Consider the following 272,764-nt stretch of genomic DNA (forward strand, 5'->3'; position numbering starts at 1 on the left):
TCGCTCGCAGCGAAAATGCCTATTAAATTATTGCGAAATCCAAACAAAAGTCAAACAACAACACATCAGAAAGACAACATCATCCCGGCACGGGATAGCTGTGAGCACCGCACAGGCTGGAACATTGAGGTCCGATCTGTGAGGTGTTCATTGCTGCCACTAGAAGCTTATCTGCGAGCTATCGGGCGCGTCCACAGGTTGCAGATAGTGGAATGCTACATACGGAGTAGCTGCAACGGCAGTCGCGGACAATCATCGGTATCGAGCCGAGAGTTTCAGTGAGAGGCGGAGCGGCGCAGGCGGTTGTACTGTATTTTACAGGGTAGTTCCCAAAAAAATCCAACTTTTTGCATACCCCCTTATTTTGACCTTAGGAACCCGAATATGAAGTCTGTTTTTGGGGCTCGGGTCCGTGGACCCACCTAGGGGCCAATAAACCCCCCTTAGGGGGAAGTATTCCAACCTAGGCAATATGGGTATCAAATGATATCCATATCGTCGTTACTATATTACAGAAAAAATGGTACTTTTTGCCAAAAAAAAAAATGTATCTTTCTCACTCTCATTTTGTACCATCTTCAAATCTCATTTATCATCCGTGATGAACAACTGTGTCGACCGTCAATGGCCGCCCTCTAAAGGTCAAAATCATGGTTGAATTAAGAAGGTTGGCTCAATTGTCCAGCTGATGGAATTATCCATTTCCAGAGTTATATCCAAATCCCACTAGAACGTCAAATGCTTTGTTTGACTTTTAAATTTTTTTCACATTTTGTACCTTTTGTTACATTTTAATTGTTTTAATATATAATTTAGACGTTTATAATCATAAATCGTTTGATATTGTGGGAGATTGGTTTATAGGGAAGCTGTATCAGGCTATAGACCGGTTCAGACCATATTTGACACGTATGTTGGAGGTCATGGGAGAAGCCCTTGTACAAAATTTAAACCAAATCGGATAATAATTACGCCCCCTAGAGGCTCAAAAAATCAAGACCCCAAATGGGTTTATATGACAGATATATCAGGTTATGTACCGATTTAAAGCATACTTAGCGCAGTTGTTGGAAGTCATATCGAAAAACGTTGTGCTAAATTTCAGCCAGATCGGATAGGAATTGCGCCCTCTATACACTCAAGAAGTCAAGACCCCAGATAGGTTTATATGACAGCTATGTCTGGTTATGGATCGATTTCCACCATACTCAGCACAGTTGTTGGAAGTCATAATAAAACACCTCATGTAAAATTGCAGCCAAATCGGATAAGAATTGTGCCCTCTAGAGGCTCAAGAAGTCAAGACCCCAGATTGGTTTATATGACAGCTATATCAAAACATGGACCGATATAGCCCATTTACAATCCCAACCGGCCTACACTAATAAGGAGTATTTGTGTAAAATTTCAAGCGGCTAGCTTTTCTCCTTCGAAAGTTATCGTGCTTTCGACAGACAGACGGATGGGCATGGCTAGATCGACTTAAAATGCAATGATGATCAAGAATATATATACTTTATGGGGTCTTAGACGAATATTTCGAGGAGTTACAAACAGAATGACCAAATTAGTATACCCCCATCCTATGGTGGCGGGTATAACTAGAATGTCAATTAGGAAGTGTTCAGAAATTTGACAGACTAGTGGAAATTTGCGCCACCCTCGACACAGGGTTCTATCGTTAATTTTGTTGTTGTTGGGCAAGCCAATCTTCATTCAACCAAGGGCACAAGGCGGATTTAAAAAGGTGGTTTCACGCGAACTGCCGTTAACAGCTGGCCATGTTTGACGGTATTAAGATGACAGATTTTTGTTTGCATTCTCTTTGTTGTTATCTTCTTTCTTGCATATTCTCTGGTCATGTATACACACACGCACACAAATTTCTTTGTGTGTGTTGGCAAAATGTCGATCAGCTTGATGGCAAGATGGCGGATTGCACCATATGATTTGTGGTTGTTGTACAAATGAGACCACCTTTATAGTTGCCATGCCCAAAGCCAAACCAGAGAATATCCGAGAAAGAAGATAACAACAAATAGAATGCAAACAAAAATCTGACATCTTAATACCGTCCAACCTGACCGGCTGTTAACAGCTATTCGTGCACCTTTTTAAATCCGCCTTGGGCTTTGGCCAACGATTGAGCTCGATGGAGCGAGCTTGTTGATGCCCTATGTTCACACTGAACAGTTAACTATGTTTTTTCAACGCGACGCTCAAAAGATAGCTCAACGTGCACATTCTGGCCTTTTAGCCCGAAACAGAATGATTGCGTTGAACTTTGTTAAACAATTGTTAACAGCTGAATCAACAGCAATGCATGTCCGAGGGGGATACTCGTTGACCGAACTGGAGACACGAAGAGAATAAGAATCTTGAAAATCACAGGATACCAGCAGCATTGGAAAAGATACCTTCAAAATTTTCATCAGAAACCCCTTAGGGATATTCTGAGAAACAACGGAATCTTGACTGTGTCCAGCTCTGAAAATGCTACAATAAACGATGTATGGGCGAGACTGTTTAGAAGATGCAAACAGCTTCTTCGAACCTATTCTTTAACTTTTAATTGTTGCTTTTATGGGACTTGCTTGCAGAGTTGCATTTGTCAACGCAACGCTCAAAAACAAAGCTCAAGACGCTCATTCTGTTTTGGCCTTTAAACAAAGCTGGAAAGTGATTTTTAAGTACAATGGCAACCCTAATGTGTCTACTTTTTTTATCTCATGCGAGATATTTTGTATTGAATTAGTGCCCTGTGTAGATGTATTAATTAAAAATCGATACAACATTTATTTAAAAACTATAGATCAGTGATGACACATACACTCTATTGAACATAATATACCCATGCCTCACGATTATGTTCCTGTTACGCACCAACAAAAGCCCGCAAACTTGGAAAACCGTAATTGCTGCTATAGAACCATACACATGTGCGTTTTCATCCAAGTTATTTATTAATAACTTATACCAACCAATACCAACTCAGCCATGTTCATAAACAACTTAATCTTAAAAAGCCGGCACTATAGCAGCAAGTTTGTCATCCAATAAGTTTGAGGCGGTTGCTTCAAACCTCTTGACAGCATGTCGTGTATGTGTTGTTGTGTAGTATATTTGAATTAAAAAAAAAAGGAAAACAACTAAAAAAATTAAACGAATGCGGCGGTGTTAATATTTCTGATTTTTTTTTTTAACATTTTGTTGGTTTCTTTGTCTGCAGACAGTTAGTGAAAGGTTTGCTCTTATTTTTAGGTTTGGTGAATTCCATTGTTTAAGATGTTTAAATAAAAATTAAATTAAAATTATCGAATATCAAACAAAGGCATCAAATGGTTGGTAAATAAATTTGCTTGAGAATTATCTGTAGCAGACAAATAAGTAAAACTTAAGATGCGTTTTCACTTCCGACACATGAAGCAAACAATTTAAGAAAACAAAATAAAAATAGCACACATACTTTCACAAAAATTGCATTTTTATTACAATATAAAATAGGTATATTTATACCTGTAAATTTAACAAACCCAGCAAATATTTGATAAATATTATTTTTATATGCATTGGGCATAAAAGTGATAATTTTCTCACAACCATTCTATTGTGAAATCGAAATTTCGTTCTATAGGAAATTTTTATTTCCATAGAAAATTTGATCAAAAGTTTATTTGTATAAAAGATTTGGTCAAAACTTTATTTGCATAGATATATTTTTTTTAAATTTTATTTCCATGAAAATGTTTTTTTTATTCATACATTTTTTTTTCAAAATATATTTTCCTTTAAAAATTTTACTTCTAAAAAAAATTTTGTTAAAATTTTATTTTTGTAGAAAATTTTTTCAATTTTATTTCTGTAGAAAATTTAATAAAAATTTATTTCTATAGACAATTTTGTCAACATTTTATTTCCGTAGAAAATTTTATAAAAATTTTTTTTCTGCGGAAAAATTTGTCAAAGTTTTATTTCTACAAAAAATTTTGTCCAAATTTTATTTTATTAGAAAATTTTGTCAAAATTTTATTTCTATAGAAAATGTTGTCAAAATTTTGTCAAAATATTATTCCGTAGAAAATTTTGTCAAAAAAAAATTTTTTTATACCCTCCACCATAGGATGGGGGGTATACTAATTTCGTCATTCTGTTTGTAACTACTCGAAATATTCGTCTGAGTCCCCGCGAAATTTTATGTCGATTTAGCCATGTCCGTCCGTCTGTCCGTCCGTTCGTCTGTCTGTCGAAAGCACGCTAACTTCCGAAGGAGTAAAGATAGCCGCTTGAAATTTTGCACAAATACTTTTTATTAGTGTAGGTCGGTTGGTCTTGTAAATGGGCCATATCGGTCCATGTTTTGATATAGCTGCCATATAAACCGATCTTGGGTCTTCACTTCTTGAGCCTCTAGAGTGCGCAATTCTTATCCGATTGGAATGAAATTTTGCACGTAGTATTTTGTTATGATATCCAACAACTGTGCCAAGTATGGTTCAAATCGGTTCATAACCTGATATAGCTGTCATATAAACAGATCTGGGGACTTGACTTCTTGAGCTTCTAGAGGGCGCAATTCCTATCTGATTTGCCTGAAATTTTGTACGACGGATTCTCTCATGACCATCAACATACGTGTTGATTATGGTCGGAATCGGTCTATAGCCCGATACAGCTCCCATATAAATCGATCTCTCTATTTTACTTACTGAGTCCCCAAAGGGCGCAATTCTTATTCGAATTGGCTGACATTTTACACAGGTCTCCAACATATAATTTAATTGTGGTTCAAACCGGACCATATCATGATATCGCTCTAATAGCAGAGCAAATCTTTTCTTATATCCTTTTTTTGTCTAAGAAGAGATGCCGGCAAAAGAACTCGACAAATGCGATCCATGGTGGAGGGTATATAAGATTCGGCCCGGCCGAACTTATCACGCTTTTACTTGTTTTTTGGCTCAAAGTGCCAAATTTCAGCGAAATTAGGTAATAATCGCTGGTTTTATGGGCCCAACAACTTAAATCGGGATATCGGTATATATGGGGGCTACATCGAGATATTGTTCGATCTTGACCATGCTCGAAACGAATTTCATGGGTCCTAACATAAGGCGAAGTGCTAAATAGTCAAGGTAAAAGGCAACAGTCATAGCAAATCAGAACAATAATCAAGGAAATCAATAAAAATTTATTTCTCACAATTTCAGTTCAGTTCAAAATTCTCCTGTTCTGGGTGCCGGCCCACAGAGATATCCCAGGGAATTCTAAAGCAGTCGAGCTTGCGATACTAGGATGGCAGACTGCCACTTAAACCTAACCTATTTCACACAAAAAAAATTTTGGCCGCTTGAATCGATAACACCTCGCTTCATCTACCCTGTGCAGAAGCATAAGTTCTCTAGCCATAACATACAAACTATTATCTGTGAGATCTAAATTCAATGACACAATTCCGCCCATTTAGATATTCTGCTTTGGTATTTTCTTTAAATTTCCATAACAATCAACAGTTATACTTGACTTGTTTAATTCCATTTAATTATTTCAAATGTTTCCCTTTACTGAATATCGAAGTAATTTTTAACATATTTTACAAGAATATTCTTAAAAGGGGACTTTCCATTCTGTGGTTTTGGGAACTTAAACTAATTTTTTCCATTTTAAAACAAATATAAACGCAAGTGTCAATTTCCCTTCCGAGAAAAGGCGTGTAGGAAACAAAAATACTGCAGCTCTCTACGAACAGGTTTGAACGTAAACGTACGTTTTGAACCGACATACTGCCTTTGTTGGGGGATGCATGCTGCGATTGTTAATTTTGCCCCCTTTATACGAAAGAAAAAATGTATCGTGCCGGATACTCATTGGCACAGTGGAATTGTGGCATTGAAGAAGGTGGAAACAATATTCAACTAAAATTCAATGTATTTGCCAGAAGAGTCTAGGGAAGTTAAGACTCAAAACACATGAAGGTCGATTTGGACTAAAAACAAGTAAAAGCGTGCTAAGTTCGGTCTGGCCGAATCTTTTATACCCCCCACCATGTATAGCATTTGTCAAGTTCTTTGAATGACTTTTTCAATACATATATGAGAATATCAAGTTATGGACCGCACTTGTCATGGCTGTTACAAGTCATAGAAAAATACCACCTCCAAAATTTCAGACAAATCGAGAAAAAAAATTTCGCTCTCCGTGGCTCAGAGTGTCAAATTGGGAGTTCGGTTTATATGGCAGTTATATCAGGTTATCAACCGATTTAGACCATAGGCACTTGGCACAGTTGTTGCAAGTCATACCAAAATAACGTATGCAAAATTTCAACCAAATTGGATAAGAATTGCGCCCTCTAGAAGCTGAAGAAGTCTAATCGGGAGATCGGTTCATATAACGGCTATATCAGGTTACGAACTGAATAAGAAGTAAATCCTCAACTATATGTGCAAAATTTCAGCCAAATCGGATAAGAATTGGGCTCTCTAGAAGCTCAAAAAGTCCTATCAAATACAAACAGCATGCCTATGACAAGGGAAGGTGGAGACTTTCCTGCACGAGGTTATGCATAAAATATAAGAATCCTTCGATGCCAAAACGTACACACTGGCGGTATGCTTTGACATCGAGGGGACTTTTAACAAGGTGCGGACCGACACAAGACCAGTACCAGTACCAATGCTAAGACCAGTACCGGGTGGACCCGGTCCTTAGAGACTGGATAAACCATATGCTAAGGAACAGGTGGATAAATTGTGTGTCCCAGGCATAAATATAAGGGAGAAAGTGACACAAGGCACGCCACAGGGGGGCATTTAATCGCCACACCTATGGGTGACTACTATAAATGACCTATTACGGATGCTGACTGAGGAGGGATGTGAACCCGTCGTGCTATGCAGACGATGTTATAATACTTCTAAGGGGTAAGGATTCGAATGAGCTATGCAGAAGGGGCGAAAATGTCTTGCATATGGCATATGACTAGGCTAGACCCAGGGGTCTCAATGTTAAACCAGAAAAGACTGAAATATGCGTGTTCACGAGGAAAACAAAATTGGGCTAATTTAACGCACCACGTTTCCTCAATAAGACGATTTCGATGTCGGACTAAGTCAAATACTTGGGAGTGATCTTGGATAGGAAACTGAATTGGAAGTGTCATATTCAGGAGCGTACTAAGAAGGCTCACAGATGTTGGGCACTATGCAGACGGCCCATACACTCGAAATGGGGCCTGAATCCGAGGATAGTCGACTGGCTCTACAGGAGCGTGATTAGACCAATACTTACTTACGCCTTAGTAGTTTGGTGGACTGCTATGGAGAAAAAATGCAACATAGGGATCAAACAACAAGTTCAGAGAACATGTTGTCATGGCATAGGCAGATCGATGAGGACTAGGATCACTAGAGCTCTGGAGATTATTCTAGATATCGGACCCATTGACATACAGATTATGTGTGAGGCAGCTACTGCGACTCTGAAACTTAAGGCGATGGAAGAATGGGTGCAGCTCATACCATCGCGGTATTATCGAGGCGACGATTGGAAACCTGGAAGAAAGGGAAGAGGTTTCCGATTGGATACCTGAGATGAACCTTGAAGTCGAGTGCGAGACACTGCTGCCATCGGCACAGTCTTGGATTGACGGAACCCTAGTATTGCCATCTGGTAGATCATGTTACACGGATGGATCAAAGCTAGAGGACAGAGTAGGCCTGGGGGTCTACATGGAGAACACAGGGACTGAGATCTATTTTAGACTGCCTGACAATAATACGGTCCTGCAGGCGGGGATCCGGGCTATCAAGGAGTGCATGAGTGGAGTGTGAACATATTTACCGACAGTAAAATTGCCATAAGGCCAATAACAACCAGGACGGTCACGAACAGTTTTGCAGTGTAAGAAGGAGATTAACGCCTCTGAGGATGGCAAAATCTGCATCGTTTAGGTGCCGGGCCATAACGGAATAAGGGGGATAAAAGGGCAGACGATTTGGTGGTGAAGGCCAGAGGACTGCCGTCAATTAGCTTGGTTAACCCGAAACCTTTCGGTTCAACGCAGTCCCAGTAAAGAGAGCGGGCGACGAATGCGCATGCAACATTGTGGAACAGCGAAAGGGTCGGTAGAACGGCGAAAATCCTATGGGGAGATCCAGATCGTGAGAAGACGAGGCTATTACTGAAAGAAAGTAAGAGGGAGGTCAATATAGCTATTGGTATCATAACGGGACATATAGGACTACGAGCTCACTTATGTAAAATCGGTGCGGCAAGTGATAGCATGTGTAGGGAATGCGGGGAAGATGATGAGACTTTGGAGCATTTCCTTTGCCATTGCCCGGCTTTCGCGTCTAACAGATACTGGCACTGGGGACAAAATACCAGACATGAACCAACTTTGGGGAGTGATATTTAAAACAATTAAGGATTTTGTTAGTAGCACGGAGTTCTTAACTTAAAAATTTTGTTTTTAGAGGTTACAACAAGCCGATTACTGGCCATTGTGGCATGGGGCGGATTAATATCTGCACCCTTTTTTTTCAACCTAACTTAACCTATATCAAAACATCAACCGATTTCGCCCATCCCAACCGACCTACTCTAATAAAAAGTATTTGTGCAAAATGTCAAGCGCCTAGCTTTTGCTTTTGACAGACGGACGGACATGGCCAGATCGACTTCAAATGTCATGACGATCAAGAATATATATACTTTGTGGGGTCTTAGATGCATATTTCGAGGTGTTACAAACGAAATGACGAAATAAGTATATCCCCATTCTATGGTGGAGGGTATAAAAAGGAGCATGGGACTCAAATAGAAGGAATATGGTACTCAAACGAAGAAGGGACTTATGTAAGTTGGGAGATCAGTTCAAATTTGATATCCCAATTTTACGTAAATCCGGCCCAAGAAGTCCCCGCTGTTAATTAACATTTTGTTGTTGTATGTAACATGTATTTGAAAATAGATAATAAGTATACTGAAAACATTTAATAATTTTGTATTCCGAGCAGGATTCATTGAATAAGGTGAAGCAAAGCGATCAGCCGAAATATAATTTTTATACCCACCGCCATAGGATGGGGGCATACTAATCTAGTCATTCCGTTTGTAACAACTCGAAATACCCACCAAGTATATATATTCTGGATCGTCCCAACATTCTGATTCGATCTAGCCATGTCCGTCCGTCCGTCTGTCGAAATCACGATAGCGGTCGAACGCGTAGAGCTAGCCGCTTAAAATTTTGCACAGATACTTAATATTGATGTAGGGCATTGGGAATTACAAATGGACCATATCGGTTCAGATTTAGATGTAGCTCTCATATAAACCGATCTTCCGACTTTTTAAGGCCCTGGAAGACGCATTTTTTGATCAGATTTGGCTGAAATTTTGCATGTATGGCGCAAATCGGTACATAACCTAATATAGCTGGCATATAAACCGATCTGGGATCTTGACTTCTTGAGCCTCTAGAGGGCGCAATTCTCATCCGATTTGGCAGAAATGTTGTACAATGGCTTCTCTCATGACTTTCAACATACGTGAATCGACCAATAGCTTGATACATCTCCCATATAAGCCTATCTTCCGATGTTGCTTCTTGAGCCCCTACAAGGCGCAATTCTTATCCGAGTGAACTGAAAAACTACACAATGACTTCTACAATGTTCAGCATTCATTTATGTTCCGAATCGGACTATAACTTGATATACATAGCTCCAATAGCATAACAGTTCTTATTCAATATTCTTTGCTTGCCTAAAAAGAGATACCGCGCATAGAACTCGACAAATGCGATCCATGGTGGAGGGTATATAAGATTCGGCCCGGCCGAACTTCGCACTCTCTTACTTGTTTATGTTCATGGGGTCTATCCACTTTATGTTCTCGCAAGTGAATGCTGTGATTCGAACAAGTCATCGCTTCTAAATTCTTGATCCCCTGGGCAGACCCTAAATCCCCTACCCCAGACCCTAAAAAAAAAAATCAGACAAAGATAAAGTTTAACTAACTTTCCTCTAAAGACCAAATTCCCTTACCCACTGTGCTATATTTGTGTTGGTGGTAGTTGTCTTTGAAATCTCAATATTATTCAATTGCTACCAATAAATTAATAATTTACATATGACGTTGCCAAATGTCCAATGGCATTTCCAATAGTCGAGAGAGTTAAAAAGTCAGTGAGCGGTTGACTTTTTTATTGTACTTGTTTTGCTCATTGAAAACATTGAAAAAAAAACATGCATGGTTTCATTCCAGAACGCTCATTGGTCACGATAGTTACAACAGCCAGGTGTTACACCTAAAAGTCTCAGAAAATAAAATAAAAACAATATCAGAAAAACGTGTCAAAATCAAGTGCAAATTTATGTAATTAATAGTTGCTATCTCTGATCTCAGAAAGAATGAGAGAGAGGAAAACATGTCATACTTTTACTTTAGTCGTGATTAAATTTTTAAAAACTAAATTAAGCGCTGTATTAGGAAATATGAATGTGACATTGTTTTGATAAAGGATGTTAACTTTTAATCTTTTGATTTTGAGCGATGTCAAAAAAAATTTATGTCAATACTTTCGAAACAGAATGAAACGAAAACTCATGGTTGCAGGAAAGTTTCAAAAATGTTGACATTAAAGGCCAGTGAAGCGCTAAATGCCATTCTATATCTAATGGCCTTCGATCGGTATCGGTTGTTAGGAGCTGATATCCCTCCAATTGTAAAATCGCTATGAAGTTGAGGGTATCAAACATATGGAGTTCCTTGAATTTTTGCACTCTGCTGTTTCGCCGAAGATACGGCTTGGTTCCAGGGTTTAGTTCGCGCGACGGGCTATATACCAGGGAACCCTCTTCAATGACGAATTAAACTTTATTTTTACTGGACCTTCGGAATATACGGCGGGTCCTGGTTAAATGGGGTCGGGAATTTTTAATAAGTTCTTAGGAATCAGGCGCGACTGCAGGGTATCAAAGCGATGTACCGGAAAACCCCTATCACAAGAAAATCCTTTTTAAAAGGCGAATTGAAAGTCTTGATTTTTATTTTTTTTTTCTTGGTTTGATTTTAGAGGAAAAATTGGGCTGTACTGCCCTTATACTAATATCTTCCCGAATATGGTGCTGATTGGATCATATTGCCTAGGTTGGACCATCTTTTCCGCAGGGGGGTTTTGGCACCAAGGGAGGTCCTGGGGCCTCGCCACAAAAACAGACTTTAGATTCTTGTACCTGTAGTCAAAATTTGGGGAAGAGGGGTTGCAAAAAATTAAAAAAAAACGGGGGTGCTCCCCAAAAAGTGCATTTTTATCTTAACCAGTGTTGCCGTTTTAGGTAGGTTCCTACCAAAATTTTTAGGTTTTTCCAACAAATAAATACCCCGTCAATTACTGACAAAATCGCAGGAGGTAACTCAAAATGTATTCACTTATTTTCGTTTCATTGGAATTGGAACAAAAATACGACTTTATGAACTCAAGATTTCTTATCGGGAGATAGAAATAAAGGGTGCTATATCGAGATATAGGCCATCTTTGAACTTAAGGCTGTAGAGTGCAGAAATGTGTCGATCCCATATGGATAACGATAATATAGTATTTTGTAGCGTTGAAAAATAGAATGGCAAAATGGCCCTCCTTCGGTATAGTAACATACACCGCATTTTTGGCTTGCAGAACATTTGGTAGGTTTTGGTTGGGTTTGGTAGAATTTTTCTAAAATTTTGGTAGTAAATAATTTTCTTGAGTGGCAATACTGATCCTTACCTATCTGCCTCCAGCATGGATTCCTAAAGTTATGAAAAAATTTTAATTTTTGTCAGTAAAAAGTACCATACTCGTATTTATATCATTTTCAAAGCCACATTTATCATCCCTGGTTTGATATCGATGTTGATAAACAAGTGTTCTTCATCCTAACCTATTCGACACATTATTATTACCCTCCCTCTAAACTTGTGCGAATTTCTCGCCATTTAGACGAAATCGGTATATTCCAACCAACTTGTTGGTATAATTTTACAATACCTGGCATTAAAGTCTTTATATCACCCAAACTTTTGTAAGGGCCTTTTATACATAACCTTAACCGAGAGCTGGCAAACTATCGATAATCGCAACATTCAATATTTTCTATAGTTTTAATAATAAATATCGATATTATCGACCAACTAAAACCAAGTTTAATAAAGTCAGTTGGAAGTCAAGAGAGAAATCATTCTACAAAATGTTAGCCTAATCGGATGAAAGTTGCGCCCTCTATAGGCGCAATGTATCTTAAATGAAATATTTAGTGTCGGATTGCTTACTCTTGTCTAGTTTTGCAAAAAATTAACTTTTGCGATAGTATTCAGTCAAAAACTTAAATATCAATAGTGCCATCGATATTTTGCCAGCTCTAGACGAAGAGTGCCAATATTTTGCGATGTATCCTATAGCCATACATATATCAGAGATGGGTGGAAGGATTTAAGAGAATTTTTGTAATCCAAAACACCAAAACATATATTCGGACGTCGAGTAGTAAGGAACTCCCCAACCCAAAAACCCTCCAAACGGGCATATAAACCGATCGGTACAATATGGGACCCCAATGAAAGTTATTTAATAGTGAAGTACGAATCTGATATGAAAACTAGTAATCAAAAGTTGAAATTATTTTGTGATTTTTTTTAATGTCATGGAACTTTGTTTGGTCAATAATGCGATACCCTTTTACTGATATTCAAGTAAAAATTTTCCCCTACATGTTATTACAAATAATATTATTTTTAATAAATATACTCATCGTATATAAATATGTGGTATGTATAAATCATTTTAGTGTAATTTTTTTATTTATTTTTAGGAATGCTTTGAATTTTATTTCTCAATGAAATATCGAAGGTGCATCCAGAAGATGTAAATGAACGTTAAGGGGGACACACGCTCGAATCCGTTATAATTTGGTAATTGTATCTTATTATTCATATATTATCTGTTAACCAAACGATAATACGAACGACAATAAGAATTTAATTAGAATTGCTTACTCTCACGTGAGTAAGGTGAGTCACAAAATGTTTTAAGATAATTATCTTCATTTTTATGTCGAACATATGTTATGTACTTATATAACATATATAAATATAAGTAACATACATGTATATAAAAATGTACACACTTTAACGTCACTTACAATTTTTTTTTTAATTTTTGAATGAAAAAATTGGAATCCCCCAACATTGGCGAGAAATTACAGTGTTTTGAGCGACATCCATGTGGATTTAAATATGCTTCATATGCCTAAAGTCTTTTTTGTTTGATACATGAATAACATGACATGACAGAATCTGTATTAAAATTTCAGATTAGCAATAATTTAAGAAGAAATCCCCCAAACGTGCTTCAACTTATATTGAAATGATTTATTTATAATGTGATGTTGTTACTATCCATGTAAAGATTGAATGATCCAAACAACTCATAAAGAATGTCAAAAATTTGATTATGTTTGTAGAATTCATTTTTACTTTTATTATTTTATGGGCCATTTTTGGTTGCTTGTGGCAACATTATAATAAACAAGCAAAAGTGGTTGGGCCGAATTGGCCCATGGGCTGGAATTTGGTATCTGAAGTACGCTTACGATCTCTCAACCTCACACCAAAAATTTTATAAATAATTCCCATTGAATGTTTAGCGAAATTGATTTCCATAGAAACATTAAAATTAACTCCAAAATAATATTTAAAAAAGAGATAAATGGATTTTCACGAAAAATTTTAGAAAAACTAGATTCATAAATTCATATGAAACAAAATTTTATCTTCTAAACTAGATTTCTTAAAAATTAATATTTTTTAAATATTTTTCGCCAACTTCTGTACATGAAAAAAGCCTATTTCTGTTCCGCATAGCTACAAAACCGTCATTGTTTCATTGTTGATTCTCGCGGGATTAATGTAGACGTCATACCAAAATACCAATAAGCCTTGTTTTTATTTTCGCACTTTATTATTTCACATATCTCTCAAAGTGTTAAACTTTCTTTTAAACCTGAAAAATTCCCCTAATGACCATTGAATATGTTGCTTGCATTGACCCTTCTTTCAAACCATTGTGCTTTAAAAATCCCCCAAAATTTAATCGAACATGTTGAGTGTCAATTCAAAACCATCTTTTGCTGTAGAACCAGTATTGCCACTTTATACGATTAACTATGTATTAAGGGGAAAAGGTTATCATTTTGAGATAAGTATTAAATATTTAAAAAATTTTAGTGCCGGCAAAATTTGTTTGTTAAAATAAAAACCAGTAAGGAAGGAGAAAAGTCGGGCGGTGTCGACTGTATAATACCCTACACCTGCCCTATAAGTACAATGTGGGAGCTATATCCAATTTTGATGGATCTCTGTGGATGTTTTTAGATGGGTTATTAAACAATCCCTATCAAATTTTGAGCAAATATGTTCAAACGTGGCTCTAGAGGGGAAAATCGGACGATATACATACATGGCAGCTATATCTAAATCTGAACCGATTTCAAACAAACTATATATTGGAAAATAGAAATGTTGAGTAGAACTCATTACTCATTCGCCAGTAATGTCGAGATAAGTGGGAAAGTATAAGGACTTGAGATTAAAAAAAATTAATTTCACTTATCCGAACTACGTTAAATTGAAAATTACGTATAATGAGTTCTACTCAACATTTCTATTTTTCAACTCAAGTTATTTCATACATAATTAGCACGTGTTTTGATATCACTTCCAACTGTGCTAAGTATGATTCAAATCGGTTCATAATCTGGTATAGCTGTCATATAAACCGATCTTAGATCTTGACTTCTTGTGTCAATAGAGCTCGCAATTCTTTTCCGTGCTAAGTATGATTCAAATCGGTTCATAATCTGGTATAGCTGTCATATAAACCCATCTTGGATCTTGACTTCTTGTGCCAATAGAGCGCGCAATTCTCATCCGATTTGGTTGAAATTTAGCATGAGGTGTTTTGTTATGACTTCCAATAATTGTGCTAAGTATGGCGCAAATCGGTACATAACCTGATATAGCTGCCATATAAACCCATCTTGGATCTTGACTTCTTGAGCCTCTAGAGGGCGCAATTCTCATCCAATTTGCCAGAAATGTTCTCATGACTTTCAACATACGTGTCTAATATGGTCGGAATCGATCAATAGCTTGATACAGCTCCCATATAAACCTATCTCCCGATTTTGCTTCCTAAGCCCCTAGAAGGCGCAATTCTTATGCGAAATAACTGAAATATTACACAATGACTTCTACAATGTTTAGCATTCATTTATGGTCCGAATCGGACTATAACTTGTTAATTCTTGAATACTGTGGTTTGATTTTAACTGGAAGGCGGATGGACACGGCAAGATCGTATTAAAATTTTAGAATGATAAGGAATATATATGTTATACTTTAAAGGGTCGAAAATGGATATTTCGATGTGTTACAAATGAAATGATTTTTTTGTACTTAAAGCCCACACTTTCAGCCTTTCACCTGTTTTAAAACTTCCCCCTAAAAAGGTGTTTCACTGCGGCACGCTGTTCGGACTTCGGAGGTCTTCTATCATCGAGCTTTAACTTAAACCGGACAACACTGAATGTTATGTGATACATTTGCCGCTGTTCTATAATGGGATAATTTACAATCCCACTAAATACAGGTCGGATCTGGCTACCCTTATCACTACGAACTTGTATGAAACCCAACATTGCATGGTTTGATGTTTGGCTTGTTGTCACAACGTATCGGTATTGAGTACAACAACTCTCAGACAACATCCCCTTCTGCTTTAAGAGTTTTTGTAGTTGTTGTTATTGTTCTTACAAATTGTATTTTAGCCGTTGAGCTTACCGTTCTGTTTGCTATATTCTTTAAAAACGATTGCCGATTTCAGTAAAACGATCAGTTTGTACCTTAGGAGCCAACGAGAAGCTTGGCTTCCTTATCAAGCTTTTAACTTTAAGAACAAACAAAAAACGTTACAAAACGAAAACTTATTGAAAATAATATACCGTGTAATTTATGGAATAAATAGTGAATTAATTAAGAAATATTTAATAAAAAAGTGTTTTTTACTAGTGCTTCGTTTTTTCATTAACATTAACAGATAAAGAAACGAAAATCGTGCAAATTGTAAAAAAATACAGAAAAACAGAAAATTTTGTATATTGTTGTAAAAAAACATATATAACGAGCATATAAATTTAAATTGCAAAAAGAATTAGTGTTATTCTTGAAAATAATTTAAGTGTAACTTTTTGCAAGTAATTTTACTATTGGAGTTTAATTTATCAAGTTATTTAAGAAGGTAAGTGAGAAAAAAAAAATAAAATAAAACACTAAAAACAAATAATTGTTAAAAATTATTTTCTTAGAAAGATAATTATTGTTTGATAAGTGTGTTCAAAAATTATTTGAACAAAATATGAAATTATTTGTTATTTCTTAGAAGTTCGTTAGACTTTTTATGCAAACAGGAAAAGTGTTTCTTTACTTGCCTCTCCCTTTCTAAAACAAACCATTTGACTGCATACATTTTCAAATTACAACTCGGTTCCTACACTCTCAAAATAAATTTAAATTTCCTTGAATTTGTTCTAATAGAAAATTTTACTTTCGTCTTTACAAAAAATTTCTTAAAATTTTTTTCTTTAGATTAAATTTCTTTAAAACTTTGGCTTGAGAGAAATTTTTCATTAAAATTTTTTCCTTTGGGAAAATTACCATTAAATTTTGTCGTAAGGAAAAAAAAAAAAACAAAAAAACCTTGATATTTTTTTGTTCTGATGAAAATGTCACTAAAATCTTTTCTTTAGAGAAAATTTTGTCTCTGAGGATATTTTCCTTTAAATTTGGTTTAAAATAAAAATTAAGAGAAATTTTTTTTTGGAAATTTTTTGTTAAATTCTTGAAAATTTTGTCTACATTTTTTTTTTGAAAAATTTCGTTTTAATTTTTTTTTTAAGAAAATTTTTATTGAAATTTTATTTTTAATAAGGATTTCCTTGAAATTTTATCTTTAGAGAATATTTTCTTGAATTTTTTTTGTGGAGAAAATTTCTTAAAAATTTTGACATAAAAAAGAAAATTTTCATAAAATAATTTTTTTTTTACCGAAATTTTTTGTTTGCTTGCAATTTTTTCAGCAGAGAATATTCTATAAAATGTCTTCAGCATAAATTCCATTGCTTTTAGAGAAATTTTACATAAAATTTCGGCTTTTGAGAAAATGTTATCAAAAATTTTTCTTTAAAAATTAAAATTAAAAAAGTTAATTGAAACTTTGTTTTGTCCCATATTATTCCGTAGTATTCCCCCTAACACATTTCATGTCTATTTTGTGTCAATGCACATACCCCCAAGAAACCCTTGGACCAAATTTATTTTATGAGTGTTGTACTTTAAATACCTTTCATTTCATACCCATATTGTCTAATCGGTAAATTAAAATTGGTATATCAAGTTCGTACTCTACTCCTAAATACCTTTCATTTGGTACCCATATTGTCCCAATCGGTAAGCATGTCCGTTTGGGTGGGATTTAGGGGAGGGTGGCCCTCCAAGTTATTTGACCGAACGTTTTATACCAATTTTGTGGCAGTACAAATTTTCGCCTAAAATGATCCACCAATCTCCGGAATCTGAAAATTTTCAATTTTGAGGTAAGGGAGAAGTTCCCCCCTTGAGTATCACAAAATTAAGTACCAATCTTCACTATACCAACTGTTAAAATTTCACAAAAATCTGTTCAGCCACTTTTTAGTCTGTAGGGAACAAACAAATAAAGCCAACACTTTCAAGCTTACACTCATAGAAAAATGTTTGCTAAAAATAGTAATAGGCTTACTGCTGAAAACTCTGTTGTTTGCTGAAAATGACTTCTGCTTAATTATGAAGGGGATGTTAGAAGAAAAAATAGAACACATATGTAAATGTGTATCTCTGCGGATGTTTATAATCACCACTGAATGTATAACCTTTTTTTTAAATTTAAATACAAAAGGCCATGTCTGTCATGTGCACATTAGTCGAGCAATAACAAAAAATGCGAGCTAGCTCATCCACATTTCGAAATGTATACCAATGGATGCATCAAGTAGCTTCTTTACAACAAAATTCCACAAATTAAAATAATGTCTTCCAACAAAATTTCTAAAAAAAATCTAAAAATGGACGCAATTCTCGTCCAATTTGAATTAAATTTTGCACGTGGTGTTTTGATATCACTTTCAACAACTGTGCTAAGTATGATTATGATTGGGTCTTGACTTATTGAGCCTCTAGAGGGCGCAATTCTTGTCCAATTTGATTTAAATTTTGCACGTGGTGTTTTAGTATCACTTCCTACAACTGTGTTAAGTATGATTCAAATCGGTTTATAATCTGGTTTAGCTGTCATATAAACCGATCTTGTATCTTGACTTCTTGAGCCAATCAGTTTCATTGATTTGGCTCAAATTTTGAGGTGTTTTGTTATGACTTCCAATAACTGTGCTAAGTATGGCGCCAATCGGTACATAACCTGATAAAACTGCTATAAAAACCGATCTGGGATCTTGACTTCTTAAGCCTCTAGAGGGCGCAATTCTCATACAATTTCGAAGAAATTTTGTACAACGGCTTCTCTCATGACCTTCAACATACGAGTCTAATAGGGTCTGAATCGGTCAATAGCTTGATACAGATCCCATAAAAACCGATCTCCCGATTTTGCTTCTTAAGCCCCTACAAGGCGAAATTCTTATCCGAATGCAATATTGAATGAAATATTACACAATAGCATATTCTTATTCAATATTCTTTGTTTGCCTAAAAAGAGTTACTGCGCATAGAACTCGACAAATGCGATCCATAAAATTCGGCCTGGCCGAACTCAGCACGCTCTTACTTATTTCTATTACTACAAATAATTCGTGCTTATTCTTGAGCTTCATCGAATGTTGTATGTAATGACATTTGTACTACCGATTACACAGATGGTGCTCCTGTTGATAACTCGTCATATTTTAGCAGCTAGTAAATCTAAGGATAATGAGTTATCCATTATTTTACATGCCAAAAATAATGACATGTACATACCAAGTTTTTGCTGGGAAGTAATCAAAGCAAGTAACAGGCAACCATAAAAAGTAGCATACAAATTTTTTTCAGCAGACTTGTGTTTCAAAGCTGCAGATTTTTTTAGTTGAATAGCAGTAAGAAATGTTTTGTAATACAGCAGAAATGTCTGCTTTCCCATTTTCAGCAGACAAAGACTGCTGTTATCAAACATTTTTGCTGTTTTGAATTACAAATTTGGTTGAGTGTAGCCTCTTTATTTATTCATTTAACATTTGTAACTTCCATGGATACTGCCCGACATAGCTAAAAATAGACTTGAACTAGGTGTCCATATAAATGACCATGACTTAATCAACTTTGCTTGTGGATTGATCCAAAGAAATGTTCAGATTGTCATTGTTATCACAACACTTGTCGTTCAGTATGCCCTTTTGTAACTTTTGGCAACAGAAAGAGCACAATAAATTGCACATTTTAAGTATTTTTTTTTTTTCAAAGATTCAAAGATTATTTACAATATCTTTTCACGACTTTTTTCATTTTTTTTTAATTTTTCTTTGGTTTAGTTTTGTATTTAAAATACTAATGAATATGTATAAATCTTATACAATAGTGGAACATATGTCATGTAATTATTTGAAGATACCCACCTATTACATCAAGTCAAATAAACCCCAATAGAAGATATACGTTTTAAATATTTGCAAAAACTATTTCCCCTTTCTAATATATTCTCCCCACGCTGCTGCATACTTATTATATAGAATTGTACTTCTACATATGTATGTACATATGTATATATGTACTTCTTAATAAGACATAACGTGGGTTAATTTCATCGTTTAGTTCCTATGCAATGCAGTTCCTCTGGGTGACACAAACTTGAGTTGTTTTTGTTAAAATAGCAGCAACAAGTTTTACAATCAGTAGTTAACAAAAGTATTAAAAACATTTCATCATATTGGTATATGTATGAGCACATGTAGCTGCCACATAGTCCGATTTTCCTAAAGAACTTATTTAACTCCTAAAACGCTAATTTTAAATCCTGGTGGTACTGGGTTCGATTCCCATCAACCGGTTCGGTATGTCGCTACTGTAATATCATTGTCATCATTGATCATTGATTTGTCTAAGTTAGTCCGTATTACTACCATTATAACTAAACCTAACGATACTACCCCTTTTGACTTTTGTACCATATCATCATGATCATATTTGCTCAAACCAGACATAAAGATCGCTCTTACGATTGACCTTCTTAGGCAAATGGTGGAGTCTTTATTAGCAGAATCCACTAAAATATTAAAATAAATGCCCGAATTCTCAACAGAACTTCTTGAGGTCATAGGTGGAATTTGTATGTTGGTATATTGTACATCTCTATGTAGGACTATTATAGTATCCATGGTGGTAGGCTTCCTAAGAAACTTAAGATATTTTTGCTTGTTATACCCTACACCACTACTGAGGAAGAGGGTATAATAACTTAGTGCATTTGTTTGTAACACCCAGAAGGAAGAGAGATAGACTCATTTCTAAGTACACCGATCGATTCAGAATCACTTTGTGATTCGATTTAGCCATGTCCGTCCGTCTGCCCATGTTAATTTGTGTACTTTGCTCGCAGTTTTCATCCGATTTAGTACAGGCATGTTTTTCAGCTTTGAGACGAAGCATATTGAAATTGGAAAAAATCGGTTCAGATTTGGATATAGCTCCCATATATATGTTCGTCCGATTTGAATTAACTGATTTTGTTGAAATTTGGAAATCTGACTCTCGACATTACTGGTGAATTTCATGGAAATCGGTTCAGATTTTCATACAGCTCTCATGTATATATACCGCCAGATTTTAACTTCTAGATTCACACCAAGCGCATTTATTTTGGCAATCTTGCCAAAATTTACTCGACGACTACCACAATATCTAAGAAGTTTGCTCGAAATCGGTTGAGATTTAGGTATAACTCCCATATATATGTTCTTCCGATTTTGAGGAATATTGCTATAAAGCGCTCATTTGTTAACCGATTCTCTCGAAATTTGACAGGAAGGATTTTCTTACGATTTTCGATATTACTGGTAACTTCATATAAATCGGTCCAGATTTAGATACAGCTCTCATTTAAATATATCGCCCGATTTTAACTTCTAGAGTCGCAGCAAGTGCATTTATTGACTAATCTTGCCAAAATTTTGCACAACGCTTTCCTCGACGACTACCACAATATCTGAGAAGTTTGCTCGAAATCGGTTCAGATTAAGATATAGCTCCCATATATATGTTCGTCCGTTAGCCGATTCTCTCGAAATTTGGCAGAAAGGATTTTCTCTTGACTCTCGACATTACTGGTGAATTTCATAGAATTCAGTTTAGATTAACATATAGCTCTCATGTTTATATATAGCCCGATTTTAACTTTAACTCTAGAGCCATAGGAAGCGCATTTAATGACCAAACTTCCCAAAACTTTATACAACGCTTTCATCGACGACTGCCACAGTATTGAAAAAGTTTGCTCGAAATCGATTGAGACTTAGGTATGGCTCCCGTATATATGTTCGTCCGATTTTGAGATATATTGCAATAAAGCGCTCATTTGTTAATCGATTCCAAATATGGCAGAAAGGATTTCCTTATGACTCTCGACATTACTGGTGAATTTCATAGAAATCGGTCCAGATTTAGATATAATAGCTGCCGTATATGTACATAGCCCGATTTTCACTTCTACGGTCACTTCAAGCGCATTATTCACCAACATTGCTAAAATTGTGCACACACATTGAGGAAAGCTCAATGCCTACCATCAGATCTAAGAAGTTTGGTCGAAATCGGTGCAGAATTAGATATAGCTCCCATATATTTGTTTGTCAAATTTTGGATAATTTGCTATAACAATGTTGTCATTTGTCAACCGTATTTATTACAGTTTAAACATATTTGCTCGAAATTTGATACGGATTGTTTAATAACCGATCTGAAAACATCTTTGTACCTATAGGGAGGTGTAAGGTATTACAAAGTCGCCCTACTTTTGAAATTCCTTACTGGTTTTAAATTAAATTGTTTATATTAATTTTTTTAATATGACATCTTTGAAATTCCCAATTCATATTATCAAAAGGCAAAACCAGTTTCTCCTCCTTCAAAAATATTTAACCACATTGAAGAAGAAAATTCAAACTCGCTCAGTGTATTTGTATAACAAATTGACACCAGAAAACACTTAACCAACATTTTTCATTACCAAATATGGTACAAAATTATCTCCATTATTTATCTTGGTAAATTGGAGACCCAGAAAAAAACTAACATTTGTCTGAGCTAAATGTCTTCATCAGCATTACGTTTGTATATAAGCCATACAGAAAATTCTCCTAGAGATAATAATGCAAAGTAATAGCATTTATAATCATCAAAGTTCCATTAGAGATGTTGTTTTTTTTAGATTTTAAAATGTTAACAATAATTTCCATTGTTATTGTTACGTGGTAACATTACCTATGATTTAATTATAGGGGAAAATAATATTGCCATTGATGAGCGACCATATTGGCCGTTTTTTTTTTTCAAAACCCATCAAGCCGAAATTAGAAAGAACACTTTGTTATATTCAACTTAAATGCACATAGTTATTCAATAGATTTTTTTTAGTTAAAGGCAAACAACAATTAAGCATTATATTTGTTATGCATTCTGTCTCCATTGATCACGAAGTAAAATTTATAAAATATTGTATTAAATGGTATGCATACTTGAGAGGAATTCAAGTGGGCGAATATACATATGAGAAGTTTACAAACTTTGCCAATCAGTTTGTCGCAAACGAAATATTGATGTAATACCGTATAAAGTATATACATACAAAAAAATCCATGAATCGACAATATCCGTCAGTATTGGAAGTATCTTCTAGACAAAAGAAAGCTATTCACTCTCCTATAATGGTTATATGCAAAATGCAAAATTTGCCCATGAACATTCCATCAAGGAACAGGGGCAAACTTCTCACATATCAATGAGTGCAGTTCGATTCAAGTTTAAGCTCAATGATAGGGGACTTCTTTTTATAGCTGAGTCCGAACGGCGTGCCGCAGTGCGACATCTCTTTGAAGAGAAGTTTTACATGGCATTGCATATACCTTTATGAGTTAGGTTAGGTTTAAGTGGCAGTCTGCCATCAGACTCACTTCGACGTTTTCGTCCATTGTGATTCCACAGGAACAGAAAAAGGAAGATGCCTTCTAGTTCCTACCGTTGAGCCAACCAGATCTAGTTCCTACCGTTGAGCCAAAAGCCCAGTAACTTGCGAATGTTCACATCCGCTAAATCCGACAGGTTCTCAAAGAAATGAGAACCTAAAGTGGAACTCCTTCTAACTGCTAGTGCGGGACACACACACACAGAAGGTGTTCTATAGTCTCTTCTTCCTCGATGTCCTTACAGCTTCTGCAAAAGTCGTTGCTGGCAACTTTTAGTCTGTCAGCATGTTTTCCGATTAGACAGTGACCTGTCATGACGGACACAATGACTGAGACGTCTGTTCTAGCCAATGACAGCAAAGCAGTAGACCTCTTGAAGTCTAGATGAGGCCACAGCCCCCTCTTTGTGAGCATCTATCATTCGTTGCCCTTCGGGCCTGGTCCTGAAAACTTAGCTTACATATCGCTAGAGGCATACCCACAGATTCCAGTATCTCTGGAATGTATAGGGTAGTTCCTGACTGTTTACACAGAGCGGTGTGTCCTTAGATCCATGCTTATCTACATATTTGAGTTAGCATGTGGCTTATCGAGTCTTTAAGAGCCTGTTCCACTTGAAACGGGTCTAAGGATCGGGAAAATGTGTCGGTAGTCATATTATTAAAATATGCAATTACCATTAAATGACTTCTCCATCCTCTGCACCGCCTCGTTTAGAGCAATCTCCTCTCTCTATCTGACCTCCCAGAACCATTGGGCAGTTAGGCTTTTGGTTTTCTCTGCCAAGGCTATTTAATTTTCTTCAAAAGTATTTTGTTTCGCACAAAACAGTTGCAAAATTTTCATTGAATAGCATTTCCCTAAATAGAAACTTTCTAATTCATGTTCTTAAAGTCTACAACGCATTTCATATTGATCCAAAGTTATCTTAATGTGGATTTTTAATGGGAATGACATTAACTGCGCACATACCAGACTTAAGACTCATAAATGATTACATCGCGTGATTAAAACAAAACCCTCTATGATTTGCCGTTACATGTTTGTACCAATAATTCCATAAAAATCTCCCCATTTTCCAAATGCATTTGATCATGACACCAAAACTGCAAAGAAACATGAAAAAATAAATGCAACAAACAATTAAGTAAATATGACACTAATTATTACATAGTAGAGTACAAAGCTTGCAAATTATTACAAGTTATGCGAATGAAAACAGAACCACCTGTACAACATTCTAGGGAATTATACGAGTAAAAATTCGTATGTATGTGTTATGCAGCTAATAAAAATCATTATTTGAAATTGAAATTAAGACCTAGCTAGAGCCATGCTTTAAATTGAAGATCATATTAAGTCTAAACTTGATTTATAGCCTAAATATAAGTTTCGCTTATAATTTTATAGCATTAGTTAAAATCCTTTTTGGCACTTTTAATCTACTAGAAAAATGTTATTAGTTTTTTATTTGTGTTTTTTTTTGCTTTGTTATTCATTGTCTTGCCATGCAACTTTAGATACCATAACGAAACCGCAAATGCTGGTGGTCCGCCTATCAGCTTCAAACGAATTATAGTTTTAAACCACAGCAGATTGGGGAACGAAGAGAACATAGAATGTGTGAAGAGTAAGTATATTCCGCCAGGCTGAATAGGCGTTTCTATAGGAAAACTTTAATTCAGCCTGGCTGAATAGGGTTTTCTATAGGAAAACTTTAATTCAGCCTGGCTGAATAGGGTTTTCTATAGGAAAACTTTAATTCAGCCTGGCTGAATAGGGTTTTCTATAGGAAAACTTTAATTCAGCCTGGCTGAATAGGGTTTTCTATAGGAAAACTTTAATTCAGCCTGGCTGAATAGGGTTTTCTATAGGAAAACTTTAATTCAGCCTGGCTGAATAGGGTTTTCTATAGGAAAACTTTAATTCAGCCTGGCTGAATAGGGTTTTCTATAGGAAAACTTTAATTCAGCCTGGCTGAATAGGGTTTTCTATAGGAAAACTTTAATTCAGCCTGGCTGAATAGGGTTTTCTATAGGAAAACTTTAATTCAGCCTGGCTGAATAGGGTTTTCTATAGGAAAACTTTAATTCAGCCTGGCTGAATAGGGTTTTCTATAGGAAAACTTTAATTCAGCCTGGCTGAATAGGGTTTTCTATAGGAAAACTTTAATTCAGCCTGGATGAATAGGGTTTTCTAGGGAAAACTTTAATTCAGCCTGACTGAATAGGGTTTTCTAGGGAAAACTTTAATTCAGCCTGACTGAATAGGGTTTTCTATAGGAAAACTTTAATTCAGCCAGGCTGAATAGGGTTTTCTATAGGAAAACTTTAATTCAGCCTGGCTGAATAGGGTTTTCTATAGGAAAACTTTAATTCAGCCTGGCTGAATAGGGTTTTCTATAGGAAAACTTTAATTCAGCCTGGCTGAATAGGGTTTTCTATAGGAAAACTTCAATTCAGCCTGGCTGAATAGGGTTTTCTATAGGAAAACTTTAATTCAGCCTGGCTGAATAGGGTTTTCTATAGGAAAACTTCAATTCTGCCTGGCTGAATAGGGTTTTCTATAGGAAAACTTCAATTCAGCCTGGCTGAATAGGGTTTTCTATAGGAAAACTTCAATTCAGCCTGGCTGAATAGGGTTTTCTATAGGAAAACTTCAATTCAGCCTGGCTGAATAGGGTTTTCTATAGGAAAACTTCAATTCAGCCTGGCTGAATAGGGTTTTCTATAGGAAAACTTCAATTCAGCCTGGCTGAATAGGGTTTTCTATAGGAAAACTTCAAGTCAGCCTGGCTGAATAGGGTTTTCTATAGAAAAACTTCAATTCAGCCTGGCTGAATAGGGTTTTCTTTAGGAAAACTTCAATTCAGCCTGGGTGAATAAGGTTTTCTATAGCAGTATTAAACATGAGCTCATCATCGAACTCTAATGGGTCAGTATGTACAAAGTTTAACTCTCAGAGCTTGCGAGTTAAACCAGAACAAACATGCTTTTACATACAAATGAACATGGCCAAAGTCCTCTACTGGTGGCGGAAAGCGATAACTAGTTACATTAAATCAGTATAATGTAAAAAAAAATCTATGTACAATAACTACAATAAGCGTTATATCATTGCACCGGCAACAAGAATTAGCAACAAGAATTGCTGAATAAAGTTGTTGCTTGCCGCCCCAAGTCCGTGGGTATGGTTGTACAAGCGTGTTTCGGTTTCAACGTGATAACCGCAACGAAGGTTAACTACACGCTGGCCATAACACTTTAGCATTCTTTTGATTAATGCGAGAATTGATTTTATTATTTAAAAATTTTTTTTTTGTTATTTTTGTACACAAAACTTCAGTTTCTGACTGGAATAATGCTGAAAACAACTTTACATAAATTTAAACGAAAAATCACTTAATTTCTTATCATTCAAATTGAAATGGTGGTTCAGCAGCAGCAGCAGCACATCACAAGTAGCTTGAGCTTGGCCATTTACCACAGGAATAATTTCATTTAAATTATGACTTACTAATAGCTACAAATGGTGGTCATATGCATTCGTATATCGTCAGTAATTTGCGTACATAGAGTGTTATTGTTTAATGATATTGGAATTTGAATAAAAATGCTGTAATGGTGTAGTTGACTATGAAGTCTAAAGAACTAAAATCCGGTTTTAGTTTCTTTCTCCTCCGCCATAGTTTCAATAGCCCATAAAGAGTTGATTAAGACAACAGATGTTCCAAAAGGTTCTTAGATGTATTAATCTTTTCTTTTTAATTTTAATAATAATTAATTTAAATTTATTCGTAAGTGTGTAGTAAGGCAAGTGGTAGAAACAGAATTTGTCAACTTGGCAACAGGTGGCGAAAAAAAATTGTTGCTAATTACAACATTTCAAGGGAAGAATTTCAAAATTGTTACTAATTACAACATATCAAGGGAAGAATTCCAAAAATGTGCTATATTGCAATATTTAATTTTGTAATGATAGTTTGGACATTGTGTAGTGTAAATAACAGTTAAAATTTCGCTAAGTTCAAGTAAAAGGGTAGACAGGGAGAAATCGTTTCTTAGAGATTTTCAATTATCATAACCTTTACTAAAGAATAATAACGAGGCAGCAGCTTTTCGACTTTTTTCGATATTGAAAAAATCGATTTTTTTAATTTCAAAAATCCATTTTTTTATATTCCATTTTTTCGACGTCGAACGCAAGCGTTCTCTCGGCCTGCAGAAGAAAAAAAAAATGATTTGGATTTGTGTATCTCATTTTAAACGAAGAATTTAACGAATGAAAAGCTGCACAAAAACGTAAGCTTTCCCATACAAAAATGGTTTCATGTATATCGTAACAGTTGTCAGCAATGCAAAGCAAATGTCAAAATCAGTCACATGATAATTTTCTTTGGAGCGACAATTTTTTAGCAAAAGTGGAAAGCAAATAACAATTGGAATCATAAAATTATACATATATTAACATTTAAGATCCTTAGATGCCCACCGTAGCGCAGAGGTTAGCATGTCCGCCTATGGCGCTGAACGCCTGGGTTCGAATCCTGGCGAGATCGTCAGAAAAAAATTTTCAGCGGTGGGTTCCCCCTCCTAATGCTGGCAACATTTGTGAGGTACTATGCCATGTAAAGCTCCTCTCCAAAGAAGTGTAGCACTGCAGCACGCTTTCCTACTCCGCTATAAAAAGGAGGCCCCTTATCATTGAACATAAAAAACTTGAATCGGACTGCACTCATTGATATGTGAGAAGTTTGCCCCTGTTCCTTAGTGGAATGTTCATGGGCAAAAATTTGCAGATGCCCATCACGGATAACTCTCTTTTGCGTACTTCTACAAGTTTTGACACAAATTAGAACTTCGAGGAGCTCCAACAGTAAAAGTTGTTCCTTTGTGCCTCAAGGTTGTTGTTGTTGTTGTAGCCTCATGTGTGTATGTGGAGGTGGCCGTCCCCGTCAAGCTCAATAGATGAGCCAGCTTGTTCCGTGATCGCCGCGACGCCAAATACTCGTCTTGTCATATCGAGTATCATTGGCACTCAGTATAAATGCAAGAACAATAAAGTAACCTCTAAAAAGAAAATTTTAAGTTAGAAATTCTGTGCTACTTACAAAATCCTTTATTGTTTTCAATACCACTTCCCTAGGCTGGTTCATGTCTGGTATTGTGTCTCCACCTAAGTGCCGGTATCTGTTAGACGCGAAAGCCGGGCGATGACAAAAGAAATGTTCCAACGTCTCATCATCTTCCCCGCATGCCCTACACATGCTATGCATTGCCGCACCGATTTTACATAAGAGAGCTCGTAGTCCTATGTGTCCCGTTATGATACCAATAGTTATACTGATCTCCTTCTTGGTTTTTTCAGTAATAGCCTCGTCTTCTTATGATCTGTATCCCCCCATAGGATTTTCGCCGTCCTACCGACCGTTTCGCTGTTCCACAATGTTGCATGGGCATTCGTCGCCCACTCCCTTAACTCGAACTGCGTCGACCCGAAAGGCTTCGGGTTAGCCAAGTTTATTGCCAGCAGTCCTCTGGCCTTCCTCGCCAAATAGTCTGCGATTTCGTTTCCCTTTACTCCGTTATGGCCCGACACTTAAACGATGCGGATTTTGCCATCCTCAGAGAAGGCGTTAATCTTCTTCTTACACTGCAAGACTGTTCGTGGCCTTACCGTCCTGGTTGTTATTGCCCTTATGGCAATTTTACTGTCGGTAAACGTCGCATTAGCACCACACCATTTCACGCATCCCGGATCTCCGCCTGCAGGACCGCATTATGGTCAGGCAGTCTAAAACAGATTTCAGTCCCTGGGTTCTCAATGTAAGCACCCAGACCCAATCTGTCCTCCAGCTTTGATCCATCCGTGTAACATGGTCTTCCAGATGGCAATACTAGGGTTCCGTCAATCCAAGACTGTGGCGATAGTAGCACTGCCTCGCACTCAACTTCAAGGTTCATCTCACATATATGATTGGAAACCTCTTCCCTTCCTTCCAGGTTTCCTATCGTCGCCTCGATTATACCGCGATGGTAAGAGCTGCTCCCATCTTCAATCCATTCTCCCATCGCCTTAAGTCTCATAGCCGCAGTGGCTGCCTCACACTTAATCTGTATGTCAATGGGTCGGATATATAGAATTGAGTGCAGTAAGCTATAGCTATTTATCAATGTATGGGGTCAACCTATAGTATTTCCAAATGTTTTTGTAAATATGTTGTTTCGACTGCCAGGTGGCATAAAGATTAAATATCCCAACAGAAAGTGATTTAATCGATATTGCTTAGCATTAGATCATGTTGTCAAATCAATTTCGATTTTAAAAATCAATACTTAATTTACCTATTATAGTATGATACATTTCAATTATGCAAATTTATGTGTTTTGTTTGTTTTTTAATCGAATCGTTTTATAACAACTTGTTGTCAAATTATAGCAAATTAAAAACATCAGTTTGACAACAACATCGTTACTATGTTGTTGGCAATTGCCACCATTCAACTGTCCAACATCATGTCAGGGTAAAATAAAAATAGCATAATACTTGTATTTGAAAAAATTTAAAAAAAAAAATGTTTAAAAACGCACACGACAGCGGGGGAGTGAGTTATGGTGATAGGTTTTTGCCTATGATGAGCTTCATCAATGTGCATTGCATGTTCGTTCTTTGATTCAAACTAAGTTGTCTAATGCTATGCGCTAACGCTGGAAAAGATGCGAACAAGATATTCTTTTAACATTGAAATGCAATGTGGATGAATGTACGTAGACGTTTCAATTGTTCTATGCGATTGAAGATAAAAAGTTTTTATTTCATTGTATAATTTAATCGAAATTAACACTTATTTAGATATGCTGTTTTCATTAATTGTTGGACACGAAACGAAAAGAATAACATCATTGTGAGAATGTTAATTAAACGATTTCTCTTTTTTTAAATGGGTCTAGAATAATAAATAATTCCTTTCGAATATATAAATATCCTTTGAGAAATAATTATAAAGTTTTATTTCAACAAAGGAATAATCGACTGTATAAAAATGAAGGCACTGATGCACAGTGGTGCCAATTGTATGGGACGAGGTGACAAAAATAGTCATTGATATTTCGGCCCGAAATTTTTAGCATGAGTTCGTGTCACGCACAGAATTAAAAATATACAAAATGGTGTTGATCCCCTCGCTATAACCCGTGAAAATCGGAGCTGTATATATAATTTTTTGTCTGATTTTCGACTATGTGATAACAAAACCCACAGTTTTGATTTGATTTAAAAAAAAACTGTCATTATCTTCTTCAATTGTCATTATCTTCTTCTGCACTGTCATTATCTTCTTCAATTGTTCTTGACTTCGAACAAATGGGTTCAGAATTAAATATAGCTTCCATATATAGTTTTGTCCGATATGAGAACAGAATTCACAATTTTATTTCTATTTTAAAGAAATTTTGTTCAGACTATACCGTCGCCATTCTTTATTCTTTAAGTATGCTTATTTTGGACTGAATTGATTTATACAATATTTAGATTTAGCTCCCGTATATATTGGGTTGCCCAAAAAGTAATTGCGGATTTTTCATATAGTCGGCGTTGACAAATTTTTCCACAGCTTGTGACTCTGTAATTGCATTCTTTCTTCTGTCAGTTATCAGCTGTTACTTTTAGCTTGCTTTAGAAAAAAAGTGTAAAAAAGTATATTTGATTAAAGTTCATTCTAAGTTTTATTAAAAGTGCATTTACTTTCTTTTAAAAAATCCGCAATTACTTTTTGGGCAACCAAATAGTTTTGAGCCTAGAAGGAGAAAAAAGTCTAAAGAAACAAATTCTTTAGCATATATGTAGATAAAAGCAAAAATTTGGCCAACGCACGTGATTAAAAAATATAATTTTCTGCAAAGTGTAAATGTTCACAGTTCTACATTTTTTTTCCATCTTAAAGAATATTGTCACTCGATTTGACTGAAATTTTGCATGTAGTGTTATGTTATAACTTCCAACAACTGTGCCAAGTACGGTCCGAATTGGTCTATAACCTGATATATCTCCCATATAAACCGATCTCTCGATTTGATTTCTTAAGCCCCTGTAAGCCTTATTTTTCAATGACTTCCAACAACTGTGCCAAGTACGGTTCAAATCGGTCTTGAACCTGATATAGCTCCTATTTGGCTGAAAATTTGTACCGAAAAATTTTCACCCGATTTGGCTGAAAATTTGTAAGAAATGTTCTATTATGACTTCTTATAACTGTGCCAAGTACGGTTCAAAACGGTCTTGAATCTGATATAGCTCCTATATAAACCGATCTCCCGATTTGATTTCTTAAGATCCTGGAAACCTCAATTTTCACCCGATTTGGCTGAGAGTTTTTACGAAATGTTCTGTTATGACTTCCAACAACTGCGTCAAATACGGTGCAAATCGGTCTATAACCTGATATAGTTCCCATATAAACCGATCTCCTGATTTGATTGAGCCCCGGGAAACCGCATTTTTTGTCCGATTCGGCACATGCTGTTCTGATATGGCTTCCAACAACTGTGCCAAGTACGGTCCAAATCGGTTTAGATCCTGACGTAGCTCCCATATAACCCGATCTCCCCATTTGACTTCTTGAACTTGAAATTTTGCACATAATGACTTCAAACGACTGTGTGATTGAAATCGGTCAAGAACCTGATATAGCTCCGATATAAACCGATCACCCGATTTGACTTTGTGAGCCCCTGGAAGCCGCAATTTGTCCGATTTGGCTGAAATTTTGCACATAGTGTTCTGTTACGATTTCCAACAACTTTTCCAAGTACGGACCAAATCGATCAAGAACTTGATATAGCTCCCATGTAAACCGGCACGCCTTTACTTGTTCCAACTTCTTCTGGAGTTTTTTTTGAAAATCAATTAGTTTTTCATATTCGTCTTACTTATATAAAAAAAATTGACATCATGACACATTTTTCATTTCAATTTAAATTGAAAATTTATTCATAATGCCACATTAGTAACATGACTATTTGTCTAGTAAGTCTAGTTGCCAAAATGTTTTGAGTCATCTAAATTAACGTGTGAATAAATCTGAAACTCGTTTAGTTGCTCAGTAAACATTGAATTGTGTTGAATTCCTAATCGTGCGTTAATTAAGCTCTAGTGGCGCTTAAATACCAAAATTCCTTAAATACTTCACAATTGTGAATTAACGAGGGTTGTTACTAAAATCAACTTGGGAACTTTTTTCATGCCTTGTAGAAGAAAAAGATTTTGTGAGTTGTAGATTATACAGCAATCGGGAAATCCACTACTCTTCTAGGTGGTTAGAGCTGATATTTTTAGTATTTTTAAACTCACCTCGTATAAAAAGCCTATGAAATCATAAGTATGCAGCAGGTGTGATATATGAGCCTGCTCCGCATATTTGCTGCATAATATGTAATTCATTTGTGAATGGTAGAGTTAAGTGAACACTTCATTAATTACTCCAAACAAAAATAGGAAAAAATCAACAAATCAACAATTTACTCAATATTGAAAGTGTTATAAATTACACATAACAAATATTCAATGTCATGACTGTGATGCCAATTTCAAACAGGTATTAAAAGTGCGTAAGAACGTAAGACATGCTTCAAGCTAAAAAAAACTGCAACATAAACTTAAAATGGTCAAGAAAAGTTCACACGTGATTGTTGATTCGATTTCATTACAACAAAAAATAATGATTTCCTCTCATGGGGAATACCCAAACGCATAGCTTCAAGTCTTGGGTTTTCAAACTGGTCTTTCATTAAGCCATTAAGTGCTTTACTGCTCCACGCATGATTCATATACCTAGATACACATCATGCTTCTACAAACTTAAGAGGAAATAGTCTGGGGATTTTTAATGTTTTTTTTTGTAAACAAAAAAATTCTTGTCAATGTTCTTTTCTTGTTAAACATTTAAGTGGCTAACCTTGGAAATTCCTTTTTCCCTAGGAACTCGTTCAGTTTTTTTTTGACATAAAGACTACCTTTGAGCTATTAAAGCATTCATTCATTACTACCATGGATAATAAAGAAACCATTAAACTAATAAAATCACTAATTCATTGGAATTTTATAAATTCAATCTAATAGATCATTCTTTTGTGTAAAGCACACTTCATATAATCATGACTTTGAAAGGAAAAAAAAAACGGTCGTGTGCAATAAATGTCGGTCACAATAATTGTAAATTTAATCACTTGACAAAAACCTGACTAGAATATGCCATCAGATTATTTAAACAGTTTAAGTGTTTATACGTGAGTAATAATGACATCCTTGATGGGACTAGGCTAGAGTTTTCTTATTCTTTACAGTTTTTGATCAACCAGAACGTTAAAAAAAATTACTAGACCAAAAAACATGTAAGAGCGTGCTAAGTTCGGATAAGAATTGCGCCTTAAAGGGACTCAAGAAGCATAATCGGGACATCGGTTTCTATGGGAGCTGCATCAGGCTATCGATCGATGTAGACCATATTGGATACGTATGTTGAAGGTCATAGGAGAAGCCGTTGTAGAAAATTTCAGCCAAATCAGATAGCAATTGCGCCCTCTAGTGGCTCAAGAAGTCAAGATCCAAGATTGGTTTATATCGCAGCTATATCAAATTATGTACCGATTTGGGCCGTATTTGGAACAGTTGTTGATGGTCAAACCAAAACACGTCATGCAAAATTTCAGCCAAATCGGATAGGAATTGCGCTCTCTAGTGCCTCAAGAAGTCAAGATCCAAGATAGATTTATATGACAGCTATTAGGTTATGAACCGATTTGAACCATGGCGTAGTTGTTGACGGTCAAACTCAAACATCTCATGAAAAATTTCAGCCAAATCGAATGCGAATTGCGACCTCTAGCGGCTCAAGAAATCAAGTTTATGTGGAAGCTATATCAAAACATGGACCAATATGGTCCATTTACAATCCCAACCGACCTGTACTGATAAAAAGTATTTGTGCAAAATTTCAAGCGCCTAGCTTTACTGCTTCGAAAGTTAGCGTGCTTTCGACAAACCGAAGGACATGGCTAGATCGACTTTCTTGTTTCTCAAAGTATCCTACGGCATGATTTATACACTTTTGCAGGGCCTCAAATCAATTGTCATAGCAGTTTTTCCACTCGGATTCAGTCACCTCCAAATTATGGTACGGCGGATGACTCATCAATTCGACGGTTTGGTCGATCTAATAGGCGCGCAAACTAGGACAGGTGATTTTTTTTCAATCAACCAACACGCATTGGATGTCCCCTATATATGCAGTACATTGCCTTGAAGAGGATAGTTAAAGATAGCAGGGGGGAAAGAGGGAGTAGTGTTTATTGACACTTGCTTTGAATTTCTGGATGAAAGACAGAACCTTGTGGAACTACTGCGGTCAATATATATTCGTCAGATGAGAATCCATCTACAACAACTATTATAGTGCGATCTCTGAGAAAACTCGGGCAGGAGCTGACTCTTAATGGAGACATGCAATAGCATTCTCCTCTATGGAAGTGAAATATGGGGCTAGACACTGCAGAGCAAAATTCCTGCTCTCGGTACAGAGGACGGCGGCTTTTAGGGACAATGACGGAACCCGCAGCCCTTGTAATAGCCGGAATTGTTCCGATAGACCTACAGGCCATGGAGCGAGCCAGGGACGAACCTCTACACCGCGAAATGCGACACCCAGAGAGGACAGTGTGAAATTCAAAGGGATTATGTACGGGTCATACGAGAGGAGACTATCGAGAGATGGCAATAAAGGTGGACGAATGAGAATCGACTAATACCCGATGTACGGATGTGGAGAAATAGGAAGCACGGCAACGTCATCTATTATATGATACAACTGTTGACAGGCCATTGTTACTTCCGGAAATACCTGAATAGAATGGACAAATACTCTTCAAGTAGGTGCATTTATGAGGAGCTAGAAGTTGCACACGATGTGGAACACACATTTTTTCACTGCGATCGCTGGGTAGAAAGTCTCAGGGAATTGGAAACAGCGATTGGTGACGTTTCGCCTGAGACAATGGTACAAAAGATGCTGGTAGACGAGAGGAAGTACTGCGCAGGAAGGAGGTCTGGACGCAGACAATCAAATTGTGATGTACCACTCAGAATTGATCGTTCTATGCTGCTCAAACGGAAAGGTCACCACATGACCAGTTGCGCCGAAAAAACAAGCGACCATTTACTTTGAAGTGCTTCTTCCACGAACAACTTACGTTGGATTTGGCTCGGCTTCGAAGGTCGATTGTTGAATTGTTTCGGGCTCATACGTATAGATCCATGATTAACCACTTGTGACGATCTTATAAACGTAATTTGAAGCACCGCGATCTTATTTTTTCATAATTTCTTCGACCTAAGCAACACGAAATTGTTGCGGAATCCAGCGAGAACCAAACTGTTTTTACGACGAGATGTTCATGGAATATCGAATGTATGCTGTTGGAAGAAACGCCCAAGGATGTCTCTATCTGATGAAAAGAGAAAAAGGAATTTGGTAAAATTATTAAAGATGGGTCTAGCTAGGATAGTAAATCGTTCTTTCTAGCTACTTATGTCTGAAATCGCAGATTCAAACTTGTTAGAGCATAAAGTGAAAGGACGTGACGGTCAATTTCAAGCAAATTCTAAATGCACGAGTTTTACGAAACTAAATTTCAATATCCCTCAAAATCTCATAAAAATGGACTACTGTATATCGTTCGAACACTACATTACATTGATTAAAACACCTCCCCTAATGAAATTTACACATGCAAATCAAGCTACAGGTGCATACTAATTCCACATGGTTTTGTAGCATATAATTGTAGATTTGCTTTAGGAATATTAATAGTTTTGGTTCTATTATAAAATTATAACTCTATCGACACAATTGCAGAGATTGAAAAGTCAATTTGTTTCAAATGTAATATGGGCGTTTCCTTCCATTAAAATAGTCGCACATGTGAGTATTGTTTAAAATTTACTTTGTAGCAACAATAAGTATATCATTGACTTTCTAAACGGAAATGATTATATGTTGGCTGACTTGTTTTAAAGATTTATGAATCCATTCCTAAGTGACTGGATTTAAAGTTCACTCCAGACGAGTATTATTTATACTATACACTACAAATTGAGCATTAACTTGCCATGCTATTCACCTGGCAACTTAAGTCTTAAATTAAAATAAATAAATTTATGTTTGTACTAAAATTGTCCAACGCTCAAAGGTGAAAAGGTTCACTTTAGACTTAATGAGCATTCTTTGGGCTTCATGACCATTCTTTGAGCTAATTGACCTTTCTTTGGGCTTAGTCACCTTTCTTTGGGCTTATTCACCTTTCTTTGTGTTTATTCACCTTTCTTTGGGCTTATTCACCTTTCTTTGGGCTTATTCACCTTTCTTTGGGCTTATTCACCTTTCTTTGGGTTTATTCACCTTTCTTTGGGCTTACTGACCATTATTCGTTCAAAGCAGTGTTGTCAGATCAGGCCAAATTTCCCCAAACAGGAGATTTTTTTCGTGATCGGGGAAAATTTGTTCTCATTTTGGGATACGGGGGTTTTGATGGAGTGTGTTTTAATAGGAATGTTTCCAACAATTAAAGGTCAGGAAAGGTCGCGGCATCCAAAATATTAAAGTAGTGGGTACACTAATCTAGTCATTCCGTTCGAAACGCATGGAAATATTAATCTGCGTTCCCATAATTATACCCTACTGTGGTACAGGGTATTATAACTTAGTGCATTTGTTTGTAACACCCAAAAGGAAGAGAGATAGATCCATTGATAAGTATACCGATCGACTCAGAATCACTTTCTCATGCGATTTAGCTATGTCCGTCCATGTTAATTTGTGTACAAACTTAAGGATTTTTTTAGACATTACTGGTGAATTCCATAGAAATCGGTTTAGATTTGTATATACATAGCTTCCATATATAAGTTCGTCTGATTTGCAATAATGCAAATTTTTCAAACTTTTCCCATGAACATACCACTAAGGAACAGGGGCAAACTTCTCACATATCAATAAGTGCAGTCCGATTCAAGTTTAAGCTCAATGATAAGGGTCCTCCTTCTTATAGCCGAGTTCGAACGGCGGGCCGCAGTGCGACACCTCTTTGGATTATGATGGTTTCGCCAGGATTCGAACTCAGGCGTTCAGTGCCTTAGCCTCCGATTTGCAATAATAATGCAATAAAATGGTCATTTGTTAACCGATTCTCAAAATTTTGTACAACGCTACGAATTGCACAATGTCCATAAAGTTTGGTCAAAAGCGGTTCAGATTTAAATATAGCTCTCCTGTATATATTCGTCCGATTTTGAGAAATATTGCAATAAAGTGCTCATTTGTTAAACGATTCTCTCGAAATTTGGCACAAAGAAATTTCTTTTGACTCCTAATATTACTGGTGAATATCATAGAAGTCGGTTCCGATTGAGATATAGCTGCCATATGACAGACTGCCACTTAAACCTAACCTATTCTACCTCAATATCTATAAAGTTTGGCCGAAACGGGTCAGATTTAGATGTAACTTCCATATATATTGGGATTTTAATAATATCGTCATTCTGTTTGTAACACCTCGAAATATGCGTTTGAGACCCCATAAAGTATATATATTCTTGATCGTCAAGTCATTTTAAGTCGATATAGCTATGTCCGTCCGTCTGTTCGTTCGTCTGTCTGTCGAAAGCACGCTAACTTTCGATGGAGTAAAGCTAGCGGCTTGAAATTTTGCACAAAGACTTTTTATTAGTGTAGGAGATTGTAAATGGGCCAAATCGGTCCATGTTTTGATATAGGTCTTGGGTCTTGACTTCTTGAGCCTCTAGAGGGCGCATTTCTCGTCCGGTTTGACTGAAATCTTACACGAGGTGTTTTGGTATCACTTCCAACAACTGCGCTAAGTATGGTTCAAATCGGTCTATGTTTTGATATAGCTGCCATATAAACCGATCTTGGGTCTTGACTTCTTGAGCCTTTAAAAGGCGCAATTCTTGTCCGATTTGGCTGAAATTTTGCATGAGGTGTTTTGTTATGACTTCCAATAACTGTGCTGAATATGGCGCAAATCGGCATTTAACCTGATATAGCTGCCATATAAACCGATCTGGGATCTTGACTTCTTGAGCCTCTAGAGGGCGCAATTCTCATCCGATTTGACTGAAATTTTGTACGTAGTGTTTTGGTATCACTTCTAACAACTGTGTTAAGTATGATTCAATTCGGTTCATAATCTGGTATAGCTGTCATATAAATCGATCTTGGATCTTAACTTCTTGAGCAACTAGAGGGCGCAATTCTCATCCGATTTGGCTGGAATTTTGTACAACAGCTTTTCTCATGACATGTTGAAACATACGTGTCTAATATGGTCTGAATCGATCAATAGCTAAATACAGTTCCCATATAAACCTATCGCCCGACTTTGCATCTTGAGCCCCTACAAGGCGAAATTCTTATCCGAATGAACTGAAATATTACACAATGACTTCTTCAATGTTCAGCATTCATTTATGGTACGAATCGGACTATAACTTGACATAGCTCCAGTAGCATAACAGTTTTTAGTCAATATTCTTTGTTTACGGCGCATAGAACTCGACAAATGCCATGGTGGAGGGTATATAAGATTCGGCCCGCCCGAACTTGGCACGCTCTTACTTGTTTATTCCTTTTTTTGAGCCTTTTATCTCAATTCATTCTTAAAAAATTAAGGTGTGGCTCTTAAAAGCTCTGTAAAGAAGTCAAATTTGAAACGAACTGGCAAAACACAATAGGAAATTTCAAGTACAACATTAATCAAAACAAAATATGTATATTCCCTATATATTGATAGCTAATTATCGAAACTTGAAGAGCAATAGATAGCGAAGATGAATTAAAAAAGACATTAGGAGTTTTTTTTTCTTCGAAAATTCCCAAAGTCATTGGCATATGTTCAATGCCAATCACTATTTGTTGTTGTTGTTTGTCGATCGCTGTTGTTGTATCTTTGTACTTTTGTTTTTATTGCTATTTATTTATTTTTATTTTAATGGTCTTCAAGGCTACAAATTGAACTGGGATTAAAGTAAATAAAAGAAGAAAAAAACTAGACAACAAGATAAAACGGGGGTAACAACATAAAACCGGTAAAAGTTGAAAATGCCAAAAAAAAACAAAAAACTTCAAAATGCAAAACAAAGTAATATTAGAAAGAAAAAAATCTATAAAAGTAAAGTACTCGATTGTATCAACAAATGTATGGCAGACAAGAACAAAAGCATTCACATACATTGATGTATGCATGTATGTATATCAAATCATGAACTAGAACCCATGCGGATATGAAGTATATTACAAAACATTCTTTGTCTGTATGTTATAAAATTAGACAATTTGTATTCTGGTTTTATACAATGACAATGGTCATTTTTAAGTGCTTTTTTTGTTACCCAACTTTTGACATTTGAATCTCCAAAATGGTGTTTAGCAAAAAAAAAAATCCCATACGTTTTTGAGAAGCAATGGCAACCTTGTGTGGTATAACTAGTTTCCGGTTCTAAATTGCTTGTTGTAACTTTTACACAAACTCCTTTCACTTTCTTTGTTATGAGCAATAAGTTGTTTTTTGTTCGTGTTAGAGCAAATTTTTTAACACCTTAATTGTTATCGTTTTATTAAATTTGCTAGAAATTGCTTAAGTTAATTTAACAAAAGTTTAATACTGAACAAATCGAACGGAAAGATGTTGCAGTGTCATCGCAACACCTGTGTAATATTTACTGCCAGTGTTAAACGTGTATGCCAGGGACGTAGCCAAGATTTTATTTTGGAGGGGGGGCTCACCCCACATTTTTTCAAAATCGATAGTTGCCAAAATTCTTATTATGTGAAATTGGTAAAGATACCTCAATTTTGTTTTTTATACCCTCCACCATAGGATAGGGGTATACTAATTTCGTCATTCTGTTTGTAACTACTCGACATATTCGTTTGAGACCCCATAAAGTACATATATTCTTGACCGTCGTGACATTTTATGTCGATCTTGCCATGTCCGTCCGTCTGTCTGTCGAAAGCACGCTAACATTCGAAGGAGTAAAGCTAGCCGCTTGAAATTTTGCATAAATACTTCTTATTAGTGTAGGTCAGTTGGGATTGTAAATGGGCCATATCGGTCCATGTTTTGATATAGCTGCCATATAAACCGATCTTCAATCTTGACTTCTTGACCCTCTAGACGGCGCAATTCTTATCCGATTTAAATGAAATTTTGTACGACGGATCCTCTCATGACCATTAAGACATCTAGATGCCGTGTAATAGCGCCTTTAGTATGCATCCGCTGAAACATATGTTGAGTTTGGCAGCTTACAGCTGTTCTACTGCATCAAATCAATCAATGTAGAATCGATTTCTAAGATTAGTGGAGTGTTTATGATCGATTGAGAGCACTACTTTGCCGGATTTCAAACAAGTTGAAATTTAAGCGACGCTAGGTCGTTCATTTCGCCCATACTGCGATGGGGGCATAAATTTTTTTTTCAGACAGGCAGACCATTAAATCTCCAGAGAAAGTATTTTCGAAATAAAAACCTGCGATTGGTCAAGAGTTACGATGACCGTCTCATTACAAGGCTTCAACCGGTTGAGACCTCGTCTAATATATATACAGTGATGGTGTGTAAAAAATTTAACGTTCAATGCGATTTACTAAATCTTTCTGCACCTGAAAATTCTTCAACAATTTTCTCAGTTTATAGAAGGGCAATGTAAGAGGAATGATTTCTATTCCTAGTGCTAATAGGGACTACATACACAACACAAACAAAGCGGATGTCAAATAGCAGTTAATAGATTGTTTTATTTTTTTAAGACACGCGCTTAGCCCCATATTATTGACAACTGCAGCAGAACTGATAAGTTGTGTTCATCTGTCATCGTTACAAAACTTGTTCACAACTGTCATTTTAGGTTCTCATATTTTCTTTATCCTTTGTAATGCACTTACATGGCAGCAGCTATCACTATCACTTGCAATTAATTTATTGGCAGTTGGCATCAATTACAATGAACAAATTAATGAGCGATATTTAACAACGGCAACAACAACAAAAAAGCCAAACTAATAAGAACAAAATGTTTAAAACATTTAAAATCATTTACAATTTGCACAATGATTATCTGATTAAAGGCATGCCCGCGTGTTTAGGTGGAAACAAAATCGTAAGGAATTTATTTTATGAACTTTCAAAATGGTTTGTTTTAATCAACTTTGTGCATAATTAATCATCAATTGTTTTTAGGAATATTAATAAATATAAATATGAGTCAAAAACTTTCAAACTGCTAATTAACTGCTTGGAGTTGTTCCAATTTTTTACTCGTAATTAGGGTAACATTGAGATAAAAATATATTAAGAACATGTATTCATATATGTATGTATGTGTATAAATTAATTAATTTATCACTTGGTAAAAGTTTAATTAACAGATTTTTTTTTGTTTTATTCTCTTTTTAGTTCATCAAAATGCTACCGGTGCTCTCCAAACTAAGCGGCTATTACAGCGCCTACGTCTTGGGTGTTTTGACCATTGGCTATATTCTCGGTGAATTGGGTCATTATCTGATTGGTGTCACCTCCAAGCAAACAGCCATTGAATTGGAATATGGTGATATATCATGCCAGCAGAATAGTACCATGTTTTCGAGAGCAGAAGTACCTGAACAATGCTCAGCAATTAAAGAAGAAGCTAGGTAAGATGGAATTTTTAGTCACAGGTGCGAAATATATGAAGATTTTGGTAAACTCTTTTTAAATTCTGTTTGGAACATACAGAGAAAAAAGGTCCTACGACGATCCCACGACATTTTCTCAAATGTAATTCACAAATCTGGCAACACATGACCTTTAATAATGAATTATGGGGTGTATACAATTAGAGATTTGTTGAAACAGATGCTGTGGATTTGAATACTTTGCATTGCATTTTGCACGAATATTTAAGCTGAGTATTCTGTTCAGCTTTTGAAGCAGATTTCTGTCAAAATCCATATAGAAAAAACCTCATCGAAACCTTGGTTATTAGGCGGAAAGGTCGGAATTCTGCTTATAGTGAGGAAAATGCAGACATCTAATCTATTCTTTTCGAGTCTCTCAGAGCCACGTTCGCAGGACCGGAGAAAAAACACATGCTCAAAATGAAGACTAGGTGTCTGCAGCCCCAGACATGAATAAAGCAAGTGCTCGGTCCTGCTCATCTTGAGAATTACCCAGTGTGCCGCTCTGGGGCCTATCATACAGTGTTCGGTTGTAACTCCCGTCATAGTGCTCTCTTGTAGAAAAGAAGCAATTCACCCGTCCTTCTTCATGGTAGGTCAGACTACCAGTTCAGGCAATTCATCATCTATGTATGGATTCTTACCTCCACACCACATTTGCATGGGCCATCCCTTCTGATAACTTGCTCGCCGTGGATGAGACTTTCCTGGCTCATTTATTTACAATTTTCGGAAATTGTAAATAAACCCATCTAACCACGCCGAGGATGAGACTTTCCTGCCGCATTTATTTATAATTTTCGGGCATTTTGTTATATCCAGAATTCTAAGTCAGAGCGATGTCATGAGCCTGGATTCTATTAAGTACTTCTGAAAGTTTCGCCATACACCTTGACCCAGTTATCCCTAAAATCAAGGCTTAAAGAGCCGCCATACTGTCCAAATGTCCACGAAGATCTGTAGTTTCGAGAAAGGCATATCCTCTCCTAGCATATCTATTGCACTAATCGTAATGGCACTGTTCTCTCGACCGGCTGTATAAGTGATATACCGAAATCAAGTGCATAGACATCTCGTCCGTCCCTTACTCCATCATGGAGCCATTTTTGAAGACCGAGGACCAATTGTCTTCAAACATAACATTCGAATGCCCATTTCACTCAGTAAGAAAATGTGAAGATTGCATCTCGAATTGGTATCGGTGGCAGGTAGTCTGAGACATTTTCCTCAGGAAGGATGATCCAGAATAGAACTGCGGCTGTAGCCGTCTTGCATTGTCATACCGTGCTCCCTTAACCTTGGTCGCAAATATAGACCTTCATAGGGTTCACATTTAGTGTCTCTGTCAAACCTGTATGCGGTTTGCAGTCAATGCTGCTCTTATTTCGACTCCCTAAAACGAGTAATCCCATCTAACAACCATTCATCATGTCAATGCACCATATGTCAGCCCTAGTCTCAAAATGGCAGTATACTTTATATTAATCATCTTTGGGTTAACTCCCCGCTTAATACTGAACATCTTCCTGCAGGAGTAGTTTCAGGACTATTTGGAATCGAAGATTTGCGAGAACTATTTTCCTCATTTGAAAATAGCATTGGAGTCTAAACTCCAATATCTTATATCTGCGAGTAAAAAGCACCATCACTGTCATTCGTAGTTTCGGCTCCAACCCATTCTTCGTCTTCTTAGTGGCTTTACCACGATCTCACATACACTACGTAGGTCATCCAGTATCCGCATTCATTTCCAGCCAAAAAAAAATGGCAGCTTCGGTTATAGTGGCAATCTATAATCACTTATACCATTAAGCGACCCGGTAGCTGAGTTGGTAACGATCTCAGATTAAACATGTAGGGGTTCGACTTCCACCACAGAATAGGTATCAAAATAGACACTTTTTGAAAGTATCCATTTTGTTTTTCAAGAAATTTGTATCCAAATGTTCCCTGAATAGGTATTCAACTTACATTACCTAATTTCTGACCTATTGAGCCAGGTGTGGGGTCTAGAACCTTTCGCAGTCTAAAGACTTCTGATGTATTTTCAACAAAAGGATGTGTTTTGAGTCTGCTTCAATCCCAATATCTCGAAATCAATGGCAATGCTATCACCACGCCTATTTACGATGCCTAGATGTAGAATTGACTGCCTTGCACATTGTTGTCCTCTGTGGGTTCATACTGCTCGGGCGAGCTATCCATTAGCCTTTTTTAGTACGAGTAGGTATTTAGGACAGGATTTGGTTGTTTTATCCTTTACAGGATATTGGATTTTTATTTTATTCTCTATCAAGGGAAACACCCAGTATCATCGGTGGACACCTTATAGGTCCAATAAATCACAACAAGGTGTGTCAAAATTGCTCTAATTATTTTTTTATATTTATTTTTACAGCTGTCATGCGTTGGATCATAATGGAACAACTTATTGTGAGTGGAATCGCAATGGCCTGGGAATTGAATATCAGATATTGGCTGGACCAACATTTATTTTGGTCTTTACCATTGCTGGTGTTTTTATGGGTCTTGCAGCTGATCGATATAATCGTGTAAAAATGTTGACCATCTGCACTTTGATATTTGCTGTGGCTATCATTTTACAAGGAACTGTAAAGGAGTATTGGCAATTGGTGCTACTGAGAATGATAATGGCTGCTGGGTAAGTAAATTTTAGGACTTATATATATATAGGAAATATCAATATATGCAATATAGGCACATCGAATATTTTCCTCAAAAAAATAAGTTAAATGACCCAATGGATATAAGATTAAACTTTGAATGTAAATGGCCCATTAGCTTATCATAATTTGATAACTGTGGCAACTTTGTTCAGTGGACTTCATACGGAACAGAATTCTCATTTTTTGAACGGGAACTGTCATGCTAACAACTGTTTGCAGCGAACTGAATTCGAATAAGTGATAAGATATATTAAATGCTTGTATTTAATGCAATACGGCTTATTAAACGTAGCTTCGAGTTGTAACTAACTTTTATATGTATTGGAATTAAGGTTTCTTCGAGGTGTTACGTTTATATTTTCTTGATCTCGACGTTCTGAGTCGATCTAGCCATGTTCGTCCGTCTGTGGAAATCACGATAGCAGTCGAACGCGCACAGATACTTAATATTGATGTAGGTCGTTGGGAATTGCAAATGGGCCATATCGTTTCAGATTCAGACATAGGTCTCATATAAACCCATCTCCCGATTTGACATCTTGAGTGTACTGTTATGACTTCCAGCAACTGTGCCAAGCACGGTTCAAATCGGTCTATAACCTGATGTAGCTCCCATATAAACCGATCTCCCGATTTGACTTTTTGAGCCCTTACAAACCACAGATTTTGTTCGATTGTTCGACAACCTGATATAGCCGCAATTTTTGTTCGATTTGGCTGAAATTTTGCATGTAGAGTTTTGTTATGACTTTCAACAACTATGTCAATAATAAAGCTCCCATGCAAACCGGTCTCTCGACCATCCTTCGGTTACAAGAAGCTTTAATTTTTGCTGGTTTGACAGAAGTTTGGTATGTAGAATAAAATTATGCCCTTCAACTAAATTTATTTTGTATAAATTTTTAGCAGAATCCATGGTGGTGGGTTCCCAAGACTCTTAGCACGCTTTTATTTGTTTTTTACTAACATTACAGCATTTCCATTTTTATTTCTTCATTTTAGTGAATCCGGCTGCAATCCCTTGGCCACTGGCATTATGTCCGACATCTTCCCCGAGGACAAGAGAGCTTTGGTCATGGCCATCTTCAACTGGGGCATTTATGGAGGCTATGGTATTGCTTTCCCTGTCGGCCGTTACATAACTCAAGCCAACTTCTTCAATTTGGGCTGGCGTGTATGCTATTTGGGTGCTGGTGCCTTAGCTGTTGTAATCGCTGCCTTGACCGGTGTCACTCTGAAGGAACCCGAAAGAAAATCAATCTCTGATGATTCCATGACAACCAAAGATGGAAAGAAGGCCAATTTGTGGTCAGTTTTGAAAAATCCTGCCATGATCATGTTGATGATTGCTGCCTCGATCAGACATTGTGGCGGCATGACATTTGCCTATAATGCCGATTTGTACTATAATCAGTATTTCCCTGAAACCGATTTGGGTTGGTGGCTCTTTGCCGTCACCATTGGTATTGGCAGTGTTGGTGTGGTGGTTGGAGGTGTGGTGTCTGATAAGATTGTTGCCAAAATGGGTATTCGTTCGAGGGCATTTGTATTGGCCATCAGTCAGTTGATTGCCACCTTGCCAGCATTTGGCTCGGTCTTCTTCGAACCATTGTGGGCCATGATCACTTTAGGAGGTTCTTATTTCTTTGCTGAAATGTGGTTTGGAATTGTCTTTGCCATTGTTGTGGAAATTGTGCCATTGCATGTGCGTTCATCAACCATTGGTGTCTTTTTGTTTGTCATGAACAACATTGGTGGCAACTTGCCCATCTTGGTTGATCCCGTGGCAAAGGCCATTGGCTATCGTGAATCCATTATGATATTCTATGCTGGCATGTATGGCATAAGTAAGTATTTATTTCAAAGGATTTTATGTATATAACTCTATGTTAATTTTGTTCTTTTTGTATTATCCTCAGGTTCCATTCTCTTCCTTATCACCTGTTTCATGTTGGAGGGCAAAGCCAAAACCAATGATGCCGAAAAGGCCGAGAACGGTGGCATAGAAGCTCACACCCGCCACATCCAAGGCCATGACAATTCTGTTTTCTCTGCCGATGAGCCTCCAGCGTATAATGGCATCAACAAAAAGCCCTCAGCGCTTACGAATAATTTGCAAAATACTCCAGGATACAAAGCTCAAATTCATGAGAGTAGTAGACTGTAGTTTTTTAACAAAATTATTACCATTGTTTGCCTTTATTCCAAATTGTTGTAGTTCTTAAGCTCATTCGCCATTGTTCAGTACTCATACCTAGCCTTAGTTCAAAATTAATCGAATTTTCTCGCATATCCCTCTCTTCAGAATCCTTTCCATTTCCATTCTCATCCATCTAACAAGTATTACTTGTCACTTAATGTAACCTTAGTCACTAGAAATGTTTAATGTATATGTACTTAGGATTGATTCTCTGCTGGTTTATACAGAGAAGAGAAAAACTCAGTTTGTTTAAAATGTGTTATTAAACAATTATCAATAAGTTTTGTAAATAAATAACGAATCACTAAAAGGCTAAAGAGTTATTATTTTAAATAATTTTTCTCAAGGAAAATCCAAAAAAATTCCATTATCAACAAACCCCATAAATATACCAAAACCCTATATTGGAAACGGATGTATACAATAACTTTAGTTATAGGGGGCAGTATCCATGAGACTTACTCAGACAAAGTAGTCTATTGGGCAACCACAGGATCAGCAGAAAGAAGTATGTTTTCTAATAGCTTGCGAATGTCCTCAACATCTTATTCATAGGCGTCATCGTTGTTTGTGTCATTTCAAAATCTTAGAAAAATCACCTCTGGGTGGTTCTTTGGGAAGTATTCATGAGACTTACTCAGACAATGAAGACTACTGTGAAACCACAGGAACAGGAGAAGGAAGCATGCTTTCTAATAACTTGCAAATGTTCTCAATATCTTATTCAGACAAGTCTTCAAAGTGGGGAGAAACTACAGTGGAACGCATTCTGCTTGGCAGTGCGGCACAAGCCCACAGCAAATGTTCTGCAGTTTCCTCTTACTCAACATTCTCACAACTTCTGCAGCACAAGCGGCGGCACAAGCCCACAGCAAATGAATGTTCTACAGTTTCCTATTACTCAACATTCTCACAACTTCTGCAGATCAAAGAGCATAAGATCTAATACAAGAGAGGGTTTCTGCTTTGTCTTCCCCGTACCGTAAAATAACTCGCGTTAAAGACACAACATTTTTATTGTATTCCAATTGGATTCACATTAAGGGTTGCAACATTTTCGGGTTATTCTGTTTTGATTCGGGCATTCGTTCGAACATTTTTTCGTATTTTGCTTTGTTTCTTTGCAACCGAAAGTTGCAATAAAGGAAAAACGAAATATCGTAAGTAATTCAAATATGATGTGTCTTTAAATTTTGTCACTCGTCATCCCGTATTACGCTCTAACGCCAGTTCTTGTTCTTTCTTACGCTCTTTGCTGCAGATATCGTTGCAACTTTTTGTCTTTAAGCTGGTTTTCCAATTAGACAGTGGCCTGTCGTGACTAGCAAGAAGATTTTTTCAAGATTCCTATTGGAGTGAAATCTATGTATGAGCGATCGATACGTCCCTCCAATAGAAGGAACATCGTGAAGATAAGGCCGATTGTCGCACCCCTGTACCTCATGGGGATCCACCTGAAGATCTCTCGGTAGAAAATATGCATGGCGGTAGGAATATAAATACGGACTTGGGAGACAGTGTGGTCAGAAGGCGGATTACATGGGAAACGCCTCAAACGAGGGGTGTCCTTGACGACTCTCGGGGACCTAGTGATAAACTAAGTCTTATTGGATTTCAACGGAGATGACGTTAGTCTGATCGCATATGCGAAAGACGTCATCCTATTGATTCGAGGCAGATATCTGTCGACGATCAGCGAGATTATGGAATTGACGCTGTGGAGGCTATCGCGATGGGCTACAAGAAATGGGTTGAGGACTAAATCAAGGAAGACGGAGCTAATGCTCAGAGGTACATGGTATCAGATTTTATTTTCCTGCCTTTGGACGAGACCTCTTCGCCTCTGTTGTCGATTCGAAACTGTCCTGGAAAAAGAATACGGTGAAAGGTACCGAAAGGCGATATACGCCTTCTACTCCTGCTGAACGATGTTCGGTAGGAAGTGAGAAGTTTGCCTTTGTGAAACCAGTGCCATCAAATGGAGTATTGGCGCGGTGGAAGGTTGTGGAGCATAGTTTCATAAGGTACAGATACTGGCCTACTTCGGGATCACGGGGCATTAAGTTCCACACCGAAGACGGGATTCGAGGCAATGCTGAACCCCTACAACCCCTATGACGCTGAACCCCTGGGCTCGAATTCTGGCTAGAACAACATATGCAGAAGACGTTGTCCTATTGATTCGAAGCAGTATTCTGTCGACGATCAGCGAGATTATGGAAATGATACTGTGGAGGCTATAAGGATGAGCTACGAGAAATGGGTTAAGGACTAAATCAAGGAAGACGAGGCTGGTGCCCTTGATTCGGAGGTATATGATACTAGATTTTATATTCTCGTATTTGGACGAGACCACTCTGCCTCTGTTGTCAAAGGAGGCGATATACCTAGGCCTAGTGCACCATTGGAATCTGTCCTCGAAAAAGAATATGGGGGAAAGGTGCCGAAAGCCGATATGTGCCTTTTACTCCTAATGAAGGATGTTCGGTAGAAAGTGGGGAGTTTGCCCGATGTACGCGGCCATTGTGAGGCCAGTGCCGCCAAATGGAGTATTGGTGTGGTGGAAGGTTGTTCCTTAGTGGAATTCATGGGCAAAATTTGTATTTGTTTGGAAGGTTATGGAAAAGAGATTCAAAAGATATAGATACTGGCCTACTTCGGGATCACGAAACATTAAGTTCCACACCCAAGACCGGTTTCGAAGCAATGCTGAATATAAACCCTCTTGAGGGCTGTGCCGCTAAGGTCGTCGTAGCGCAGAGGTCCGCCTATGACGTTCAACGCGTGGGCTCGAATCTTGGTTAGAACATCATATGCAGAAGACGTGTTCCTATTGATTTGAAGCATTGAAATGTCACTGTGGAGGCTATCGAGATGGTCTACGAGAAATGGGTTTAGGACTAACTCAAGGAAGACGGAGCTGGTGCTCTTATACCGGACTTTAGATTCCCGTCTTTAAAAGAGACCACTCTGCCTCTGATATCAAAGGAGGCGATATATCTAGGTCCAGTTTTCCAATCTAAACTGTCCTGAAAAAAGAAAATGGGGGAAAGATGCCGAAAGGCGATATGCCCCTTCTACTCCTGCAGAAGGATGTTCGGTACAAAGTGGGGAGTTTGCCTGATGTACACGTTGAATTTTAGACCAGTGATGTTATAAATAGCACAGGTATGGTGCAAGGCTCTGGAGAAGAGTTTCAAAAGTTGGCCTGCGTCGGTATCACGGGGGGCGTAAAAACCCAAACCGAAGGCGGGATTCGAGGCAATGCTCAATATACAACCAGTCCACGTCTATATTCGGAGCTGTGCCGCTAAGGTCACCGTAGAGCAGAGGTCCGCCTATGAAGCTGCACGTCTGGGTTTGGATTCTGGCTAGAACATCAGAAAAAATTTCGGCAGTAGTTGTTCCCTCCTAATGCTGGCGACATTTGCGAAATACTTTGCCTTGAAAAAATTTCCTGCCAAAGAGGCACACCGTTCGGACTCGGCTATAAAAAGGAGGTCGCTTATCATTGAGCTTATACTTGCATCGGGCAACACTAATTGATGTGTGGGAAGTTTTTCCCTGCTCTTAAATGCTCTTTTATTTTCAATTTTTACTGCTGATGTCGCTCAGACCCTGCTCCATTCTGGATGCCATGGCTGCAGGGGATAGACTGACTACCTGCTCCCGAGACCAATTCGAGAGAAGTTGCTTATTATTCGCTTTCCCGGAAGGGAGGAGTTGTAGGCGGATGCTGCGTTTGAGGTGGATGAGACCTCATTCTTCATTGACAGCTTCAGGATGGAGTCAGTTAGTTGCAGTACGAGTGTACGATCTTTCAAGCAGAGGTCTGTGTTACTACGTTGCCGGCAAAGGAGATTTGGAGGATGGACTTACCCACCTTCGAAGCTCAGGAAATATGAGGAAAGTATGGCGGCTCTAAAAGCCTTGAATTCGAGGAAGGCTGGGTTGAAGAGCTAGGCTGGGTCGGTGTTCTGGGAAATGAACGGGTATGCCAGGAAAGTGTGCCTTTTGTCAAACTACTGAACATGGTAGAGGAGATGACCAGTGTGGAGGCGCCGACGAGGTGGATGGATGTCGGATTGCAGAACACTCTGGCCTGCTGTCAACCGAAAGAGGACAAGGGAGTTTCTGGCCCTTGATATGGAGTCACTGAATGTGATTAAATGAGTCATAACCAGACACTGTGTGATAGGCCATATGGCTGAGCGCATTGTATTTTCGCACAACGACTACTGTGGACGATATCTTGATGAGCATGATACGAACGAACATCTGTTCGGCTTATACCCGAGTCTACAGGAACACAGGCTTTCTCTCCTAGGTATGAGGGTTTTCTCCGATTTCGGTGATCTTGCAGATGTGTCTCTGAGAACTCTCCTCAGATACGTGGATAAGATGGATTTGTTTCTACGAGGGACGCGGTAAAATCGTAAACAAGCGTTCCTTCATGCGTGGACGCGGAGTATTAATGCTGGGCGCTCGGAGTGGGAATGCTTGAATAAGTGTGGACCGGGAAACCACTCGCGTGGTTGCGTGATGTATAGGGCCTTGCTTCCTATTCTATTTTTATATCTCTTGTATTTCTCATATGTTGTCGTCTTTATATCTCCCCTTCGGGTCGGAGCAGCGGGCTCGTACTTCATGATCATATTTTTTACCTTGTCTTTCATTTTATTTATTTTACTTACCAGGGTGTCACAATGGGCCGGATTGGCCTCCGAGGCTACCCATTCAACCTAGACCGACATAGTGGATCGATGCCGGATAATTCTTGACTGTTCCTACAACAGCAACCTCTCCAAGTTTAGCTTGCAGCACATTATCTTAGAGCGTTCATAGCCCCGAATTTGTGACCATATTTCATCCGTTGCCGTTAGGGTCTTACCTCGAGGAATCAGCTTTAATGCCTCTGGCGACATACAGATTTTAGCTCATTCTTGAAGCCTCATCTGGATTAAATTCATCATCCGGATTAAATCCCAAATACATTTTCCAGAGATTTTAAGGCGTCTGGCAGTCTGAGAAGATATTGACTGCTCAACCAACTGTTTAACATATCACTAGAGCTGTCATGTTTGCGACCTTCTTCTTAAAATTCAAATGGATTATTGTTCTAAAGTTGCAACCGTTTTGCTTTAACAGAAAAAATCTGGGTAAAATAGCAACAAAATTATCTACGAATTGTCAACCCACATTTCTTGTTATAATTAACGGATATTTTTCGATGAGTTTAAGCTTTTGGAGAAATATTTGTAGGTGTTATAAAGGGAATGACGAATAAGGTAACCCCCCATCATTGCAAAAGTTAACTCAAGTGACCAAAACCATGTGTGCGTATACTTATCGTAATTTTTTTTTTAATTTATTTTTTAGAAGATAAAATTAGAAATTACATTTAGCTCGACTCTAGCGGGGTAAGATAGGCTGCTTTAAGTAGATAAATCCGTTTCGTAGATAAGGGCGTACCATCGACATATACAAGTTTGTAGATAATACCGTTAAAATACAGCTTTGCCATCTAACGTTTTCAATTACAGCCTAAAAGTGTGTTACATTTTTATTTGCCGTGATTTCAGCTGTTATTGAAATTTAAATAATCATGTTGCCATCTAATTGATGTTATGTACATCAAGTACAATATATATTAAACGAAAAATTATATTCATTTCAACTATTTTAAAGGTTATACAGTTTATAAAAATATTGACATTGACAACGCATATAAAACGTGCAATTCAATGACAACTTGTGAAATATTGGAAAAAAAATTTTAAAACTTGAATTCAAAGAAACAAAACTTTGAAATCTGATGAAAATTTAAATGAGAATTTATAAAATATTGAAAAAAAAAATGTTTTTTAATTTGAATTAATAATAAAAAAAAATTAAAAAAAATCTGATGAGTTGCAACCCTGTCAGTAGATTCAAATTCGAAAAATGTGTTAAATGTTCTAACAACACGTAGATGTCGCTTTTGTCGGGAATTACCATAAGGAATGTTCAAATCTCGTTGCCTTAGTAAATGGCTATTTGCAAATATAATATTAATCTACTTCTCATTCTTAGAAAATTAGGCATTTTTTGAATGAAAAAAAAAACCCATAACTTTCAAAGAGAATGATAATAACAGAGTTATTTTTGAGCTCTCAAAATTTTTCAGCAAATGTCAAACTTATAGTTGTCGGTAATTATTTGATTTTTCTTCAAAGCAAGCAGCTTAGCCGGTAAAATAAAAGAAAATTAAATGTACAGCAAAAAGAAAAGAAATATCGGAAGCTAAGACTGCTGAAACCCTATATACGTGCCTTACTCCATAGCTGTACTTTTTCCCAATGCATGTGTTTTTGTATAATGACAGACTTTTTTCTGTGGCAATTACACTTCTTCCGTAGTACTCATGATTTTGTGCATCTGTTGGAAGTTGTATTGATGGCTTCCGCTGTCTAGCGTTCGAATCCATCAATACAATTTCCAACAGATGCACAAAGTCATGTGTACTATGGAAAAAGTGTAATTGCCACAAAAAAAATTCTGTCATTACACAAAAACACATGCATTGAGAAAAAGTACAGCTAATAGACACGGTTGTCGAGCGTGATTACTGTGGTAATTGTAGCATAAATTCGTTTTCGTAATTAAAACGATTCAAATACAACATGCCAACGCACGGCCCTTGAAGCCATCAACCTAATATGGTTGAAAAGTCTTCTAACCAAAGACGAAACTCGTCCCATAGTGGTTGGTGTGTGTTGCTATCTTTGGCTTCCTTTTCCATTTGCAATCTCCGATCATGAAGCTCGTCACGAAAGAGAAATAAACAAAAAAAATTTGTTTAGCCAATTTCTTGCAACAGTGCAGCGTTTATCATCAACTTTCAAATGGCAATGTGAATATATACTATATTGTATTTAACAAAATCATCAATAAATCATAAACAAATAAATATGTGAGTGTAAGCGGCTAGTAATTACCGCTCGTATATTGAATTAGACTTGCGTATCTATTCACTGCTGGCAACATGGAACTCTGCTTTATAAACGTCAAAATTTGCTTTGCATCTGTCTCCTCAAAATTATTCACCACACTAAACGTCATATTTTTACAAACCCTACAACTTTGCTATCAATCAGCACACAGCCTAAATATCGAATATTTCCTTTCCGTGAAGGAAACTATGGCGTAATGCTTTTATATAGGGTTTCGGCAGTCTTAGCTTCCGATATTCTTTCATTTCTTTTAGCTATAAATTGTATTATTTAGATTTCATCGGCTGAGCCGCTTGCTTTCAAGAAAAATAATATAATAAATTGAATAGAAAGCATTGGACGAAATAGTCTAAAAAATAAAATAATCAACATCTTAAAAAATTTGCTGTCAAATTTTGAGATAAATTAAATTCCTGTTATTTATATACTCTTTGTCCACTTTCAAGAGTATTTTATTTGCATATAAATAGTAAGCTTTAATACACTTAAATGTACATATTTTTTAATATAAGCTTATTTCTAATGATTTCATGTACTTACCTACGAACAACAAAATTATGATGCTATTTAAAGTCACCGCAATGTTATGCTTGCCTTTACAACTAGTCATTGTCATCCTTTTATATATACGTACACAAGCCTCCTTTCCGCCTAACCAACCAAGCAATAAACTAGACGACCACACCACTCTACCCAAGTGCTATCCAACAACTGAAAAAAAATTTTCCTGCTGCTTCTGCTATTTATGCATTTTTTTGTATAAGAACTTAGGCGAGCTGCTGAATCGCACACACACACATGCCCATGCAAGTATTAACTGATATTCACGGCGAATTGAAATAAGAAAAATGACTTGGGGAATGAGTTGTTGGGTGCAATCAATTCGCCCCCAGTGTGTGTGTGAGTGTGTGTACCAGCATTCATGCTGGCTGAGTAGAAGCACGAAGCCATCGTCACGAACGAATGGCCGACCGATACACGAGAACTTAAAAACGACGATGCCCTGACACAATATCTACGTTTAGGCATTACTATGATTCAGTTGAGATTTGGATTTCGACATTGACGAACGAAAAATGTACGTATAGATAGTGTCTTTTCTTTTTTTTTGGTTTTGTTGTTGGAATACCACCAGGTTATAATAAACTTAACAAGAGGATGATGAAAATTAAAATTTAATAAACAGAAAGCAAAAAATTAATATTACCACCATACATGTATGCAGGTATATGCCTGTTATAAAATTAAGAAATGTGACAAGATAAAAGAACTATAAATTTGTAAAACAATCAACGGCAATCAATAATGAGAAACTGCAAATGTTAAAATTCAGAAACACTTTTGCTCCACAAGCATATGTACATATACATACTGAAATACATTTTGATATTTGCGTAGCCATCCATACTATTGATTGCATTTCTAAAGTGAAAACTTTTCCAATTCGCCTGCTTGCAAAGAAAAGTGTAATCAATTAAAGACCAAAATAGAACGCAGCCAAAACATAAGAGGTAAGTTAGGCTGCGGTTAAACCATGGAAAGAACATAAAATACGAAGACATGCTTTTTTCAAAGTATTACGTCAATTCTGTACCTCGAGGTGAGCGTGTGTGTGTGTGTTTCATTGTGCTTGCCTGCTTGGTGATGGGTTCTGTGAGAAGTGGTGTGCAAGTCTGCCCGGCCGCATGAACGAGTCTTTGTAAATTTTGTTGTTGATAAAATTGGGTTGCCCATGCCTGTCAACGATGATTGAAACGAAGAGTTTTGCTTCTTAGGTATTATTTAGTTAATAACATGGACACATCCATACACATGCACTTCTATCTACATTACGTTGCTGCTCTACCATTCCAATGGAGGCGAAGATATTTTGAATTCCTTTTAAAAGTCAGACCAATGTCAAACGAACTTAACAAAGCCAGTTTAAAATAACCCAACAAATAAATGCTTAGCATTTCTTATCGACAGAAATTGTAGCAGAGGAATATATCGACAACTACATCAAATGTATATCAATGAATTAAAAAAAAAAACTGATAAATAAAAAATGTATTTGCAATATAAGACAGCAATTAGTGGTGGTTAATGGCAGATGGTTAAAAAATATTGATTTTGACACCGGACAATGTGAAAAGAAGAATGGCATATTCACATTACAAATTAAGGGTTGCCAAACTTTGAACAATAATAATTGCTTACTTCAAAAAAATATAAGGCAAAGCAAATAAACTGTCTTCAAGGAACAATAAATTAAATGCTTGCTATTACAGAAGTGGCAAAAACACTCCAAGAATATCAAAAATTAAAATGGATTAATACAAAAACTATAATCCGCAAAATATTACCAGAAAGGTGATAATGTCGAAAATTTTTGCTGCAATTAAATAAAACTAAATTACTCAAGTTTCCATCATTTCCTCGGGAAAAGTTCTTGTAAATGCAAAAAAATCTATAAATTGTTGAAATGATCATGCCTAAGATTGTCAAACAGAATACCATTTTCTACATCCGAATAAAATAAGGGATGATTCAGTTAAACACTCTGTGTGTGAAGAAAGAAGCAGCAAAGCAACAGCGGATTGGAAAACAAGAAAAAGGATGACAAAAAACTATCGAAGTGAAAATAACAAATTTTGTAAAGTAAGAAGAAAATGTCCATACGAATCAAGTTTGGCTCTATGGAAAATGAACAATATAAAATAGATCAGCAAATTCTCTCAGAATACTATTTGTAAAAACATTTCCAAAAAATACTCTCAATCGATTAACTTTATTTTTACCTGCCATAAGAATGGAAGAATGTTAAATGCATACTAAGATTGTGGATTAATCTGGATTCGTATTAACCCTCGCTCTTAGAATAAGAAGTATGTTAAATGCATACCAAGATTGTGAATTAATCTGGATTGGTGTTAACCCTCGCTCGTAAAACTGAAGCATTGGCAACATTGTAAAATTGAAACCATGTACCCAATCAAGGCACAATTAATAAGGTGGTCTCACGCGAACAGCTGTTAACAGTCGGCCACGTTTGACAGTATTAAGATGTCAGATTTTTGTTTGCATTCTCTTTGTTGTTATCTTCTTTCTCGCATATTCTCTGCTCATTTACGCACACACGCACACAATTTTCTTTGTGTGTGTTGGCAAAACATCGATCAGCTTGATGACAAGATGGCGGATTGCACAATATGATTTGTGGTTGTTGAACAAATGAGACCACCTTTAATTGTTTCGCCATGGTACCCAATACACCAATTGCAGAAAAAAGAACGCAATTGATTTGTGATGCAATAATAATTCTGAGTTCAATATAATATATTGGGATAAACAAAGATGTCTATTACCCTCTACTGGTTCGGATGAGAGATGATAACTATGACTCAGGCAAAGTGTTGCAGTTTTAATAAAAATATAAAAAAACATAAAATGGCGTCATAAAAATTACAGAGTTACCTTCATTCATTTAATCAAAATGAATACATATGCAACAACACAAAATACAAATGCAAATTTACCCATAAACATTCCATTAAAGAGCAGAGGTAAACTCCACACATATCATACATTATTGAAATGTGTTGATAATTATCTACCAACACATACTCCATTTAATGTAGACATCTTAAACACACTCTGACAAAATCTTCTTTCTGTGTATGGTATAAACAAAGTGGCAACACCATTAAAGGAAATACAACCATACCATATGCGAGGATCAAGATTATGTTTGGTAGCGTAACGAAGTGATGGCCAAATAACAAATAATCGATAAGTTCGGTCGGGGCGAGTCTTGGGGCCACCGAAATATATTCTGCTTAATATTCACACAAATTACACCCAAAGAAAAACTCAACAACGGCATTGTCAAAATCAAAATAATAAAAAAAAAATATGTATGGGTTTTCCAACAAGAGGTGTTATTTTGTATCACCCAGTATAGTTCTGTAAGCGTGGTCATGGTGGCAATGTGGATGATTCTATTTTTTTTGTAAACGTCATACCTTCCTTTTTGTTATGGTATTAACAGTCGATCATTTATCTCAAAATATCCACCCAGAAAAAATTTGTCAGTAAAAGGACAACAACATTTTATGAATACCTAAAAACTTATAACACTTTAATATATATATATATATATATATATATATATATATAAATATATATATATATATATATATATATATATATATATATATATATATATATATATATATATATATATATATATATATATATATATATATATATATATATATATATATATATATATATATATATATATATATATATATATATATATATATATATATATATATATATATATAACACTATATTTTTTAATACATATATAAATAACAATTATTTTATACCAAAAAAATTATTGTTTAAAATTGTCAAAAATTTATACGAATGTATAACTCACTTAGGTTTAAGTAAAACCAGGAATACCACTCGACAGACTAAACCCACACTATACCAGACACTGGTTCTAGTACTTGCGAATGCATATGAAGCATTACTTGGATTGTTTGATCTGCGTTGACTAAGTATATCAGCGACGTATTAGCCACGAGCTGTATAAAGACATTGACATAGTCAAGCGTATGAAAATTCAACATATACGCTGGCCAGGTCATGTTTTCAGAACGAACGAAGATAATCCGACGACAATTTGAATATCAACCTTTTGGTCCAGGCGAAATGGGAAGACCAAAACTCAGATGGAAAGATCAAGTGGGGAAAGTCATCTCAAAATTTAGTGTCAAAAATTGGAGAAGATGCGCAAAAGATCGAGGCACTTGAAAGTCTATTTAAAGTTGTCTATTGGACAAAACAGTCTGTAGTGGCCAATTAAGTAAGTACATTTGTGTTCCTTCAGTTAAACTTTAGGACTTCTAAGCGTCTAGATCTTCTGCGTTCCTTTTTCAATATCTACCACCTACCTTCTTCTTAGCTGTAACTGGACTTCTTAGCTGAAGCTTCTTCATTTATTCTGACAGCATGAACTTGCCAATGTAATCTTAGAATTTTGACACGTTTAACTATGCCAACGTCTTCATACAGTTCATGGTTCGCACTACGCCGAAATTCTCTCCCTCTATAATAATTATTGGGATATAGCTCTAGGGGCTCGCAAATTGAAATCGGTTTATATGGCAGCTATATCTATTTATGGTTTAATCTAGACCGTATTTAAGCCTTACTTGTTCCGCGTATAATAAATTTCAATTCAATAGGTTACAAATTCTAAAGTGCTCAATAGTTTAAACTGGATGAACAGGCTTACGAACAGGTAGAGTACGAATCTAACGATCAGTCAGGGCTCCTATTAGCAGTCCTAAATAATGCTTTTTCAGCCCCAGCATAAAACTGCTCTGTGAAGTAATCGGACGCAGGGCCTTTGGCACTCTATAACCTACAGCGCAGGCCCATGCCTTTTTCGCGCAGTCATAGTAGAAGGCGTCTACTCTACCAAGAAGCTCGTACAGTGGAGGTCTTACTGATTCCATATCAAGATTCGCGGCAATCCACGATCCATTCCTGGCCAGGTCTTGGGCAGCTTCGTTCGCCGTCACATCTTGATGGTCTGGAACCCAGCAAATCGTGATAGCCTTTCCCATGGTTCGGATAAGTTATTTGCATCTTCTAACTAGTTTCGACATCACGCTGCCATACATCAGAACCTTCAGCGCCGCCTGACTGTCCACTTATATCGAGACGGTCTGATTGGGCCGCCGTTCCCGCAGCAACATTGTCTCCAGTGCCTTCAAGATCTCGAAGACCCCCGCCTGAAAAAGGCTGCACCCATCCTGAAGTCCATAAGAATCCTCGATTCCAAGAAATTCAATGAAGACTCCTGCTTCAGAGCCCCCATCCAATTTAGGCCCATCCATGTATACAGAGGGTCCCGGGAAGGGTGGGGTGCCCACAACCCAAAAAACCCTTTTCGGGAAAACGACTTCCAAGCCATCAACAACAAGGAAGGACTTCCTTGGTATATAATCAGTCGTGCCGAATATAGCATCGTGCCACGCGCAACACCATGTCCCCACAGAACAGAAGAATGGCCTGAATAAGAGGGGCGCCATCTACCTTCCCTCCTCAGTCAAATGGCGGTCTTTGTTGCCAAACACCAAGCATATAGACGCAAAGGCATAATATCGAGAATGGCGCCTCTCTCAGGGCACTTTGCCTTGTCTCAGAGATTAGCACTTCCGCGGTACCCTGTACCTTCTCGATTATTCTACGAAGGGCACAATTGTCCAAGGCTTTGTGCTACTACAGATAAGTGAGAATTGGGCGAAAGACCGCCGTAAACATCCCGGCCTTAGGCCCCAACCCCTTCCTTTCGGATTGCGACAGTCCATTTTGACCCTTCCTTCGGCGTTTCTTCTCCAATTTAGTGTCAAAAATCACGCCGAAGTACTTGGCATCCGAAGAGAGCGGTAGGTCCCCCTCATTCAGAACAGGTCCCTTCTGGAGAAAAGGACCAGCTCAGTCTTTCTTGAATTTATGTGAAGCCCGTTGGGCCTCGCCCATCAAAGCTCTCGGAACGAGGTCCGTAATAGTAGAGAGGAAAAGGCTACCCACCATTATGACGACGTCATCCACGTAGGTAGTGACCTTCACTCTCACACTCTTAAAAAATCTCAGAGTCCCATTGATTGCGAAAATCCACAATTGAGGAGATAAAAATCTTATTTGCAAAGTTCCTCTAGTTACAATCTTCCATATCGAGCACTCTGCCGGTGATGCGTTGATAATCTAACCTCCCGCCACCCAGTCGATACATGCTATTAACTAAATTTCCCATGAACATTCCATTAAGGAAAAGGGGATACTTCTCTCATATCAATGAGTGCAGTACTATTAAAGTTGAAGGTCAATAATAAGGCCTCTTTTTTATGCCGAGTCCGAACGGTGTGCCGCATAGTGACACCACTTGTAGCCAGCGTTAGTAAGGGAATAACCACCTCAGAAAATTTTGTTGATATTCACGCCGGGATTTGAACCCAGGCGTTCGGCATCATAGGCGGATATGGTAACCAGTCGGTACATAGCCCAGCTAAACGCAGCTCCAATGAGCGTCTCAGTGAGTCCTATGACAATCGGTCCTGCTCTTTGCAGCATAGCATGCAGTTCGCCATCTTGTCCCTTTGACTTATAGTATTTAAACGAATACACCGCCAAGTCTATCCTCACCTCCGTTATCATGTCCTTGACCACGGACATGGACTCAGCACTTTGTCGTGTCAGAGCGACATCGCTATCATCCGGGTTAGTTAACTCAGCGGCTACTTCTGAGGTCCCAGGGAAGTGCGTCGCAGAGCTAGATTCAGTCCAGTTTTTGCCACCCCTTAGAATGCTTCCAAGAGTTTTTGGATCCTAGGAAAGCAATTTGCGGAACCTGGAGTACGCATTCACCCACCTTCTTGGACGATTTCACCTAGCTCTTGTATTTGTTTAAGGATGTCCGACACAGGCCCCAGTCCAGAAGCAGCCAGAGCCTCCTCGTAGTCTGCCTAAGGAGACTTTCCTAAAGTCCCCGTTCCACCAAACAGGTTTCGATTTCTTTCCCGAATATATCAGAGGGCAGTTGTGAGTCATTGCTCGGAAACAACATCTGATAGAAGAAGATATATGTATGGTTGAGTCCTCCTCGGACACACTTCAATCCCTTAAAATAGTGTCATCAAGATTCGTCAAAGTTATGTATATCATCTCTATTACCAATATTACAAACACGCAGGCCTGAATTAAAGAAAAACTCAAAATTTAGCTTACCTCTCCTATTGATGTCCAAAGTTCCTTATTGTGAGTGGTGCGTGATGCGCAAAATCAGCCTCAGCCGGTCGTTCTCGCACGCACTGCCTCCTTAGGTGTAAACCGATGAGATCAACAAGGGACAAGAGTTTTTGGTCTCCAAATGCACCACAGATGGTGCATTATGGACCCGTGGGGAATATAGGGTACTTAATTTTTTAATATCTGAAGGGCGGCCGACCCTCGACCACGGCCGACCACGACATCTTTACCCTAATTTTCAGAAATGTCAGATCTCAGAGATGGGTGTTGCGATTTAAGCGAAATTTTGTGTGTTCTTCTTCACGAACAGTCTTGCAGTGTAAGAATGAGATTAACGCCTTCTCTGAGAATGGCACAATCCGCATCGTTTAGGTGCCGGGCCATAATGGAGTAAGGGGGAATGAAAGGGCAGACCATTTGGCAGTAAAGGTCAGAGGACTGTCGTCAATAAACTAACCCGAATCCTTTCGGGTAGACGCAGTCCGAGTTGAGGACGTGAAACTGCGAAACAGTCTTCAAGACTGCGAAATCCTATGGGGTGATCCGGATCTTGATAGGCAGAGGCTATTACTGAAATGAAGTAAGAAGGAGGTCAGTATAGCTTTTGGTATCATAACAGGACACATAGGACTACGAGCTTACTTATGCAATATCGGTGCGGCTAGTGGTAGCCGATTACTGATTTAGGTGTATGTTAACATAGCCTATTCAAATTTCGGATGGGGAACCTAGGAGGGACGCCCCACCCCCAAAACCTAACAAATATATATATATAGAGCAATCACGACAATATGACACTTAAATGAAAAGTATTTAAGATTAGAAAACGTATTTGATATCTAATTGTCGGACCAAGTGTTTGGGAGACCATCCAACCCCCAAAACTCACAAAAACCGGACATATTTACCCACCATGGCAATATGGGACTCAAATGAAAGGTATTTGTATTATCAAATGTGGGACCAAGTTTCTGCGGGTCCACCCCTTCCTCAAAACCCCTCCCAAACAGGACTTATTTACTGACCATGGCAATATGTGACTCAAATAAAAGCTATTCGAGTATAGAATACGAATCTGATATCCAAATGTGGGACCAAACGTTTGGGAACTGCCCTTCCCCTAATAGGACAAGTTTACGACAATAGCAATATGAGGCTCAAATGAAAGGTCTTTGGGAGTAAAGCACGAATCTGATATCAATATTCGGGAAAAAGTGTCTATGGGACCACCCCACTCCCATAACGCCACTCAAATAGGACGTATTTGCTGATCATTACAATATGGGGCTCAAATAAGAGGTATTTAAGAGTAGAACATTAATCAGATATATATATTCAGGGTCGAGTCACTGAGTGGCCGCCCATGCACACCCACCGGACATGTTTGCCGACTATGGAAATATGGGGCTCAAATGAAAAGTATTTTTGACAAAATTTTTGTCAAAAATCTCCATAGAAAATATTTGAACATTTTATAGAAAATTTTGTTAAATTTTTTTTTATTAAAATTTTTTTTAAAATAAAAAATTTTTTCAAATTTTATGTCTATAGAAAATTTTGCCATAGTTTCAATATCTAAAAAAAATTTATATAATTTCATTCCAAAATATTTTTTCAAAATTAAAATTTTAAAAAAAGTTTTGTCAAAATTTAACTTCAAAAGATAGAACTTCCAAAATTTTCATTTAATTAAACATTTTGTCAGCATTTTTTTCTAAAGCCATTTTTGGAAATTATTTGTTTTTTTATTTTGAAAATTCTGGCAAACTTTATTTCTAAAGAAATTTTTATTAAAATTTCTTTCAAAAAAATTTTAAAAATTTATCGAATATTTTCATTCTTAAGGAATTTTGTCAAAATTTTTTTTCTATAGAAAATTTTGTTAAAATTTTATTTCTATAAAACACTTTGTCAAAATTTTAATTCTGCAGAAAATTTTATTTCTTTAGAAAATTTGGTCAACATTTTATTTCTGTAGAAAATTTTGTCACAATTTTATTTCTATAGAAAATTTTGTCAAATTTGTTTATTTTTTTGAAAATTCGTAAAATTTTTTTTAAATAGAAATTTTGTTTTAAAAATTTATTTCTTAGAAAATTTTTTTAAAATTTTATTTCTATAGAAAATAATTTTTTTTTGAAAATTTTGTCAAAACAAAACAAAAACAAGAAACAAAATTCTATAGAAAATTTTGTCAAAATTTTATTTCTATAGAAAATTTTGTCAACAATTTATTTCTTAGAAAATTTTTTCAACATTTTATTGCTATAGAAAATTTTGTCAACATTTTATTTCTATCGAAAATTTTGTCAAATTTTTATTTATTTTTTTTTTCAAAATTTTATTTATAGAAAATTTAAAAATTTTTTTTTTTTAGAATTTTCTTTTTAGAGAAAATTCTTTTTTAGTTTTATTTTTTTAGAAAATTTTTTTCAAATTTTATTTCTTAAAAAATTTTGTAAATTCTTATTTCTATAAAAAATTTGTCAAATTTTATTTCTATAGAAGATTTTGTCTAAATTTTATTTCTATAGAAAATTTTGTCAAAATTTTATTTCTATAGAAAATTTTGTCAAAATTTTATTTCTATCGAAAATTTTGTCAACATTTTATTTCTATAGAAAATTTTGTCCATTTTTTTTTTAAATATTGTTTTTATTGAAAATTCTTTTTTAATTTTATTTTTTTAGAAAATTTTTTAAAAATTTTATTTCTTAAAAAATTTTGTAAATTCTTATTTCTATAGAAAATTTTGTCAAAATTTTATTTCTATAGAAAATTTTGTCAAAATTTTATTTCTATAGAAAATTTTGTCAAAATTTTATTTCTATAGAAAATTTTGTCAAAATTTTATTTCTATAGAAAATTTTGTCAAAATTTTATTTTTATAGAAAATTTTGTCAAAATTTTATTTCTATAGAAAATTTTGTCAAAATTTTATTTCTATAGAAAATTTTGTCAAAATTTTATTTCTATAGAAAATTTTGTCAAAATTTTATTTCTATAGAAAATTTTGTCAAAATTTTATTTCTATAGAAAATTTTGTCAAAATTTTATTTCTATAGAAAATTTTGTCAAAATTTTATTTCTATAGAAAATTTTGTCAAAATTTTATTTCTATAGAAAATTTTGTCAAAATTTTATTTCTATAGAAAATTTTGTCAAAATTTTATTTCTATAGAAAATTTTGTCAAAATTTTATTTCTATAGAAAATTTTGTCAAAATTTTATTTCTATAGAAAATTTTGTCAAAATTTTATTTCTATAGAAAATTTTGTCAAAATTTTATTTCTATAGAAAATTTTGTCAAAATTTTATTTCTATAGAAAATTTTGTCAAAATTTTATTTCTATAGAAAATTTTGTCAAAATTTTATTTCTATAGAAAATTTTGTCAAAATTTTATTTCTATAGAAAATTTTGTCAAAATTTTATTTCTATAGAAAATTTTGTCAAAATTTTATTTCTATAGAAAATTTTGTCAAAATTTTATTTCTATAGAAAATTTTGTCAAAATTTTATTTCTATAGAAAATTTTGTCAAAACTTAATTTCTATAGAAAATTTTGTCAAAACTTAATTTCTATAGAAAATTTTGTCAAAATTTTATTTCTATAGAAAATTTTGTCAAAATTTTATTTCTATAGAAAATTTTGTCAAAATTTTATTTCTATAGAAAATTTTGTCAAAATTTTATTTCTATATAAAATTTTGTGAACATTTTATTTCTATATAAAATTTTGTGAACATTTTATTTCTATAGAAAATTTTGTGAACATTTTATTTCTATAGAAAATTTTGTCAAAATTTTATTTCTATAAAAAAAAATTTTATAAATATAAAAAAAAAAAAAAAAAAAAAAATAGAAAATTTTGTTAAAATTTTATTTCTATAGAAAATTTGTCAAAATTTTATTTCTATAGAAAATTTTGTCAAAATTTTATTTCTATAGAAAATTTTGTCAAAATTTTATTTCTATAGAAAATTTTGTCAAAATTTTATTTCTATAGAAAATTTTGTCAAAATTTTATTTCTATAGAAAATTTTGTCAAAATTTTATTTCTATAGAAAATTTTGTTAAAATTTTATTTCTATAGAAAATTTTGTCAAAATTTTATTTCTATAGAAAATTTTGTCAAAATTTTATTTCTATAGAAAATTTTGTCAAAATTTTATTTCTATAGAAAATTTTGTCAAAATTTTATTTCTATAGAAAATTTTGTCAAAATTTTATTTCTATAGAAAATTTTGTCAAAATTTTATTTCTATAGAAAATTTTGTCAAAATTTTATTTCTATAGAAAATTTTGTCAAAATTTTATTTCTATGGAAAATTTTGACAATATAGTATTTTTAAGAAAGGTTTTTTCAAAAAATTCATTTTTCAATGTATAAATCATTTTATGGTAAAAGAAAATTTCAAATGAATAAAAAAAGTTTTCACAATTTTATTACACTAAAGACTTGTACTTGTAAGAGAAGAAATCGATGATCGATAAACCGCTTGTGTCGATTATTATTTCATGCCGCCCATAGTTGTTGCGCCATATGAAATTACGCGCTAAAAAGCAACACTGTAAAATTGTTTGTCATCAATGCTGTCAGTTGTCGGTTGGCGTTTCGGAAAGAAAAATAAAGAAGAAGAATAGTGAAAAATTATAATTATTAAAAGTTGCAAGTTACAATCAGTTTTCACACTTTGCATTTAGAATTCGTCTGAAGCGGACGCTTCGGGATTCGATGCTTAGTCATCGTTATACACAGTACAGTTATAACTGTACATTGGTTTTAATTCTGTATTTTTAATACACGTGTTTTAATTTACAGTTGGTGGGGACACCAACTTCGGAAGTACAACCTGGCATATAGAGTCGTACTCTGCCATTTCGATTAAAGTCCAAAAAAAAAAAAACAATCAGTTTTAGTTTTTTAGTGAATTTAAGAGCACATATTGAACATATTTACATATTGCTGGTTGTGTTGTACAACCAGGTGTTCAAATGTACAAAAAGCAAAGACCTTTCGAGGGACTAGTCGATAGCTTCAATTAGGGTTTTTTTTTGTTGCGTGCTAAGAATATATCGGGTAGATATAAAGGAGTCCCTAGTACTGTGTCTGGTGAGTTAGTTTTGCACGTAGCTTGTGCGCGAAAGTAGTGTGTATATATCCACCGGGGATCATCTGCTTCATAGCTCAGTATGCATTGTGGCGTAGTAAGTAGCTAGTTTAGTCAATAGACTTGGGCAGTTAATTTGCACGTGTTATTTTTTATAACATTTGTGATTTGTTAATTCGGGATATATGAAGAATTGAATGGCCGTGTGATCGTCGATTGCTTGGTATTTTAGATTAATACATTCTTAGCCACACTAATTCTAAATGTACACAAGTATAACTAAAGAATACCTATTATTTATATATCCATTATTTGTCTCATAAAATGTGTGAAAATTTGTGGTGATGGAATGCATAAAAACGAACATGAAACGAAAGGAGTTTAAAACCCGAGCAATATTCGCCTAAAAAAACACCAAAATAAAACATTATATAACTCCTTTCGGAAATATTTGCTCAACAGGGTTGCCATTTTCGTAATGAAAGATATTGTAGATGGAAAGATGTATATATAAGAAAAATTAAGTTCCTGAAAATCTTTAAACTTGGTTTGGTTGCTGTTGTTGTAGCCATATTTACATGTAGAGGTGGGATTCCTCGTCAATGTCCTGTAGCTCTTTCCATGAGGACAGGGTGGCCATTGGTTATTTATATGCGTCAATTACTCCCCTTGTGATATCGAGTATCACAGGAAATCAGTATTTATGCAAGAGCTCTCACTGAGACTCCGCTCGATACTGCTGATTGTCCATGGCTAACTTTGCAGCTATTCCGAATGGAGCATTCCACCATCCGCAACCTGTGGACACGCCCGGTTGCTCTCAGCTATGCTTCTCTTGACAGTTATATATAAGCTCGGGCTTCAAAGTTCCAGTCTGTGTGGTGCTCAAGCTATCCCGTGCCGGGAACCTTGTTTGGTACTATGTATTAGTAGATATTGAGTTGGTAGTAGCTCGGATTATCAGTGGGTTCGATTCCCAGGTGGTTAGAGGCCTGTTTCTGATGTGGTATCAAATGGGAATTTAAAAACCGAAACAGCCTGTACATCTTTAATACAAGGTGAAATACAGGGTGTCAAAGTTGACCGCTTTCCACTTCTCCAACCTATAACTCTTGGTCTACAGAACCGATTTGCATGATTAAAGACTCTGAAGAAAAAGCTTGAATAGTCTACAGAAACCATCCATATACCAATAACCATCAGGAAGTGGTAGGGAATACAGGTGTGCACGTGAGTGGTCGTACCACGCGTCAGTCATGTGATTCGTAGCATAAATCCAGTTTTTTTTTGTGGTGAAACAGCAGGACTATATTTATCCTGGATCTGAGAAAGCTTGTTCTTAAGCTGATTATGGAGATACTGTTGTAGCAATATTTGTATGTGGAGGTGTTAAACCCGTTAAGTTCAATAGGTCCGACCACTCCAGGAACGTTATGATACTTGGTGATTTAAGGGCACGAATAACTCGCCTTGTCATATCGATTATCATAGGCACTCAGTACTTAAGCAAGAACCGGTACCCCACGGCCTCTCACTGAGACTCCCCACTCATTGACTAGCCATGGAACACTCGCTAACAATGCACTGGACGCTGAGAGGTAAAGAGAGCAGAAGAATAAAGAATTGTTCAATATATATTCGATATGAGTGAACTGCTTTTTTACCTGTCTGTCGAGGCCTCAGGCGTGGTGGGAATGAGTTGGCCCACAAGTTGGTGACTAACGGATATGGTCCATGCTGCCTGCATTCCTAAGACCACACCACGTGCTTGATATTTATGTGTAGGTTTCTATCATATTGAATGAGAGGTGGGCTAATGTTATGAGTTACAGGGTGGAAGAGTTCCCTATTGCAAGCGTCAAAATGCCAAATTTTGGATAAAAAACGTCAAAATTAAGTAAAATCGTCACGTTTGGCAGCTCTGCTGACAAATGCCGCATCAATCGCAACATAATAGTCATTCTCAATTATTTAATATTACTACTTGCAATATACAACAAGTTAAGTTTCAATCAGCCTATGTTCAGTACCCCACCTCCCGAGTATGTCAGGTCAAAATGATGAAATTTATGTACCTTTAGTAGAATAATTTAAAATTTTTAATATTATACGCGCCTTATATGTATATTTATGAATCGAAATTTATATCCTTTTCTTACAGACCTAGCAACTAAAAGACTTATAAAAGATATGCAACCATAAAATTAAGAAGAATCGTCTGAACAAAAAAGCCTATATACATAGAACAATATAACAAAAAAAAAACTACCAAAATGACTGATGCACAATATGAGGCCAAATTTAAGGAAATGCAAAAATATATCCCCTTCATACAGAAGGTCATTGAAAAGCTTAAAGTCAACAACGACCAACAAGGGGATAATCCGCGCAAAGCGCAATTGCAGAAGATGGAAATGTTATATGGACTCCTTACCAATCAAGCTAAAAAGTAAGTTTTATACACTTGATTCATTTTTCCATCATTATTATTTTTTTTTATTAAGGGATGTGCAATCATCAAGCGCTATGATTAATTGTACTAAATATTTTTTTTATGTATAAAGGATCTATTGGAATTATGAGCAAACATTTTTTAGCAACTTTTCGACACAGCTTGACCGTCAAAGGCGAACATGCTACCTCTGCGCTACGCTACATATATTTTTTAAAATCTTTAAGACATAATTTAAATCAAATGTAGAAAATTGCCAAACTATTTCACATTTTAAACTTTGAAGTGTTGTTTGGCTAAAAGGTGTACATTTTTCACTGCCAAATCCCAATGAAAGAAATTTTTCGGGGTCAAATGACATGATTGCGACAGCGACGAAATAGCACATTAAATTTATCATTAAAAAGAGGGACCATCGATTTGTGTGATGTTCTTCGTCGTGACGAGAAGCTTAGCCACAGGTTGCGGATATGGAGTAGCTGCAATTGCAGTCGCGGACAATCATATTTATACTGCATATTTAAGTTTCATCTTCTACAATTTCGATGTGTTGAATTCTGCTAAAATCATAAATTATGAGTAGCTATGTTTCCGGTTCCAGAGACGAGAATTTCACAATGATACGAATCTTGGCAAAGCTTACACCCTTACACCAACAGAATTGATGAATTGCGACAGCTTTTTGAAGGTTCTGAGATAGATGCCATCTGTGTCTCCGAAACTTGGTTTCACCCAGATAGCAATGATGCCATATTTGCCTTTAGAGGATATAATCTTTTCAGAGGTGATCGTTTAACAAATAGAGGAGGCGTTACTCTATACCTTCGCAATGTCAAATTTCTAAAATTTGATTAATTTGTGATTGTTGATGTTAAAAATTGTTAATATGTGATATATGGGATTTTATTTTCTAGATGTAATATGGTAACGGAATGTAAAATGCTAAAATTTTTTTTATCATTTGCTCATTCTGTCAATTAAAGGTGGTTCATTGTTTCTCGCCTACAATTTTTTTTTAAATGTTGGTTGCGAGTGAAACCCGAACACAAAGAGTATGAGTAAACTCAAATTCATAACCACTTTCCAAGAGTAGGCAAAAAAAAAAAAAAAGTAAGGAGTATTTACGAGAGCAAAAGACGATGCTGTTTGTTCTAAAAATATACCAACTGTTTTGTTTACCCTAAGCTATGCACATTATAAACAAGTGGTTGGCTGAGTTGGTAGCGCATCTGCCTAGCAAACGAGAGGACCCATGTTTAGAGATGGTATTCTACTGCTATATAGACCGATCTCCCGACTTAAAGTCATGAAGCAATAAATTGGTCATTTTACATCAGATTTCCATGAACAGTGAGTTCTGGTAGACCCCTATCCATTTCTGGGAAGTGCGGTTGAGATCGGACTGTATTTGGATATAGCTGCCCTATAGACCGACCAACCGATCTCCCGATATAGGGTATTGAGGCCATAAAAGATCCATTTATCACCCGAATTCGATGCAATTTAACACAGTGCGTTCTTTCAAATGTGGTACAGATCGGACCACTGTTTTAAATTTCATCAAAATCGAATGAAAAATTCTCCTTTTATGGGCTCAATACTCTATGTCGGGAGATCGGTCTATATGGCAGGTATATCCAAATATGGTCCGATCTGAACGATGTTCAACAAAAAGGTTTGGAGGGGTACCGGAACTCGCTGTGCCAAATTTCATCGAAATATGATGAAAATACTCCTCTTATAGTCTCATTACACTATATCGGGAGATCGGTATATATGGGACCTATATCCAAATAAGTAAGGGTCTACCAGACCACAGTTCTGGTAATAAATGGATCTTTTATGGACTCAATACCCTTTATCGGGAGATCGGGTGGTCGGTCTATAGGGCAGCATAAATGGGTAAATACCCGGGTATTTACCTCGTAAGCAGGCAGATCTCAATCTTCTCTGGGTTTACATTCAGCCCCTAGTCGTATGCCATCATCAAGACTGGGCTTTTCTGCATATATGTTTCGGGTACCTTCCCCTTGTTATTATAGCATTATCTGCATCGCAGGTGGATTCAAAATCCTCCCCATTCTGAATCCGCAATAGGTTATTTATGATGGTCACCCATAGAAGTGGCAATAAAATGCCGCGTCCTGTACCACTTTCTCCCTTATCTTTATGTCATGGTACTCACAATTTATACCCCTGTTCCTTATGATATGGTTTATCCAGTCTCTAAGGTACTGGTCTAAGGATTGGATCAATCGATGTCGATGCTTACCGCCCACGAATACATCTTGGCATCGAAATATTCTTCTATTTTGTGCACAACCTTGAGCCGCCCCCATCGATCTACGCTTCGCATAGGCTAAGTGCTTTGGGAAAAAGTGGCCCCCTCCTTAACATCCGTTTATATTTTTTTTACAATAAACCTGAAATCTTCTCTATGTTAAAATTTTCTCTTTTTTGTTTTTTTTTTTTTTATTTTTTAGATTAAAAATGGAAACATTATTAAAATGCGAAGGTGTCTTGATAAAATTGCATGCAAAAATTGAAAAGGTAAATAAAAAAAAAACGTTCTTATTTTGATTTATTTTTTATTTTATTTTTTGTTTTTAATTATAATTTATGTTTTTGTTTTTTCTTTTATTTTGCTTTTGCATTTCCATTATAAAGCATTCATCATTCTTGCAGAATGAAGAATCTGAAACAAACTCAGCACAAGCAAAAACAACGTCAAAACATTTGCACTCACCATCAACTTCGGCGTCGTCGTCGTCATCTAAGACTGATAAGTCTAAGAATAATGAGAAAAATTTAGCCTATGCTCCAGCTAGCCCTTCACCTGAACTTATTGCAGATGACAACGATGAGAAAGTGCAACCAGTTGTTATTCCCACTGAAAGGCGTCTCTCGGAGGATAAACCTCCCAAAGATAGACTTTCCAATGCCGATTCAAAATTCCATGATCATAAATCGCGCTTAAGTGATTCTCGCCCCAGTCAGCATTATTCTCATAAACAACAACAACAACGTTCCACCGATTCTCCCAAACATGAGGGACAACGTAAGTCACACGGCAATCGAGCAGAGGATCGCAAGACACAAGTCACAAATCGACAAGATTCCCGAAATGATGTAACAAAAGCAAAATCTGATAGTCTTCAAACTCCTTTTCAAAGGCGTTCAAACGTAGATACTCATCATCAGTTGCCCACTGATCGTAGTTCCAGCTCCCCACTTTCACATCATCATATTGCTAAGGATTTACACAACCATTCGGCAATGAAGCATCTACAACATCAACAACAACTGCAACAACATCAACATCAACAACAACTGCAACAAAATGTACACTCTAATTCCAAGCCACCATCTTCATCATCATCTTCGGTTTTGCAAAAAGTTAAAGTGGTTATTACCGAACCGCTACCAGAAAACTTGGCAAAGCGCCATTTCCCTCCCCATCACCAACATCTCTATCAGCAGCCATCACAAAACTCACCACCTTTAAGAGATCCACAACGATGTTTACATAAAATCGATATAAATCCCTCGCAACCTAACGATGAAGCCTACAATCCGGATGAGTCTTGGGAAAAATATAATGAAGTTCACAATAGTGGTCACAAAAACAAGTCCACTACTACGGGAGTTTTTAATCGCTTGGGTGAAAAGTTGCCGGATGATAAACAGCCAGGAAAACCTTTTCAGTCATTGCCCATTGCCATTCCACCAGGTCGTAATGCTTCCATACCAGATGTTTTGAAGAGCCCTCCCCTATCCGCCAGCGATATAAATAATTTACTGAGGGAATCTGGGGCGGATTATGTGCCGCCAGATATTTCAGAGATAGGCACACGTAGGCCAAAAAAGCCGACCAGTGAAGACCCAACAAATTCTCTTGACTATGTACGCAAAAAATTTGCGCAAATAGCAAAACTTGGCTCACCACACACAAGAGACTCCACATCACCTAGCTTAGAAACACAAAAGGGCACCGAACACAGTGCTAGTCCTGGTAGTAGTAGTGCAACTTTAACCTGTGAAAGATTGGCTCTTAAATACAATCCTCATCCGAGACAAGAACGTTTGCAATCTTTATCCTCTAACGAGGGCAGTGAATGCAGCCATCAGTCTGCCAGCCGTATTCCAAATGATCCGCGTTTAAAGGCGAAAATCAATCTTCCACCAGCTGGAGTGAATGTCCTGCCATCTATTAATGCGCATGATCCGCGATTAAAGCGGCAAGCGCAGTTGAATGCCTCTGTAAATAGTAAACCTTTGCCCCCCACATCAACAACAGCACCAGTGACTGGCAGAAATGATCCAAGAGTTGCCAGACAATTCTGCCAGACATCATCGGAACCCATTAGAAGACCAAATGTAACGCAACCAAATATAACTCCAGAAGAGAACTGGGATACTGATCCAGAGGATAATGGCAATACAAATGATGCTAGATTTTCCACACAGTTAAAGAATAATAACCCCATGCCTGTCACATCAACAGTAATACCAGCCCCCTTCAGAAATGATCCAAGAATTGCTAGACAATTACCCAAGACATCGCCAGAACCCATTAGAACATTGAGTATAACACAACCAAATATTACTCCAGAGGAAAACTGGGATACTGATCCAGAGGACAATGGCAATAAAAATGATGCCCGATTACCCACACATGTAGAGGGACCCCAATTAAAGAATCAAGAAGCAAAACCATTGCCAGTCGCTCCACCTGCCCGTAGGAAGAGTATGTGCCAAACCGCAGAACTTTCTTCAAGCGGAAGTATGGTCAGTAATCCTTTTGTTCCAAAGCCATCAAGGAATGTACCCGCAGAAAACTGGAACTCCAACACAGAGCCTATTAACAATAACAACAATAATAATAAAAATAAATGTGATAATCGTGATAACCGTCTACCCTGGGATAAGCAAAATCAACCGCAAGTCATTGGTCCCATGCGCAGAAAAAGTGTATGTCAACCTTATGAGGACCATGTGAACCATGCTTTCATTCCGAATGCCCCCAAACATGATTTTGTAGGAAATTGGAACACTAACACTAACCTTGACCAAGGCTTGGTGAGAAATTCGCCTTCGGCATTTGTAGCGTTTAATCTTCAATCGAAACAACCAACATACCTAACAAATCCCTTTGTTGGAAATATGCAACAAATGTCCAATAACACACCATCACCACCTTTGGCTTCATTTCCAGCGCAGTCTTCTTCTTTTATGCATTCCACAACTTCTGCCAGCAACCGATTTAATTCGGCCTTAAACGATAGCCTAGAACGAATTCGCTATTTTCAATCAAAGAAACCCAAGCAACAGCAACCTCGTACTTACAAAGAGTTTAAGGAGGCCAAGGAGAGGGCTCTGGCCTTGGATGCTGCAAACAAAAGAGATTTTCAAGATAGGAGCAATCGAAAAATTGAAGAAACCGAAGCAGCCAAAAAGAAAGCTTCCGAAGAAAATTCAAAGAAGATTTCCGAATCGCAAGATAAAAATAAATCGGATAATAATAAGCAGCAGGAGAAGTGCGCAGTTACAACAACTAACACCAGCGATTCCACAAGCAAAACACCTGCAGGGGAGTCAACTTTGGATAAAATGTATAGAACTCAAAACTTTACAACAGAATTTCCAAAAGCGAGCCTAAGTTTCAAAATACCCAAGAAGAAGACGGAAGAAAATGTGGTGACTAAACCCCCTGACCAAACTAAACCTGCATCTAAGAAATTGGATGAGAAAAATGTCTCCTCCGGAGTAGAGATTAAAAGTAATGATAAGACAAAGGAAAAACCAAAAGCAACGAATAATAATGAGGGTAAATCCAACGAAGCTGCTGGCCAGAAAACGAAAAAAGTTGCTGCTGCCCCACCTATTGAGGTGATAAATGCACCGAATCCTCCAAAAGGAAATGATTCTGAAGAAAATTGGGATTCTGAAACCGAATCTGATGCAAATACTCAAAAGGATAACTGCACTAAAGTCAATGAAAAGGCCAATATGGAAAAAACCAATGAAAAGCCCACAAACTTGCGAGATCCCCGTTGTAGGGCCAAAGAGCTATCAAAACAAGAAGAAAATGACACAACTAATGCAGTGGATTCCTCTGCAGAACATGAAACAACTACCGAGAATCTTTTGTCCAAGACTAAAGCATCTTTAGGAGACAACGACAATAGTGCTATGTTTCCCTCCAGTGCTGAGTTCAAACCACAGCGTATTATGCGCCGACGCTGTACCATGGTTCCTACTGCTAGTGCTCCTCTAGTGGATAAGGGTAAACTGCTGAAGGCAAATGCCCTTATGCTAGAAGATGTCGAGGAAAGAGAAAAACTAATGAAAAAGAAAGAGGAGAAAGAAAGGGAGGTTATTCGGCGTAATAAAAATTTGGAGGAGATGTTTCAAAAAACCGATGACAACTGCACCGTGTCGACACAAAATATTATCACCGGAAAGCGAAGGACACGAGCTACGATTAATTTTAACGAAACTCAAAATGCCATCAATGTCTTTAAGCATCTAAGCAAAAAAGAAGCTGGGAAAACTGCACGATGTACAAAAACAAAAACAAAAAGCAATGAAGAAAACAGTGATGATGAAACCAAAAAGGAAGCAGCTGACGACAGTGTTGAAAATGCCTCAGCAACAAAGGATAAGGAAGAAAATAAGGCTGCAACAGAAAGTTTTGATAAGAATAAAGCAGTTGAGGACGAAAAACCAAAGCAGGCAGCTACCACTGAGGAAAAATCTAAAGATGGTGAAACCAAACCGTTGGTTACTGTTGGTGATGAGTCAAATGCAAAAACTGACTGCGATAAACAGTCAACTGAGGATAAAGGCAAATCTGAAGTCTGTTCTTCGGATGACAAAGCAGAAAAGGAGAATTTTGACCAAAAGGACATTAAAAATGCACAAGAAGTTGCTAAACCAAAATTCTTAGGGAAAAAAATGAAAAAGCTGGCCATCAAGCTACCAATAGTGAGAAACAAGAAACCTTTGCTTCCAGCAGCCAGAAGAGAAAGTAGTGGTGACGTCAAAGGGCCGGACATAGAAAACGAAAATCTGGTTGAGCCTGAGCAAGGTGGCGCAACAGAAAAGCCAACAGAAGACAAACAAGAAGAAACAACATCTTTACAACAAACGAGCTCTGTGGCTGAAGAGCAAGAACACCAAATCTGTGCAGTGTCTAGTACATCTGCTGACGCAACGCCTGCTGAGGAGGAATGTTCAACAACGGTCGATGCTGCCAGCCTTAAAGAGGAAGTCGATGACAATGAGCCTAGCAGCAGCGGTAGCAAATCTATAACTCACACACCCACCCCGCCAGAGGACGAAAGCAGCCGTCATGTTTTCCTAAATGAATTTGTACAGGAAATGATAAAGCCCAGCGCTGACAAACAGCACATATTAAATCTGCTGGGTAAAATTTTAAGCAACGATGAGTTACAAGTTATAAAATCGGCCATAGATACCGCTGCAAAGAATCATAATGACGAGGAAAAAGAGCCAAATGGTGGTGCTTCAAAAGCTGATAACAAAAAACCAAAAGCGGACAAAAAGATCAAAGCTAAACGCATTGGAAGGCCGACTAAACCCGTTAAAAAAGAAGTTGAGAGTCCAGATGAAGAGGAGGAGAATCACGTTGATGATGAGGAGGATAGAAAAGCCCCCAAATCTGGCAGAAATACTCCCAATGTTAAAAAGAAACGTAACGAGCTTGATAGGCTGAACGAAGACATACGTGATATGTTTATTTGTGAAGGCGTTCTCACGGCAACCGGCAAGCGCATGTGCACTTTAATGAATGAGAAAAATAAAAATAAAAAGACAGAAATGGAAAAGCCAACTAATAAACGGTTTGTACAGCCTACAACATCGTCGAAGCTTAAAGCTGAATCTGATTCCAATTTAAAAAGAAGATCTGGTCGTTTAAAGCAGACAGATAATGTAACACCAACAACTCAACAGCCGCCACTCAGAAGATCGCTGAGGGGCAGCAAGGCTGCAATAGATGCAAACGATGAGGCAACAACATCAGATCAAAATTCTAATGACACCACCCCAACCAGAAGGAAAATGCCAGTGTTAAAACCACATACCCCCATTAAACTTCCAGAAGAGCAGAATGTAGAAAGGGAAAAAGAAGAAGAAGATGAGGAAATCTTCACTCCCGAGAATAAGAGAAAAACTCTAAATAAACCTTGTCCAAAAAGTAAGAAAGCTAAGCTTTCCGTTGACCCTATGAACGATTCTGCATCCGAGAATGAAAGCAACAGCGAGGATGAACAGGAAGCAGAAGAAGAGGAAACAACCACCAACAATGAAGTAGAGGCGATAAAGAACACCAATGTCCATTGGCATAATCAATCCAAGCATACTTCATGGTGTGTGCTCTGCAGTAAGAAACTACCTGCAACATCTTGCTCTTCTCATTACAAATTAAACCATGGAGAGAGCTACATTTCACGCTTGGCCCCCATTCTCGTGCAGAAATTCAAACAAGGCAAATTGAGCAAGCCGATGTTTGGAGTTGGTAAAAACAACAAAACCGCCACTTGGTTCTATAGATGTCCGTTTTGTCTGAAATACTTTAACACTACTATGCCTAGGTGGCTGGATCATTTCCAAAGTCATACGGCCGAATTTCAACACGAATGCTCCAAATGTCGTTGGGGTAGCAACCGTTTAAGAGCGGCTACTCGCCACATTAAAAATAACTGTGCGAGTGCTACTATAGTCAATTCACCGGTACAAACAAGAGGATTGGTGATAAAGGCACATGTTTGTCATTTATGTAATTTCCTGCAAATAAAACGGGAAAACTTGGAACGACATTACATTGAGCAACATCAGTTGGGCCACAAAAATGTTGATCTTTTGGGCTATACCATAACACTGTTCGATTATGCTGATGTGGAACTAGTGCCCGAGGATAAGGCCTTGGCTAGAGAAAAGCAGGCAAGAGAAATTATAGCAAAAGAAGAGGAAGTAATCGATATAGATGATGATAATGATAATCATAGTGCAGACGCTCACAGGGAAATCAATGAAAAAGAAAATGGGGAGAAAGAAAAACAAATAGAGGAGAAGGAGCAGGAGCAGGAAGTGGTCAACGAAACTGATAAGGACAATGAGGGTGTAGCAACAGAATCTACAAAGGAAGTCGAAGCAACAACCGTTTGCACCGATGATAAAATAAAGCAGGCAAAGGAAAATAAAAAAGAAACACTCGAGGCAAAGCAGTCACAGAAAGATGTGTCAACGCCCCAATTGGAAAATGAACACGAAAGCAAACGATTGTCTAAGAAGGAAGTGACATCTGAGACCAACTCCAAAGTGGCAACACCATTGCGACAAGAAAACCCTCAAGCCACCACAGCTGCAACTGAGTCTCCCACTATAGCTCTAAAGTCTGTGGCTACATTAATGACACCACCAAGAGCGCAAATAGCTAGCACCAAAACTATATCCAAAAAGCAAACAAATACCAAGGAGCCACCGCAATCGCCGAAGAAAATGGAAGGCGATCCCCTAATCATTGTAAATGAAGGGGATGTAACAGCAACTAAAATGTTAACACCAAAGAAAGCAAATCAATCTTCAGCGGTCAGTGAAAACAGCGATAGTCCCAAATCGACTTCATCCTCATCATCATCATCATCAGTGCAAATTGCAGCTAAAAAGTATACTATAGTGCTCAGTGGCCACGAACAGGGCTCTTTAAAAGAAGTTTCCGATGCTAAGGCAAACCTCAGACCAACATTCAATTGTCAAATAATCAATGAAGACTATGAGGCAAAAGAAGTTCAAGATGAGCTTTTATCCTTGGCAGCTTTGGCCGCCGAAGAACAAGTACCCGAGAAGCAGCTAACCTCATCGAACTCAAGAGATGTGCAAGATGAACTTTTGAACTTAGCAGCCGAGGCTGCAAAAACCCAAGAAATGGAACTGCTACAACTGCAAGAAAGCGAAGCCGTTGCTAATCAACCTTGTGAAACAAGAATGTCCGATCTTATTTCTGATTCCATTGATATGCTGTTCAAGTGTAATAAAAGGAAATCGAATGAAGCCCATGAACAAATGGATAACAATCTCGCAAAGAAACATTGTCCTCCCACAAAGGCTTCTAATGTTTTTGTTTCCTCCTCTGAAGTTGGAACCAATTCACCTCCCATACAAATACTAGCCTCATCTATTGTAAACATTGATCTACCAGATAAAGCAGTCGAAACGTCGAACAAGCCAATGGTCACCTCCATGGCCGAACGTTTGAGTCAAAGACTTAAGGGTTTACAAGAGACTGCCAAAAGCACAAAAAAAGACCAGTCAACTGAAAATGACAGCCATACAACAGCTGGCGGAGAGCTAGAACAAAAGCAAAAAAAAGATACAAACAAATCGTCAGATAAAAATGAGGATAGCAATGAAGAAGTGACTGTCATAAGTGATGACGAAGAATGGGAAGACATTGAAATTACCGAGTCGGCGCCCAACAGTGGCAGCACTCACAACTCAAGTCATTTGCAGAAAAATAAAAATAGAGGCATATTCCAGAAATTTGGCATTTTTAAGGGAAATGCTGCCAAATCAAAAAAGTCCATGCCTCCTTTGCTATTCTATCCCAAGAAGAAATCCTCCAAGGAAAAGCCTTGCCAGCCACAATCGAATTCGTCATCTCCCATTACCATTAAATCGGCAATTACCGATAAATCCCAAGCCTCCTCCTCGCCCTTACACAATGTGGGCTTTAAGCCGGTCATTAACATTATGGATGACCTTTTGCCAGATTCACCTTGCAATGATCCTATCGATTTGGTACCTGAATTAACCCCCCTAGAACCGTTGACGGATCTGAATGATATATCCTCCATATTGGATTCCAACCTTAGTGCCACAGTGCCAACAGTGGGTTTGCAAATGGATGAAAGTCATACTTGCATACAAGATGCCTTAGACTTTATATCGGAACAAACAGCCCAAGAGAAGCAATCGGACATATCTTTAAAGGCCACAATTCCAACTCAAAGCAAAAATGTCAGCACAAGCCAAATACAAAATGTTGGTTATTCCCAAAAGGATAACAATGTGAAATTCTACTGCTTGCTGGACAACTGTTCGTTTTTGTTTTCCAGCGATGCCGTGGGTTTGGAAAATCACTTTTTGTGTGAACATGCCCAAATCAAGTGGAAGGGTTATTGTACTCTCTGCCAAGAACAGTGTTTTGCCAATGACCAGGAATACTCCATAACCAAAGAGATCAAACATATGGTGGATAGGCACATCAACCGTCCGGTGATTGAACCCAATTCCGATTCTAGCCAACACTCAACTACAAATACTGGTGGCCAAGGTGGCGGAGGTGAGGAACGCCCACGCATAAAGCTAAGAAGAATGACTGGTGACTGCTTGTCCACTTCGAACTCAGAAAGTCCCACCCCGTCTTCGGCATCTGCACCGGCTTCTGCAGCCACAGGCGTTCCCCAGTCTAACACACTCTTGGGAGCCCTTTTAAATGCTAAACCCAAACCTCCCACCATAGATATGCCGCCACAGCCAGAAATGCCTTTGACAGAGCCTTTGTTAATAGATGATAAAGCCTTTAGAAATGTTGGCAATGAATTTGTCATTACATCCGTAGCCTCAGCTGCCCAAGTGATGGAGGATAGTTCCTTACAAATTGCCAGTGTTGTTAGTTTGAATCAAGAAGAAGAGCCACATCAGCTATCAATGCCTAAGATAGCCAAAGTCTGCACCTTGTCGTCGAAAAAGTCAGGTAACATATGGGCGCAACAAATAGAAGAGGAACGCCAAGAGCTATTGGAATCAAGAGCGGCCTCTTTGGAGGTTTCAAATATTTTGGCAAATGCGCACAAGTCTGCGACACATAATAAAGAGTCGACGCGCCGTTCGCAGGATGATTCGCCAGGACCCATAGTAGTGGCCGAAACTGTGCCCGTGGGTCAGGCTACAGCAGGAGATTTTGTCATTACTCAAACAGTTTCCACACAATATGGAGGCAATTCTTCTTCGGCTTCTGTGGGTTTCAATATTTGCATACAACCCTCCATGTTGGCCAACATCTCGGTAGCCAGCGATAAAGAACCCCAAGAGACGCTGGCAGTTACTGAACCCGAACCTCCACCACAACTTTTGAATGTGCCGCCTGCAGGCATAGAGCCAGGCACACCTACCGTAACCTCGCGCCAGTATAAATGTATGGCAAATGGCTGCAAATTTACCTCTCGTGTTCCAGTTGCTATGAGCGATCATTTGCGCTTTCACGAGCGACGCAATCTTTCAACTAAATGCGACTATTTTTCATGCGCCTTTTGCCTATACCAGGCTAGTGATGTGGAGGATTACATGAAGCATTCGGACCAGTTTCATATCATAAGTAAAACCAACAAACTCACTACATCTATGCCTAATGATAATGAAGCCGGTTCAAGCCCAGCATCCAGGAATATTTGTGATATTCTTAGCAAGAAAATGGAGACATCAAATGCAAATAGAAATGCCCTGAGTGCTGCCGAAATGCAGCGAAGTTTAGTAGCTAGGCAAAAGGAAACAGAAGAGGAATATCATAAGAAATTAAGGGCCACCATAGAGGAAATAGTGGGACCTACAGGCTTTCCCGGTAAGAAAATATAAAAAGCGTTTTTTTTTAAATATTGTTAATTTTTTGAAATTTTTACTCTCTTCTACTAGATGACAAGCTGTATCGCTGTGTGATTAAAAATTGTCGCACTCAATTAACCGAAAACACATTCCACAATCACATTATGTATCATATCAGCACTTTGGGTGTTGCCAATCCCAATAATTACGTATTCAAGTGTCCCCACTGCTCAGCCCAGTATCATCGTCCTGCCGGCATAAAGGCCCATATCAAAAATCATGCCAGAAATCGCTACTTCTGCTATTTGTGCGAGGAGACCTCTGCCAATCCAGGGCAAATGTTAAAACATTTCTCCGACAAGCATTGGCATACACTGACCATGTTCACCAAAGAGCTGCTAAAGGCTAAGGTTGTTACCAATGCCGATGGCACGGAGCAGATACAAGATGCATGTTACTATCTGGTCTATACCAGCGAACTGAGTGATGCGGATGTACGCAAATATGGAGAAAAGTTAATTTTGGAATGGCAACGCAAGAAATCGGGTTCTAAAACCCATTTTAAATCAAGCGAAATTGAATTGCTACCCATTCCCCCGATATACCAACGAGAGGTCAATTGTGGTGAATGTGAATACAAAACAAAAGTACGCACCAATATGTACCGACATCTTTTGATGCACAAACAAAATGCTCATCTACCCAACAGCACAGGTCAGGCGGTGGTAGCCAGCATTGATCCCGTCAACCCAGTACCATGTTTAAATAGCAATGAGAGGTTCTTCGATAAAATGACCAACCTTGCTTCATCTTCTCTGATACCCTCATCACAGTCTACGTCGAATGCGGGTGTGAAAAATGCTAAAATACCTTACGTTTTTGTGGAGGAGGCCAAACGTTTTAAGTGTGGCATAAGCGATTGCAATTATGTCAACATATCTGAAGATATTTTTCGTTCTCATTTATCCACACTTCACGGCACTGTTATGAGTTATCGTTGTCCTTTCTGTCAAGAAGATATATGCAAGAGAGGCATGGCGGTTGATCGTGTGCTGGGCCATTTGCGTTTTCATGGCCCTACATTGCATGTGTGCGAGGAATGCAATTATTCGCATTATCAACGATACGTCGTGGAGCGTCATATTAACGATAAACATGCATCTTCAAAAGTGAACATTTTGAAGTATGAGAGAAACGAAGATAATACCGAAGGTGTAGTGACGACAACAAATTATGTGGGTAAGTTTAAAATTTTATAAAAATTGGATTTATACTCTAGGCGTTAGTTATGTTCCATTTTTCCATAAGTTAAAATAACATAGAAATAAATAAGTGGACCATACATATCAAGGAGGTTTTTTAAATATTGAAAAAAAAGAGAACATTTCATAAAAATTTGTATTAGAGAAATTTCTTGAAAATTTTGGCTTCAGCGAAAATTTCTTAAATAAGTGGACCATTTGTCTTTAGAGAAAATTTCATCGAAATTTTGTCTTTAAAGAAAATTTTATGGAAATTTTGCCTTTAAAGAAAATTTCATGGAAATTTTGTCTTTAGAGAAAATTTCATGGAAATTTCGTCTTTAGAGAAAATTTCATGGAAATTTTGTCTTTAGAGAAAATTTCATAGAAATTTTGTTTTTAGAGAAAATTTCATGGAAATTTTGTCTTTAGAGAAAATTTCATAGAAATTTTGTCTTTAGAGAAAATTTCATGGAAATTTTGTCTTTAGAGAAAATTTCATGGAAATTTTGTCTTTAGAGAAAATTTCATGGAAATTTTGATTCAAGTTCTTTTTTGAGTAACATTATCTATATGATGACTCTAGTTTGTCGTAACTTGCTTCCAGTTTACATTTCTCTCTTTTGTTCTGATATTTTTAGGTAAAAAGTATAAAGACATCACAGAATCTAACAACTCTGTTGCATCAGCAGCACCAATGACAACACCAGCTACTCGTTCTTCCACCGGCTCTGAACCAAGTTGTTCTTCTGCATCGTCTTCGAGCAATGCAAAGACCAAATCTAGATGGATATGCGATGTTTGCAAACATACAGCAAATAGTTTGGCCCAGATACAAACGCATTGTCAAAATGCACACGGCTGTAAATTGCCTTATCAATGCAAGCATTGTCCATTTGGTTCACATCAACTCTCTCAAATACTATGTCATATTGATGGGAAACATCCAACCCAAAGCAGGAGTGCTCGTTATATCTACCACAAATTGGAATGTGAAGGAGAAAATGATATAGCCGATACCAGACCTCTGTGGCAGCGTAATGATCCTAAACGCATTAGGCACATTCGTGGCATTCTAATGGAAGACGAAGAAGAGTCGGAAAAGTATCGCAAAAAAATGGGTCTGGACAAGGTGGTCGATGATGAAGACGAGAACGAAGATGAAGATGTGGCGGATACATCTGGCCAGAATTTCTTAAAAGGATTTGAATTCGGCTGCTATCATTGTGATTATAAAAGTCAGAAATTCGATGAATTGTACTGTACCCATTACAAGAATGCACACAGTGTATCTGTGGAATCGACTAAGCCATTTATGTTTCGTTTATTGCGACGTGTATGCTGTCCCGAATGTCGGAAATTTACCGGTAATTTCTATGAATTGCAATTGCATTTGCCTAGTGCCCATAATGTTCGTTTGTACTATGCTGCGGATATATCCATAGCGGAGAATGAAGACAATTCCCAAAGGCTACTTTGTGGCTATTGTTCCTTCCATTGCTCAAAGCCGGAACATTTAAAGAGACACTTTCGAACGGCAAAGTCACAACATTTGCCACAGGATATACGCATTGAGAGTAATTATCAAATGTTGGACATATTAAAAGTGGGTAAACCCGAAACTTACTACCAATGCACGCTGTGCAGTCAGTTATTTGGTAATCGGGTTTCTATTGTCCAACATGCCGTTAATTTCCATACCAACGACGAAAGCTCCTCGTTCAAAGAGCTATCGAATAGTGTAATCTATTGTTGTCCTTTGTGTCCATTTTATGCAGCCACAGAGTCAACACTTTTACGCCATATGATTGATCATTGTGGCAATTTTAAACGTTGCTATTTTTGCAACGCTCCACAAGTGTCATTTGAACACTGCATGCAGCATTGTTATGCTGAGCATCGTGAGGAGATGCGCAGATTCAGAGAAATATTTACCAGTGAACAAATTAAGCAATTCTTCATGCAGATGTTCATCTTGTTCCCCAATGGTTTAATCATTAACAAGCAAAACCTTAAGAAAACTGAATATGGCAGTGATATTGCCATAGAGGAGTACTATGAGGAAATGTACAAGATATCACAGCAACCGCCAATACCTAGGCTTTCAATAGCCAGATTAGTGGCTAGAAAGTCCATAGAAGCCAAGCAAACATCGGCGAATTCCTCGCCTCAATATATTCTTGATATAAGCGAAGAAGTGCTTCCAACCCCAATACCCATATCATCCAAGTCACAGCCCAAGAAAATAACAAAGAGACGATGCACTGTTATGTCGGCGGGACGTGAGGAAACAACGTTGGTGGCTGCAAGAAAAAATGGAACGGGTGCCAAAAGAAAATCATCATTTGTCAATGAGCAAGAGAGCTCCTTGAATCAGTCATCTGAATTCAATGTTCCCATGGTCCAAGCCATGCGAATCAAAAAAAGAAGATGTACAATTGCCTCCGATCCGAACGACAAAGCGTCAACATCGCCCTCTTTGTGTGGCAACTCTCCCCAGCCCTATATGGCTGACAATAGTGATACAACATTAGACACCTCAAAGCTGGTTGGCTCCTCATCCCCATCTGCTTTAGAATATGTTTCGCATTATGGTATTAAGCCGGAAGCAATAGATTTATCGAAAATCTATACCAAAGTGGCTATAGGAGGTATTAATACCCCACTAACCATAGATAAATTCCGGCAGCTCTTCAACATTGATTGTCAACTGAAATTAACGAAATGTGATGTTTCCAATGTGCCGCAATATGCACAGTACAAGCATATCAAAAAAGCTTGTCCCGCCAGCCATAAATTCAAATTTTCATGAACTGAGAATCAAAGCACTCACTAACAACAACAACAAGTTATAAACTTCCCTTAGGATAGTAAGGATACGTTTTTTAGTTTTAGCGTTAAGTAACCGATTCCAGTATCATGGAATTTTTTTTTAATATTTAAGATATTTAAGGACATACATAGAACGAACTGTATATACCACAACTTAAATTAATTACTACCCATCTGTAATTTCAATTATACTGAACTATATTCCACACGTAGAGCTTGTTTCGAAATTACCATTCTATTATTATTATTATTTTTTTTTTTTTTTGACATGAAAGTCAAACTTCCTGTTGTTGTTTTAAGTTTATGCTAATCAAGCACTATGGAATTTATTACTTAATTATTATTTTTATTATTAATATGTATTACTACATTTAATTTTACCAAATATTTTATTGAAATAAAATGTAAATAAGTTATTACCCTCCAAAAAAATGTCAACAAAAGTTTGGAATTGTAGTGAAAGTGAATCTACACATACATTTTACGGCACATAAGTTATAGCTTGGGTGAAATTGTTTGAAGGACATTGTTGTGTACTGTAGACATTTAACCTTGGCTCGGCATACACAATATCCAAAAATCAATTACCCCTCAGACCGTGCGTAGTGCAAAAATGAGAATATTATAAGTGAATGTGACAAATGTGATGGTATTGGTGGTATAATTGCTATATGTCTTAATATATCGCAGCCCTGATTGCATTTTCTTATACGACAACCACAACTCATAAAATGAGAGGAGCTTATTGGAGGAGAACAATGATTGTGGTTCTAGCAAAGCTTTCAACACATTATCTGAAGAGTAATCAGAGATAAAAACATTGTGTCAACAAAACAGAGAACTAAGACTCCTTCCCAATTCGGGCAAAATGAAATGAAGCATGCTGAAGGAGTTATTGGAAGCTGAAACCAAAAAAAAAAATTTGACATTTCTCGACAGTTTCAAACGTTCAAACGTGTTTGTAAACCTGGCAAATCCAACATCAACTGGATCTCCACATTGCGCCAGACTCTGGCAAATCCCAAGACAAACATATGGACCCATTCTTTTGACGATGAAAGGACAACTTATCTGAATATGCTTAACTAATATTCGTTCTTTACTTAAAATATTTATATGGTTTGATGCAAGAAGACTGCAAGAAGAGGATTAACAAATGCTCCTTGGCAAGGCTTATGCCAATCGATAAAAGCAAACAATTACTGCTGCTTTTTGACAAACTAAAGTGTTCCTGGCAGTCAACGGAATATAAAAACTTTTAACAGTCACCTAATTCCAGCGAACACTGAAGGTTTCAATATCTGTTTTGAGATCAAATAAAGGATCGTTAATAAGTTCATGAGCAAACTAAAAAACCTTGCTTTCAAAGACCCTATATGGACTCTTATTTGGAGCAGAAACATGATCTCAAATGAAGGAAGACATCTAGAAATTTGCTGTTTGAATTTTTGTAGAAGTGCACTGGATCAAAACGCTTGGAAAAACTTCTCTTGTTAAAGGTGGAGTTACATGCTATGCGCATGCATTCAAAATGCAACTCTGCAAACAAATCTCACAAAAGCGACGAGCAAAAGCTAAAGAATTTTCAACTTTGACGATTGAATTCAAGCGCCATGTCCATAAACTAAGTACAATACATATGAGATTACATGCCAATTAGAGCGTGCTCTATTCGTATATGACGTACATAAGACAAGTCTAATGAATACAAAAAGTGACAGATCATATGACATGTCTGATCATGTTATAGAAGCCTTAATGGTTTGGCAATCTCTGAAACTGAAAAAAGTTATTTTTAGGGGAATATGAGGTCCACTAACCTAACCTATTCTTGCTCAACATATGGTGCCATGTTTAAATACAGCTGCCGTATAAGATGTACGATATACGATATATATCAGACCCATACCCCTGTGGACATACCATATCTTAGTCGCAGAGTTCCTGGGTCTTGACACTCAACAGCATCAAGCAGACGAAAGATAGAACACAACAAACTGCTACAACAACAACAACGATCTACAGATTCAAATATAAATTACTATGTTCCACATGAAAATGTGGCTACCACAACAACAACTATGCTCCACCTCACTTTCAAGGTTCTATTACACGATATGGGGGTGTCTTATGACATGTCAAATTTAGCACATGTAGAGTTGTACACATCGTGTGGTACGTATGAAAACTTCATAAAGTAATCAGCTGTTTTTGTTTTCAGTCGAATGAAAGCAACCCAAAATTAAATTGTTTTTGCATCAAAAAAAAAAGATTTGCTCACATCACATCAAAATTAAGATTTCCTCACATCATTACGTCATGTCATACGAAAATAACAAACAGGTGTGATAGCAAAAATTATGAATCGTATGCAAAGGACTGATCGCCGCTGGAACAGGGTGGCCACTGATTATTTAAAGGCGCCAATAACTCGCCTTATCATATCGAGCATTAAAGGCACCCAGTATTTATGCAAGAGTTGGTGCCGCTCGACCTCTCACTGAGAGTCTCCGCTCGATACCGCTGATTGTCCGCGACTGCCATAGCAGCTACTCCGTATGGAGTATTACACTAGCTAAGCTTTTCGTGACAGCAATGACCACCACACAAATCGGACTTCAATGTTCCAGCCTGTGTGGTACTCACAGCTATCCCGCGCCGGGCGAATTAAACCGACAATCGGCATTACTGCCTTCTTAACATCAATAGGTACTGGTCTGTAAGAAGTACTGGATTTAGATCCCCCAAATCGCAAAAAATGTGCATGCCTATATCCACGGTGGTAACTGCCTGCTTTGAAGGAGAAATGTTCCATTATCAGTAATCACAAAATAATTTCTGGACAGGAAATGTTAACTTCAATTCTTCTATACAGTTACATGAGGGCTATTGGTAATGTTCAGGGTTTAAACCGCATACAAACTCTGGCTATATACTCCAGTAATACCAATAATGCCATATGGTGTTGTGGTAATCCAGAGCAGACGAGCAAGCAGGACCAGAAACGACCTTACATATTGCAAGAGATCTAGAAACTGGGCATGCCTCTAGCGACAAGTAAGCTAATTGTTTGAAATAAAGACCAAAGAGCAAGGAATGACTTGAATCTTATATACTCTCCACCATAGATCGCATTTGTCAATTTCTTTGTCCCATAACTTTTTATGGGCAAGCACAGGATAATTGAATATAATTGCCATGCTATTGGAGCTATATGTTGTTATAGAACGATGTTGAAATCATTGTGCAAAATTTCAGCCAAATCGGATAAGAATTGCGCACTAAAGGGGCTCTAGAAATAAAATCGGTATATATGGGAGTTATGTTGTTTAGAACGTATGTATGTTAAAGGCCATAGGAGAAATCATTGTGCAAAATTTCAGCCAAATGGAATAAGAATTGAGCTCTCTTGAGGCTCAAAAAGTATAATCGGTTTATATGGGAGCACGAAATAAAGGAGCTCATAAAGTAAAATATGGAAATCTGTTTCTATGAAACTCCAGGTTATGAAGGTCACATAAGAAATCATCGTGTACAATTTCAGGGGCTCAAGAATTATTATCGGGAGATCGATTATATAGGAGCTATATACAAACATGGTCCGAAATGACCCATTTACAATCCCAACCGACCTACACCAATCGGAAGTATTTGTGCAAAATTTCAAACGCGCCATCCTATTGTAAAGGGAAAAAAATTTAGACTTGCTAGAAATCAAATACTGAAATCGGTGCTCGGGTTTATAAGGTGGATATTAGTGGACTTGACATACAAGATTTAGGTCAAATGGCGCAATTCAAGTTTGACGGCCATGGACACTTGATAGCAAATTTTAATATGAGATACCTACTCTACTGTCATAGACAGACGTTGTTGTTGTAGCAGTTTGTTGTATTCTATCTTTCGTCTGCTAGATTCTGCTGAATATCCAGATCCAGGAACTCTGCGACTTAGATCAAGTGTGTCCAGAGGGATATGGGTCTGAGTCGGGTGGGTCTGGCTGGCCAGTTAAACAGGTGACTTGAGTCGCATGGTCCCTGGTTACAATCGGGACATACATCCTGCACGTCGGACAATCCTTGCTCTGTAGGAGCTGAGGCGGCTGCATTTGCCGGATCGTAATTTAGCCAGAACTACTCTGGCTTACGGGGGGTGGTCAATTTCTTTCGTTGCAATGGGAGGCGGCCGCCCTCCGGTAGCTATTCACCGCGTCTGCACTCTCTAGATCATGTAGATCTGTCTTAAGGCTTCTGGGTGGTGGGTACCTATTTGGATGGTCTTTGCGATAACAGCCCAAAAGATATTGCTTAGTTAGCATGTAGTTATGTCTTCGCACGGGTGGGACCTTTGCATCCTGATGGAGGTCGCCCACATGAGAACTAAGGAGACAGCCCGTCACAGAGGAGGTGTGAAATCTCCGCAAATTTATCAAAATTGTTTCAGCCGTTTTTTAGTCTATACGGAACAAGCAAACAAAGCGCAACATTTATATACATATGTATGTGTATACCATATGCGTGCAGCAGTATAACTGCAAATATCAACGAAACAGATACACCATATACACATACATCTAATACTACTGATATAAATGAGAGAATGAATTTAACCGTTATGGTATGGCTTCGCTTATGCGTACTCATTGATCAGTAATAGAGAAACAGGTATTCGAGCGAGGAACATATTTATTTGTTTTCTTCTCAAATATCTGGGGTACCACAAATATATATGTAAATGTACATTATAGAAGGGCACCAACACACATCCGCACATAATTTCTTTGGTGTTGTTGTTAGTTAACTTTATCTTCTAAATTACAGCTAGAGGAACATTTGAGGCTTGTAGGGTCTTAAAGTGCATTGAGCGGTTGTTTTGTGTCCTGCTTGTAACCATGAGCCTTAAGCCATCTGTATATCTAACCAGGCAAACCAACTTACTATAGACACAAACCACCCAAGAAGTCTATATCAAATTTCACCCTCCGATAACCAACTAATCGATAATAAAGATTATCGGAAGACCCCATTGTCCATTCGGAACTGTTATCAGATACCGAGATACCATTCCACATGAATGAGTTTAGTGACGCCGTCGATTTGAATTTTTTGAATCAGCTCAGCCCACGAGCCGCCACGCCGTTCAGTCGTTCAGTTCTATTCCAGCCGATTAATTTTTGTTTCTAATTTTGCACACTATGCAATGGGAAGGAATTTAGCCTTGTGTTTAAATAACTAACAACCAGAACAGAAAGATTTTTTTATTTGGTTCGTGTTCCCGTTTTTTTTTTGTTTTACATACCAAACAACTGGATATTTATTTACAATCATAATTCATCTATACCTTACAATTATTCTTATTTTGAATAAATTGAGGCAAGTTGTGTATTTGTGTGTGTCTTATATATATTAGTATAGAAGTGTTTAATCAAGATTGAAACTCGGCAACTGTTAAGAGGTTCAGATAAGCCGCATTTATGGAACTGGAGGAGATGAGAACCATATATTTTGTTTTTGTGTCATTGCTTTTCTTTTTTTGGGCCAATTGAACTGTTAGCCAAAAATAACTTTTGGATCCTACGCAATCACATATGTGCTCAGTAGATATGAGATATGTATGTACAAAAAAAAAACACAGACAGACATTGAAACGTTCAAAACAACCAACAAATCAACAAAAACATCTGCGTTGTGGCGGTGTGACAAAACATTCACTTGCACATACATAACAATATTTTGCCGATTTGTCTTGCAAAAGTATTTTTGGTGTTGTTGTAGTGAATGAATTTTTATTCGTTTCTCACTATGAGAATCTGAAAGCTATGTTAATTGAAACAACAACTTATTCTAACACCACCCTCTGGTCAATGTTACCGGTGGGTAGTGCATGTTGACAACAAAATAGAAAAGGGCCCCCATTGTGTGAATTGCAGTAACTCACTAGGCCAATAAATAGGTCACCTTCAACATGTCGGAAGGTCATGTACCTTGATCTGCTTTATTTAATCCATAATTATGCTGCCATGTTAATATTGTTTTTTTTTTTTTTATTTTAGAACAACATATAATCTTTGAAGATGTTGAAACTACGAAACATCATTAGCACGGGGAATGTTAATGCTTTGCGGTAAGTACGTTTAGTTTAAATGTTAAATATTTTATTTTCTGGTATTCCAGCATAGGAATATTTGTTGTTGTTGTACCAACATGTCCGTATGCGGAGGTGACGATCCTCGTCTAGCTCTTACAAGTGAGCAAGCTCGTTGCGATCCCAAGGACCGATCGTTGCGGGAACACAATGGCCATTGATTATTTAAAGGCGCCAATAACTCGCCTTGTCATTTCGAGCATCATAGGCTCTCAGTATTTATGCAACAGCCGGTGCCACACGGCCTCTCACTGAGACTCTCCGCTCGATACCGCTGATTGTCCACGATTGTAATTGCAGCTACTCCGTATGGAGCATTCCAATATCCGCAACCTGTGGACGCGATAACAATGAACACCGCACAGATCGGAGCTTGAAGGTCCAGCCTGTGTGGTGCTCATAGTTATCCCGCGCTGGTAATAGGAGTATATGGATATTTTTTTGCCCCATAACAATTATTTGTCTTAGAAAAGATGTCCTGTCGGATTATACACGCTTCAAACAGCAAATACTTCCCTCCGCCTAAAAGACGCTACACACACTCGGCAGTTTTTTATACTATACTCGTTAGAACCCAATAAAGACCCTTGCGCCGGTGGCTTCTCAAATATCGATGCGTCCTTATATACTGAAGTTCCCGAGAAGGCCGGGGCTCTTCCAGCTCCGCGTTTCCTTTAGGGGTTGAACAAGACCAATTCAGCTATCCCGGCACGGGATAGATGTGAGCACCACGCAGGCTGGAACATTGTGATCCGATATGTGTGGTGTTCATTGCTGTCAAGAGAAACTTAGCTGCGAGCTAACGGGCGCTTCCACAGATTGCGGATAGTGGAATGCTTCATACGGAGTAGCTGCAACGGCAGTCGCAAACAATCAGCGGATCGAGCGGAGAGTCTCAGTGAGAGGCCGAGCGGCACCGGCTCTTACACAAATACTAAGTACCAATGGTGCTCGATATGACAAGGCGAGTTATTGGCGCTTTAAAATAATCAATGGCCACAATGTTCCCGGAACGAGCTTGCTCACATATAGGAGCTTGACGAGGATCATTACTTTCACATTAAAATGTGGCTACACAACAATCAATCAATGAGGGTCTCCCTGACAGTAATCTATCGAAAAAATAGTAGCCCAAAAGAGAACAATAATCAAAACTCAAGGAACGCCAAATTTTTTATTTTCTCAATTTTAATCTGATTTCTGCGCGGCTAACGCATAAATACAAGGGTCTCCTACTATGTGATATGCAGCGCCTCCCTTAGGGCATTATATCTCACTCTCAAGATCAGCAAAATCGCTATTTCCTGCATAGATTCTATCTCAAGAATCCTCGATACCAAACCAGCCTCAAGGCCAGGTAAAAATCGGCCGAATCAAAGCATTCAGCGTTCCGTCCCCGACTTAGGATCCAACTCTTAACTCCTACAATCATACTGCTTTTACTATTTCCACAAAAAAGAGTGGATAAGACCCTTCCTTGTGCATTTGTTTGCAACGCTTAGAAGAATTGATGAGTATACCTATCGACTGATTCGATTTAGCTATGTCCGTCTGTCTGTCCATGTATTCTTGTGATCAAGTTACAGGTCGCATTTATTTTCCGATTGTCATGAAATTTTGCACAAGTCTCTTTTTTGGACGAACGCTATTGATTTTGAACGAAATCGGTTCAGATTTAGATATAGCTCTCATATATATATTTCATCCGATATGGCTGTAGATGCCACAATTTTGGTCCGATCATTGTGTGTGTGAAAAATTTCATAAAGATCCGTTCAGATTTAAATATTGCTTTATTTGACGTCTTCATATTTGTGCAAAATTTCATTAAAATCGATACTGATTTCGATATAGCTCCAATGTATATATATTATCCGATATGAGCTTTTAAGGCAGTAAAAGCCACAATTTTGGTCAAATCTCTACAATATAGGGCGTGAGAACCCTCAAGTTGACATTTCTAACCTTTAGCAGCGTATCAACAAAAATTTTATAATACGGATTCCCATGTCTACCAGATGGGATGGGGTACCCAAGTGACAGAGTTCCCAGATCTGGAAAACACTAGCGAGATTTTGATATTCAACAGTTACTAAATCCATTTCCTATTACTAAACCCATAGGGACTTCAAATAATAATTTTTTCAATTTCGTTTTTTTAGTTCCATTTCGACCACAGCACCACTTGGTGAATCAGATTCATGGTTTTCCAAATTGCTGGTGCGAAAAATTGAACCAACAAAAGAATCGCACAGTCGTATGCTTAGTGACAAAGAGATCATCTATGCCTTGCACACGCACAATGTCCGTCCAGATTCCATGGCAGAATACCTAACCAACTAGTAAGTTCATCGAAAATACTATACAAATTCGTGCTATAAAATAGGGATTTCCTTTAGCAAAACAACCGTAGAATTAATACGCGACAAAAAGGCCAATTTATCACAAAAATTGGTGGCCTCATGGACAGTTCAAGTGGGCGATATGGATCAATGTGTCCATTTGTGGAAGTATACAGGAGGATTTGAGAAAATTGATCAAGCCAAAGAAGATTTATGGCATGATCCGGTAAGAGACCATTCTCAAATTTTATCAAACTAATACTAAAATGTAAATTGCGGTCTTTTTTCGCAGGAATACTTGGGTTTAATGAAAGATCGTTCTAAATTTTTAAGATCACGCCATTTGCAATATTTATTGCCTTTCAGTTATTGGCCACAAATTGAAAGTCGTACCGGAGGAAACATTTACGAAATGCGGTAAGCAAGATAAATAAAGCATATGTTGGGAGATAATAAATGATTTTAATTTTTAATTTTTCTCAAAAGTTCATATCGTTTGAAACCTGGTACCATGATTGAATGGGGAAACAACTGGGCTCGTGCCATAAATTTCCGAAAAAATAATAATGAAGCATTTGCTGGATTTTTCTCGCAAATTGGTCGCCTTTACAATGTCCATCATATTTGGTGTAGGTTTTCTAGTTCTAAAATTTTATTTTATTAAAAAAAACAAAAAATATTTTTTATTACAAAAAATATTTTGTTCTACAAAAAATATTTTTACTTCAAAAAACATTTTTTCTACAAAAATGTATTTTTTACATTTTTTTACATTACATGTACCACAAAAAATATTTTTTTAAACAAACAAAAAAAATTTACTTAAAAAAAAATATTTTTAATTCCAAAAAAAAAATTTAAGACAAAAACATTTTTTATTAAAAAAAAAATTTTAAAAATATTTTTTCTTTTATTTTATTTATTTTTTTTTTTACTTTAAAAATATTTTTTATTACAATCAGTTTTTTTTATCTCAAAAAGTAATTTTTATTTATATTTTTACATTTTTTTTGATTATACACAGGTTATAAATCTTTGCAAGAACGTAAGGAAACTCGTGAGCAAGCTTGGCGTTCACCCGGCTGGGATGAATGTGTCGCCTATACCGTCCCTTTGATTAGAGAAATGCATTGTCGTATTCTGGCACCAACCGTGTTTTCTCCAACTCAGTAACCCAGTCGGTTTGATCTTTGGCTCTTCTACATATATAGCCTTACGCACATAGTTACAAACATAATGTTTTACATTGTGATTGGAGCTTCAACGAAAACTGCACATATTTTTTTACTATTTTTCAGTTTCTTACAATAATTTATAGCTTTGAGAAATAATTGTTATCATATATACCTAAAAAAACGACAAAAAGAAACGATAAAATCTTGTTGAATACTTTAAGAACTTTTAAAAAGAATGTTAAATATGAAACTGTTATATATTTAAGATAAAAAATTATTTGATAATAAAACTGTAAAACAGCATTTATATAAAATAAAGTAAGCAAATATTTTTTAAAATTATAAAAATGCCAATAATTTTATTTCTATGTAAAATGCTGGCAAAATTTTAATTCTGCAGAAAAATAGTTAAACATTTATTTCTATAGAGAAATTCAAAATGTTATTTCTATAGGGAATTTTAATCAAAATTTTAACTTTATTTCCAAGAAAAGTTTGTACTCCCATTAAAAATTTTGTCAAAATTTTTATTTATAAAAATGTTTTCAACATTTTATACTGATAGACAATGTTTAAAAAATTTATTTTTATACAAAATTTAGTTAAAATTTTACTTTTAAAAAATTTTGTCAAAATTTTATTTCAACCAAAAATTTGTCAAAATTTTGTTTTTATTAAAAATTGTATATAAATTTTGTTTCAATTAAATATTGACACTAACAATTTATTTTTGGAAACTTTTGTCAAAATTTTATTTCTATAAAATATTTTTTCAAAATTTTACTTCTACAGCAAATTTTGTCAAAATTTTATTTCTATAGAAAATTTTGTCAAAAATTTTTTTTCTATAGAAAATTTTGTTAAAATGTTATTTCTATAGAAAAATTTGTGTTTAATTTTAGTCCTATCCGGTGCAAGCCAAATGAATTGAATAGGATTTTAGTGCAAAGTGTGCTGGATAGTTATCGATATCATGCAATAACAGATAATAAGACCATTTGCACTATAAAGTACTCAAAATAACAGACAGTAATTGAATACTAGATAAACCATCGACTCTTTCAAGAGACATCGAGTACAAAGATTAGAAATAAAAGAAGAAATTTAAGAGAAGAGAGAATTTCAATTATTTCAATTTAAACTATTTGTACAATACATTTTTTAACTTTCTTGATAGTTTTTTTTTCTTAATTAACTTGTGTTTTTCTATCGTTTTCATGTTCTCCCAGTTCGTCTTTCTCCTCTCTTAGGTGACTCTTTAGAATGAAACAAAGGGAAACGTCAGATTTCTAATGTTGTTGTTGTTGTAACAACATTTTTATGTGAAGATGGCGATCCTCATCAAAGGCACTCAGTATTTATGCTAGAGCCCTTGCCGCCCGACCTCTCACTGAAACTCTCCGCTTAATACCGCTAATTGTCCGCGACTGCAATTGCAGCTACTCCGTATGGAGCATTCTACTATCCACAACTTGTGGTAGCTCGCAGCTAAGCTTCTCTCGACAGCATAGAACAGCACACAGATCGGACCTCAATGTTCCGGCCTGTATGGTGCTCACAGCTCTCCCGTGTCGGGTCAGAATTCTAATCGCTGTTCGTGGTTGCCATTTTTTTTTAAAAAAATTCATCTAAATATAAGAATCTACTGTGATTAAAATAAAACACAGCTTATATTAGCGCTGGCAAAATATCGATGACACTATCGATATTTTATTTTTTTTTGTCTGAACATCGATTGATATTTTACCTATCGATACTATCGGCAAAGTTCAACAAAAATAAGCGATACGACAGCGAATTTAACTTTTGAGATACATTGCCCCTGTAGAGGTCGACATTTTCATCCGATTCAACTTAAATTTTGTACAATGATTTGTCTCATGACTTCCAACTGACTTTATTAAAATTGATTTTATTCGGTCTGTGCATTGATATTGCTCTATATAAATTGATCTACCGATGAATATAGGATTTGGGAAATTAATGATAATATCGATACTATCGACATTTATTATTAGAAATATCGATAGTTTGCTATTAGATTGCAAAATTTGTAAATGAAAATGAAATACAAATGCAACAGGCGTAGCCATAAAGAATTGTGTACACTTTATTAATTTTTGCTAATTGCTCTGCAAAAGCAATATTTGGTTTCGTGCCAAAATTTGTACAAGCATTAATCGATTTGTAAAAATCGATTTTCGAGTAATCGACTTTTTCACCATTCGTTTCGACTTTTTTATTCACACGATTAATCGACTTTTTTACACATAAAGTCGATTAACCGATTGGTCGAAAGTCGACACACTTGATTTCTAGTGTAAAAATTAATAAAAATATTAAACGAATTAATATTTTATCCGAAAGTTGCGAAAAATTGAAAACTGCGCGGCGCGTGTGTTGTGTGTTTGAGCGAGTAGTAATGTTAGCAATAACATAACACCGTATGACCCGACGTGGATTATCATCTACACATTACAAAGAATATACGAAGAAAAAAAGTGCAAGAAACTTTTCTTTCGACGGAAAAATCCACATAAAAAATAAAAAAAAATGGATCAAATAACATGCAAGATACAGATGCTGGAACAACGTCTGAATGATGAAAATGAATCCTCCAGACGAGGCTTTGAAACACCAGGAACACGGAGACGACCACAATTAGGACGTAAGTATTTTTTGTTGTTGCTGTTTTTGGTGGCTGCCTGCTCATACATGAAACATGGACAATAGTTGGATAAAATTGCTGCTGCTCCTGCATCGTTCATGAAGGCAATGTCAAATTGTCCATTGATAGTAAATTTGGAATACCTATATAGATAGTGGATAAAGGGATTTCATGACTAGTTGGTGTACACGGCCATTGGGTTGTCACCGCACCATCGCACGCACACACATACGCACATTCTTTTGCGTTTTCTTGGTTATGATTTTGATTTTTTTTTCTCTGTTCATTATTTCCACCACTTTCTGCCTTCTTATTCGCTCGTTAGTACCAGTGGCGGAATAAAAGATTTTAAGGCCTGGCTTTTCTTAAGCATTTTGTAGTACAAAATGTTAAAATATATTGAATGTTTGAAAATGATTTTCTAAATTTATGGGGTAAAATCGATGTATACGAAAGACACGTATATGGAGTCTGTTTTTGACCTCTGGCCTAAGAGATATATCTTAACACCACAAAAATCTCAATAGGTAGAGATGGGCATTTCGGAATTTATTGGGAAAATAAATTTTCCGATTGAGTTCGAGAAAACAATTTACAAATTATTAGGGGTGTTTAATTTACCCATTAAGCGGATTTTCTCGCTTAGCTTGTATGTAGAAAATGCTATCTCCGTTTAGCTATGCGGCTAATCTAATCGCTACTTACTGTCGTCGTTTAAAATAAGTTTAGATTACATGGAGAAAAATGCTTTTCCGATTAGCTTGGTGGCGGAATGCTGACAAACTCCATATAAAAAAAAACGTCGGCGAAACTTTGGCTGAAAATAGGCGGAAAAGTAGTAATCTGCTTAAAGCGAGGAAAATGGCAAAAAACTGCTATAGTGGCAACACTTAAAACTATTACCAGCATCATTTTCGTATGTTTTATTGGTTTCAGTGGGTCGTTTTCCTTTATTTATTTGAGAAAAATTTTATAAAATAGAGAAACAATAAGTGCAGGAATGAACCATGTTTTGGTATGGAAACAAAAACATTTCATTGCTGTAAAATGTCGCTCACGAAACCATTGAAAATTTCTGTGGCTGTTTCGAAAGCAGAATACAATACCAACTTAAAGCTAGCGAATCCGCTAGACTGGTAAATAAAACAACCCAATTGTTTCCCCATTCTTCTAAGGCCCCTTGGGCACTTGCCTATGTGCAATGCGACTCTGTTGCCGTCTTTGCCTTTTCAATTATTGTGTGTGTATGATACCACCACCGCCACCCTCTAATGCCATGAAGAAGAAGACATGTTTTGCGAAAATATAGTCTCCCAAAAACTTTTTGTTCCTTTGTTGTTGTTATTGTTGCTGTCGTTTATTTGCTCTGCTTTTGGTTGAAGCCGACGTATGCTTCTTTATGCGTATTTTGTGTTTTGTTTTTATTTTTTCATTCGAATGCGACTGATGTTTTCAACCGAGCAGAATGGAGCAGGGAGGGTAAAAAATATTGGAATTTTGTTGTTGTTGCTTTAGCGATTTTGGCATTTCCGGAGCAAGTTGATCGGGGAATGCCTTCTTGTATGCTTATGAACGTACATAAATACAATGTACATAGGCAGTGTATCGTATTTTTTTGTTATGAATGGAAAAGTGCGTTCCTCTTTGATATGTGGTAAGAGTTGGCAAAGATCGATGCTAATTGGCGTGTATTTTTTTTTTTTTTCATACTTAGCTATAGTAAAGAATTTTAACAATTCTACGTAGTTAAATATTGAAATGTTTAAACATAGAGTTGTAGGGATATTAATAAATTACAGGAATATGTGAGAGACGACATTTTGAATTTTCCCATCGGTGGTGGCTCAATATTTGGAAGCCACTACAGAAGTCCAGAATGACTGAACCAAATTCAGACAAGGATATAATGTTTAACCATTACATTGTTTCTCCTTTCCGTCAGGGTGGGCCATTGGGTCATTTTCCTCATTCGAACAAACCCTGTGGCTTGTTCTAGCCACAAATTCCGCCTATGTTCATTGACTACACTGCTAATTTCCAGATTCAGCTCGCTGATTCTGGGATAAGTGGGGTCCGTGCAACATCCCATCACGCTCGTCTGCGAATACCACTGCCTGCGCTGGGAAATTGGGCCGCACTTGGGATATTCAACCGGATAGTATAAAGCGATCGGCTGCTTCATTAGTGATGCCTCAGTTCACTGAAGCGACGATTGGTGTATTCTCTGAACGGCCTTCTTCTGATTGATAAATGTCCGGCGCTCAGAGATTATGAAGTCGGGTGGTCGGTCGATGGTGAGAATTATGGGAAGGTATGATCCCAAAGAAATGACAGGTTACATCACTTAAGAGATCAGGGGATGCAATGGAAATGCTACACCTCCTCGTGATCCTAGTGGGGCAGCCTCATTCACCGCAACCTCATTCACGGTGGAGCTTTCAATCTGCTCTGCCAAAGCTATGCTTCAATGGTCGTCACCCAGAAGAGAATGCCATAAAATGTGATGCGCATTGAAGTCTCCAAGAGCCAGTCGATTATGGCCTGGCAGTAGCCCACTTATGTCGGGCTTATAAGCTTGACCATTAAATGGCTCACAACTACTAAACGGCGGTATATACACGGTGTATAGCTCTATCTCGGCAGCACCGGACCTGACTGCTATCCCCATGCACTCCATGTAGGGGTCACTAGCGACAGGCGCAGGCGAGATGGGTCTATACTGTACGGAATGGTCCCCGGAATCCCCCACCTCCATTCCTTTAGCAATCCTTACGTGGTCAGCTTTGTCTCCTGGATCACTGCGACCAATATGTCCTTCCGACTCATAAAATCCAATTCAATTGCAAAAAAGACACTTCCCGGCACTTGCTTGGCAATATTGGGACTGGGATGCTGCTGTTGCGTATATTGCCGCACGGGTGAGTTCGGGGTGGTTACGACGAGGATGCAGAAGGCGTACACCGGCTGTTATGGGACTGATTTTGTTGTTATTGTAGCAGTGTGTTGTGCACTGAAGCGTCTGCCCTTGCTGTTGAACGACTTCATCGGGTCAATCAGGTAGTACAACCGGCTGCTATGGGATAGCTTTTTAATTTTCTCATTGGTGGTGGCTCAATATTCAGGCAAGGATATAATGTTTAACCATTACATTGTGTCTCCTTTCCATCAGGATTGGCCAGTGGGTCATTTTCCTCATTCTCGCAAACCCTGTCGAAGTCCTATCCTGTTTCCAAATAGTAATCTAACATTCAATGGTCAGCAAACTTTGAGGTTACCGTTCCTCAAAGTTTGCTGACCATTCCTGAGTCACATGGCTTTTGACGACCTGCACTTCATAGCATAACTTCTTTAATGTAATTCTTACTGCTGCAAAAAACTTAATGAACATGAACAATGCTATGAGAGCGATTATGGTGATAATTATATCTATCGGGAAACTGCGAATGGATTCGTTGCTCCGTTCCTGCGGACCTTAGGATCTTACTGCTGCAAAAAACTTAATGAACATGAACAATGCTATGAGAGCGATTATGGTGATAATTATATCTATCGGGAAACTGCGAATGGATTCGTTGCTCCGTTCCTGCGGACCTTAGGATCAGGGAATTGTCTCTAAGTGCCGTTTGTGGTCTTTTGTCAAGTCCCTCGGCAAAGAAGATGATAGGCCCTCAATCACTTTTGGCGACTCATACGAAGAGATTCGGCATGTTGTTAAAACGTCAATTTATTGAGCATTCCGTGGGCGAATCCGGATTTGATCGAGGGAGAATCGAACAGACCGGTTTATCTTCTGGTACGTGTTTTTAAGACGTTCGTCTCCTTATTTCTAATGTGATGATAGATGCTTTCCGTGCGAAGACATAATTAGACGCTTTGCAAGTAGTTACCCCAACCATCACCAGAGACGTCACGTTGGTTCTTCAAATGTTAGATGTGTGTCCCGCCATTTTCTCCGTTTCTTCCAATTGGATGATTAATTAAAACCTTATTTCTTTTTTACAGTGGACAGTATACCAAGTCGCAGTAAAATGACATTGGATTTTCCACACTCGACTGTCCCAGCTACTGAATCCGAAACTGATCGAAAATTAAAGAAAATACACAAACAGACTGGAATTTTAACAATAAATAATCACAAATACAAATCCGATATAAAAGATCTCGAACATCTAGGCGATTTGGGCAATGGCACCAGTGGGAATGTGGTGAAAATGCGACACAAACCTAGCGGCACAATTATTGCTGTTAAACAAATGCGCCGTACAGGCAATACCGAAGAAAATAAACGCATCCTTATGGATTTGGATGTGGTACTGAAATCACATGACTGCCAATATATAGTACAGTGTTTTGGTTGTTTTGTTACCGATGCCGATGTATGGATATGCATGGAATTGATGTCGATGTGTTTCGACAAACTACTAAAGTTATCAAAGAAACCAGTACCAGAAAAAATATTAGGCAAAGTAACAGTGGCGGTAAATTGGTTATATAAAAAATTGATTATAATGTTATCACAAAGTTCCTTTATTTTTCTTTCTTTTCTTTGACAGACTGTTAAAGCTTTGAACTATTTGAAAGAGAAGCATGGTGTCATACATCGAGATGTCAAACCTTCTAATATTCTGATAGACGAACGTGGGAATATAAAACTCTGTGATTTTGGTATAAGTGGACGTTTGGTAGATTCTAAAGCGGCCACAAGATCTGCGGGATGTGCGGCCTATATGGCGGTAAATGAAGTTTTTTTTTACATTGGTTTTTTTGAAATTACTTATAGTTCTTTATTTTTTTCGTATAGCCTGAGCGCATCGATCCTAAGAAAATAAAATATGATATTCGTGCCGATGTTTGGTCTTTGGGCATAACATTGGTGGAATTGGCAACAGCACGATCTCCCTACGAAGGCTGCAATACCGACTTTGAAGTTTTAACAAAAGTGTTAGCTTGCGATCCGCCTACTTTACCGGAAGATGAACAATTTCACTTCAGTGCAGAATTTCATAACTTTGTTAATAAATGGTAAGTTTGTCCACATTGGTGCATAAAATTGGGAATTTCACATCCAAAGCAATAAAAATAGCTAAAAAAACTCATAATTTATGCATCGAGTTATTGCCAGTTGTTTGCCTCTATACTGCAATTATCTGACCCATAATGTTGTATGGTATTGTGTTCTGAAGTTCGAGTTTTAAAATTCATCTGTTGCGTAATACTGAGTCAAATCCAGTGGTACTGTACAAGATAGCAAGGTAATATGCTGGAACTGTCATGAGATTAAGCGAACTGACACAGTATCGTTATGCACAGAGTCTGAGTCAATATTTTATAGGGTATACCACAGCCATAACAAGCAGATCCTAATTACCAAAGCTATTCAATCCCATGGCAACCGGTTGTACGTACCGGATTGACCCGATGGAATGCTTCATAGGCAAGGGATGCCGCCTCGGTGCACAACACACTGCTACAACAACAACAACCAAAGCTATCTGTTTTATATACAGGTATGACCATGCTCAAGCTCAACATGTTCATATGTGGCTACAACAGCAAAAACATATTTAAATAGATCTATAGCTTAAACCCAAATTGTAGAGGCGGTGCATATTCTTATATAGTAGATATAGACACTTTTCTGTTTGTGCGTTTCTCCATTTGGTACACCAAGTTTCAAAATGTTTTTCTCGGCTTAATTTCTCATGGAAGTTCCGATGATGATATTTGTGCTACTATTGCTAGGACTACTGAATGTAAAGATCAATCCAGTCAAATCCTTCAAATACCAAAATTTTACCCATGATCATTATATTAAGGGAATGTCATAGCACCACCGAAGTGAATCGAATCCCACAGCTTCGCAATTGTTCTTAACCCCCACGGATGCATCCTTGCATGCCGTCAATCCAGCTTTGTGTTCATCTTTATAGTCATCGTGAATGAGGACATCGACTTGCTTCAAAGAAGCTTCATACAAGAATGTACCCTATTTCTTCTGTGGTGAAAAGGAATGAAACAAAAGAACATTCAAATCATCTCAACTTTCCTGAGTTGTCTTCTTACCGTTTGCATCATTTTCAAAATGCAGTAAACATGACATTTGGCATTCTTATCATTAGACAGGGAACCAGCTCTAATTCATCAGCAATTTCGTTAGTAATTTTGAGGATTTTTGATAGGCCCACATTTCGCATAATTCCATCGGCAACCCACATTTGTTCTTCTGTTGCCTACAGCGGTCAAAAAAAGTATTCATCATTAGCAAAATTGATAATAAATTCACTTATTTTGGGTAATTGAAGAAAATTTAAAGTAAACAAATAATGCAGTTTTATGCAATAGTTTATTTTTCGTAATATGTTTTAAAATAAATTCAAAAAATAAATTTAATTAGCGCAAAAAATGCAATTTTATATAATAACACCAAAAAGAGAACAAAAAAAGTATTCATCATTGATGTGCTATCATCAAAGTCAAATTCAAATATTATTTGGGAATCCCCCTTTTCTGTTTTATTTAGTAAAGGAGGCTTTGCCCTTGACAGCAAATATTTAATTTCATTGAAAATATAGTTTTTGTCAAAATGGGTCGTAAGCAAAACGAGGTTTCTGATGAGGTAAAAGTTTTGATAATAAAACACCACAGGAATGGTTTAACTCAAAAAACTATCAGTGAAATATTAAATAGACCACGATCTACTATACAATCCATCATCAGAAAGTGGACAGAAACGAAAACTGTTGACAATAAACCAAGATCTGGTCGACCAAAAGCACTTTCAGTTGGAGATGTGCGTTGGCTAGTGCGGCAAGTTCAGAAAACTCCGAAGACAAATGCGACCATTCTTCGTAAAAACACTATGGAATATTTAGGGAAGGAAGTTACTACACAAACAATTCGAAATACACTCAAAAGGCATAGTTACAGAGGAAGAACTGCACGTAAGAAGCCCTTTATAAATAAAATAAACCGAGTGAAAAGGCTAAACTTCGCAAAAATGTATGTAAAACAGCCCGAATCATTTTGGAAAACAGTCATTTTTGCAGACGAGAGCAAGTTTAATCTTTTTGGGTGCGATGGAAAGGTCATAGTGTACAGAAAACCAAATACAGAGCTTGAAGAACGAAACACAGTTGCTACTGTAAAACATGGTGGAGGTGGTTTAATGGTTTGGGGGTGTATGGCGGCTTCAGGAGCGGGAAATCTTGAAATTATTAATGGAGTAATGGATCATAAGTATTACATTTACATTTTAAAGAGGAATTTAAAAGATAGTGCTGTAAAACTTGGGCTTGGTAATAACTTTCAATATTATCAAGATAATGACCCCAAACATTCTGCTTTAAATACCAAGATGTGGATGCTGTATAACTGCCTCAAAGTCATTAAAACTCCTCCTCAAAGTCCCGACTTGAACCCAATTGAACATCTTTGGGAACATCTCGAACGCAAATTGAGAACGCGCAATTTTTCGAGCAAGAGTCAAATGCAACGGGTGATAATGGAGGAATGGACTAATATAGACCAAAATATAACCGCTAAATTAGTCCAATCGATGTCAAACCGTTTAAAAGAAGTTATAAGACGCGGTGGTCGAATAACAAAGTATTAATTTTTTTAAATTATGTTATTTATTTTTTTGTTTTTTTGCAATGATGAATACTTTTTTTGTTTAATTTTTTGTGTTCAGCTGTAAAATGGCCCTTTTTGTTCCAATAAATACTATTTTTTTCTTTAAAAACAATGAAATTGTGTACATATATATCACACAAGCACTACTGCATCATTAGTTTAATATGTTTTTATTCCAATTGTCTTTTGTAGACTTATTAAAAAAAAAACATTGAATGATGAATACTTTTTTTGACCGCTGTATAAGAAAGTTCAAATACTACAATAACAATAAAACTGGTCAAAATAATGAAAAAACTTGCGTTTTTCTCTGAGTTTTTAACCCCTCAACGCCTGGCCCTCGATTTCCTTGTTCTTTTTTATTGAAATTTTGTATATTCCATTATTTTAAGCATTTATATTGACGCAGAAATTTTTTAGGTATTGAAAAAAAACAAAATTGGAGAAAATTAAAAAACATGTCATTTTATTTCCCAAGCCACTATGTTCTTACGAAAAAAAGAAACATTTTCTGTATATTTAATTTCCAAAGCCACTACGTTTTTACAAAAAAAAAAAAAATCTTATATTTTATTAGCATACCCCTGGTCCGCTTTGCTACCCCTTTGGCACAAGTTGAAAGTTTAGACCGCACGTCATGAATTGGATATATACTGTAGTTGTTGGATCTATAATGCTATATGGTGTTGTGGTCTGGTGAGCGGCGCTTCAAAAGTCCACCTACTGTTCAATACTCAACCGGATCCAAACGATGGCTTGTTTGGTCATCACAGCCGCACTGAGGACGACGCCATCTGATGCACTGAATTTAATGCTACTTCTAATGCCTCTGAACATTGCGGTTAGACAAATTGCAGCAACCACTGTCGTGAGACTAAGGGAGCCTTCTCTTTGGTCATGTGGCGGCTACGGATACTGTGTTATCCAGGGGGGGGGGGGGGGCTTTGGTATTGGAGACAGTATTTAAAGATAGAGTGTATAAATTGCGCTGTTTGGATGCCAGATGTAGTTAGTAAACGTGGGCCCCATCTTTCAGTTATACTTTAGTTACATTTAATGGTCAGCAGGTGTAGTTGGTCAAAAAGAACCCAATTTTTCTTTCAACTAAAAAAATTATTGAATCAATTTTTTAATTGAAATCGAATCCCGCCGCTTCGCAATTGTTCTTAACCCCAACGGATGCATCCTTGCATGCTGTCAATCCAGCTTTGTGTTCATCTTTATAGTCATCGTGAATGAGGACATCGACTTGCTTCAAAGAAGCTTCATACAAGAATGTACCCTACTTCTTCTGTGGTGAAAAGGAATGAAACAAAAGAACATTAAAATCATCTCAACTTTCCTGAGTTGTCTTCCTACCGTTTGCATCATTTCCAAAATGCAGTAAACATGACATTTGGCATTCTTATCATTAGGCAGGGAACCAGCTCTAATTCATCAGCAATTTCGTTAGTAATTTTGGGGATTTTTGATAGGCCCACATTTCGCATAATTCCATCGGCAGCCCACATTTGTTCTTCTGTTGCCTATAAGAAAGTTCAAATACTACAATAACAATAAAACTGGTCAAAATAATGAAAAAACTTGCGTTTTTCTCTGAGATTTTTAACCCATTAACGCCTGGTCCTCGATTTCCTTGTTCTTTTTTAATGAAATTTCGTATATTCCATTATTTTAAGCATTTATATTAACGCAGAAATTTTTTAGGTATTGGAAAAAAAACAAAATTGGAGAAAATTAAAAAACATGTCATTTTATTTCCCAAGCCACTATGTTCTTACGAAAAAAAGAAACATTTTCTGTATATTTAATTTCCAAAGCCACTACGTTTTTACAAAAAAAAAAATCTTATACTTTATAAGCATACCCCTGGTCCGCTTTGCTACCCCTTTGGCACAAGTTGAAAGTTTAGACCGCACGTCATGAATTGGGTATATACTGTAGTTGTTGGATCTATAATGCTATATGGTGTTGTGGTCTGGTGAGCGGCGCTTCAAAAGTCCACCTACTGTTCAATACTCAACCGGATCCAAAGGATGGCTTGTTTGGTCATGACAGCCGCACTGAGGACGACGCCATCTGATGCACTGAATTTAATGCTACTTCTAATGCCTCTGAACATTGCGGTTAGACAAATTGCAGCAACCACTGTCGTGAGACTAAGGGAGCCTTCTCTTTGGTCATACACAGATAGAATGTCTGTAATTACACAAAAATAAATGCATTGGAAAAAGTACAGCTAATGGACAGGGTTGTCGAGTATGGTTAATGTGGTAGTTGTATCATAGATGCGTTTTCGCTATTAATACGATTCAAAAACAACATACCAACACACGGCCCTTGAAGCCATCATACCTAATATGGTTGAAAAGGACGAAAATGTAATAGGGCTTTCATGCGTATATGGCAAGGATTTCAAAATCATCTTTGGAGCTACTAGACCGTGTCCAAAGGGGGCTTTGGTATTGGAGGCAGTATTTAAAGATAGAGTGTATAAATTGCGCTGTTTGGATGCCAGATGTAGTTAGTAAACGTGGGCCCCATCTTTCAGTTATACTTTAGTTACATGTAATGGTCAGCAGGTGTAGTTGGTCAAAAAGAACCCAATTTTTCTTTCAACTAAAAAAATTATTGAATCAATTTTTTAATTGAAAATTACCAAAATTTCAATCGCGATATTTTTTTGGTTATTTTTATTTTCTGTATAGGCTATGCAACTCCTTTGCCAATTCTGACCATCGTCGTATTTTGGGTTATCAGGCGGTATTCTATGAAAACATTCATGGTTTGTCTTCATCTGATATTTGAGAAATACTAAGTTTTTGGCCAGCTGACCGTACTATGCGTAGGTTTGCTGAAGAAAGTATGTCGAGGGAACTGTATGCACTCTACTCTTGTCACAACTCGATAGGAAGGAATTGGGGGCTTTGGCCACGGAAGGTACAATGGATGTTTACGGCAGTTGTTTGGCCGATGTTCAACTACGGATGGCACGAGCTCTGAACAACTGTGTCCACCCCGGTATGATTGAGTAGGTACAGAGTACCGCCGCGGTGCTGGTCTCTTGAGCAGGCAATGGTGCCAGGAGAGAGGCGCTGAATGCCATTCTAAGTTTTAAGCCTTTGTACCTGAATGCTGGTCGTTTTCTATTCTATGCTCCTAAGCTGGTTAAAGTTTTTCCAAGCAACCTTTTTTGCTTTTTTGTAGAAAACCGTAATGTTTTATTATCCGATTTCGCTGGCATCATTAGTTGTGTTGGGCTCCTCGACGTCCGTGTCTGATATTGTTCGGATCGGTCTATAGTTGGGTATGCTGCCATATATACCGATCTCCAGATCGGTCATAAAATTTGTACTAAACCCCTTCACATTTCGAAAGTTGTGTAGATCGGAATTGATTTTTTTGGGTATATCAGCCATATAGATTAATCACCCGTTTAATGGTCTAGGACACTGAATTTTGTTGAGTTGCATCCCAACTCAAGTTCGGACTATATTTGGATATAGCTGCTATATAGACTTATCACTCGTGAATATGATTTAGAATAGTGTAATGTGTAAGAAGTCTCGACGTCCCTGGCGAGTTTAGTTCAGATCGAACCATATTTCGATATAGCTGCTAAGGTTTCATAAATGGTGTATCTTTTACCGGGCTTGACGTAATGAAGTTAATATGTATATCCAAGATGGTTGGTATAAAGTTGGGCCTGTCGAACTTAATGCGTTCTTACTTGTTTCTACATTCTTTTCACTCGAAAACTCACGATTCACGTGCACACCTCTACTCGAGTGTATTTGCAGCTTTGGACGTTGCCTATTAATCTCTGATATAAAAAGCTCGAAAATATCATTTGTGCTTTGGGAAGAACACTTTTTCTCTTCAGATGACACTACCAGTTTGTATAATTTCTTATGTATGTATGTTTTCTGTCCAAACGTCTGTTGGGCTTACTGTACTAAGCTTCTTGTCTCTCCAAGAAAAGTTTGCAAACCTGTCGATGTATTATTCCCTATATTGCTTACTGCAATTTCAATGAGGATATGCCTGTACTAAAACTATCAGTTCGATGTTTCATTCTTTGAGAACATTTTTGGAATTTATTTCCGCTATCACGGTTTTCTCACATTACCGTCTATCCGTCTTCATACGAGTAGACATTTCTCTTATCTTTCTTGTTTGCTACTGACTGCATAGTGTCCTTTGTAAATAATCGATTATTTGACCAAAAATATTAATCAGCTTGTTTGACACTTTTTCGTTACAGCTTAACAAAGGATCATGTTTTGCGCCCCAAATATCCTTTACTGCTGGAACAGCCTTTTATCAAATACTATGAAGTAGCAGAAGTTGATATACCGCAATGGTTTAAATCCGTTGTTGATTCGACTGGTATAAAAACTCATCGTAGGCAAGTATTTTTTATTTATTCTTAAATAAAAGTCACTTTTGAACAAGTTTTTTTTGTTTAAATTTTAACAAAAACAACTACTATTGCTTGCTTTCCTTTGATTTCATTATATTAAAAAAATGGTTTTTTTTTACCAACACTTTTTGTCTCTCTCTATATTTTGATGAAAACTAATTATGTAAAAAATAAAAACTTTGAAATTATCTTGTCGCTGCTATTTTGCCTCTCTAATAACAAATTAATATCACATTTCCTTTGACTTTTTGATCGGTTATGTTGTTTTTTTATACTTATTATTTTGTTTGTTTTTTTTTATTTTTTTATTAATCTTTTTATTTGTAGGTAACTTAAATTTTAATCCTTAAAAAACAAAATTCCCCCAATACAAAAGTGTAAAGAAAAAAAAAACAAAATTATCAAAAATTCGAAACAAACAAAAAACACAATCGAAACATTAAAAAAAGATATATTCAAACTAAATCAGAAAATACAATACACGTATTTGTTGAAATTAATACAAACAAAATGTAAAACATTTTTACATTATACTACTTTGTCCTACCAACCACCCTCGTAAGTATTATCTTTGAATATTTTATTTGTTTTTGTTTTATTGAAGTAAACTCCTCAGAGAAAGATGGTAATGGAAAAACTAGTAAAATGCAGATTGAAATCAAGAAAACTAAAGTTTAAAAATGAAAATGAGAATAATATTTTAAAATTTATTTCTAATTTTTTTTATCTAAAGAAAATTTACAAAATATACAAATTACAAATTTTTTTTTCCGAAGTAAATTTTGTCAAAATTTTATTTCAATTTTTGTTGGTTTTCTCTTTCGAGACAAGCCCAATGATCGGAGATGCAAATGGAAAAGGAAAGCCAAAGATAGCAACACACACCAACCACTATGGGACGCGTTTCGTCTTTGGTTAGAAGACTTTTCAACCATATGAGGTGTGATGGCTTCAAGGGTCGTGCGTTGGTATGTTGTACTTGAATCATATTAATTGCGAAAACGCATCTATGATACAATTACCACATTAACCAAGCTCGACAACCCTGCTTATTAGCTGTACTTTTTCCAATGGATTTATTTTTGTGTAATGGCAGACATTCTGTCTGTGGTAAATTACACTTCTTTCGTACCACACATGAATTTGTTCATCTGTTGGAAGTTGTATTGATGGCTTCGAACGCTTAAGATAACGCAATGGCTCTCGCTGTTGCTCCGTGTGCCTAGGTTCGAATTCTGGCCGGGCTCTGCCGAATTTTTAATTTTTCAAGTTTTTTGCCTGTTAGGGCGAGATCATCAAACTTTTCAGTTTTCGTTTTATTCTCTTTCGAGACGAGCTTAATGATCGGAGATGCAAATGGAAAAGGAAAGCCAAAGGTAGCAACACACACCAACCACTATGGGGCGCGTTTCGTCTTTGGTTTTTATTTCCATAGAAAATTTTGTCAAAATTTTATTTTATAGAAAATTTTTTCAAAAATGTATTTCTATGGAAAATTTTATTTCCATAGAAAATTTTATCAAAATTTTATTTCTATAGAAAATTTTGTCAAAATTTTATTTCTATAAAAAATTTTGTCAAAATTTTATTTCCATAGAAAATTTTGTCAAAATTTTATTTCTATAGAAAATTTTGCCAAAATTTTATTTCTATAGAAAATTTTGCCAAAATTTTATTTCTATAGAAAATTTTGTCAAAATTTTATTTCTATAGAAAATTTTGTCAAAATTTTATTTCTATAGAAAATTTTGTCAAAATTTTATTTCTATAGAAAATTTTGTCAAAATTTTATTTCTATAGAAAATTTTGTCAAAATTTTATTTCTATAGAAAATTTTGTCAAAATTTTATTTCTATAGAAAATTTTGTCAAAATTTTATTTCTATAGAAAATTTTGTCAAAATTTTATTTCTATAGAAAATTTTGTCAAAATTTTATTTCTATAGAAAATTTTGTCAAAATTTTATTTCTATAGAAAATTTTGTCAAAATTTTATTTCTATAGAAAATTTTGTCAAAATTTTATTTCTATAGAAAATTTTGTCAAAATTTTATTTCTATAGAAAATTTTGTCAAAATTTTATTTCTATAGAAAATTTTGTCAAAATTTTATTTCTATAGAAAATTTTGTCAAAATTTTATTTCTATAGAAAATTTTGTCAAAATTTTATTTCTATAGAAAATTTTGTCAAAATTTTATTTCTATAGAAAATTTTGTCAAAATTTTATTTCTATAGAAAATTTTGTCAAAATTTTATTTCTATAGAAAATTTTGTCAAAATTTTATTTCTATAGAAAATTTTGTCAAAATTTTATTTCTATAGAAAATTTTGTCAAAATTTTATTTCTATAGAAAATTTTGTCAAAATTTTATTTCTATAGAAAATTTTGTCAAAATTTTATTTCTATAGAAAATTTTGTCAAAATTTTATTTCTATAGAAAATTTTGTCAAAATTTTATTTCTATAGAAAATTTTGTCAAAATTTTATTTCTATAGAAAATTTTGTCAAAATTTTATTTCTATAGAAAATTTTGTCAAAATTTTATTTCTATAGAAAATTTTGTCAAAATTTTATTTCTATAGAAAATTTTGTCAAAATTTTATTTCTATAGAAAATTTTGTCAAAATTTTATTTCTATAGAAAATTTTGTCAAAATTTTATTTCTATAGAAAATTTTGTCAAAATTTTATTTCTATAGAAAATTTTGTCAAAATTTTATTTCTATAGAAAATTTTGTCAAAATTTTATTTCTATAGAAAATTTTGTCAAAATTTTATTTCTATAGAAAATTTTGTCAAAATTTTATTTCTATAGAAAATTTTGTCAAAATTTTATTTCTATAGAAAATTTTGTCAAAATTTTATTTCTATAGAAAATTTTGTCAAAATTTTATTTCTATAGAAAATTTTGTCAAAATTTTATTTCTATAGAAAATTTTGTCAAAATTTTATTTCTATAGAAAATTTTGTCAAAATTTTATTTCTATAGAAAATTTTGTCAAAATTTTATTTCTATAGAAAATTTTGTCAAAATTTTATTTCTATAGAAAATTTTGTCAAAATTTTATTTCTATAGAAAATTTTGTCAAAATTTTATTTCTATAGAAAATTTTGTCAAAATTTTATTTCTATAGAAAATTTTGTCAAAACTTTAATTCTATAGAAAATTTTGTCAAAATTTTATTTCTATAGAAAATTTTGTCAAAATTTTATTTCCATAGAAAATTTTGTCAAAATTTTATTTCTATAGAAAATTTTGTCAAAATTTTATTTCTGTAGAAAATTTTGTCAAAATTTTATTTCTATAGAAAATTTTGTCAAAATTTTATTTCTATAGAAAATTTTGTCAAAATTTTATTTCTATGGAAAATTTTGTCAAAATTTTTTTTTATATTTTTTTTCTATAAATTTTTTTTTATAAATTTTTTTGTTTTCAAAATTTTGTCAATAAAAAAATTTCCTTTAAAAAAAAATATTTCTTTGTAAAATTGTGAAAAATTTTTTTCTTTATAAATTTTATCGACAGTTTAGTTAAAAAATAAAATAGTTTCTATAGAAAAATTTGTTTTTTTGCAAACTATTTTGTTATAAACATTTAGTTTTCATATTTTTTTTTAATTTTGTTAAATTGTATATCTTTAGACTTTAAATTTAAGGGCTGTTTTTTGTATATTACATGCTCGTATATGGCTATTTCAGATAAATTGAAATATTTTTGTAAATTAATTCTTTTCCATTCCCATCTTTGTTTTATATATAAAATGTGTATTTGTTATATGTTATATACGTATTATTTGGATTTGTTGAATTAATTGCATTTCATTAATGGTTTTGATATTTCCTTGTTTACTCCATTACTAATTGTATTTGCATGCGGTGGTTTCATTTTTTTCTTTCTTTTTAATCATATTTTCATTGTATTTATAAGTATGTTAACATTTTTCGAAAATTCCAAATTATATTACCATACAAGAAAATAATATAAAAAAAACATCACTATAATGTTAAAGAAAATGTATTCTGTAAGCAATGACAATGATGAACAAACAACGGTTCTAAACTGGAAAAAGAAAGACGAGGGGTGACTGAATGAGCTCTACTCCTGTCGCAACTCGATAGATAGGGTTTGGGGGTTAGGGTTGGGGACGGTGCACTGGAATTTTACGACGATGACATGGTACAGGTTACAGCGGTGGTGTTTATAACGGTGGTAGATATGGTTGAAGTAAACTCGCCTGGTAACCGCATTTGCCAACGGCTTCATTAGGAGACCTCTGGCCCATTGTGATGAGGTGTTCAACCTAGAAAGAAATGAAATGGAGAAGGGAGACACGAAAGCCATTAGAAAATAATAAAGAAAAACTAAAAAGCCGGCATAGAGACCGAAAGAAGTCTCACCAGCTAGAGGGTCACAACGTCAGACATCCCTGGCCCTTGCAGAAGTCCAGAATGACTCGGGGGTCGAAAGACTTTAGTGATCTCAGTGAAGACAAGAGGTGTTCACTCATAATCCTAACATTTTACCCGTCATCGTGGGGCATCCTTGAACCAAGAGGAAGGTTATCAAGCTTTGCTGGAGCCGTCAAGTGCAAATGAGCCAGCAAGTTGGACAGGGCGAGTGCTGCTCATACAACACAATCAGTGAACCCTACACAGTGCGAGCTCCTTGATAGGATAGGCGCATTCTCCGAGGATCTCGCAAAAGGGACGCTTCTCGTGGTGCTGTAGGGTGTAGAGTATGCAAGGTCCTGTGACCGTGTTTTTTTTACGGAACAAAAAGGCAGTTTTCCTGGGGCTGGGAAAGCAAGTCCTGATAGGAGACCTGACTGGTTGTTGCAATCTCAGATCTTTAACCTTGCACACAAGTAGAAGCGAACTTCCGCAGGAATTGATGGTGATAAGGAAGCCGGTTGTACGTACCGTATTGATCCGATGAGATCTTTCATCGGCAAGGGCTGCCGCCTCAGTGTACAACACACTGCTACAACAACATGATGGGGTTGAGTTGGAGACGGTTGAGCATCTTTTGTTGTTTGGCTGGCAATTCCGGGCATGAGGCAAAGGATTATGGGTTAAAATCTCTTTCCGTGCCTGGGCTCTCTGCAGATACAAAACTCTAACGTTTACCTGGACTACTACTATAGGCGCCGCAAATGGCTGACAGGTTTCTAGAACCGATCGCCGGGGGAACGATGATCTCTTCGTTCTTGCCTTCAGTTTGAGCGTGGGCTCAGTTGATATTGATGTTGAGCTAGCTGAAGGGTCCTCGAATTGCTGACGGGTTTATAGAACCGATTGATCTGTTCGTTCTTGCCTTCAGTTTCGGCATGGACTCAGTTGAGTTTTATGTGGAACTATCCGAGGGGTCCCCAATGGTTGATCTGTTCGTCCTTGCTTCAGTTTCTGCAAGAGCTCAATTGTAATTTATGTTGAACTAGCTGAAGGGGCCCGCTCCGCAACGTCATCTTTTACAATTTTTATTCTACTTTTTAAGAGCTGTCACCCACTAAGATATTTGGCCAGAAACTAAATATCAAATCGGTGTTCTTATCTCAAATAACTTTCATTTGAGTCCTATATTGTTATGGTCCGACAATATGTCCTGGGGGTTGTTTTGGGGGCGGCTCACTGACACTTTGCCCCAAAAATGGATATCAAATTCGTATTCTATGTTGCCTTGCCGGAAAACATGTATTGTAGGGAGTTTGGGACGGTCATTCAGGCACTGAAAATAAATATCCGATTCACGCTGTACTCTCAAATAACTTGCATTTGAGCTCCATGTTGCAAAAGTTCGTAATTAAGTTCTGTTGGTGGGTGGCGGGTGGTCCCAAGGCATTTGGTCCCTAAATTGGATATCAAATTTGTGTTCTACGCCCAAATGTTTTACATTTGAGCTTCATATTGACTTGGTCGGTAAATATGTTCTGTTTGGCAGTGGGGCTGCCTCCCAAAACCTTGGCTCCAAAAGTGGATATCAGTTTCGTTTTCCACACCCAATGTGGGCAAAAGGAGCCCTATTTTGGGCTTATCGTTTTATATCGGGGGCCCAGGATTGTATACCATATGTATGTTTTAAGCCACTGTTAGAGAGCTCAACATCATTGTCATAGCTATGAGAAAATCACTTGCTGCTTGTCTGTAAATAACTTCAAAACAGCGATTTTTCCATTAGCATAACATATTTTTCATTTATTTTGCATTTGCAGGACACAGATACCGACTTCAATGACTCCGGCTACCTATGATGCAACAAAACATTATAAGAATCCCTTAAATACATTATCCTATGATGCACCAATATTAACAGCTCCCACATTTACATCAGCATCAGCAAATACCAATCCATTTACCGGAGCAACCACGGGAGGTACAACCAATACAATGACAATAAATGCAACAAAATCCTCATTACAAGCAGCATCAGCATCGACATCACAATCACAAATACCAAGCTATTATGGTATGGGCAATGCACCACACCGTAGCAATAGTTTCCATAAGCAACACCAACAGCAGCCATCACAACTACCTCAATATAACAATAGCAGTAATACAACAACAATGAACTATTATCAGGGATCAAAAATAACGGCCGCCACTCATAACGATGCAGCATCATCGACAGCAGCAAGTGGTAGCAGCAATGGAAGGGGTGGTGGGAGCATTGGTTTGGAGAGAATGCCAAGCGGCTCGGGCAGTAGTAGTGCCACCAGTTCGAGTCCTCTATCGCCGCCTAGTGTAACTTCCTATAACATAGCCAAGGACCAAGACACGAAATTAGTAAGTGAGATGCATAAATTATGCCGAAAATCACCATTTATGCCAAAGAAATTCAACGGTTCATCATCGTACAATCGTTATAATACATCAAGTGGAGGAGGCGATGAAAGTCCTAAAAAGGAGTCGGTGTTAACTTCTATAGGTAGGGAATATTATATTGACTGTGCCGCTGTGAAGAGTTTTATCGACAAAAGTTGAAGTTCCGGTCAAGAACCTCATCATATTTTGAAATATAGCTTTTAGCTTCTTTTTCCTTTCCAGTTGGCTATATCTTACTAATCATAGACAATTTGTTTTTGATTTTTGTTTTTTTTTTGTGTTACAGGTCAATCAATTTTACGTAATCTTACAACATCACCATTTAGTCAAAAGAAAAATGCCCCCAACAATGTTCAACCCAATCAAATAGATCCACTTTTTCGTATGCCTTGCAGTCAGGATGTTACATATCCTGCGTTTGATAGTCCCGATTCAGGGTCGAAATCATCAATGAATCCAACATTAGCAGACTCACCGGCCTTGCAGCGAAAAAGATTTCAAATGGGCGGTGATTCTAAATACAATATGACGGCAGCCAAGAAATCATCTGCTGATAATAGCTGCAGCAGCAACAATGTCACAAAGGATATTGTCTTTGAAAGGCAAATGTCTCAACCAGAGCAAATGCAAGACAAATCTGCTATATCACCATTGACAAAGAATGAGTCGCAACCACAACGTGTTCCGGGTAATCATAGTCCTTTAGGTAAGATTTAGTGCAGCTGTATAACTGGTGTGCTTTATTTTAGTGCTATCCAGTGCAAGTTAGATGTTGTGGATAGAATTTCAGTGCAACCGATTAATCGTGATTGTCACAAAATAAAACGCAACAATTGAAGTAAAAAAGAAATTGATTTAATTTTTTTTTATTTTTATTTTTATTTTATAATCAATTTTTATTTTTTAAAAACTCTTTTTATAGTCCTTCAACGTTTCTATCATCAACAAAATCAATTGCGCGAAAAAGAATTGGAACGCCAGCATTATCAGCACCAAAGTCATCATCCCTACTATCAAAAGCATTCACCTTCAAATGAAAGCACAAATCCATTTCATAGCAGCTACTATCAGGCTGCATCCTCCCCACAACAACATCAACCACCGCATCATCACCATGGCTCACATATACCAATTGCCTCATCGAGTAACCTGTCATCATATTCCACATCTAGTCAATCGTCTACACAATCATCGCAATGTTCACAAATAGGAGTAGAGTTGTCACCATTGTCGTCGTCGTCGTCGCAACAACCTCAACAACATCACTATGGACCAAGAAGTTTACCTTTAATGGCAAATTATGACAACAAATTATCTTCATCACCAACCTCACCCTCTCATACAAAAGCTACCCTGGGTTTTGGCACCACCACAACATCACCCCCTTCTGCAGCGGCGTCGGCATCATCGACAGCAGCAACTTTGGGACATTTGCAATATCAACCACTGCCTCAACAATATTTGACAAATACTCCATATGCAAATGTAATGCGTAATTCAAGATCACCACCCACCTCACCGCCCGAGAATTTTTCGGATTCTAGTGGTGGTGGTGTCGGCACAGTAGGAGTCAATATCCAAAGGACAGAAATAACCAGTCCAACGGTTACAAAACTTAGCAAGCTGTACAATCAAAGACATGTACAGCAGCAAGGAATGACTTCAACGGCTACCGCCTCATCAATGGCAAATGCGAATAATGCAGCAAGTAAAGAAAATCATTTTAAGCCTGAAAGTGGTAAGTGTAATAAGTTACTATTATCAATTATTGCTTGGCTTATATGCAATTGTCTTAAGATGTCGCTTCACAATCACATCTCATATATTTACCATTATTATGAGAATTCAAATAGTTTTTTATTAGAAAATATTTGGCCAAATAAGTTGTAAAAATTTCTTTAAATTTAAAAAGACCTTATGTTTTAGTTGACATTTTTGATATGATGATAAATTTTCCATTACACCATATTGCACTTGTGACATGAAACAGGCCACGGTTTGGGTTATATTTAATAACAGAGGACGATTGCTAGCAGAGGGCCTGAGACACTGAGTAAATTTTTCTTGTCCTATCCAGAAAAGAGTGATAAAATAGAGTTTGCAACTTAGAGTCGTATATAGAAAAGGCGGGGTAGAAGCGTTTCAATACATAAAGGAGGTGGTGATAGGCCAGGATAGTCTACTAATCATTTTAATCATTTCAAGCGCCCACAAAATCAACAAGAAGACTGAAGAAAATGCAGATATTTTAATGGTTAATGGTTTCGAGGTACATTTGTACTTAGCCCACCAGTAATCTCTGCTTAGCCAACTCATAGGCAACCTCTTTTCCCATCACCCTATGAAGGCCTGGCAAGGCCAGCAAGGCCTTACAGAGCTTGTCATGGTTTGGAGATATTCTTTGCACTCACTGATAAGTTTAGATTTCAGATGGCTCTAACTTTAGCGCCTCCAGTCTGTCCACATAAGACTCCGGCACTCACATCGAGGAGCCTTTTATGCTAAAAAATCGTCCTGCAAAGAAAAATAGTGCCGCCTGAAAACCCTACAACCGTATGACTCCCAAATTCCCATAACTTCTACGCCGATTCGTTAGCCAACCTTGAATCCGTCCGTATAAAAAAGGTGTCCAGTGAAATATTATCAAAAGCCAGGGCATGCTTTTCTGTGTGGGAAGACAATGTCCAAGTTATTCTTAAATAAAAAATACTCACATTTTGCGTTAAATTTAATTTGGTTTTGAAATAATTCATACAATCGGTCTGCAGATTGTAGGCTTATCTGTTTCTATTACAAATACAAATATGTTTTTGCTGTGTAATAGGAAAATACTCTTAAGAGCCAGAAGACATACCTTTTTATACCCACCACCATAGGATGGGGGTATACTAATCTAGCCATTCTGTTTGTAACACCTCGAAATATTAATCTAGGACCCCATGGAGTATATATATTCTTGATCGTCTCGGCATTTTGAGTCGAACTAGCCATGTCCGTCCGTCTGGCGAAATCACGATAGCGGGCAAACGCGAAGAGCTAGCCGCTTTAAATTTTGCACATATACTTTATATTGATGTAGGTCGTCGTCGTTGTAGTAGTGTGTTATACACTGAGGCGGCAGCCCTTGCCAATGAGGGAATACATCGGGTCAATCCGGTATGTACAACCGGCTGCCATGGGATGTAGGTCGTTGGGGATTGTAAATGGGCCCTATCGGTTCACATTTGGATATAGCTCCCATATAAACCGATCTCCTGATTTGACTTCTTGAGGCCCTGCAAACCCCAATTTTTTTCCGATTTAGCTGACATTTTGCATGTAATATTCCGTTGTGACTTCCAGCAATTGTGCTGAGTACGGTCCAAATCGGGCAAGAACCTAATATAGCTCCCATATAAACCGATCTCCCGATTTTACTTCTTGAGCCCCTGGAGGCCGCAATTTTCATCCGATTTGGCTGACATTTTGCTCATAGAGTTCTCTTATGAATTCAAACAACTTAGCAAAGTACGGTCCAAATCGGTATTCAACCTAATATAACTCCCATATAAACCGATCTCTCGATTTGACTGCTTGATTCCCTGAAGGCCTCAATATTCATCCGATTTGGTTAAAATTTTGTGCATAACGTTCTGTTATGACTTCCAACAACTGTGCCAAATACGTCCAATTAGGTCAAGAACCTGATATAGATCACATATAAACCGATATCCCAATTTGACTTCTTGAGCCCTTACAAGCCTCAGTTTTCATCTGATTTTTTACACATAGTGTTCTGTTATGACTCTAAACAACTGTGTGAAATCGGTCAAGAACATGATGGAGCTCCCATATAAACCGATCTCCCGATCTGACTTCTTCAGCCCTTACAAGCCGCGATTTTTATTCGATTTGGCTGAAATTTTGCATATAGTGTTCTGTTATGACTCTCAACAACTGCGCCAAGTACGGTCCAATTCGGTCTATAACCAGATGTGCCCCCATATTTTAGCAGAATCCATGGTGGGGGTTCCCAAGATTCGGCCCGGCCGAACTCAGCATACTATAATATATAGAAATCGCGGTCTAGGAAACCAGTCTAATGCTATTATGGATCTAGTCTGCTTTGGTATAAAATGGACAATACGGAGTGAGGTTACTTGATTACATTGAAAGTCAAGTGACACTTGTAGCAAAGTGAGGGCAAAGGTAAATGGGGCCCTAGAAAACAAGGACAGCGTTCGCCAGAATGTCTGAACAAACAGTCATGGGAGGACCACTATTATCAAAGTTGTTGTTGTAGCAAAGTGTTGTGCACTGCGGGTGGCAGCCCTTGCCGTCGAAGGACTCCTCCGGTGGAGGGTATAAAAAGCTATCCGACACTGAATGTATCCTATAGAGTTCGCATTTTTCATCCTATTGCGCTAAAATTTTTTTCAATGATTTCTCTCATGACTTCCAATTGACTTTATTAAACTTGGTTTTATTCGGTCTGTGCATTGATATTGCTTCTCCATATAAATCGACCTTCTGATTTTTACTTCTCATTTTCTTTTGATGTGTAGGTGATGTGAAATTACCAATAGGATCGATACTATCGATATTTATTATTAGAATTATCGAATATTGCGATTATCGACAGTTTTCAGCTCTACAATATTCCGGCCAACGTCCCTCAGACATACTAACCACTAATGTTAAGTCGGGAGTGAAACATGTCTCCAAATCTATGGTAACCAAAGTGCTGCCCTATGATCCTCAGTCCAAGGAGCCTATGAAACATTTTCTACATATCTTATCCACCCTTCCGCATGTATATAACAGTCATCTACGCCAAGAGCTCAACCCGACAAGTTGCGCCCTTGCATACCTGATAATCCGTATTCATAATACAGCTTGGTGTCCCTCAGATATACTGAGTGTCACATTGTAATCCAAATTTGTCCATGAAAAATTCCATTAAGAACCAAGGGCAAACTTCTCACACTCCAAATGGGTGCCGTTCGATTCAAGTTTAAGCTCAATGATGAGGGCCTCCTTTTTATAGCCGAGTCCGAACGGCCTGCGGCAGTGCGACACCTCTTTAGGGAGAAGTTTTTACATGGGTGCCATTTAATTTTTTTGAAATGGGGAAATACCTTCGCCAGCATTAGGAGGTAATAACCACCACTGAAATATTTTTCTGATGCTCTCGCAAGGTTAGGATTCCATGTTTTCAGCGTTATAGGGGGACATGCTAACCTCTGCGCTACGGTGGCCTTCAGAGTGTCCCTCAGTGGCGGCATATTTTCTCCGACCGTTCGCGTCCTGCGTGCCCTTCACCAGCAAGTAGTCCTATCTTCACCACTAGTAGGCATGGACCGCGCTTCTTATCCATACAATCGCGTGAATGTTACGTTTGCGAAGTATCATGGTTACATCACCATCTATACTATATATCCATCCGCTAGTTCGTTACGCAGTGTCCTCGTCGCGTCACGAGTAAATCACAACCCCAAACCTATACCAGCCAGATAAGTGTCCAAGTCCAGTAGACACCTGAGCCAATGATCTTTTGACTAGCCATTCATGCGCGTTCCGTCGGACGGGCACATAAAACCAAAATAGAGTCATGCAGAGTCACGCTTTACGAAGTATATTAGCCAGTGTACTACCCAGAGTGTCATACATAGATACCAGCGCCGGTAAGCCACTGCCTGTCCATTTGACTACGTCCGGTTCTCGCTCCGGAGTGCTGTGTAACAACATAAACATATGTTTATGTTGATGAGATATAGTCCGCCGGCGAGAAATATTTACAACCATAGGTGAGTGGTTAGCCTGTTTTGGCCCATAATAATTCACAAATTGTGAAAAGCTGAACAAAAGTCGACGCCAGACATAAACCCCTTGATAGTAGAGAAGGGTCGTCGCTCACGAAAGGATCTTGGGGTGATGAGGAAAAATTTCAATCCGGATTAGGCAAGAATTTGGCTTTCTATTAAGCTTCAATTAAAATGTGGTCATTTAGTCAATATTGGAGATATTTTACTCTCACGAATAGTTCTTAGAAGATTTCTCTTCAGAAATGGGCTAAGATGGAAGGAAGAAAGTTGATATACCAGTTATATTATTCCTTTTCTGCAACAAGTGCAATGACTCTTATAACTTATTCTCATTTTCCCCATCACATGCTTTGTTACATATTTCAAACCCTACATATATGTATATTATCGATTATATGCTTTCATCAAATTTTATGAATTACTCACCATCTCACTTACCTTTTATTTTTCTCACTCTGATTTTTCTTTCTTTCTTTCTTCACCAAATTTCAAATAAAAATGAAAAAAACAAAAAACACAAAAATCTCATAACATGGTTTACACATTTTACTACTCCACTATTTGTATTGCACTGCCTCACTGCTCACTGCTCGCTCTTGATTGAATGTTTGATACTGCCTTTAAACGTTAAATAAAAAATAAAAAAACAAAAAAAACTTGCACCTTTGACTTGCGATTGCCACAATTGCATTTCATCTTGCTCCTCTATGCGTTTCTGTGTATGTATGTATGTGCGCTTGCAAACCCTATAACCAAACCCTCATACAGGCTGGTTCAATACCTTGGCGGGTGCCATGAAGCGCCAGCTGTCCAATTATGTTAAAATACAAACGACCAATAACAATTCTCCTTCAAACTCAGCTACCACATCGCCTACGAATGGTGGTGATACCATGGCCCCGGACAATAACCGATCGAACCTTTTCTATCGCACCATGTCCACGGGAAGCAGCAGTTCGCCGGGCAACAGTCAAACTACATCACCTTCCAATGAGACAACACCCTCGGCGAAAGGTGGAAATGGATCAGAGGGATTTTATGAAGGTTCAAGTGCAGGTGGTTTTATACGACGCTATGCGGCTACAACGGGTGCTGGTGTTGGCGGAAGTGGGGCCAATATAAATACATCTGGAACAAATTCACAAATACCGGCAACTCATACACCTGCTCATATTTTAGCCAATTTGGATAGAAGACATCGTTCACCTGACCCACCACCACGCTACAATCGGGGACAGTCGCCTTTGTTATTGCGCAAGAACATTTTGGAATTAAGTGGTCAGCCACCGGGGACTTCACCATTACTGAACAGAAGGTATGTGAAGAAATTGAAAACAACAAGTGAAAAAAATATGAACAGTAAGTTAAAATTTTATTCCTGTAAGAAATTTTGTCAAAATTTTTTGTCTACAGAAAATTTTGCCAAAATTTGATGTCTATAGAAAATGTTGGCAAAACTTGATGTCTAAAGAAATTTTGTCAAAATTTTTTGTCTACAGAAAATTTTGCCAAAATTTGATGTATATAGAAAATATTGGCAAAATTTTATTCCTATAGAAAATTTTGTCAAAATTTTATTTCTATAGAACATTTTATCAACATTTTATGTTTATAGCAAAGTTGGCAAAATGCTTTATTATTTAATTAAATTTTTTATTTATTATCTATTTTATTTTTTACCTATTATACGAGTATATTTCTTATCAATATTTTGTTAATTTTTTTGTTTTAATTCTTTACTTATTGCTTATTTTGTATTTTATTTCTTTTGTTATTAAGTTTTTTTTTCAAGGATTTAAGCTAGGCGCTTGAAATTCTGCTCAAATACTTATTATTAATGTAAGTAGGTTGAGATTGTAAATGGGTCAAATCGGTCCATGTTTTGATATGGCTGCCATATAAAGCGATCTTAGGTCTTGATTTCTTGAGCCTCTAGAAAGTGCAATTCTTATCCGATTTGGTTGAAATTTTGCACATATCGTTGAGGAATGAAAACAACAACAACTGTGCTAGGTATGGTCTAAATCGGTTCAAAACCTAATATGTCGTTTTGGTATGACCCAAATCGGCGGGTAACCTGTTATAGCTGCCATATAAACCGATTTCCCAATTCGACACTCTGTACCACTGGAGGCAGCAAATTTTACTCGATTTGTCTGAAATTTTGAAGGTAGTAGTTTTCTATGACTTCTAACAGCCATGATAAGTACGGTCCATATCGGTCAATAACTTGATGTAGCTCATCTAAAGAACTTGACAAATGCGATCCATTGTGGAGGGTGCCATATAAACCGATTTCCCAATTCGACACTCTGTGCCACTGGAGGCAGCAAATTTTACTCGATTTGTCTGAAATTTTGAAGCTAGTAGTTTTCTATGACTTCTAACAGCCATGACAAGTACGGTCCATATCGGTCAATAACTTGATGTAGCTCATTTAAAGAACTTGACAAATGCGATCCATTGTGGAGGGTATACAAAATTCTGCCCGGCCGAACTTAGCACGCTTTTACTTGTATATTATTTAAATTTTTTTAATTTTTTTATCTTAATTTATTTTTATTTTCTTCAGTTTTTATTTTTAATTCTTTTTATTTTCTTATCATATTTATTATCAATGTTTTGTTTTTTTTTGTTTTAATTTTTTTTTTAAAGTTTTTCTTTATTTTTTATTTTTTTGTTATTATTCATTTGTCTGTTTGCGTGATTTGCGATTTTTCGAACACATTCCTGCTCGACATCATATTCAATGCTTTCTATTCAAAGAATAGCATAGCAAAGAACTTTTAAAATTGGTTAAGTGTGCGCTTTTGTCAAAACAGCTTGACTGGCATGGTAGACTGCGATTTCTGATACGCCATGTATCTTCACAACACCTTTGTCAATTTGATATAAGTCTTCTAACCAAAGACGAAACGCGTCCCATAGTGGTTGGTGTGTGTTGCTATCTTTGTCTTTCCTTTTCCATTTGGATCTCCGTTCAACCAGCTCGTCTCGAAAGAGAAACAAACAAAAATTGTAAAATTGAATGATCTCGCCCTAACAGGCAAAAAACTTGAAAAATTAAAAATTCGGCAGAGCCCGGCCAGGATTCAAACCTGGGACCACGGAGCAACGGCGAGAGCCACTGCCGTTGTCTTAGCGTTCGAAGCCATCAATACAACTTCCAACAAATTAATAAAATCATGTGTAGTACGGAAGAAGTGTAATTTGCCACAGAGAGAATGTCTGTCATTACACAAAAATACATTCATTGGGAAAATGTACAGCTAACAGACAGGGTTGTCGAGTGTGGTTAATGTGGTAATTGTATCACAGATGCGTTTTCGCTATTAAAACGATTCAAATGCAACATACCAACGCACGACCCTTGAAGCCATCACATCTAATATGGTTGAAAAGTCTTCTAACCAAAGACGAAACGCGTTCCATAGTGGTTGGTGTGTGTTGCTATCATTGTTTTTCCTTTCCCATTTGCATCTCCGATTATTGAGCTTGTCTCGAAAGAGAAACAAACAAAATTTTTTTATTTTAATTATTAAAAATTAAATTATTTTCTATATTAATTATTAAAAATTAAATTATATTTTATTTTATTTATTTAAACTATTTAAACTATTTTATTTCACTTATTGTTATTATTATACACCTTTTTTAATTTTTCAAATTTTTTTTTTTAAATTTTTTTTGTCAAATTTTTAATTTTTTTTCTTCCTTTTTAATTTTTTTTATTCTCTTTTTACCATATTTTTTTTTTTGTAAACTTTATCAACATTTTAATTCATGGTATTTAAAAAGATTTTAACTACAAGAATGAAAGCGCAAACAGAACTTTTTATTATTTTATTTCCATCAAAAATAAAGGTTTCCAAAAGTTTGTTGTTTTATATGTTACTAGCCGAACTTGGCTCGCTTCACTACGCCTACTTTAACTCTTTTTAGGATGGGTACACTTCGCCCTGAATGTGGATATCTAATTCGTGCCGCGAGATCATCGGACAAAATTTAAAGCGGTGATTATCCCCTCTTAATGCTTAATTCGCGAGATACCATGCCATGCTTAGTCATGTAAAAAATCTGGCCAAAGAGGTGTCGCACTGCGGCACGCCATTAGGACTCCGCTATAAAAAAAAGGTCCGTTATCGCTGAGTTTAAACTTAAACCGGAAAGCATTAATTGATGTGTGAGAAGTTTACTCCTGCTCGGTTCCTGGGCAAAATTTTACTCGTCTCGAAAGAGAAACAAACAAAAATTGTAAAATTGAATGATCTCGCCCTAACAGGCAAAAAACTTGAAAAATTAAAAATTCGGCAGAGCCCGGCCAGGATTCAAACCTGGGACCACGGAGCAACGGCGAGAGCCACTGCCGTTGTCTTAGCGTTCGAAGCCATCAATACAACTTCCAACAAATTAATAAAATCATGTGTAGTACGGAAGAAGTGTAATTTGCCACAGAGAGAATGTCTGTCATTACACAAAAATACATTCATTGGGAAAATGTACAGCTAACAGACAGGGTTGTCGAGTGTGGTTAATGTGGTAATTGTATCACAGATGCGTTTTCGCTATTAAAACGATTCAAATGCAACATACCAACGCACGACCCTTGAAGCCATCACATCTAATATGGTTGAAAAGTCTTCTAACCAAAGACGAAACGCGTTCCATAGTGGTTGGTGTGTGTTGCTATCATTGTTTTTCCTTTCCCATTTGCATCTCCGATTATTGAGCTTGTCTCGAAAGAGAAACAAACAAAATTTTTTTATTTTAATTATTAAAAATTAAATTATTTTCTATATTAATTATTAAAAATTAAATTATATTTTATTTTATTTATTTAAACTATTTAAACTATTTTATTTCACTTATTGTTATTATTATACACCTTTTTTAATTTTTCAAATTTTTTTTTTTAAATTTTTTTTGTCAAATTTTTAATTTTTTTTCTTCCTTTTTAATTTTTTTTATTCTCTTTTTACCATATTTTTTTTTTTGTAAACTTTATCAACATTTTAATTCATGGTATTTAAAAAGATTTTAACTACAAGAATGAAAGCGCAAACAGAACTTTTTATTATTTTATTTCCATCAAAAATAAAGGTTTCCAAAAGTTTGTTGTTTTATATGTTACTAGCCGAACTTGGCTCGCTTCACTACGCCTACTTTAACTCTTTTTAGGATGGGTACACTTCGCCCTGAATGTGGATATCTAATTCGTGCCGCGAGATCATCGGACAAAATTTAAAGCGGTGATTATCCCCTCTTAATGCTTAATTCGCGAGATACCATGCCATGCTTAGTCATGTAAAAAATCTGGCCAAAGAGGTGTCGCACTGCGGCACGCCATTAGGACTCCGCTATAAAAAAAAGGTCCGTTATCGCTGAGTTTAAACTTAAACCGGAAAGCATTAATTGATGTGTGAGAAGTTTACTCCTGCTCGGTTCCTGGGCAAAATTTTACTCTACTCCCAAATGCCTTTCTCTTGAGTCCTATATTACCGTATTGGTAAATATTTTCGGTTTAGGGGATATTTTGGGGGTGGCGTAGCTCTTAAAGTGAATATAAGATTCGTGCTCTGTCCTCAAACATATGGCTCTTCAATTGAATATTAAATTCTTTTTTTTCTCTCAAGCACCTTTATTTGAGTCCCATATTGTCATAATGAGTCAATTAACCTGTTTGACATATTTTTAGGAGGAAAAGCGCCACATAGACTTGAGTCCCATATAGCCATGGAAGGCTAATATGCCCATTTGGGGGTATTGACCTAATTTTTTATAGCCTATGTTTCCTTCCAGACCAACCTACACAATCTGTTAAAAAATTTCAAGGTCATCGGTTCATCTGTTTTTGAGTCTATGCAGAACAAACATACAAACCGACAAACAAATACAAGTTGATTTCTATGTATAAATGGGGGTATACTAGTTTCGTCATTCTGTTTGTAACACCTCGAAATATGCGTCTAAGATCCCATAAAGTATATATATTCTTGATCGTCATGTCATTTTAAGTCGATCTAGCCATGTCCGTCCGTCTGTCAGTCAAAAGCACGCTAACTTTCGAAGGAGTAAAGCTAGCCGCTTGAAATTTTGCACAAATACTTATATTAGTGTAGGTCGGTTGGTATTGTAAATGGGCCAAATTGGTCCATGTTTTGATATAGCTGCCATATAAACCGATCTTAGGTCTTGACTTCTTGAGCCTCTAGAGGGCGCAATTCTTACCCGATTTTATTGAAATTTTGCACGTAGTATTTTGGTATCACTTCCAACAACTACGCAAAGTACGGTTTACATCGGTCCATGTTTTGATATAGCTGCCATATAAACAGATCTTGGGTCTTGACTTCTTAAGCCTCTATAGGGCGCAATTCTCATTCGATTTGGCTGAAATTTTGCATGAGGTGTTTTGTTATGACTTCCAATAGCTGTTTTAAATATGGCGCAAATCAGTTTATAACCTGATATAGCTGCCATATAAATCGATCTGGGATCTTGACTTCTTGAACCTCTAGAGGGCGCAATTCTCATCCGATTTGGCTAAAATTTTGTACAACGACTTCTCTCATGACCTTCAACATACGTGTCTAATATGGTCTGAATAGATCAATAGCTTACAGCTCCCATATAAACCTATCTTCCGATTTTGCTTCTTGAGCCCCTACAAGGCGCAATTCTTATCCGAATGAACTGAAATATTACACAATGTCTTCTACAATGTTCAGCATTCATTTATGGTCCAAATCGGACTATAACTTGATATAGCTCCAATAGCATAACAGTTCTTATTCAATATTCTATGTTTGTCTAAAAAGAGATACCGCGCATAGAACTCGACAAATGCGATCAATGGTGGAGGGTATATAAGATTCGGCCCGGCCGAACTTAGCACGCTCTTACTGGTTTTACCTAGTTTATATTTACATTTTTAAATATTTTTTTTTTTTCATATTTATTTAGTTATTTGTTATTTAGCTTGTATTTATTTTTATTATTTATAAATTTATTTTTTAATGCTTTGTTTATTTCGCTTAATTTTTGTTAAAAATTTTGTTTCTAATTCTTTTACTCCATTTCAGATTTGTTAATGCCTCTCCCCCCTTGCCGCCACCGAGACGAGGCTCGGAGAGTGTACCCGGCTCACCACAACACTTTCGTACCCGCATTCATTACACCCCCGAGCCACAAAGGCGAATATATCGCACTATAGATCAATGAGTGGCACTACAAATAATGGTTATGTGATATTGGTATGGTTTTGTTGATGATGATAATGCTGATGTTGGTGGAGCTGCTGGCGACACTAGTCAAATGCCTAATCCAAATCCTAATGTAAGCGGTGAACTTGATGTTGATTTCCTTATGGATGGTGCCAATCCATCACCCCCTTCGTCTACACTATCCGCCAGAGATTTTCTAACGACACGTTCCTTCAGTCATACGGGCAGTGTTAGTGAACGTTTGGATAGCATGTCAACGTCGCTGACAACGGAATTGCATAAAGATTTTGTGCAAACCCCAGCTTCAGCACCAGCATTTTCCTCATTGTCCTTGGATGCTGCCGATATGTATACGGCACGTATGCGTCGCGCACAATATTGGCTGCAAAAATAACAACCATCGTAGTAAAAACTGTGGCATTTGGTCAATCTAAGACATAGTTTTGTAATGGATAAGCGCATATGTAGCCTAGCGTCATCATTTTGTTTGTTTGTGTTTTTTGTACGTTTGAAAAAAGATTTTTGTGTTTTTTTTCCAGAAACCGAGAATAAGTCTAAATAACAGCTTTTGTGAATGTGTAATAGTTTTGTTATCAAAACTGAGTATGAATTCTCGCGTTCCATTTGTTCCCATTGAGATACCATTGAGCTGGTATCTTAGGGATATAAAAAGAAAAAAGCTCCATAATTACTTACAACATACCTGCATATGGCATATAGATGATGTCTCGCGAAATGTCCACAAGCAAAACAAAGTTTTTATTGATTTTTGATTCAATTTCATAGTTATCATCTACTGTTGGTAGACCAAATATAGTTCTAGTGTTTCCTCACTAGATTTATTATGACATCTGAATGTACCCCATAGGGATCCAGAGATTTCGCATGTTTCTTCATTGAGGCTGTGTTCTGAATCTTTTTAATTCATTCTTATATATCCCTTTAAACAATGCTTGGACTTTATAATCTTGAGATATGTTAAAGGTAGGTGGTCATTTCACTCGACATCCTTATATATACATGCTGTATATCAATAAAACAGGAAACCCAAAAATGAAAAGAACCATAGAACACCAAATTTAAGCAATATTTATTAAAACAAAAAAAAAAAAAACTACAAAAAAAAACGAAATATTTATAGGAAAAAGTATAACTGTCTACATAAAGCGAAAGAATTGGAAGAATGGAGAAATTGTAAGTCTAATATTATGAAGTCTGTTCATATATTTATATATATACATATACATACTATATTTCTAAACTCTCTATCTCTCTATATATTCGTACGTATAGGACAAGTATATATATATATAATGTATAAAGTGTAGCATGTAGTTTGTCTTTATATTTAGATTTTGTTGTTGCTTCCCTAGCTCTTGACCCGCCCATATATATTTTAAAATGTTTGATTGTTTTTTTTTTTTTATTTTTGTTTGTGAATAAAACGAAAAGTTCCTTGTGTGTATAAAAAAGAAAACTTGTTTGATAGGTTTACCAACAACAATATCCTCTTCCCCAATGATTTGTTAAGCTGTTTTCAGACCTCTGTTTTTATTTTTGTGTAAAACATAACTTTGACTGAATAATTTTAATTTTTTTTATTACTTTAACACGACTCAATACACAAATGTAATCTACCTACAATAACAAAAAGGAATGTAGTAAACGCATATGTTTGAATTATTATTTAAAAAAATAATAAAATTTAATTAAAAACATATAAAGGACAAAATGACAATCTTGTTAAAAAAATCTGAAATTATATTTTTAAATTATTTTAGTTTTTAATTTTTTTTTTATTATTTCTTTGATTTTTTTTATTTTTATATTTTTTAATTTTTTTTTAATTTCTTTATTCATTTTTTTAAATTATTTTAATTTTTAATTTTGTTTACTTGATATATTTTTTATGTGCTTGTTTTTTTTTTTTAATTTTTTGTATTTATTTATATTTTTAGTTTTGTGTGTTTTTATACCCACCACCGAAAGATGGGGAGTATATTCATTTTGTCATTCTGTTTGCAACACATCGAAATATCCATTTCCCAACCTAAAAAGTATATATATTCTTGATCAGCCTAAAAAACTAAGACGATCTAGCCATGTCCGTCCGTCTGTCTATTGAAATCACACTACAGTTTTTAAAAATAGAGATATTGAGCTGAAACTTTGCACAGATTCTTTTTTTTGTCCATAAACAGGTTAAGTTTGAAGATGGGCTATATCGGACTTTAACTTGATATAGCCCCCATATAGACCGATTCGCCGATTTAGGGTTTTAGGCCCATAAAAGCCACATTTATTATCCGATTTTGTGAAATTTAGGACAATAAGTTTTGTTAGGCCCTTCGTCATTCTTGTTCAATTTGGCTCAGATCGGTCCAGATTTGGATATAGCTGCCATATAGAATGATACGCCGATTTAAGTTAGGCCCTTCGACATTCTTCTTCAATTTGGCTCAGATCGGTCCAGTTTCGGATATAGCTGCCATATAGACGGAACTCTCGATTTAAGGTTTTGGGGCCATAAAAGGCGCATTTATTGTCCGATTTTGTCAAAATTTCGGACAGTGAGTTATGTTAGGCCCTTCGACATTCTTCTACAATTTGGCTCAAATCGGTCCAGTTTTGGATATAGCTGCCATATAGATCGGTCTCTCGATTTATGGCTTTGGGACCATAAAAGGCGCATTTATTGTCCGATTTCGTCGAAATTTGGGACAGTGTGTTGTGTTAGGCCTTTCGATTTGGCTCAGATTGGTCCAGTTTTGGATATAGCTGCCATATAGATCGGTCTCTCGATTTATGGTTTTGGGACCATAAAAGGCGCATTTATTGTCCGATTTCGTCGAAATTTGGGACAGTGAGTTGTGTTAGGCTCTTCGACATTTTTCTGCAATTTGGTCCAAATCGGTCCATATTTGGATTTAAAGTTTTGGCCCCATAAAAGGCGCATTTATAATCCGATTTCACTGAAATTTCACACAATGACTTGTGTTGGTCTTTTCGACATCCGTGTCGTTTATGTTTCAGATCGGTTTATTTTTTGATATAGCTATTAAAAAGACCAATATTTTGTTATACACAATTGAACAATGACTTGTACTTATTAGTATTTGGTCCAAATCGGAACATATTTCAATATAGCTGCTGTGGGACATAAGGTATGCATTTTCCATCGGATTTTGACGAAAGGTGGTTTACATATATACCCGAGTTGGTGGGTATCCAAAGTTCGGCCCGGCCGAACTTAACGCCTTTTTATATGTTTCCTTATCTTTTTGTTTTGTTTTTGTTTTGTTTTTATTTTTTTTAATTGTTTGTTTTGTTTTAATTTTTTTTCTGTTTTTTAAACTTTCCTATTTTATATGTTTCTTCAGTTTTAAATTATTTATTTATTTTTTTTTCTAACTTTAAATTTTGTATTTTTTTAATTTTTTATTTACTGATTTTTTAATTTTTTGTTTTCTAAATTCTTTTTTGTATTTTTTTTTCTTATTTTTGTATATTCTAATTTTTTCTATTTTTTCCATTCTTTCGCTATCTTTTTATTTTTTTTAATTAAATTTTTTTTTTAATTAAAATTTTTTTTTTATTTTAAATTTTTTATTTTTTTTTAATTTTAAGTTTTTTATTTTTTTTTAATTTTAAGTTTTTTATTATTATTTATTTTTTAATTTTTTGTTTTTCTTTTCTAATTTTTGTATTTATTTTAATTTTTTTTCCATTTTTTCACTATCTTTTTTTTAAATTTTAAATTTTTTATTTTTTTTTTAATTTTAAATTTTTCATTTTTTTTTTATTTTAAATTTTTTATTTTTAATTTTTTATTTTTTTTTAATTTTAACTTTTTTATTTTTTTTTTTAATTTTAAGTTTTTTATTTATTTATTTTTTAATTTTTTGTTTTTCTTTTCTAATTTTTGTATTTATTCTAATTTTTTCCATTCTTTCACTCTCTCTCTCTATATATGTATAGGTTTTCTAAAATGGTTTGTTTTTATAGTATGCCCTTAATGTAAGAAAACATAAAACAATAATCTTTTGTTTTATGATAACAATCAAGGTTTTTTTTTAATTCTCTTTCCAAAACACATAAAACATTGTCGAAATTTAGCCATATATCGTAAAAAATCATACATACATACTTCGTTCGTACTGTAACACTGTATTTAAATTATTCTATAACGAAAATATGTACTCCTTCATCATCTACTATTTAAACACTATAAACAAGAAAAAACCCCCTTAAATTCAAATCTTCTAGTAACAAAATAAGAAAACGCCCCAAAATTTTGGGTGAAGATATAAAATTTAAATATTTAATTTATATAAACAAAAACGAAAAATAAGATCACAACACAAAATAAAAAATATATATATATAATTATAAAGTATGTAAACCAGAAACGAAACACATACTTTCGTATTTAAAACTAGTGTGTATATATTGTTATATACGGTAAAAACTAATAGTAATAATATGCTATGTAAAAAAAGGAAACAAATACAAACAAAATATTAAGGAAACCCCAGGAAAAAATATGAAAGAACGAAAAGAAAATTAAATTAATAAAAACCTTAAAGGTACTAAATTTTAGTACATGGAAAAAAGTATAATATACGTATGATTTTTTATTCATTGCAAAATAGAAAAGAAGTGTGAGAACATATTTTTTATCCACCCTAAGAGGGCGGTGAAGTAAATGCTCATTCCCCAGCTCACAAAGGCGATGGTCTTCATCAAAGCTTGGGGCAATAAGTTCGCAACGTAACGCTAGTAGAAATCTTAAGCAAGCACAGGGAGAAGAAAGAAATCTCCTTGGGCCTTGAACAAGTCTCCATAACAAGTTTAACTAATAGGTCGATTATGGATTGCAACCCAACTTCAGTTGAGTTGCCAACGGGCAAAATTTGTCATATAAATGTCAATTTCTGCACTGAATTGCATACTTTTTTTACATTTTATTTAGTAGTTCAAAAATCTCAAAATTCAAAACTGATATCGAATGAAACTGACAAAAATGTTCAACTTTATACTAATTTTTATTTTATGATTTCGTTTCCTGGCAACGCAACTATAGTTGAGTTGCCATCCATTCATAATCGACCCCTAAGACTAAAGGTTTTGTGTTCTACGTGTCCAAGGCTATCTTTTTCAAGATTTTGAACCCTGGGATAGGCAAAGTCTTTATAAAGAAGCATCAGGCAGTGCAGTGACAGCAGACTCCACGCAACCTAGGGACTAGTGAACAGGGAGTCAATGACGAGACAATCACCGTCTCACACGTAGCCAGTGCAGGAGGACCGTAGATCGAGGCCATCAAGATAAACCTCCACCATAGTAAGACAGAGACAGGAGCTCTGGAGGATATAACTAGCTCGTAACGCAGACGTTAAAAAGGTCTAGCCGGATAATTGCCTTGTCGAAAGTAGGCAATTTTTTATATCCAAACAAAATCAAACAAAAATGTTTCTCAAAATTCTTAAAGAGTGAGATTTCTGGAAACCTTTTGGCAACTTGTTGCATTTAATGGGTCCGAAAAAAATGTATGGCGATAACCGTACCTGGCAGCAGGTGCGATTAAATGTCAAAGTCATTAAAATCCACTTTTCTTCGTTAAATAGCCATAAAATATTAAGAAAATGATTTATTTTTTGTTGTAAAACATAGTGGCTTAGGAAATAACAAGTAAAAGCGTGCTAAGTTCGGCCGGGCCGAATCTTTGGAACCCAACACCATGGATTCTGCTCAAAATTTATACAAACTAAATTTTATAATTTTTTTCTACATACCAAACTTCTGTCAAAACAACATAAATTAAAGCTTCTAGGAACTGAACAAGGATAATGGAGAGACCGGTTTATATGGGAGCTATACCAGGTTATAGATCGATTTGAACCGTACTTGGCACTGGAATTAATAACAAAACACAAAATGCTTAATTTCAGCCAAGTCGGACAAAACTTGCGTCTTGTAAAATCCCAAGAATTCAAATCGGGAGATCGGTTTATATAGGAGCTATATCAGGTTATAGACCGATTCGGACCGTACTTGGCACTGTTGTTGCCAGTCATAACAAAACACTATGTGCAAAATTTCCGGCAAATCGGACAAAAATTGCGGATTTCAGGGGTTCAAAAATTCAAATCGGGACACCGGTTTAATTGGGAGCTACACAAGGTTATAGACCGATTTGAACCGTACTTGGCACAGTTGTTGGAAGTCATAACAAAACACTAAATTCTCAATTTCAGCCAAATCGGAGAAAAATTGCGGCTTGTAAGGACCCAAGAATTCAAATCGGGAGATCGGTTTATAAAGGAGCTATATCAAGCCAAGCACGGTCCGAATCGTGCTTGGCACAGTTGTTGCCAGTCATACCAAAACACTGGGTGCAAAATTTCAGACAAATCGGACAAAAATTGATGCTTCCAGGGGCCTAAGAAGTCAAATCGGGACATCGGTTTATATGGGAGCTATACAAGGTTATAGACCGATTCTTACCGTACTTGGCACAGTTATTGAAAGTCATAGCAGAGTACTATGTGGAAAATTTCAGCCAAATCGGATAAACAATTGCGGCTCTCAGGGGCTCAAGAAGTAAAATCGGGAGATCGGTTTATATGGGAGCTATATCTAAATCAGAACCGATATGGGCCATTTGGAATCCCCAACGACCTACATTGATATAAGGTATCTGTGCAAAATTTAGAGCGGCTAGTTTTACGCGTTCGAACGCTATAGTGATTTCGACAGACGGACCGATCCTGAGCCCTTACAGGCCGCAATTTTTGTCCGATTTTGTTGAAATTTTGCATACGCTGTTCTGTTACTGCTTCCAACAACTGTGCCGGGATGTTCACTTAAGCGGGATGTTTCACATTTATGCACTCCAACACTCACATTAATCCCACCCAGATAGGTTCCTCTTATTTGACATCTTGAACCTTAGTTTAAAAAGTCAAACATACTTATGCCCTCCAGACTTGAGACTCTGGAAGCCTACTTGAATACCTGATTTAATTACTAAAAAATAATTTAAATATAAACTGAGTTATTTGGTGTACATTTTTAGCAGAATTCATGGTGGTTGAAAACCCTCGACGTCTCGATTCGGCCCGGCCGAACTTTAATTTATTTACGTTTAAACCACTGTGCAATAGCTACATCTTCATATACTACAGATGATGATATCAAAAGAGAAATGTGCTGTTGTTGTTTGTCGCCATTCTTTCCCGTTGTTAATGAATGAGCGAAGTGTTTGACAACAACAACCCAAAGCAAACGAACCGCAAACATCGAACTACTTGCCGTCGTCAAAGAGAGTGAGATAATCAAGAGAGGGTTTCTGCTTTGTCTTCCCCGTACCGTAAAATAACATGCGTTAAAGACACAACATTTTCCATGTATTCCAATTGGAATCACATTGAGGGTTGCAACATTTTCGGGTTATTCTGTTTTGATTCGAGCATTCGTTCGAACATTTTTCGTATTTTGCTTTGTTTCTTTGCAACCGAAAGTTGGAATAAAAGAAAAAACGAATTATCGTAAGCAACTCAATCATGTTGTGTCTTTAACTTTTGTCACTGGCCATGCCGTATTTCGCTCTAATGCCAACTCTTTTCCTTTCTCACCCTCTTTGGCCGTCGTATGGTGAATAGTGGTGTGCGGGTGAGTTGTCAATTGTTGTGTCAGGCGAGAGTCACGAGTTACGTTAGCGAGATCAAAGCCCAATAGTTTTTATTCAATCAGGTGCCGACCGTGATTGAATAAAAATTATTCGTGCTCACGGCACTAATCACAATTCACGAGATATTTACCAGCCAAGAGAAAATCACGACTCACAGGAAAATTACGAGTCATCAGTTCTTCGTGAGTAAACTTTTTATCTCATGAGCGTGCGTAAATGTGAATCAACATGAAAAACGATTAACATTTTGTTCCGTGAGCGTGAATAGAAAATCATTCACTTGCACATCTCTAATGGAGAAACAATAAAATCCAAAACATACGGAATATGGGGGATCGTTGGACAATATTCATCGAGTCATTTAGTAGCATTCTTAAGTTCTAAGCGTTTACATGTGCCGGGCATTTTAATAAACGGGACGATCGTATCGCGGCGAGTAGTGCTCTTTCCGAAGACGCAAATTCTAAAGAAATTAAATTGTCCAAGTTTTCATTTGTTTGTTTGATTAAGTCAATCAACTTTGAGAAAGAATTTCAAGTGCTTTGTCCGCAGCGTCGCAACGTACATTGTGTGAAAACAATTAAATATATACAAAATTTATCAACAAATTAGCAAAGAAAATGTCCTCAAATAGTGGCCAAACAAAAGAGCTGACACCTCTGACAAGGGCTGCATTGCAAGTTGTAGCCGGAGGTTCAGCCGGTTTTGTGGAGGTTTGCATTATGCAGCCCTTGGATGTGGTAAAAACACGAATGCAACTGGGAGGTGGAGTGGTGAGTATGACCGTCATTCATTTGTTAGAAACTGAAGAATTTACATACATACATGTATTTAGGAAAAAAAAAACTATTAACGAAGAGTTTGAGTAGAAGAGAATTAAGAAACAACACATGTTCAACAAAGTCCACTTCTTCGTCCACTTTATAAATATTTTTGGTGTAGCTTTATTTTGATTCTCAAAATAAGCTTTTTTTATTGCAATGTGAAATATAAAGTTTCGAATAGATGATTTGAAATATAAGCTCCGTTCTCATATACCCAAAAAAAGGCCTGTTCGAGTTGGTTTTTAGTGAGAGCTAGCTGAGAGAGAGAAAGAAAATATATAATGTTCTCAGTAGGGAAATATGAATAATGAATAAACGCATTACAATGTAATGTGCGAATGTGAGCTGTTACACAGTGGGCTACTGCTTGAAATATTGTGTAGAGAATTTTTTTTGCCTCCATTTTTAGAGAAAATTTCATGAAAATTTTGATGTTAAAGAAAAATTGTGAAAATTTTGACTTAAGAGAAAATTTTACGGAAATTTTGTCTTTGGAGAAAATTTCCATGAAATTTTCTATAAAGGCAAAATGTCTATGAAATTTTCTCTAAAGACAAATTTCTATGAAATTTTCTATAAAGACAAAAAAATTTCCATAAAATTTTCGCTAAAGTCTTGTCTTTTTTCCTTTGTCTTTATAGCAAATTTCTTGGAAATTTTGTCTTTAGAGAACATTTCAGGGAAATTTTGTCTAAGAGAAAATTTTGTCCTTAGAGAAAATTTCATGGAAATTTTGTCTTTAGAAAAAATTTCATAGAAATTTTGTCTTTAGAGAAAATTTCATAGAAATTTTGTCTTTAGAGAAAATTTTATGGAAATTTTGTCTTTAGAGAAAATTTCATGGAAATTTTGTCTTTAGAGAAAATTTTGCCTTTATAGAAAATTTCATAAAATTTTGTCTTTATAGAAAATTTTATAGAAAATTTCTTGGAAATTTTGTTTCAGAGAAAATTTTGTCTTTAGAGAAAATTTCATGAAAATTTTTTTCTTTAGAGAAAATTTAATGGAAATATTGTCTTTAGAGAAAATTTCATGTAAATTTGTTTTTAGAGAAAACTTCATCGAAATTTTGTTTTTAGAGAAAATTTTATGGAAATTTTGTTTTTAGAGAAAATTTCATGGAAATATTGTCTTTAGAGAAAATTTCATGGAAATTTTGTTTTTAGAGAAAATTTCGTGGAAATTTTGTTTTTAGAAAAAATTTCATTGAAATTTTGTTTTTAGAGAAAATTTCTTGGAAATTTTGTTTTTAGAGAAAATTTCATGGAAATTTTAGTTTTTAGAGAAAATTTCATGGAAATTTTGACTTTCATGGAAATTTTGACTAGATCGTCTTAGCCATGACAATCCGTCCGTCCATTGAAACTACCTACCCTACAGTCTTTATAAATAGAGATATTAAGCTGAAATTGTGTAATTTTGTGTTTAATTTTTTTTGTTCATAGGCAGGTTAAGTTCGAAGAAGGGCTATACCGAACATTATCTTGATATAGCCCCCATATAAACCGATCTCCCGATTTAAGTTCTTGGGCCCATAAAAGACGCTATTTATTGTGCTGAAATTTTGCGCAGTGAGCTATATTAGGCTCTTCAACATCCCTGTTTAATATGGCCTAGATCGGTCTATATTTAGTCTAGGTCAGTGAAATGTCTTGGGCAGAGTTTGGGCCATATCGAACCATATTTCGATAAATGTAGCTGCTAGGGTTTCATAAATGGTATATTTTCGGACGAATTTGAAATAATGAGATTTACACTGTCGGACAAAATAAAGTGCGGTTGTGTACCCTTCTTTGTTAATCCTCAATATATTTTATCTACGTGTATTATTTACAGTTTTTTTACTGTCCCGTTATTCAATTATTTCCATAAACATTTGAAATTTTTTAAAATCGTCCGTTTAGGTTTCTGATGTAAAAGTATTGTAGTGCAAAAAAAGCTTTCGCGACATAATAAAGTGGGTTTTTTTTATAAATCGTGAAATTTATAATATATTCCTGATTTTTTTACAAAAATCTGTGATAAGTTATTAAAAAAGAATAATTTGTAGCAAATTACCTAACTTTTTTGTTCAATATTACTTAAATGCAAAGAAAATAAGCATGGACCATTACTTTTTCGAAATGAAGTCCTTAACCGAAACTCAAAATGGTGCAAGATTGCGAAAATGGGATGAAAGTTTCAAGTATAAAATACCAGAATCTGGGGTTAGAAACATTTTTGCTTTGTATAAAATAAGGAGTATAATAAAAGTTTGAAGAAATTATGTGGCAGAAAACGTAAGACGACGAAGCTTGAGGATGATCGTATTGCAATTCTAGCGAAAAAAATTTTTTTACGATATAAAAGAGAAGATAGAATTAAATATTTCGACTTGAACTGTCCAAAGAAGACATAATGAAAGGGCTTTAAAAGAGAAGTGTTACTTTATTCTGTCACTTGAAATTCCTTATGTGCCATAAAGTTTGTATTATATATAGAAAATATGAAGTAAGAATACAATGTTAAATTCATTATTAGATACAATATTAACCGAGTTAAAGATAAAACTATAATTTATAAACATTTTAAAACAACAAATATATGTTTAAAAACATTAAAAATATTTAAAACTGCACTTTATTTTGTCGGCCAATGAATGTGTATATGCATAACCGAGTTGGTGACTTTCCAAAGTTCGACCCGGCCCAACTTAAGTTAGGTACTATATTCACTTCGCGAAATTTTTTCGTGACTACTTTTTTTAAATAATAGATTTTGAAACTAAAAAAACTTGCTGATATTATTCAGTAGGATATTCCCTCATAACTTTTGAAACAATTTTAATAAAAGTATTATGTTTTTACTTATTTTGCATAGATAGACGAACACCTTATGAGCATATACAATGTTATACATATGTACATACATACATTTTCATTTGCACGGAAAATGCAATTTTCATTGTCTTACATACGCCGGAAAAATCCATTGAAAAATTCACTGTCCGTTAAGATGTGCGCCAAACTGTCATATATTATTAAAGGTGTCTTTCATGGTCTTTTCGCCTTCCTCATTCCCACATTCATATGTGTACGCAAATCTCTTCCTTGGTAAAACAGTGCGATTTTTTCTTCCACAATTTCTTTATCTCTCCATTTATTCAAGAAACATTTTTGTGTTTTTTATTTAGTCTGATTTAATTTAATTTATGATATGCACGATTTACTTTCACACTCGTAGTAGGTAATTTTTGTATCCATCAAATTGTCAGGCTAATTTGCGGTTACGAATATCTTGGCTTTTTTGCTCATCTATCAGTCTGTCGGTCCGTCTGTCCCTCTGTCGGACTGTCCATTTGTTTATTTGGTCTGGAAACGATACCACCAGCCATTATTATCTTTATCACAGCCAGCATTTGTTTATCAAATGGCAACAACAATGAAAGTGTTAATCATTCCTTGCAATTCATATCTTTACAGTCATGAAAAAACGTCTATCTACAACTTAATTGGAGAGAACATACACAATGTGCCTAACAATTTATTATTAAATATATCGTGATTTATGATGCATTTATTTGCTTAGTGCCAGAAGAATACACTAAAAGAAATAGATGATAGCAAATTTCAAAATTTTTTTGTCCTCTAACCTAGAAAGTGGTTATCTAAACTCGTGGCAGCATGATGAATTCTAATTCACTATAGGTCAGCTATGTATTCACATCGCACGAAAATATTTCCCATAGCGAGACGACGGTATCACATTTTTGTTGTTGTTGTTGTAAATGTTGTTTTCTATCCTTCGTCTGCTTGATTCTGTTGAGTGTCAAGACCCAGGAACTCTAACGACTAAGATGGGGTGCGTCCACAGAGATCTGGGTCTGGCTGGGCAGTTGAACCGGGGACGTGTATCGTGCGGTCCCAGGTTGCAATCGGACATACATCTTGTACGTCGGCATCAATCCTTGCTCCGTAGGAGTTGAGGCGGCTGCATCTGCCGGAACGTAATTGAGCCAGAACTATTCTGGTTTGCCGGGGGTGGTCAATTTCTTCAGGTGCAATGGGATGCGGTCGTTCTTTAAGAACTACGTTCACCCGGTAGCCATTTAACACATCTGCTACCGTGTCTGCATGAATGTTGTCTAGACCTGCTTGATATGCCGCTTGATCTAGAGCTCTCTAGCTCTCTCTTGTAAGACTCCTGGGCGGTGGATATCTATGCACAAGATGATTATTTGGATTGTCCCTAAGATAACAGCCCAAAAGTTATTGCTTAGACAGCATGTATTGGGTTGCCCAAAAAGTAATTGCGGATTTTTTAAAAGAAAGTAAATGCATTTTAATAAAACTTAGAATGAACTTTAATCAAATATACTTTTTTTACACTTTTTTTCTAAAGCAAGCTAAAAGTAACAGGTGACAACTGACAGAAGAAAAAATGCAATTACAGAGTCACAAGCTGTGAAAAAATTTGTCAACGCCGACTATATGAAAAATCCGCAATTACTTTTTGGGCAACCCAATAGTTATGTCTTCGCACTGGTATGTTCTTGGTCTCCTGATGGAGTTGATCCACATGAGAATTGAGGAAACAGCCCGTCGCAGTTCGGAAGGCGAGATTCTGTCAGATCTGAATATTATTCCACTGCGTGTCACAAAGCTGTTGAGATCACACTGGCGCTGCATAACTTGGCCAATTGGCCACAGACCGGCCAATTGATTTGTACGTGGTCAACAAGGTTTATTTGCCTGCTCCCCAAGTGCTGCCAGCAAGTGACTTGAGGACCTTGTTTCTATTTTGACTTTATCGCAAATTGCTGTGACATGTGGGGAGAATTTGTAAGAGCTGACAAAGTATTTTGGGACACTTGATGGTCGGAATCATATCTCCATCGACCATCACAGTCAGCTCAGTATTCACCTCATGCGTATTTGTAGCAAACAATGTGGCTGAAGATTAGGTGCCAGATATCTTCATATTTCTTGCAGCGAAATATGAGGAAAGTTCTTTGAAGTAGACGTTCTTATAATTTTTGCAAGGATACCAAACTCAGACATGGCTTGAAATACCTTTGAACGTAAAGGGGTATCAAGCGGCTTTGAAGTCCATAAAGAGATAGTAGGTGTTGATTAATCCTTCTCGGGTCTTTTCCAGGATTGGGCGCAGTGTGAATATCTGGTCTATGGTTGATTTACAAGGTCTAAAGCCGCATTGATAGGGCCCAATTATCTCATTGACTTTAGGTTTTAATCTTTCACACAGTACGCTCGAGAGCATCTTGTATGCGATGGGGAAGAGACTTATTCCTCCGTAGTTGGCACATTCCGTCTTGTCTCCTTTTTTGTGTACTGGACATAGTATGCTGAGGTTCCAATCATCGGTTATGCGTTCTTCTAGCCAGATTGCGCAGATAAGCTGATGCATACCCCTTATCAGCGTGCCGCCTCCGGTCTTAAATAGTTCAGCGGGTAGCCCGTCGGCTCCTGCTGCCTTGTTGTTTTTTAGTCGGGTCACTGCTACTTGGACCTCATTCTGACTAGGAGATAAACATTCTATACCATCATCATTGATTGGTTCTGCGGTATCCCCTTCGCCGCCCAACGTCCCAATATAAGTGCAACATTTAATCAAAATCGGAGCAGATTTAGATATAGCTCCCATATAGCTCAAATTTAGCACGAGATGTTTTATTTGTCGTTCCAAAATTTCATTAAAATCGGATCAGATTTAGATATAGCTTCCATATATACCTTTCAGCTGATGTAGCCTTTTAAGGTAGTAGTAGCCACAATTTTAGTGCGATCTTTACACAATCATGCATTAAAGTTTTTATTTGGCGTCTTAATACATGCGCAAAATTGTATGAAAATCGGTTCAGATTTAGATGTAGCTTCCATATATATCTTTTATCCGACCGTCTCACGCTAGTTTTATTTAATTTATTTAGCACATGTGCTAGATTTCATTATAGTGGGGCCAGATTTATATATATCTTCAATATGGCCCTTAAAGTCTGTAGTAACGACCATTTAAGTGCTATCGAAAAAAATCTTACAAGGTTCTATTCAGTTTTTGAATAGGTATGCGAAATTAAAGTCTGACTAGATTTCAACATAGGTTTCATGTATTGAAAGTAGAATGTATTTTGATTCGGTGACGTAGGGTATAATATAGTCGGCAACGCCCAACTTTTGCCTTTCCTTAATGGTTTTATATAGAGTCTGACAGTAGTTCATGTGAAAAGCGGGATAGAATCCAGTGTTGGATTCTATCCCGCTACGTATGATTCGTTCAATAATTTTGTTTTAAAGGGCATTTTAAGGTTATTGCTTAGAATCTAACTTAGTTACGCATACTTCAACAACTTTAAAACAATTACTGCAATTCTAGATCCTCATAAGCGATATGGAATGGTCAAAGATTGAAGGGGACCTACATATGTGAGTGTTCAGTATAAATCCAATGACTAATCACTTGAATTTTGAGAGAGTTTATAGCCCATTGAGCAGCGGATTTTGTGAGGTGTTCTAGTACAGAGCCTTATAACAGGGAAAAGATTTATGAAGTATCCATAATTTGAGCTCTACAGGCTTTACAAATGGCAGCGAACGAAAACAATGGGTTCTGAATAGAAGCTTCTGACGAGTGCATTAAACCGATTTTTGCTCTCAGCCTTTTCATTGCTTTTATAAGGCCTAACGAGAGAAGTTGTCTTCAACACCCTGAATGTTTAGAACATTGACTGCACGATTTTTTCTAGTCCAGTCACTACGCTAATCGAACAACAATCCAATGCGTCTAAATACAACTTTTTAGTTTCATACATGTTGTGTTGTGGAAGTGTGTCAAATGTTTGAATGCAAACAAGAGTCACAAGTTTACATACATAACGAGTAATTAAATTTTTTTTTTCATAATCTCAGACATGTGGTCATTTATACACTTTGGCTTCGATTAACATGACGATAAAATAAACAGAGAAATTGATAAGAAACAAAGTAAAAGCGTGCTAGATCGCTATTGTTAAGTTCTTTGCCCGATATCTCTTTATAGGCAAAGAAAGGGTAATGGGTAAAAATTGCTGTGCTATTGGAGCTATACCAAGTTATGAACCGATTGGGGCCATACTTGGCTTGGCTATTTAAAACCAAAGTGGAAGTCATTGTGCAAAATTTCAGCCAAATCGGGTAATAATTGCTCCCACCAGAGGCTCAAGTAGTATAATCGGGAGATCAGGTTATATGGGAACTATGTCAGATTATGAACCGATTAAGACCATGCTTGGCACAGTTGTTGGAAGTCATAACAAAACACTTCATGCAACATTTCAGCCCAATCATAATATCTGCCCCCTTTGGAGGCTTAATAATTCAAGATCCGTGATCGGTTTATATGGGAGCTACACCAGGTTTTGAACTTATTATATCTATGGTGGAGGGTATAATAAGTGCAAAAATAGGTTCCGAATTAAGAAGTTTTTATTTAAGTTGTCTCAACGCTTTATTTTAAAGGTTTTAAAGTTTTCCAGCTCTTTTAGGAGGAAATTGAGTCATTGCTGTAAAGTAATTCGTATCTCATTTAAATGTAAACTACCTATTTTCTTTTGAATTTATGTGTTATATTTTCCTGCAAAAATAAATGTTAATTTTACATTTTCTTATTGCCTCCAGAGACTGTAACGACCTGTATTTACTCGTATTATGTTTGCACGATGGTTTACTTTTGAAAAATGCGTATTTGGTATTTCATATAAGTCTCATAAGTAGCTAAGATAACTTTTTTGATAACGATTCCATTTTATAATCATCCTATGGACAAGCAAAAATAATTTTGTTATAAAACTAACCACTTACTTAAATACTGAGTGGCAATGATACTCGAAAGGACAAGTCGAGTTATTGGCGGCTTCAAATAACCATTGGCCCACTTCAGTGTCTGTTCCCAGGTTGGGGCGGCTGGAGGCGAGCGTCGGATCTTAGAGCAAGCGGCATCTCGACATCGAGGGATACATGTGCGATCGCACATAACCTATGCGGTTGGTTGGGCCAGTAACCCGATCCCGGAAAATTATAAGGATTACTCTGAGAAACAAATGAATAGTAGTAAGTAAAAGCGTGCTAAGTTCGGCCGTGCCGAAGCTTGGGAACCCACCCCCATGGATTCTGCCAAAATATGTGAGCTATATCTGGTTATAGACCGATTTAAACCGTACTTGGCACAATTATTGAGAGTCATTACATAAAATTTCTGCTAAACCGGATAAAAATCGCGGCTTTTAAGGGCTCAAGAAGTCAAATCAGGCGATCGGTTATATTGTTTATATTATATTATTTGGACCGGGAGATTGGTTTATATGGGAGCTATATCAGGTTATAGACCGATTCGAACCCTACCTGGCGTAGTTGTTGGCAATCATAACAGAACACTGTGTGCAAAATTTCGGCCATATCATAGGAAAATTGTGGCTTTCAGGGGCTCAAGAATTCAAATCGGGAGATCGGTTCATATGGGAGTTACATCAGGTTATGTACCGATTCGGACCGTTCATGGCGCAGTTGTTGCAAATCGTAACAGAATACTATGGACAAAATTTCAATCAAATCGTATGAAAATTGAGGTTTCCAGGGGCTCAAGGAATCAAATCGGGAGATCGGTTTATATGGGAGCTATATCAGGTTATATATCTATTCGAACCGTACTTGGCGCAGTTGTTGGAAGAAATAACACAGGTCAATGTGTGCAAAATATCAGCCAAATTGGACAAAAATTTGCAGCTTCCAGGGGCTCAAGAAGTCAAATCGGGAGATCGGTTTATATGGGAGCTATATCAGGTTATAAACCGACTCGAACCGTACTTGACGCAGTTGTTGGAAGTCATGACAAACACTATGCGCAAAATTTCAGCGAAATCGGATGAAAATTGAGGTTTCCAGGGGCTCAAGAAGTGAAATCTGTAGATCGGTTTATAAGGGAGCTATATCAGGTTATGAAACGATTCGGTCCGTACATGGTTCAGTTGTTGGAAGTCATCGCCGAGCACTAAGTGCAAAATTTCAGCGAAATCGTATGAAAATTGAGGTTTCCAGGGGCTCACGGAATCAAATCGGGAGATCGTTTTATATGGAAACTATATCAGGTTCCTGATCGATTTAGACCGTACTTTGCACAGTTATTGGAAGACATAACAGAGCTCTACGTGTAAAATTTCAGCTATATCGGACAAACTTTGAGGCTTCCAGGGCCTCAAGAAGTGAAATATGGAGATCGGTTTATATGGGAGCTATATCTAAATCTGAACCGATATGGCCTATTTGCAATGACCTACATCAATAATAAATATCTCTGCAAAATTTCAAGCAGCTATCTTTACGCGGTCGACCGCTGTCGTGATTTTGAAACACGGAGGGACATGGCTAGTTCGACTCAGAATGTCGGGACGATCAAGAATATAAATACTATATGGGTTCCTAGAGGAATATTTCGAGGCGCTACAAACGGAATGACGAAATTAGTATACCCCCATCCTATGGTGGAGGGCATAAAAATAGAAAATTTTGCCCATGAACATTCTATTAAGGAACAGGGGCAAACTTCTCACATATCAATGAGTGCAGTCCGATTCAAGTTTAAGCTCAGTGATAACGGACCTCCTTTTTATAGCCGAGCCCGAAGAGCTTGCCGCAGTGCGACACCTCTTTCGAAAGAAGTTTTTACATGGAATGGTACCTCACAAACATTGCCAGCTTTGGGAGTGGAAACCAACGCTGAAAATGTTTTTCTGATGGTCTCGCCAGGATTCAAACCCAAGCGTTCAGCGTCTTAGGCGTACAAGCTAATCTCTGCGGGATGGTGGAGAAGTACAATGCAGATATTATTGGAACGGGAATGGCGTCATAACAACATAAAACAGTTACGAACTATGCTATAGCTGTCATGACACGAAACTTGAACTTGGCTGTGAGAATATGACCGCTATCCCGCCCATGATATTAAAATGGTTCTGAAAGATTTTAATGCAAAGATAGGGAAGAAAAATATCTTTGGTCCAACAGTAGGAAAATTTAACCAGCGCCAGATAACGTCCGACGGTGGGTTGAGGCTAATAGATTTCGCCGCGACAAAAAACATGATAGTTGGCAGTAAAAGATGTCAATATAAAACCCGTGAGGAAAGCAAAAGTCGGAAGGAGCCGACTATATAATATCCTTCAACACGTCTACTTTTAATACATAAACCTATGTTGAATATGGCAGTCTCTATCGGAGTTATATATTTATCTGGACCGACTTTGATGAAATTTTGCACAGGCATTGGGACATAAAATAAAATATCTAGTGCTAAATTTTGTAAAGATCGGATAAATACTGTGGCTACTATATCCTTAAAAGGCCATATCGGATGAGAGATAAATATGGTAACTATATCTAAATCTGAACCGATTTTTATGAAATTTTGCACACGTACTAGGACGTAAATTTGTAAAGATCCACGCTTAAATTTGTAAAGATCTGTCCAAAACTGTTACTTCTACAGCCTATAGGTTAGGTTAGGTTAGGTTGAAAAGAGTGTGCAGATATTAATCCGCTCCATGCCACTATGGACATACACCTAAGCCAGTAATCGGCTTGTTGTGCGCTCTACAGCATATAAAGGCCATATCGGATGAAAAATATATATGGGAGCTATATCTAAATTTGAACTGATTTTTATGAAATTTTGCACACGTATTATTAATGTAAAATTTTGTTAAGATCGGACCAAAATTATAGTGGCTTCGGCCTTCAAAGTCTATATCGGATAAAATACATATATGGGAGATATATCTGAATCTTAACCGATTTTTAATAAATTTTGCACTCGTTTTGGGACGTCAAATAAAACATCTCATGCAAAATTTTGTAAAAATCGGGCCAAAATTGTGGCTACTACAGCCAATAATGGCCATATTGGATGCAAGTTATATATGGGAGCTATGTGTAAATCTGATCCCATTTTTTACAAAATCAATAGCGTTCGTCCAGAACCAAAAAAGAGACTTATTCAAAATTTCATCACAACAAAGCCTCATGGTTGTCCCCTGTTCAAGAAGTAAGCAACCAAATTGATCACGTTGTGATAGATGGTTGTCATTCATCTATCTTGTTAGATCGATCACTGGAACGAATATAGATTCATTACTTTTTTGCAGCAAAGGTTCGTACCCGTTTCAGTATGGCGATAAAAGTACGATCTGATACTACACGGAAGCTGGACATAGAAAAACTGCAAACACAACGGATGCCAATGGCATAATCCACTCGACTGACCCAACTGTTTGATGAAAGCACTCCTTGTCCCAATGATATAACGGCGCAGTGACAATCCATTGCCCACTCTATGGAAAAGGCCGCGAAATCCGTATTGCCGGAAGCCTCCCCCAAGGAACCCATAGCACGTCCAAGAGGTGCTACTGAAGACAAGAATGCGGCATACAGAGCAACCCTGCAATCAGTAGCAACGCGGCAAATGAAGGAGAGGTATCGGGAGAAGCGGGGAGAGAGAAACGTCTATTCTGCAGAAAGAAAAAGGAAATGGAAAGACATGGTTGTGAGCAAATTGAGAATGAAGTCCGCAAACTTTACCAAGGAATCAAACATCAAACCGACGGCTTTGGTGTAGTCACATCCTCCTACAGAGATAAAGAAGTAAATCTGTTAATTGATACTGATAATGTGTTTGGCATATGGAATTAACATTTTTCCCAGTTGCTAGTGTCTGACAATGGTGGCGAAGAGTATACCGCAGAACCAATCCTTGATAATGGTGTATAATGTTATCCTCCTAATCAGAATGAGGTCCAAGCAGCAGTGATCCGACTGACGAACAACAAGGCAGCAGGAGCCGATGGGTCGCCCGCTGAACTATTTAAGACCGAAAGTGATACGCTGATAAGGCGTATACATCAGTTCGTCTACGCGATCTGACTAGAAGAACGTATACCCGATGGTTGGAACCTCAGCATGCTATGGCTCGTACACAAGAAAGGAGGCAAGGAGGAATGTGCTAACTACAGAGAAATACAAATGTCTCCTCCCCATCGCATACAAGATACTATCGAGCGTACTGTGTGAAAGATTAAAGTCTAAAGTCAACGAAATAATTGGACCCTATCAGCGTGACTTTAGACCTGGTAAATCTACCATAGACTAGATAATCACCCTGCGCCAAATCGTGGAAAGGCCCCGAAAAAGACAAATCAACACCTACCATCTTTTTGTTGACTACAAAGCCGCCTTTGACGGCATAGATATGACACACTACTCACAAGAGAACACATGCTACAATTGATCGAGTGTATACCCCAGTATATACTTCCTGATTCCTAACAGATTTCCTGACTAGGTGGGAAAATATGGTAATAAATGAACAATGTGCTCCTGGAGAGAAGCCTGGCCACCATGGATAAATATATATAGTCGTAATATAATGGCCTGGGCCTTTGCATCGGACATTTGATGCTATGTATATGCTTATATATGTATACCTTGAGAAAACAAAAACGCAATAACATTTTTAAAATTTATTTATTATAATTTTCATTAAAGAAATAAATAGAACACTTATATGGCAGACATTGAACGAATTCATATTTGAAATATTGCTGCGACAAAACGCAACTGTAAGGGACAGAGTTTCCCAAACAATACCTAATTACAGCCCAATTAGATATATACGGCTGGTCAGGAAATAAGTGGACCCTTACCACATATTTGAAGATATACAAGGTCTGTTAAATGTTAAAATTCTTCGGACTAGAAGAAACAAAAATTGAAATTTTTAATACGAGGATCACTTATATGCGGTCTATATCTTTTTAGGTCATAAAAGACCTTCGTGTAACAAATTTCTGTCCAATCGATCTATATTTGAGGTTTATTGCGGCTCAGCACCTAAAACGAGGCATGGACGGGTCTTGACCCCATTCCGGCGATATTTGGTCCTGATCGGAGACCAACGTAGCGCAGAGGTTAGCATGACCGCCTATGATGCTGAACGCCTGGGTTCGAATTCTGGTGAGAACATTAGAGAAAAATTTCAGCGGTGGTTATCCTATCCTAATGCTGGCGACATTTGTGAGGCATAATGCCATTGGAAGATGGTATGACAGCCATGTAAAAAATTTCCTCCAAAGAGGAGTTGCACTGTGGCACGCCGTTTGGATTTGGCCCCTTAGCATAGAGATTAAAATCCAATCTGGGATCTTGACTTCTTGAGCCGCTAGAGGGCGCAATCGTCAACCGATTTGGCTGAAGCTTTGCATGAAGTGTTTTCTTTTAACTTCCAAAGACTATGATAAGTATGGTCAAAATCGGTTTATAACCTGATTTAGCTCCCATGTAAACTGATGCCGGACCTTGGTTTCTTGAGCCGCTAGAGGGCGCAATTATTGCTCGATTTAGATTAAATATTGCTCAAAGTGTTTTGTTATGTGCCAAAAATTGTGCCAAGTAGGGTCTAAATCGGTTCATAACCTGATATAGCTCCCATATAAACCGATCTTTCTTATACTTCTTGATGCTTTAGATGGCGCAATTCTTATCCGATTGTCCTGAAATTTCGCACAATAACTTTCACGTTGGTCTCCAACAGCGATACCAATTATGACCCCGTTCGGTTTATAACTAGTTGTAGTTCCAATAGCATGGCAATCCTTATCCATTATCATTTGTTCTCCTATAAAGAGATATCGGGCAAAAAACTTAACAATTGCGGTCCATGGGGGAGGGTACATAAGATTCGGTCCGGTCGAACTTAGCACGCTTTTACTTGTTTCACCTAGGTGTCGCAACGGATCGCACTGGCCTCCGAGTGAACTCACCTTACGGGGTGGATTACCCATTCAACCTAAACCTAGTACTACATTGTCCATATTCTGCAATATTTCATTACCCCTGTGGGGTAACGGAAGTCAAATTATGCCCCAGGTACGAGTTGTGTTTTTTTTTTGCTATTTCTACCGTAAACTTCACTATAATCTAGTTAAACTTGTTACCATTTCTATTCAATGTGTGCACCTCGTTAAGCACTTTTGCGCAATATTTCAGTGCTAAATACCCTTCCACAAATTGGCATCTCGCAAATTATATACACCGTTTGGGATTTCCTGTTATAGCGGCTGCGGCTGCTGCTGCCGACACAGACTTAGTAATTACCTCAAATAAAACAAGAAATTAATAATGTCACACATTTTTGTTCCAGTTTTTTTTTTTTTGTACGGTTGTTTGCTTGGCAATTGCCAACTATTTGTACGATATTGTTTGGCTGTAATAATTATTTAATTATTTTTTTTGTTTGCTTTTGTTTTTCTTTTTTCGAACAGCATCAATACAAAGGTGTTTTCGATTGTTTTGGCAAGATGTATCGTCACGAGGGAATCTATTCCTTTTGGAAGGGTATTCTGCCACCAGTTATAGCAGAAACTCCAAAGAGGGCCATCAAATTTGTATGTTTTGAACAAACCAAGCCTTTATTTCTTTTTGGAGCCCCAGCACCGACTCCATTGGTGAGTAAAGAAAAAAAATAATTTTAATGAAATCAAATTGAAAGAAATAAATGAATTAAAAAAATGCAAAATCGCAAAAACTAAAAAAAAAATAATCTACAAGAATTAAAAAAGTAAAAAACCAAAAAAAAATTAAAAAATTTTATAATATAATATAATATTTAAATTCTGAGTTTTCCTTTGTTTCTCTTTCTGATTTTGGTTTAAAATATTTAATATATTAATATTAAAATATTTAACAAATATATAAAATAATTGAAAACAAATTTTAAAAAATTACAAAAATTAAAAAAAAAAACATTACAAAAAAATTAAAAAAAAAACAAAAATTGAAAAAATTAAAAATTTTAAAAAAATACAAAAATTAAAAAAAAATTACAAAAGTTAAAAAAAATTGCAAAAATTGAAAAAAAAAAAATAAAAATAAAACACAAATTCAAAAAAATGTCTAACATAAAAGTTAGTTCCACTGTAATTTTATAATAGGCCGGCTAAAAATTACGAAATTGGGCCAAAAAATAAATAAAAAAATGTTAAAATTCTCAAATATTTTTAAAAACGCTCTTTTCAATTTATCATCTCTTTAACAAGGTTGCGATGATTTTAAAAGGCTTATTTATAACACATTTTTTTGGATTTTTCCTCCTTTTCCCTTCCTCAATTTTCTGTATACTCAAAGACCTTCTCATTGGCTGGTTTAACGGCCGGTCTTCTTGAGGCCATTGCAGTGAATCCTTTTGAAGTTGTAAAGGTTGCCCAACAAGCAGACAAGACTAAAATGAAGGAAGCCCAAAGCACTTGGACTGTCACCAAACAGATCATTCAGAAGGATGGTTTCGGGTTCCGTGGCCTCAACAAGGGTGTTACGGCCACAATGGGCCGTAATGGTGTCTTTAATATGGTCTATTTTGGATTCTATCACAGTGTGAAAAATATTGTGCCCGCCTTTGAAGATCATACCAAGGAATTTATACGCAAGGTTGTCATTGGTTTTACTTCCGGCACGTTGGCCTGCTTTGTAAATATACCCTTCGATGTAGCGAAGTCTCGCATACAGGGACCACAACCTCAACCTGGAGTTATAAAATATAAATCAACATTTGGTTCTATGGCTTTGGTGTATCGCGAGGAAGGTTTCCGGGCACTCTATAAAGGTTTAGTGCCCAAGGTAATGCGTTTGGGCCCAGGTGGTGCCATCATGCTGTTGGTATTTGAGTATGCCTATGATTTTTTGCAACAGAAATGTTTGTGAATGCATCCTTTCCCCACTGCCAAGGAACAGCATGTAAGACTTGAGAATAATTTTATAACATACTAATTTTTTTTTTGACTGTACATATTGTTTATGTATTTTTTAAGGCGATATACTTATACATTTGTAATTTTTTACTGAAATAAAGTATTTTTTCGAAACTGGTTTTCCATAACATAATTATTTTTTTTTTTATTTTTTATAATGAGCTCAATCCGATTGAAGTTTTTATTCCGAGTTCAAACGGCGTGCCTCTAGGTTTATATAATGGATAGATCAGGTGATAGATCGATTTGGACCGTACTTGGCACAGTTGTTTTTTGCACATGAAAATTAAGGCTTCCAGGCGCAAAATAACTTAAATCGGGAGATCGGTTTATATGGGAGCTATATCAGGTTATAGACCGATTCGGACCGTACCTAACATAGTTGTTGTAAGTCTTAACAGAACACCACATGCAAAATTTCAGCCAAATCGAACAAAAAAATGAGGCTTCCAGGGGCTTAAGAAGTCAAATCGGGAGTCAAATATGTCAACTATATCAGGTTCAGCCATTGGAAGTCATAACATAGCACTATGTGCAAAATTTCAGCCAAATCGGATGAAAATTGTCATCCGAGATCGGGAGATCGGTTTATATGGGAGCTATTTCAGGTTATATACCGAACACAGCCATTAAAAGTCATAATATAACACCACATGCAAAATTTCAGCCAAATCGAAAAAATGAGGCTTTCATGGGCTCAAGAAGTCAAATCGGGAGATCGGTTTATATGGGAGCTATGTCAGGTTCTTGGCCAATTGGACCGTACTCAACATAGCCATTAGAAGTCATAATATAACACCACATGCAAAATTTCAGCCAAATAGAAAAAAATGAGGCTTCCATTTGCTGAAGAAGTCAAATCGGGAGATCGGTTTATATGGGAGCTATATTAGGTTATAGACCGATTTAGACCTTAATAGATGCAGTCGTTGGAAGTCATAACAGAACACTACATGTAAAATTTCAGCTAAATCCGAAAAAATTGTGGCTTCCAGGGGCTCAAGAAATCAAATCGGGAGATCGGTTTAAATGGAAGCTATCCAAATCTGAACCGATATGGCCCATTTCCAATCCCCAACGACCTACATCGATATTAAGTATAAGCGCAAATTTTCAAGCGGCTAGCTTTACGCGTTCGACCGCTTTCGTGATTTCGACGGAAGGACGGACATGGCTAGTTTGACTCAGAATGTCGAGACGATCAAGAATATATATACTATATGGGGTCCTAGATCAATATTTTGAGGCGTTACAAACGGAATGACTAGATTAGTATACCCCAATCCCGAAAGAGGTTATCATATTCGTTCTCTACTCGCAAATACCCAAGGCGGATTTAAAAAGATGATCTCACGCGAACAGCTGAAAGCAGCCGGTCAGTTTGACGGTATTAACATGTCAATTCTGTGTTTACATTCACTCTATTTTTTCACGCCCTCTTTGTTAAGCTTTGGGCCACGGTGGTCTCCAATAGTGCTCCATATGGCTATGGTTGGAAAATGTGTCCCATTTAATGGGTGTTTTTGGGTTTGCGATCTTAAAAACTGGCCACTGAAGTGGATATCTGTATATGGTTAGGTGAGAGTGGTAGTCTATTTTGTAAGCAGACTCACTTAAAGTATTTTTAGCCTGGAGGGGGTGGAATGGTGGATAGTTTGAGATTAAACAATGCCGGAGACTTTCACTTCTTATCAAACACACACATAATTCGTGGCCCAGCGTTTCAGGCCTGGAGGTAGGTGTTGGCGATGTCCTCCAAAAGTTTTACATAGCTGACATCGCCGAATGCTTTCGATAGTTCCAGAGCAAAGAGGATCTTCCTAAAACATGGCCTATATAATCGGCACCGCCCGACTTTTGCCTTTTCTTACTGGTGTAATAATGGTGTATTTTTATACCAACCACCATAGGATTGGGGCTGAAATTGAGAATGTAGTGTTTTTTTACGACTTGCAACAACTGTGCCAAGTACCCCCATATTTTAGCAGAATCCATGGTGGTGGGTTTCCAAGATTCGGCCCGGCCGAACTTAGAACTTATTATTTCTTAAGCTTTTTGATTTTATCTATTTTTGTTGATTTCAATTTTTTCAGGTCCAAAAATTTAAGGGACTACAAGCATTTTAAGTTTGGAATAAAAATTTCGATTTTTGATAAATTTGCCTCGACAATTTTACACTTGAACTACAATACATAGACCCAAGCAAGCAACATTAAGTTAATATTCCTACTTTTATTTCTTTTTATAGTTATAAAGAATTAGTTGTGTTTTTAAGAAAGGTTTATTTTAAAAGATGTGTGTATGTTTTGTTATTTATAAGTTTTTTTTTTCTTACATCTAAATTATATATGTATGTATTTATGTACGTATGAATGTATGTAAATATGCTGCAATGTATTTATATACAAAAATGAATTGTTGAATTTCAGGAGACATATATGGCGGTATCGAAACTTGTGATCATGTTCAGGTTTCATCAATAATAGCGCACGGAATAGCCCACCGGAGAGGAAGGTTGTTGATAGGGTGAGCCATAGTCATTGAAACCGGAGTATGGGAAATTTTGATAGTTCGCAGGTAGACCAAAAGATTGTCCCAATTGTGGTGAAGAGGGATCCAATGCAGGACCACGACCATTTCTAAATCTAAGACCATTGAAGCTTCGGGGATCAAAGAACGGTGAGTTGAAGCCACCCTGGGAAGAAGGCGTTGGGGCATCAATCGCAGCATTATTGAAGGGAGGCGTTGCATTATCACTATCATAGTCAAGGGAGGGTGGGGGTGCCTGATCATCTGACGTTTCACTATTGCCGCTGTCTGCATCATTAGCTTTGTTATTGTCATTACCATTGGAACCATTACCATTTGCATTAGGATTAGAAATATCACTAGAATCATTATAATCATCCTCTGAGTTGTTGTTAGGATCAAGAGCCGATACATCATCGTTGTCCACACTGACATTGGCCATGGCATTGTCAACATAATCGCCATTATCATCGGCTTGTGGGTTATCTTGGGGGGGATTGTTGTCTTCGTCGTCATTGGCGGTGTTTGATGGATCGTTGTTATTGGGATTTGCATTGTTGTTGTTGTCTTCGGGTGTTGCATCATCGAGCCCACCATTATTGATAGAGAAATCTACAAAGTGAAGGAGAAAATCCAATATTTCGGCAGTTTGTCACAAGTTGTGCTACTTTACCGGTATTCTGGGCATACTGATATAAGGGGCGATTCCTTAGGCGAGCAGGGCGATTTGGCGTAACACCAACACCAAGTTGAACACTAAGACTATTCTGCGCTTGAGGTTTGCGTGCTCGTCCACGGGCAGTAGGTGCTGGCGGTGGTGGAGGTGGTGGTCGGGTTGTTGTAGCAGCTTTTTGCCCCACTTGTCCATAATCATAATCGTCATCATAGTAATCGTAATTCGGAAAACTGGGTCTTTTCGGCAATGGTCTGCGTCCAGCTTGTGGTCGCCTAGGCGGAGGTGGTGCTGCTGTGGTAGTTCTAGTGGTGGTGGTAATGGGTGCTGCTGTGGTAGTGGTTGGCCTTCGCCGTCTGGTAGGCTGCTGAACCGGTCGCAATTGATCAATATAATCATAATCCAAAAACAGTCCACCTCCTCCTCCGCCTCTGGCACCTCCCGGTCCTGGGCCTGGACCAGGGCGAGCTGGTAGTGGTGGTGCAGCGTTTACTTTATTCACTGGGGGAGGAAATCCCGACGAGGATAAAGTAAAGGGAAACCAAAATGATTTTTTGTTGAAAATCGGTGCCAAGGTTGTCGTCGTAGGACGTCGGGTTGTGGTAGTGGGTCGACGCGTGGTTTTTGTTATTTTTGCATTAATCACATTCCCTGCTATTGCTGCCTTTGTATTGCTGGCATAGGCACTTTTCATCAATAAATTACGCACCAAAAATCCCAAATCTAAGGCTCTTTTATCACGATCCGCTTCAACGGCCATAAATTCAAAACTCTGTTGAACATCCTGTCCCATGGCTGGAGGTATGGCACTTATCACATTGCACAAAATTACCAGAGCAACTAGGGATTGCACAGAGGCCCGCATTTTATTTTTTGAGTCCACAAATATTTTTAAACCGTATCGATTTTTTCTAGCGAACCGTTGTGTTTAAACTCCAAATAAGAACTGTGACTTATAATTGGTTTTGTGTGGAAAATTCAAAAATTCCTCACAATGTGGATGTTGGGCATAAATGATAATGATATGGAGCACGGTGTTTGGATACCAAAAACGAATCAATTATCTTACAACACTTAGTACTTACCAGTAGGGTGGGGATGAGAGAACCACAAAATACAATCTCGATTGGTAAACGAGTACACTAACTGAAAAAAAATTGTCCTCATGTTTAAAAATTTGAGCATAAGATCACGAACCTAATTTAAAGATGATAATTTTTTCAACTTTTTAAGGAAACATAAACTTTGGTAAAGGATGTTTTACTTGATATTAAGGATTTTTTTCTTAAATGGTAGTTTCATATATCATAAACTTTACGCCTTGTTATTAAAGACACAAACCTTTTCACGGAAAGGTAAAAATGTCGTTGAAGGTTAGGAAACGAACATTGGAAAAGGGCAATGCTGTACCTTGGTTAAAGACACAGAATAGACTTACAAATAGGATCTTCTTTAGTTTTTATAACCACCATCATAGGATGGGGGTATACAAATCTAGTCATTCCGTTTGTAACACCTCGAAATACTGATTTGGGACCCCATAAAGTATATATATTCTGGATCCTCTCGACACTCTGATTCGATCTAGCAATATCTGTCCTTCCGTCTGTTGAAATCACGATAGAGGTCGAACGCATAAAACTAGCCGCTTCAAATTTTGCACAGATACTTAATATTAATGTAGGTCGTTAGGGATTGCAAATGGGCCATATAGGTTCAGATTTATATATTGATCCCATATAAACCGATCCCCCAATTTGACTTCTTGAGATCCTGGAACCCACATTTTTCATCCGATTTGGTCTATAACCTGGCCAGGTTTATATGGGAGCTATCCCATATTAACCAATCTCCCGATTTGACTTCTTGAGCCCCTGGAAGCCACATTTTTTGAATGTGGCTGAAATTTTGTATGCAGTGTTCCTGTAAAACTTCCAATAACTTTGCCAAGTATGGTCCAAATCGGTTTATAATCTGGTATAGCTCCCATATAAACCGATCTTCCGATTTTATTACTTGAGCCCTTGGAAGCCACAATTTTCATCCGATTTGGCTGAACTTTTGCATGCGGTGTTCTGTTGCGACTTTCAACAACGGTGTAAAGTACGGTTCAAATCGGTCTATAACCAGATATAGCTCCCATATAAACCGATCTCCCGATTTAACTTCTTGGGTCCTTACAAGTCGCAATTTTAGTCCGATTTGGCTGAAATTTGGCATGCGGTGTTTGACTTCCATCTACTGCAGTCAAAATATGGTCCAAATCAGTCTATAACCTGATATAGCTCCCATGTAAACGGGTATCTCTATCATCCTTGTTCGGTTCCTAGAAGCTTTAATTTTTGCTGGTTGGTGACAAAAGTTTGGTATATAGAATTAAATTATGCCCTTCAACTAAAATTTTAGCAGAATCCATGGTGGTGGGTTCCCAAGTTTCGGGCCGGTCGATCCTAGCACGCTTTTACTTGTTATGCCCTCCACCATAGGATTGGGGTATTCGTCATTCTCGAAATATGCGTCTATATTCTTGATCGTCATGACATTTAAAGTCGATCTAGTCATTTCCGTCCTTCTGTCTGTCGAAAGCACGCTAACTTTCGAAGGAGTAAAGCTAGGCGCTTGAAATTTTCCACAAATACTTTCTATTAGTGTAGGTCGGTTGGGATTGTAAATGGGCCAAATCGGTCCATGTTTTAATATAGCTGCCATATAAACCGATCTGGGGTCTTGACTTCTTGGGCCTTTAGAGGGCGCAATACTCGTGCGATTTGACTGAAATCTTGCACGTGGTGTTTTGGTATCACAACAATAACTGTGCCAAGTATGGTTCAAATCGATTCATAACCTGATATAGCTGCCATATACCTAACCTATCCTATATCAATAAGAAGTATTTGTGCAAATGTGTTTGGAATGTCAAGAAGATCATTATGGGGTCGCAGATCAATGCTTCGAGGTGTTACAGATTCGGCAGTTCGATAGAATAAAGAATAGGTAGAGGTCAAAAAGAGTTTAAATAGCGTGGAATGCCTTATCGCATAATAGGTCATCAAGGTATTAAGAGCCTCAAGGAGACTGACAACCGAACTTCTTTTGAGTTCTGAACGAGACTTTAGCTTTTAGCCATTAAATATCATTTCTTTTGCCTTTTTAGCTCTTTTTCGGCGATTTTGGGCATCGCAGTACTGTGCTGATTTAATAGTTTCCCATTCGATCAACAAGTTTGTCTGGTTCTTTAATGCCGTTCGACTGTCTAGCCCAATCGCAATATACGAATGCATTCGAGTCATATGCAGCATTAACATCACAAAACTGCAAGGCACCACAAGGCTTTCGTTTTCTGTTGCACAAATGACCAGGTTAACATTAGCATTAGCCACCGTAATATACTATACAGCAAGTAAACTAGATACATAGATTGTCTCCAACGGTCAGTTGGTCGATTGGTCGGTCGTTGGTTTATTTACTAGGTGACTCGTGATGTTGTGACCAATACCAACTGTTGCTTTGACGTTTGACTTGTAGCTAGTTAGCCTACCGCAAACACCAGCATCCTCCTCCTTGACCAAATACCTGTCGCCTGGCCATGCTGGTTTAATTTCGGTCACACAATCCACTGGCATATGAATTAGTTCCAATCAATTTTGTCCACACCGGTTTTATGGCAAACGGAATGAATCTAATTTTGTATGTTTTATTATATAAGCTTTCGACAATTTGTGGAAACTCCGTGTTCGGCTGTGTGTGCTGCTGTGTGTCTGTCTGTTTTCCGCAGACTTTTTGTGGCTTTTCTCACAGCAGCTGAGTGCAGGAAAATACAAATTTAGGAATGTGTTACCGCTGAAAATGGAGTCGAGTGGCTAACAAAGCCAAATGTGTTTTGCCACTGACATTGTTCGTTGATTTTTTGGAGGTTTCAAATATATTGTAGTACTGTCATCTGGCAAATACTTTCCTTACAAAACAAGTTCGATTCTTTTATAGATTTTTACATTGTTCTTCTTCCTTACTGGGCTAATGCACCATTTTCAAGGTCATGAAGTTATGCTGTAAAAAAACCCCAGACTGGACATGTGGTTAAATGGGACTTAGAGCATATAAGGGAATAGCCTGATGGAAAATAACGGCTGCTAGATTCTTAAATGCGGCATATTAAAGCCTTGCCTCGATTCCAATTGCCAAGGAACGAAATTTCAGCCATATCTGGTGAACATTTTAGCTTCTAAGGCTGAAGAAGTCAAATCCGGAGGATCGGTTTATATGGGGGCTATATCTGTTTATTGACCTATTCGGATCTTACATGGCATGGATGTTGGAAGTCATAACACAAGTCTTTGTTCAAAATTTTAGACAAATCGAATGCTATTGTGATTTCGACAGACGGACGGACATGGCTAGTTCGACTCAGAATGTCGAGACGATCACTATGGTGTCTTAGATGAATATTTCAAGGTGTTCCAAACAGAATGTCTAGATTAGTATACCGCCTTCTCATGATGGTGGGTATAAAAATTATAAAACTTTTAGAAAAATAAAAATTCGCAATGTTGAGAGAGAGGTCGGTAAACTTTATAGAAGACCGACAGTTTATTGCGATACGGTTCAAGGAATATAACAGGATGAACAGGGGGCGAATTTTAACATCTGGAAACTTTTACGCGAACATTTCGATAGCGTTAATGAGGCCGCCAAAGTGAAAAAGTTTCTCTCAAAAACAACAACGGAGGATATGTTGTGGTAATCATATATTGGACTTAGCGATCCTCGCCCAGGAGGAACATGATGGATATTGGTTATTTGAACACGAGTATCACAGGCACTAAGTATTTATACAAGTGCCACCTTGCCTTTTACTCAGACTCTCTACTTGGTACCTCTGATTGTCCACGAATGCAGTAGCAGCTACCGATAGCGCCCCGTAACTCTCAGCTGAGCTTCTCATGATAACGATGAACACCACACAAATCGGAGTTCAAAGTTCCAACCAGTGTACTCATAGTAATCCCATGCTGGGATGAAGGACGTGTTAAGACTTTTGATGAAAACGCATTTTCGACAGAAAACGACGGGACACAAAGAGACAGAATCTAGGAACAATGAGGTTGATTGAAGGCTCATCATTACGGACCTTATAGTAAGGAATGGCTTGAGGAATATTTCCGGCAATACTACAAAAGGAGGCCGAGAACCAGGCGCCCCATCTGGCCGCTTTATTCACAGAGTGGATAGGACTATCATATACTCCGATAGTATGGCAGAAGGCAAGGGTGGTATTTATACCAAAGCCAGTCAAGGCAAGCTTTGCGACATCAAAGACCTACAAACCTATAAGCCTCATGTCCTTTTAACTCAAAACCCTGAAACGTATTGTGGATACTATGAAAAGAGTAGGACATCCAGCAAACTGCTAAAATACAAACAGCATGCCTATGTTAAGGAAAGGTCGGTGAGGACTGCCCTCCACAAGGTTGTGCATAAAATAGAAGAATCCTTCGCTAAGGAATATGAGGATAAATTGTGGGTCCCCTGTCTTTATGTCAGGAGAAAGTGGTACAGAGAACATGGGTTTGATAAATTTGGCAGTCCTTTACAGACTCATCTGGACAATTTTAAGTTCATTGTGATACCACAGTAGCGACAGACCATGTCCTCTGGTGGGAATCGAACCCACGACCCCCGCTCTGGCAATCCGAGCACTCTACCAACTCGGCCAAGGGGCGCCAGACCGTCATTAATAACCTATGACAGATCCTGACTTAGGAGGAATTTCTACTTCTTAGATCTACTTACTTCTTAGATGGCATAAGACTGGGCTAGACCTAGAGATCTGAATGCTAATCCAGAGAAAACAGAAATTTCTCAATTCACAAGAACTTACACCTCAATAGTTGGGTAGATGGTAAAAACAGGTTCAAATAAGACTACGCTACTAGGGCACTACAGTGTATTCTGGATATCCAGCCCATAGACATACAGATTAGGTATGAGGCAGCCACTGTGGCTATGAGGCAGCCACTTGTGTCTGGCAAGTAAAGTGAAATCGGTGTGTACGTTTCTTACTTACTCGAATCTTTTCCTTGCATCAGTTGAGCGATTACTCTGTCTCTTTTTCAGATATCTGGAACTGTAAAATTTGTAGGTTCGGAAATGATAAGTATCTATTGAACACATCAAAATATATCCCTTGGTATGTGCTGGTTTTGAAAACAACATTTGAATTAACAGCCCTGCTCTATGGAGTTGCCACCCAACTCTTGGCCAATTCAACAGGCGAATGTCATCTATCAAATATCGATTAGTTGAATAAATTATCGATGGCTGATGGCCGGTTTGCATCTTGATGTAAAATTTAAACAGCTGTTAAGGACGTCCAAAAGTCGTCGAATTTTCCATTACCGAGCAGTGCTGCGCTAGCTTCGATTAAAAAACGGCCCTCTTTTAGTCGAATTCGATGAAGATTAGAACAGTTGTAGTTTACACATTCTTTCACAATATGAATATGGCATACTATGATGCCCATGGGCATGATGTCAGTACTCCATAACCCCTCAGCAGATGGAAGAGGCTCCAGTACAATCAACAGTGGCATTGACTGTGACATACGACAGAAAATGAACTTGGTGGCTTCCACTCGTAGTCATTATGATCGTCACTTATTTGGCTAGAAATCTACAGGATATATGTCTCCGAAACAGCAATCAGAAGTAAATTAAACCACAGCCCTTGTTTTCCTAAACACCTGCACCAACAAACGAAGAATTTCATGCAAGTTCGCGGTGGCCAACTTCATTTGTTGTACAAATGAGACCACCATGGTAAAACTAAGAAGGTTGGCTCACTTGCCCAACAACAACGTAGTTAAAGATACAACCCTGTGGGGATGGTGGCGCTAACTCCCACTAGACTGTCATATTTCTGGACACTTCTTAATTAATATTCTAATTTTTATTTCCATTATCATGTGTGGCAGCCACAAAATCAAAAGATTTATGATTACAAACGTGTAAATTAAAAATTAAAACCATTACAGTGTAAAAAAAAGGGATAAAATTTAAATCGAAACAAAGAATTTGACATTCTGGTGAGATTTGGATACATCTCTGGAATTGGAAATTTCCATCAGCTGGCCAAGTTAACTAACCTTCTTTAGTGAACCCTGGCTTGTAACAACAAGTCGACTACTCGATTTTAGCCACTAAGAGTCGACTTCGACTTATCGACTTTTTTATACAAAAAGTCGATTAGTTGAAAGTCGATTTTTGAAACCCCAATTGACATCTCTGTTTTGTCTCGGTGTCATATTTTATTGTGCAAGTGGAAATTGAAATCAATGACAACATAAATGTTTACCTCGAGTATTAAACAAAGAAATTTGCATGAAAACATGAATAAGTTAATTATTTGTTGTTGGATAAACTCGGGAAATAAGAATTCGATCATTTTACATACGTCGTTGTCGTGAGTGTGATTGCATTGCTGCTGCGTGTACGTGTGTGAGTCTGTGTGTGTGTGTATGTTTGCAAACTCCCCCCCTGTATCCCATTTTACACGAATGACAAAGGAGTCAGATTACACCAACCAACCATAAGAAAAAGTGAAATAAGACATCCATCAAGAAAAAGAAAAAACGAACTCAAGGTTTTAATTTTGATGGTGCGTTGTTTACATTTTTTCACATCGCACCACACCGTGAAATAGAAAGAAGAAGACATTTGTGGAGGAGTGGAGGTTGTGGAAATTGATTTCATTTCAGTGTTCAATTTTCACTTCCTCATTCGGCAATGCCTGGTAAGCCATGGGTTCTCAGACCTTGGAAATATTACGTCAAGGAGTCTGGGCATCTTTAACTGGCGGTTGGTTCTACGACCCACATCAAAGTGTCTTCTGCAACATAGTCCACCTGTACCTGTGGCTGTTCCTGTTATGTACACCATTTGTGGCGTATCTATATTTTCCGGGAACATGGCTGACATGGAGCATCTACAGCATCCTCACCAGTGTGATGGTGCTGCTACTGAAGATGGCCAATATGGCATTACATCGATTGTACGATCGGGCCCAGTCAATGTCAGAGGCAAACATAAAACAACACTTTTTCAAGGTTACCAAGGAAACCTCAGGCGAAAGGTAGGTGACCTACATATCAAATGCAAAAAATAAACGCTAGTGACTGAGTGACTGGTGGTACGTCAATGGTCCTTTTATGCTGATTTATTTGTTTGTTTGCTTGTTTTTCGTTTTTGTGGCTCTCTCCTTCCTACTCGGACTTTGCTGCTATTATGATGATGTATGATGTTGATTTCTGCGATGATGACGATGTTGATGGTATGACAGAAGTCGAGACAATGAACCTGGCATTGAAATGAAGGTAATGCATGAGGATGGCGAGGTAGCGGTAGACGATATGGCCGCTTCGGTGGAGAAGGCCATCAATGAAATTAGCGGAGAGAACAGTATGGTGTCCATAGAAAATGGAAATAGTATTATTGGTAAGAGAAAATTATATACAAAATGGTTTGGAATTTACAAAAAAAGGGATAGTCTCAGGTTTGTTTTATTAAAAAATTTCATGCAAATTCCAAGAGTGTTATCAAGTTTGCCATAATGTGTAGCTCGAATTCTTAGTATTTTTTTTTTTTGATAACACATAACATGTGTCGCCATATGCCATGGGCACGACAAAAATTCTTGTGGTTCGCTAAACAATAACTAGGTTTTTTTGGCATTCGCATTACTGTTTGTTTACATTTAAATTTTAGTATTAAACAGTTCAGTAATAATGGATACATATGCATATGTATGTGCATAATAGTATATGATACCCTGACGATATTATTTTATGATATCTCCCATTGTATTTGAAGTCATGAATTGTGCATAAATGCAACAGGGTTGGTGCCATGTCTTGAACTTTAAACACAGCATTCTATAAAAAATGGTGCGTTTTATCAGATCTAATATTAATTATGATTCGCTTGAATAAGCTTTTCAGTTTAATATGCTGATCGGAACTGACACCTTATGTTCTTAGTCATCTTGCCCTTGTGTGTCAGTTATTTGTGACAATCTCCCCGGCGTCCATCTCATTAAAATACTGCAATTTCAGATCAAACGATTGGCTGATAATGTGAAATTTTGTGGTTTTTCTTTGTGGGACTTGGGAAACCGGTTAAAAGGTATATGCTTGGCATGGCAAACAGTAAAAACTTTCTCTTCAAGAATCTGAAATTTGGCACACACGATTCACTGAGGGCAAGAATATAGCTTAGAGAAAATCCCTAAGGTGTAAAAGTAAGAATGTGTGTGTCAAGAGTAATAAGACAGCAGGAGTCGATGGCTTGCCAGTCAACTGATGGCGTGGACAGTTGCTGTTTTAGCCACATTTGCATGTTGAGGTAGCGATCCTAATCAAGCTCTTATAGGTGAGCAAACTTATTCCGGTTCATAGAACAGATCGCCGTGGGAACGTGCAACCCGTGGATGCACCCGGTAGCTCCCAGCTGAGCTTCCCTTGATAACCATGAACGCCGCATAGATTGGAGTCCAAAGTCCCAGCCCGTGTGGTGCTCATAGTTATCCCGTGTCGGCCGGGAGGGCAAGAATATAGCCTAGAGGAAAACCCCAAGGTGTAATAGAAAGAATGTGGAACTTAGAAACCGGAAAATTTCCAAATTTCAACAAAAAATAAAACAAAGTACTGAAACCTTTTGTAAAAACACTTAAGACGAAAATGGTTAATTTGGTAAAAGATAAAAGAATAGGTTCAAGATATGACGGCCCAAGTCCGAAACAATTTTTGTAACCCACTTATAACAGCAACCCAGCTCAGGAGCAATAAGACAGCAGGAGTCGATGGCTTGCCAGTTAACTGATGGCATGGACAGTTGCTGTTTTACCCACATTTGCATGTTGAGCTAGAGATCCTCATCAAGCTCTTATAGGTGAGCAATCTCATTCCGGTTCATAGAACAGATGGCCGTGGGAACGTGCAACCCGTAGACGCACCCGCTAGCTCCCAGCTGAGCTTCTCGTGATAACCATGAACACCGCAAAGATCGGAGCTCAAAAATTCAGCCTGTGTGATGCTCATAGTTATCCCGTGCTGGTGGATGGTGTCTAAGACCATTTTCTGGTGAATGTTTCTTAGATACGCCGCTGATGGCTCCACCGTAGCGCAGAGGTTTAGCATGTCCGCCTATGATGCTGAATGCCTGGTTTCGAATCCTGGCGAGACCATCAGAAAAAATTTTCAGCGGTGGTTTTCCCTCTTAATGCTGGCAACATTTGTAAGGTACTATGCCATGTAAAACTTCTTTCCAAAGAGGTGTCGCACTGCGGCACGCCGTTCGGACTCGTCTATAAAAAAGAGGCCCCTTATCATTGAGCTTAAACTTGAACCGGATTGCACTCATTGATATGTGAGAAGATTGCCCCTGTTCCTTAGTGGAATGTTCATGGGCAAAATTTGCATTTGCTGAAGGCTCCCGAACCTTTTGGTCTATGTCATGGAGGTCTGATTTTTCATCTCCTTCAGTGATTGCCTATCCGAGAAATGATTATTGTTGTTGTTGTTGTAGCAGTGTATTGTGTTCTAACTTTCTACTGCTTGCTTGATTATTCAGATCATATGTAATTGCCCTGCTTTCGCAGCTAGCAGACATGAACCCACTTAGGGCCGTGGTATGGAAAACAATTAAGGATTTTGTAAGGAGCACGAAATTTCTAACATAGATCAATCCTTTAGCAGCCGGTTGTATGTACCGGATTGACCCCATAGAGTCTTTTATGGGCAAGGGCTGCCGCCTCAGTGTGCAACACGCTGCTACCACAACATCCTAACATAGATTTTCTTTTTTCAAGTTACGTTTTAGTGTCCATAGTGGCATGAGGCGTATTAATATCCGCACCCTTTTCAACGTGACCTAACCTAATTCTGGTTTACCGTGGGATGTCAATTTCCCCACGTACGATGTGCTGCGGTCGTTCTCCAAGGATAACATTCAAAACATTCAACAGGTAGCTATTCTTCGCATATGCTACCGTGTCTTCATGAATGTTGTCTAGACCCGCTTGATATGCCGCTCGATCTAGAGGTTTGTATTTTGCGAAACTTGATTGTCAGAATCGATTCTACATCGAGCTCCTTACATGTTGAGCTCACATTGAGCTCCTTACATGCGTTGTTGTTGTTGTAGCAGTGCTTGTACACTGTGGCGGCAGCCCTGGCCGAAGAAGGATCTCCGCTACGTACAACCGGCTGCCATGGGATTGATACCTTATGCGTGTATGTATGTAGAAAACGATTTGGTTGACGATTTGGTGGCAGTAATCGTCCTATCTCTTGCAGCAAAATAAGTGGTAAGATCGTTGAGGTAGACGCTTTATGTATCGCAGATGTCAAAAATGTGTGAGGGGCCTAATCGTACAATCGTCCGCATATGATACGATCATTATATCGTCTGGAGGGTGTGGAATGGTTAAACAGTGGCGGCGATATCACACCGCCTTGGGGAAATCCCTCTTTCACACTGTTTCGACTTCTTATACCTAAATTCCACAAATGACTGGCGACCACACAGATTCAATCCCATGGCAGCCGGTTGTACGTACCGGATTGATCCGATGGAGTTCTTCAACGGCAAGGGCTGCTGCCTCAGTGTATAACACACTGCTACAACAACAGCAATCACACAGATCATTCGCCACACTGCGTTTCCGGCCTAGCTGGAGGGATGTGTTGGTGATATCCTCAAATAGTTTGGCATGGCTGACCGTCTCGAAAGCATTCAATAGTTCCAGTGCCTGGAGGCCGCCCTATCACATGGCCTGAGCTGATTGAAGCTACGGCAAATGTGTGCGGTGCTGGGAAAGCAGTTGTTGTGTCTCTTCAAAATTCATGCTGATGCTCGGCAAATGAAAATTCTCCAGTGAGGCTCGGGAGGAGTAGTCCCTCAAGCGTCTTGGCTACTGGTGAGAGAAGTTCTCCCTACCCAAACTTCATTAGCGGGCTCACTCTGCCCATCTTCCAGACATCGGGTACTATTAGAGTTTTCAAATATAGGTTGAGGACAGTTTTAAGGTACTCGATTCCCGGTAGATCAAGATTCTTCAGCATCAGTGTAGAAATTTCGTCGGGGCCTAATAACTTGCATGACTTGGTACCCCGGCAATTGGCATTTGTAAATTCGTCCACGGTAATTGGTGAAGGCTATCTATCGGCTCGGAGACTACGAATGACTCTTCTCCTAGCCTTGTCACTCTCGGGATGCTGAATAAACTCACGGTTGAACAACCTGTTACATCTCTTCGGGTCAGTCACAGTTACGTTTCCAAAAGTGACTGAGGTCCTGTCACCCTTCTTCTGGGGTTCAAGAGTGACTTAACCGTACACAGCAAGTTACATTGCTTCAAGTGTTCAGCCACGCTGATGCTGGGGTTAGTGGGACCTATGCAATGAATCCCATTATGCTCCTCAGCAAGTTTTGCTGCTTTCGTCTGGAAATTGGACAGCACTTGGAGTATTCGATCGGCTGGTAAAAAGCAAGAGGCTGATGCGTTATTGGTGCTGAAGCGGCGATTGGTGTACTCTCTCAAGCCAACCCAATTTGCCCTCTTAGGATTGATAAACGTCCGTCGCTCAGAGGTTATGAAGACGGGTGGTTGATCGATGATGAGTATAATAGGAAGTAGTCAGATTCCAAAGAAATGATTCCAAAGAAATACGTCACGCAGGAAATCAGGGGATGCATTGGAAATGTCCGGCAGCTGCTGCACCTCCTCGTAATCAAAGTGGGGGCATCCTCCTAACCCAGCGTGCAATCGCTCTACCTTCAATCTATTCTACCAAAGCTACGCCCGCTGCTCGTTAACTAGGGGAGAATGCCTCCTGATGAAGACAGTTCTGTCAAAGCGAACAGAACCAGGGTCCGGGGTTCTTTTTAATCTTGGTACGGTCTAGAAGCTTGCGAAGAAGGCACTCCGGGTTGTGTCTGAATAATTAGAGTAGAGTATGATTTTGATATAAAAATTAAGGTGCCATTTAGTTGTCGGTCCCCGTAAAACCCACATAACTACCCAAAATTACCCACATAACTAACAAACAGTATATAGACCGTTCAGTACAGTAAAGAATTTAAAATAAAGGTACTTAAGTGTAGAGCATGAATTGAATATCGAATATTGACACCTTTGCACAAAAAAAAATTCCAAACCTTTTCTTGTATTACCGATTTTTCATTATTTTACTTCTTCATTAAAAACTATTCTTCCTTTAGATCTAAAAGTTGATGTACATCGTAAAAATAGTTCCGAATCCATAGAAATGATGTTCTATGCACCCTCAATGATCTCAGGCAATAGCCAACAGGATCAACAATCCCTGGTCGGCACGGCAAGCAATTCAAAATCAATACGTTCCTCACATACCATCAATAATAATAATAATAACAACAACAACAACAGTAGCAACAATAATAACAACAACATCAGCACATCAACACCCATCAACGATCCCCAAGCCAAATATATAAGTGTTTATCCCAAAGATAACAGTCCTGTACAAGCCTCCACAAGCTCAAATGTCAACAACCTCAACAATTGCGCAAATATGCCACAAACATCATCATCAGCATCAAACGTCATGTCTATTGGGCCAAAACCTCCACATTTGGTTAGGAAATCGTCGGAAATAGTTCGTGGCAGTCATCAGAGAAGGCGTTTGGAGCGTCAATCCAGTTTAGATGCAGCCGCTGAATCGGCTATTGTTGCTAAATTAATGCAAAGGCAACAGATATCGGAATCTGCCAAAGCCAATGCTGCGGCGGGTGTGGCATGTTCTTCCGCTGCTGCAGGAGCAAATGCTGAGAAATGTGATAGTTTTTTACACGCACAAATATCGAAAGCTGGTTCCGCGTTAGGAGCAACAGCAGCAGCAGCAGCAGCTTCAGTGGCTTCCTCAGCAGCAAGTCAACAACGATCAAATACAACGAGCTCAGCTTCCAGTGCCAATGCATCCCTACCGAATGCACTGAAAACTTCACGCCTGCAGCGGCATCGCTCTTCGGAAACTCATGATGAGCGTTTGAAACAGCAACAACGAAGTAGTGGTGGAATAGCATCGGCTGGTGGCGGTCCCAGTGGTGGAGGGATTTTTCTTTCCATACACCATGAACACGGCCGTCATCATTTGCATCCCCATTCTCATCCCCATCGTCATCATTATCATAGCCATAGGCTTAGGGGCGGCAGTGGAGGCGCCCCACCCATGGCCAGTAGCAGTGGTTCAGTGGTAGTTCTAGGCTCCAGTGCTGGAGCTAGTGAAAGTTTTGATGTTGACGACATGGAATTGGGTTTGGGGGGAAGTGCCAATATTGTGACCAATGGCAGTCACCAAAGCAATGATGGCAGAATGCGTGCATTGCCTCCCTGGATTTTGGGTAAGTCACATGGTTGGAAGTTGCGAATCCTGCTAAATGTTTACTGTTTTCTTCCTTGCAGGCTCTTCGTCTGAAGTTTTCATAGAGGATGATAGCTTCACGAAATCCGATTTGGGTATTGAACAATTGGATGATCGTTCCGCCTCCTATTCCGCGCGAGCCCATCCAAATGCAAATCACTATCGCTTGAATCATCATTCGCAAGCCTCTGCAAGAGAGGCCAATATTTCCAAGGATCCCATCTGCACAATATCAGCTCTGCAGCTACATAAACGTCCACGCCGAGAAGGAGCCATCAAACGACGAAGGCATTCCAATGCCACTGCCCTGTTTAAAACACCCACAGAGAGTTCCTCAAATGTGGGACAAATGCCTAGTAATCCCACGACTGTGCGCCGCATCAAGAGCGCGGCTTTGGAAGTGGCTTGTCCTCGTCCCTCGGTGTCCAACCTTTGTCCCCATCCCAATAGTGTGGAGGCCATAAATGGTCAACAACAAATAAAAAATCCTCAAAATGCTCTGCTGCCACCGCCTAGTAAATGTCTGGTGCGAAATCCCCATTTGAATTTATGCCCCAAATTCGGTGGAAGTTTTGGCGGCAGCTCCACCAATAGCAGCTTGGATTTCGGTTCCACAAATGCCCTAATAGATCCAGTTTACGAAATGAGAGAACAGACCAAACAAGATGGCAAATCAAAGAAGGCATCCGAGGATCTGTGTGAAGGTGACGATGTGGATCGTATACCAGTGGTGGAGACTTTGGACGAGGACGATTCGATGGGAGCCGTGGGTGGAGCTGTGTGTCCTCATCATTTTCTTCATTCTCATCACCAGCATCACGGACAGCACCAATCTCAACACCACCATCACCATCATCATCATCACTCACATCATCACAGCGCCGAATCGGATGTTGGCCAGATTTTGAATGACACAAAAGATGATGATGATGATGATGAGAATGAGGTCGAGGATGAGGTATGCGGGGCTCACAATGCCGAAAACAACACAGACAGCAATGACGAGGATGACGATGATGAATTTAAAGATTTTGACTACAATGTGGAACACATACTGGAGGTCCTTGAGCACACCCACAATCAATTGGATGACGATTTACGTGCTCAGCAGCAGCAGCATCCACAGCATCATACCAAGCAACACAAAACTGTCCAGAGTTTGCCAGCAGACTCGAGTAAAAGTAAAAAGTCTGATAATGAGGCGATCAAACGATCGACACCAAAGGAAGAAAACAAAAACAACGATAATCCAGAGGATGATAATGATGGTGATGAAGATGATGACGACGAGGATGACGATGACGACGAAGATGACGATGATGATAACGATGAAGGCGCCCTAGCCATAAACACCAGAGAACGTTTACATTCCACTGATTCTGAGACCGATAACAACGGTTCTAGGTCTCCCCTATTGAACAACAAGAAATGGGCCATCACTTCTTCCTCGTCGGCTGCCAATAAAGAGAAGGCTGCCAGCGAGAAAAATCTGCGGGACGAGATCAAAAACGTACAAAAACAGAAACATTCCATTAAGAAGCATCAGATTAGCATACAGGCATTAAATAATCCGGATGGGGAGCTGCAACCTTGCCAGGGTGTTATACATGCCACAACCTCCCAGCAACAACAAGCAAACATGCCTGCAGCCGCTGCAGCTCATGCCTCAAAAGGCAATGAGGCAGATTCTGGTTGTCCCTCAAGTGATTGCGAACAAATCAGTGCCAGTTCCAAGGATGTCCTTCTAAATATCTCCAGTGAAAAGGTGCACCAGGAAAAGCCAAACAAAAACCGTGACGGACCTTTGGATGCCGTGGGATCGACAGCAAATGCCGTATCTGCATCGTCCAGCGTCACTTCGAATGTGGGCAAACGTCTGGGAGCCATACCAAAACAAGTGCAATATCGTGAAGTGGATGAGAGATCTGGAGCGGACAATTATCAGGCTTCCACCTGTTCGCATCACAGTTATAAACGACATGCGGGTAATTGGAGCTCTGTGGCCCCTACCACACAATCAAGTCATGCTTCCACTGCTGCTGCTGGTCTCAAAGGCATTTCGCGCACTTCCTCCTCATCGAATAGTTCTCACAGTGTTAGTGCTGAGTCATTTACCGCTGATATTCATAAAATGTTGTGGTTAATGCACGGCGGTTCAGTAGACGAAAGAGGCAGACCCATTAACAATGTGGAGAATTTGGCCTCGTTGCCAATGGCTGGTGGCGGCAATCAAAGCAACATGTCCAATGCTCACCTGCAGTTTTATCAGGATGCTTTGAAGGCCTTGAACTCGGCCTCCTCGGCTGAACGACTAGCATTAACCGAACGTTTGTACCATCGCGAACAGTTGCTGAGGAGGAGTATGCGCCAGAGATCAGCAGGCGATGTCGAATCCAATCATAGCAATGGCATCGAGCAATGGCCTTTAGATAGTAATGCTGCTATGTCTCACATAATGTCTGCATCATCATCATCCACCGCAGCTGCGGCTGTGTCCTCTAGGACCGCTGCTCCATTGACTCAAGTAATGATAGATTCTCCCTCTTCCTCGACAGTGCTAAATAATCGCAACGTCAGCAGTGCCACAACGGTCTCCCTCAAGGGTTTCATACACGAGTTCATAAACGATGAACTGCGCAACATGGAGTCCTCGCAAAGGGTACAGTCCACACCGCTATCTACGACCACCAATCGAGCAGCCATGGCGGCCATACTCAACGTTGATGGCGCACACATAGAAAACTATTGTGACTTTTGGCGTCCCGCCTGCATGTTGGCCGCCGAGAAACCATCGATTGCGCCCAAATCCTTCTACAAATATCACTTCAAATTGGGCGCCTACAAGCAGGAATTCAAAATATCAATGGATCGTTTGGAATTGATGGCATTGTTCGATCGCGACATCCATTGGATACACATTTTGTTATCGGTGGTGCTCAGTGCTGCCGTCGCCTATCTGGGTTCATCCATACTCCAGCTAAACTATTACAAAGATGTGTTCGCATTTCTCTTTTGTGCCGTCATTGCAGGTTCTCAGTATTCATTGTTGAAAAGTGTGCAGCCCGATGCAGCCTCGCCCATACATGGCTTCAATAAAACGGTGGCCTACTCAAGAGCCATTTACTTTTGCATATGCTCCGCCTTGCTGTTGTTGTTCGAGAGTCTTAAGCAGGAATACGATATGGTGGCTATGCGTGGTGGTGAAATGAAAGAATTGACATTCTTCGGTGTGCATTTCTATCCGGCCCAGGTTAATGGCTTGGTACTGCAGGCTTTGTATATATTCCTATTAAGTTTTCCCTTGATATTCTCGTTGGGATTATTTCCACAAATCAATACGTTTACCATGTATTTAATGGAACAAATCGATATGCATGTATTTGGTGGCAATGCTGCGGGTAGTTTAATTGGTGAGTATTAAGAACAAAAAGTACTTTTTATATGATGCTCAAATTTTACAGTGAGCTCTTGTGTTACTGTGCTACAATGACTTAAAATTAAATAAATGTGTAATGTAAGTTAGGTTAGGTTAGGTTAAAAAGAGGGTGCGAATGTTAATGTGTAATGTTTCTTACATTAGAAAAGGAAAAACATCGACAAGTATAAACAAGTTTACCTTATAGGCAGTCCCCCCGTCTATCAGTCCTTTTTGTGGTCAAAGTAGTTTCGACCAGATTTTCTTGGTGATATTGGGCACAGAGGTTAGCATGTCCTGGGTTCGAATCATGGCGAGAATTTTAGAAAAAAATTGCAGTGGTGGTTATTGCCTCCTAATGTTTGTGACATTTGTGAGGTACTATACCATGTTAAAACTTCTCCCCGAAGAGGTGAGCCCTTATTGGTGATAGTTTTGTCCAGTCAGCCATTTCAGGCTCGTACAGTATTTCAGAGAGACGCATTGCCACAAAAAGTGCCCAATCGACTCTAAAGATGCCTATAATCCTGGAGAAGTTCGCTCTCCAAGCGTACAACGCCACGTCCAAGACCTGATATTGCAATGACCAGTCAGGACTCCTATCCCGGCACGGAATAGATATTAGCACCACACAGGCTGGAACTTTGAGGTCCCATCTACGCGGTGTTAATCACTGTCACGAGAAGCTTGGCTGCGAGCTACTCAGCGCGTCCACAGGTTGCGGATGGTAGAAGGCTCTTAATAGATTAGCTGCAACTGCAGTCGCGTACATTCAGCGGTATCAATTGGAGAGTCTCAGTGAAAAGCTGGACGGCACCACCTCATACATAAATACTGAGTGCCTATGATGCTTGATATGACAAGGCGAGTTGATGGCGCCTTCAAATAACCAATGGTATCTATAGGAACGAGGTTGTTCACCTAAAGGAGCTAGACGAGGATCGCCACATCCACATGGAAATGTGCCTACAACAATAACAACAACAACAGTAGTTGGAAGTTACGCTTTCTCATTCCCACGTTCCCTCATTAGTCATAGGGTCTTAGCCACCGCGTAACCTACAGTGTCAGCCAACGTCCCCTTTTTGTGGCCATTGTACATGTCATTTAAATTAGGTAGCATTGGGGCTGATTCACTGATTCATTCCTTGCCCTTGAATTAACCCTTGATGACTCGGGGCCCAGCACAGTCTGAGGATCGCTGTATCCATGATCCGAAGATGTCAGTTGCATTTTCCAACTAGTCTTGACCTTACATATAACCTGTCTGATTGATCAAGCAGCTGTACCCGCATCTAAATCGTTTCTAGGGACTTTAGAATCTCGAAGACCTCTGCCTGAAAAGCTATACCCATCCAAAAGTCTTTAGGAACCCCCAAATTCCTAGGAACTTAAAGCAGACTCCCGTTCCGGTGCCCCCATTTAACCTCGACTAATCCGTGTATACAGAAGATACAGGAAAGGTGGATTATCTCTTACCCACAATTTCCTTTGCGCAAAAAATGTCCTGGACCCTTGACAGTCCATATATAACCTGACTGACTGATCAGGCAGCTGTACCCGGGTATATACATCATCTGCACTTTGAAATTTCGAAGACCTCCGCCTGAAAAGCTACACCCATCCAAAAGTTTTTAGGATCCCCAAATTCCCCGGAATTTAAAGCAGACTCCCGTTCCGGTGCCCCCATATAACCTCAACTCATCCGTGTATATAGAAGATATAGGAAAGATGGAGTATTTCTTACCCACAATTTCCTCTGCGCAAAAACTGCCCTTCCTACTGGTGCAGGCCGCGAGCAAAGCCAGATGTCTTTGTGACTCTCTAATTTCTAGAAACTCAAAACAGACACATGTCCCGATGGCCTAGCCGTGTATACAGAAGATCCAGGGAAAGGTGAGGCGCCTTCCACACAGAGCTCCCTTTGGGGAAAAACGAATGTTACGTAATTCATTTCCCCGTATCTGATGATCGCAGCAAAATAGAAGAGTGCCTAAAGTGCGAGCAAGGCCAGCTTTCCGACAGAAGTTTCAGGGAAAGGCCACTCACGACGTCCAATCCGGGAAATCGACGTCCAATCCGTCAACAAGTAAAAAGTCCCCTGGTGCGTAGTTTGCCCCCTGCCTCCACGTATATGTCTATGACCGCTTGAAGAGTCCATCTACTGTTCAGTAATCAACCAGATCCAGAGGATGCCTTGTTTGTGCATCACAGCCGCACTGAGGAGGACCCCATCTGCACGGAATTGAATGCTACACCTGCTGCCTCTGGACATTGTGGCGCGACAAATTGCTGCGACCACTGCTGTGAGGCTAAGGGAGCTTTCTCTTTGGTCATGTGGCGGCTACGGACACTGTTATCTTTGATACAGTATTGAGCCGTTTTTTGATAAAAAGTACTGTACTACTATTCTTGATAGGACCTATTGGAACTACGATATCCCTGTTAATGGAAGTTACATAGACTTCTACATGGATGGTGCCAAATATGACGATCAGATGGGCTAAGGGTTATACTCTGAAAAACTAGAACTGATCGTATCGAGAAGGTTATCCAACCATTGCAGTGTGTATCAAGCGTACATCCTTGCAATCAAAGAAGTGGTGGAATGGCTAAGTTATAATGACATCTTCTCAGACAGCCAGGGGGCCACTAAATCACTGGAGAACGTATATCTGAATACAAATGCCGCCCTCGACTGTCGCAGATCATTTAACGAGAAAGCTGAACAGTTCAAAACTCAACTGTTCTAGATGCCGAGCCACAGAGATATCCCAGAGAATTGTGAAGCGAACGAGCTTACAAATTTCAGGGGAACTGGAATCTGTGGGTATGCCTTTAGCGACATGTAAGCTAAGTTTTCAGCATCAGGCCCGAGGGACATAGAATGATAAATTGTCATAAAGAGGGCGCTGTGAGCATTCCAAATCTATTTGGACTAATCTAGACATGAAGAGGTCTACTTCCGTGCTGTCACAAGCTAGAACAGACGTCTCAGTCATTGTGTCCGTCATGAGAGGTCACTGTCTGATCGGAAAACATGCTGACAGACTGAAGGTTGCCAGTAACAACTTTTGCCAAAGCTGTGTTGACGTCTAGGAAGAAGAGACTATAGAACATCTGCTGTGTGTGTGTCTCACACTGGTAGTCAGAAGGAGTTTTACTTTAGGTTCTCATTTCTTTGAGAACTTGTCTGATTTAGCGGAGTGACTGGGCTTTTTAAAGCGCTCTGGATGGTTCAACGGTAGTAACTGGAAGGTATCTTCTTTCTCCTGTTTCTGTGGTATCACAATGGACGAAAACTTTAAGTGAGTCTGATGGCAGATTGTCACTTTATCCTAATCTTACTTAGAGCTCGCTCTCTGGTAAATCGACATTCAACCCGTCAATAAGCTAGAATATACATCACTAGTATCCATCAGAATAGATGAGTGCGCAAAAGCAAATAACGCTAGATTCAAGTCTCACTCAGGTCGCTCCTACTGCGCATCGTCGATTATTTTGCGGATACGCTACCCATCCATCCATCTTCCTTCTCCTGTTCCTGTGGTATCACAATGCACCAAAAGGTCTAAGCGATTCTGCTAGCAGACTGACACTTTCACCTAACCTTAACCTAACCTATCCTACCCAGAGCCTGTTTCTAGACTAGATATTCATAGTTGAGAATCGTCAACTGCCTATACCCCAACACCTTACCATCAAATTGCGAAAGGAGTAGAGTACATACAATCCCCTTTTGTTCCTCCCTTCGACATTTCTTCTCCAGTTCTGTAGCTAAACCCCATCCAGGACAGCTAACCTGAAAACATTAATCATTCTCCTAATGGAGAATTGACCAGCTGAGTCTTTCTGAAATTTAAACTAAGCCCATTGACTATCACCCATCCAGACGGCTTCTTCAAACCCACCGTGAAGACAACTTATTCCGCTTAGACAACAACCTCTCTACTCTATTCTCAAAAGGCACAAGAATCTCATTGATCATCAATAGCAACACTATCTCTTAGCACAATCTTCCCTGGAACCCCCTGCATGTGAAATTTTGACAATGCTGCCATTCAGTATCGTATCAACCAAATTTACTAGGATAAGAGAATCTTCTTGTCCACCAGAGAGTCAAATACGCACAAGCTCAATGCGTTGTTGTAATCTTAACCGATTGTTGAGACGAAGAGAGAAGAAGTATTAAAAGGACGGTGGACCGATATTGAAAATTTTTTTGCCAGAAGGGTTTTTATCGACTGACAACCCTAAATGGGAAATTTTAGACAAATTAATTGGAGAATGTGCAGAAGCCCCTGCGTCTTCGGTCTCCAGCCTGACTTTTGGCAAGGATTGACAGAATTTTTTTCCCATAGCCCGATTGACTGTACTGTGTAGTCGAATTCATCCTCTAAATCGGCTTCATCCTATTTACTGTCTATCCACCAGTCCGCCTGTCCGTCCGTCTTTCACGTATGGTGTTGTTGTTGTAGCAGTGTGTTGTCAACTGAATCGGCAGCCCTTGCCGATGAAGGACTCCATCGGGTAGATCCGGTACGTATAACCGGCTTTAGCATTAGCTATCTTCATCAATCTGACAGACAGACAGTCGGTATATCTGTCTGTTTGTCCATCCTTTTTTCTTTCCTTGATTTTTATGACATGAGTACAGATTCTACTTTTGCTCGGATCTTCCTGAGACCAGATGATTTTTCAGGCTTCAAAAGTTCTAATTTATGTGGTTTAGGATATCCAACGCTCGGCTTTATCAATCAAACTTAAGCCCTCTCTTATTTGTTTCTTTATAAAAAAAAGTAAACCTAGTACCTCTCACTTCTTTCAGGCTCCTTTCTTTGCGTCATACGTTCCATGCTCGGAGTTCTGCTACTTTATGGACCCTTATATGCTGCTTTGAATGAAGGCAAAGGCACACAGCACATAATCTTTTCGATATTTTGTGCTCTACTTGTTCCTTTGGGCTACCATCTATCACGTTCCGCCAGTGATTTTAGCCACATATGGGCTCTTATGAAACATTGTATTATGTCCACGTATCATGATGATGATGATGAATTGAGTACTGCCAGTAGCCAGAAATTGACTACGGGCAAATCGAAAAGAAATTCATCGCGAAAACGCGAAAGAGACAAAACAGGCGAAGGAGGAAAATCCAAAAATAGTGAAAACATAGAAATGTCTTCAATGGAGAAACTACAAAGTGGCTGTGCCTCCAAAAATGAGGCTGGCGAAGATTTGGAAGAGGCCGAAGGCGAAGGTGAGGAGGAAACCGAAACTAATGATTTATCCGAAGACAAGGACCATATGGGCGAAAAGCGCAGCAAATCGAAGGCTTCGTCGTTGGGCAGCAGTACCCAGACATTGGGTAAAACAACCATTTCCACCAGCAAGAAGGCCATAACAGCTTCCAGCAGTTCCTGCAACACTAACTTGGAAACGGAAAATATTATGAAAGAAGTTGAGGAGACTACAGCAAACTCCATGCAGGTACCCACGGCAGCAGCAGCAGCAGCGGCAATTACAGCATCAAGTGCTGCCCTATCGTCCTCAAAGGAAATTAAAGACAAGGACCTCGCACATCCACCGACAACTGCCAAAGAGACAGACTTGGATAAAATGTCCACTACCTCCACTACAAATCCCGCAGAAATGTCCACCTTGACGGGAGTCATAAACGAAACGGAAGCCAATGAAAATGATGGGTTCACCATGAATTGCCCCGATAATCCCAACAGCGAAACCGAAAGCAATTCGGCAGATCCCTTGCCCAAAAAGTTGCAGCACACCGTTTATACTCGTCTGAAAAATGATTTTGTCGTAACGATATTTCTCTCGGTGGTGGTATTGGGTTTGCACTGCAGCACTGTTTTCACGGTACTTCAGCCAGATCTGAATGTAGTGCTATATGGTTTCACCGGCGCCTTGGGCTTCCTTCTGCACTATGTCATACCACAAATGCGCAAACATATGCCCTGGTTGTGCTTTGCCAAGCCCTTGCTCAAACAAAAGGAATACGGACGTTATGAGGTATCGAATGCCCCTAAAATCATGTGGTTCGAAAAGTTCTACATCTATTTGTGTTTGCTTGAGAGAAATGTTTTATTTCCCTTGCTGGTTATATCGGCATTGACCGCCGACGCCACGGTCATAGCAGTCAAGTATGGTATTGCATGGGGTTCGGTGATTGTGGCGGTGTGTGCTCTAAAATGTAAGTTCTCTACGGTTAATGAGTTGTGAATTTTTTGAAAATTAATTTGCTTTATTTTTTTCCCATTTTTAGTTATACGTAATGCCTATTCGGATCCCACAAATCAGTACCTGATTGTTATGTTTACTGTGCTCTTCTTTCGTGTGGATTTCGCCATGGCCTCGGAGACATTTTTAATAGACTATTTCTTTGTGTCTTTGGCTTTTCGCAAGTGCTGTGATTTCTTTTTGAAGGTGAGTGTTAGTGAAAAGTTAGAATGGAAAAAAATTTTAAAAGCAAGCAACAAAATAGGCTTGTGTAAATGGAAAGCGTATGCCAATTTTCATCTAAACCGATTTTAATGAACTTGTATAAGGCGAATTTCGGATTACTTCATAAATTAGCTGCAATTTTGGTGTCATATATTAAGGAGATTATAACAGACCCAAGCTATGTGCTAACAAGAAATCCCTGAACAAGGGCAAGTTGAAATTGTCCAAAACAGCCTGATGGGTTAACTTTTGCGAATCGTTAAGGTGTGCACGATGCCTCTGTATTCTGCAGATTGCTTTCCAAGGATACAAAAACGATTGGTGGCATACAGAAAGATGCTAGGAAATGGACCAAGCTCAATGCTGAATGTCTCGAACTCTAAAAAATTTCCTGGAAAATGGGCCAATGGAGAGCTTGGGCAATAGAGTCTTTAAGGGTTTTTAAATGCTTCGATTACTGAATTATGCACCCAAGGGGTGGCGGGATATTAGGTCGACGGTCTACAAGCCCATAAGTCTTTCGTCATTTGGTTTTAATTGCCTTAGAAGGCTACTCGGAGGCTATTACTTGAAGACCATTGTAACTCAGAGGTAAGCATGTCCGCTTACGACGTTGAACGCCTGGGTTCGTATCCTGGCGGGAACATCAGAAAATAATTTCAGTGCTTAATGTATCGAACTCTTTGTAACTTAAAAACTTCCTGGTAAATGGGGCATTGGATGGAAGAGGGCTTGGGCAATAGAGTCTGCAAGGGTTTTTAAAAGTTGCGTTTTATTGAATTACGCACCCAAGGGATGGCGGAATGTTAGGTTAGTTCTTATGGTGAGAAATGTGGAATCCTAGTCGATGGCCTACAAGCCAATAAGTCATTTGGTTTAATTACTTGAAGACCATTGTAACTCAGAGGTAAGCATGTCCTCTTACGACGTTGAACACCTGGGAATCCTGGCGAGAACATCAGAAAATAATTTTCAGCGGTCGTGCCCTCCAATCAACCAACCAATGGCTGGGCACAAACCCCAGCTGGTGCTGTCCAGCAAAAAGAAGGTCCCTTGTGGAGTGGAAATGACACTGTCGTGGGAGGTGTAATACCTGGGCGTTATGGCAATTCTTGACCAGCGATATGGTTCTTTACTAGAGATGTAGTCAATGCGTTCTACTTTACTATTGGGTTGCCCAAAAAGTAATTGCGAATTTTTTGAAAGAAAGAAAATGCATTTTTAATAAAACTTAGAATGAACTTTAATCAAATATACTTTTTTTACACATTTTGTCTAAAGCAAGTTAAAAGTAACAGCTGATAACTGACAGAAGAAAGAATGCAATTAGAGAGTCACAAGCTGTGAAAAATTTGTCAACGCCGACTATATGAAAAATCCGCAATTACTTTTTGGGCAACCCAATATAATCCATAAGTAGAAGCTGGGGACTTGGATCGGGGGAGAGTTTTAACTGCTGTGGTTCGACTGCTTTTCGCCTATAGATATCTGGTCTGGAATCATAATGGAGAGATCTCGAGCATGGGGGCGAAAACACTGTGGCGGTCTGAGACGGAAAGGAGATAGTGCCTCTAGGAATGCGCTTATATCTTACTCGTTCTGAGCCCTGAAACGATGAAATATCCTCCGTATTATTGAGAATATGCAGGGCAACAGAGCCGTGCTAACCTGAAGGGCGAGGGATAGTGCCCCAAGGGAAGCGCTTAATACCATTGTCGGTCTGAGGCTTTTGTTTGTACGTTAAATGCGCAGACGAAGATTTCCGTAGCTCTGCAGTGAAAAAGTCTCCTCAGCATGGTTGATTACCTGGAAGGGATTGCGGTTAAGCTGACATCGGGTTTAGGAATAATGCCGCAATGTATGGGTATAAATACCATACTCCAATCCCATGGCAGCCGATTGTACGTACCGGATTGGCCCGAAGGAGTCTTTCATCGGCAAGGGCTGCCGTCTCAGCGTACAACACGCTGCTACAGCAGCAACCATACTCGTGAGTTTCTCGTTAGCCGTGATTTCTCGTGAGTTGAGAGTGTCCCGCGATTTTCTCGTGTCTCTTGAGTCGTAATTTTTTCTTGTAAGTCATGATTTTCCCGCGAGTGCGTGAAAAATCATTCACGTGCTCATCTCTATTTTGTAAAACTCTTCTAAGTGCGTATACGAAAATTTCATGGGCTTTGAAGCGATAGAGCATCCTTGGAATAGTTAATAACTTCGTGGGCATCGCCGTGCCGCTGAATTTGGGGCGAAGGATAAGCCCTGAGGTATACGCTTAGTACTCGGTTTTGCAGCTTTTGCATCTCTACGTTAGGTATTCAGGCAAAGATTGCATTTAGACTAAGGGGGTCGGACAAAAAACCTTTCGGACACTCCTTAAAACTGTTCGAGTCTGCAGGTGAGGCCCAGTTGCAGGCTATAGGCGATAATGCAGACTACGGCTATAGGCGTTGCGACGGAGGAGCGGATCCACTCTTGGACGCTAACGATCTACATATGTGGAGAGACACTCGGGTATGGAAGCACTGGGTTCTGATCATGTAAGGTCGAGGTTTATGAAAATTATATCTTCCGATCAGGCAGGAAGGTAGTCAGGCGGCTCTAAAGGCTTTGGTCTGGTCATATATGCATGATACTTGTCGGGTGTAGCGTTTTTTAAGTCAGGTGATATTTGCCATCTTGCAGGCTCTGGATACGATTTTGAGGTAGGAACGGCTGTCCAGTCAGACGTTCATGATTTATGTTCCTGATCAGGCGGCAATTAAAGGCTATAGTTCTGTATCATCTTAGGCCGAGGCTATGTATCAGGCGGCTATGAAGGCTACGGTTCTGTGTCATATGAGGCCGAGGGTAATGGAGCAATACAAACAGCGTTGACGTTGTTGTAGCTTCATTTGCAATTGGAAGTAGCGATCCTTGTCAAGCTCCTATAGCTGAGCATGCTCGTTTCGGTCCATAGAACCAATCGCCATGGGAACACGAGTTTCGTATGCGCTAAGTGTTTAAGCAAGAAGCGGTTGGTGCGAAATGAATCTTCTTTGGACATGACCCATGGTACGGATTTGGTAAGCAGTTGTTGTTGTAGCAGTTTGTTGTGTTCTATCATTCGTCTGCTTGATTCTGTTGAGTGTCAAGACCCAGGAACTCTGCAACTAAGATGGGGTGCGTCCAGAACGATCTGGGGCTGGGCAGTTAAACAGGTGCCGTGTATCGTGTGGCCCCTGGTTACAATCGTCTTTAGCAATCAGTGGTGGCCAAGTGTGATTTTTACGATGACTACAGACATATGGCCAATTTTTTCGAGGAAGAGAACATCTATTTATCTAGGGCTTGTAACTGGTCAATGCAGTGTCAGTTCACTGACGTAGTTCTTTACGCGTAACACTGTGGAGGCGAACTTTTGCAGGGTTTGATCGGGAGTTAGAGATGCTTGAACGTCTATAATGCCAAAGAGACGCATGTTGAACAATGAGGAAAAAATATAATTTTTCCCATGGAGGAACAGTGGCGTTACTTTTCTCATATCAATGAGCGCTGAACTATTGAAGGGCCCAGAAAAGGTTGCAGTGCTTGTCACACATACTGGTTTCTTCTATTGCTTTCTATAAATGGTTAGGGTTTCCGTTGACATGACACAATGTCAGATTCTTACGAATTTCATATGATGACTTTTTTTCAATTTAAAAAAATCCTTAGCCCACCCAATTCACCCTAATACATTTTTATCTATATTTTACAGCTTCAATTTATTGTTACCTATATTGCTCCTTGGCAAATAACTTGGGGTTCGGCTTTTCATGCCTTTGCTCAACCCTTTAGTGTACCCCACTCGGCCATGTTGTTTCTGCAGGCAGGCATTTCATCGATACTATCAACACCGCTTAATCCTTTTCTGGGTAGTGCTATATTTCTCACCTCGTATGTGAGACCCATCAAATTCTGGGAACGAGATTACAACACCAGACGCATTGATCATTCGAATACGCGCTTAAGTTCTCAGCTGGAACGTGATCTGGGAGCCGATGATAATAATTTGAATTCCATTTTCTATGAACATCTGACGCGTTCGTTGCAGCATTCCCTGTGTGGGGATTTGATAATGGGGCGTTGGGGTAATGTTAATCAAGGCGATTGTTTTGGTAAGTCGGAGAAAGCAGGGTGACGGTAATGCTTTGATGTGTACTACTTTGGCTTCCTTTATAGTTTTGGCTTCGGATTACCTAAACTGCCTGGTTCATATCATTGAATTGGGAAATGGTTTATGCACTTTCCAAATGCGTGGCTTGGAGTTCCGTGGTACCTATTGCCAACAACGTGAGGTTGAGGCTATTACCGAAGATGTGGAAGATAATGATGGTTGTTGCTGTTGCGATCCGGGTCATTTACCTCGTATGCTAAGCGCCAATGCTATGTTTTCCACTCGCTGGTTGGCCTGGCAGGTGGTGGCCTCTCAGTATGTGGTGGAGGGCTATTCAATATCGGACAATTTAGCCAGCACCACCTTGCAAGTGTTTGAATATCGCAAAGTTTTGATAACCTATTACGTGAAGGTAAGTCTCCTTAATAGAATCTTTGAAGTTTTCATTCATTTTTTTTTATTCCTTGCGGCAGAGTATAATTTATTATGTTATAAAAAATGCCAAACTGGATGAATGGCTGAATTCCACGGTCATACAAGAAGCCTTGCAACACACGCTGAGTCGCCAGTTCGTAGATTTGGATCCCATATTCAATTTCAATCTGGATGAGGATTTTGATTTTCGTGCTGTGGGCATAACTCGCACTAGTTTTTGTTATGTTTATCTGAGTTGGCTCAACTATTGCTATGACAAACGCAAGGAAAGTTTGAATCCCACACCAACGGCCAATGGCAGTGTACAGAATCAAAATCAAAACTCCACACCCACCGCTTCCCAGGCTGGTATTACTACACAACAGCCCACGGCTGCAGTATCAACTACCACCATAGCTAGTACTCCGAATTTATCGACGGCACAGCAGAAATCGCAATCACAACAGCAGCTAAGAATACGTCCACAAAAAAGTGCCACCATGTCGGGCAGCAATGAGGTGGTGGTCAATTCGGTGGAGCAAATGGCCACATCGCATTCATTGGCCAACATATCACGCCAAGCTTCGGAAAGTGCACCCGGTCTGACCTCTACTTCTACTCCATTGACTAGGTCTAGCAAATCGGCTCCCTCGGGCAGCAAACATTCATATCAGAAAAGCGATTGCTCACCTTTGGCCAGGCCAGAGGGCAGGGCAGCCTCAGCTGAACCCTCGCGGGGGTCCTCCGCGGAAAAACCTCCACCCATAAAACTCAAAGTACCTTCTATAGCTAAAGACTCGCCCATAGTCTCTTTATGTTTGGCTCTAAGCCTATTGGCTCGCCGATCTTTAGCTACAGCCTCCCACAGTTCGATGACGGGAGTGGAATTCTTTTTGCACGGTTTGCATGCTTTATTCAAAGGTGATTTTCGCATAACCTCGCCCCGGGACGAATGGGTTTTTGCGGATATGGATTTGTTGCATGCCGTAGTAGCGCCAGCTGTAAAAATGGCCTTGAAGCTTCAGCAGGATCACATCTCTAATCCTGATGAATTTCGAGATCCCGACGCCCTGTTTGAGGCAATTGATACCAGTGCCAAAGATTTGGTGATATCTCATGAAGCCGATCCCGTGTGGCGCAGTGCCGTACTCAGAGGAGCGCCAAATTTGTTGGCTCTGCGTCATGTCATGGAAGATGGTTCGGATGAATATCGCATTATACGCTTAACCAAACGTTTTCTTACGTTCCGTGTGATTAAATTGAATAGAGAATGCGTTCGTGGCTTGTGGGCTGGTCAGCAGCAAGAACTGATCTATTTGCGCAACCGTAATCCTGAGCGTGGTAGCATTCAAAATGCTAAGCAAGCCTTGCGTAACATAATAAATTCCAGCTGTGATCAACCCATCGGTTATCCGATTTATGTCTCACCCTTAACTACATCGTATGCGGACACCAATGATCAGCTGAAGAAGGTGGTGGGAGGACCCATAACGCCGGAGGCCATTAAAACAAACATTTTAGACTGGTGGCATCATATAAGGGAAAAATGTCGTCAAGGCTGCAGTTCCGGTTCCTCAATGGAGACCACCACACATCTGGGTCTGCCATCGGGTGCCTGCTCCAATCTGGGTGAAAGTGGAGATCTGAGACCTATGTATATATCACCTCCCATCTACAATACGCTCACCGCAAGTACAATGTTTAGTCGTGCCACTGCAGCTACCGGTGTACCCGGAGCCACTTTGAGTTCTCAGTTTGGCAGTGATGGTCTATCATCCATGCGCAGCTCAATGACGGTTATGAAACCTTCCTCCACCACCTTGCTAGCAGGTCTGCTTAATCGGGAACAGGAAATTCTACGAGAGTCAAGGGCCAATAACAAACAATTGCTTTCCTCTTCATCAGTGCGTAGTTCTTCGGAACGTGAGAGGAGGGCTACTTTGCCCATAGCCAGCACCAGTTCAGTTTTACCCGAGGTCATAAAGGACTCGGATGATTCCTCGCAAACGTTGGATAAAGATGTTTCCAGTGACAATATGGCGGGTGCGGTGGCTGCCAACAATGGAGGCGGTGTCAATTGTATGGCTACTGGTAGCCCTAGACGTTATACAAAAATCTATTGTTCTTCGGGCAATCTAGGGATAGGTAATATAATTACCACTCCCGTTGATTACCCGCGCAAAACAAAAGGTCCAATTTGTCTAACGGCCGCTGCAGCTGGTGTTGTCAATGCTAATTGCGGAGGAACGGCATGTAACAGTGGCAGTAATAGTAGCTCGACGATGGCGGTTAGCGGTAGCGCTGGAGAACATGCAGTGGCTACAGCCTCATCCACTTGCGGCCGGGGTAACAGTGAGATAGCACAGCCACGCTTTGCATTGTATGAGAAAGTGATCATAGTGGATGAAAGAGAGGTGAGTTAAAATGACTAACATTTTTATAATCCAATCCAGGAAGGTGGTGTCATTTGATTGAATGGCTTTTGCTTCATTGAAATCAGCTAAAAACATGTTTTTGACATTTAAATCGAAAACAGGATTCACTAAATAGGATTATGGAAAGCGATCGGCCGGCATATAATTTTTTATACCCACCACCATAGGATGGGAGGTATACAAATCTAGTCATTCCATTTGTAAATTATCGAAATATTGATTTGATACCCCATGGTTAGGTTAGGTTAAAGGACAAGCGCCTGGCAACCACAGTTGACAACCGCTTCACTCGGAGAACTCTAGTCCATTGTATTCGTCCTAGAAAAAAAAGATAAAGAAGAGAAGAGAAAGGCGAAATATGCTAGAAAAGAATGAGATAAACCTAAAAGCCGGCGTAGAGACCGAAAAAAGTTTCACCGACTAAAAGGTCACCTCGTCAGCCATATCAGAAACTTACAGAAGTCCAGAATCCCTCGGGAGTCAAAAGACTGTAGCTCAGTGAAGAGAAGAGGTACTCACCCATAATCCTATGCGGGGCATTAACACAGCGGGTGCTCAACCATCTCCAGTTCCTCCTCATACTAACAGACCCTGCAGAAATCCTCATCGTCCCAAGCCCATCGCCATGTCAGCGACCTAATATTGCAGTGGACGATAAGGACTCCCATCAACAATCCAAAGTGACTTTCTCAGCTTCTGAGACCACATAAATTATTTATATTCTGGATCGCCTTGACACTCTAAGTCGATCTAGCCATGTACTTCTTATTAGTGTAGGTCGGTGGGAATTGTAAATGGCCCAAATCGGTCCATGTCTTGTCTTCTTGAGCCCCTATAGGGCGCAATTCACAATATCGTTAAGGAATGACTTTCTACAATTGTTCCAAGTATGGTCTGAATCAGATCATAACCTGATAAAGCCGCCATATAATCCGATCTCCTGATAAGACTTCTTGAGCTTCTAGAAGGCGCAATTTTTATCCGATTAGACCGAAATTTTGCACGTGGTGTTTTGGTATCACTTCCAACAACCGTTCAAATCGGTTCATAACCTGATATAGCTGCCATATAAACCGATCTCCCGACTTCTTGACACAGCTCATATATATATTGAAACAGTCATTCAAAGAACTTGACAAATGCGATCCATTATGGAGGGTATATAAGATTCGGGCCGGCCGAACTTAGCACGCTTTTACTTGTTATACCCACCACCGTAGGATAGGGGGTATTTCATTTAGTCATTCCGTTTGTAACACATCGAAATATCAATTTCCGACCCTACAAAATATATATTTCGGATCGTCGTAAAATTCTAGGACGATAAAACGATGTCCCTGTGTCTGGCCGTGTGTCCGTCCGTCTGTTTTATTCACTCTACAGCCTTCAAAAATTGATATATAATAGATTTTTGACACAGATACGTATTTTTGATGCACGCTGGTTAAGTTCTTGAACGGGCCAAATCGGACCATATTTGGATATAGCTGCTACATAGACCGATCTGCCGATAAAGGGTCTAATGCCCATAAATGCTTTATTTTTTATTCGATTTCGCTGAAATTTTAAACAGTGAGTAGTTTAAGGCTACCCGACATCTGACCTAAATATGGTTCAGATCGGACTATATTTATATATAACTGCCATATATACCGATTTGCCGATAAAAGGTCTAAGGCCCATAAAAGCTTTATTTATTACTCGATTTTGCTGAAATTTGAAACAGTGGGTTATATTAAGCCTACCGACATCTGACCCAAATATGGTTCCGATTGCACTTTATTTATATATAGTTGCCATATATACCGATCTGCCGATAAAAGGTCTAAGGCCCATAAAAGCTTTATTTATTACCCGATTTTGCTGAAATTTGAAACAGTGGGTTATATTAAGCCTACCGACATCTGACTCAAAAATATGGTTCAGATCGGACTATATTTAGACATAGCTGCCATATAGACCGATCTCCCGATTAGGGGTCTGAAGCCCATAAAACCTTTATTTTTTAACCGATTTCGCTGAAATTTGAAACAGAAAGTAGTTTTACGCCTCCCAACATAGAACCCAAAAATGGTTCAGATGGGAGTATATTTAGATATAGCTGCCATACAGACCGATCTCCCGATAAAAGGTCTGAAGCCCATAAAAGCTTTATTTTTTTACCGATTTTGCTGAAATTTGAAACAACAAACATCGGAAACAAATATGGCTCAGATCGGACAGTATTTAGAAATAGCTGTCATTTAGACTCATAAAAGCTTTATTTATTACCCGATTTAGTTGAAATTTGAAATACAAAATTCAACAGTGTCTTATATTTATTAGACCACCCAATGTCCGCGCCGTGTGTATAGAGTCAGGTTAGGTTAGGTTGAAAAGAGGGTGCAGATATTAATGAGCCCCATGCCACTATGGACATACACCTAAGCCAGTAATCGGCTTGTTGTGCGCTCTAAAAACTAGAAAGTAACCTCTAAAAAGAAAATTTTAAGTTAGGAATACCACTCCCCTAAGTTGGTTCATGTCTGGTATTGTGTCTCCACCTAAGTGCCGTTATCTGTTAGACGCGAAAGCCGGGCAATGACAAAGGAAATGCTCCAAAGTTTCATAATCTTCCCCACATGCCCTACACATGCTATCACTTGTCGCACCAAATTTACATAAGTGAGCTCGTAGTCCTATGTATCCCGTTATGATACCAATAGCTATACTGACCTCCTTCTTGCTTCCTTTCCGTAATAGCCTCGTTTTCTCACGATTTGGATACCCCCATGGGATTTTCGCCGTCCTACCGACCGTTTCGCTGTTCCACAATGTTGCAAGCGCATTCGTCGCCCTCTCCATTAACTCGGACTGTGTCGACCCACAGTCCGATGTGTATAGAGTTGCCACATTTGAAAATACATACGAGAATACATATCGTTTAATACCACCTTTAGTTTTTTTTTCGTTTTTGTTTTTGTGTTCCCTGGGCGATTTTTAATTTTTGTTCTATTTTTAGATTTTCCACAACATAGATCAGTGTAGACGCATTGCCTGGCCATTCGAAGCGTTACGCCAAAAAGGAGGCCGCCTCTCTTGGGACGGTTGGGAGCCACGAGCCGGTATGGTGGGCTATGTCGTACACATCTGGCGGTCAAACCATCCGAATAAAGTATGTCGCACACCCTTGAATCGTGATGTTTACCTCATTGAGATTGGAGAAAACTTTGTTCCTGTCACAGCCAGTGGTCTGCGGCAATACAATCAAGCTATGGATAGTGTCCAAAAGGAAATAGAAACATCAAGGCGCAATTCTTTGCAAAGGGAAATGGCTGAGTTGAGACAACAACAGGTTGATCGAGGTCTTACGCCCATTTTAGGCAGCAGCCTGGAATCACCACCTACTTCTTTGATGGCTGAGGGTGGGCGCGGCACTGGCTCGGGTAAATGTGGAATACAGGCGGTGAGTAGTAGCTCATCGGAAGATGAAAGTTGTCTTATGAATTTGGAAAAAGAACGACAAGAAGAGTATTTGAAAAATCTGTGGCAACAAGTGGTGGAACAAGAGAAAAGAGAAAAGGACTGGAGTAGGGATAGAGAAAAACGCAAAGAAAAGGAAAAGGATAGAGAAACCCCAAGGGGGGATGATATGAGGGAAGTAAGTAAAACAGAAAAAGCAAGTAGTTTGGAACTTTGCTCACCCCAAGAGGGGGAGTTGGGCGAGGTTTCTACATCGCCCAGTGAAGAGAAATCTGCTTTGGACGAAAGCAAAGCAACTGAAATTTCTTCTACTACTACTACTACTACTTCTACTACGGTGGAAAAAGAATCCTCAAACGAAAATAATGCAGAGTCCTTGGAGAAGTTGACAACTTCTTCTTCGCAAAATTCGAATATTAGCAATAATTTTACCACCAAGGATCTGGTAGAACAGTTGGTGGATGTCATATGTGATAACGTTGTAAGCGAACAAATTGAAGTAATAGAACTGACAGATGATGATGATAATGATGATGCGAACATGATCAGGGAAGTTAAAAACGATGGTGGCAAAGCTATGGAGGATAATATGACTGTTGAAGAGGTTAATTCAGTTAAAGAGGAACTAGAAGCTAAAGGCTCCGTTGAACTAAAAACAAAAGAAGCTAATGAGAACACTAAAACAGACCAGAAGCAACATTGTTTGGAGAATGTTGAAAATGTGCAAGATATTGAAAATGTGGACTTAGATGTTGATATTGAATCGAAAATTCCCGAAAGCACAGATGTTTAGCATTTAAACTATGGCATGGTAAGGAGATTTTTATTGTTTTAAAGAAACCAGGAATTCAGGTTTTTAAAGACAGCATAATTAAAGAAAAAAAAAAAAACAAGGGCACAATAAGCTAAACGCAGAAACTGTTGAGAGTTTTTTTAAGAAAAGCCTAATACTCTTAAGGGAACTTTTCTGGTATTGCTTATTAAAGCTTTTAGTTCCTTGGGCGTTGGAAAAAGTCCAAAGCCTTAATCTTTTGAACTGAAGAATTCTTCACATAGGCAATGACTTTATTCTTTTGAGAATTCTTACACTTTCCACGGCTTCTGGCATATTATTGCCAAATTAAAAGTGTTCAATTGTTATGTTTTTTTGTATATATATCGCATAGTGAAGTTTTCCTAGAATTGGTATATAGCCATATACCAAGAAAAACAAAAACAAAACCATTTTCCTTCCTCTCTTCCTCTTTTCAAAGCCAAAAAAATACCCATTCAAACAGAGATGATATTGTTTTTTGTTTTTCTTTTTTTTTAACGAAAGAAAAAACAAAAAAAAACTCAAAAAAGTATAGTAATTTTAATATGTAAATATTTGTTATTGTAGTTTTTTATATATATACATACATACATTCATAAAAACAGTAGTTAATTAATATACATACATATATAACATATATATATATAAATAATATTTTTTAAACATGGTTGTTTAATTGCGAGAAAAATATAACAAAAATACTAAAAATACTATAAAAAACAGGGTTATATGTTTAGTTTCTTCAAAAAAAAAAAATAAAAATATACAGAAAAAAAATTAAAACTCAAATGAAATTAAACTCCTTTTAGCAAAACAAAACCAGAAAAATAAAATAACGTTGTAAAAATTCCTTACAATTGCTTTATTAGCTGAATAAAATATGTTAACATTAATTAAATTAAACTATTATACATATAAATTATAAAACAACAAAAAAATACATTTATTGTATTATACCAATTATTGTCATGATAATTATATATATATATATATATATATGTAATTGCCTATTAATACAATACTCCGATTTTGTAAACAAATGTTAAGAAGGAAACCAGCAAAAAAAAGTTGTATCACTAATGTTTGGTTTTTTGTTTGCCCGGCCCCCCTCCCTAGATAATTACCATTTTCTAATCCCAAACATAAATATTTCTTTTAAATGCACATAAAACTCTTGGTAGATTTACAATATAAACACAAAAATTTAACCAAAAAAAAAAAACAGAAACCTAAAAATAAAATTATTTAATAATTTAGCTTTAGTTTGTTATACGGCGACAAATGCAAAAACTCATCAACTCCTTAGGTATAAAAAAAGAAACAAATGTTTTCCAAATTAAAAAAAAATAAATTATTTAAAATCACACTTTTTTCAAAAAAAAAAAAAATGCCTACGATGATTAATTCAACCGCTACGGACTGTTAATATTTTAAGATTGATATGCCATAATGGTGGGAGGCCACCGTAGCGACGCCTGGGTTCGAATCCTGGCGGGACCATCAGAAACAATTTTCAGCGGTGGTTTTCCCCTCCTAATGCTGGCAACATTTGAGAGGACTACGCCATGTAAAACTTCTCTCCAAAGAGGTGTCGTCGTTCGGCTAGAAAAAGAAGGTCCCTTATCATTGAGCTTAAACCTGAATCGGACTGCACTCATTGATATATGAGAAGTTTGCTTTCGTTCCTTAGTGGAATGTTCATGGGCAAAATTTGCATTTGCATGCCATTATGATGAATAGGAAAATTATTTGCTGTGTTTTATTTTAGTACTGCATAGACAAGCCTTGAAAGCCCAAAAAAAATCCAATGCAAGTCTGTTGTTTTTGCCATGAGGTGGTAACGCCATTTGCCAACCTATCAAAACAATACGAGGAAAAAAGTGCAAATATTTGCAAATTTATATTGGGTTGCCCAAAAAGTAATTGCGGATTTTTCATATAGTCGGCGTTGACAAATTTTAAGCATTAATCGAATTGGATCGTCATGTAACTGAGCGTGAGATAGGAGAGAAGTTAAATATACCAAAATCAACCGTTCATTATCACATAAAAAGTCTTGGACTGGTGAAAAAGCTTGATATTTGGGTACCACATGTATTGAAAGAAATTCATTTAACAAACCGAATCAACGCTTGTGATATGCACCTTAAACGAATCATAACTGGAGATGAAAAATGGATTGTTTACAACAACGTTAGTCGAAAACGATCATGGTCCAAGCATGTTGAACCAGCTCAAACCACTTCAAAGGCTGAAATCCACCAAAAAAAGGTTATGCTGTCTGTTTGGTGGAATTGGAAGGGTGTGGTATATTTTGAGCTGCTTCCAAGGAACCAAACGATTAATTCGGATGTTTACTGTCAACAATTGGACAAATTGAATACAGCCATCAAGGAGAAGCGACCAGAATTGGTCAATCGTAAAGGTGTCATATTCCACCAGGACAACGCTAGACCGCACACATCTTTGGTCACTCGCCAAAAACTGAGTGAGCTTGGCTGGGAACTTTTGATGCATCCACCATATAGCCCTGACCTTGCACTATCAGACTACCATTTATTTCGATCTTTGCAGAACTTCTTAAATGGTAAAATTTTCGGCAATGATGAGGCTATAAAATCGCACTTGGTTCAGTTTTTTGCAGATAAAGGCCAGAAGTTCTATGAGCGTGGAATACTAAATTTGCCAGGAAGATGGCACAAGGTTATCGAACAAAATGGCAATTATATATTTGATTAAAGTTCATTCTAAGTTTTATTAAAAATGCATTTACTTTCTTTTAAAAAATCCGCAATTACTTTTTGGGCAACCCATAGTTGTGGTGGCTTCAAGGGCCGTGCGTTGATATGTTGTATTTGAATCGTATTAATAGTGAAAACACTTCTATGGTACAAATACCACATTAACCACGCTCGACAACCCTGTCTATAAGCTGTAATTTTTCCCAATGCATGTGTTTTTGTGTAATGACACACTTTTTTTTTTGGCAATTACTAGGGCTGTTCGCGTACTTTCCCAGTAAAAATTTGCCAGTAGATATGTGCAGGAGAGTAAGAGCCACTTTACTCTCTTTAAAAAAATTTGCAAGTACGCGAACGACTTTCAGTGAAAATTTGCAGAACAACAGCTAATTTTTGTAATTTTTCAAGTTTTTTGCCCGTAAGGGCGAGATCATTAAAATTTTCAATTTTTGTTTGTTTCTCTTTCAAGACGAGTTCAATGATCGAAGCTTGCAAATGGAAAAGGAAAGCCACACCAACCACTATGCCTTTCGTTCTTGGTTAGAAGACTTTTCAACCATATTAGGTGTGATGGCTTCAAGGGCCGCGCGTTGGTATGTTGTATTTGAATCGCATTAATAGCGAAAACGCATCTATGATACAAATACCACATTAACCACGCTCGACAACCCTGTCTATTGGCTGTACTTTTCCCAATGCATGTGTTTTTGTGTAATGACAGACTTTTTTATGTGGCAATTACTAGGGCGTACTTTCCCAATAAACATTTGCCAGTAGAAATGTGCAGGAGAGTAAGAGCCACTTTAATCTCTTTGAAAAAATTTGCAAGCAAAAGTACGCAAACAACTTCCAGGGAAAATTTGCAATACAACAGCTAATTTTTTTAATTTTTCAAGTTTTTTATCCATTAGGGCGAGATCATTAAATTTTTCAATTTTTGTTTGTTTCTCTTTCAAGACGAGATTCAATGATTCAAAGATAGCAACACACACCAACCACTATGGGACGCGTTTCGTCCTTGGTTAGAAGACTTTTCAATCATATTAGGTGTGATGGCTTCAAGGGCCGTGCGTTGGTTTGTTGTATTTGAATCGTATTAATAGCGAAAACGCATCTAAGATACAAATACCACATTAACCATGCTCGACAACCCTATCTATTGGCTGTACTTTTCCCAATGCATGTGTTTTTGTGTAATGACGCGAACAGACCTAGTAATTGCCATAGAAAAAGGCAATTACTAGGTCTGTTCGCGTACTTTCCCAGTAATAATTTGCCAGTAAAAATGTGCAGGAGAGTAAGAGCCACTTTACTTTCTTTGAAAAAATTTGCAAGCAAAAGTACGCGAACAACTTCCAGTGAAAATTTGCAGAACAACAGCTGATGTGTGTTTTGGTTGGTTTTTTATTTGCTTGCTTAGGAAAACGATAAAAAATGTTGGCGATACGTGTGAGGCATTTTCCTTAGCAGCCCCATTTCTGAATAACAATGAGGCTATAAAGCTTGAGAAAAATTCCCCCAAACAAATGAAAGGGAGTTAGGTTAAAAAGTTATCAGCCCTATTCTGAATAACAATTCCCTGGGAGTTTATTCCCTACTCCCTTTTCCCCTATTCTGAATAACAATTTATGGGGAGTTTTTCCCTAATCCCCTTTCCCTTATTCTAAACAAACTTCGAAAAAGGGAAATATCTCCCAGGGGAAAAAAAGCTATTCTGAATCGATATAAAAAGGAGAATGAGGCGATAAAACTTGGGAAAAATTCCCCCAAACAAATGAAAGGGAGTTAGAATAAAAAATTGTAAATTTTATGTTTTTATAAAAAAATGGCACCACTTCTTATTTACGAACAATTTAAATTATATGGAAATTATTTTTCACTTTTTCATCAAAATCAAGTACAAATTTTGTTAGATTCTCCCGGTTTAAATATGTCATGTACCCCCCAATAGAAGATTTTCTCAAGTTTTTCAATTTTATTAGCGCTCCGTTCCGAGTCCGATACTAAAAGGAGGTCCCTTATCATTGAGTTTGAAGTAAAATCTGGCGGCCCTCAATGATGTGCAAGAAGTCTTCTGCTTGTTTCTTAATGGAATGTTCGTGGGCAATTATTCAAAGATACTTGGCGCCACATTTGGCAGCATTTACTCCTCAGAAGTAGGAATAAATCCATAAGTCACTTTTCGGCAGCATTATATCCAGCAGTCGACCCAACCACCATGAAAAGCGGCCGCCGCCTGGAAATGTTCATTAGATCTTCAAGTTCTAGCGCCATAAAAATGTAGGCCTTTAGATAAAGCGGTGTTTCAGGCAGACCACCACAGCATTTATGACAGGGAAGGAGAAGCAAACCTCTATATTATAATTCAGCCTCCTTAACGCCTTTAATCTATTTATCAATTTGGATGAAGACGGAAGATTGTTTGGATGAAGACAGAAATATGAAGACAAGCTGTAGTCCATAATTGTGCATTATTAAAATACAAAAACTAAAACAAACATTACAAAAGCAACACTAAACATGTTTGTAAACTTTTTTAGCAACCGTTATAACTTATTTTTCCTTTTTATGTTCTTTTTTCCAAAAAATAACAATCAAATGTTTAACCAAAATAAAACAGCTGTAGCCAAACAGCTGTTTTCGAAAATTCGAAATTTCCTCTCCCATATTTTTTTCTCCCCATTCAATCAGAATAGGAGGATTTTATTCGAGGGAGAAATTTATTCAATTTTTTAAAGCTTACAACTCACAAAAACAAAAAATTTTCTCAAAATTCTTAGGAGTGAGATGTCCAGAAACCGTTTTAGTGTCTCAGAGTTTTGAAATTCGCAAAACTAAAGATGTTACAGCAATTTCAAATTCACCTTGATCAATCATGCGATTTTGAACTTGTTTTTTGAAGAAAAAACATGGGAGTTGCACTAAACCAAATTTTTTGCCGTGGTCTTCAACACTGCTTACTCAACTCGAAAAATTTTTTCGCATCAAAAAATGAAAATTTTCATAAAAATGCATAAAAAATAAAATGTGAAATTTTACGTATTTTTGTTTATTTTACGAATCTTTTTCAAATTTCCCACTGCGGAATGCTGGAAAATGATCGAAATTCGAAAAAATAAAGGAGTTACAACGTTTTCGACCTTAAAAATTACCTTGAATTTTTACATCCAAAAAAATTTTGTTTTTGCGTTATTTTACAGTATTGTGCCGCTATGGAAAGAGGGTTTCTTCACGAATCCAACACATTCCTCAGAATTTTGAAGTTCGCAAAACTACAGAAGTTACAGCAATTTCAAACTCACGTTGTTTTTTTTTTTTTTTTTTTTTTTTTTTTTTTTTTTTTTTTTTGATATTTATTATGCTATTTTGGAGCAATACTCTAAAGTTTTCAAGGAAATAGGAAAGAATATTGCTTCGTCCAGGAAAGGGATTTTCTTGACGAATCCAACGGTGTCCTCAGAATTTTGAATTTACCAAAACTAAGGAAATTACAGTAATTAAAAACTCACGTCGATTTCTTCGGCATTTTTTGGATATCAATTATGCGATTTTGAGCTTGTTTTTTGAAGAAAATACGGAGGAGTTGCACTAAACCGATTTTTTTGCCATTATCTTCAACACTGTATACTCAACTCGAAAAATTTTTTTCGCATCGAAAATTGAAAATTTTCATAACGGGTTAGCCTTTGGTAAAAAAATGCATAAAAAATAAAATGTGAAATTTTACGTAAATTTGTTTATTTTACGAAACGTCTTCGAATTTCGAACTGCGGAATGCTGGAAAATGATCGAAATTCGAAAAAATGAAGGAGTTACAGCGTTTTGACCTTGAATTTTTACGCCAAAAAAGATTTGGTTTTTGCAATGTTTTTTATAGAAAACATTACACTATTGCTTCATCTAGCACCACAACGGAAAGAGATTTTTCTCACGAATCCAACGGTGTCTAAAAAATTGTAAAGTTTGCAAAACTAAGGAAGTTACAGCAATTGCAAACTCACGTTGTTTTTTTTTGAATTTTTTGGATATTAATTATGCGATTTTGAAGCAATACTCAAAAATTTTCAAAGAAATAGAAAAGAGTAGAGCTTCATCCAGCACCATTATGGAAAGGGATTTTCTTCACGAATCCAACGGTGTCCTTAGAATCTTGAAATTCGAAACTAAGGATGTTACATCAATTTCAAACTCACCTTAATTTTTTTGCATTTTTCGGCTATCAATTAGCGATTTTGAACTTGTTTTTTGAAGAAAACACGTAGGAGTTGCACAAAACCGATTTTTTTGCCATTATCTTCAACACTGTATACTTAACTCGAAAAATTTTTTTTCGCATCATAAATTGAAAATTTTCATAAGGGGTTAGCCTTTGCTAAAAAAAATTCATAAAAAATAAAATGTGAAATTTTACGTAATTTTGTTTATTTTACGAATCGTTTTCGAATTTCGCACTGCGGAATGCTGGAAATTTTTCGAAATTCGAAAAAATGAAGGAGTTACAGCGAATCTAGACGTGTAGTCTTTGGGTTAGCCTGTGCAGCAAATTCCCGAGCCCAATTTAGGGAGTCTCTCTCTATTAGTTGGTGTCTTAGGATTATTCGCACCAAGCCTCTCAATAAACCTGAGAGCGATGCGTTTTCTATTATTCCAACCTCTTAAAGAGCGTGTTGGTTAGCCGGGAAGGCCGGTTGTTCGGCCTTGTCCTTTAGACTCGAAGCAGGTGTCTTCGTCAAAAGCCCTGTCTGTCGTCTAGTGGAGCCTGGAGCAGCCGCTCCACCAGTCGAGGTTTCAATAGCAGACAACATGCTACGGCCTGATACCACCACCGCAGCTGTTGGGTCTTTGGAGTCCATTCTAAGCCTACTCCCGGGCTCTAGATCTACCGATCCTCTGAAAACAGACGCAGATCATCAACCGCCTAATAGATACCTCTATCGCAGCTATCCTTGAGTGACTTAAATTTTTCTTCCAAAAATAATGACCTATTACGAGTTACAGGTAAATTCTTACGGAGAGAAATAACAATATGTCCGCTCCACTCAACGGTTCTATTACAAATAGAAAAACAAAAAAAACTATTCTTAAAGTTATGCAGTTTTTAAGTAGTTGTTGGTTTAGCAGTGTGTTGTGTTCTATCTTTCGTTTGCTTGGTTCTGTTGAATATCCAAATCCAGAAGCTCTGCGATTAAAGTGGGGTAAGTCCAGAGGGATCTGGGTCTTAGTCGAGTGGATCTGGTTAGTTAGTTAAACAGGTGATGTATGTCGGGTGGTCTCAGGTTACAATCGGGAGACACATCCTGCAAGTTGGCATCACTCTTTTATCTGTAGGTATTAAGGCGGCTGCATCTGCTGGAACTACTTTGGGTTGTAAGTCCCTTATTGTGGGTCACAGGTCTTTCATACTTCGGCACGAAAATCTTTCTTGTGGTCATTCATTTGAGAATGTCCAGAAGCTATATCACATCTCTAAAAAGAAAAGGTGACCAGTTCGTAAAAGTAAAAAAGCACGTTTGAAAAGTATAAATCGTGGCTAGATAAGTGTTTGATTTAAACGCGCATTACTCTTATATTCAATCCAATATTTACTAAATACCATTGATATGCGACATTGCAATAGCGGCCATGAAACAAGACATGACTTTGGCAGTGGGTTAGTAGTCCATGTCTTTCATGTTTATCATTAACTTAAAATGCTTGTAATTCCTCAATTGTTCGTTTAATCGAGAAACTTTTCGCATATTTATGCGAGAAGTTTCGACAATGTTATGGCAACGTTGGCAGTATGTTCGTAGCCAGCCGGCAGTATGTTCGAATTTCTTGTTTCCCTTGTTTATCATTACCTTAAAATACATGTAATTCCTCAAAAGTCGTGGCTTGATAAGTGTTTGATTTAAACGCGCATTACCCTTATATTCAATCCATTATTTACTAAAATGCATATTGAAACTGATATTTAACATATTTACTAATAAATAAATGTATTTGTTCAAAAGCAAAATCCATTTACCCGATAATTCCATATAATATTATTTTCATTTATGGTAGTTAGTATTTAAACAAATTGGACTTTGATAATTTTACACTCTGACTGACTGAGTCTTCATTAGTGAAAACTTTTTATTTATTTAAATTTTACAAACTGGAGCTAAATTATTAAAAACAAATTAAGTTACAAAATTAAAATAAAATAATAATAATAAGAATAACACAAAACTCCCAAATTAGTCTTTAAGATTTTGAGAAAAATTAAAAAAAAACACAAAAAAACAAAAGCTCTCATGTTGCCTTAAAAAATTAGACTGATTTTTCTAATGACTATATAAAACAGAATTTAAAACAAGAAAAATGAACACAAAGTTAGAGAACAATTAAATCAAGCCCAAATAAAAACAAAGGTTTTTCATACAAAATGAAAAGCTATAACTCACAAACCGAAATAAAGTTTCAAAAATTAAAAAACAAAACCATTTGAGAAAAATAAAATTAAAAAAAAAAATAATAAAACATATTCTCCTTAATTCTTCCTATCTAGTATTATAAAAAATACCACAAAAAATTATTAATTATTAAAACAAAATAAGTAAGTTTTTATTTGTCAAAAAAAATGTGTATAATGCTTTAAGTTTTGCTCCTCGTTTTTTTTAATCAATAATAATTGAGTTATTATATTCGTTAATTTATAATAATAACAAAAAAAAAATGTAAATGTATTGTTTTGTATATAACTTTTATTATAAAAAAACAAAATAAAACCCACAGAAATGTTTACAAAAGAAATAGAACAAAACCTTTAAAATAATAAATAAACCCAAAACAAAACAACAAATATAAAAAGCATATCAATTATGTAAAATAACTTATATTTATATATTATATAACAAAAATAAACCGAAAAACCAATAAACATTCTCCAAAGTTAAAAAGAAGCGAAAACAAAAATTGGTGCATATTTTTGTCTTTAAGTAATACCTAGATAAGTTATTAAATTAACCACAAAAACCAACAAAAAACAGAAATAATTTTAAATTTGAAAAAGAAAGAAAATGTTTAAAAGCTGTTAAATATTTATATATATACTATATACATATATAAAACAAAACAACTCCATGTCCTATTTCAAAATCCACTCTATCTACTCTTTCTCTATTTCTCTGCATTCATTTTTATCTCTCAACTGCGAAAATATTTATCGAACGAATAACAAAATTATTATAAAAAATTAAAAAAAAATGTTTTAAGCAAAACTCAATATTATTATACCATAACCAATTATTAGCTTTGTAAATAGTTAAACAAAAAGATATTAATACAATTATTATGTACAATTATAAAGAATATTATAAATAACAGCAAAAACAAACAAAAAATTGAAACAAATTGATTGAGTTAATAAAAATTATTACAAAAAAAAAAAAACGCTGAAGTTGTTTTTATGGTTGCAACCAAGGGTGCGGAGTAGAGCCACTAAAATTAAAAGCGGGCAGAAACCAAAAACCGGTATAAAACTTAAAATACTTATAGCTCCTTTATATTGTGTTCAATTGGAAAATGACAGGTAATTTCTGATCTCCTAAAAAATTGTGAAGTTTTACTGAAAAAACGATTTTTTTTAATGAAAATCTGCCAAAATTGCAAAGATTTTATAACAAACTTAAATTGCCAGCAATTCTATTATTGTCCATCAAATAGAGAAACGGGTGTTTTTTTGGTGACTCCCATGGCGAAACAATTAAAGGTGGTCTCATTTGTACAACAACCACAAATCATATGGTGCAATTCGCCATCTTGTCATTAAGCTGATCAAGAAATTTGAATACGTGTGCGTACATGAGCAGAGAATATGTGAGAAAGAAGATACCAACAAAGAGAATGCAAACAAAAATCTGTACTCTTAATACCGTCAAACCTGGCCACCTTTTTAACACCCGCCTTGGGCGACTCCTTAAAAAGTTGAACTTAATCGAGGAGCGTAGAAAAACTTTTAGTCGCAATCCTCTAATATCCAAAGTGTTTATACCAAATTTGGAATGCTTGTATGTCCTTTGTTTCGCGTCTGGCATAGTAACGGAAGTTTGCTAAATTTTAACCGAATACAGTCAAAAGCCAACATTTAAGATGCAACAAGTAAAAAGGCTTTAAGTTCGGGCGGGCCGAACTTTGGATACCCACCACCTCGGGTATATATGTAAACCACCTTACGTCAAAATCCGATGAAAAATGCATACCTTATGCCTCATAACAGCTATATCGAAATACGATCCGATTTGGACCAAATACTAATAAGTATAAGTCATTTTTCAATTGTGTATAACAAAATATTGGTTTTATTAGTAGCTCTATCTAAAAATAAACCGATCTGAACGGTATACGACACGGATTTCGAAAAGCCTAACATAAGTAATTGTGTCAAATTTCAGTGAAATCGGATTAAAAATGTGCCTTTTATGGGGGCCAAATCGAGATATCGGTCTATATGGCAGCTATATCCAAATCTGGACCGTTTTTGGCCAAGTTGCAGAAAAATGTCGATGAGCCTAACACAACTCACTGTCCCAAACTTTGGCGCAATCGCACAATAAATGCGCCTTTTATGGCCCCAAAACCTTAAATCGAGAAATCGGTCTATATGGCAGCTATGTATATCCAAATCTGGACCGATCTGAGCCAAATTAGAGAGAAATGTGGAAGGGTCTTATACAACTCACTGTCCCAAATTTCGACGACATCGGACTATAAATGCGTTTTTTATGGGCCCAAAACCTTAAATCGTGAGCCCGTGACAGCAATTAACACCACACAGATCGGACCTCAAGCTGTGGTGCTCACAGCTGTCCTGTGCCGGGGGGTGGATATGGTAGTGAGTTGAGGCCGCATATGCTGGGGGAGGTCAATTTCTTCAAGTGCATTAGCGGGCGGTCGTTCTCCAAGGACCACCGTGTCGAATGTTTTCGATAGGTCCAATGCCACGAGGACCATTCTATCACATGGCCTGGGCTGATTAAAGCCACGGGAAATGTGTGCGGTGATGGCATGCAAAGTTGTTGTGTTATGTAGTCTTCAAAATCCATGCTGATGAGAGAAGTAGTCCCTCAAACGTCTCGTGTTTTGGTTTGAGAAGGAGGTTGGGATCCTTTTCGGGCTTCAGTAGCGGGATCACTCTGCTCATCCTCCAGACATCTATTAAAAGGGTGTTCAAAGACAGATTAAAAACAGATGAAGGATAAGGCAACGATAGCTGCGCGACCATCCATAATTAATCTGGTCGATGGAGGGGTCCACTTGTATCCCCCTTCGTATATCCTACTGTGTTCCTGGTACTGCAGTGAGGATCGGTGAAGCAGAGATTAGCATCCTATCCCTTTATTAATGCTGGTGCCATTTGCGAAGCATTCAGCTATATAAAAATTCTCTACAAAGAGATGTCCCTGGAAGTCAGTCTATTCGAAATCCTCTGTAAAAAGTAGGAGCACCCATTGATATGTGACATTGCAATAGCGGCCATGAAACAAAACATGACTTTGGCAATGGGTTAGTAGTCCATGTCTTTCATGTTAATCATTAACTTAAAATGCTTGCAATTCCTCAATTGTTTGTTTAATCGAGAAATTTTTCGCATATTTGTGGGGGAAGTTTCGAAACTGCTATGGCAACGTTAGCAGTGTGTTCGTAGCCAGCCGGCAGTATATTCGAATTTCTTGTTTCCCTTGTTTATCATTAACTTAAAATGCATGTAATTCCTCAATTGTTTGTCTAATCGAGAAACGGATGATAGTTCGTGAACTCCTAAAACGATAGTAATATGTAGCTTTTTAACTGATTGGAAACTAAGAGTACTTACCTTCTGGCGCCGTGTGTTAGCGTGTTCATGTTGTTTTGTTGTTGTTGTACCAGTGTGTTGTAGTCTGAGGCGATAGCCCTTGCCGATGAAGGTACGTACAACCAGCTGCCATGAGATTGTCTACTATATTACGCCTGTATTCGGGTGGGTAGAATATGCCCTTCAATATCCTAATTTTTTTAAGGTTGTAGTGTTTCTAATTGAAAAATGGGTGGGTGGAATGATAGAGGAGCAAACATCCTTTAAGCTACTTAAACGCCTACAAAAAGAGCGTTAACGCTTTAAGGGATCCTAGAGGCTCACAGGTTTGCGAATATTATTAACAATTAGTATTTTAAAAATTTATTAAAAAAAAAAAACAATTAATCTAATTTGTTTGGTGGCCATATTGGCATCAATTCCGACAGGGATACATCGTAAAGAAGGTTTTGGTACTCATGAAGTAAAACTATAACAAGTAAAAGGAAAATTTCAATGAAAGGCATTGCATAAAATTGCTTGAAAACTTACAGTTGGGATCTCTTTCCCATTCCTCAAAGAGTTTTTGTCTGGTATTGATTTGTTTCACTATAAAACAACGTTTAAACTTGACCAAACCATCATTTAGATTGGACCAACTTTTAGTCAAAGAACTGGGGGTAGACTTCAACTTAGATTTAAAAGGCTGTAATTTGGGGCATACTACACCATCTAAAACAAACATGCCAAAGTAGCTGAAAAACAGAATAAATAAGGCAAGCTATATCACAAAATAAACAGCATTTGTAGTTACCAAAAGGCCTTCTCTTCCAAAGGCATTTCAATTTCGGCCAAAGGCAAATCCCAACCCGCCTTGCCAAATGTAGCATCCACATAGCAATAGATTTTTCCCTCATCTTCTTTGTATCGTGGCAAAGGATCTTCTTTGATAGCTTTGATATTACACAACAGTGGCACATATGTGAGCAACCATTCAGGTTCTATGGCAGTTATGCCTCTAATGAACATTTTACTTGAATCACCATTTTGTATTTCATATGCTTCCTGATATATAACCCATTCGGGTAGTTTTTGTTTGAGCACTGAAGAGGAATGCATGAAGACTGGTTCTTCCATATCCATACAATTGTAGGCATATTTCAAACGACGTTTTTCCTCCTTATCACTTATGTCCTCCAGGGGTACTTTGCGTGCTACTCTGTCACCCATGCCGGAGAGCAATATTTGTCTTAGAAAACGGGCCTGGGCATCTGTTGGTGGAGACATGGAGGGGTCTACACATAGATTTACTGATGAAATAGATAGATTTATTTCATTGGTCAGTTGCACCCTAAGTTTACGCACTTCTGAAATAGCTTTATGACGTAGGCCATTATCGGCACAGAACTTAACAAGTTCTCCCTTAGAGCCAGCATACTCAGCAGATCCAACAGCCCGCAATAAGACCATTGGGTCACCCAGCAATTGATAATTGCCACTGGAAGCCCAAGATGAGCGTTTCTTTTGCCATTTGCTTAGCATCAAAGAGCCATCATCCTTTTCACGATCGAAATTCACCTCAACCAATACTTCCTGCACCGATAAGGCAGCTACCAAACACACAGTATAGGGCAGCAGATTTTGCTGATGGGAAAGGGCCAACATTTTGCCAAATCTTGGGGCCACTGGAAAACGTGATATGACATGGCCCAAGCGGGTGACTATAGGTGGCACTTCCTTGGAGTTTTGTGTTTCAGGAACTTTTTCTAAGGCACCTAATATGACCAAGCGCTGCTCAGCGGCTTTTAACTGCACCACATCTGGAGGTGAGGGGAAGGGAAAGTTAACCACACGATCTATGCCCATACAACGCATTTGCAGCATTAAATCGTCAACAGGTTTTTTCTGTATATCAGGCATAGAGAAATCCTCAAATTCATTGGAGTAAACAGCACTGGAATAAAGGCGATAACAATGGCCAGCACTAACACGACCAGCACGACCTGCTCGCTGATCAGCAGAGGCCTTGGAGGTATAGGTAATCACAAAGGCACTGACCCCAGTAATCTTATCATAGAGACGAGTTTTCTGTTTTCCACTATCCACCACATATTTAATGTTGGGTATGGTGAGTGAGGTTTCAGCAACATTGGTGCTGACTATGCAAAGACGACAACCCTCGGGAGGAGGCTGAAATATACGATTTTGCTTTTCTGTGGACAACAACGAATATAAAGGTAAGACCCACAAGGGTTGGCGAGTGGTAGCCGCCGCTGTATCCTCATCCATTTGAATGGATTGACCTTCTCTTTCTTCTTCATCATCATCTAAATGACCCTCTGGCGTTTCATCTTCGCTGTCATAATCAGAGTTTTGATCTTCCAAAAGATCAGCCTCAGTATCATCACCGGGTAATTTGTAATCATCCAAATTAATTTTGGGTAAGGCCAATTGATTTAGAAATTTTTTCTTAGATTTCCGTACATTGCGTATGGCTCGCTTCATATCGAACTCGTCATCGGAGTTGTGGAACGATTTCATATCAGTTTCTTCCTGCTCTTGTTTCTCGAGTTTTGCATCTTCTTTCGCCTTAATAAGTTCAGCCTTATAAGGAAAAGTTCTTCTTAACTTACGCACCAATTGATTAACTTCCTGTTGACCGGTTAAAAATATTAAAATACCTCCCTCGGGCAGTTGGGAGTGTATTTTAACGGTTTTCCTATAGGCCTCCTCCACATAATTATCAGGAGTATGCTTTTGAAAGTGCACTGTTACCGGAAATTGTCTGGCCTCCACCTTTAGCAGAGGGGGAGGTGTTTTAAACAGCTTGGTATTGCCTGTGAAGTCTTCCACCCTTAAGGTGGCAGACATGATTATCAATTTCAAAGGATTTCCTCCTCTTTTCAATCTAAGCGGCACAATTCTTGACAAAAGACCTACTAAGATATCAGTATAGGCACTTCTTTCGTGGGCCTCATCCAGTATGATAACCGAATAGTTTTTCAATAGAAAATCCGATTCAATCTCTTTCAGCAATACACCATCAGTCATGAATTTGATTTTGGTTTCTGGCGTGACATTACCCTCAAACCTTATGAGATAGGAAACTTCTTTATCGCTTAGGTTCATTTCGGTGGCAACACGTTTGGACATGGCTATTGCAGCCACACGTCTAGGTTCAGTAATGCCAATCAATTTGCCATTTTCACAATAGCCTGCTTCATAAAGGAACTGAGGTATTTGTGTGGTTTTGCCCGAACCTGTTTCACCAGCTACAATAATGATGTTATTCTCATTGATGACCTCCATTACTTGCTGTTCTTCAGCAAGAATGGGCAATTTCAAGCGGGCTGCCTGAATTTCAGGATTTCGAAGTACGGGCACATAAACAGTGGGTCTGACAGCAGCCAAAGCTTGAGCAGACTTTTTGGCTTCTTTGGAAGTAGAGGCTGTGTGAGACTTTAAAGGCTCGTTAAGGGATTTCTGTTTTGTCTCTTGAGTTGAAGTTGCACTAAGTGATGTCTTTTCGACTGCAACTTTTTCTTCCTCTTTTTGCTCGAGATTTTCCTTTGGGCCTTCCTTATCCTGCTCTTCTATATCATTGTCTGTGTCCTCTTCGTCTTCGTCTTCCTCATCATCATCCTCGTCACTGCTACTTTCCTCCATTCCCACTATATTGGGATTCCTCTTCTTAGCTTCTATATCAGCTTCTTCTTCTATGAGCAATTTTCTTTTGGCTGCCCCTTTTATGGAGCTTATTTTCGTTCCAGCTGCAACTTGGGGTATCTTTTGCCTTTGTAATTTTTTGGCCATTAATTCATCTAGAGTATCCAATTTCTTTACACCCACAGTTTGTGCTTGACTTATGGATGTGTATTGTTTCAGCTCCTTTTCATCCACTTGAACTTTGGCCAAGGCTTCCAATAGCTCAGCACGCTAAAAAAGGAAAATTAAAAACGTTATTATAATTTCTTTTAGATTAAAAACCCAAAATAGAAGCTATTTAGAAATGAGGATGGTTCTTATCCTTAAACCTTACAAAGGGATGAGTTCTGCTAGGGCTGAAAGGTTTTTCTAGGCTAAATATGTGAACTTGCCAACAAACATGCTCTTACAGAACATAAAGAAGTTTTTTCATATCAAGTTTTGGCCTAATCATAATGGAACTCTTTTGTATAACCGGATTCGAAAGGTTTTACCATGAGCAAAACATTTCGTAGATCAGGATTCAACGAAATATGCGCCACAGTAGCCTGGAATTTTTTTTTATTGCTTTGGTAATTCTTGTTGATTAGGCCTGGCGAGGACATCATTTCACATTGTAGGCCGTGGTTATCCCCCACTAATGGTGGAGTCATTAGTGTAGCCCTGCTTACGTCATTCGATCTCGTCTGAAGTAAAAAGCAGATCCCTTATCATTGAGCTCAAACTTGAATCGGACAGCACTCATTGATATGTGCAAGGTTTTTTTTTCTGTTCCTTGATGAAATGTTTTTGGGCAAAATTTCATTTGCCTTCTTCTATGTGTTTCATTTATGGCTATTGTTTCCAAACAACTTGTCTTACCCCTTCCTTCTTTTTCTTCTTGTCCACTATGGCTTGCAAATGTTTTCGCTGTTTCTTAGTTAAAATCTTAACATTTTGTTTGTGCTCCACTTTAACCTTGGTGGCACGCTTTTGTGAGGGCAATACCAAGGCATTTGATTCATCGTAGCCTCCAGACCCTCCCAACTCGTTTAAGTCCAACTTCACCTAAAAAAACGTATGAAAAGATAAGTTTCGGAGGTTTTTAAATATTTAACGAATCGCTTACATTCTTAAGTGCCGAATTATCCACAACAATCTCTTTTTGTTGCCTGGCCTTTGCATTGTAAACTTTTTTCCCCATTTTCTCCTTTTTGTTCAAAATAACATGCACGTTTTTTCCTACGTCGACCGCATTTGAAGTAAACAAAACACATGTTGTTGTTGGGGCTATCAGCTGTAAGCAACAGGGTGACACATATGCTTAGAAATAATGCCCAATCAGCTGTTAACGCATTCCTATGTTGCGACATGTTGCAAGCGACTTTTGAATATCGAAATCTACAGAGTGCCATTTGGACGTAGGGCTGGCAAAATATCGATGGCACTATCGATATTTGATATTTTTCCGATGGATACAATTACAAAAATTAATTGTTTTTGCCAAATTAAACAAAAGTAATCAATCCGACACTGAATGTATTGTACATTGCGCCTATAGAGGGCGCAATTTTCAATCGCTTGGGCAAACTAATGACTTTATTAGCCTTGGTTTCATTTGGTCTGTGAAATAGCTTCTATATAAATGGATCTCCTGATTTTTACTTCTCGTTTTCGTTTGAAATATAGGTGATGGGAAATTAACGATAGTATCGATATTTATTATTAAAACTATCGAATGTTGCGATTATCGATAGTTTGCCAGCTCTAATTGGATGTCATAACAAAAGATTGTATACGAAAAGGGGGAAAATGCACTTTACAGGACGCATCCCCGATTTTTTAAATTTTTTGCATCCCATTTTTGACTCCAGAAATACAACTCAAGGAGCAAAAAAAAAAAAAAAACCCTTGGACGAAGTGGTCCATCCTAAGAAATGTTGGTATCAAATGAAAGGTATTGTGGAGTAGATTACGAATATGCAAAAACATGTCAAATTTTTTTTACCCAGGGGTCTTTGCCCCAAAAAGGAACTTATGATTCGTGTTCCTCGGGTCAACCCACATCAACATACCAAATTTCAGTGAAATCGGATGTGCGCCCCGTAAAAGGGGTACGAAGGGGCTGATTGATTGGTAACACGATTGTCGTCCGCTTCGTTCCATCCAACTCCTGGATGGCCCAGGACCCAGCAGGCCATAACGGCCTTTCCTACGGTACGACAATGCTCTTTGTATCGACGACTGAGCCTTCTGCTCCCTCTGACTGTCCACATTTATTGTGACGGCCTGATGGGAAGGCCGCTACCGCATCGACATCGCCTTAAGTACCGCAAAGACCTTCACTTAAAAGACACTGTATCCGTCTTAAATCCTGTATGATTACCTCTCATCTACTTTAGACCCATCCATTTGGGCAGAATGTGCCGAGAAGGTATGGGGTACCTCCAGCCCAGAGATCTCTTTACACTAAATAATGATTTTGATGGATAGTGCACTCAAATTGTTGTTGTTGTTTGGCAACTGTTGCTACCTGTTAATTTGCCTCGGTATGAACAATATACTGAAAACCCCAATCCCATCTCTGACTCCATCTTGAAGCCATCAGTGAAGAATGAGGTCTCATCCTCCTCAAAGAAAGCACACGCCTTCCAACCTTTTCTTCTGGGAAAGCGAATCCTGAATATTCTATTCTGAATTTGTTTTGGGTACCAGGTGATCTGAGATCTTCCTCCGCAATATCCAAGAATAGGACTGTGGTACCCGCCTTCCGAGCTTCCCCACCTTGAGCGTTATCTTAGCGGCACAATTCTGAAAAAGACCTGAATAGGTGGCATATCCATCATCGCTTTCAAAGCCCGCAGTATGGATTTCAACGCTTCCTTGATTACGACTCAAGGCAGTCTTTGCCTCTTCTCGAACTCACTAGCCTTCATGCTCCATACTTCACCACTGGCCTCACAATGGTAGTGTACACCCAGAAAATAGTTTCGGTGAAACTAGGACCACCCAATCATAAAAGATTGAAAACCTTTTCGTCTGTGACAATACATGACACCGCTTAGACGAGTCCAACATCACCCTTGAAACGAAGTAAACGTTTTATGAATTTTCTTTAAATGTATTTTTTCCTAAACTAAAATTTTACTTTATATTACAGCTTTGCTTATCATGTTATAACTCTTTTCCTAATTATATACTAACAGTCTTAAGTTTTAGTGCCTTTCCAAGAAATCATCATCGACTTCTTCATCATGCCCTGTAGATTTGTGCTCATAGCTGTGATGATGATGAATGTGCTCCTCCTCATCGTCATATTCTTTGGCCGGTTCGACATGTTTATGCTGATGGCCATGATCGTGTTTATGGTGATGCTCGTGGGATACATGCTCTTTCTTGATAATCGGATGATGCTCTTCGATGATCTTCTTCTCCTCTTTCACGACAATCGGCTTGTGATGATGATGGATGTGCTTTACAATGGTGTGGGTATGCTTTTCAATTTTCTTATGGATAGGCACGTGAATGACGATTTTCTTCTTTTTTGAATTTTTTCTAAAATAAATGAAAGAGATGTGAAAATTGATATTTGTTAGAGGAAAATTAGTGAAACATTTGGAAAATTAGTGAAACATTAAGGTTTTAAAAAAATTTTTGGGTACAAGGTCTACTACAAGGAACAGGTACACAGGAGCCAATCCTTCTCGTACTATAATTGGAATATGATGTACTGTATGTTTACGGCCATTGTGATACCTGTGCTAATATATATGAAGAACTGGTATACAAGGCTGTAGATCGAGGAACTAGTACTAAGTGGTTCAAGAAGGTTCAAAGACTGTCCTGCTTAGGAATCATGAGGGGCGAAAAGATCCACACCATAGGCAGGTTTGGATGCTATGCTTTTTATGCAGTCCATTGATATCTACATTAGGAACTTTGCCGCCAAGGTTGGCCTCAGGCTGAAGAAACTCGGCATGCTGAAGGAGGACGGTTATCGCTACATTTTATTCTGGCTGCTGTATATGCGGAGGGTTGTCTGAGGAAGGTCTAAGAGTAACTGGCACCGAGACTGATTCAGAATAGAAAATTCGGAATTTAGGCAGGTTTGGAAACTATGCTTCTTATGCAGTCCATTGAGATCTATATCGGGAACTTTGCAGCCATGGTTGGCCTCAGGGTGAGGGAGCTCGGCATGTTGAAGGAGGATTGTTACGGTCACAGTTTCATTCTGGCTGCTGTATATTCGAGACTGATTCAGAATAGAAAATTCGGAATTTACTTTACCGAAAGAGAGGATTTGGAGGAGGATAATGTGTTGGTGAATGATGAGACCACAGTCCTCACTGACTCACATGGCTCTAAAGTTAAGTCAATGCGTGATTGGCGGGGTACTCCGCGATATTGGTCGCTGGAATAGTCGGACGAGAATATCGTCTCTTAGGCAGTGGTCCGTGCCATTAAAATACTGGGAAGAGATTTATCGCCCTCGAAACGGAATGTATTTGGACGGTATGTCGATGCTCCAGGCCTTAAATTTGAGGGAAGTGGGCTAACAGTGCATGCGGGAATATTTACATTCCGTGAATAAACTCCATGATCATGACAAAGCTTTGACTTGAAGGCAGACGATCTCGAGTACGGCGGGCGAACAGCCTACCAGCTACTGCACATAGCAGAAAGTATCGTCAGTGTGAAGTACAGTCAGGACCAATGGTCTGGTCATATAAGTTATAGTCAACATAAACAATTGTTTAACGCGACAGCATGGGAAGCTAAACTTATGCCAGCAAATGCAAATTTGTTAGGTAACATTCCATTAAACAAGGATTGCTTAAGTACACTCCTCAAGGGGAAGGGTAGGTTTAGTACCCTATCCCAAGGGAAAGGTAGTTTTAATACCCTTTATCAAGGGAAAGGGTAGTTTTAATACCCTTACCCAAGAAAAGGGCTAGTTTTAGTACCCTTTCCCAAGGAAAAGGGTAGTTTTAGTACCCTTTCCCAAGAGAAATGGTAGCTTAAGTATCCTTTCCCAAGGAAAGGGGTAATTTTAGTACCCTTTCCTAAAGGAAAAGGTAATTTTAGTACCCTTTCCCAAGGGAAAGGGTAGTTTTAGTATCCTATACCAAGGGAAAAGGTAGTTTCAGTACCCTTTCCCAAGGAAAAGAGTAGTTTTAGTACACTTTCCCAAGGGGAAGGGTAGATTAAGTAACCTTTCCCAACGGAAAAGGTGGTTTTAGTACCCTTTCCCAAGGAAAGGGGTAACTTTAGTACCCGTTCCCAAAGGAAAAGGTAGTTTTAGTACCCTTTCCCAAGGAAAAGGGTAGTTTTATTACCCTTTCCCAAGGGAAAGCGTAGTTCTAGTACCCTTTCTCAAGGGAAAATGTAGTTTTAGTACCCTTTCCCAAATGAAAGTGTAGTTTTAGTACCCTTTCCCAAGGGAAAGGGTAGTTTTAGTACCCTTTTACAAGGAAAGGAGTAGTTTTAGTACCCTTACCGAAGGGAAAGGGTAGTTTTAGTACCCTTTCCCAAATGAAAGTGTAGTTTTAGTACCCTTTTACAAGGAAAGGAGTAGTTTTAGTACCCTTACCGAAGGGAAAATGTAGTTTTAGTACCCTTTCCCAAATGAAAGTGTAGTTTTAGTACCCTTTCCCAAGGGAAAGGGTAGTTTTAGTACCCTTTTACAAGGAAAGGAGTAGTTTTAGTACCCTTACCGAAGGGAAAGGGTAGTTTTAGTACCCTTTCCCACGGTAAAGGGTAGTTTTAATGCCCTTTCTCAGGGGTAAGGATAGTTTTGGTACACTTTCCTAAGGGAAAGGATAGTTTTAGTACACTTTCCCAAAGAAAGGGGTAGTTTTAGTACCTTTTTCCACAGCAAAGGATAGTTTTAGTATACCTTCTCAATGGAAAGGGTAGTTTTAGTACCCTTCCCCAAGGGAGAAAGGTATTTTCAGTACCATTTCCCACGGGAAAGGGTAATTTTAGTACCCTATACCAAGGGAAAAGGTAGTTTCAGTACCCTTTCCCAAGGAAAAGGGTAGTTTTAGTATTCTATACCAAGGGAAAAGGTAGTTACTGTACCCTTTCTCAAGAGAAGGATAGTTTTAGTACACTTTCCCAAGGGGAAGGGTAGCTTAAGTAACCTTTCCCAAGGGAAAAGGTAGTTCTAGTACCCTTTCCCAAAGGAAAAGGTGGTTTTAACTTCCCTTTCCCAAGGTTTTATTACCCTTTCCCAAGGGAAAGTGTAGTTCTAGTACCCTTTCTCAAGGGAAAGGTAGTTTAAGTACCCTTTCCCAAGTGAAAGGGTAGTTTTAGTATCCTTTCCCAAGGAATGGAGTAGTTTTAATACCCTTACCCAAGGGAAATGGTGGTTTTAGTATACTTTCCTACGGGAAAGGGTACTTTTAATGCCTTTTCCCAAGGGAAAGGATAGTTTTGGTACACTTTTAGTTTAAGTACACTTTCCCAAAGAAAAGGGTAGTTTTAGTATCCTTTCCCTTGGGAAAGTGTGGTTTGTACTCTTTCCCAAGGGAAGGGGTAGTTTTAGTAAATTTTCCCAAGGGAAAGGGTAGTTTCTATACACTTTCCCACCTTTCTCAAGGTAAAGGGTAGTTTAAGCTACGGAGTGCACTCATTAGAACTACGAATGGTCTTATCAAGGAGGTTACCCGAGCACTGTAATGTGTATCAAGCGGAGATCCTTGCAATTAAAGAAGTGGTGGAAAGGCTAAGATTAAGTGTCATAACGACGATTGGTATCAATATCTTCTCAGACAGCTATTAAATCTCGAGAAAATGTATTTCTGAATTCAAAAACCGCCTTCGACTGTCGCAGTTCTCTTATCGAGATGGCTGCACAGTTCAAAATTCATCTGTTCTGGGTGCCAGGTCACAGAGATATGCCAGGGAATTGTAGAGCAGATGAGCTTGCGAGACTAGGATCTACTTTACACATTCCAGGGGAACTGGAAACTTTGGGCATGCCTCTACCCAAGTTTTCAAGTTTAAGCTCAATGATAAGGGGCCTCCCTTTTTAAAGCTGAGACCGAACGGCGTGTTGCAGTACGACATCTGTTTGGAGAGTACCTCACAAATGTTGCCAGCATTAGGAGGGGAAAACCTCCGTTGAAAATTTTTTCTGATGGTCTCGCCAGGCGTCATAGTCGAAAATGCTAACCTCTGCGCTACAATGGTTTCCGATTGTAACACATCGAAATATTGGTCTAAGAGCCCATACAGTACAAATATTCATGATCGCCATTATATTTAAAGAATATCCAGACTTGTCCGTCCGTCTGTCTATTTGTTACAAGCACGCTAACTTTCGAAGTAGTAAAGTTTGGCGCTTGAAATTTTTTACAAATAGATTGGTTGGCATTGTAAATGGTTCATATCGGTCCATATCTAGATATAACTCCCATATAAACGGAAGTCCGGTGTGGCCGAAATTTTGTACTTTGACGTTTTCTATGACTTTCAACAGATGTGCCAAATATGGTCTGGATCGGGCCATAACCTGATATGGTTCCCATATAAACCGATCTCCTGATTATACTTCTTGAGCCTCTAAAGGGCGTAATTCTTATCCGATTTGGCTAAAATTTAACACAGTGACTTTTTCTATGACCTCTAGCATACATGCCGAGTATGGTTTCCATCGATCATATTTCTTAAGCCTCTAGAGGGCGTAGTTCTTATCAGATTTGGCTGAAAATTAGCACAAAGGCATTCACTATGGTCTCCAACAGCCAAGTATGGCCCGAATCTGTTCATAGCCTAATACAGCTCCAATAGCAAAGGAGGCCACCGTAGCGCAGAGGTTAGCATGTCCGCCTATGACGCTAAACGCCTGGGTTCGAATCCTGGCGAGACCATCAGAAAAAACATTTTCAGCGGTGGTTTTCTCCTACTAATGCTGACAACATTTGTGAGGTACTATGCCATGTAAAACTTCTTTCCAAAGAGGTGTTGCACTGCGGCACGCCGTTCGGACTCGGCTATAAAAAGGAGGCCCCTTATCATTGAGCTTAAACTTGAATCGGACTGCACTCATTGATATGTGAGAAGATTGCCCCTGTTCCTTAGCGGGATGTTCATGGGCAAAATTTGCAATTTTTGCAAAGAACTTGCGAAAGCATTCCATATTGAAGGGTAAGGGCCGACATCAGCACGCTTTTACTTGGTTTAAAATTTGTTTAGCTTTGTGTCACTATTTTTGCGATTTTTTTTAATAAAATTTCTTCAACACTTTGTTAACCCTTAAGAATCCACTAGGTCGGTTCTTTTAGCTTCTCCAACATTTGTTCAAATTCATTTCGTTAATAGCTGCCTTTTTCTTCACCAACTTACCCCGCTGATGCACAATCACTGTACAACACTAAGACCAATCCAAGCACAAGAAAAATTTGCAAAAACTGTAAACAGAACAATTTGGGAAATTTTTGTGAATTAAATTTCTTTTTTGGCACTTTTATAATGTTTTTTCACTACAAATGTCCTTACCAACTGCCGACTGTTCATGATGTTGGGGTTGGTAGAAGGACAAGACTAAGGTGTCTTTTTCACAAAAAAAGTAGTTGGTGTTAAATCCGATTTTTTTAAACTCCAATAAAATAAAAATAAAATAAATCCGCTTTGTTTTAGTTGCTTGCTGAGTTGATTTGTGTTGAATGACTGAAATTGAAATGTTGAACAATTTGGGACCATCAACAGTTTTTATAACATGACTGCCTTAGGCTAGAGACTGTGGTACTAGTCTGGAGTTATTTTCAAGTACTTTATTTACCTCTTCACTAGAGTTTTTTTTTTTGTTTTTAGTTTTCCCTGAGTGAATGTGTGTTGATGTGTGCTTGTTTTATGGATTTTTAACATTGCGTTTTATTTTGGCCAATATTTTCATATTTTCCCACTTCCTTAGACAATGAAATTGGGTATGGTGTTGCTCTCCAGCAAAATGTGGCTCACATTGAACAAGACGGGGAAACATGCCAAACCAATACACGAGTGTATGAAAATTCATACATAGATTCAGTGAATTGTAACAGTTTTCATTTTGGGTTTAGGTTTTGATACCATTTTGGTTGTAGGTGTGTTTTTGTGCGTTTTGTTTTTTATTGTATAAATAAAAAAAATCCTACCATAAACTCCCCCACATGCTGGTGTAGTTTTGTGGGCAGTATAGTCGGTTCAACATATCGCTTTAAAAAATTTTGAATGTTTATATCCACCACCATAGGAATGGGGGGTATATTTATGTTATCAATCTATTTGTAACACCTTGAAGTACCAAGATTATCTTGAAGAATCTAAGTCGTCGTGACTGGGGGACTTTAACTATAATCGAAAAAATCTGGTGTATATTTGGTGATTCTTGTTTGATCCTTTGCGTTGATCGGACATTTTGTTATTTCAGTCCGCAAGAATTTTCCTGTAACTCGTAATAGGTCATTATTTTTGGAAGAAAAATTTAAGCCACTCAAGGATAGCTGCCATTAGGCAGTTGATGATTTGCGTTTGTTTCTAGTGGAGCGGCAGATCTAGAGCCCGGGAGTAGGCTTAGAATGTACTCCAAAGATCCAACAGCTGCGGTGGTGGTATTAGGCCTTAACATGTTGTTAGCTACTGAAACTTCAACTGGTGGAACGGTTGCTCCAAGCTCCAGGCTCCGCTAGCCGACATACGACTGGCCAGCAGGGGCTTTTGACGAAGACACCTGGTTCGAGTCTTAAGGACAAAAACGAACCTATTCTTTCTTCGCATATCTTTAATTTGCCTAGGCCATCGGTCTTCCCCGGCGAACCATCATGCTCTTTAAAAGGTTGGATTAAAAAAAGACGCATCGCTTTCAGGTTTATTGAGAGGCTTGGTGCGAATGATCCTAAGACTCTCACTAGTAGGGAGAGACTCCCTAAATTGGGCTCGGTAATTCGCTGCACCGACTACCCCAAAGACTACACGTCTAGATTCGAAAACTGCTCCGCAGTCAGCCAGAAGGCTGCCTTCAACTGGAGGGCATCCCATGCTTAAAAAACCTAGGGCGAACAACAGTAAGATTGGTCCAAGAATCTTTGCTAATGTCGCTAGGGACAGTTTGGTGATGGCAGTTGTCGACAAGGGAGAAGAACAGGGCTGCATACTAAGAAATAATTGGAGTGGGATAGTCAGTAGACTGTCATCAGTATACTCCGATGTCCTTGCGGAATTCTCTGAGTCTCCCCCAGTTTGTGACGAAGCAGGCTGGTATCGGGGCCAATACAGACTAATTACCTTCGGGGATCAACGCTCAAATGGAATATGTCGTTGGGCGCCAATAAAGATTGGTGAGATCTGGCCAGGTGCAGCACTAGATTTAGTCAAGAAGGAAGATATTCCTTTTCGGTCAATGGTATACCAAGGATTCCCTCAGATCCTGCATCAATACTTGGAAGACTAAAGGAATGAAAGCCCAATCTTTCAACCGCCGACTGGAAGATTGGTAGGTTGGATGAGGCTGTTGGTGACAGGAGACATGCAGTAGTCGTACTAAACTCCGGCTGTCTCGCAGACCTCAACAAGTCCAAGGGGGTAGTATCCTACGAATTCAACAAGTTGAAACTGAAGGTCTATAGAAGCGGTGAGGTTGGGGAATCAGGATACGACTCAGTTGTTGTTGGTGAACACTTGCCACAGGAACTATCGACCACATCACTAAAGTCGGGCGCATTGTAGGAGACTAAAAATCCCCATACCACAATCAAGACAGGAGGGGAAGGCATCGAATCGGGACCCCACAAGCCCTGTGTGGGTAGCTTATCCGGTCGGACTGGGCTCAAGGTGTGCGCCAGCGGTGAACCACGGAACTAAGGAAGCAGCGGTTAGTGAAGCATCCAAGGAGAAGTCGTCCACACCGCAAGTGCCCAGTGTCTTGAGGAAGAGCGGTTCCACAGCTTTCTCACCTGCCCCTAGATGCGTACTGAAACTCATAATGATAAGTTCTAACGTATCTTGTGAGGATGAACTCCTGGTAAAATCAGAAGACGATGAAGTTCTGAATCCTGACTATGGTCCGGTTTCTTCAGATAAATCTCCACCATTGTAAGGGCACTTCGGCGGCGGTCTTCCTGATGGTTGGGCGATTTGATGTGGTTCTTATCCAGAAACCATGGGTGTGTGGTGGAATGGTACGTGGACTAAAAATTCCGGGATTTAAACTTCTCAAGGGTACGGGGAATGGGAGACGGTTTTTCTTCTTCCGTCGCTAAGCACTGAAGATTTAGTAGTAGCCAGCCTTAAAATAAACAAATCTCACTACTGGCTGGCTTCCCTATATATGGCACACGATTCAGAGATGCCGCCTTTAAACCTTAAGTCGTTGGTTGAAGCCTCTTCTGTAGGGAAGAAAAGCCTCATTGTGGGAAGTGATGCTTATGCACATCACCAGATATGGGGAAGTTCGGATGTCAACGAAAGGGGTGAGCTGCTTATTGAATATATTACAATATAAGTTTCTATCGGGCGATTTGTAATAAAGGGGGTAAACCGACCTTTATTACTAGGAACAGGCAGGAGGTACTAGATATTACCTTTGTATCGGAAGATATAAGTGGAAGAATATGCGACTGGGAAGTGTTGGACGACGACAGCTTCTCTGATCATCGTTATATTAAATTTAAACTTGGAGAAAATACTGCAGAATTTATCCCAATCCGCCTTTCGCCTAAACAGAAGAAAGTCTGATTGGGATAACTTTCGGCACAAATTCTGCACCACTATCCCTTCTAGACTAGAAAAGGAAGTGGGAACTACGGAGGATATAGACATAGTGGTCAAGCGGATCCCGAAAGCCCTGAATGACTTGCTTGTATCAGCATGTCCTAGTGGCAAACCAAGGGACAAACAGCGACCGCCATGGTGGACCCCAGAGCTGGTTGGTTTACAATTTCCTGGGATATCTCTGAGGTGAATTTTGAACTGTTCAACCATGTCGTTGAGAGATCTGCGACTCATAATGATAAGTTCTAACGTATCTTGTGAGGATGAACTCCTGGTAAAATCAGAAGACGATGAAGTTCTGAATCCTGACTATGGTCCGGTTTCTTGTGTTCGGAAATACTTTTTCCAGAGATTTAATGGCTGCCTGAGAAGATATTTATGCCAATCGTCGTTATGACATTATATCTTAGCCATTCCACCTCTTCCTTAATTGCAAGGATCTCCGCTTGATACACACTGCAGTGGTCAGGTAAACTTTTCGATATGACAGTTCTAAATTTTTAGTACAGTTATACATTTTTTAACACCCCAAAACCCACCTGGTCATCTAGTTTGGAACCATCCGTACATATCCAGGGATATTGTAGTTCCAATCGGTACTGTCAGGAATAGTGGTAGAGTACTTTTTATCAAACAACGGCTCAGGTAGGGTGTAATCCACTCTGCCTTGAACATCGGATATTGTATCAAGGATAACACGGTGTACGTAGCCGCCACATTCCCAAAGAGAAAGCTCCCTTATCCTCACGGCATTGGTCGCAGCAATTTGTCTAGACCCAATGTCCAGCGGCATACGATGTAGCATTGAATTCAGTACATCAGTTGGTGTTGTCCTCAGTGCGCCTGTGATGCACAAATAAGCCATCCTCTGGATCCGGTTAAGTACTGAGCAGTAGGTGGACTTTTGAAGCGCCGTCCACCAGACCACAAAACCATATCACATTATATGTCTGACAACTGCAGTATATACCCAATGCATGACACGCGGTCTAACCCCCCAACTTTTACCAATGGCTTTCTTGCAGGTGTAAATGGCAAGAGTTGACTTCTTGCCCTTTCCAAACTGTTGGTTTTTGAAGTTCAATTCCCTGTCCAGCAAAACACCCAGGTATTTTGCGCTTTCTGTAAATGGAACATTCTCTCCTCTCAAGGAGACAGGTTCCACTATCTCCTTGTATCTCCTGCTGAAAAGAACTACTTCAGCCTGGCACGGATTTATACCTAGATCACTTTCGGTAGCCCACTTTGCTGTTACATGTAGAGCTTCCTGATGTATATCTCTTAGAATGCAAGCCATTCACCGATGGGACATCGGAGAACTTCAGTAGGACACAACCTTAAGGGTAGGCTATGGCAATGATTCTCGACGAAGTGATACGAGATACGAAAAGGAGTACGCCATTGTTGCCTCCTTGTTATTGGAAGAATTACTATGTCGCTTAGCAGGAACTCGAGAGGAAGGATGGTGACTTGGGGAACGCCTTAGGTATCTCAACAAGGATGAAGTTCGATTAATCTCATATGCGAATGACCATGGCTCTATCCTTTGAATACAGCTGAGTATTGAACAGTAGGTAGACTTTTGGAGCGTCGTCCACCAGATCATTTATAAGATTTTTATGTTATGATGCCTTGTAAGAATGCCAATTTGCCCATGAACATTTCATTAAGGAACTGGGGCAAACTTCTCACAAAACAATGAGTGGTGTCCAATTCAATATTAAGCTCAATGATAAGGGCCTCCTTTTTATAACCGAGCAGTTCATATCATCGCGGTATAATCGAGGCGACAATAGGAAATCTAGAAGGAAGAAAGGTGGTCTCCGATCGGATACCTGAGATGGACTTTGAAGTCGAGTGTGAGGCACTGCTGCCATCGGCACAGTCTTGGATTGACGAAACCTTGGTATTGATATCTGGAAGATTATGTTACACGGAAGGATCAAAGCTAGAGGACAGAATGGGCCTGGGGGTCGACATTGAAAAACCAGGGACTGAGATCTGTTTTAGACTGCCTGACCATAATACGGTCCTGCAGGCGGAGATCCGGGCGATCACGGAATGCGTGAGTTGGTGTGGTGCTAACGTGAGGACGTCGAGTGTGAACATCTTTAGGGACAGTGAAATTGCCATAAGGGCAATAACAACCAGGACGGTGAGGGCAGGAACAGTCTTGCAGTGTAAGGAGATTATTGTCATCTCTGAATATGGCAAAATCCGTATCGTTTGGGTGACGGGCCATAACGGCGTGTCGCAGGGCGTCACCTCTTTGGGGAGAAGTTTTAACAAAGTACCTCACAAATGTCGCCGGCATTAGGAGGGGGATAATCACGGCTGAAAAATTTTCTGATGTTCCTGTCAGGATGATGCCTGGTATCATAGAATAAACAAATTCGAACCAGTATATAGTGAGTCCTTAGTCATGTCCTTCAGTGCAATATGGCTTCTATAACCCATCTGCGAATAAGATAAGTCATTCAGAGACCGATATACTGGTAGTTGCTTGTGGTCTACACATTATTATTTTTTTTTTGTTTTATTTGATTGTTATAATTTTCTCTTCAAGACCTTTGTGTTACTTTTTAATTCGATTTAATTGTAATGTAAAATAACGAAAAAGAAAAACGGAAGCAACGAAACTCAGTCAACGGAAATGCTTAGTGGTTGTGAATTAATGTTTTTACTATTAACATGGTGATTTAATATACACATATATCTATTAAAAACGCACCTATCTGCACATTAGCATTCCAAAGAGCCGCATAAACTGCGAATATGACTTTGTAAGCCAATATTCACAGACACTCCAATGGGCAAGCTTGTTATAAAATTTAGTTAAATATTGGCAAAAATGTAAAATAATTTATTCATTGAAATATTTTTCGAAAGAAAATCCCATGGTACATTTAAAAAATGTGTTCGAGGAAATACAATTTTATAAAGGAATTTAATTGTATTCTAAAATGGTGGAAGTTGAAAAGAAAATAAAAGAAGTCTATGTTTATCGCCATATAGGCTAAGTTTTTCCATTTTCCTGCAAACAAATTTAGTAACGTAAACCATAGTTGTAACAACACCTCACCAGACCTACGTTTTGATCTTGAGCGTTTTGAACAAAGCGATATCGTTAGCGCTGTAGAATCGATTAAGTCTAATGCCATTGGTTCTGATGGTATTGACCCAAGATTTTTTAGGATAATTCTACCCTTTATTCTTCCGTATATATGCCACATGCCACGTATCCACAGTCTTGGAAACGGACAAGGATAGTCCCAATACCAAAGAATAACCAGGAATTTAGGCTAATAGCAATACTTCCATACGTCTCTAAGATATTTGAGACTCTAGTCAACCGGAAAATATCTGAATATATTGCGAATAATTCGCTGCTAACAGATTTTCAATATGGTTTCCGGCCAAAGCACAGTTGCACTACTGCACTTTTGAAAGTAGTTGAAGATGTAAGGAGTGATATTGACAGCGATAAAGTTACCTTTCTTGTTCTTTTACATCATTCGAAAGCATTTGATTCCGTTGATCCCAATATACTATGACTTAAACTGAAACATTTATTTAAATTTTCTGAAGAACAACGGATCTTATATATTCCTATCTTACGAATAGAAGCCAATTGGTATGTGTTGATAGCCCCTGTTCTAGTTATCTTCCAGTCTCAAGAGGTGTTCCACAGGGGTCTGTATTGCGCCCACTCCTTTTTTCCTTATATAGCAATGACCTTCCTGGACAGTTGCGCAACTGTGGTATTCATATATATGCCGACGACGTACAGCTGTATATGAGCTCCTCGCCGGAGAGGCTGATCAATGGCGTACTTCGACTAAATAATGACTTGGATAGGATAAACTCATGGGCAAACGCCAACGGACTACTTTTAAATCCAACAAAGTCAAAGTGCTTTGTAATTGGTAGGAATCGGGTGACAATGCCGCCCAATCTTGATGTGGCAATTGCTGGAACCCCAACTGAGATTGTTTCATCTGCAAGAAACCTTGGTTTGGAGTTTGATGATAGACTTTCATGGAAGAATCATGTCAGTATGACAGTGGGCAGGACCTACGGCGTTTTACGAAACTTATATATGAGTCGACAGTATACCCCTTTGTCAATAAGAATGCTTTTGGCTAAGACATTTATTCTGCCGAAACTATTATACACTTGCGAGGTTTTTTACGGTTGTGATGTAACTCATAGGAATAAATTGCATGTGGCCTTTAACGATGTCGTTAGATACATTTTTGGTTTGCGTAGAAGAGACCGGGTATCTGACTTTGCCAGACAAGTATATGGTGTCTCTTTTAACTCGTTCCTTAAGATACGCTCGTTGCAAATGATCCACAAGATAATTTATACCAATGAGCCGTCATATCTGGCTTCTGTATTGCGTTTTGCCAACTCTACAAGAGGTAAGCAAGTAATACAAATACGTCATCAATATCGTGTATCTGAACTACAGTTCTTTGTTAATGCTATACGTCTCTGGAATAATCTTCCCAATAGTATTCAAATTATAAGTAATGAACAACCCAAATCTTTGATTTATAACTATTTTAATTAATTATTTGTTTTGTTTTTTTACTAGTAACTTTGATTAAATTGTTAAATTTTCTTTGTACCAATTATTGTTCTATTTAATTGAAAACTTGTTGAACTCATTGTATTTATCAATTTACTAACCCATGCTTTATATAAGACACTGTCTTTTGTATGGGTTTTATCATAATAAAATACAAATACAAAATACATATACATTTGTACAACATAACTCTGTAAAAATTTTATTGTACAGGGTGGCTGATGAATATTGCTACAATGATGAATATTGCTACATTTTTTTTTCGGTGTATGGAATACATTTTTCTTTTATTCATGTTAAATTAAATTATTAAATTAATTATTAAATTATTATTAATTAAATTAATTAATTAATTAATTAAATTAATTATTAAATTATTATTATTAAATAGAAAAAAAGTTATTACATTTTTTTTTGGTAGCGGCTTTCATCAGCCACCCTGTATAAGGCTATAGTAGCCTTCTACAGACTCGCAGACAGCTTCAGTATAAATACGCTACAAAGTAGTCTTCCGAATTTGGTCCAGTTGGTTTTCAACTTGTACCGTAAGCTTATCAGATTCGGCGCTGGCCGTGCGATTCTAAACCAAATGTAGTGATGTTCAGAGAATGAGTGTTCTATGGAGACCCTCAAATCCTGAACCTCATCGATTAGATTTTCCGAATATATCATCACATCTAAAAACTTCTGCCTAATCCTATTAACAAAGATAGCGGTGTTGTTCCCAATATTAAGTGTTATTAGGTAGGTAGTATTCAAGAAATCTGCAAGGGCTTGGCCCCGCTTATTAATGTTGGTACTATCTCACGAAATGTGGTGAGAGTTCGCTTCGCATTATATTAGCACCTCACTTCCTGTCTGTTTTGTTTTCCTCACCAGACGTTGCAGCTCCGACGTGGGTGGCGGTGTCGGAGAGTCGAAAGGCAGATAAAGTGATGCCAGGTATGCTCAAACGTCTGCCTGTCTCACCACTGTTGCATACGACGTTGACAACTCTGGGCATATATATTGGGTTGCCCAAAAAGTAATTGCGGATTTTTTAAAGGAAAGTAAATGCATTTTTAATAAAACTTCGAATGAACTTTAATCAAATATACTTTTTTTACACTTTTTTCTAAAGCAAGCTAAAAGTAACAGCTGATAACTGACAGAAGAAAGAATGCAATTACAGAGTCACAAGCTGTGAAAAAATTTGTCAACGCCGACTATATGAAAAATCCGAAATTACTTTTTGGGCAACCCAATATAATTAAAAATTTTATGACAAATAACGCAGGTCCTTGGCCGAGTACCTGAGTTAGTATAGAATAATTGGTAGTTGATATGGCTCTGTCTAGAAACTTTGTTACGGGTCGTCCATGGCTCCTTAATTAAGGCAATATGCATCTTGCCCTTGCTGATTTTCTCCATCAGAGCGTGTGTGGCTGTCTCGCTCCATTGGAGGTTCATCTGGATAACCTCAATTATTGGTCCTCTAGTAAATGGGCTTCTTAGGAATGGGTGATGACCTCATCGTCCTCTCCCTGCTCATTAGGTTGCATTGACTTTCCTGTCACTGCACTGCCTGATACTTCAATATTAGTATCTTTGCCTATACTAGTCTTTCGAATCTTGAGAAAGTCGGTAATGGTTCCATCATCGATATAAATAAATAATTTAAAATGTTATGACAAATAACGCAGGTCCTTGGCCGAGTACCTGAGTTAGTATAGAATAAATGGTACTTGATATGGTTCAGTTCAGAAACTTTGTTCCGGGTCGTCCATGGCTCCTGAATTAAGGCAATATGAATCTGGCCCTTGCTGATTTTCTCCATCAGAGCGTGTGTAGCTGTCTCGCTCCGGCGGAGATTTATCTGGATAACCTAAATCATTGGTCCTTAAGTAAATGGGCTTCTTGGTAATGGGTGATGATCTCATCGCCCGCTCCCTGCTTATTAGGCTGCATTGACTTTCCTGTCACTGCACTGCCTGATGTTTCAATATTAGGATCTTTGCCTATACTAGTCTTCCGAATCTTGAGAAAGTCTGTTCCATCATCGGGTCCCTGTTCGTTAGGCTGTATTGAGTCTACAGTCCCTGCACTGCCTGATGTTCCAATATTAGGATCTTTGCTTATGATAGCCTTCCAAATCCTAAGTAAATGGGCTTCTTGGAAGTAGGTGATGGTACCATCATCGGCTCCCTGTCCGTTGGGTTGCATTGAGACTCCCGTCGCTGCACTGCCTTATGTTTCAGCACTAGAATCTTTATCCATCCTTGTTTTCCTAATCTCGAGAAAGTCGGTAATGGTTCCATCGTTGGGTCCCTCTTCGTTAGGCTGTGTTGGGTTTCTCGCCCCTGCACTGCCTGATGTTTTAGTATTAAGATCTTTGCTTATCCTAGTCTTCCTAATATTGAGAGAGGCGGTGATTGTCTCATCGTCAGCCCCTATCCGTTTGGCCGTATTGAGTGTCCCGCCACTGCTTCGTCTGATGGCTTAATATGAGGATATTTGTCTATGCTTGTCTTCCTAATCTTGAATAAGACGGCCATGGCCTTGTAGTACGCCATGCCTTTAGTCTTAGCGAAGACCTTGTCACGAAGACTTGATTAATGCCCACCACTAGGAGAGTTCCTTCTCCTCTCCGTGGAAAACCTACCATTTCTCCACGACCAAATCTGTGTTTTGCTTGTTTAGGACTTCCATCATGCTTGATGAAAACCGTCGCCTTGGTGAGCTGTGGGATTTCCATCTTTCTCACAAGGTCGAGCTTTATGCCCTAGGGAGTCTGGATACTTCAAATGAGCTTTTTGAGAGTATCAAAACATTCCGCTGACGCAAAGCGAAGTTAGGTTAGGTTTAAGTGGCAGTCTGCCATCAGACTCACTTAGACGTTTTCGTCCATTGTGATACCACAGGAACAGAAGAGGGAAGATGCCTTCTAGTTCCTACCGTTGAAACATCCAGATCATCCATCCGCTAAATCAGACAGGTTCTCAAAGAAATGAGAACCTAAAATGAAACTCCTTTTGACTGCTAGTGCAGGACACACACACAGAAGGTGTTCTATAGGTGCCTCTTCGATGTTCTTACAGCTTCTGTAAAAGTCGTTGCTGGCAACCTTCAGTCTGTCAGCATGTTTTTCGATTAGACAGTGACCTGTCATGACGAACACAATGACTAAGATGTCTATTCTAGCCAGTGACAGCAAAGCGGTAGACCTCTCCAAATCTGGATTAGGCCACATAGTTTGGGATTGCTCACAGCCCCCTCTTTGTGACCATCTATCATTCGTTGTCCTTTGGGCCTGGTCCTGAAAACTTAGCTTGCATGTCGCTAGAGGCATACCCATAGATTCCGGTATCCCTGAAACGTGTAGGGTAGCTTCTAGTTTCGCAAGCTCGTCCGCATTACAATTCCCTGGGATATCTCTGTGGCCCGGCACCTAGAACAAGTGAATTTTGAACTGTTCAGCCATCTCGTTGAGAGATCTGTGACGGTCGGTTTTTGTGTTCAATAATACGTTCTCCAGGCTGTCTGAGAAGATTTCTATGCCAATTGTCGTAAAGACATTATATCTTAGCCATTCCACCACTTTCTTAATTGCAAGGATTTCGGCTTGATATACGCTGCAGTGGTCGGGTAACTTTTTTGATTTGACCAGTTCTAGATCTATAGAGTACACCCCAAAGCCCAAGTCCATGTAACTTCTATTAACAGGGCTATCGTAGTTCCAATCGTTTCTATCAGGAATAGTGGTACAGTACTTTTTATACCCTCCACCATAAGATGGGGGGTATACTAATTTCGTCATTCTGTTTGTAACTACTCGAAATATTCGTCTGAGACCCCATAAAGTATATATATTCTTGATCGTCGTGACATTTTATGTCGATCTAGCCATGTCCGTCCGTCTGTCCGTCCGTCCGTCCGTCCGTCCGTCCGTCCGTCTGTCTGTCGAAAGCACGCTAACTTCCGAAGGAGTAAAGCTAGCCGCTTGAAATTTTGCACAAATACTTCTTATTAGTGTAGGTCGGTTGGTATTGTAAATGGGCCATATCGGTCCATGTTTTGATATAGCTGCCATATAAACCGATCTTGGGTCTTGACTTCTTGAGCCTGTAGAGTGCGCAATTCTTATCCGATTGGAACGAAATTTTGCATGACGTGTTTTGCTATGATATCCAACAACTGTGCCAAGTATGGTTCAAATCGGACCATAAGCTGATATAGCTGCCATATAAACCGATCTTGGGTCTTGACTTCTTGAGCCTCTAGAGTGCGCAATTCTTATCCGATCAGAATGAAATTTTGCACAACATGTTTTGTTATGATATCCAATAACTGTGCCAAGTATGGTTTAAATCGGTCCATAACCTGATATAGCTGCCATATAAACCGATCTTGGGTCTTGACTTCTTGAGCCTCTAGAGTGCGCAATTCTTATCCGATTGGAATGAAATTTTGCACGACGTGTTTTCTTATTATATCCAACAACAGTACCAAGTATGGTTCAAATCGGTCCATAACCTGATATAGCTACCATATAAACCGATCTTGGGTCTTGACTTCTTGAGCCTCTAGAGTGCGCAATTCTTATCCGATTGGAATGGAATTTCGCACGACGTGTTTTGTTATGATACCCAACAACTGTGCCAAGTATGGTTCAAATCGGTCCATAACCTGATATAGCTACCATATAAACCGATCTTGGGTCTTGACTTCTTGACCCTCTAGAGGGCACAATTCTTATCCGATTTGAATGAATTTTTGCACGAAGTATTTCGTTATGATATCCAACAACTGTGCCAAGTATTGTTCAAATCGGTTCATAAACTGATATAGCTGTCATATAAACAGATCTGGGGATTTGATTTCTTGAGCTTCTAGAGGCCGCAATTCCTATCCGATTTGGCTGAAATTTTGCATGACGTATTTTATTTTTACTTTCAACAACTGGGTCAAATAAGGTTCAAATCGGTTCATAACCTGATATAGCTGCCATATAAACCGATCTGGGATCTTGACCCCTAGAGGTCGCAATTATTATCCGATATGCCTGAAATTTTGTACGATGGATCCTCTCATGACCATCAACAAACGTGTTTATTATGGTCTGAATCGGTCTATAGCCCGATACAGATCCCATATAAATCGTTCTCTCTATTTTACTTCGTGAGCCCCAATGGGCGCAATTCTTAAACGAATTGGCTGAAATTTTACACAGGCCTCCAACATATAATTTAATTGTGGTCCGAACCGGACCATATCTTGATATCGTTTTAATAGCAGAGTAACTCTTTTCTTATATCCTTTTTTGCCTAAGAAGAGATGCCGGGAAAAGAACTTGACAAATGCGATCCATGGTGGAGGGTATATAAGATTCGGCCCGGCCGAACTTAGCACGCTTTTACTTGTTTATAAAAAAAACGGCTTAGGCAGGGTGTAATCCACACTGCCTGGAACATCGGATATAGTATCAAGGATAACACAGTGTCCGTAGCCGCCACATGACCAATGAGAAAGCTCCCTTTACCTCCCGGTAGTGGTCGCAGCAATTTGGATAGCCACAACGTCCAGAGGCATAAGATGTAGTATTAAATTCAGTGCATAAGTTGGTGTCGTCCTCAGTGTGGCTGTGATGCACAAACAAGCCACCCTTTGGATCCGGTTAAGTATTGAGCAGTAGGTGGACTTTTGCAGCGACGTCCACCAGACCATAACACCATATAGCATTTAAGGTCTGACAACTGCAATATATACCCAATGCATGACACGTGGTCTAAACCCTCAATTTTTGCCAATGTCTCTCTTGCAGGTGTATAGGGCAAGAGTTTCCTTTCTTGTCCTTTCTAAAATGTTGGATTTAAAGTTCCTTCTCCTCCCTGTAGAAAACCTACCATTTCTCCACGACCAAATCTTGGTTTTGCTTGTTTCAGACTTCCATGATGCCTGATGAAGCCCATCGTGGTTGGCTTGTTCTTCCCAGAGCACTTGAAAGCGAGGAGCTCTTTTTCTTTTTCATCAACGTCTTGGCAGTGTTATGCTCTTCGGGAAATCTGATTCTCTTTCCAGCTTCCATAGAAGTAACTGGAATGTCAGTTCTATCGTTTCCAGCATTGCCGATTGCGCCGCCGGTATACACCCCTCTGTCTTCTTCGTCGTGTATCGCATCGCTTCCTCGATCTGCTTGTGGGCTTAGCAAAGCCATCGCTTATTTCTGCCGTTATTCATCAACGTCTTGGCAGTGTTATGCTCTTCCGGAGATCTGATTCTCTTTCCAGCTTCCGTAGAAGTAACTGAAATGTCAGTTCTATCCTTTCCAGCATCGCCGATTGCGCTGCCGGTACACACCCCGCTGTCTCCTTCGTCATGTACCGCATCGATTTCCCGGTTTGCTTGTGGGCTTAGCAAAGCCATCGCTTATTTCTGCCGTCATCCCGCTATCCTCATCTCTCGATTCGGCTGCGATGACTGTTTCGTTGACAATGTCGCTGTCTGAATCTAAATCGGAAACTCCATCTTTACTCAAAGGAGGGGGACGAACTATGCATCTCTCTGGCTTATCCGTCTCTTCCTCATTTTTTAGTCTGACGATTAAAAAGGGTGCCAAGGCACCCACACCTATAGGAGAGGGAGGACAACATGCTACGGTCTGATGCCACCAACGCAGCTGTTGGGTCTTTGGAGCTCATTTTGAGCCTACTCCTAAAAGGCTTTAAAATTTTTCGGATTTTTTTCTTTGGGCAGCGAAATGAAAACACATTTGCTCCACTCAACGGTTACTAAATCAGCTATTTTACTTTCTTTCGACAATTGTTTCTAGAATAAAAGCCGGGTTGGTTACGCTTATAAAACTAGTATTAAAAATTATCAATTCAGTGAAAGTGTTTCTTAGCATAGCTGCTCGCCCTAGGATATATGCAAAAGGAATACTAAAAGAAAAACCGATCAAACAGAAATAAATAACACTCTTGCAATAAAGAAAACACTTAAAATATTTTCCCCCATAGTAGCATTCTTGCATCTTTATTCCCATCATATCTAGGCACCATATTTTGGAAATTTAAAACCGTTACCGATACGATGCAAGCAAATGTGTAACCTTAACAAATGTTTACCAGCCAATGGCATAGGCACAATCATTTCTCATTTCTCTCTATCGAGTAGAAGATAAAGACAAACACCTAAGGCACGAGTCAAAAAACTGCTGAAGGTAAACGAAACCTTTAAAACAAATATTACAACCGCATGTCCCTCATACCAATCCAGATTTGATGAATGTTCTTTGAAGCATACTGCCTTGGGGAATTCTTTTCAATATTCATGGTAGTATATAGTTTTTCTTTTGAAAGGAGACAAATTAGCGCATTACATTGAGAAGCAGTGTTTAATGAGTGGTCCTCAATTTCGTTTTCGATTTACAACCACAAAGACCAATCAAAAGAAAATTAATCAATGTATTGAAAAATTTTCATCAGTGAGCTTCAAACAAAAGGAATCAGTGAAAGTTTACAATTTTATTAATTATCTCCCTCTCTCTCTCTCTGTGGGTATGAGAAAAAAATATATGTAGGAAATTTATTTGACATTTTTTGTTATAAAAGCCAATCAAAAGGTGTGACAAATAGAGTTGTCTTAGATTTTCACTTTTTATATGAATTTGATATGGTCTTTCCTCAATTTGAAGTAAAAGTTAGTTCGAACACCTTGGGTTAAGGTAATATGGAAACATGTTTTGAAATGAAGACGTTCCCCATTCAAAAGAAAATCACTTACCAAAATCAAAAGTCAAAGCAAATCAAATGATTTAAAAAACAAGTAAAAAGGCGTTAAGTTCGGCCGGGGCGAACTTTGGATACCCACCACCTCGGGTATGTATGTTAACCTCCTTTCATCAAAATCCAGTGAAATTTGCATACCTTTTGTCCCATAGTAGTTATATCGAAATATGTTCCGATTTGGACCAAATACTAATTAGTACAAGTCAATGTTCAATTATGTATAACAAAATATTGGTCTTTTTAGTAGCTATATCTAAAAATAAACCCATCTGAACCATATACAACATGGATGTCGAAAAGCCTTACATAAGTCAATGTGTCAAATTTCAGTTAAATCGGATGCGTCTTTTTGGGACCAAGATTTAAATCGAGATATCGGTCTATATGGCAGTTATATCCAAATCTTGATCGATCTGAGTGAAATAGAAAAAGGATGTCGAAGAGCCCAACACAATTCACTGTCCCAAATTGCGGCGACATGGGACAATAAATGCGCTTTTTCTGGCCCCAAAACCTAAAACCGAGAGATCGGTCTATATGGCAGCTATATCCAAATTTTGACCGATATGTGCCATAATGTAGAACTATGTCAAGGGATTTAACCTATCTCAATGTCCCAAATTTCGGCGACATCGGACAATAAATGCTCCATTTATGGGCAAAAACCCTTAAATCGAGAGATTGGTTTATATGGCAGCTATATCCAAATCTGGACCGATCTGGGCCAAATTGACGAAGGATGTCGAGGAGCCTAACATAACTCACTCTCCCAAATTTCAGCAACTTTGGATGATAAATGTGGTTTTTATGGGCTTACGACCCTAAATCGGAGGATCGGTCTATATGGCAGCTATATTCAAATCTGGACCGATCTGAGCCAAATTGACGAAGGATGTCGAGGAGCCTAACATAACTCACTGTCCCAAATTTCAGCAACTTTGGATGATAAATGTGGTTTTTATGGGCTTACGACCCTAAATCGGAGGATCGGTCTATATGGCAGCTATATTGAAATCTGAACCGATCTGGACCAAATTGACGAAGAATGTCGAGGGGCCTAACACAACTCACAGTCTTAAATTTCAGTAAAATCGGATAATAAATGTGGTCGAAACTAGTTCTAACGTGATTAGTTCGCATCCTAAAGCTGATTCGTTTGCATCCTAACGTGATTACTTCGCACCCTAACGCTGATTCGTTCGCATCTTAACGCGACTAGTTCCCATCGTGACGCGACCCGTTCGTATCCATACTGAACTAGTTCGCATCCTAACGCTGATTCGTTTGCATCCTTACGCGACTACAAAACTAGTTCGCATCATAAAGCTGATTCGTTCGCATCCTAACAAGAATAGGTAACTTGGTCGCATTCTAACGCTGATTTGTTCGCATCTTAACGCGACTTCGAAACTGTTCCTAACGTGATTAGTTCGCATCCTTCAGCTGATTAGCTCTCATCCTAATGTGATTAGTTCGCACTCTAACACTGATTCGTTCGCATCTTAACGCGACTTGTTCCCATCGTGACGCGACTCGTTCGTATCCACTGAATTGCTCACCCTTTTCCCTTAACTCTGCTCTTGTCTTTCCAGACTCCAACCAAAGTAGAGGTGATACCCACAGTGCGCGTCTAAACCAAACCTAAGGTCCCAATAAGCCCACAACCAGAAGACAACAGAATTCCGGACAATCCAAATCCTAACTGAACCCTTAACCACCAGATTACGCAAGCTTGAACCGTCCGAATACCGAAGAAACCGACTAAATACCGAATCTATCCGTACCGAGTGTTTCAATGCTGTACATTAAACGCCTGCCGGCTAAAGCGCCTCGTTGCAAGTCACCAAACAACACCTTGCACCAGAGAGGTTGGAACGTACCCTGAAAAGTATTTATTTAAGATTTGTGGATCCTTAAAGGTAAACCCTGGACGACTGCTGATCGACCTCAGCCGTAGACAAAACCACGTTGCAAGATATCTCTACCTGTTCCCATACCGCATATTTTTATACCCTCCACCATAGGATGGGGGTATACTAATTTCGTCATTCTGTTTGTAACTACTCGAAATATTCGTCTGAGACCCCATAAGCACGCCGAAAGCACGCAAACTTCCGAAGGAGTAAAGCGAGCTGCTTGAAATTTTGCACAAAATACTTCTTATTAGTGTAGGTCGGTTGGTATTGTAAATGGGCCATATCGGTCCATGTTTTGATATAGCTGCCTTGTAAACCGATCTTGGGTTTTGACTTCTCGAGCCTCTTATCCGATTGGTTATGATATCCAACAACTGTGCCAAGTATAGTTCAAATCAGTCCATAACCTTATATTGCTGCCATATAAACCGATCTTGGGTCTTGACTTCTTGAGCCTCTAGAGTCCGCAATTCTTATCCGATTGGAATGAAATTTTACACGTCGTGTTTTGTTATGATATTCAATAACTGTGCCAAGTATGGTTCCAATCGGTTCATAACCTGATATAGCTGTCATATAAACCGATCTTGGGTCTTGACTTCTTGAGCTTCTAGATGTCGCAATTCTTATCCGATTTGAATGAATTTTTGCACGTAGTATTTTGTTATGATATCCAACAACTGTACCAAGTATGGTTCAAATCGGTTCATAACGTGATATAGCTGTCATATAAACAGATCTGGGGACTTGACTTCTTCAGCTTCCAGAGGGCGCAATTCCTATCCGATTTGGCTGGAATTTTGCACGACGTATTATATTCTTACTTTCAACAACTGTGACAAATAAGGTTCAAATCGGTTCATAACCTGATATAGCTGTCATATAAACCTATCAGGGATCTTGACTTCTTGAGCCTGTAGAGGTCGCATTATTATCCGATTTGCCTGAAATTTTGTACGACGGATTCTCTCATGACCATCAACATACGTGTTTATTATGGTCTGAAACGGTCTATAGCCCGATACAGCTCCCATATAAATCGATCTCTCTATTTTACTTCTTGAACCCCCAAAGGGCCCAATTCTTATTTGAATTGGCTGACATTTTACACAGGTCTTCAACATATAATTTAATTGTGGTCCAAACCGGACCATATCTTGATATCGCTCTAATAGCAGAGCAAATCTTTTCTTATATCCTTTTTTGCCTAAGAAGAGATGCCGGAAAAAGAACTCGACAAATGCGATCCATGGTGGAGGGTATATACGATTCGGCCCGGCCGAACTTAGCACGCTTTTACTTGTTTTTATTATATTTTTCCTTTCCGTCTCACTGTGCTTCGTGAGGCGTAGCCACAAAATGTCAAATTTTCAATAAATTGATCATGGGTATGTTATCAGCACTAATTTTGCTATTTTTAAAGTTATATCTTAATATCGATGCCTAAAGAAGGTGAATTTGATGTAAAATCGAAAATTGAAGACAACCGCTCCCATACACCTATTTTTTTGTAAAAAATTTTAAAAATTTTGCCGTTTTTATACTAATTAACATTGTTCTTGATGTTATTTATACTATTATTTTAATTCCAAAAAAATATTTAAATTGATTTCAAATCAAAAGACTTAAGACACGAACTTCGTAGAATTTTTTCAATAGTCCGATATGAACCATATTTGGGTCCTATATTAGGAGGCGTAAAACTACTCAACGTCTTAAATTTCAGCGAAATCGGTTAAAAAATAAAGCTTTTATGGGCTTCAGACCCTTTATCGGGAGATCGATCTATATGGCAGCTAAACCTAAATATATTCCGATTTGATCCATATTTAGGTCAGATGTCAGGAGGCCTAATGTAACCCTCTGTTTCAAATTTTAACGAAATCAGGTAACAAATAAAGCTTTTATGGGCTTCATACCCTTTATGGGGAGATCGTTCTATATGGCAGCTATATCTAAATATAGGCCGATCTGAACCATATTTGGGTCCTATATTAGGAGGCGTAAAATTACTTACTGTTTTAAAATTTCAGCGAAATCGGTTAAAAACAAAGCTTTTATGGGATTCAGACCCTTAATCGAGAGATCGGTCTATATGCCAGTTATATAGTCTGATCTGAACCATATTTAGCTCAGATGTCTGGAGAATTTAAATAACCCATTGTTTCACCCACAGCGAAATCGGGTAATAAATAAAGCTTTTATGGGCTTCAAACCCTTTATCGTCAGATCAGTATATGTGGCAGCCATATCCAAATATAGCCCGATTTGGCCCGTTCAAGAGCTGAACCAGCGTGCATCAAAAAGACGTATCTGTGCCAAATTTTAGCTCAATATCTCAATTTTTGAAGGCTGTGAAGAGTGATTACAATACACGGACGGACGGATAGACGGACAGCCACACGAACATCGTTAAATTGTCTTAGAATTTTACGACGATCCCAAATTTATATAAAGGGTGATTTTTTTGAGGTTAGGATTTTCATGCATTAGTATTTGACAGATCACGTGGGATTTCAGACATGGTGTCAAAGAGAAAGATGCTCAGTATGCTTTGACATTTCATCATGAATAGACTTACTAACGAGCAACGCTTGCAAATCATTGAATTTTATTACCAAAATCAGTGTTCGGTTCGAAATGTGTTCATTCACCGTAACGTTGCGTCCAACAGCATCTTTGAAAAAATACGGTCCAATGATTCCACCAGCGTACAAACCACACCAAACAGTGCATTTTTCGGGATGCATGGGCAGTTCTTGAACGGCTTCTGGTTGCTCTTCACTCCAAATGCGGCAATTTTGCTTATTTACGTAGCCATTCAACCAGAAATGAGCCTCATCGCTGAACAAAATTTGTCAAAATTTGAACACATTTCGAACCGAACACTGATTTTGGTAATAAAATTCAATGATTTGCAAGCGTTGCTCGTTAGTAAGTCTATTCATGATGAAATGTCAAAGCATACTGAGCATCTTTCTCTTTGACACCATGTCTGAAATCCCACGTGATCTGTCAAATACTAATGCATGAAAATCCTAACCTCAAAAAAATCACCCTTTACTTTGTAGGGTCTGAAATTGATATTTCGATGTGTTGCAAACGGAATGACTAAATGAATATACCCCCTATCCTACGGTGGTGGGTATAAAAATCAAGCAGATTTGTCAATATTATTGGTCCATCTCCTGAGGCATAGTCAAGAATGTCAGATTATCATAGTGGCATGGGGCGGATTAATATTAGCAACTTCTTTTTAACCTAACCTAATCTTCATTAAAATGATCACGAAATGTTATCAATCCTACTTTTCCTAGTTTTAAAGTTCTTTCCTAATATTGCTATCTAAAGAATATAAAATTAATTTGAATACCAAAGACTTAAGACACAAACATGATCAAAACACCTTAATTTTTTTTATACCGACCACCATAGGATGGGGGTATACCAATCTAGTCATTCCCTTTGTAACACCTCAAAAAATTTATCTGCGACCCAATAAAGTATATATTGGGTTGCCCAAAAAGTAATTGCGGATTTTTCATATAGTCGGCGCTTGTGACTCTGTAATTGCATTCTTTCTTCTGTCAGTTATCAGCTGTGACTTTTAGCTTGCTTTAGAAAAAAAAGTGTAAAAAAAGTATATTTCATTAAAGTTCATTCTAAGTTTTATTAAAAATGCATTTACTTTCTTTTAAAAAGTCCGCAATTACTTTTTGGGCAACCCTATATATTCTGGATCGCCTCGACATTTTGAGTTTATCTATCCTTGTTCGCCCGTCTGTCGAAATCATGATAACCGTCGAACGTGTAAAGCTAGCCGCTTGAAACATTGCACTGATACTATTTATTGGCGTAGGTCGTAGGTCCATATAAACCGATCCTCGATTTGACATCTTGAGCCTCAATTTTCATCCGATTTGGCTGTAATTTGGAACAAGGACTTGAGTTATAACTTCCTATATCCATGCCAAGTACAATCCAAATTGGTCTATAAACAGATATAGCCCCCATATAAACCGATCCTTAGATTTGATTTCTTTAGCGCTTAGAAGCCTACATTTTCACCTGATTTGGCTGAAATTTGGCCCAAAACCTTATCTTATGACTTGCAACATCCATGCCAAGTTTTATCCGAATCGGTAAATATGGTAATATAGACCCCCTTAATACCGATATCCCGATATGACTTCTGGAGACTAAAATAATTCGAATACAAACTCAGTTAATAAGGGTAGATTTTTGGCGGAACCCATGGTGGTTGGTGCCAAAAATTTGACCGGTCGAACTTAGCACGCTTTCACTTGTTATGGAAACACTTCAGATATCTCTCGATATGTAACCGTTTCTATGCTAACAAACATCAAGACCATACCTTACATTTCATACCTTAAATGAGTTGAAAACAAAAGACTTAAGACACGAACTTGTTTCAAAATTATTTTACAAACAAAATATGGGCAAAACAACATTTTATCTATGAATTCCCAATGGAAATGGGTTATTGAGAAAAGAAAAACCAAGGAGTTTTATCTGTTTAGCTTGAATATTATAATTGACACATGTCCTGAGGCGTAGCCATAACCTGAAAGACTTTCACTTAATTGATGGGTGATGTTAGAAAAGCTAGTTTTTTCTAGTTTCAAAGTTAGTATCGCCATCATAAGAAAGTGAATTTGATATGAAAACGAAAGACTTAAGACACAAACATGATGAAAACGCCTTCGTATAATATTATTGCCTGGGAAAAATCTTTAGAAACCTTTAGAAAACTTTCGAATTTCTTTATTTTTTTTAATGCTAACACTTATTAAGAACTTTCTCTACCAAAAAACCTTACATAATGAAATTATCACGCAAACATTTTGAAATTTTTCTAATTAAGAGCCTCAGTCTAATTTGCTCTTCACTCATCTTTGACTGCGTGTCCAAATTTTATGATTGATTTGCTCAAAGTGCAGCGTTTCAATACTAAACCAACTAAAGTGAACATGTGTATTTTTAATTATATCAACCATGTCAGTGGTGCATCCAACCATCCGCAATATTTCTCCCATGCTATCAACATTACATAATTCTGATAGGCAATTATAACCAGAAATGAAGAAAAACTAGGTTTTTGGCCTTTTTGTATTTAAATATTTATTACCCCATTAAACTACTCAAATTTGTTTTAGCGTTGAGATTTGCTCAATAAATCTTTAGTACTCAATTAATTGTAACAATTACAGAAGAAAAAAGCAACAGCTACAAAGCAAACTAAGCTGCATGTTAAAAAGTAATTAAATACGTACAAAAAATCTTGTAATTTAAGGAGCCCCATTGTTTTTCTTTCCTTACTTTATTTAGTTTCATTCCCCCCATCGTTTTAAAATATAACAAGTGGAAAATAAAAAAAAGTCTATATGAAGCCAAAAACTGGCACGCTATCTTCATTTGTTTTTAAAACCATGAAGCGCCACAGCCAGCCCCAGGCTGGGAATCCACTGTGTTGGCAGCGGGGCGTAAGGGGTCTTTCGAATGAAAAGCTACCGTAACTTTTTGATGGATTTGTTTGGTGGGTCTGTTGGTTTTTTGAGTGCAACAGCTTTTTCTACACACGTAGATATCTTAGCTATTCTGCTCTTACATAGATTTTTTTCTCACGCATGTGAAAACATTGTAAAGCCTGTCAAAACTATTATTAATCACAAAAGAAAAGACACACGGCTAAACATTAGCAAAGTTTTGGAATTTTGTTACAATGTTTTCCATTAGCATAAGGCCAAACAAAAAAATTATGGAATCTTGAGAGTTGGCCTTTTAATGGCTCAAGTCCAAGAACATGTGTGGCACATTAACCAAAATAACTTGGGATGTTAACTACAGTTTAGGAAAAAGCATTTTAGGTTTATTATGAAAAAGTTTTCTTAAGCTACAAGAGAAAATTTGACAAAAAATTTTTGTTAGAGAAAATTTCTTAGAAAATTTTCGTCAGAGAAAATTTCACCGAAAATTTTCCTTAGAGAAAATTTCACCGAAAATTTGTCTTTGAAGAAAATTTCATAGAAATTGTGTCTTTAGAATAAATTTCTTGAAAATATTGTCTTTAGAGAACAATTCTTGAAAACTTTGTCTTTGGAGCAAATTTCATAGAAATTTTGTCTTTAGAGAAAATTTCATAGATATTTTGTCTTTAGAGAAAATTTCATGGAAATTTTGTCTTTGGAGAAAATTTCATAGAAATTTTGGCTTTAGAGAAAATTTCATAGAAATTTTGTCTTTAGAGAAAATTTCATAGAAATTTTGTTTTTAGAGAAAATTTCATAGAAATTTTGTTTTTAGAGAAAATTTCATAGAAATTTTGTCTTAGAGAAAATTTCATAGAAATTTTGTCTTTAGAGAAAATTTCATAGAAATTTTGTCTTTAGAGAAAATTTCATAGAAATTTTGTCTTTAGAGAAAATTTCATAGAAATTTTGTCTTTAGAGAAAATTTCATAGAAATTTTGTCATGAGAGAAAATTTCATAGAAATTTTGTCATGAGAGAAAATTTCATAGAAATTTTGTCTTTAGAGAAAATTTCATAGAAATTTTGTCTTTAGAGAAAATTTTATAGAAATTCTGTCTTTGGAGAAATTTCATAGAAATTTTGTCTTTAGAGAAAATTTCATAGAAATTTTGTCTTAGAGAAAAATTCATAGAAATTTTGTCTTTAGAGAAAATTTCATTGAAATTTTGTCTTAAGAGAAAATTTCATAGAAATTTTGTCTTTAGAGAAAATTTCATTGAAATTTTGTCTTAAGAGAAAATTTCATAGAAATTAAGTCTTTAGAGAAAATTTCATAGAAATTTAGTCTTTAGAGAAAATTTCATAGAAATTTTGTCTTTAGAGAAAATTTCATAGAAATTTTGTCTTTAGAGAAAATTTTATAGAAATTTTGTCTTTAGAGAAAATTTCATAGAATTTTTGTCTTTAAAGATAATTTCATAGAAATTTTGTCTTTAGAGAAAATTTCATAGAAATTTTGTCTTTAGAGAAAATTTCATGGAAATTTTGTCTTTAGAGAAAATTTCATAGAAATTTTGTCTTTAGAGAAAATTTCATAGAAATTTTGTCTTTAGAGAAAATTTCATAGAAATTTTGTCTTTAGAGAAAATTTCATAGAAATTTTGTCTTTAGAGAAAATTTCATAGAAATTTTGTCTTTAGAGAAAATTTCATAGAAATTTTGTCTTTAGAGAAAATTTCATAGAAATTTTGTCTTTAGAGAAAATTTCATAGAAATTTTGTCTTTAGAGAAAATTTCATAGAAATTTTGTCTTTAGAGAAAATTTCATAGAAATTTTGTCTTTAGAGAAAATTTCATAGAAATTTTGTCTTTAGAGAAAATTTCATAGAGATTTCTATGAAATAAAGACAAAATTTCTATGAAATTTTCTGTGTGGTCCTGTGTAGTATTATGTGGCCCGACCTCATTTGACCTCATTCCTACTCTCTCTGTAAAAGCCTCGTCTTCTCATCCGGATCCCCCCACCTGATTTTCGTCGTCTTGTCCCTTCGCTGTCTCTACATTTCACTGTTCTACAATACTAGATGAGCGCTCATCGCCCACGTCCTTTACTCGGACAGCGTCGCGAGAGAAGTTTCTCCTCCGTCAAGTTTATTGATGACAATCCTTTGGCACTAACAGCCAAGTCATCTGCCTTCTCTTTCCCCCCTACTCCGTAACAAAGTAAGCGTAGAGCAGAGTGTACGTGTTTACATTTCGCTGCTCAAAGAAAACATATCTGTATCCCGGAATAGGTACTACCTATAACGCAAAATTTTTAAAGCCTTTCAAGAGTAGGTTCAAAAGGACTCCGATGCGGTGGTGGATGCCTTGGCACCTGTAGTCGAGATTAATGCTTCAAGCGCGCCGCCAGTCATCATGCTGACAAATGAGGAAGAGGCGGATAAACCAGAGGGAAGCGCAGTTCGTCTCCAGCCTTCAAGTAAAGGTGGTGTTTCCGAATCAGATTCACACAGTGACATTGTCAATGAGAAAGTTAGCCGAATCGAGAGATGAGGACAGCGGTATGTCGGCAGTAAGCCAGAAGATCGAGAAATCTATTCGGGCCACGACGAAGGAGACTGAGGACAATCGGGCAAAAGTGCCGGATGTTGGAAGGGATAGAACTGATATTAAAGACACTTTTACTGTGGCTTTAAAGAGGATAAGCTTTCACGAAGAACAAGTAGAATCGGATTCACACAGTGACATTGTCAATGAAAAAGTCATCGCAGCCGAATCGAGAGATGAGGACAGCGGTATGTCGGCAGTAGGCAAGAAGATCGAGAAATCTATTCGGGCCACGACGAAGGAGACTGAGGACAATCGGGCAAAGGTGCCGGATGTTGGAAGGGATAGAACTGATATTAAAGAAACTTTTACGGTGGCTTTAAAGAGGATCAGCTCTCATGAAGAACAAAGAGAATCAGATTCACACAGTGACATTGTCAATGAAAAAGTCATCGCAGCCGAATCGAGAGATGAGGACAGCGGTATGTCGGCAGTAGGCAAGAAGATCGAGAAATCTATTCGGGCCACGACGAAGGAGACTGAGGACAATCGGGCAAAGGTGCCGGATGTTGGAAGGGATAGAACTGATATTAAAGAAACTTTTACGGTGGCTTTAAAGAGGATCAGCTCTCATGAAGAACAAAGAGAATCAGATTCACACAGTGACATTGTCAATGAAAAAGTCATCGCAGCCGAATCGAGAGATGAGGACAGCGGTATGTCGGCAATAGGCAAAAAGATCGAGAAATCGATTCGGGGTACGACGAAAGTAGACTGAGGACAATCGGGCAAAAGTGCCGGATGCTGGAAGGGATAGGACTGATATTAAAGACACTTTTACGGTGGCTTTAAAGAGGATCAGCTCTCACGAAGAACGAGGAGAATCAGATTCACACAGTGACATTGTCAATAAAAAAGTCATCACAGCCGAATGGAGAAATGAGGACAGCGGTATGTCGGCAGCAGGCAAAAAGACCGAGAAATCATTTCGGCCCACGACGAAGGAGACTGAGGACAATCGGGCAAAAGTCCCGGATGCTGGAAGGGATAAAACTTACATTCTAGGCACTTCTACGGTAGCTGCAAAGAGAATCAGATCTCACGAAGAACATAACACTGCTAAAATGGTCAAAAAGGAAAAGAGCTTCCCGCTTTCAAGTACTCTGGGAAGACCAAGTCAGACCTCCCGCAATGTAGGGAGACAAAGGAAAAATTAGGAACAGGCCCCTGAGTCTTCATGGAGGTCTGTGATTTGAAAAAGAATGCCACAGCCATCACGGAAAGGAAAGATTATCCCTTGAAAAGGTGACACATGCGTAAGACATCCTCCGCTAAGGCACGGCACTCAAACAATGCTGATCGTACCATCCTCAGCGAAGGCTTTAATCTTCTTCTTATGCTTCAAGATCTTTGTTACAACCCTTATGGTCGACTTAATATCCATAAAGATATTCACACTCGATGTCCTCTCTTCAAGACCATACCACCTCAGGCATTACTTGAACGCACGGATTTCTGTTTGCAGTACCGTGTAATGGTCGGGCAGCCAGAAAAGGGTCCAAAATGAAAACACCCAGATCAGTTCAGTCCTCACCCAGATCTGTTCAGTCCTCACCCAGATCAGTTCAGTCCTCTGGCAAGATCACTCCTTGTCGGATATCGAAATCGTTTTGTTGAAGAAATTTTTCGGATTTTTCCATCTATGTCTTAGTCGTAAATAGGAAAATTTCAGTCATCTATGGATTAACGTCCACAAGCCTAGGTCAATTCAGTCCTATGCCATATTGAAGACCCATTCAGCCTTCTTACATATGCGTATTTTTACCGCTTAGAAGTATTGTAATATCGTCTGCATAGCAAACGGCTTCCTGTGGTATTCACCCATAGGAGTGGCAAAAAAATGCCGGTCAACCCAGTGTTGGTATAAGTGTGGGATCAGTGTTTCGGTTCGCACATTGCTAAAAGCCCTTTCGATGTTTATACATACCGCTGACGCATGCATCTTGGCATCGAAAAATTCTCCTTTCTATGCTCTGCCTCGAGTATTGCATTCTACACTGATCTCCCTTTGTCGTTTGCATGCAGTTTGAATGCTAGAAATAAGGCTGGCATCGAACTCATGATATCTACTATACGTTCCATGACTTTGAGTAGAAAGGATGTAAGTCTTTTATGCATTCAGGCTTTATTGCCTTATAACTTACCTTGCCGCATTCAATGATATTGGACCTCTTTTTTATAGTTGATATCAAACGTAGAAACTTAAAACGATAGCACTTAGTAGAGACATTTCATACGGCTAAATACCTCACAATGCCGTTAGTATTCGAAGAACATGAGTATCATTGTATTTGTTTTTTGACACTTACTCCTGCACTTCGGGCTAGGCGACCGATTTCATAGGCTGCTGCGAATCTCTGTCAGCCGTTATCGAATACCATCATTAATTTAAATAATTCATGATTTTTATACCCACCACCGAAGGATGGGGGTATATTCATTTTGTCATTCCGTTTGCAACACATCGAAATATCCATTTCCGACCCTATAAAGTATATATATTCTTGATCAGCGTAAAAATCTAAGACGATCTAGACATGTCCGTCCGTCTGTCTGTTGAAATCACGCTACAGTCTTTAAAAATAGAGATATTGAGCTGAAACTTTGCACAGATTATTTTTTTGTCCATAAGCAGGTAAAGTTCGAAGATGAGCTATATTGGACTATATCATGATGTAGCCCCCTTATAGACCGATCCGTCGATTTAGGGTCTTAGGCCAATAAAAGTCACATTTATTATTCGATTTTGCTGAAATTTGGGACAGTGAGTTGTGTTAGCCTCTTCGACATCCTACATCAATTTGGCCCAGATCAGTCCAGATTTAAATATAGCTGTCATATAGACCGATCCTCCGATTTAGGGTCTTAGGCCCATAAAAGTCACATTCATTGTCCGATTTCGCTGAAATTTGGGATAGTGAGTTGTGTTAGGCCCTTCATCATCCTTCGTCAATTTGGCTCAGATCGGTCCAGATTTGGATATAGCTGTCATATAGACCGATCCTCCGATTTAGGGTCTTAGGCCCATAAAAGCCACATTCATTGTCCGATTTCGCTGAAATTGGGGATAGTGAGTTGTGTTAGGCCCTTCACCATCCTTCGTTAATTTGGCTCAGATCAGTCCAGATTTGGATATAGCTGTCATATAGACCGATCCTCTGATTGAGGGTCTTAGGCCCATAAAAGCCACATTCATTGTCCGATTTCGTTGAAATTTGGGACAGTGAGTTGTGTTAGGCCCTTCGACATCCTTCATTAATTTGGCTCAGATCGGTTCAGATTTGGATATTGCTGTCATATAGACCGATCCTCCGATTTAGGGTCTTAGGCCCATAAAAGCCACATTCATTGTCCGATTTCGCTGAAATTTGGAACAGTGAGTTGTCTTAGGCCCTTCGACATCTGTCTTCAATTTGGCCTAGATCGGTTCAGATTTGGATATAGCTGCCATATAGACCGATTTCCTGATTTAAGGTTTTGGGCCCATAAAATGCTCATTTATTGTCCGATGTCGCCGAAATTCGGGATAGTGAGTTAAATTAAGCCCCTAGACATACTTTTGCAATATCGCACAGATCGGTCCAGATTTGGATATAGCTGCCATATAGACCGATCTCTCGATTTAAGGTTTTGGGCCCATAAAAGAGGCATTTGTTGTCCGATTTCGCCGAAATTTGGGACAGTGCTTTAAGTTAGGCTCTTCGACATTTTTAGGCAACTTGGCCCAAATCGGTTCAGATTTGGATATAGCTGCCATGTAGACCGATATCTCGATTTAAAGTCTTGCTCCCATAAAATTCGCATTTATAATCCGATGTCACTGAAATTTGACAAAGTCCGTGTCGTATATGGTTCAGATCGGTTGATTTTTAGATATATCTACTGTACTTATTAGTATTTGGTCCAAATCGGAACATATTTTAATATAACTGATATGGGACATAAGATATGAATTTTTCACCGAATTTTGATGAAAGGCGGTTTACATATATACCCGAGGTGGTGGGTATCCAAAGTTCGGCCCGGCCAAACTTAACGCCTTTTTACTTGTTTACTATTATATTGTGTTGAAGTTTGGCTCATCCAAAAAACTTGGCTGTAGAAAATTTCACTTCAAAATCAAAAGACTTAAGACACATGCGTAAATTTTTTCAGGTTTGTGTTCTAAGTCTTTTGTATTAAATACAGACTGATGATTGCATAAAAATCTTCTATAACATTTAGTATTGTCTCTCAAATCAGCTGTAAATTTTAGTTGTGATTCCCAAATTTGTGGTCACTGTAGGGTCTTAGCGCTTCTCTATGGTTCAAAAGACTTAAGACACATGCGTAAATTGTTTCAGGTTTGTGCTCTAAGTCTTTTGTATTAAATACATACTGATGAAATACCTACTGATAAAAATCTCACAAAACGTTTAGTATTGTCTCTAAAATCAGCTGAGTTTGGATTCCCAAATCTGTGGTCACTGTAGGGTTTTTCCATTTCTTTATGGCTCACCTCAAGTTTCTTCCATACTGGAAAAAGCTTTTTAGTTTGTTCTAATATTAAAGAAGCTAAAGGTTATCGGACTTTGTTGAATCTACAACACATGTGTAGTACATTAACAACAACACCAGCATTACAACAACAAGCCATCATTATAATAATAATAATAACAACAATAATGACCACATCAAAAAATGAAATGAAACATGAGTTATAACAGACGGCCCATCAGAGAATGCTTTACAAGTGGAGGGAAGTGCAGCTCAATGCAGCATTAGCAGCAACAACCAGCCGCATATTTATGAATCAGTTGCCGGTATCAGATTCTTAATGTGGCTGTTTTATGGCTAACACAATTTTGATAGGCAGATGTCCAAGTAGAATGACGGAGACAGACAGACAGATAGATAGACATACATACATCATGTTATATTTCTGATTTATTACAGTATCAAGATAAAGTATACTTAGACGAAAAAAAAATCATATTAACATCTAACTGTGCGTGCCGGACTTTTGTTTTGGTTGCCGTTGCCGTTGTTGTAAAGATGCTATTAAAAAACATTTCAAACACATTTTTTCCCCAATTTTCTTTTGATTCTGATGGGCCATATGATTGATCAACTTTAGATTTTCTTTTAATATTTCATACTTTATTCTAGTCCAGATGACCACAGGCCACAGTCACTGTGGTGGGGAAAATTTGTTCTAAGAGAATGTTATGTTATTAGGAAAATATAATTTGTTAATTTTTTTGTTCGAGATTACACTTTGGACAAGCAGGAAATTGAAAATCCATCCTAAAATGTAGCTGTTTAAGGGGCATGAAAATTGAAAATGTTTCGGAAATTAAATTTTAATCGAAATTTAATGAGTTTTTCTCGTTTTGTTTTTGGTTTAGCTGCCTGCCACAGCAAAGCGGGATATATGAAAAGGCCTAATGGAGTTCAAACAGCTTGAAAGAGTTTCTGGTAGCTGGGGTCATTACTTTTAGGACTACTGTAAACCCAATTTTAATATGAATTATTTTTTTAAATATGGGGCAGGTGCTGGCTGACACTTTAGGTGAGTGAAAGAAAAGTAATGAGTTAATGATGCTGGTAAAACATAGAAGAAGGGAAAGACTAAGAAAATGTGCATGGAATTATGTATTTTGTGGTAAAATTGTGGAAAATTACTATTGGGTTGCCCAAAAAGTAATTGCGGATTTTTCATATAGTCGGCGTTGACAAGATTTTTCACAGCTTTTGACTCTGTAATTGCATTCTTTCTTCTGTCAGTTATCAGCTGTTACTTTTAGCTTGCTTTAGAAAAAAAAGTGTAAAAAAAGTATATTTGATTAAAGTTCATTCTAAGTTTGATTAAAAATGCATTTACTTTCTTTTAAAAAATCCGCAATTACTTTTTGGGCAACCCAATAGAACATCGAACTTGATGAAAGAGGATGTACCAAAAGAAGACACGTGATTCGGTGGTTTGAAATTTTTACATTGTGGGTTGAAAAAAGCGGCAATTTTCCCTCTTTTTGATTTTTTTTGTAAATATTGGGTATAAGATTTCTGCCATGCTTGTGGAACTGCAAGAGGTTGTGCATAGAATAAAAGAATCTTTCGATCTCAAGATGTATTGGGTTGCCCAAAAAGTAATTGCGGATTTTTCATATAATCACAATCAACCAATTTTTCCACAGCTTGTGACTCTGTAATGGCATTCTTTCTTCTGTCAGTTATCTGCTGTTACTTTTAGCTTGCTTTAGAAAAAAAATGTAAAAAAAGTATATTTGATTAAAGTTCATTCTAAGTTTAATTAAAAATGCATTTACTTTCTTTTAAAATATCCGCAATTACTTTTTGGGCAACCCATACACTAGACCGTCCCATCACATAAGGGAGAAACATGTTTTTGCAAATAAGAAACGCATACCAATGCATACGAAATATTATGACGATCAGTTAACTATAACACGTGCCAAAACAGCGTCCAAAGTTGGTTGTAGTGCTTTCTAAGGATTCTAGTTGAGCATTTAAGGTCCTAGCATGAAATTGGTAAACTAAGTATACTTTTATATGGAATTTATTACAAAACCACAAACAATACCTAGCACCACTACTGTGGCTGTGATGAAATTTGTAGTTGGATTTGCAAATTCCTGCTGATTCGGCTTACTCATGTCCGTCTGTCCACATATCCTATCTGTACTAATAGTACTTCTGTCCTTCTTTTTGCTACTAAGGTGGAGATCGCATTTGCTATTCGATCATAACGAAAACTTGCACATTTTACTTTTTTAGCCCAAAGACAAATGCTGTTAATTTTTGTAAAAATCGGTTCAGTTTTAGATATAGCTCCCACACACATAATTTGCCCAATTTACACGTATTAGGGCGTAGCTACTAAAATTTTCAACGGATTTGCATGTTTTTAGGTATGGTTTGTTGTATTACTCATCTGAAAGCCTCTGGCAAATTTCATCAGAAAGATATCGAAGGGCCTAAGGCAACTCACTGACCCAAATTTCAGCAAAATCGGATAATAAATGCGGCTTTAATGGGCCTAAGACCCTAAATCTGAGGATCAGTCTATATGGCAGCTATATCCAAATTTGGACCGATCTAGGCCAAATTGACGGAGAATTTCGAAGGGTCTAACACAACTCACTGTTTAGAATTTCAGCAAAATCGGGTAATAAATGAGGCTATGATGGGCCTAAGACCCTAAATCGGCGGATCGGTCTATATGGGGGCTATATCAAGATATAGTCCGATATAGCCCATCTTCGAACTTAACCAGCTTATGGACAAAAAAAGAGTCTGTGCAAAATTTCAGCTCAATATCTCTATTTTTAAAGACTGTAGCGTGATTTCAACAGACAGACGGACAGACATGTCTAGATCGTCTCAGATTTTTACGCTGACCAAGAATATATATACTTTATAGGGTCGGAAATGGATATTTCGATGTGTTGCAAACGGAATGACAAAATGAATATACCCCCATCCTTCGGTGGTGGGTATAAAAACTGTGAGTCTCCTAACATAAGAAAAACCGCCAGAGGGGGTCATTTTATCGCCACTTCTATGGATCCTAACTGAAAAGTGCTTTGAACACTTCCGCTAAGCAGACAATGCTAAACAAGTGGAAGGAGTCCGAATCAGCTATGCCAGAAGGCCGAAAGAGTCTTGAAGATGGCATACAATTGGGCTAGGATGGAAGCTTTAAATTTGCCTATTTATGAAAAAGACGAATGGGGCCAATTTTGGCCACGTTTCCTCAAAGAAACGATTTCGTTATCTGACAAGTTCAAATACTTGGGTTTAATCTTGGATAGCAAACTGAGCTGAACAGATGTTGAACACTATGAAGACGAGCCTTAGGCTCGAGATGAGGCCTCAATTTGTGTCCACCATGGACAAATCTACAATTCAGACTATAGATATACATAGATATTAAGTATGAGGCATCTGCTGCAGCTATGATAAACAAATTTCTCTCAACAACCAATGTCCAAACTGAAAGAAAAAGAAAAACCCTGGATGACAGGGGAGATACGCAATATATGGAAAGAGGTCCGCAGACTTTTTAACACAGCACGTCGTAAAACAGCGGAAGTTTATTGGGATGTGTATTACACACGGCTCAAGGAATACAATAAGATTACGTGCCTCCTGGAAACGTTGATAGCGTTAATGACGCCGCCAAGATAAAAAAGTTTCTCTCAAAAACCCATGTCCAATCTGAAACTTTAGTAGAGTGAGCCCTAGGACTTTCATATACTCCGAAAGCACATCGTGTACGCGACAATAAAAAAAGAAGCCAGAAGTCGTGAAGACGTGGTGAGTAGAGTGAACTAAGAGTGCCTTTCTGCCTCAAACATATTAGAGTGTGCCTATTCGTCGCCCAGTGCCTAGAGTGCCCTCTTGTCTCTTAGCTTTGTGTTCGCTTGTGAACAGTGTCGTACCATAGCGGATGCCTTCTTGTCACCGCGCCCGAAACCCAATTTTAATCAACGGAGTGATCTCTCTCGCTTTCTCGTATCGTCAGCTAGTAAACCCGGACAGTACCGTGTACTAGGGTGTGTCTCCTAGCCACCGGCACCTGAAATCCCACTTTTATCAACGGAGGGCCCTATCTATTCTCCTCGTGCTTCCACGTAGTTAACTTGATTAGTGCCGGGTGTGCCTCCTTGCCACTCTCTTGCAACCGCGCCCGAAATCCCTCTTTTATCACTGGGGTGCCCTTTCTCGCCCCCTCGTGCCGTTATTTAGTTAACCTGAATCGTGCCGTGTACTAGAATGTGCCCCCTTGCCACCAACCCGCGTAAAGTGTCGTGTTTTAGGGTGCCACTCCTTTGCCACCGTGCCGAAATCCCACTTATATCAACGGAGTGTCCTCTCTCGCCTCCCTGTGCCATTCCACTGTGAACCAGAACAGTGCCATTTACTAGGGTGCGCCTCCTGGACACCAACCCGCGTATTGTGCCGTATAATAGGGTGTGCCTCCTTGCCACCGCAACTGAAATCCCACTTTTATCAACGGAGCGCCCTCTCTATCCTCCTCGTGCTGTAACCGGGTTGGTGGCTAGGAGGCCTAGGGTGTGCCTACAGTGTACAGTGTCGTACCTTAGGGGATGCCTACTTTCCAATCCGCCCGAAATCCTACTTTGATCAACAAAGTGCGCTTTCTATCCTCCTCGTGCTGTCAGCTACTAATCTCGATCAGTGCCGTGTACTAGGGTGTGCCTCCTAGCCACCAACCCGCATACTGTCGTATAATAGGGTGTGCTTCCTTGCCACCGCGTCGAAACACTACGTTGATCAACGGAGTGTGCTCTCTCGCCTCCTCGTGCCGTCACCTAGTTAACCCAAACTGTGCCGTATACTAGGGTGTGCCTCCTTGCCACCAACCCGAGTATAGGGTCGTGTCATAGGGCGTTCCTCCTTGCAACCGCGTCCGATACCCCACTTTTATCAACGGAATGTCCTCTCCCGCCTCCCTGTTCCATTCCCCTGTGAACCAAAACAGTGCCGTGTACTAGGGTGTGCCTGCTAGACACAAACCCGCGTATTGTGTCGTATAATAGGGTGTGCTTCCTTGTCACTACGCCCGAAACTCCACTTTTATCAACGGAGTGCGCTTTCTATCTTCCTTGTGCTGTCAGCAAGTAATCCCGAACAGAGAAGTGTACTAGGGTGTGCCTCCTAGCCACCAATCCATGTATTGTGCCGTATAATAGGGTGTGTCTCCCTGGCACCGTACTTCTCGATCCTTCCCGTGCTGTCACCTAGTTAACCTGATTAGTGCGTTGATCCGTTGATCAACGAAACCCGTTGATCAACGGAGTGTGTTCTCTTGCATCCTCGTGCCGTCACCTAGTTAACCTAAACTGTGCCGTATACTAGGGTGTGCCTCCTTGCCACCAACCCGAGTAAAAGGTCGTGTAATAGGGTGTTCCTCCTTGCAACCGCGCCCCAAACTCCATATCGTACCGCATATTAGGCTGCGACTTCCTTCTTTTGCCATGCCCGAATATCTCGCTGCGCAACCGTTTGACCTTCCGCATCTTCATGCCGTGAACGCCAGTTTATCGGAATAGTGACGTGTATTAGGGTGTGCCTCCTAGCCATCATCTGCGCCTAACCGAGATCACCTATCTGCTGTCAAACCGGAGTGCCCAACGGTGTATTAGGGTGTGCCCGCTCGCAAATCAGCCCACCGAGCCCCTCAGCGACTCTGCCCCTGAAACAGACCTCTCACCTTTTAGCTTTAAGACTCCATCCAGCAAATAAAACACATAAAAACCAAATTCAAATTAAATTTTTGTGACGAACCTTGGCCTCAGCAACAGTGCCCCCGAAACACACACCTCACTCCTCACCTTTAAGCTTTAAGACCCCATCCAGCAAATGAAACATATAAAAACCAAATTCAAATTAAATTTCTGTGACGAACCTTGCCCCCGGTGAGCTGAACACCAGCTCCCAGAGGAAGCTTGTCGTTACAACAATTAGGTACCGTTGTGGTAGTATGTCTTTTTAAGTTAAAAGAAGCTATACCTTAAACGACAAAAGTGTGGGAAAATTCTGAGCTTTGTCAACAAAATGTCTCCAACCAATTTGTGAAGAACTATTGGAACTGTTCTATTGAATATAAAAGCTTTTAAAAAAAAAATAAGATTCTTGGAATTGAAAAAAAGAATAATAGATAAAAATCTATTATTTTTTGGGTCATAACATAAATGGGCTTAAGTAGTAAGCCTAAGATTAATTTACCAAAAGAAGCTTGTCACCATACATTTAATGGGGGATTACCTTGCAACCAAGCGATACCCATGATTTTTGGGATATTATGAACAGCCATTAATAACAATTAATTGTTATATAATTAATTGTTTTTAGTGTGGTTAAAAGAGTCAATAGAATTCAAGCTATTGAAGAATGTCACACCTTTTTATACCCACCACCGAAGGATGGGGGTATATTCATTTTGTCATTCCGTTTACAACACATCGAAATATCCATTTCCGACCCTATAAAGTATATATATTCTTGATCAGTGTAAAAAATTTAAGACGATCTAGTCATGTCCGTCCGTCTGTCCGTCTGTCTGTTGAAATCACGCTACAGTCTTTAAAAATAGAGATATTGAATTGAAATTTTGCACAGATCCTTTTTTTGTCCATAAGCAGGCTAAGTTCGAAGATGGGCTATATCGGACTACATCTTCATATAGCCCTTATATAGACCGATCGGCCGATTTAGGGGCTTAGGTCCATAAAAGACACATTTATTATCCGATTTTGCTGAAATTTGGGACGGAGTTTAATGTTAGGCCACCCGACATCCTTTCTCAATTTGGCCCAGATCGGTCCAGATTTCGATATAGCTGCCATATAGACCGATCGGCCAATTTAGGGTTTAAGGCCCATAAAAGCCACATTTATTATCCAATTATGCTGAAATTTGGGACAGAGAGTTATGTTAGACCACTCGAAATTCTTCCTCAATTTGGCTTAGATCGGTTCAGATTTCGATATAGCTGCCATATAGACCGATCCGCCAATTTAGGGTCTAAGGCCCATAAAAGCCACATTTATTATCCGATTTTGCTGAAATTTAGGACAGAGAGTTATCTTAGGCCACTCGACATCCTTCGTCAATTTGGCCCAGATCGGTCCAGATTTCGATATAGCTGCCTTATAGACCGATCCTCCGATTTAGGGTCTAAGGCCCATAAAAGCCACATTTATTATCCGATTTCGCTGAAATTTGGGACAGTGAGTTGTGTTAGGACCGTCGACATCCTTTGTCAATTTGGTTCAGATCGGTTCAGATTTGGATATAGCTGCCATATAGACCGATCCTCCGATGTAGGGTCTTAGGCCCATAAAAGCCACATTTATTATCCGATTTTGATGAAATTCGAGATACTGAATTGTGTTATGACCGTCGACATCCTTCGTCAATTTGGTCCAGATCGGTCCAGATTTGGATATAGCTGCCATATAGACCGATCCTCCGATTTCGGGTCTTAGGTTCATAAAAGCCACATTATTATCCGATTTTGCTGAAGTTTGGGACAGAGAGTTGGGTTAGGCCCTTCGACATCGTTTTTAAATTTGGCCCAGTTTTTAATATTCGTTTTTCTATGCATTCCTGTAAGTAGCATTTCGCCCACACAATTCGAAGAAGATTTTTCCATGCATTATAAACAAGATTTTTCCTTTGTATTTATTTTCAATGGTAATTCCCTCTAATAAAACCTTCATCATTTAACGATTATGTTGTTAAAAATTGTAATAAAGTTATAAATATATGTAGCCACTGTAGATTTATTCATAAGAATTAATTATGGCAAACAAAAGACTTAAGACACAAACTTTATACAGCATTTGGAGATATGAACTATTTATTTTTTTTTTTTTATTTTTTTTTTAAACCAAAAATGACTTAACTTTGCGTCTTTATTATTCAAAACGCATTTTATGATTTCTTACTTTATTTTTTATGGTTTTATTACTTAATCCCAAAACATTTATTAATTATAAAACAATTTCTAATTTATCGCCATACAAAGCTCTCATTTGAGGCTGTAGCTTTAGTTTTTCCACCAAAGCAGTAGATTCTGTCGTTGTCTTTAAGATATCCATATAGTTATTTAACGATCTGGTTGTTTGAACATATTTGGAAGAGTGTAAATTTTTAGAGGTAGACTTTAGAGGACCCTTGTATCTGTAAAAAATGGATAACAGAAACAAAAAAGTTGTATCATAAAATTATGTAAAATTTTCTAAGACTATTTTTATACCCACCACCGAAGGATGGGGGTATATTCCTTTTGTCATTCCGTTTGCAACACATCGAAATATCCATTTCTAACCCTATAAAGTATATATATTCTTGATCAGCATAAAAATCTAAGACGATCTAGACATGTCCGTCCGTCTGTCTGTTGAAATCACGCTACAGTCTTTAAAAATAGAGATATTGAGCTGAATCTTTGCACGGATTATTTTTTTGTCCATAAGCAGGTTAAGTTCGAAGATGGACTATATCGGACTACATCTTGATACAGCCCCCATATAGACCGATCCACCGAATTAGGGTCTTAAGCCCATAAAAGCCACATTTATTGTCCGATTATGCTGAAATTTGGGACAATGAGTTGTGTTAGGCCCGTCCGTCTGTCTGTTGAAATCATGCTAAAGTCTTTAAAAATAGAGATATTGAGCTGAAACTTTGCACAGATTATTTTTTTGTCCATAAGCAGGTTAAGTTCGAAGATGGGCTATATCGGACTACATCTTTATATAGCTTCCATATAGACTGATCCACCGAATTAGGGTCTTAAGCCCCTAAAAGCCACATTTATTGTCCGATTTTGCTGAAATTTGAGACAGTTGTATTAGGCCCTTCGACTTTCTCCGTCAATTTGGCTCTGATCGGCTCAGATTTGGATATAGCTGCCATATAGACTTACCCTCCGATTTAGGGTCTTGGGCCCATAAAATCCAGTGAGATGTATTAGGCCCTTTGACATATTTCTTCAATTTGGTCCAGATCGGTTCTAATTTGGATATAGCTGCCATATAGACCGATTTCTTGATTTATGGTTTTGGGACCATTAAATGCTCATTTATTGCCCGATGTCCCCGAAATTTGGAACAGTGAGTTAAGTTAAGCCCCTTGATATACTTCTGCAATATCGCACAGATCGGTCCAGATTTGGATATAGCTGCCATATAGATCGATATCTAGGTTTTAGGTTTTGGGGACGCATTTATTGTCCGATGTCGCTGAAATTTGAGACAGTGAGTTTGGTTAGTCTCTTCGACGTCCTTCTTCAACTCTGCCCAGATCGGTCCAGGTTTGAATATAGCTGCCATATAGACCGATCTCTCGATTTAAGGTTTAGAGCCCATAAAAGAGGCATTTATAGTCCGATTTCGCCGAAATTTGGGACAGTGCTTAGTGTTAGGCTCTTCGACATGTTTATGCAACTTGGCCCAAATCGGTCCAGATTTGGATATAGCTGCCATGTAGACCGATATCTCGATTTAAAGTCTTAGCCCCATAAAAGGCGCATTTATAATCCGATTTCACAGAACTTTGACACAGTGACTTATGTTCGGCTTTTCGACATCCGTGTCGTATATAGTTCAGATCGGTATGAGGTATATGAGTATAAGGGTTGAAATTTTCACCGAATTTTGATGAAAGGTGGTTTACATATATACCCGAGGTGGTGGGTATCCAAAGTTCGGCCCGGCCGAACTTAACGCCTTTTTAATTGTTTACACTTTTTTTCTTAAGCAAGCTAAAAGTAACAGCTGATAACTGACAGAAGAAAGAATGCAATTACAGAGTCACAAGCTGTGAAAAAATTTGTCAACGCCGACTATATGAAAAGTCCGCAATTACTTTTTGGGCAACCCAATATATATATATTCTTGATCAGCGTAAAAATCTAAGACGATCTAGACATGTCCGTCCGTCTGTCTGTTGAAATCACGCTACAGTCTTTAAAAGAAGAGATATTGAGCTGAAACTTTGCACAGATATTTTTTTTGTCCATAAGCTGGTTAAGTTCGAAGATGGGCTATATCGGACTATATCTTGATATAGCCCCTATATAGACTGATCCACCGATTTAGAGTCTTAAGCCCATAAAAGCCACATTTATTGTCCGATTTTGCTGAAATTAGGGACAGTGAGTTGTGTTAGGCCCCTCGACTTTATCCGTCAATTTGGCTCTGATCGATTCAGATTTGGAGATAGCTGCCATATAGACCGATCCTCCGATTCAGGGTCTTAGGCCCATAAAAGCCACATTTATTATCCGATTTTGCAGAAATTTGAGATAGTGAGTTGTCTTAGGTCCTTCGACATCTTTCTACAATCTGACCTTGATCGGTTCAGATTTGGATATAGCTGCCATATAGACCGATTTCTCGATTCAAGGTTTTGGGCCCATAAAAGGCGCATTTATTGTCCGATGTCGCCGAAATTTGGGACAATGAGTTGTGTTATCCCTCGAGACATATTTTTGTAATTTGCCTCAGATCGCTAGATTTGGAAATAGCTGCCATATAGACCGATCTCTCGATTTTATATCTATGGCCTATAAAGGGCACATTTGTTGTAAAATTTTGCCGAAATTTGGGACAGTGAGGTGTGTTATACCCTTTGACATCATTCTTCAATTAGGCCCAGATCGGTTCGGATTTGGATATAGCTGCCATATAGACCGATCTCTCGATTTAAGGTTTTGGGCCCATAAAAGACACATTAATTGTCCGATTTCGCCGAAATTTGGGACAATGAGTTGTGTCAGGCCCTTTGACACCCCCTTTCAATTTAACTCAGATCGGTTCAGCTTTGGATATAGCTGCCATATATACCGATCTCTCGATTTAAAGTCTTGGCCCCATAAAAGGGGCATTTATAATCCGATTTCGTTGAAATTTGACACAGTGACTTATGCTAGGCTTTTCGACATTCGAGTCGTATATGGTTCTGATCGGTCATTATTTGGATATATATACAAAAAGGCCAATACTTTGTTCTACAAAATTGAACAAAGACTCAATATCCTTGCCGAATTTGGTCCAAATCTGACCATCTTTCGATATAGCTGCTATGGAGGCATATATTATACATATATACCCGAGATGGTTGGTATCCAAAGTTTGGCCCGGCCAAACTTAACGCCTTTTTACTTGTTAATATTATCGTTGACATTGATATCGATCTTAAGAACCCTGGGTGCTGGTTAGATCTACAACATTTCAGTATTCCTTGGGGTTGGCCTTCCCATATGTAATTGCTAAGATCCTCTCCGGCTTTCTACAGGGGATGTTTGGACACCAATGTCTGCATAACAGACGAGATAGAATCCCAGCTCAGCGAGGATGCTCACTACAATGTTTACAATAGTCTTCCCCAGGAGTTGTGATAAAAAAATGTCCTGCGGTTTACCCTGCGATACCCTGTCTCTTACTATAGTGCTATAAAACACCCAGCTTTAAAATTTATTGCTTATCAGGGGGCTTATCAGATTCACCTGATAATGGTACAAGGATTAGATAAGAAGTCCCATCCCAAACTCAGTTATGATCATATCGTCAGCAGGAATCTGGTTCATGGAAGAACTTAACAGGCGTATGGATTTTAAAAGAAACGCCTGAATTCGAATTTTGGCTAGAATATTAGATAAATGTTCATCGATCCCCTCCTGATGCTGGTGAGATTTGTGAGGTAAAATTTCTCCCTGCGTCGCCCTGCGTTATTGCCTTTGATTGCCTTTGAGTTTAAATCTTGAATTGGACATTATTCCTTGATATGTGAGAAGTTTGCTCCCTGTTCCTTAATGGAATTCGCGAGGGCAAATTTTGCATCTGTAGTGTCATTTCAATGACAGACGGACAAATGGACAGACATCATAATCTTTCGTTCGCAATATTCAAATATCAACAATTATTCAATTATTTATTTACCTTGAATTCAATATAAACCATGTATTCTCTTTGTTTTTATTCGAATCACTCCCTGCATCCTCTTTTGGAGCTGCTGATTCATTTTCTTGCTTGTAGATTCCATCTTCTGTGGAGTTACGTTGTATCTCTAGTTCCTTATCACCATCTTTTGTTATTCTACGATTATACAAAGGTTGTGTATGAAAATCCTGGGAAAATTCATAATTTCCATAAGGCCAGGGATCTGATTGTGCTACAGCCGTAGAATGAAGATCCGAAGCCGAGGTGCTAAAATCGGGGGGCCTTTCCAAATTAACTGCGCTGTTAACATCATCCTCATAGGTTATGTGAAATTTCTCCTCTCCATCATTGTAAGTGACCTCTAGTTTCTTGTGAGGCGTAGATGAAGTGCTGGGCTCCAACTCATTTAGTGGCTTGTGATTATCCAAAGGTTTCTCCAAAGTCAAAGGCACTGAGGTTGTGGTGGTATGTCTATAAGGTTGAGCCAAAATATCCTCAGGAGCAAAATAGGCTTTGTATTTTTTGGATTTTTTTAAACGTTTTGGTTTAGGTGTAGACTCAGCTGTCATAGGTATTGTAGGTCTTATTGGGGTATTAAGAAATCTGGGATCAATGGCTTCATAGGCATAAAATGGTATCATGGTCACATTAAATGTTTGAGGTGAATTGTGATTTTCTGCAACTATGGGTTGGAACTCCTCGGAATCCTGCTGCAATTTGGGTTTTATTTCCGGTATATTCGTAAACATCAAAGTTCTGGGAGGATATAAAGTTTGTCCTGGTATGGGTTCTCGCATGGGATATTGATAACCACTCATCATGGTGTTAAAAAGCATGCGCCCTTTTTGTCCTGTATACACAAACAAAGGAGTGGACTTTTCATAACTTTCCTCTCCCGGTACTCCATCGAATTTGGGCAGTTGTATTGTTGAGTGTTGAAGATAAGAGTTCCATCTTCCCTCATTATCTCGAAGAGGTATATAGTTATCCGGCAACTTTAGATGATTTCTGGTGTTATAGAAAGTTATTCGTTTTTGTGCCTTGGTTCTAAAGTTTCTGAACTTTCCATTGGCCGGTAGGCGGGCATTTTGCCTATTACGCACATAGATGGGTTTGATATGGTCATAGTTCTCTTTGCCCTTCACCTTTTCCTTTAAGGGCTTAAATAGCGGAGCTTTTCTTGAAAAGGGTGTCTGCATATTCTCATCCTGCAGTATCCACAAGGGTCGATTGTGATTTAAATAAAATGTTCCCGTTTGTAAAGTTTGATATTGCGAGCCACTATTCAGATTGGGTTTGGTATTTAAAATGGCTTTGGACACTTGTACACTTAATGACAACACCAAAGAGACACCCAGGAATATACTTTTGGGAGTATTCATTTTGGGTTTGTTTTTAGTTTCCACCTCAATGTGCTCTTTACACTTCACTTAACTTAGTATGAATAAAAGTGAGTTTTCTCCACAACCTTATATTTATAAAGGTTCTACAATTCTTAGCAATGCCAAAATGTCATTACTTTCATTGCAACTTGTTTTTTCGGAAGTTGTAAGCTTAGTAATGCGAAACACTTTCATTTAAAAAGAGTTTTTTGTGACCATCATACAAAATTTGCTACCTAAAATTTAAAAATGTAATAACTCAAAATTAAAAAAATCTTTTTCTTTTTTGGAAAAAATGAATAGAAAAAGCCCCTGCTTTGGAAAGGAGCAATAATTATGTCACAGTATAGATTCTACGGCGGAAAAATATGATAAACTTTGTTACTTCGTTAGCATTCCACGAAGGCTAAGAAACTGTATTTGGTAATTGCCGATTTATTTTTATTTTGAGTTACTACACTTTAGTGTAATAGATGGTGTATAATGCTCTAGAACTCAGTATCATGGTTTTAATGGCTGAATGAAATTTTTCTATATGGCCATTCCAAAATAATGGTATGCAACCTTTTGACACCCAACTTTACTGAATGTTCCTTCTTTTACGAAAAACAAAAGACTTAAGCAACGAACTTGTTTATATGACAATGAAAGCTTAGGTGTGAACTAAACCAGAACAGATTTATTATGGGTTGAGAGAAAGCAATGGCATTCTTAGCAGAAAATTTAATAAAAAGCAGTTTACTGGGATTATTTCTAACAATAATAGCAGCTGACCAGTTTTATTTTCGTTAGTATAAGGTTCCAGAGGATGGCCATTCCATTATTTATGCCGAACAGGGAAAATCCTGTAAAGTTAGTAAAAAAAACTTTTCTGCATTTAAAGCCTCTATTCTATTGGCAGGACAGCGTGGCGCAGGGGAAAGCTTGTCCGCCTAAGAGGCCAAAACTATAAGGGGTAGGGATCTGAATCAGCAATGAAGAAGGACCCTCAGGTGATCATCAGGTCTATATAAAGCAGGACGGTTTTTAAGGACTTTTCTGAGGATGTAACGATCCGAATCGTTTGGGTGCGGGGCCATAGTGGAGTAAGGTGGTTGTTGTTGTTATCGCCACATTCAAGCTCCTGTAGTAGAGCAAGCTCGTTCCGGTCTATACGACCGATCGCCTCGGGAATATGGTGACCATTGGTTATTTAAAGGCTCCAATAACTCGCCTTATCATAGGGAGCATCATAGGCACTCAGTATTTGTGCAAGAGCCGGTGCCGTCAGGCCTCTCACTAAGACTCTCCGCGACTGCCGTTGCATCTACTCCGTATGGAGCATTGCACTATGAACAAACTGTGGACGCGCTCTGTAGTTCGCAGCTAAGCTTCTCGTGACAGCAATGAACATCACACAGATTGGACCTCAATGTTTCAGCCTGTGTGGTGCTCACAGCTATCCAGTGCCGGGCGGGTGGAGTAAGGTGAAATAAAAGGACAGACAAAGACTGCCATCATTAAACTTGGTGTATGCAAAACCCTTGAGGCAGTCCGCATCGTTTGGGTTCCGAGCCATAGGGGAGTGAGGTGGAACAAAAGGGCAGACGAAGACAAGGACTGCCATCATTAAATTTGGTGTTTGTAAAGTCCTTCGGGCAGTCCGAGTTTAGGAAGGAGGAAGAAAATCCACTGGGGGATCCGGGTCGTTGGAAGATTCGGCCATTATTGAGTCATTAGGGGTCACATAGGAATACGGGCGCACTTATGCAGAATAGGAGCGAAAAGTGACAGAGTGTGTATGGCAAGTGAGGAAGATAGCGAGACGTTGCACAGTAAGAGAAAATTAAAAAAAAGAACTGGTTGAGATATCTTCTTGAAATTAGGAAAGGTTTGATCTAAGGTGTAAGCGAGACCGTGTGCTAGATAGTCCTGGCGCTCCTTGGCAGGCTCCTAAAGTTGGTCACCTTGGCATTTCGAAAAATAGTTAGGGCAGCCAAATCTTCATTTGTGGTCTGATTTTCAAAATCCTTTTTTTGCTGGGTTTCAATGGTCATCCAGGACACATAATGTGGTGGTTTAGTGTTTCCCAAACATGCCATTATGGAACAAATTAGAGGCAAACAAACTTCTCACAATGTCAATAGAGTGCTCCCCGAGGGACCTCCTGTTTAATGCCAAGTCCGAACGGCGTGTCACTGAAAAGTGACACCTCTTTGTTGAGAAGTTGTACATGGCTGAAATACTCACAAATGTTGCCACCATTTGGCGAGGGGATAACCACCGCTGAAAAATACATTTATATTTGAACCGGAACGCTATCCTTCGGGCCTGGTCCTGAAAACTTAGCTTATATCTCGCTAGAGGCATACCCACAGATTCCAGTATCCCTGGAATGTGTAGGGTAGTTCCTAGTCTTGCAAGCTCGTCCGCTTTACAATTCCCTGGGATATCTCTGTGGCCCGGCACCAAGAACAGAACACTGTTCAGTTGAGAGATTTGCGACAGTCGACGACGTTTTTTGTATTATCCATTGATTTAATGGCTTCCTAACTGTCTGAGAAGATTTTTATGCCAATCGTCGTTATGATAGCCATTCCACCACTTCCTTTATTGCAAGGATCTCCGCTTAATACACATTGCATTGGTCGGGTAACTTTTCGATATGACCAGTTATAGATCTTTAGAGTTCACCCCAAAGTCCATCTAGTCGTCTAATTTGGAACCAATTGTATAGAAGTCCATGTATTGGGTTGCCCAAAAAGTAATTGCGGATTTTTTAAAAGAATGAAAATGCATTTTTAATAAAACTTAGAATGAACTTTAATCAAATATACTTTTTTTACACTTTTTTCTTAAGCAAGCTAAAAGTTACAGCTGATAACTGACAGAAGAAAGAATGCAATTAAAAAAAAAATTATCAACGCCGACTATATGAAAAATCCGCAATTACTTTTTGGGCAACCCAATAGCTAGTATTAGCAGGGATATCGTAGTTCCAATCGGTTCTATCAGCGGCACAGATTGGGTGTAATCCACACTACCTGGAACATCGGACATTGTATCAAGGATAAGACAAAGAGAAAGCTCCTTTTTTCTCACGGGAGTGGGCGCAGCTAGCCACAATGTCCAGTGGCATAAGATGTAGCATTAAATTCAGTGCATCAGATGGTATCGTCCTCAGTGCGTCTGTGATGCACAAACAAACTATCCTTTGGATCCGGTTGAGTATTGAACAGTAGTGGACTTCGAAGCGCTGTCCACCAGACCACAGCACCATATAGGATTATAGGTCTGACAAACGCAGAATATACCTGGTATATATGGTTGATAGTTCCTCAGATAAGTAATCATCAATAACTGCTGAGTTGTGTCTTGATTCCCCAAGATCACAGCTTCTATGCACCTGAAGGTGAAGCGAAAGCTCTTGAATCCACACGATACAATTCCTTCAGGCAGCCGGAGTTTAGTACGAATACTGCATGTATCCGGTCGCCATTAGTCTCATTCAATCTTCCAATCTTGTAGTCGGTGGTTGAAAGATTGAGATTACAGTCCTTTAGTCTCCAAAGTATGTATTCAGGGTATGAAGAACTATCTTCCTCCGGGATTTGAAGGAATATATTTCTTCTTTACTTCATTCAGTGCACGTCATTTGAACGTTGATCCTTGAAAGTTAGAATGCGATGCAAAACCAGCCAGCAGTGTAAGTATCCAGTGGATGTCCAAACGATTCCTCTAGGACGTCGGAGTATACAGACGACAGTCCATTGCCTATCGTACTCTACTGTTGTCAGCTATGCAGCCCACTTCTTCTCTCTTGTCGACAACCACCATCACCAAGCTATCCTTAGCGGCATCAGCAAAAGTTTTTAGATCCCTATTACAATACTTCGCCTTAGTTATTTTGGGAATGGGATGCCAGGGATTCCAGGTGATCGCAGTCTTTGCTTGACTGCTGTGCCGTTTCGCACCAAACCTATCAATTAATTTGAGAGTAGGACTTTTACATTTTCCACTTCTTCAAGAGGAATAGCCCACTTTATCCTCTAGACTCGAACCTTTCGTCAACATCCTCTGCAGATCAGTCGCTGTCAGCTAGTGAAGACCGTTACAGCCACTCGTATAGTCGAGGCTTCAGTAGCAGACAACATTCTACTACGGCCTGATACTGCCACCCCAGCTGTTGGGATTTTGGAGTCCATTCTAAGCTTACTACCGGGCTCTAGATCGAACGCTTCATTGGAAATAGACATATAGACCGATCTGTGGATTGTAAGACTTAAGCCGCACTAAATACAGCCTGAAACCGCCACCCCAGCTGTTGTGACTTTGGAGCCCATTCAGTAGCAGACAACATTCTATACACCCCAGCTTTTGGGACTTTGCAGTCCATTCTAAGCTTACTACCGGGCTCTAGATCGAACGCTTCATTGGAAATAGACATATAGACCGATTTGTGGATTGAGTGACTTAAGCCTGCAGCCTGATACCGCCACCCCAGCTGTTGGGACTTTGGAGTCCATTCTAAGCTTACTACCGGGTTCTAGATTGAAGGCTCTAGTGGAAAAAGACATCTAGACCGATATGCGGATTCAGTGATTGAATCTAGATTTATTACTCGATTTAGAACAGTGAGTTGGCCAAGGCCACTCGATATCAGAACCGAATATGGCCCACATCAGACTACATTTAGATATAGGTGTCATATAGACCAATCCAACGATTAAGGTTCCTAGGCACATTAAAGGTGCATTGATTATCCGATTTGACGGAAATTCAGAATAGTGAGTTGCAATAGGACACCCGATATCTAAATGGAGTATGATCGAGAACGGACCTTATTTGGATGCAGCTGTCATATAGACCAATCTACAAATTAAAGCTCTTAAGCTACTAAAAGCGGTATTTATAACCCGATTTCTCTGAAATTTCGAACAGTGAATAGGATTGGGCCACCCGAGATCCGAACCGAGTGTGGTCCACATTAGGTCACACTTATATATAGCTGCCATATGACCAATCTGCCGACTTAGGGTTTTAAGCGCGTAGAAAGTGTATTTACTATAACATTTTTAAATACAATTTTAAACAATGAGTTGGATTAGGCAACCCGACATATATAGTCAACAGCAGAACTTATTTAGTTATAGCTGCCATATAGACCGATCAGCGGATTTAAGGTCTTAAGCACATACAAATCGCCTTTAGCACCCGGTTTGGGTGAAAATTGGAACAGTGAACATTGGAACCAATTATGATCCACATGGGACTTCATTATACCCTCCACCATAGGATGGGGGGTATACTAATTTCGTCATTCTGTTTGTAACTACTCGAAATATTCGTCTGAGACCCCATAAAGTATATATATTCTTGATCGTCGCGACAATTTATGTCGATCTAGCCATGTCCGTCCGTCTGTCCGTCTGTCTGTCCGTCCGTCCGTCTGTCTGTTGAGTAAAGCTAGCCGCTTGAAATTTTGCACAAATACTTCTTATTAGTGTGGGTCAGTTGGTATTGTAAATTGGCTATATCGGTCCATGTTTTGATATCGCTGCCATATAAACCGATCTTGGGTCTTGACTTCTTGAGCCTCTAGAGTGCGCAATTCTTATCCGATTGGAATGAGATTTTGCACGACGTGTTTTGTTATGATATCCAACAACTGTGCGAAGTATGGCTCAAATCGGTCCATAACCTGATATAGCTGCCATATAAACCGATCTTGGGTCTTGACTTCTTGGGCCTCTAGAGTGCGCAATTCTTATCCGATTGGAATGAAATTTTGCACGACGTGTTTTGTTATGATATCCAACAACTGTGCCAAGTATGATTAAAATCGGTCTATAACCTGATATAGCTGCCATATAAACCGATCTTGTGTCTTGACTTCTGGAGCCTCTAGAGGGCGCAATTCTTATCCGATTGGAATGAATTTTTGCACGTAGTATTTTGTTATGATATCCAACAACTGTACCAAGTATGGTTGAAATCGGTTCATTACCTGATATAGCTGCCATATAAACCGATCTTGGGTCTTGACTTCTTGGGCCTCTAGAGTGCGCAATTCTTATCCGATTGGAATGAAATTTTGCACGACATGTTTTGTTATAAAATACAACAACTGTGCCAAGTATGATTAAAATCGGTTCATAACCTGATATAGCTGCCATATAAACCGATCTTGGGTTTTGACTTCTTGGGCCTCTAGAGTGCGCAATTCTTATCCGATTGGAATGAAATTTTGCACGACGTGTTTTGTTATGATATCCAACAACTGTGCCAAGTATGATTAAAATCGGTTCATAACCTGATATAGCTGCCATATAAACCGATCTGGGATCTTGACTTCTTGAGCCTCTAGAGGTCGCAATTATTATCCGATTTGCCTGAAATTTTTTACGACGGATCCACTCCAGACCATCAACATACGTGTTTATTATGGTCTGAATCGGTCTATAGCCCGATACAGCTCCCATATAACTCGATCTCTCTATTTTACTTCTTGAGCCCCCAAAGGGCGCAATTCTTATTCGAATTGGCTCCAACATATAATTTAATTGTGGTCCAAACCGGACCATATATTGAAATCGCTCTAATAGCAGAGCAAATCTTTTCTTATATCCTTTTTTGCCTAAGAAGAGATGCCGGGAAAAGAACTCGACAAAAAGAACTCAAAAATATGTCCAGGTGGACCAATATGGGTAAAGTAGAGTTATAATTAAATGGGATAATTAATGTATCCATGGTGGTGGTTAACCAACTTAAAGCGTTTTTACTTGATTTTTTATCGATTCTCTAAATCTAATGGTAGCAAACTACTTTCTCCTAGATAGTAATTTTATAACTCTCGATTTGTAGTCATTACACACACTCACAAACATAAGGTTAAAATCAATATCTCTTATTGCAGTTCACATTTGTGTAAGACCGTCCATGTTTCTTAAGTCTTTCGTTTTGAACTTTTATATAGATTTTGTTGCTGGACCATAAATGCAGTAGGAAAGGGAGTTATTATTATTTTTTTTTTTAGAGGAAGAGTTTTAATTAAGACTTAATATTTTTTGTGGTAGATTATTGGGTCATTCATATCGGAAATGCATAATTTTTTTTTTGGATTTATTTTGTTGGTGTTTTACAAATTATGATAGGCCTCTAAATTATTTTATGACTTTTCTGGGAGAGAAGAAAATGAATGTTACTATGCGTTAGAAAATAACATCCCACTCTTGATGAATGAATAATTCAAATGGTTGTATTAAAGCAATTGGAGTGATGAAAAAATATTTAAAAAAATTGATTTTCAATCTGGTATAAATGTAAGGTTTAAAGGCGACTAATTACAAATACAAATTTTTGCCCACTAAGGAACAGGGGCAAACTTCTCACATATCAATGAGTGCAGTCCGATGCAAGTTTTAAGGCTCAATGATAAGGGGCCTCCTTTTTATAGCCGAGTCCGAACGGCGTGCCACAGTGCGACACCTCTTTGGAGAGAAGTTTTACATGGCATAGTACCACACAAATGTTGCCAGTATTAGGAGGGGAAAACCACGGCTGAAATTTTTTTCTAGGCATTCAGCGTCATAGGCGGACATGCTAACCTCTGCGCTACGGTGTCCTCCTAACGACTAATAGATATACCAAAATTTAGATTAAAAATTCCCTGTTTTTAGGAAAGCAAATTCAGCAAAATATGCTTCACTGCGTTTGATTAGATTTTCTGCATTATTTGTGCTTTTAGTGGAAATGAGAGAAAATACCTCACCTCGCAACGGGCTTATATCACACCTTACCTAATACATGAACACCCTTTTGCCATAAATTTCTTCCCATACGCTTAGCACACATCTGCTAAAGATGCTGAGATTTATTTTTTGTTTTTTTTTTTTTTAGTTTTATAAGATGTTTCCCTTTTTTGATTCATTATGGCATGCGTCATATAGTCATCCCATTGCATTAGACAGTGCGTGTCGCTGCGAACGGCCATGCCTTTCTTCTATGCACGCATGAGCACATTCCATAATTCTTAGCATCCGCTGCATATTTTTATGGTTCATCGTTTTTCTTTTACTTGCTTGCTTTGGGCTTCCCCTTAGCATTTTTTTCTTTTGCTTGGATGGCTGGTATTCATTGATCTTTACTTTCTTAGATTTTTCTTTTCATTGGACTTTGTTTTTTGTTTACTGTTACTGCTGTTGTTGTTGTTGTTATGTTTGAGTTTACACCATCTTACTATCTGTGTTTATTTGTGTTTAACGCTAAATTAATTTTCTGGCTATGCATTTTTGAAGGGTTCTGACAAATTGAAAATTTTTGGGGGGGGATTTAAGATGAGTGTGCGTGCCTGCATTGATGCAACGATGTATAAAAGCCGAAAGTTGTGGCGCAACGCTTTTAGAATACCGTTTGTTGTTATAGTGTTAAGAACCAAGGCTTAAAAGCGAGTTAGTTGAAAAAGAAAAATAAAAAAAAAAATAATTAAAGAGAAAACTAAAATAAATTCCTTAAGGATTAAAATGTTCAATAGAATGTTAATATGTTTAGTGGTATGTGGTTAAGATAGAAAGAAAAATGAAGAAATAATCGTAACAGTAAAACTCTTGATAAAAAAATAAACAATTTGTGTTAGAATGACCATCTTTGAATGTAAAACAAAAGACTTAAGACACAAACGTTATATGAATATGAGTGATGTTGAAATAATTGAAGTACACTTTGATACAAAAACCCTATATAAATGAAAGCATTTTAAAGTTACATAAAGCACAACATAGCCATCACCAGGCTCCACTGTTTTGTGAAAAAAAAATTGTATTTATAATTGAATATTCTTCGAACAAGTGCTGTGGCAATAAGTTTGGACAAAATTGAGAAAAAGTTCTGCTAAAAAATTTTTATCTATAAATAATATTGGGTTGCCCAAAAGTAATTGCGAATTTTTCATATAGTCGGCGTTGACAAATTTTTTCACAGCTTGTGACTCTGTAATTGCATTCTTTCTTCTGTCAGTTATCAGCTGTTACTTTTAGCTTGCTTTAGAAAAAAGGGTAAAAAAGTATATTTGATTAAATTTCATTCTAAGTTTTATTAAAAATGCATTTACTTTCTTTTAAAAAATCCGCAATTACTTTTTGGGCAACCCAATACATCAAAATTGGCAAACATTTAAAATAAGATTTTTTAAAACTTAAAACAGTTTAGAATTATTTTGTTTTCATTTCTTGATTCCTGTGCCCTATCAAACCTACTATTCTTTTGACTATTATAATATCAATGCAAATTTTGCCCATGAACATTCCACTAAGGAACAGGGACAAACTTCTCACATATCAATGAGTGCAGTCCGATTCAAGTTTAAGCTCAATGATAAGGGGCCTCCTTTTTATAGCCGAGTCCGAACGGCGTGCCGCAGTGCGACACCTCTTTGGAGAGAAGTTTTATATGGCACAGTACCTCACAAATATTGCCACCGCTGATAATTTTTTTTTCTGATGGTCTCGCCAGGATTCGAACCCATGCGTTTTGCGTCATAGGCGGACATGCCAACCTCTGCGCTACGGTGGCCTCAATAATGTCATGATTGTTATTATTGGGTTGCCCAAAAAGTAATTGCGGTTTTTTCATATAGTCGGCGTTGACAAATTTTTTCACAGCTTGTGTCTCTGTAACTGCATTCTTTCTTCTGTCAGTTATCAGCTGTTACTTTTAGCTTGCTTTAGAAAAAAGTGTAAAAAAAGTATATTTGATTAAATTTCATTCTAAGTTTTATTAAAAATGCATTTACTTTCTTTTAAAAAATCCGCAATTACTTTTTGGGCAACCATTATTTGGCACCTGTTTCTATTGAGAGAGCGCCGCAAGGAGGTGACAGTACTCCTCTACTTTGGGATAAAGTAATTAACAATATATTATTGTCTCTGGTAGAAAAAAGTGTAAATGTGGTCGTGTATGCTGATGACGTGGGAATTGCGGTAAGGGAAAGTTTCCCAGCACTCTTAGAGATATACTTCACGAAGCTCTACAAGAGACGGAGAAGTGGGCTACAGAAAGTGGTCTAGGTATAAATCCGTCTAAGACAGGAGTAGTTATTTTCAGGGGGAGATACAAGGTACCTACAGTGGCACCTGTCTCCTTGGGAGGAGAGACTGTTTCATTTACAGAAAGCGCAAAATACCTGGGTGTTTTGCTGGACAGCAAATTGAAATTCAAATCCAACATTTTGGAAAGGCAACTCTTGTTCTATACACATGCAAAAGAGCCATTGGCAAAATTTGGGGGTTTGGACCGCTAGTCATGCAATGGATATATACTGCAGTTGTCAGACCTATAATGCTATATGGTGTTGCGGTCTGGTGGACGGCGCCTCAAAAGTCCACCTACTCTTCAATACTCAACCGGATCCAAAGGATGGCTTGTTTGTACATCACAGTCGCACGGAGGACGACATCATCTGATGCACTGAATTTAATGCTACATCTAATGCCTCGGGACATCATGGTTAGATAAAGTGTTGCGACCACCTCTTTGAGGCTAAGGGATCTTTCTCTTTGGTCATGCGGTGCCCAAGTCCTTGATACTATGCCCAATACCAGGCAGTAATCCACACTGCCTGGGATATCCACTATTCGTGATAGAACCCAATGGAACTACAATATCCCTCCTAATAGAAGTTATATAGACTTTTGTACGGTAGGTTCCGAACTAGACGATCAGGTGGGCTTTGGGGAGTACTCTAAAGAACTAGGACTGGATCCGCATATGCAATGCCATGCGGTGCCTAAGTTCTTGATACAATGCCCGATATCCCAGGCAGTGTGGATTAGACACGGAGTCGCTTTTTGATAAAAGGTACTGTACCACTATTCCTGATAGAACCCAATGGAACTACAATATACCTCGTAATAGAAGTTACATAGACTTCTATACGGAAGGTTCCCAACTAGACGATCAGGTGGGCTTTGGGGAGTACTCTAAAGAACTAGGACTGGATTTGTATAGGCAATGGCCTTCACCCTCTCCTTTTTGAAAAACCACAGAGTCCGATTTATAACCAAAACTACATAAGAGGGCATAAAACTAGAGCTGGTAAAATAACGATGTGACTATCGATATTTTATATGTTGTCTGAATATCGATTGATATTTTTCCTATCAATACT

General features: G+C 38.0%; 9 protein-coding genes and 2 long non-coding RNA genes across 17 annotated transcripts; 6 read left to right on the forward strand and 5 right to left on the reverse strand.

The window, feature by feature from the left end:
* The first annotated feature begins 15,933 nt into the window (after positions 1-15,933).
* LOC106090629 (putative metabolite transport protein HI_1104) lies at positions 15,934-47,292 on the forward strand. The gene is made up of 5 exons (XM_013256896.2): positions 15,934-16,339; positions 41,836-42,071; positions 44,494-44,757; positions 45,785-46,629; positions 46,702-47,292. The coding sequence occupies exons 2-5, from the start codon at positions 41,845-41,847 to the stop codon at positions 46,947-46,949; spliced, it is 1,584 nt and encodes a 527-aa protein (XP_013112350.2). The 5' UTR covers positions 15,934-16,339; positions 41,836-41,844; the 3' UTR covers positions 46,950-47,292.
* Positions 47,293-55,011: 7,719 nt separating this feature from the next.
* On the forward strand, positions 55,012-87,851 carry LOC106090632 (uncharacterized). 3 transcript variants are annotated; one of them, XM_013256902.2, is made up of 6 exons: positions 55,012-55,052; positions 69,058-69,345; positions 71,832-71,898; positions 72,016-81,994; positions 82,066-83,214; positions 83,858-87,851. In XM_013256902.2, exons 2-6 carry the CDS (start codon positions 69,170-69,172, stop codon positions 86,026-86,028), a joined length of 13,542 nt encoding a protein of 4,513 aa, XP_013112356.2. In that variant the 5' UTR covers positions 55,012-55,052; positions 69,058-69,169; the 3' UTR covers positions 86,029-87,851. The 3 variants fall into 3 exon arrangements, with proteins under 3 accessions (XP_013112356.2, XP_013112355.2, XP_013112357.2); XM_013256901.2 differs by lacking the exon at positions 55,012-55,052 and adding an exon at positions 66,716-66,898; XM_013256903.2 differs by lacking the exon at positions 55,012-55,052 and adding an exon at positions 66,716-66,898 and having other exon boundaries at positions 72,034-81,994.
* LOC131996704 (uncharacterized) lies at positions 69,369-70,248 on the reverse strand. The gene is made up of 2 exons (XR_009397939.1): positions 70,171-70,248; positions 69,369-70,106 (listed from the first exon to the last, which is right to left on the reverse strand). It is a non-coding gene; the product is annotated as an uncharacterized LOC131996704 (long non-coding RNA).
* Positions 87,852-91,168: 3,317 nt separating the features above from the next.
* On the forward strand, positions 91,169-96,057 carry LOC106090635 (protein NipSnap). Of its 2 annotated transcripts, none has more exons than XM_013256905.2 (7): positions 91,169-91,420; positions 92,101-92,171; positions 94,355-94,534; positions 94,592-94,760; positions 94,827-94,951; positions 95,021-95,163; positions 95,559-96,057. In XM_013256905.2, exons 2-7 carry the CDS (start codon positions 92,122-92,124, stop codon positions 95,705-95,707), a joined length of 816 nt encoding a protein of 271 aa, XP_013112359.1. In that variant the 5' UTR covers positions 91,169-91,420; positions 92,101-92,121; the 3' UTR covers positions 95,708-96,057. The 2 variants fall into 2 exon arrangements, with proteins under 2 accessions (XP_013112359.1, XP_013112360.1); XM_013256906.2 differs by lacking the exon at positions 91,169-91,420 and adding an exon at positions 91,520-91,659.
* Positions 96,058-98,008: 1,951 nt separating this feature from the next.
* Positions 98,009-131,335, forward strand: LOC106090633 (dual specificity mitogen-activated protein kinase kinase hemipterous). 3 transcript variants are annotated; one of them, XM_059366781.1, is made up of 10 exons: positions 98,009-98,377; positions 102,380-102,855; positions 102,931-103,110; positions 103,179-103,399; positions 110,274-110,417; positions 116,642-117,357; positions 117,541-117,960; positions 118,177-118,992; positions 123,827-124,417; positions 130,141-131,335. In XM_059366781.1, the coding sequence occupies exons 1-10, from the start codon at positions 98,263-98,265 to the stop codon at positions 130,269-130,271; spliced, it is 3,810 nt and encodes a 1,269-aa protein (XP_059222764.1). In that variant the 5' UTR covers positions 98,009-98,262; the 3' UTR covers positions 130,272-131,335. The 3 variants fall into 3 exon arrangements, with proteins under 3 accessions (XP_059222764.1, XP_059222765.1, XP_059222766.1); XM_059366782.1 differs by having other exon boundaries at positions 123,827-124,373; XM_059366783.1 differs by having other exon boundaries at positions 123,920-124,417.
* LOC106090634 (uncharacterized) lies at positions 106,942-107,531 on the reverse strand. Its single transcript, XR_009398012.1, has 3 exons — positions 107,369-107,531; positions 107,061-107,300; positions 106,942-106,997 (listed from the first exon to the last, which is right to left on the reverse strand). It is a non-coding gene; the product is annotated as an uncharacterized LOC106090634 (long non-coding RNA).
* A 6,991-nt stretch (positions 131,336-138,326) lies between the features above and the next one.
* LOC106093217 (mitochondrial 2-oxodicarboxylate carrier) lies at positions 138,327-154,754 on the forward strand. The gene is made up of 3 exons (XM_013260237.2): positions 138,327-138,747; positions 153,140-153,322; positions 154,002-154,754. Exons 1-3 carry the CDS (start codon positions 138,595-138,597, stop codon positions 154,572-154,574), a joined length of 909 nt encoding a protein of 302 aa, XP_013115691.1. The 5' UTR covers positions 138,327-138,594; the 3' UTR covers positions 154,575-154,754.
* Positions 154,755-157,014: 2,260 nt separating this feature from the next.
* Positions 157,015-158,752, reverse strand: LOC106093216 (homeobox protein 12). The gene is made up of 2 exons (XM_013260236.2): positions 157,824-158,752; positions 157,015-157,762 (listed from the first exon to the last, which is right to left on the reverse strand). Exons 1-2 carry the CDS (start codon positions 158,686-158,688, stop codon positions 157,098-157,100), a joined length of 1,530 nt encoding a protein of 509 aa, XP_013115690.2. The 5' UTR covers positions 158,689-158,752; the 3' UTR covers positions 157,015-157,097.
* Positions 158,753-165,113: 6,361 nt separating this feature from the next.
* LOC106093212 (protein pecanex) lies at positions 165,114-195,947 on the forward strand. Of its 2 annotated transcripts, none has more exons than XM_013260231.2 (10): positions 165,114-165,950; positions 166,158-166,312; positions 171,098-172,258; positions 172,320-175,688; positions 180,522-181,904; positions 181,977-182,137; positions 185,889-186,288; positions 186,353-186,699; positions 186,761-189,115; positions 192,138-195,947. In XM_013260231.2, the coding sequence occupies exons 1-10, from the start codon at positions 165,619-165,621 to the stop codon at positions 193,389-193,391; spliced, it is 10,917 nt and encodes a 3,638-aa protein (XP_013115685.2). In that variant the 5' UTR covers positions 165,114-165,618; the 3' UTR covers positions 193,392-195,947. The 2 variants fall into 2 exon arrangements, with proteins under 2 accessions (XP_013115685.2, XP_013115686.2); XM_013260232.2 differs by having other exon boundaries at positions 166,161-166,312.
* A 10,370-nt stretch (positions 195,948-206,317) lies between these two features.
* Positions 206,318-210,907, reverse strand: LOC106093214 (probable ATP-dependent RNA helicase kurz). The gene is made up of 5 exons (XM_013260233.2): positions 210,763-210,907; positions 210,516-210,701; positions 206,764-209,885; positions 206,502-206,704; positions 206,318-206,439 (listed from the first exon to the last, which is right to left on the reverse strand). Exons 1-5 carry the CDS (start codon positions 210,835-210,837, stop codon positions 206,354-206,356), a joined length of 3,672 nt encoding a protein of 1,223 aa, XP_013115687.2. The 5' UTR covers positions 210,838-210,907; the 3' UTR covers positions 206,318-206,353.
* Positions 210,908-212,848: 1,941 nt separating this feature from the next.
* LOC106093211 (histidine-rich glycoprotein) lies at positions 212,849-218,170 on the reverse strand. Its single transcript, XM_013260230.2, has 3 exons — positions 218,136-218,170; positions 217,983-218,047; positions 212,849-213,188 (listed from the first exon to the last, which is right to left on the reverse strand). Exons 1-3 carry the CDS (start codon positions 218,151-218,153, stop codon positions 212,849-212,851), a joined length of 423 nt encoding a protein of 140 aa, XP_013115684.1. The 5' UTR covers positions 218,154-218,170.
* Positions 218,171-272,764: the final 54,594 nt, after the last annotated feature.

The sequence above is a fragment of the Stomoxys calcitrans genome, chromosome 4 (genome assembly GCF_963082655.1).
Source record: "Stomoxys calcitrans chromosome 4, idStoCalc2.1, whole genome shotgun sequence".
NCBI lineage: Eukaryota > Metazoa > Arthropoda > Insecta > Diptera > Muscidae > Stomoxys > Stomoxys calcitrans.

Bases quoted from the DNA above. Each gene is read 5' to 3' on its own strand.
- LOC106090629 (XM_013256896.2), top strand. From the start codon at position 41,845: ATGCTACCGGTGCTCTCCAAACTAAGCGGCTATTACAGCGCCTACGTC. The intron at 42,072-44,493 runs GTAAGATGGAAT...TTATTTTTACAG, and splicing joins GCAATTAAAGAAGAAGCTAG to CTGTCATGCGTTGGATCATA. The intron at 44,758-45,784 runs GTAAGTAAATTT...TCTTCATTTTAG, and splicing joins AGAATGATAATGGCTGCTGG to TGAATCCGGCTGCAATCCCT.
- LOC106090632 (XM_013256902.2), top strand. From the start codon at position 69,170: ATGACTGATGCACAATATGAGGCCAAATTTAAGGAAATGCAAAAATAT. The intron at 69,346-71,831 runs GTAAGTTTTATA...TTTATTTTTTAG, and splicing joins CTTACCAATCAAGCTAAAAA to ATTAAAAATGGAAACATTAT. The intron at 71,899-72,015 runs GTAAATAAAAAA...TCCATTATAAAG, and splicing joins TGCATGCAAAAATTGAAAAG to CATTCATCATTCTTGCAGAA.
- LOC106090635 (XM_013256905.2), top strand. From the start codon at position 92,122: ATGTTGAAACTACGAAACATCATTAGCACGGGGAATGTTAATGCTTTG. The intron at 92,172-94,354 runs GTAAGTACGTTT...TCGTTTTTTTAG, and splicing joins GGGAATGTTAATGCTTTGCG to TTCCATTTCGACCACAGCAC. The intron at 94,952-95,020 runs GTAAGCAAGATA...TTTTCTCAAAAG, and splicing joins GGAAACATTTACGAAATGCG to TTCATATCGTTTGAAACCTG.
- LOC106090633 (XM_059366781.1), top strand. From the start codon at position 98,263: ATGGATCAAATAACATGCAAGATACAGATGCTGGAACAACGTCTGAAT. The intron at 117,961-118,176 runs GTAAGATTTAGT...CTCTTTTTATAG, and splicing joins GGGTAATCATAGTCCTTTAG to TCCTTCAACGTTTCTATCAT. The intron at 118,993-123,826 runs GTAAGTGTAATA...ACCCTCATACAG, and splicing joins TCATTTTAAGCCTGAAAGTG to GCTGGTTCAATACCTTGGCG.
- LOC106093217 (XM_013260237.2), top strand. From the start codon at position 138,595: ATGTCCTCAAATAGTGGCCAAACAAAAGAGCTGACACCTCTGACAAGG. The intron at 138,748-153,139 runs GTGAGTATGACC...TTTTTCGAACAG, and splicing joins TGCAACTGGGAGGTGGAGTG to CATCAATACAAAGGTGTTTT. The intron at 153,323-154,001 runs GTGAGTAAAGAA...GTATACTCAAAG, and splicing joins CCCCAGCACCGACTCCATTG to ACCTTCTCATTGGCTGGTTT.
- LOC106093216 (XM_013260236.2), bottom strand. From the start codon at position 158,688: ATGCGGGCCTCTGTGCAATCCCTAGTTGCTCTGGTAATTTTGTGCAAT. The intron at 157,763-157,823 runs GTAAAGTAGCAC...TTCACTTTGTAG, and splicing joins TCAGTATGCCCAGAATACCG to ATTTCTCTATCAATAATGGT.
- LOC106093212 (XM_013260231.2), top strand. From the start codon at position 165,619: ATGGGTTCTCAGACCTTGGAAATATTACGTCAAGGAGTCTGGGCATCT. The intron at 186,289-186,352 runs GTAAGTCGGAGA...CTTCCTTTATAG, and splicing joins TAATCAAGGCGATTGTTTTG to TTTTGGCTTCGGATTACCTA. The intron at 186,700-186,760 runs GTAAGTCTCCTT...TCCTTGCGGCAG, and splicing joins TGATAACCTATTACGTGAAG to AGTATAATTTATTATGTTAT.
- LOC106093214 (XM_013260233.2), bottom strand. From the start codon at position 210,837: ATGGGGAAAAAAGTTTACAATGCAAAGGCCAGGCAACAAAAAGAGATT. The intron at 210,702-210,762 runs GTAAGCGATTCG...ACGTTTTTTTAG, and splicing joins ATAATTCGGCACTTAAGAAT to GTGAAGTTGGACTTAAACGA. The intron at 206,440-206,501 runs GTAAGTTTTCAA...TACTTGTTATAG, and splicing joins ATGGGAAAGAGATCCCAACT to TTTTACTTCATGAGTACCAA.
- LOC106093211 (XM_013260230.2), bottom strand. The intron at 213,189-217,982 runs GTAAGTTGGTGA...CATTTATTTTAG, and splicing joins AGTGATTGTGCATCAGCGGG to AAAAAATTCAAAAAAGAAGA.